This window comes from Hypanus sabinus, chromosome X1 (genome assembly GCF_030144855.1).
Source record: "Hypanus sabinus isolate sHypSab1 chromosome X1, sHypSab1.hap1, whole genome shotgun sequence".
Taxonomy (NCBI): Eukaryota; Metazoa; Chordata; class Chondrichthyes; order Myliobatiformes; family Dasyatidae; genus Hypanus; species Hypanus sabinus.
Window position 1 is genome coordinate 3,952,451 of NC_082738.1, and position 288,358 is coordinate 4,240,808.

General features: G+C 40.8%; 1 protein-coding gene across 1 annotated transcript; it reads right to left on the reverse strand.

Annotated features, from left to right (window-relative positions):
• Positions 1-14,239: 14,239 nt before the first annotated feature.
• On the reverse strand, positions 14,240-222,291 carry scn4aa (sodium channel, voltage-gated, type IV, alpha, a). The gene is made up of 27 exons (XM_059955687.1): positions 222,106-222,291; positions 156,577-156,891; positions 147,666-147,786; positions 146,638-146,725; positions 127,366-127,494; positions 116,063-116,154; positions 114,264-114,527; positions 110,691-110,754; positions 108,922-109,063; positions 93,794-94,006; positions 81,708-81,983; positions 79,291-79,417; positions 67,963-68,201; positions 66,324-66,497; positions 63,870-64,226; positions 58,136-58,555; positions 52,438-52,479; positions 49,543-49,666; positions 47,543-47,697; positions 45,606-45,779; positions 43,739-43,861; positions 41,599-41,883; positions 37,980-38,033; positions 22,787-22,924; positions 21,720-21,824; positions 19,400-19,670; positions 14,240-16,771 (listed from the first exon to the last, which is right to left on the reverse strand). Exons 2-27 carry the CDS (start codon positions 156,835-156,837, stop codon positions 15,531-15,533), a joined length of 5,679 nt encoding a protein of 1,892 aa, XP_059811670.1. The 5' UTR covers positions 156,838-156,891; positions 222,106-222,291; the 3' UTR covers positions 14,240-15,530.
• Between the last annotated feature and the right edge of the window lie 66,067 nt (positions 222,292-288,358).

Sequence of the window (288,358 nt, forward strand, 5' to 3'; positions counted from 1 at the left end):
AGATTCTGGATTAGTCCCTGAGGATTGGAGGGTGGCTAATGTAACCTCACTTTTTTAAAAAAGGAGGGAGAGAAAAACCAGGGAATTATAGACCGGTGAGTCTGACATCGGTGTTGGGGAAAATGCTAGAGTCGGTTATCAAAGATGTGATAACAGCACATTTGGAAAGAGGTGAAATCATCAGACAAAGTCAGCATGGATTTGTGAAAGGAAAATCATGTCTGACGAATCTTATAGAATATTTTGAAGATGTAACTAGTAGAGTGGATTGGGGAGAGCCAGAGGATGTGGTATATTTAGATTTTCAAAAGGCTTTTGACAAGGTCCCACACAGGAGATTAGTGTGCAAACTTAAAGCACACGGTATTGGGGGTGTGGTATTGATGTGGATAGAGAATTGGTTGGCAGACAGGAAGCAAAGAGTAGGAGTAAACGGGACTTTTCAGAATGGCAGGCAGTGACTAGTGGGGTACCGCGAGGCTCAGTGCTGGGACCCCAGTTGTTTACAATATATATTAATGATTTAGACGAGGGAATTAAATGCAGCATCTCCAAGTTTGTGGATGACACGAAGCTGGGCGGCGGTGTTAGCTGTGAGGAGGATGCAAAGAGGATGCAGGGTGACTTGGATAGGTTAGGTGAGTGGGCAAATTCATGGCAGATGCAATTTAATGTGGATAAATGTGAGGTTATCCACTTTGGTTGCAAGAACAGGGAAACATTATTATCTGAACGGTGGCCGATTAGGAAAAGGGGAGATGCAATGAGACCTGGGTGTCATTGTACACCAGTCATTGAAGGTGGGCATGCAGGTACAGCAGGCAGTGAAAAAGACAAATGGTATGTTGGCATTCATAGCAAAAGGATTTGAGTACAGGAGCAGGGAGGTTCTACTGCAGTTGTACAAGGCCTTGGTGAGACCGCACCTAGAATATTGTGTGCAGTTTTGGTCCCCTAATCTGAGGAAAGACATTCTTGCCATAGAGGGAGTAAAGAGAAGGTTCACCAGATTGATTCCTGGGATGGCAGGACTTTCATATGAAGAAAGACTGGATCGTCTAGGCTTATACTCGCTGGAATTTAGGTTGAGGGGGGATCTTATTGAAAAGTATAAAATTCTAAAGGGATTGGGCAGGCTAGATGCAGGAAGGTTGTTCCTGATGTTGGAGAAGTCCAGAACGAGGGGTCACAGTTTAAGGATAAAGAGGAAGCCTTTTAGGACCGAGATGAGGAAAAACTTCTTCACACAGAGAGTGGTGAATCTGTGGAATTCTCTGCCACAGGAAACAGTTGAGGCCGGTTCATTGGCTATATTTAAGAGGAAGTTAGATATGTCCCTTGTGGCTAAAGGGATCAGGGGGGATTGAGAGAAAGCAGGTACAGGGTTCTGAGTTGGATGATCAGCCATGATCATACTGAATGGCGGTGTGGGCTCGAAGGGCCGAATGGCCTACTCCTGCACCTATTTTCTATGTTTCTATGAAAAGGTGGACGTCATGGACAGATTGTCTACAGAGTCTCTGTGGTCGGAGGTTAGGAACAGGAAGGGGTCAATAACTATACTGGGTGTTTTTTATAGGCCACCTAATAGTAACAGGGATATCAAGGAGCAGAAGGGGAAACAGATCCTGGAAAGGTGTAATAACAACAGAGTTGTCGTGATGGGAAATTTTAATTTCCCAAATATTGATTGGCATCTTCCTAGAGTGAGGGGTTTAGCTGGGGTGGAGATTATTAGGTGTGTTCAGGAAGGTTTCCTGACGCAATATGTAGATAAGCCTACAAGAGGAGAGGCTGTACTTGATTTGGTATTGGGAAGTGAACCTGGTCAGGTGTCAGGTCTCTCAGTGGGAGAGCATTTTGGAGATAGTGATCACAATTCTATCTCCTTTACAATAGCATTGGAGAGAGATAGGAACAGACAAGTTAGAAAAGTGTTTAATTGGAGTAAGGGGAATTATGAGGCTGTCAGGCAGTTACTTGGAAGCTTAATTTGGGAACAGATGTTCTCAGGGAAAGGTACGGAAGAAATGTGGCAAATATTCAGGGGAATATTTGTGTGGAGATCTGCATCGGTACGTTCCAGTGAGACAGAGAAGTTATGGTAGGGTACAGGAACCGTGGTGTACAAAGGCTGTAATAAACCTAGTCAAGAAGAAAAGAAAAGCTTACAAAAGGTTCAGAGAGCTAGGTAATGTTAGAGATCTAGAAGATTTTAAGGTTAACAGGAAGGAACTTAAGAAAGAAATTATGAGAGCCAGAAGGGGTCATGAGAAGGCTTTGGCAAACAGGATTAAGGAAAACCCCAAGGCATTCTACAAGTATGTGAAGAGCAGGAGGATAAGAAGTGAGAGAATAGGACCAAACAAGTGTGACAGTGGAAAAGTGTGTATGGAACCAAAGGAGATGGCAGAGGTACTCAATGAATACTTTACTTCAGTATTCACTATGGAAAAGTATATTGGTGATTGTAGTGATGGCTTGCAGCAGACGGAAAAGGTTGAGCATGTAGATATTAAGAAAGAGGATGTGCTGGAGCTTTTGTAAAGCATCAAGTTGAATAAGTCACTGGTACTGGATGAGATGTACTCCAGGCTACTGTGGGAGGAAATGGAGGAGACTGCTGAGCCTCTGGCAATGATCTTTGCATCATCAATGGGGATGGGAGAGGTTCCGGAGGATTGGAACATTGCGGATGTTGTTCCTTTATTCAAGAAAGGGAGTAGAGATAGCCCAGGAGATTATGGACCAGTGAGTCTTACTTCAGTGGTTGGTCAGCTGATGGAGAAGATCCTGAGGGGCAGGATTTATGAACATTTGGAGAGGTATAATATGATTAGGAATAGTCAGCATGTCTTTGTCTTATGAGCCTGATTGAATTTTTTGAGGATGTGACTAAATACATTGATGAAGGAAGAGCAGTAGATGTAGTGTATATGGATTTCAGCAAGGCATTTGATAAAGTACCCCAGACAAGACTTATTGAGAAAGTAAGGAGGCATGGGATCCAAGGGGACATTGCTTCCTGGGTCAAAAACTGGCTTGCCCACAGAAGGCAAAGAGTGGTTGTAGACTGGTCATATTCTGCACGGAGGTCGGTGACCAGTGATGTGCCTCAGGGATCTGTTCTGGGACCCTTACTCTTTGTGATTTTTATCAATGAGGTCATTTATGATGACAGAATATAATATTAATTGTAACACTATTGGTAGTGTGGAGGATCAGAGGGATCTTGGGGTCCGAGTCCATAGGACACTCAAAGCAGCTGCGCAGATTGATTCTGTGGTTAAGAAGGTATATGGTCCATTGGCCTTCATCAACTGTGGGATTGAGTTTAGGAGCTGAGAGGTAATGTTGCAGCTATATAGGACCCTGGTCAGACCCCACTTGGAGTACTGTGATCAGTTCTGGTCATCTCACTACAGGAAGGATGTGGAAACCATAGAAAGGGTGCAGAGGAGAATTACAAGGATGTTGCCTGGATTGGAGAGCATGCTCTATGAGAATAGGTTGAGTGAACTCGGCCTTTTCTCCTTGGAGCGACGGAAGATGAGAGGTGACCTGATAGAGGTGTACAAGATGATGAGAGGCATTGATCATGTGGATAGTCAGAGGCTTTTTCCCAGGGCTGAAATGGTTGCCACAAGAGGACACAGGTTTAAGGAGCTGGGGAGTAGGCACAAAGGAGATGTCAGGAGTAAGTTTCTTACTCAGAGAGTGGTGAATGCATGGAATGGGCTGCCAGTAACAGTGGTGGAGGCAGATACGATATGGTTTTTTAAGAGACTTTTAGATAGGTACATGGAGCTTAGTAAAATAGAGGGCTATGTGTAAGCCTAGTAATTTCTAAGGTAGGGACATGTTCAGCACAGCTTTGTGGGCTGAAGGGCCTGTATTGTGTTGTAAGTTTTCTATGTTTCTATGAAAGCAGAACTGTAGTTAATAAACAATAGTCTGATGTAAATGTCTTTATTGCCCACTAATTTGACATCTGTGTGGCAGTAGTACGTAGCAGCTGTGTGATCACTCGATGTTCTCCTTGGTGGGTGTTCAGGTGGCTGTAGAGGTCGATCCAGGATCCACATGATCTTCATGGAAAATGACTGTAACCCAGGTTAATTAAAACCAAAATTGTAATGTTAGAAAGTTTTACCTGTAGAGGGATGAAAACGAGGTTTATCAATTAAAAAGAAAGAATTTGAAAAAACACTATGCAAGGGAGGGGCGGGCTGGACACAGAACAGACAAAGAGTGAAACGCAGCATCGATGAGAAGCTGAAGACATGGGCTGTTAAGAGTGGAATTAGTAGTGAGTATCTTTACCCTAGTAATTTGAAACCCTCAGGGGTTTACCCCTGGAGGAGAGAGAATAGCGATAAAAGATTTATTGAAGCTACAGCTATAATGAAATATTATCGGCAGAGACCAGAGTCCAAAATCCCTACCGTGTAGTCAGGAATTATACAAAATCAACCAAGGCATTTGGTCAAATGTTTGTGAGTTGACTTATGTGGATGATCAACTATTTTATCCAACGAACCAAGATGGCGAGCCAACTAAATGATGAACCAGGAGAATTGTCATGAAAGGAGTTAAACTGTGTATATATAGTTTTTGAATTTGAATTTAAACTTGTAGATATACTGCCTGTAACTGAAACTGAAGATAACTATAATACTTGAGATTAGGAATTATATTTAGTTTTCTAACTAAGTAGGGATAAGTAAAAAGGAAAGTTTAGTCTGTTACCTTTTAAATAGGGAATAACACTAGATCTAATTAGTTAGAGAAATGGGAGTAACAAAGGTTATTCTAATGAATATCATCGATTCTAACTAAACAGGAATTTGGCTTTTGTTGTTATCTAAGATTTGGAACCTAAACACAAATGTTTGAACTTTGAATTGTTCTTATTCATGTATTTTGTACATATTGTTTTTTTCTCATAAACAAAACCCTTATTTCCAGAAGTCCCTGGTTTCTATTCACTGCCTCCTTTGGATATCTGGATTCTTCTGATGGCATATTGGCACTTAGTGTAATATGATTTTTTCTAGAGGGTGCGACCACTGGTCACACACACAATAAGACTGGAGCTACACAGGTGTTACAATGATTTTAATTAATTAATTAAATTTATTTATTGAGATAAAGTGTGAAATAACTCCTTCCGGCCCAGCAATCACTGGATTTAATCCTAGCCTAATCACAGGAAAATTTGTAATGACCAATTGACCTACCAACCAGTACATCTGTGGTCTGTGGGAGTAACCTAGAGCACCCTGAGGAAATGTACAAACTTCTTCCAGGCAGCGGTGGCAATTGAACCTGGGTTGCTGGTACTGTGTTGTGCTCACCACTATGCTGTAGTGCTGCCCCAATGCATGGACAGCCACCACATGGTCCTTGATAGATCAGGGTCAGGGCCTAGTGACATAGAATGCAAAACGACTGGGGGACCCTTCACTGCTGCAGCTTTCAGCCACTTTCACTGCTATTGTGATGTGTCGACATCTTGCGCCAGCTCCACCGTTGAGGTCTTGGTTGGATCACTCTTTGTCAAGAGCCTCCCTTTGACCTTACCCCCATGGGTTATCCTATCAGGAGCGAAGTGCCAGACAGCATCAACTCCAAACAGCATCACTCTCAGGATCTCAGCAACTCACAAGCTTCTCCAACACAACAAGGTGACAATCTTTGGAGAAGCTATTTGGTAGATGCATTTGATTAATTTGTCTACTAGTTCCCTCCTGTAATACCCATAACAGTCAGTGTCACTCCTCTGTTCTATCACTGTATTATCGTACTGCCAGCAGGCACATTATAATCAATTCCTTTCCACAGTATCATATGTTTAGTGTTTAGTTGCCTGGACCGGATCTGTAAGATCATCTTTGGGCATATATGTCCCAATATTCCTGGCAATATCCAACACCGGGTGCAAATGTAGCTGGAGACAAGATGGAGTCAACATGATTGACATCTGTCAGAAGCTAAGACAGCTTCCCAGCTGTGTGATTTGACCATAAGTAACCATACAAACAAGATAAAGGAGTCTGGAGGGACTACATGATGAGGAAAGTACAAATAGGCATCCTTATAACTGAGGACTCTTTAGTCTGATAAGGAAAGGAGATATGTTTTGGATTAGTGACAACTTGAAATTATTGACCTCAGGATCATGAGATCCTAAGCTGGGGTCAGGACAAAAAAAAACTTCTGGAATATTTGAGGGTAAATGTTCTGTGCCAGCAGAACACACTGGGGAAATTTCTGCCTTTGTGATTTGCTGGATAGTGCAAAACAAAATCAGCTAACTTAACTTCATGGAATTGCTGGGTTAACAGGCCCACAGTGGAGCTGAGGAGGGCCCAAGAGTCAAGATCAGTTGTTTTAAAAAAGATATACAATTAACTAAAATATTATAGCAATCATAAATGTTAATCAATATGAATACCAATCACTGATGAATAAATGTGAGTGAATAAAAAATAATCCTGATGTTGCTGAAAGTCAAACAACTACTTATGACTCTGTATGCAATTTTTACAACAGTGCAGCCATGAAGTATGATCTCTGGACATCTGTCCATCTACAGTTCGGTCTTTTCAGAGACACTTAGGTAGATGGAGCTTGGAAAAACAGAGAACTATGTGGTAGAGAAATTCTAGACAGTTTCTAGAGTAAGTTATGTGATCGGCACAACATTGTGGGCCGAAGGGCCTGTAATGTGCTGTAGATTTCTATGTTCTATGTTAACTACAAATCTGTTGGAATTCTTTGAGGAAATAACAAGCAGGATAGACAAAGGAGAGTCAGTGGATGGTGTGCACTTGGATTTTCAGAAGGCCTTTGTCAAGGTGTTGTACTTAAGGCTGCTTAACAAGATATCAAAAGATACTAGCATGGATCGGCTGATTGACAGGAGGCAAAGAGCTGGAATGGAGGGGGCTTTTTCTGGTTGGTTGCTTGTGACTCTTGGTGTTCCGCAGGGGACAGTGTTCGGACTGCTTCTTTTCATGTTGTATGTCAATGATATGGATGTCAGAATGGATGGCATTGTGGCCAAGTTTGCAGACGATACGAAAATAGGTGGAGGAGCAGGTAGTATTGAGGCATCAGAGAGTCTGCTGAAGAACTTGGACAGATTAAGAAAATGACATAATGATGAGGCTTAATAAGGCTTTAGTAAGGCCACATTTGGAGTATGTGAGCAGTTTTGGACTCCTTTATCTAAGACAGGATATGCTGACATCGGAGAGGATTCAGAGGAGGATTGCAGGAATTATCCTGAAAATGAAAGAGTTAATTTGTTGGGGGGGTGGGGAGGGAAGCAATCTCATTGAAACCTACAAAATATTGTATAGACTTGGATAGAGTGGACCAGGAGAGAATGTTTCCAATAGTGGGAGAATCTAAGACCAGAGGGTAGAGCCTCAGAATAGATCTATGTTCCTTTTGAACAGAGAGGTGGAGGAATTCTTTCGCCAGAGGGTTGTGAATCTGTGGAATTCATTGCCACTCATGGCTGTGGAGGCCAATTCATTGGCTATATTTAAAGTGGAGGTTCATAGGTTCTTGGTTAGTAAGGGCATCAAAGGTTATGGGAGAAGGCAGGTGAATGGGGCTGAGAGGGAATATAAACCAGCCATGATTGAATGGTGGAGCAGACTCAATGGGCTGAATGGCCTAATTCTACTTTTATGTCTTCCATTTTACATTGTTGATTTTGTACTTTTAACAGCAATGAGTGCGACTGTGTGAGTGACTAGTGGTCGCCTCCCAACAAATATGTAAATCAAGTTTGATTTAGTTCATAATGTATAGTTTATTACAACTTTACAGAGAAGTTTTCAGCTTCCCCCCAAAAGACATCTTTTCCTTCATTATTGATACATCTTACATCTCCAAGGTAGCAATGTATATTACAGACAAGCAGCCTATCACAGATTTGGGTAGGCCATGTGGTTTAATCCTCAGAAATTGTATAGTACAGTTGCAGTGCTCAAAATCCAGTCCATACTGGAAATATTTCAAAACAGTCACATATCCAAGATTTAAGGACTTGGCAAATAAAAAATAATTGGAGATGGGTGGAGGAAAAGCATCAGATTTATTCATCGATGCTCTCTTTTCTGGTGAATTCATGATAATTGTAACCCATAGCAGAAAAAAAACCATTATTTTCATTCAGAGTTTAACAGTGTTTGTACAAGTAGAAGACTAAACACGATATTATATATATTCTTTATCTTCCTTTTTATTCAAGGATCTAAGGCATAAAATGCAACAGGTTGATAATCGCGCTTACAGAAAGTAAGAAAGAGATGCTAGCAGTCATATCATATCTTAACATGTAGATCAAATGTCCTAAAGCATTTTATACAACAGATTATTTAATAGAGCAGTGATTGTTACTGTAGAGACATACATAGAATTACATACACATATATTAGATACAATTTTCTCTTCTCTATCTCTCAATAAATGATCCTGCATTGGACAATCATGGGCTCAGTTACACTATCACATAGTTCAGATATGTGAGATTGCTGAACTCTCAGAGGCGCCTTCTTTCACCTCAGATGTTAAACTGAATAGTGTCTTGGTGGACACTAATAATCAAATAGCACTATTCAAACAGATGCAAAATAGGGTCCTTGTCAATATTTATCTCCTGATCAACATGACTAAAGTGATTTATTTGATTGTTTATCCCAATCTTTTGAAATGTATTCTCTCACAAGATGTGGACATCACTAACAAGTTGGCAATGAGCCATTTTCTCAAATATCTGCAGGCATTCTCCACAAAGCCATTATCAGGGAGTTCTAGGATTTAAGCTGGTTTTAATGAAGGAGTGGCAATGTTGTATATGTCCAAGTGACAATGTCCCCACATATGGGAAATTACTTTGCATAAGTTGGTTGCTTTGTTTTCCAACAGTCTAAAAGCAAATACACTTGTAAAAAAAGCATTGGCTACAACGTAGAGAAAGGTGGAATCTTTAAAAAGGTGAAACAATCGAAAGCATTAAAGAAACTTAAAAGAGGTGTCTTTTTAAGAGGATTTTAATGAATGAGAGAACATTGGGATGTGAAGAAGTGTAGAGAGAGAATTAGAGAAAATGGTGTTAAAATAGTGGAAAGTGAAGCTGCCTAAGGTGGGAAATTTATCTTATGTTCCTGAGGTTATCACTGCACCTTTGTGGATTGCAGCAAAATAATGGAGTGGTACAGTAAATGGATTATTGTATCATCTTTGTAACAAGTTGGGAATGATTTAAGGGGATTGGAACTTTCTCCAAGTCATCATTGTGGTTAAATTTAACTTCTAGCAGACATTATGAAGACATCAGGCTGAATGACTGTATTGCCCAACCAACTGAAAAGAGGCTCAATTTTATCAATTGATGCACTCATTTACATAGATTTTCCAAACTATTACAAAACACGAATGGTGTTTGGCATGTTTGAAGAGGTTGGGGTAATCTAGAAACTCCACCATGGGTCTAATAGAATGGATAGGAAACCTAATGCTGCACATCTGGTAACAAGTTCCAGGGCCAATTGGAAGTGGCAGTGGGAATAATATGGCACTCGTTCTGACTGATGATCAGATTTAAGAAGTAAACTCTCCATATCAGTGCTAAGCATTTTAAGTGCTCTTACAATGGGTTAACCTAAACCTTACAGGCCACTCTCCTGATTCTGCATAACCTTTCAAATAGTCATCAATTATCTTTGGAAAGTTGCTTTTCTACCTGCATCTACATTCAGTGAAATGCAGAACACAACATTGTGCTGTGGATTTTTCTTTCTTTTAGTCAAACTTTTGATTCTTTAGATATTTATCCAAAATGTTTTTTTTTTGTTACAGACCCACCTGCCACTTTCCCCTAACCTGCTGAATATCAATATTCAGAAAAACTGATTCACCAGCATTCTGCTTTAAGTATTAAGCCTTAACTGGTGAAATAGTTGAGACACAGAGATCTTATTTATTTATTCATTTAGAGATATTGTGTGGCACAGGCCCTTCTGGCCCTTCGAGCTGCGCTGCCCAGCAATCCCCCAACTTAATCCTAGCCTAATCACGGGACAATTTACAATAACCAATTAACCTACCAACCAGTGCGGTTTTGGACTGTGGAGGAACCAGAGCCCCCAGAAAGAACCTGTGCATTCCACAGGGAAAACGTATAAACTCCTTACAGATGATGTCAGAATTAAACTCTGAACTTCGACGCCCCAACCTGTAACTGTTTGACGCTAGCCGCTACGCTACTGTGGCACCATTATTTTATTCTTAAGTATCAAATTGCATATTGGGATAGTGGATTAGGGACATTACTTGAGTTTGATAGTACATGAGATTGCAAAAAGACAAACTGACCTCTATGAAGCATTTGGGGTCGGTATAGAAAGGTACTTGATGGACAACATAGATATATTGGGTCACAGGACATGTGGTGGATGGCTCTATAATCTTATGACATGTTAAGTTAATTGCTGTTTTCTAACAGAACATAACCACACATGGAATTATGAGAAGGCTTTGGGATGGCTGCTTTCACAGAGCTCCAGCAACCTGAGTTTGATCCTGATCTCTGATCCTGTGGTGATTGCATGTTCTCCCACTTCCCAAAGAATATAAATTATCCCTAATGTACGTGGCTGGTGGGAAAGTCAAGGTGGAGATCATGGGCATATGAGATAAAATGAATTCCAATGAAAATACGTAGGAGAATGGAATTAGTCTGAGCGGTGCATAGATTTGATGGGCTGAATGGCATTCTCTGTCATGAGGAACTGTGAACATAGTTATGTCTATGAGTTTGGTTTATCAATCTAATTTTCTGTGAGAAGGTCAGTGGGGAACACAAAGCTGCATTGTCTTACACAAACTGAAGTAGCAAGCTTAGGGTCCTGAAGGAACATTGGTCGTTGCTTATGGGCATATTCATGAAATAATAATGTTTATACATAACCTACAGCACAGCTACATACCGTTCAGTCCCATTGATCTACTGCAGTCCCATTGATCTACTGTATGTCAATGTTTATAATCCTTAAGAGAATATTTCTGGTCCATACAATTCTTTTTGAACTCTGAACTGAGTGGCCTAGATGGTTCCCTTCTGTACTAGGTAACTTCTCCTAAATCCAGACTTTATTGTTTTTAGTAGAGTTAGAGTGTTTTACTACCTTCACTGTCATTCTCCTCATCTCTGCCTGTCCAGCAGGCTCCACATTCAGCAGAGATTTTGTCTGGGCATCAGTGAATTGTCAAGGACTTTGAGCTTTCATACTATTTCAAATAAAATCTTCCCTTGACGTTTAATTATAATCTGCAACTTTCAGGAAAAGGGAAGAAGAATGAGGGTTGATCAGAATGCAAATTATTGCTTTAATTTAATTAAATCTGTTACTCTGCCATAATATACCAATGGATCTTTGTACATCATTATTTATGACCTGCTGCATTACCTGTCAACAATCTTACATCACGGTTTTGGCCTCAGTTAGAAATAAAAGCTTGGCTGTCTCACATGCTGTCAATTACAAGAAGTACAATATTTACAAACTAAAGCTTGCCTAATATGTATAAAAAAACGACATGCACCAATGCACAGGAATTTCTTCTCACCTTGGAGAACATTGTAAGCTATATCATTTTATCAGTAACTGGAATTATCACAATGCAGGCTAACTTCTGCAAAAATAAGACTATGAGCTTTTGATACAGTTTCTATCTCATACAGAGAAATTTGAACATTGGTAGACCAATAACGAACAGTAAAACAAATAGAAGCATGCTGAAAAGGAGAGGATGTCATGGTTACTTTACCAAGCAGATTATCTAAGCAATTGCTCTTGCTGACAAGTTTTCATGCCTTGTCTGTACAATATCAATCACTGTTCAAGCTGGGTTCAGTTAATAAGTATTTATCCATATAGTTGCAAAATAAGCAGTGAAAGCAACAGTGATAAGACCATGATAAATAGGATTTCTACCTTTTTAATTCTGTTATACAGGTATTATTAATTCTGACTTGATATTGGGCTGACAATATAAGGGGTTCTGGTCAAGTTCCCAAGTGTGCAAACAATAATTTATTGCTAGTTACCTCCTTTGACAGATTTAAATCTAAAGAGAGATGTGTGTGGAATGGGAATGGGTAATCGAGTTTGTAAGGATTGGAAGGGGGGTAAGAAAATAACTGATAGTTCTGATGTTTATCTGGTCCAGTAAAATAAATTATTGATATATTGAATAACTCACTGGGGGACATTTTGTTCTGAGTGGAAGAAACAGCATATCGTTATAAGAACTAAAGTTCTTTTTAATTTGAATAACTGAAATAAAACAAGAAAAGCTTTGGAACTTGCATACCCCATGATAACAGTTGTGTTTCGATAACTATTAAAAGGCAGTAACAAGTGTATTATTTAAACTTCTCCTGATCTTAATTCTTATCAAGGGTGGGGAAAAGCTGGCTGACCATCTGATATACAATATTGACAAAATTATAGCTAAAGCCAATGTTTCTGCCTCCAAAAAAAATCACAGAGTTATAATTATTGAATCAGCTGGACTTCTGTTGACTGGTTTTACTTTTCAAAAGCTTCTGGACACTCTACTTGAAACCAGTCTTAAGAAGTCATCACAATAGATGGCCTTAATTTGAATGTTATATTGGATCACATCGATTCACCAATTCAAAAACTAGGGTGGAAAATCCAACAAAGTTTGTTTTCAGAGGTAAATCTAAGTGATACTTAAGTTTACATTAGCTGTGAAACTTTGGTATACTTCTTTGCTTGTATTTTCTTCAAGTTCAGTCTTAAAGCACATGTACATACCGAGAAAGCTAATTTTGTCACTGTCTCATGATTATCTAATAGATTTATATCCCTGATAAAAGAGGCCAGCTAAGATGTTAGCAAAATGACTGAAATTCTCAGGAATCCTATTTCTTATTCAAATACGTGGGTAAAAATAATCCCAGATTTCAAAATATTACATCTTTTTAAGATTCTCCATTGTACAGTTGTCTGGATGGAACTTCCTAATTACCCGTTCATGACACTACCCAAAGAATGTGTTTATTGCTCCAATGATGATCATTATAAAATTGGAGGTGGTGTGGCGTTGCCAAGGCTCTGAGGATTAAACAGCAAGAAAAATTTGTATACATCTAGTCTGTATTCCTTTGAGTGTAGAAGATTGAGCAGTTAGTTAATTGAGGTGTTTAAAATATTAAGGAGATTCAATATACAGTCCATTTTAAAAGGGAACAGTTTCCTTTGGTAGGGAAAATTAAGAATAAGAAAAGACTACTTCAAACTAAGAAGTGAAATCAGGAAACAGTTTATCCCCAAAAAAGTTTACTGACTTCTGGAAAATTGGTACTTTGAAGTCTGAGATTGATATGAGAGAGATATCAGTAAATGAAGAGCAAAGATAGGCCAATGTTTAAGCCTTGGATTGACCGTGCTCTAATTAAGTGGAGAGTTAGCTGCCTTAAGTAACCTAAAGCCTTTCTCTTGTTCCTACAGTATACTTTCTATAGGTAAACCTGAGTCTTTAATGTTCTTATGATTATAGACATCATGAACTTGACTGTACAGCTCATTCAATAATGCTACTCATTTAAATTGAGGAAGTATTGGGAATTTGGATGTTTCTTTCTTGCAGAAAGTGAGTAAAAGGAAAAATAATTCACTCAGTCCTTCAAGACAGCATTAGCTGTAACTCGGAAGACTGATGTGATCTCAGTACATGAATCAAAAGAGTAAATTAGTCTGGAAAATAGCCTGTTGTCCTGGCAGCACAATGAGTTTTTGTATAATTCTTGTGTGAGGTCAGAGACGGATAGTTAATAAAAGATTCCTGAATTAGCAATGGGGCTAATTTTTTCCTCTTCCATGCAATAGAAAAGAAGATAGTCAGTGCCTGCGCACGAATACCACCCATCAGTAGGATGAATAAGTATATGCATTTGCCAAGCTGGGGGTCCTGTGTGCTCTCTCATCTAATCACAAATAAGAGAAAATCTGCAGATGTTGGAAATCCAAGCAACACACACAAAATACAGGAGGAACTCAGCAGGCCAGGCAGCATCTATGGAAAAGAATGTACAGTTGAAGTTTTGGGCTGAGACCTGCCGAAGGGTCTCAGCCTGAAACATCGACTGTACTTTTTTCCATAAATGTTGCCTGCCCTGCTGAGTTCCTAAAGCATTTTGTGTGTGTTGCTGTCTCATCCATCCCAGTTTTATTGAGATGCCCTGTTATTAAACAGCACTGTTAAGAAACGCAGCAAGATCACAACACTGATCAATTTACCCTATCTACAATGATTTGCAATGCTATCAACTTGTAATTGTGCTTTACAGTGTGTATACTGAGGGTTTACAAGTCGCTTTGAACAATCCATTGATTGAAAGCAAAGTGTTAATGAATCAACACATGCAAATTTATGAAGCACAACCACCAATGTCGATATATTAATATTTCATGACCGCAGAAGAAAAAGATTGCATTGTTTTTACAACAATAGTAATAAGATTCACTTCTTCACCTTGAGCAATGAATCCCACTGATGGAGGATCAAGGGAGAGAGAAAGGACTCAGAAGTTTTCAAATGTGCACAGGTGTAGATCAAAACTCTAAGTCAAAATGGCTAGTGCGTTTATTCCAGAGAAATACCAAATTAATTGAATGCCATTCTACTTTGGTGTTCTGCAGCATATAAAAGATATATTTAAAATAGCTTCTGAACAGCTGAACCTTAAAAAGAATTACAATTCAACAATTGAGGAGATGACTACTTTTAAGATGCATTTTACAAAAAAGTACCCATGTACTGTAATAAAAGTTCATTGCCTGTGATTATTTGAATGCTACATACACTGTAGATAAGTGGTGTTTGTCAGTATAGTAAAAGCACAGTATTAAAAGTATTTTATGTTGAATAATTTTGAAATGAAATTGGAAAAAAGTAATTTTTGAATGAACACATCATGTGATAAACTTATGTTTCTATAACATTTAGAAGGCAATCCTGGATGTTGTCTGGTATTACTTAACTGTAGCATATCTGATATCAACACCATCACTGAATTAGAGCCACCAGCATTTCCATGAAGGAAAGCAAATGTTTCAAAAACTGTAATGATCTGCAACAGTCAGTGTCACTCTCTTTTACCCAGACCAATTGTGACAGTGTAGAAATGCATATTTGAGTTGGAGTAAGCATTTTATCATAGTGCAGATTATAGTTATTGGTATCGGGGACATCTTTGTAATAGATGTAATATTTTGTTCTTCCCCAAGAATTGTAATTATAGCATGGGTCCTCCCAGACTTTGCAGCAAAGACCAGTTGCAAATCCATTTCCCACAAGTTGACTGGAAACTTACAGTGCTAGAAAACTTGAGACAAAGTTACATTCGTGAGGGTGCTAGTGTTACACACTTCACACCTTGTGCTCTGCTTCATAATCTTGACTTTCTGCAAGCCCAATTATACAACGGACTCTCTAATATCCTTTGTTTCAGCAATCCAGTCTGTTGGTTCATCTGGAGGTACTGCTCCTTCTAGAGGAGTCACTCCAGTTTCTAGAGGAAGATCTGCTACATCAGGTGGAGTAGTTGTTTCTTGAGCTACGCTTGGTGGACTTTCTGTGTCAGGTTGGTATTTCCCATAGTTTTGACTCAATCTAGTAGCAATTAACCCTTCCTTCTCCGGAGCTTCTTCATCAGGTAGAATTGCATCAGTTACACTATGACGGTACAAGTAGGATGCATGTTTGACAGAACGTTTCAGCAGGTGACGGCGGAAAGCACGTTGAATTTTGATTGCACAAACCTCCTCTTGCTTCCTTCGAAGTGTAGTGGTAATAGGTTCATAGGAAACCTTGGAAGGGTTGGCAGCCATGAATTTCTCTTCCATTGACTCCTTTAGGGCATCCATTTCTCCAGATTCCCCCAAGACTTCCTTGGTCAATGCAAAGAGTATATCCAGACAGTGTATTTTGTCGCCAATCACCATTGGTAGGTCCATGGTAATCAGCTTGATCTTATTCGGTTTGGCAATCCTCAATGGCTCCTTCAATGTATTGACAAAGTCAGATAATCTAGCATACTCAATAAATTGTGTGGCTTCTGGATCAAACTTTTCCCAGACTTCATAGAACATTTCAAAGTCATCCTCACAGAGCGGCTCAGCACTTTCCTCAGTTGCCACATTGAAGTTCTCCAAAATGATGGCAATATACATGTTCACCACAATCAAAAAGGAAATAATGATGTAGCTAACAAAAAAGATTACCCCCACCATTGGATTTCCACAGTTTCCTTCCACATTGGTGCCAGGATTATATGCTTTGGGATCACAGTCAGGAGGACCACTGTTCATGATGGGCAAAAGCAAGCCATCCCAGCCAGCTGAAGTGGTAATTTGGAACAGGCAAATCATGCTGTTGCCAAATGTTTCAAAATTGAATATGTCATCAATACCTGCTTCTTTTTTCACGTATGCAAAATTGGACATCCCAAATATGGAATAGATGAACATAACCAGAAAGAGTAAAAGCCCAATGTTGAACAAAGCCGGAAGTGACATCATCAAGGCGAACAACAGAGTGCGAATTCCTTTAGCTCCTCTGATAAGTCGGAGGACACGGCCAATTCTGGCTAACCTAATAACTCTGAACAAGGTAGGTGACACAAAGTACTTCTCTATTATATCTGCCAGCATAATACCTGAAACAAATACAAATGAGAGACAAGTAAATTTTTTAATGTAAAAATAATAGTCAATTGATAGTGATCTGTGGTAAAGGCAGAGAATGCAATGTGTTGGTCAGCATGTAAAAGATACGCTAACTCTTCAATTCCATTTCAATGATGAAAATTTAAATATTCCTGCATTTCCAGCCTTTGTTTCTTTTTTACTTATTATTTTTAAATCCATTCCCCAAGATAAACATATCTCACTAGATAATGTATGACAGTGTAAAACTAATGAAGGTGAGTTGACAGCCAATTATATCTTCCTTCTGTTTTCGTTTAATTTCCATTGAAGATCTTCAACACAAAGATATGATCTACCCCATTGGTCTGAAGTATCCACTACAGTAGATAGTGCTGAAACTACTGTACTTGTTTGGTGATACGATGATAGGTCTACATCCAAAACATGAATCCTTTAAGAGCAAATCTGTCTGTTTTTAATATGGTAATCTAAATCATGCTCCCACTTTTGATGTCTGGTAAATAGAGACAGATGGTGGATAGCCCTCCCAATGGCCTGATTTGCTCTGTTTCCCCTGACTGCTCCATTTCCCCCCACAGCCTAAAAGCCTGCAGGAGGTAGATTAATTGGTTAGTGTACTGTAATATAGGCCCAAATGTATTGTGGGAAATGATGGTGAGGATTAGTGTAAATGGGTGTTCAATGGTTAGTGCAGATCCAATCAACTGAAGGGTCTGTTTCTGTGCAATGAGGAACTGGAAAGTAAATTCTCAATATTTTACTACAACACATCCTCCATTACCCCTGTGTATCCTTTTCATATGAGTGGCAGGTGAGTATTTTGGTATATGTCAGGAAATTACACAAATGTCTAATGTTGCTGTTTGGATGAATTAATTTTAATATAATGAAGTAGCAGTTCTTCCAAAGCAATGTTGTTGAGTTGCAAGTAGGTTAAATATATCATAAAGATAATTTTCCAGCTGTCTATAAATAACAGTGACATTCCCACTTTAGTTGCTGCTTCTTTGACTCCAAATCACATGAACTGATAAACTTGGCAGTTACAATATATGATGCACCTGACATCCAATGTGATGGTTCTAGGTTGTTGTTCTGAGGTCGGGACTAAACCAATGAGAATGATAAAAAAAAATCTGCAGATGCTACAAGTCAGAAACAAAACATAAAAAGGTAGAAAAACTTAAAAACTCAGTCAGCATCTATGGAAAATGGAACTGTCAACTGGTGAAGAGTCACAGACCTGCAACGTTGACCATTTTTCTTTCCGCAGATGCTGCTTGATCTGCTGACATTTTGAGCATCTGCTGTTTGCCGGAGCTAAGTTACATTAAGAGTGGCCAAATGTCCAAATGTTTCTATGAATGCCTGATGCAAACATTGGACAAGTGAAGTGAACTATTGGCCATACCAATTAACAGTCTTCAATTAAAACACAAGAGAAAATCTGCAGATACTGGAAATCAGAGTAAAATACTCAAAATGCTGGAGGAACTCAGCAGGCTAGAAGCATCTAGGAAAAGAGTACAGTCGATGTTTCAGGCCGAGACCCTTCAGCAGGTCTTGGCCCAGAACGTCAACTGGAGTGTAGGCGCTTGGTGAAGTGGTCTCCCAATCTACGTCAGATCTCACCGGGAGCATCGGGCACAGTATATGACTCCAACAGACCTACAGGTGAAGTGTTATCTCACCTGGAAGGACTGTTTGGTACCCTGAATGGTAGTGAGGGAGGAGGTGCAGGGGCAGGTGGGGCAGTTGTTCCGCTTGCAAGGATGTGTAAGGAGGGAGATCAGTGGGGAGGGACGAATGGACAAGGGAGTCGCATAGGGAGCAATCCCTGTGGAAAACAGAAATGGCGGGGGGGGGGGGGGGTTTGGGAAAGATGTAAAGATATGCTTGGTGGTGGGATCCTGTTGGAGATGGTAGAAGTTTTAGAGAATTATGTGCTGGATGCAGAGGCCAATTTCCCTCCTGTCAATCGGTGAGACCCCACATAGATTGGGAGACTGCTTCAAGCACCTACGCTCTATCCGCCAGAAAAAGTGGGATCTCCCGCTGGCCACACATTTTAATTCCACTTCCCATTCCTATTCCAATATGTCTATCCATGGCCTTCTCCACTCAGGTTGGAGGAACAACACTTTATATTCCATCTGGGTAGCCTCCAGGCTGATGGCATGAACACTGATTTCTTGAACTTACGGTAATCACCCCACCACCCCCACTCTCCTTCACCATTTCCCATTCCCTTTTCCATCTCTCACCTTATCTCCTTGCCCACCCATCACCTCCTTCTGGTGCTTCTCCCCCCTTTTCTTTCTTCCATGGTCTTCTGTCTCTTTCACAAATTTACTTCGCAGCTCATTACTTCACCCCTCACCCTCCTGGTTTCACCTATCACCTGGTGTTTCTCTTTCCCCTCCACCACCTTTTAAATCTACTCCTCAGCTTTTTTTTCTCCAGTCCTGCTTAAGGGTCTCGGCCAGAATTGTCGACTGTACCCTTTTCATAGATGCTGCCTTGCTTGCTGAGTTCCTCCAGCATTTTGTGTGTGTGTTTCATAGATCACAAAATCAATCTTTTTGTAAACAAATAGAAAACAGTTTTTGACTTACCTACAATGGAAAGAATCACTACTACAAAATCAAAAATATTCCAGCCGATGGTGAAATAATAATGTCTCAGACCAATGATCTTGAGGATACATTCACTAGTAAACACAACAATAAACACTAAGTTGATCCAGTAAAGAATTACATCTTTTTCTTTACTTTGGTCATCTGTTTCCACCATCATTGTCACCATGTTGAGGCAGATGAGTATCATGATAAATATATCAAAAGCTTGTTGGCTGACAAAATCAAAGAAAGCTCCTTGAATTTTATTCTGTGGGTGGAGAAAGAGGGAGAAAAGATATTAAACAAAAATTGAGTTGCTATCTAAAAGCAAAATACTGCAGACACTGGATACCTGAAAGGCGACACAAAATGCTGATTTTGTTTTACAGTGTAAAAAGAAACAGGTTTGAATTTTCAGATAAACAACCTTTTGTCAAACCTGGGAATATTTAGAAGAAATGTGTGTCTGGAAATGTAAAGCAAGTAAGGAGAAGAGGATATTACAAAGGGTGAAGGATGGGAGAGATTAAATGCAAATGGAGATGATGAAGTCAGGTGAAGCGGGATACGAAAGTCAGACAACAACAAGATACTTACATTTAGAGGAGATGTGAAAATCAATTAAAAACGAATGAATCAAAAGGGAAAAAGCATTGAACTCAGGTAATATGAGATATTAAGAATGGAATTTCTGAATAACCATGTTTTATGGATTGAGACACTGATCATTTAAGGAGACAAGTGTCCATGAAACTGGTCAAGCCCTGAGATCTGAGATCAAGATCAAGGAGGTGGGACAAGGAAAGGAGTCGTGGAAATCATGCTCTCCATTGGAAGCCTTGAAGTATCAGAGGGTTACAAATTGGAGATGATAGTAGCTTTAAGTCTGGGATGCTTATATGGTTGATCATTGGTAGGGGCATGAGGTTAGTGTATGGGAGAATCATAAGTAAGGGTGTGGATGGTCCAATGTAGACTACTGTGGAATTTATCTAGGTGTCTTTCAGTCAAGAGCTATATAGTGGGAGGACAACTGCACAAGGAGTAGTCAATTCTGATTACTCTGAGGGCAACAATAGTGTACTTGCCCACCCACTGCCTCCCTCTGGGGCTCCTCTTCCCTTTTCTTTCTTTCATGGACTTCTGTCCTCTTATATCAGACTCTCCCTTCTCCAGCCCTGTATCTCTTTCACCAATCAACTTCCCAGCTATTTATTTCATCCCCTCCCCCTTCAGGTTTCACCTATCACCTTGTGTTTCTCTCTCCCTTCCCCCCACCTTTCTAATCTACTCCTCAGCTTTTTTTTTCCATTCCTGCCGAAGGATCTTGGCCTGCAACTATACTCTTACTATACTGCAACTATACTATACTCTTTTCCAAAGATACTGCCTGGCCTGCTCTCTTGTTTGTGAATGGAGTACTTCATTCACTAACACCTCAAGAGGAAAATTGCATGGGGAATGACAAAATAGATGCATGCTTAAAGTGGAACTCTAGGCAAACAAGCAAGGAACTCATGTCAGGAAACATCTGGCTGAATTATTACTACATTGTACTCTATCAAAACTATATTTTCAATCCCATAGTGCTGAAATAAGCAGCACTATGGTTGGTATCTAATTTTTAAGTTGTATGTACCAATTATTTTTTTGCTTGATCAACAACACTTGTTTGATGGAAATTGGCTAGAAATTTGTAGGTGTAACAGTGGAGCTTACATCTTGACAATTGCCAATAAAGTCCTTTGGGAGACCTGGAGCAGTGAAAATCATTTACAAGTCCTCTGCAGGTTACTTCAAGCTTCTGTTCCTGTGGACTTTTTTTAAACTCGGATAGTACACATATCAGAAATGTAGCTACAAACAGAGTTTCCATGCAAATTCCAACAAGTCACTCCAGCTAGTATCACAAATGCTTATTTGTATGTTTATGTTGTACAGAGGTTGGATATTCACAAGTTGGGGAGCACCTGTAAAGGTCATAGCTTATTACTAGAACTTTCCAAGAATTTACCAACTCTCCTGTGGTCCATCCAAAATTATGGCTGTAGTGAAAACGAGATGGGCACTCATCCAAAGTTACCCATCAATACTGAAGGAAATGCAGAGTCCCCTTCAGTGTTGATCAAGAGCCATCACTGATTGGATGAGTAATGTCATGCATCTGATCAGTGATAGATGGGTGACATCATCCATGTCAGTCAAGACATGGCAGAGATGTTTATATTTTGTACAAATATTTCTTCCATATTTTTAACCCAAGTTACTCTGAAGAATATCTTGCGGAAGTTTCAAATGTATCTGACATTACACTTACATTTGGTCTTGGGATGGGTTTTTGTGGTTTCTTTGAACCCAGTTTCTTCATGGCATTATAATATTTCTTCTGTTCTTCTGTCATAAATATATCTTTTCCTCCAAAGTGAAGATAAGAACACTTACAATTATTTCATGAAAGTTCAAGAATATTCAGCAAGTTCAAAGAACAACATTCTACAAGTCATCATCATATTTTAGACTATTATGGCTTAGTAAGGTACCTAATGCAGCCCAAACTGGCACTTACTTTCCCCAATTTATTTGTCAGGAAGTAAAATAAGTTGCTTGCCTGAGCAAAGACAGTAATTGTTTCAAGCACATTCGCATGTGTTTCTTTTTAATAATATTGTGGTTTGTCTGATGCCTCCATCAAAACTAAGTAGTGATCACTCCACCATGAAAACAAAATAGGCAACAAAATCAGGAAACCAATCATGGCTAACTGGGAAAGTAGATTCAGTGAATTCATAGGCTAGCACCAGAGACAATGAAAAATGGCACATTGTGAAAAGCTATTTGGTCAATAATACACACAGGAAAGGGAAATGGCCTCCTCTGGCCACTCCAGTCCCATATAGTATGATTGATGCTCAATGGCTTTCTGGGAGACAAGAATTCTGGGATAAGTATGATCATTACCATGAGGTCAAATATATCAAGAAAAAGATCCACATATATAGACATTGTAGCGAGCAAAAATCCATCCAGTAAGTATAATTTTTAATAGTTTGGAAACAGTGAATTTGTTCCATGAATGGATTTGAACATATGCATTTAGGTTGAAAGACTGGCATCTCATTGGTGTATAGCACAATTTACTAGCCCTCACCTCTACATCTTTGGAATGTGGGAGACAACTGGAAAACCCAGAGGAAAATGACGTGGTCAGAGAGAAAACAGAAACTCCTTACAGACAGCAGCAGGATTGAGGCTGTGACACTGATGCTGCTATAGCATTATGATAACCCCTACACTAACTTGCTGTTCATCTTATCTATGTACATACTTTGTTCTTTTTAACCTTAGACTCTAGAAATATGAAAAATGCAAAGAAGAGCTACTTATCTTTTTCTTTTGTTGGTTAAAGTTGTCAATAATGACACCAATGAAAAGATTGAGGGTGAAGAATGCCCCGAAGATGATGAAGATGACAAAGTACATGTACATGTAGAGGTTAATTTCATAGGATGGCTGCTGTTCCATCTACAAAAGGAAATAGCCACTTGTTAACACTTTACAGGATCAAGGTCAACAAAGATTCATTGTCACTGAATTTTTCTTAAAAATGCTACCATATTCCTTGAAGATGGGAGTATTTTGGATTGTGAGAGAGGGAGAGGGAGAGATTTCCAAGAAGCATTACTGCTTAGGGTTTCAACTGGAAATCATGAGTGACCAGAGAATTGTGGTATGTAGGGGAAATCTTTGGGACAGGGGTCTTGAGGAATCTCTGGATGGGAGCCGAGTGTCAGGTCCAGGGCAATTGTATGGTTAGGGTCAGATTTAACTCATGGTATGCAAGGTGATTTTCATGACATCCAAAAATACTTTATAGCCAGTGAAATACCTTTGATTTGAAGTCACTGTTGCATTGCATCAAACACAATTGAAATGAAATATAAGCCTGGAATCCCAGCACATTAAGAACAACACTTAAAGCAATTCCTGCTAGAACCTTACTGTACTTAGAAACTTAGCAATGTCTGCTTTTCCACAGCTTTAATTTCAGCTGAAAACAAGATCAAGAAAGTCACTGGCACATTCTAATGCATATCTTATTACATTTTACAATAAAATAATTCTGTTTTAAGCTTTAACTTGGTCCTATTAGGCCAAAAAGATCAGCTGTCATCAGAGACTAATGAGTCAATGAGCTCATTGTCACACGAGAAGTACCTGCATATTCTGTGAATAGACTTATTAAATATTTGGAAGAGCACAAAATGATGATTTTGTAAAACTTCAACTTTTAGCCAGCAAACTATTTAACAGACAAAAGGTTAAAAAGCATTCATATTTTATGAGGAACAGCAATATATAGTTACATTATATGATGCAGAAAATGTGCTAGACATACTAGAGGATTTAAGAGATGGGATAAAACACCAGAGCTATATTCATTGCATTCATGTTACCATTTGACAGATTCAAATTACTACCAACAGGATTATTAATAGGTCACCAAGAACTGGTGGAACTGGGCCAAATTGAAATCGTAGCAATTCTTATGTATCAAGATAGATTTGGAGGCAGCTTGTTGGGAAAATAACTACTTTTCATTCTGTGGACTGAAATGACCAAAAATTTGAAGGAACAACTTTAATTCATGTGATGCTAATATAGACACTCTGGTCACATCAATATTTGCTTAGAACTTTATAGGTACACAATTTGGTTACACAGACTGCTGGAAGTATGTTGGGTAAGCAGGATATGATGTCAATCAGCGTGTAAAGCTGATTTAAAGCCAGCACTGCCATGTTAAACTTTAAAACTCCATCTAATGTACTCTCTCAATTCTGTCCAGTCATTCAGTTCTAGAAAGTACCCACTCCATCAGTTTTATTTACAGAAATGTAGGTTATATGCTGTTAATATAGCATTTTTGTGTGCGTTGCTTGGATTTCCAGCAGCTGCAGATTTTCTCTTGTTTGTGATTATGTGGACTAATCAGTTGGTTTTTGCTCAGATTGCACAATTATTTGATGCTTTCACATATTCCTTAATATATCTAACGTCTACAGTGAGTGGCATGGTAAGTGGTGGTAGCCTAATCCTGAATCTAAGACTTCTGCAGAAATTATTTTCTCTCAGTGCATTAGTAGCTTTTCCTTTCGGAATGGATCATAAGTGGACATATAGAGTGGAGCAAGTTATTAGAAGATGACGGAAGAAGGGAAGTAAGTGGGCAGTCTGCAGAAAGCCATATCCACTTGAGATATTCGGGGAGGAATTCTACCAGCTCAGCCTCAACGAACAGTTTGTGAAGCACTTGTAATTCAATAAGAACACCTTCACTAAAATTTCCAAGGTTTGCTGAATCTTACAACTTGTCACTGGTAAAATTTCATTTCCGTTTCCAAGAGAACAGTAAACGAATAGAGAATGCGATGTTGTAAGTATCTTAGGCTTAATCATAGACTTTACACATGAAATGCTTGGTGGCATTGAATGTTATATCTGTTCTATAGGCACAGCGTGTGCAATATTGGCAGTTGCCTGCCTGCTATAGATCTTCACATGTGTCAATACTGAATATCAAACAACTGAAAAAGATGAGAAGAGGTAGGAACATACAGTATATGTGGCCGCTATTTGGTCAAATTGTCCAAGTTTATACAGAGCTGTAAGGGATGCATTTCATTCCCTCAATACCCAGTTGATGCCTGACCTTAGATAGCAGATAACACTACTTATTAATGCACAACTTCCCAATTGTAGTCTTGATGCCTGGACGCTTGACTGCAGCTATGATGCTTCACTGCCAGATCCTCTGTTGTGTGACTTGCATTTGAACTATGATCACTCAGAGGGAAGGGATTTTTAATGATGACTTCAGTTTGTAAGCAATGCACAAATTAACAATTATGCTGCAGTAAATCTATTGACATGTTCAAATGATGCCCTGCTGCCCGGTCTTCTGTGGAGAAGCCCTGCAATACTGGCTGCATGTAGGGCAACCAAAACATCCCATGCCTGCTGCAGGTCTTCACACTTGCTGATACTAAATATCGATTAATTGAAAATGATAAGGATAAGGAGTAAAAGGGAGAAACCTACACGGCCACTAGTTGGTCAGGGTATAATCCCCCAATTTTATGACAATCACATCTGTCTCTCCCTTCACCTGTCTCCCTCTCTCAAAGGAAATATTGAATGTTTCAAAGATTCTTCCAGCACCACTGGATCGGCTGGGTGAGAGGTGTTGCAACGACGTCCTTGCGCTCAACACCACTCCGAACTGATTGTGGACCACAAGTCAGCAGAATGTACACCAGTTCTCATTGAAGGGTGAGCAACTTCAGCTGAACACATTGACATAATTATGAAGAAGGCACATCAGCAGCTCTACTTCTTAGGTGTTTGAGGAGATTTTTTATGTCACCAAAAACTCTTACAAATTTCTACACATGTACGATGGACAGCATTGTGACTGGTTGCATCACAGCCTGGTATGGAGCCTCCAGTGCACTGGGTTACAAGAGGCCACAGACTATAGACCTTGCCAGCTCCATTATGAAATCATCTTCTCCCCCCCCCCCACAACATCTGGAACATGCCCTCTTCTCATTACTACAATCAGGAAGAAGGAAAAAGCGCCCCAAGACTCAAACTCAATGATTCAGAAACAGTTTCATCAGACTGTTATCAGATTTCTGATTGGTCCATGAACACTTCCTCACTATTCCTTTTTGGTCCAACTATTTATTTATGTTTAGTAACTTTGTCTTTGCACTCTGCAGTTGTTGCAAAACAACAAATTTCACATCATCTAAGCCAGTGACAATAACTCTGATTCCGATTATGATTTCTATTCCTCCTACTCAGGAACAGTATCCTCAGGAACAGTATCCACTTAGGCCCAGTGCAAAGATAAATTCCAATGCAACATATACAGTATGGTGCAAAAGTCTTAGGCATATATGTATAGCTAGGGTGCCTGTACTGTATTTGTCACCATGGAGTGGAGAGCGAGCTTATAAATCTGACGGGAGCAAAGGATGTTGGGAATGGTGAAAGTGGAGTGTGGGACAGAAGTACTGGCGCAGGGGGTGGCAGGGGTGCAAGCCCACTCACCAATTAACACAAGGCAAGGTCATTTGATTCCAAACAATGGATTTATTGGTCATTATAGAATGTCCCTCTGGTGCTTCCTGCTCCCTCCCCTCTCCTTTCCCCTTTTCCCAACCATGATTCCCCTCTCCCTGCCCCCTTCCCACTCTCAGTCCACAATAGAGACCCATATCAGAATCAGGTTTATCATCACTCTTGTATGTCATGAAATTTGTTTTTTTTTGTGACAGCAGTACAGTGCAATACATAAAATTACTACAGTACTGTGCAAAGGTCTTAAGCACCTGAGCTATATACTGTGTATGTATCTAAGGCAAGTTTATAAATTGAAACATGCTATACTGATAAAAAGGTTTATTGCCTGCGTGCATTCCTTTAGTTGCTATTTTTATGTGCCTTTGTTTGCTCACCCCATACAATGTAATCCCCATAGCTATAGCACATTCTCAACAAGCATGGAGAGGGACTACTTCCTACTTGAGTTAATTACTACTTAGATTAATTACTACTTAGGCCGCTGTAAAGAATGACACACATTTCAGATAAACTGTGCTGATCATGATGCCAGCAAATCACCACAGTAAGCCTTTGGGGCGATTAGAACCTGGGCCAGAATCCCACTTCAGAACAAACGATTAGGTCATTTAACCTCGAACTTCTTCCACCATTCAATGGGATCACACCTCAGAATCGTTTATGAGCTCTCTAATGTACCAAAAGCTCTCTTTACAACCCTATCTACCTGTGACGCCACTTTTAGGGAATTATGTATTTGTACTCCCAGATCCCTCTGTTCTACTGCACTCCTCAGTGTCCTACCATTTACCTTGTATGTTCTACCTTGGTTTGACCTTCCAAAGTGCAATACCTCACACTTGTCCGCATTAAACTTCATCTGCCATTTTTCTGCCCATTTCTCCAACTGGTCCAAATCCTTCTGCAAGCTTTGAAAATCTTCCTCACTGTCCACTACACCTCCAATCTTTGTATCATCAGCAAATTTGCTGATCTAATTTGCCACATTATCATCCAGATCATTGATATAGATGACAAATAACAATGGACCCAGTACTGATTCCTGTGGCATACCACTAGTCACAGGCCTCCACTCAGAGTAGCAATCCTCCACTACCACTCTCTGACTTCTTCCATTGAGCCAATGTCTAATCCAATTTATTACCTCACCATGTATACCTAGCGACTGAATCTTCCTAACTAACCTCTCATGCGGGACCTTGTCAAAGGCCTTACTGAAATCCATGTAGACAACGTCCACTGCCTTCCCTTCATCCACTTTCCTGGTAACTTCCTCGAAAAACTCTAATAGATTGGTTAAACATGACCTACCACACACAAAGCCATGCTGACTGTTTCTAATAAGTTCCTGTCTATCCAAATACTTGTAGATCCTATCTCTTAGTATTCCTTCCAATAATTTACCTACTACTGATGTCAAACTTACCAGCCTATAATTTCCTGGCTTACTTTATGAGCCTTTTTTAAACAACAGAACTACATGAGTTATCCTCCAATCCTCCAGCACCTGACCCGTGGATATTGACATTTTAAATATTTCTGCCAGGGCCCCTGCAATTTCAACACTAGTCTCCTTCATGGTCTGAGGGAATACCCTGTCAGGTCCTGGGGATTTATCTACTCTGATTTGCCTCAAGACAGCAAGCACCTCCTCCTCTTTAATCTGTATAAGTTCCATGACCTCCCTACTTGTTTGCCTTGCTTCCATAGACTCCACTCCAGTTTCCTTAGTAAATACAGATGCAAAAAACCCATTTAATATCTCTCCCATTTCTTTTGGTTCCATACATAGCCGACCACTCGGATCTTCAAGAGGACCAATTTTATCCCTTACTATCCTTTTGCTCTTAACATACCTTAGGATCTTAGGATTATGCTTCACCCTGACTGCCAAAGCAACCTCATGTCTTCTTTTAGCCCTCCTGATTTCTTTCTTAAGTATTTTCTTGCACTTGTTATACTCCTCAAGCACTTTATTTGTTCCCTGTTGCCTGTACATGTCATACATCTCTCTCTCTTCTTCATCAGATTTCCAATATCCCTCAAAAATCAAGGTTCTTTATTCTTATTCACTTTGCCTTTAATCCTGACAGGAACATACAAACTCTGCACTCTCAAAATTTCTCCTTTGAAGGCCTCCCACTTACCAATCACATCCTTGCCAGAGAACAACCTGTCCCAATCTAAGCTTTTTAGATCCTTTTTCATTTCTTCAAATTTGGCCTTTTTCCAGTTTCGAACTTCAACCCGAGGACCAGATCTATCTTTATCCATGATCAAGTTGAAACCAATGACATTATGATCACTTGGTCCCTCTAAAATCCAGAAGTCTATCTACTTAAGACCAATCCGTGAGTCTTCATAGACCTTCCGTTGATAGAATTTGAAAGATTTGCCAGCTGCTGAGGAAAGATTTCTCCTCTCCTCTTGTAATTCCCAGTTAATTACAGGGAACAACTACAATCAAGAACTAGGATAAGAGGCTCTGAGTGTCCAATGTGTTGGTGTGGGAGAGCGATTTCCAGCATTAAAGGTTTACGAGTCCATCAAGCAAAGTTGAAGTGCTATTCCATCCCAGTGGATGAAGATGAAATTACTTCACCAAGCACAGAAGATGTTGTCTTTTCAACCACTGATACACAAGCCACAGCAATTCACTCTGGAGAGAGTCATCATACTCCAGGTCAGACGAGAGATAACCCAGGTCAGGTTGCAGACCACAGTACCCAGGTAGATCCTTCGCATGATGGCGGTGGTGAGGTGGAAGAGAAGAAGAGGAAGGTCAAGTGGCCAGGACTGGCAGATGAGAAGGCTTGGTGTGTGTTTGATGAGGATATCAGTGTGATGTGGGAGAACACTCTCATGGGGACATCAAAGAGAAAGTTGGAAGTGATGGGCGATATGATTTATAATGTTGGAAAGTACAGGTTTGGTTTGGTTTAGTTGAGTTGAAGAAAGCAAAGCCTACACAGCAACCAAGCAGGTGCCAGAAGGAGATTAGTAGGTTGAGGAGAGAGCTTAGATCGTTGAGACAGAGGTAGAAGGTAGCAAGTGGGGGTGACAAGCCAGGGCTTGCTGATCTCCAAGAGCAGTTTCGAATAAAGTTAGCTTCACTCCGTTGTGCAGAGTCACAATGTAAAAAGAGAAAGAAGAGAGAGAAGGCAAGAAAGGCGTTCTTTGAGAACCCTCACCAGTTCACAAAGAAATTGTTTGAACAAAGTAAGAGCGGGCAGCTTAACATCTCTCAACAAGAACGTAAGGATCACCTGGCAAGCACTGACTCTAACGAACAGCAGGAGGCTCCTCTGCTTGATATTCCTGGGCTTGTGAAGCATACCGAGCCAGGAGTGAAGTTTGATCTGTCAGAACCCAAGCTGGCAGAAGTCGAGCAGTTCATCAGAAAGGCAAGGTCAGGTTCAGTGCCAGGACCTAATGGAGTGCCGTATAAGGTGTTCAAGAAGTGTGAAGAGCTGAGGAAATACTTGTGGAGATTGTTAAAGGTGGTGTGGAGACAAGGTGTGGTTCCTTTGTCATGGAGTGAGGCTGAAGGAGTATACATCCCCAAGGGAGCGATTTCTATTACATTGAATCAGTTCTGACCAATTTCACTCCTGAATGTAGAGGGGAAGATTATGTTTGGCATTCTAGCAGAAAGAATATCTTCATTTGAGATAGAGAATGGATTGGTAAATACATCTGTGCAGAAGGCAGGAATACCAGGCTTCCCGAATGCCTTGAACATACTAGTATGATATGGCATACCATCCAGGAGTCAAAAATGTTGAGAAGAAATCTGGCTGTAGTTTGACTTGATCTTGCAAATGCGTATGGTTCTGTTCCCCATGCCCTGATTGACTTTCCAATGGAATTCCTATGGATTCCTGCTAAGGTGAGGAACTTCCTAATGCAGTACTACAATGATTTCCGGATGAGGTTTTCCACTCAGCAGTTTACAACTTGGTGGCAGAGCTTGGACATTGGTATCCCAATGGGATGTACGATTTCACCCATTCTTTTTGTGGTAGCCATGGAGGTCATTGTGAGGGCTGCAGAATCAGTGGGACCAGGTGTCGCATTTGATGGCAGAGGGGAGTTGCCACCAATACGAGCGTTCATGGACGATCTCAACCTTTTGTGTCCTAGCACGGAGGCAGTGGAAAGTGTACTATCTAGACTCAAGGAGCTAATGGATTGGGAAAGAATGAAGTTCAAGATCAAGAAGTCAAGGAGCCTTGCTCTTAGGAGAGGAAAGCTGGTTGACTTTCATTTCACCCTTTGTGGAGAAGAGATTCCATCCATTCAGGACCAAGCAGTTAAGAGCCTCGGGCGATGGTACACAGAGTAGCTGAGAGACACCAAGGGGGTTCAAGAGACAGGAGAACGGATCAGCAGAGGTGCAATGTCTGTCGACAAGTGTGGCTTGCCTGGCAAGTTTGTGGTGCTTGCAGTATGGACTGATGCCACGGATAATGTGGCCACTAACTGTCTATGAAGTGGCAATGTCCCATGTTGAGGCAATGGAACGGAAGATCAACAAGTATGTGAAGAAGTGGCTTGGAGTATCAAGCAGCCTCATTAATGTTGCAATCCACTGTAGCCAGACAAAGCTTACCACCCCAGTGCAATCCCATGTTGAAGAGGTCAAGGTAGCCAAGGTAAGATCTCTCTTGATGCTTTGAGACTCAAAAGACCCTGTCATCAAGAACACCCAGCCGGATGTGAGATCAGGCAGGAAGTGGTCAGCCCAGGCAGCAGTCAATGAGGCAGAGTCTAGATTGAAGCACAAGGAGACGGTTGGGGCTATCCAGCTAGGCTGCCAGGGACTTAGATGGACAACCCACAAGTGGTGGTCATCTTCTACAGGTAAGGAGCACCATGAGCTTGTAATGCAAGAAATACAAGACAGAGAAGAGGAGAAGAAGTTAGCTAAAACAGCTGGCCTGGCCAAACAAGGGGCTTGGAGCTGGTGGGAAAGTGTTGAACAATGACATCTATCTTGGAATGTCCTGTGGCAGATGGAACCACTCCGCATTTCTTTTCTATACAGAGTGGTGTATGACCTGCTCCCAACACCTGCCAACCTCAGCACCTGGTATGAAGATGGGAAAGACAGGTGTGCTGCTTGTAGCGAGAAGGGAACACTTCAACATACTTTGAGTGCGTGCAGAGTCAATCTTTCCAGTGGCATGTACACTTGGAGACATAACAACGTTCTCAAAGTTGTAACAGAAGCGGTTGAGCCGAGAGTACTGCAACACAACTTATCTCATGCCCCATGCTGCACAGAACATCGCATATCATTTGTGAAAGAAGGTTCCAAGACGAGGGTATACAGCACAGGCCCACAATCAAGCATACTTTCTTCAGCCAATGATTGGTGTGTCAAGGCCGACCTGGATGGGAAAGGCAGTTTCCCGGAGCAAATAGTTCTCACCACATTGCATCCAGATATAATCGTCTGGTCTGACACCAATAGAGAAGTGGTTATTGGTGAACTCACAGTCCCCTGGGAAGACAACATCGATGAAGCCCATGAGCGCAAGTTAACCAAGATCAGAGTGCAGAGACAGAGGGTGGAAGGTCTCATTCTATCCAGTCGAAGTAGGGTGCCGTGGTTTTATTGCGTTTACTTTCCAGAAGTGGCTGCATGACCTTGACTCTACTAGAAGAGAGATCAGGTCAACCAGCAGGGCTGTAGCTGAGGCAGCAGAGGCAGGATCATCACGGGTGTGGACTAAGTACGTCCAGAGGGGCAGATAGTCGGACAGTGTATCCATCTTTTGTAAACTCTTCAGTAGCTGCATAGATACCTGAAGAGTAGACTATCTGTTGGATGGAAGCGACCAACAACTCTGACAGAGGCAGATGCCAAGTTGTTAAGCTCATCAGTGGGAGGTGGTGCTTTAGCACTGCTGGCCCACCACCTCGAGGGATTCTTGATCATAAGCGGGCCGAAACTCCTGAAGACAGGTGGCAGATCAACTGATGATCCCACTGATGATAGCACAGGACAGTTAACATCTTAGTCCATGTGTATTTTCAAGTCATTCTCCTTATTGCAGCATAGTAGCATAAGTGTGGGTAGGGTGACACGATAGTGTAGTGTTTAGCACAATACTTTACAGTACCAGCAATTAGGGTTCAATTTTGACTGCTGTCTGTAAGGTGTTTGTACATTCTGCCTGTGATCGTGTGGGTTTCCTCTGGGTGCTTCACTTTCCTCCGACATTCCAAGGACATACAGATTAGTAAGGGTTAGTAAGTTGTGGGCATACTATGTTGGTGCCGGAAGCATAGCAATGTTTGCAGGCTGCCCTCAGCACACATTTGGACTGTGTTGTTGTTGGCACTAATGACACATTTCACCGTATGTTTCGATAATATCTGTGACTAATGCTATGTCCAGTTCAACCAGGCACAAGTCCACTTCACTGGTTGTCAAGGAATTTAATGTCTCAACTGAGGTCATAGCTTAGAATTTCTTTCTGTTTTGATTATCCACCCCTTTTCAAGTTGACCAGGGAATAATTTTCCTGAACTCTGTTGATAGTAGTCATTTTCCTCAGTTGATAACCCAAGAATATCCTGTAAGTAACGAGAAAACCTTTGCCTTGCTCTTTGACCTTCAGAGGTCAGGGCTGGAAATAAAACAAGGTGATTTTTTCTGAGTTGCTTCAACAGCACACTTTAGAGAGATAAATATTAGAAATGTGAAATAATTATTGCAGCAAGTTCTTCTTGAATAAAGTGCATTATTTATTGTTACAATACTTAATTATTATGGTGCAGAAGGAAATCACTCTGACAACTGTCAATCTCAACAGTTCCATTCCCCCTCTCCTTTACTTATTTTCTCTCACATGCCTATTCACTTTCCTTTGATCTTTCTGTTACCACTTATCAAGGGGCATTTTACAGTTAGCTCTTGGGAATGTGGGAGGAGATTGCAGCATGGTCACAGGGAGAACATCAGTCAGAGAGTACCGGGGGTCAGGACCGAATCGGGGTCACTAAGCTCTACTAACTGCTGCACCACTGCATCACCTATTGGCAAAACTGAGTCTTCTAAAAAGACATTAATGCAGTGGGGTAGACTTAAGTGAATACATAATATACCTGACAACAAACAGGGTGTTTCATTGATATAAAAATCCATATTACTCTCAAAAACAAACCCTTAAAAGGACTTCTGTGATTATATTAGATGTTATAACAAGGAGAAAATATTCTACACAGCTGTTCAGTGAAGCTGAGCTACTGTTAGTTTCACTATACTGAGTGATCTTAGCACATGTGTTGGGATATTGGATGACACAACAAGAGCCAAAAGCAACAAGAACAAAGTCAAATCTTTCACAAAAACACAAATTCTAACAGGATCGGAAGACTTGGAAACTTTGACCCAAGAAATACTTTCTCAAAAAATGTGTAGCAGTGCAACTAAAAATTTTCTAAATCTAGAATTGTGCAAAACACCATTTTTTAGAGCTTTAGGGTATCCCCTAACTTTCTGCTGGGATTTTCTGTAGTGACACAGACATTGTTGTAGTGCACAACATCTCCAACTACTGTGAAATGCACACAGATTTTGTGTCCAACTAATTGAATTAAAAAGCAACAACAGTTCTTGATTACACCCAGAACAAACATTTTTACTAAGCCTTCGGGTGAATGCCACATCCTTTTCCCCAGGTTGGGGTATCAAGAACGATAGGACATGGCTTAAGGTGAGAGGTGAAAGATTTAAAAAGAGACCTGAAGGGCAACTTCTTCACCCAGAGGAAGTCCATATGAGGAATGATTTGCCTGAGGAAGTAGTTGTGAACATTCAGACATAAAAGACATTCAGACACGTACATGGATAGGAAGAATGTAGAATGATATAGGCCAAATGTAGGAAAATAGGACTAGTTCAGATGGGCAATTAGGCCAAAGGTCCTGTTTTGATGCTGTATGACTCTATTTCTCCCGAGACCAGACTGTTTAAAAGACTATCTGACACATTACATTCTTAGCTCTCTGCAGCCTCACTGCTTACTCTTTGTAGTTCTCACACTTATGATTGAGAATTCCTTGCATCTTTGGTGAATTTTCTTCACTGGTGAGGTCTTGTCTCCACTTTTACACTTTTTTGTTGAATATAATGGAAATGGACCACAAATTGCCAAGCTATCACTGCCACTTTCAAAATGAGGTATAATTAAACATCACCCAAGCTAATAATTAAACATTGTCCAGAGTTTACAGGGACTCAAACTGAAAATTCCAGGAAGTAATTTCCTATCTTCTTTCAGTGTTACTCAATTAAAGATGAATAATATGTGATATGCGAGTGATATGCAACAAAGATCATATTTCTGCTGCATTACATCACTTGGAAAGGTGCAGAAGAGCTCCCTTATTCTCCATTGTTGACCATTCTTTGAAAGAGTTGCCCTCACACCTCCCCTAAATGATTCCCACCCACTTTAACTGTCACCATTGTATTCCTTTTTGTTTGGTTCCCCACTTTCCCAGATATTCCCAGAAGATGTAGCATTCACAACCCACAGTTTTCTAAAACAATATTTACAAATTTCAGTGTGTCTAGGACATGACTCTGCAATTTAACTGGTAAAACTGTCCAAATAAAAGTTATAAAGTATAAAAGGAGCAGGTGTCAGAAACTGGAAAGAAAAAGAAATAGGGTGTGCTGGAGACAGATAAAGCAGTATCTGTGGAGAACAGAAGCAGATTAAATGTTTTGGCCCGATGATAAGAGGTTGATGTTCCAATTAAAGTTTTTCTATGTTTTCTTACTCCACATCTGCAGTCTGACACACAGAACACCTCCAGTACTTTCTGGTTTTAGTTTTGTATTTATTCTTGCATTAATCTTCTATATTCTGTGATTGTCATTTGCTTACATTAACCATAGTCAACTTACAAAACTTTGCAAGACTGTGAACCATATTAAAATTACTAGGAGTTGTGCCTCCAGCGAATGTTGATTGTAAAGTGCAATGGGTTTGAATAGGAGAATTTCAAAGTCTTTACTGATTAGCCCACCATGATCAAATGGAAATAAAAGTGCACAGAAGGATTTGCCCAAACTTCCTATTTTCTATGTTACTTCCTAATTTTCAATAAATGACTTTGTTGTTATTTTTAAGGAAAGAACAAAATGGGAATAAATAAAACCACATGCTAAGCATTGTAATTACTTGAAGCAGAAGTGAAAGAAATACAAAAATGGAAGTGGCAGGCATAATAATTCAAGAGAAATAGGAAGAAACGTATTTATAAAATACTGTATAGCCAATTCTTGAAACTCTGAGGATGGCATCAACTATGAGTTGACAAAGAAAATAATTGTGAGTACCTGACAACGCTAAACCTCCCACACAATGTTTATTTGAAAGCAAGATAGTCCAGCAGGAGTGTTTAACTCCTGGACCATATTTTGGAATACTGCTTCTCTCCACTTCTTCACAGAACTGAGACTTGCCAGGAAATTCAATTACATAGCACTTTTTTCTCAATGTCATGTGATTGACTTTTCCTGGCATGATTCCCAGTAACAGCGATTTCTAGATTGTTTTGTACCACTCCTGAGTCTAAATAGAAATCTAAGAGTCAAACAGCAGAGAAAAAAGCCATTCAGTCAATCACAAGTGCCCAATTACACAAACCCTACACTATTACCATTTCAAGCAACACACACAAAATGCTGGTGGAACACAGCAGGCCTGGCAGCATCTATAGGGAGAAGCGTTGTCGACGTTTCGGGCCGAGACCCTTCGTCAGGACTATTACCACTTAATTCTCTCCACTTTCCCATCAACTCTCCCCAGATTCTACTATTTACTCGCATTGGAGCAATTTGCAGAGACTAATTAACCTACTAACTCCTCTAGGATGTGATCGGGAACTGGAGCACGCAGAGGAAACCCAAGGGACATGTAAACACCACACAGACAGCCTCTGAGATGAGGATTGAATCCGAGCCTCTGGAGCTTAGTTCTACTGGCTGCACAATCGTGTCACCCTATGCTGACCAGCACATCTGGGTGCAATCTCCATGTGTCCAGTTTGCAACCAAATTCAGACGCTTGACGGAGAAGTAGGTCTTCACATCACAGCAATGAATCATTTAAGGTAAGTTCTTTGGTCACTTCATCATCTGGGTTTCTTCACTACATCAGCTTCACATAGCCACTGATAATCATTTCTCCCAAGTTCTAGGTCTGGACATTCTGATCCATCTACCCTTCTAATCATCCCAATTATTCAACAGTCCTAAGTCCAAACCTTCATTTTCACAAGGTCCTTTCAATCTTCCCAACCACTTGCCTTTTAAAGGTTACTCCCCATTCCACGGAGGCTTCAGTCTCCCGCCTTCCTCAGCCAACAAACAAATTAACTGATTGCTACCCTCAGCTGTAGCTTGCCTGCACATAGCTTCTGAAGATTTTTTCTCTCTCCCCTTATTTATCCACAGTAAGTCCTGCTTTGCAATAGCAACCACCGGTCCTTGTTAGCCCAACTGATCACCTAAGTTGCATATTGCTGCAGCTAGAAAGAAGGCAAGACAGTGGCTATATTTCATTGGGAGTTTGAGGAGATTTGGTTTATCATCTAGAACACCCGAAAACTTCTACAGATGTACTGTGGAGAGCATTCTAACTGGCTACATCACTGTCTGGTATGGGGGGGGGGGGGGGGGTTGCAGGATGGCTACTGCACAGGATCAAAGTATACAGCAGAGAGGAGTAAACAATCAGCTCCATCATGGGCACAGGCCTCTGAAGTCTTCAAGGAGCAGTGCCTCAGAAAGGCGGCATCCATTATTAAGGATTCCCACCATCCAGGACACGGCCTCATCTCAAAGTTAACAAATTACACAACACTCATCTGAGTGAAATGACCCAGAATCTGATTTAGATTTTGTGGGGTTTTGGAATTGGACTTGATATCACTTCTACATCAAGGAAATACCCCAAACATCCTACTGATTCTTTGGATAGTCACCAATCAACAGTTCAATTTTGAATAATTTGTAGGAAAATACAGATGGGCAAATAACATCTAGAAATTATATCAACTTATTAGTCACAACTATCCTGAAGGCAATACTGTGAAAATTTAACAAAACGATATACATTAGTGAATTGATATTCCAATATTTACAGCTTTAGGATTTAAAGATAATATTTTGCTTCTTGGCAAATGCATTTGTCAAAGGAAGTCAGTTAAAGTCCATTAACAATACGGAAACACATGGAGAGCATAAGAAAGGGTGCGGCACGAAAGCCACCATACTTCCGCACATTACCTTTAATGTGTGAGGCTGATGCCATTAAGACCATCTAAGCACAATTAAATACCAAATTTGTTTAAGCTAATGAATATTTCAAATGAATGGTTTTAACTGAGAGCATCTACTCACCTCACGGGAGTCAACAGCTGCATACATTATGTCCATCCACCCTTTAAACGTTGCCTTTTGGGAACAAAATTAAGAGACCACGAACAACATTAGCTAGAAAACATTTTCTTTCACGTGATTAATCAATTTTAATACTACTTCTAAATAGTTACTTTAAAATATAATTGATCTCCACATTCAATTAGAATGCCCTGTATAATGTGGCAAATTGATGTATATTGTTAAGTCCACATGATGTTTACAATTATTTAGAATGCAGATAAAAATAAATCAAAGAAATACTGTATTTGGAAATTAATAAGAACAAAAGAAGTCTATAACAAGATAGAGGAGTACAGATTAAATGGATTTGTGGTTGCATTGTGGAATCTGAAGCCTACAGTTCCAGACCTTTAGTTGAAGCCATCTAGTCTAAAATATATTTATTTGTTCCTTTGTATTCTTCCTTTAAAACACCTTTTTTCCAATTTCATTCCACGTGTGTTATTAGAACGTTAATGTCCCATTATTATGTGGCTTTACTGGTAACTTTATAATTAATAACTGTTGGCACCATTTAAATCGCAAGAAAATGAACCTCAGGGTTGTACAGTACATAGTGACATATATGTACTTTGATATTTACTTTGAACTTTTAAACTGTATTTCTTGCTTAGTTTGCTATCAGTAACTGTGTTTCAATCATTTCTAAGCAGACACTAGGAATAACAGTTGTTCCTGGAAACTAAAACTGTTCTCTTCATCTTTTTGATTAGTTGTTTTTAATAAATTAGTTTTCTAAAATCCTTTTTGCCACTGTTTACTCAAGGTACATTGCTTAGATGCAGTTTTGAACAAAATTCTGACAACGATTTATTGGACGAGTAGATGAAAGAGTTTCCTTTGAGACTATCAGTCTGCTTCCCCCGTTGTTGCAACTTGCTTCCAGCAATTTTTACTCCTATTTCTGCATTTTTCTATCAATACCCAGTGGTTCCTGCACAGAAGCATGATTAAACTAATATTTCTTAAATTATTAAAGGACACATTTGCTATTTAAAGTGTAAATTTTTGCACTTCCTAAAAGTGTTTCAATTCTTCTATCACATTTAAGTTGGTTCCATCCACCAGGCTTGGCTTGCTTGCAATTTAACTCTAAAGGTGACATCCATTGATTCATTTGTTTTGGTTCTCTGATCTAGGACTTTTGGGTAGTTGGTTTAGACTGGAGGGCACAGTCAAAAGGACAATTTGCTATATCCCCAATTCTAATGATTCTTTTTAGGTTACCCTCATCTTGACTAATTCCTACTTAACCCCTTGCAGTCTGACCTGATCTTTGACTCAAAATCTCATGCCAGACCCTTTCTGTTGCAATACATGTACCTGGAACCAGATCTACCAGATGTTCCTTGTATGCTGTGCTCTGGCCTGAGGCCTCACCTATTGGCTCACTTCATATCAACAAATTAAAACGCCTTTTCAGGTGCCAAATTAATTCTATGCCCAAATGCAGACTGGAGAGATTGGAGATACTAAACAGAGGCACACAAGTGCTTACTTATTTATTTAGAGATACAATGCAGAATAGGCTATTTGGCCCTTCAAGCCATGCCACCAGCAACCCCTGATTTAACCCTAGCCTGATCACGTGATAAATTGCAATGACCAATTAACCTACTAACCAGTACATCTTCAGATTGTGGAGGAAAGCAGAACATTCTGCAGGAAGGACATACTGTACATATCCTTACAGAAGATGCCAGACTTGAACTCCAAGTGTTCCGAACTGTAATAGTGTCGCACTAACCACTACACTACCATGGTGCCCACAGTATATCAAGGCAGAATTTATATTGGTGTAGTTACGTAATCAATTGCAATTAGAAATGTTGGCAGTGGACTTTGTAACACTACATTCACAAGAAGAGCTCACAGATCCTTCAATGATCCTTCAATGGGATGTAATGCTAAAGTTGTACAAGGCATTGGTAAGGCCAAATTTGGAATATTGTGTGCAGTTCTGGTCACCGAATTATAGGAAAGATATCAATAAATTAGAGAGAGTGCAGAGACGATTTACTAGGATGTTACCTGGGTTTCAGCAATTAAGTTACAGAGAAAGGTTGAACAAGTTAGGTCTCTATTCATTGGAGCATAGAAGGTTGAGGGGGGATTTGATCGAGGTATTTAAAATTTTGAGAGGGATAGATAGAGTTGACGTGAACAGGCTGTTTCCATTGAGAGTAGGGGAGATTCAAACTAGAGGACATGATTTGAGAGTTAGGGGGCAGAAGTTTAAGGGAAACACGAGGGGGTATTTCTTTACTCAAAGAGTGATAGCTGTGTGGAATGAGCTTCCTGTAGAAGTAGTAGAGGCCAGTTCAGTTGTGTCATTTAAGGTAAAATTGGATAGGTATATGGACAGTAAAGGAGTGGAGGGTTATGGGCTGAGTGCGGGTAGGTGGGACTAGGTGAGATTAAGGGTTCGGCATGGACTAGGAGGGCCAAGATGGCCTGTTTCCGTGCTGTGATTGTTATATGGTTATATGGTATCCTACAAAATTAGGAAAACCTAACAATGAGGAGGAACCCATCGCTACTGCAGGTCTTCCTTATACATTTCCATAGTTCCTGGAAGGATTACCAGGGTCCTGAGGAAATACTGGATTAATGTCATCCACAAACCCATCAGGAAGCTTAAATCACAGCTTATGGCAGTCAAAGATGACCTGGGACTCAGTATGGATGGTATTTACAAGATTTCCCATTAAAGCAGAGCAACGAGATGGGGAGAATGATGGAAATCCTCATCAAGGATCACAGGTGTATCTGCTTGGGTTGCCTGGAGAAATTGACAGTAGCAGAAAACTGCATTCACAATGGCCATAGGATTGATTTCAGCACCAAACTACTGTGCCACGGCATTGGCTTTTGGGACTGTCTGATGAAGGAAGTCATTGAAATAAAATTACAGAAAAAGATTTTTAACAAAGAGGAAGGTCTTGCTCTAAGTAAGAACTGGAAATCAATTTTAAACAAGTTGGGACAGTGGAAACCTGATTTGATGAAGACTAACCAATCAGGAGGGACAGACGATGGGGGTATAAATACTAATGGATTAGCCATGGCCAGGCATCATCCCTGCTGAAGATGCCAGATTTTGTCATCAAAATGTCAGTTAAGATCATACCAGTACCCAGTTAGAAGCCTGAGAAGAATTCTGCTCAACAGTAGTGGTAATACTGTAAGTTCACAATAACAAAATTATTGATTGTTGGTTTCAAAATAAATGATGTCTTTACAACTTTAATTGAGAGTCATTTTTGATAGTGAATTGAACGCCAATATATTGCACTTGTTGAATAAGGATTTTAGAATATATCTGAAATTATGTTACTAATCAATTAGGCAATATTACTAATTGAAGTTTAGACTCAAGATAATAAAGCTTGGCAGGATTTTTCTCAAGAAAAGATCCACTGTTCACTCTGTTTTCACACAAAAGTGCTTCTCAAGAAATGACAGGAAGCATGAATGTTAGTTTTACTTCTGTATGCTTTTCATTGAAGACACTGAGGCCAAACTACCACCCTGCTTCTACAATTGTTCAAATAAGTGTATGTGTATTTTCACTTACCACCTGTAGTAAGGATAAATACCCTTGACCAACATTGTCAAAGTTGACCTTCAAATTGACCCATCGTACTTCATCGGGCATCATTGAAATGTAGTTTTCACAATCAGTTTTGTTATTTATTTCTTCAATGGGAAAGGGTTCAGAATCTGTGGTATTTATACACTTGAAAAACTTTCCAGCAAACAAATTCACTCCCATTATACTGAAAATCAGCCAGAAGATAAGACAGACTAACAGAACGTTCATGATGGATGGGATAGCGCCAACCAATGCATTGACAACCACCTATAAAAATAAATGCAAACAGTAAGCACCACAGTTTACAAAGTATGCCGACCCAGATGTACATTCATGAAGAGGCTTGCTTGCTATTTTCCTATTGCATGGTATTACATAATATTTACATCAGAGAAACAGGCCAACATTTTTAAGTGATCCACATTTAATTCATTTCATCTAATCAACATTTCATTTCTTCTAGGGGCGCTTACCTAGTTTTTCCTTCCATTCATCTGCATTATTCACCTCACTTCTCCACATGGTTATTAGCTACACATTCTAACCAAATTTTGTATAAACAATTTACTCCTGAATTTCTCATTGAATTCATTGGTGACTATGTCATATCTATCACTTCTGGTTTTCAAAGCCTCACCAATGGAAGCATTTCCTCTGCATCTCTTGTATCTTATCAAAACAGAACTTAATTTTAAAAAATTTCATCAGATCCCTCTTGCCCTCCTTCTTCAGGCAAAATTAATCTCAGCATCACTTGGTGTTAATAATCTCTTGGTTTGTATTATTTATAAATCTTCATAGACCAGTACTTCTAAACTCTTTGTATAATATGACATCCTGAGCTGTGTATATTAGTTCGTCTGACTTGAGTAAATGTCATTTCTTTGGTTCTGAATTCTATTCCACTGAGAATGATTCCTGTGTCTTGAATTGTTTTCTTTTGATAACAATTTAAGAAAGATTATATACCCATGATGTTCCAATTTATTTTTATAATCCTAAGGCACATTTGGGAACACTTGCAGCTTTTTGCTGAATGTTTTTGATTGGCTATTTATGATAAATAAGAATCCCCTTTTTATTTTCATTTAATGGTTGTAAATGGGAAGGGCAGTTTTGACACTGACTGACCAACTGCTTTTCACCCAGGCAGCATGTGAAAAATCTACATCTCCAAGAATCTTTGGATATTTAGATCTCAACTGATTACCTTCTTTCTTGGACAGTAGACACTAGTATAGATAATGACAGCACCTGATTCACTGGGAGTTGCGGGCAGTGACTGGTGCCATACATGAATGGGAATTCTCCCATCAGCACTGACCAGTCTGCACATTGCCTGACCATGGCAAACCCTTGCCAAATTTGCCATGTTTTCTGTTTCCAGGCTCATTCTTTGTCTCTATAAATCTTATTATTTCCTCATAAGATATTTTGCTGTCAACTTTAACATCATTTACCCTCTTCTGCCCTCTAAGCTTCCACAGAACCTTTACTCCTGTCCATTTAGCTTCAGTGACACCTGTCACTTCATCCATCCCAACTTCCTTGCTACAATTCTGCCCCTTCCCTTCAATGAGCTTCCTGCCAGAGTAGCATTCATCGAGTGTGAAACTGCTCAATCTCATGTCTTCACTCCAGAGCAAAGATCACCCCAAGTACAATTATCAATTATTGAATGAGTGACTGTTTGGAGACTGAGCTCTAGGTCATTATTGACTCTTCTATTGACTTATACAAAAAGATGGAATTTAAGAGTCTTCGAACAAGTGTACAACTGCAGCCTCTGAAAATCAAGAGCCTCAGTCAAACTATGGAAAAAAGCTTTTTATATCTCAGGAATCACCTCACAATAAAGGAAAGCATCAAAAATGAAACTTACCATCACCTGCAGTCTACCAGCACAACATTTGACCAAAAAGCTATATAAAGAATTAGGATTACTCTTGAAATGGACTTTCTATTTAGAAGATTTTAAGCAGTAAATACTATAAAAGGTCCATCACAGTTTGGTTTAGCATTATCCACTGTTTCTTTCCAAATAATGTGAAGCAAAACAGGGAAGATATTGCAGAAATGCTGAATAAAAAATGTTGCTTGAATAGAATTGTGATCAACTTACCCGCATGCCCTCGAACCGAGACAGAGCCCTTAGGGGTCTCAGGGCTCTTAGAGTCCGGAGAGACTTGATGGGTCCTAATTCATCATAGCCAAGGATCTTTGCTGTCAAGCTAATCAAAGACACCTTAAGTGTTGTAAGAGAAAGAAATTAGAAGTTATCCTTAAAGTCTGTACAACATACAATTAATTTGTAACTTTCACAAAATAATATTGAAAGAAGACCTCTGGATATCAAATGAAACTTTACTTGTAGGCATTTCATTAATATTTCACTGACTATAGTAAGTATTATCTCTTGTACTGAAATATATCATGTAAAAGAATTAGAAACATAGAAAACTTATAACACAATGCTACAATGCTTCAGCCCACAACGCTGTGCCGAACATGTACTTACTTTAGAAATTACCTAGGGTTACCCACAGCCCTCTATTATTCTGAGCTCCATTTACCAATTGCAACTATGCAAGAATAATTTCTATCAGTACTGGGCAGATCATACTGAAACACTGCTGACATCATTCATTATCTGTGAATTCCTTGGGATATCCTGGAAAGTGCTCTGCCAACGATTTCTTTAGAAAATTATAACAATCATATACAAGTTTGACAAACTGCCATGGTATTTTTACCTCAAAATAAGTATCTTATCAATTTTCCTGTTGTGGTTTGAATAAAGATCAATAATGCCTTTATTTTGGGGCATATTTTGTGCTGGTGCAAGATGCGTGAGTTTTGACCAAAGGAAAAAATGGCTGCAGTGACTTAGCATTTAGTGCAAGGGTATTTATTAGGTGTATGAAAAATAAAACTTACAGGAATTAGTGAAAAGAAAACTGCCAATATTTACAAAAAGATAACTACCAGAAAACACAATAATAGCTCTACACTATTTTTGTCCAGTGTGAACCTCCCCATTTATTAGGCTCCAAGACATACCATCATTAATTACCCACAAAGTTAAGACAAGACTGCACATGAATTAGAATATGGTGCACCCCACAATGTAACTACAATCATATTACAAAATAAACAGAAGTATCAACCTTAAATACAACATACAAACAATATTATACACATTTACACATCCCTATGACTAAAGAATTGGAATATTCCACTGTGTATGGCAGGAAAGGCACTATGAAGCCATTCCGAGCGTATCAGCTCGGTTTAGGACCCATTATGTGAATATACTGGGGAAGACACTGATGTACATACACCCAGGACAATGATATGGCAGTATGTGTGTGTGTGTGTGTGTGTGTGTGTGTGTGTGTGTGTGTGTGTGTGTGTGTGTGTGTGTGTGTGTATAACAAGTGCATTTACTGAGCACTCTCTGTTACAGATGACCTACACTACTTATTTCTCACAAAAATGAATCTTTTTACAATTCAGGATACTCCATAGTGTGAATCAAATGTCTAAAACTTTATCCTTGTTTGGTTACTCTATAATACACCATTAAATATTATCAGTGTATTGTAGACTACTTCCGAAATTCAATTCCATTGACTTGAATAGAATCAGATTTCGGAAGTGGAACACAATGTATTGCTGTGTTTAGTGCTGGGGATAAGTTTCAGGGTCTTTTGTATGTAACCAGATTTTGGCAAGGACCCAAATTATTGGGCAACAGTTGTGAGTCTATCAATTTTCCTGATCATTACTGTTACTCCTATATTCACCCCAAATTGATCTGTGATATTGTCTGTATGGGTAAGCACCTGTAAAAGTAATCAAACCTGATTAAAATAAGACAAAGTTATTGCTAAATGTCAAGGCTAATGTTTTTGTATAAATTCATTTGGGTTTTAATATTTCTTTTGCCTTGTAATTTATTGTGTCCTGATTTTTTTTGCCATACTTACATCAACGATCATAAAGTCTAGCCAACACCATGCATTGGTGAAGTAAGTCTTAAATCCATAAGCAATCCACTTGAGTAACATTTCCACAACAAATACATATGTAAATACTTGGTCAGCATATTCAAGCAATATCTTAATTATCTTCCTGTTTTCTATGTAAATGTCTTCAAAAGCCTGTAAGCAAATTTAGAATTTAGACCTTTGTACAGAAGGAGATAAATTAAGACATTCTAGCACAGTTTTATCGAAATAATAATATGTTGTCGAAACTGCATGGAGTGCTTACGTCGTCATTTCATCTTCACCAGGGAAATGCTGGCACTATGCATCCCCTGAACTATGGGAGTATTGGCACTTAAAATTGTTAGCACTTTAACAGATTATTGCCAAGAAATTTGATGGTTAGTACAGTGCTATGCAATTAAAAATTAATTTAGCTCAGAGTAAATTGTATTTGCAACCAGTTGCGGGTCAAATCGTGCCAGTAGTGAAACCTGATCAGGCACCTTCACCTATCAATCAGCCTTATGACTGACTGCTACTTCAGGCAAATATGTGATGGTGTCTTTTTCCATGTAAGCTTCCTTTTGAAGTGCTAACTGGGAACACTGCAGGTATTTGAAAGATGTATTTAACTGTTTAGTCTCCGCTACTATTCCAAATGACAGTTAGTAGCCTCCCCCAGCACCTACTCTCCTGCCTCCCTGATCAATGTTTCCTTATACTCCCATTTCTAAGAACCCCCATCACAACTCCACCTCATCATAATGATTTTATTCTCATTTCTGAGACTGCAGCTGGTAGGTGACGACCTCTCTTCCAAGTCTGCCTGATATAGATCTCCATGTCCAGCCTAATCCTAACAGACCCATCTATGTACAGTGCTACTAAACCAAAATACAAAGACAGTGGTTCTACTTCCTGTCCAAACATTTTTTTCTTTATGAATTCATGGTCTGTGCCTGCCAACAGGGAAGACCATCCTAAACTCCTTGTTCTTGCAAATATGGCGGCGAGCTTCAGTCTTTCATAGCATAATGAGATTACAGAAATGTTCAGCACAGAGAAAGATCCATTCAGCCCACCTTGTCTATGCTGACTGTAATGTCATTTACCTGTATTAAACCCATTGTGTTTTTCATATACCTTTTAAACTGAATTGTGTTTGCCTCTATCACATTCATCAACTTCCCCATCTAGAAAATTTGCCCTTTATGTCACCTATAAATCTCCTCACCCCCACTTTAAACCTATGTACTCTAGTTTTGGAAAAGTATTCTGACAGTCAATCCCATCTATGTCCTTCATAATATTATAAATCTCTATGAAGTCACCCCTCAGTATCTTATTTGCAGTAAGAATGGCAACATCCAATTTCACCTTAATGACTACAGTGCTCCATTCAAGGCAACAGCTTCTCTCCTGTTCACAATATGCCAGCTTCAGTGTAACTGTATCTTGGTGTCATGATTCTTCCATTCATTGCCTCAGCCTATGAAGTGTTGCAAGTGCCTTTTTCACTGTATGATCCATCTCTGTAGGCACTTTCATGAATTATGGTCTTGCACACCAAGGACTTTCTGTACAGCAATGCTCTTAAGGTCCCTGTCATTTGTGAAATGCGAACATAAAACATAGAAAAGCACGGCACAGCATGGCCCTTCAGCCCACGATGAACTAGTTAAACAGCAAACTCGTCTGCCAACATATTGCCTATTTCCTCCATTTTCTGCACATTCATGGTCCTATCTTAGAGCCTCTTAAATGCCTCTATCATAAGGTGAGGACTAAATTTATCAGCAATCATATGAATCAGTTAGAAGCAAACTAACAGACTTTATGCTTTGTCTATGTCATTTGGCAACAACCTGAATTGCAGCTTAAACATCTGTTTTTAAACATGCATATCAATTCTTAGGGAAGGAGTTGAAACATACCAGAGCACCACTGCTGAGCAAGATCATAAAAATAATGAATGTTTCAAACCAATTGTGTTCGACAATCTTGAAGCAGGTTTTCCTCAAGTTCCACCACATCTTTCCCCGGTCACTCTTTATATCAATGTCCAGACAGGGACATACTCTCAAACACCCTGCACAAGCATCAATGGTTCAAATAGGTTATTCCCATGCTGTCTGTACATATGATATTTCATCTTCACAGGTTTAGGATGTAATGATAAACATTAAGGAATTACAATATGTTTCAATAGGTTTCATCATGACTTTTGACACCAGATGTTTTAATGCTTAAGAGATAGACATCAAAAGGACATGAGAAAGGTAGTCAAATGGATTACATTCTGGTTCGAAGGTTTGGGAATGGCCAACTCTAGTAAATGTACCAAACTTTGGAAAATTTAACACGTAGCCTCTTGGAAAAATAGATTTGGGAAATACTGGCTAGTTACCATAATGTGTGCATGATTAATATGGTAGATACTGTGAAAGGAAGAACTTATCATTATCAACTTCATTATTTATCTTAAATATAAATTCTTGTCAAGTAGCATCTGTGGAGAGAGAAACAGTTAAGATTTCAGTTCCAGGATCCATCATAAGGTTATTTATTTTTTAAGCAACATGCAGATGCACAGAAGGCTAGTTTACATAATCAAACAGCATGGAATAATGTCATACCAACCAGAGTAAACTAACAACAAAAGCACAAGGTGATAAAAAATGGAGCTATATTGATCAAAAAAATAAGAATGCAGATGCTGAAAAACAGCAATAAAACAAAATATGATGGAAATAGTCAGGTAAGCAAAGTTGAAAACAAAAATGTTTGACTCAGTAACCTCAGAAAAGTAAAAATTTGCTTAGAGGTCTATCTCTGACTTTCTATAATTCTGATGAAATGTCATCAATCTGAAATGTTAACTCTTCTTCTCTCTCCAGTAATGCTACCTGACCCACTGATTAATTCTATCATTTCCTTACTTTTTACTTTTGTGGCACTACAAAAATAAAATACTTCATGACAATAAAAAATATTTGGTGCCAAGTAAATTATTGTTGTTGCAAGGGTTACGTGGCATATTTGCTATTCATGGTTTATGTCACTTGTGTGGAAGTGATTATAAGAACAGACCTGCTATAATTAGTTGCTCCTAAATGTGTGCAGTCCAATGAGGGGCAGAGAGTCTCATGTTGATTGGCAATACGGCATAAAAAGTAACGTATTGATTTCTATGCTGACAGGTGATGCAAACAGGCAATGAACTAGAAGTCAAAAAATCATTTGTCTACAAGCCTAGATGCTTGTGGGAGAATGTTCACCATAAGACAGAGGAGCAGAGCCAGGCCATTTGGTCCATCGAGTCTGCTCCACCATTTCATCATGGCTGATCCTTTTCCCTCTCAGCCCCAATCTCCTGCCTTCTCCCCATATCCCTTAATGCCATGATTACTCAAGAACCTATCAACCCCTGCCTTAAATCTAGCCAGTGACTTGGTCTCCACAGCCACCTGTGGCAATGAATTCACCAGTCTCTGACTTAAGCAATTCCTCCTCATCTCCATTCTAAAAGGACACCCCTCTATTCTGAGCCCGTGTCCTCTGGCTTTAGACTCTCCACCATAGGAAACGGGGCAGAGTGCAGCAAATGTACAGTATGTGAAAATGAATATACAGTACATTTCACAAACCATTAATTACATGAGATAGTTCAAATTCATCTCTAATATATAAAATATAGGAAATATAAATTCAGTTCTCCATCCTTTAGAAAGGACATTGAAACTCAAGGAGCAATTAGAAGAGCAGCAAGGGATAAGCTGTTCCAGCCCTGGGACTTGTATAAACAATGAAGAATGTAAAAGTCACAGCTTCTCAAATTGTAAACCCTGTCGCAAATTCCTTGCCTTTGGTTGTGCATCAGCCACATTTCCCCCCTTTTCCTCCTTCTCCCCAGTGTTCTTTCAAGTAGCTTTACCTTCTGTTAAACACTCTACTGGCTCATCAGATTCAGCAGTTTCTTCTATAACCTCTGCCACCTCTTCTTCTTCAGGCTTCAGATCTACAGTGCTGCACTGAGAAGATTCAATGTTCACTTTTACCTGTACCGAATCAAAAAGCAATACATAAGGTCATATAAACATAAAGATCTACATACCATCCTTACACATCTGGAGAAGGAGGATGCTTATGTGAGAATGCTGTTCTTGGACTACAGTTCAGCATTCAACACCATAATTCCCTCCAGGCTCGACAAGAAGCTCAGAGACCTCGGCCTTCACCCTGCCTTGTGCAGCTGGATCCTGGACTTCCTGTCAGATCGCCGGCAGGTGGTAAGAGTGGGCTCCCCCAACTCCACCCCTCTGACCCTCAACACAGGAGCCTCTCAGGGCTGTGTACTAAGCTGCCTCCTTTACTCCCTGTATACACATGACTGTATTGCCACCCACAGCTCCAATCTGCTAATTAAATTTGCCAATGACACTACATTAATTGGCCTTATCTCAAACAATAACGAGGAGGCCTACAGGGAAGAAGTCATCTCTCTGACACAGTGGTGTCAAGAAAACAACCTCTCCCTCAATGTCACAAAAACAAAGGAGCTGGTTGTGGAATACAGGAGGAATGGAGACAGGCTAACCCCTATTGACATCAATGGAACCGGGGTTAAGAGGGTAAAGAGCTTTAAGTTCCTCAGTTTCCACATCACTGAGGATCTCACGTGCTCTGTACACACCAGCTGTGTGGTGTAAAAGGCCCAATGGAACCTCTTTCACCTCAGATGGTTAAGGAGGTTTGGTATGGGCCCCCAAATCCCAAGAACTTTCTACAGGGGCACAGTTGAGAGCATCCTGACTGGCTGCATCACTGCCTGGTATGGGATCTGTACCTCCCTTAATCACAGGACTCTGCAGAGAGTGGTACAGACAGCCCAGCACATCTGTAGTTGTGAACTTCCCATGATTCAGGACATTTACAAGGACAGGTGTGTAAAAAGGGCCCGGAGGATCATTGGGGACTCGAGTCACCCCAACCACAATCTATTCCAGCTGCTACCATCTGGGAAGCAGTACCGCAGCATAAAAGCCAGGATAACAGGCTCCAGGACAGCTTCTTCCACCAGGCCATCAGACCAATTTGAGTGTATTTCTATGTTACATTGACTGTTCTATTATGAATTACTATGATTGTACATTGCACATTTAGACAGAGACATAACATAAAGATTTTTACTCTTCATGTATGTGAAGGATGTAAGAAATAAAATCAATTCAATTCAATTCAAGATGAGGAGCAATGGAATTCTGGGAATACAACTGAGGGCAATTGAAATCACGTGTTCGGGCAGATGGAATCCCACTCCAAGAGCTTATAGTCTGCTGATTTCCTGAATTATTTGACATTTCTGCATGGTTCCACAATTCCAGGTTCAAGATCAGTTACTACCCCTCAACCATCAGGCTGTTGAATAAAAGGGGATAACTACATTCAGTTACCCCATCATTGAAATGTTCCTACAACCAATGGTCTCAGTTTTAAGGACTCCTTATCTTATTATCTTACGTTCTCGTTATTTATTGCTATTTATTTATATTTGCATTTGCACAGTTTGTTGCCTTCTGCACTCTGGTTGATCTTTCATTGTTCCTGTTAAAGGTACTATTCTATAGATTGGCCGAGTAGGCCACAGGAAAATAAATCTCAGGGTTGGATATGGTGATGTATATGTACTTTGACAATAAAATTTACTTTGAACCTTACTGTGATTAAACATTAGAGAGAAATTGGTTTGCTTCTTGTATAAGGAATCTGTTTTCATGCTATTTCCCCTTGTAAATAAAGAAAAGGTAACAGATCTTACAAGAACAGTACTACTACTCAACAAAGGAGTATGTGTTTTGTGTAGGAATGCCAGATGATTTGTGAGGCCATCAGATTTCAATCCAGCTTAGGTAGTACCAAGAATTTTGTATGTTTTATTTTTGCTTCATCTTTTGATTCACTACTCAATTATTTTGTGGCTGATTTATGAAAAGTAGTGGTTGACTTCAAAGGGAACCATATTTAGATGTAACATAAAATAGGTGGTGTACTTTGTGACTGCCAATTTTCCATGTGATTTAAGGCTAATTTCACTCATGGCTTCAACAAAAATTGACCGTACTTTCCACAGGGTAGATTATATGGTTTTACAAAAATGGGAAGACGTTTGCTGGCAATCTGCTGTGGACCCCTAGGGCTTCCTGAAGCTTGCAAGACATTCCTTACCCAGGCCAGTTTGAAAAATAGGCTTAGAGTATATATTTATTGTGACCAAAAAGATTTGAGTTGCCATACGTTAGCTGGGCTGGTTACAAGGTCAATCTCACCTCAAAAGATTGCGTCAGTACCAGTCCAGCTGCAAACATCTAATTATATAATTTGAATTGTAGAAATGAATGGGTTTGCAATGTTAAGACATGTCATGTTTTGGTTAACTTATTCAACAGTGGCCTTATAATAACCATCAAATGATTCCATTATAAGGAAAGATTCCTGTCCTCAAGACATTGCTGTGAGGTTTACGACCAGTGACTATTTCTGAAATAGAATCTGTATTATTGTTCAGACAAATGATCTGCAGGTAATGTTTCATCTTGAAGCTACATCAGCATGTTGTTTTGTGGCAAAGCCAGCCATCTATATAACAACTGTGTGAATGCATGTGTGTGTCCGTCCGCACACATGTGCAGATGATTGTGTGAGAAAAGTGCAAGGTCAAACACATCTACATAAATTCAAGTTTTTTACTGTTCTGCAGAGGGAAGAAAAATCCAAAAAAGAAAATAATTCATCTGATAATCTATCAAACACTTATTAAAGAAAAACTTACAGGTTTCAGACCCTCTTCTTTCTTTTTTAAGAAATCCTGATCCTGCGAGAGAAAAAAATTTTTTTTTCAGTCCCATTACCATACCTAAACTTCACTTAGGTGACTAATTTTGAACCTAATAGTATTTTTAGGAGCGAATGAAGGTGTGGTTATATCTTCATGAGAACACAGGTTAGATGTCTGAACCAGGATCTCAACTGATCAAGTCAAGTCACTTATTATTGTCATTTGGACCATAACTGCTGGTACAGTATACAGTAAAAACGAGACAACGTTTTTCAGGACCATTGAGGATTTTGATGGCTTGGGGGAAGAAACTGTTACATAGTCTGGTCGTGAGAGCCTGAATGCTTCGGTGCCTTTTCCCAGATGGCAGGAGGGAGAAGAGTTTGTATGGGGTCCTTCATAATGCTGTTTGCTTTGCGAATGCAGCATGTGGTGTAATTGTCTGTAAAGACAGGAAGAGAGACCCCGATGATCTTCTCAGCTGACCTCACTATCCACTGCAGGGTCTTGTGATCCGAGATGGTGCAATTTCCGAACCAGGCAGTGATGCAGCTGCTCAGGATGTTCTCAATACAACCCCTGTAGAATGTGATGAGGATGGGGGGTGGGAGATAGACATTCCTCAGCCTTCGCAGAAAGTAGAGATGCTGCTGGGCTTTCTTTGCTATGGAGCTGGTGTTGAGGGACCAGGTGAGATTCTCCGCCAGGTGAACACCAAGAAATTTGGTGCTCTTAATGATCTCTATCGAGAAGCCGTCGATGTTCAGTGGGGAGTGGTCGCTCCGTGCTCTCCTGAAGTCAACAACCATCTCTTTTGTTCTGTTCACATTCAGAGACAGGTTGTTGGCTCTGCTCCAGTCCGTTAGCCGCTGCACCTCCTCTCTGTAAGCTGACTCATCGATCTTGCTGATGAGACCCACCACGGTCGTGTCATCGGCGAACTTGATGATGTGGTTCGAGCTGTGTGTTGCAGCACAGTCGTGGGTCAGCAGAGTGAACAGCAGTGGACTGAGCACACAGCCCTGAGGAGCCCCCGTGCTCAGTGTGATGGTGTTGGAGATGCTGCTCCCGATCCGGACTGACTGAGATCTCCCAGTCAGGAAGTCTAGGATCCAGTTGCAGAGGGAGGTGTTCAGGCCCAGTAGGCTCAGCTTTCCAATCAGTTTCTGAGGGATGATTGTGTTGAATGCTGAACTGAAGTCTCTGAACAGTATTCGAATGTATATGTTTTTTTTGTCCAGGTGGATTAGGGCCAGGTGGACAATGGTGTCGTCTGTTGAGCAGTTGGGACGGTACGCGAACTGCAGGGGGTCCAGTGAGGGGGGCAGCAGGGTCTTGATGTGCCTTGTGACGAGCCTCTCGAAACACTTCATGATGATGGATGTGAGTGCAACGGGACGGTAGTCATTGAGGCAGGACACTGAAGACTTCTTTGGCACGGGGATGATGGTGGCAGCCTTGAAGCATGTTGGAATGGTGGCACTGCTCAGGAAGATGTTGAAGATGTCAGTGAGAACATCTGCTAGCTGGTCTGCACATCCTCTGAGCACTCTACCAGGGACGTTGTCTGGTCCAGCAGCCTTCCGTGGGTTGATCCTGCACAGAGTTCTTCTCACATTGGCCACGGTGAGACACATCACCTGGTCATTTGTCGGAGGGGTGGACTTCCTCGCCGCCACTTCATTTTCTGCCTCAAACTGGGTGTAGAAGTTTTTCAGCGCATCTGGGAGGGAGGCATCACCTGCACAGTCAGGTAATGTTGTCTTGTAATTGGTGATGTCCTGGATGTCCTTCCACATGCGCCGCGTGTCACCGCTGTCCTGGAAGTGACTATGGATTCGCTGGGCGTGTGCACGCTTTGCCCCTCTGATGGCCCGAGACAGTTTGGGCCTTGCTGTTGTTAGAGCTGCCTTGTCACCTGCTCTGAAGGCGGAGTTGCGGGTCCTCAGCAGCACACGTACCTCTGCGGTCATCCATGGCTTCTGGTTAGCGCGTATAGTGATGGTCTTGGACAGAGTAACATCATCAATGCACTTGCTGATGTAGCTGGTCACTGATGCTGTGTACTCCTCTAAGTTGGTAGAGTCGCCATCAGTTGCAGCCTCCCTGAACATGTGCCAGTCAGCGTGCTCAAAGCAGTCTTGAAGAGCAGAGATGGCTCCTGCTGGCCAGGTTTTCACCTGCTTCTGAAGTGGTCCAGGGTGCCTGACAAGCGGTCTGTATGCTGGGATTAGCATAACAGATGTGGTCTGAGTATCTGAGCTGGGGGGGGGGGGGTGCTCTGCACTATCCCTGAAGTCTACAACACTGGTAAAGACTTGTTCAATTAACTTTAGCCTTTGCCTGTTCTGTAGAAGTGGAGATACAGTGGAAATCATATAATGGGATCATACCTATTGCTGTTTACTCATTCTTAATTAAATGGAATAGGAGTTAGTTCTATTTAGCTTCTATTTCTTCGTGCTTTCTTGAAGCTCTTAATTGAGTTTCTAAAAGTCTGAGTGTTTACTTTGAAGAATAGGGTAGCTGAAGTGGAGCCCAGGGGTATGGGAGAGCACAGAGACTCAGAACTGTGAGACAAGAGCAAGAAGTTGGGAGATTGGGAAGACACAAACCAGTCAGTGGAGAGTGGATGGGTGTGAGGGTGGAGAGACATGGACCCAGTGAATGGAGGGTGGGAAGGCAGGAGAACAGGGAGACACAGGCTGATGAGTGGAGAATAAGAAGATGGGAAAACAGTAAAAGATCCAGACCGAGTCACATCCTTGCTTTCCGAGCTAGACTGCAACTTTGTAGGACAAAGTGGTTGTAACTGATTGGTGGGTATTACTTCCCACTTACTTCTGACTGGCTAAGAGATTTCAGTCAGGGTCATTAGTACAGCGAAAGAAAGCATATTTAAAATAATGAAATCCATATTAATTATTTAAATAGATCAGTGATAGTTTGGCAATGTGTTGTAACAGCTACGTGCAGGGACTGATCGATCCCATTGTGAACCATATATCTGTAGCAAATGTTGGCTGTTCGATTACCTTTAGCTCAAGGTTGATGAGCTGGAGTCTGAGCTTCAGGCAATGCAATATATCAAGCAGGAAGAGAGTTACCAGCACACTCTGCTTCACGATAAATCGGATCACTTAGATTAATGATCGCAGGTCTGATTAGTGGTCAGGGGCAGGAGGAGGTGAGGACTGCATCAGAGCGCAGCTCCTGAGAAGCCTCTGTACTTACCCCTTTTGTATCACGTGTGAGGTTCTTGCAGCCTTTTGGATGAGACTGGGAACTGCAAAGTACCATGGCTTAGGGGATCATTCAAGTGGAGGAAGAAAAAAGAAATATAATACTCATAGATGATTGTAGAGGACAGAAGACACAGTTCTCTGCAGCACAGAGAACACAAAGCCAGGGAAAAGAAACTCTACTGGACTGGAGAAGAACTTGGAATGGGAAGGGGAGGATCCAGTTGTCAGTTGTCATCCTCTATGAGGGCTCTGCCCTCTTGTCCTAAATTCAAAACGTTTCAATGAGATTGCACCCCCACTTCCCCACCTTTCTGAATTCCAGCAAGTACAGACCCAGAGCCATCAAATGTTCTTCGTATAATCAGAATCAGACTCAGGTTTATTATCATCGGCATGTCTTGTGAAATTTGTTAACTTAGCAGCAGCAGTTCAATGCAATATATAATATAAAAGAGAAAAAAAATCAATTAAAAAATAAATATGTAAATCAATTACAGTATATGTATATTGAATAGATTAAAAAAACATGCAAAAAACAGAAATACTGTATATTAAAAAAGTGAGGTAGTGTCTAAGGGTTCAATGTCCATTTAGGAATCAGATGGCAGAGGGGAAGAAGCTGTTCCTGAATGCTTTAATTCCCAGAATTACCCTTGTGAACCTCCTCTGAACTCTCTCCAATGCCAACACATCTTTTCTTAGATAAGGAGCCCAAAGTTGTTTTGAATGTTGAAAGGCCTAGACAGAGTAGATGTTGAAAGGATGTTTCCCATGGTGGGGGAGTCATTGCACAGCATCAGGATAGAGGGGCATACATTTAAAACGGAGATGTGGAGAACTTTCTTTAGCCAGAGGATGGTGAATTTGTTACCACAGGCAGCTGTGGAGGCCAGGTCACTGCGTGTATTTAAGGCAGAGATTGATAGGTTCTTGAGTGGACACTGCATCAAATGTTATGGGGCGAAGGACAGGAAGTGGGCTTGAGGAGGGGGAAAAAAGGATCATTCATGATTGAATGGTGGAGCATACTTGATGAGCTAAATAGCTTAATTCTGCTCCTACTTCTTAAGGTATTATTATGTCCTTCCTCTTCCTGACCCTATATTCCATCTAACATTTCTTTACTCATTCTCCTAATCTGTCAAAGTCCTTCTGTAGCCACTCCACTTCCTCAAAACTATCTGTCCCTCCACATATCTTCATAGCTTCTGCAAACTTGCAAAAGAGCCATCAATTCCATCGTCCAAATCATCGATATATAACGTAAAAAGAAGTGGTCCCAACACTGACCCCTGTGGAACACCACTAGTCACTGGCAGCCAACGCGAAAAGGCTCCTTTCATTCCCACTCTTTGTCTCTTGCCAATCGGCCACTGCCTTATCTATGCTAGAATCTTTCCTGTCATACCATGGGCACTTAGCTTGTTAAGCAGCCTCATGTGTGGCACCTTGTCAAAGGCCTTCTGAAAATCCAAGCACACAACATCAACCAATTCTCCTTTGTCTATGCTGCTTGTTATTTCTTCAAAGAATTCCAACAGATTTGTCAGGCAAGCTTTTCCCTTGAGCAATTCCTGCTGACTATAGTCTATTTTTATGTGCCTCCAAATACCCTGAGACCTCATCCTTAATAATTGAATCCAACCTCTTCCCAACCACTGAGGTCAGACTAACTGACTTATAGTTTCCTTTCTTCTGTCCCTCTCTCTTCTTGAAGAGTGGAGTGACATTTGCAATTTTCCAGTCTTCCAGAACCATTCCAGGATCTAGCGATTCTTGAAAGATCATTACTAATGCCTCCATGAACTCTTCAGCTACTTCTTTCAGGACCATCTGAAGAAATCTTTGGTATCCTTTTTAATATTATTGACTAGTTTACTTTCATATCCCACCTTTACCTTCTTAATGACTTATTTTAGTTGCTTTCTGCTGATTTTTAAAAGCTTCTCAATCCTCTAACTTCTCATTAGTTTTTGCTCTATTATATGTCCTCTTTTTGGCTTTTATGTTGGCTTTGACTTCTCATATTAGTAACAATTATTAAAGAAAATAAAGCTTACACTTCTTTATCTGTATATTTGTAACATTTCTAATAAGGTAGATGAGCTTATCGTGCAAATTAGGGTAAATGAGTATGGTGTCAAAGAAGCCAATGTTCCAGGTTATCTGATGTTCCAGCAACAATAGACAATCTGACGTTGGATGGGTGGTTGTCCAAAAAAAAAGAAACTTGGGTTTTAAATTGGTCGAAGAGCTACATTTATTGAGGGATCCCTTTCCCAACTGCATCCTCATCCATTCCATGTGCACCCCATTCCCCAGTTAAAATTGTCTGTGTAAGAGAGGAAACAATGTGCACTTACATTTTGCAGAGTTTTAACAAAAATGGTGATTTTTGATCAACATTAAATCTAAGTGTTTATGAGTGTGCACACCAGGTTTCTTACCGTGTTAATATCCTCTGTGTCTTCATCGGTACTTTGTTCATCATCTTCGGCATCAGATTCGCCCTCAGCAATCGGAACTTTAACAGTTAAGTGTGCATTGGCCAAGACACCATCCTGCTGGTCCCCTTTCTTCAGGGTAACTCCATCAAGCTTAGAACTCTCTTTCTTTCTATTCTCTTGGTCTGTGTAGTTAAAATCAAGAGCCCCAGTTTTGGAAGAAAATTCGTCCAGTTGTTTATCTTCCTGGACACTTTTTTTTCTTCGAAAGATGCCAAGAACAAAGCTTTTGACAAAATCTATGGCTCTGGTGATCCTGTTGATTGCAATCTGTAGGTTGTTCATTTCAGAGTCGTCATCAGATGCCGACAGGTTATCTGCACTGAAGGAGCTTAGCAACAGGGCCAGGAAGAGGTTAAGCACCTGTAGGTGAACATTTAATCACTCATGATCACATTCATATCATTAAAATAAAAAGTCCACATGAGGGGGAGCAGATTGGTTGCTAATTGCACTGAATATAATAGAGAATCGAAACATTATGAATGGATAATTTTTACAGCATTATTTTTCTAATTATCTTTATAAACCAAGCAACTTCCCCAATTTCCTCTGACTGTAATGTACAATGGAGTAGACAATAATTAATAACTTTATGTTTCCAGAGGGAAATCTATTTATTTCTGTAACAAGGGAATCAAGCCAATGGCCCAACCTAAAAACTAATTGTTTGACTCAAAGAGCCATTGATACTGTTACATAGTCAACTGTCCCGGCAATTCTAAAGGTGGAAGCCATACAGAGGCAAGCTATACGTATTTTTGCATGATTAAGAGTGAGCAGCTTTGGATCATGATCATTATATTTGAACCTCTTAAAAAGAATGTGAGTGGCTGTTGAGTGTGTTCCTCCAAGTACTTGTGGATGGGCTGCCTGGGCTAATACTGTTACACGTGCTCCACATAGCATGTGGCAGAGAATGTATAAAGTGTTAGAGGAATGACAAGGAGGACTGAGGCATTCGAGGCAGTCTGCACTTCCAACCAGGTGGATCTGGAACCTGAGAATTGATTGAGCCTACTGTTTCTAAAATAAAGCCAATAAAAGCTAATACATTTATTTGTACGGTATTTTTATTTATCGAGATACAGTGCGGAAAATGCCCTTCTGGCCCTTCGAGCCGTGCCACCCAGCAATCCATTAATTTAACCCTGGCCTAATCATGGACAATTTACAATGACCAATTAACCTACTGACTGGTACATCTTTGCACTGTGAGAGGAAACCGGAGCATCCTGAGGAAACCCACGCGGTCACAGGGAGAACATACAGATTCCTCACAGGCAGTGGCAGGAACTGAGCCCAGGTCGCCTGTACGGTAAAGCATTATGCTAATCACTATGCTACTGTACCACCCTATTATCCTGGTCAGTGGGTTATGTTTTTGTTATCTATGTACAGTATAAAGCTCTTCTGTGTGTAGCATGATTAATTTTCAGATTATTTTTATTGAATTATTACTGCTAATAACATGCATGTAGCACAATGGACAAGCAAATTATCCTTTATATTGGCATGAAAGTGAATGGAATGTAACAAAACCTGTAACAGATAATTCAACTTGTCTATAGCTGGTATGCTGATTCTGAAGATTCAACATACCAGTAAGGGATAAAAGGAGTTTTAATCAGTGAGTACCTTCTCTTGAACCCTACCGAGCAGATGGCATTCCAGTGGCATGATTAAGTTCCTGCTGACTCTTATGGAATCCATTTGGAACCAGAGACGATAGCTTGTGCACTTCCTTCAGCCCTGGTAATAGCTGTCTTGCATCACCTAACCAATTTTGCATAAAACCTAAGCTAACTTTTTCACCTGCAGGACCCATGTTTCAATGCAACAGTCGTAATTTCCTTCCTGTTGATTTTGCATGCAAGTTTCTTTTTTCCAATTCATTGCAGCTTTAAAAAAAAAGGTATTAACAGCTACTCCACAGCACACAGCACCCTGGGTCATGTTATGTGAGCCAGGAACAAACCTTAAATAAATCACTTGCATCATATCTGTAAATATTTATGTTTAGCCATAGTGTCGGACTCTTGTATTAAAGACACTTTTCCATCAAGAATCATACTGTAACATTACATATAGTATAGCATCAATTGTGTCTTGTACAGTATTCATCTGTTTAGTGTGAAATGCATCATCAGAACTAAATTGGGACATGTAAGCTGTTCTAATTCTACAGGCAATAAGCTGCACATGAAGGACAAATTCCTAAATCATGGCAAATATGGGACGGTACCGCTGCCTTTATTAGAAGTGAATCATGATGCCAATCTCCTCCACTGATTTCCCTGAATATGCCCAGCATTAGAGAAACTAGGAAGAAAAAACAAAAAAAGGATTCTTCCTTCAAGTTTGTGGTTTTTAAAGTTTTGCAATGAGAATACAAGACTCTAGAAAGCAACAACTTGGCACTGAACCACAGTCTCATAGCGGAAGAATAATTACCACTTTTAGTAGGCTAAAGATGGTTTGAGTTTCCTGCAGCTTCTGACTAGACCAATCTCCTCAGCTAATTTTATTTCCAGCTATTAGTTCATTTATAAAAATATACATTTACAATTAATCTCTTTTTTATTTTTAGGTAACACATTTTTATTTCTCCAAGCTTGCTTGTGCTCTGAATTGGATTGTTTCCAACATTTTGTGCCTATCAGGTAATTTTCCAACTTTGTATACCTGACGCACAGGCTGCCCTGGCAGAGACTACACAAGTGAGGTCTGCACAGATTCAGTAGAGCTACATGTCACAATTAATTCCATAAACCCTATAAACATCTCACCAGACTGCATTCAGTTGCTATTCTTTGCAATTTTCATCCGGTTCAACGAGATTCGTCCATAAGTCACATCTTCTCCTCCCCTCATCTTTCCACATTTCAAAGGTGTCCTTTCCTTTGTAACTCTCTGGTCCACTCTTCTGACCCCACTAAATGTTCCCTGCCTATGGTACTTTCAGACACATATTTGCTGATCGCTTTGCAGAGTATCTTTGTTTAATCCATAGGAGGAAATCTGAGATTCCAGTTGCCTGTCAATTTAATTTCCCATCCCACAAAGCTGAAGTAAGCTTGAAGATATTCATCACTTCAGTTTGGGCATGTTGCTTGGAATTGTGGGTGAATCTGAAGGGTTATTTGAGTACACCTTTGCACAAAGAACAATGGTTTTCATGAAAATTACTAAAGACAGCTTGTTCTGGGACAACATGATCTAATTTCTTCTCTGACTTCCCAAAAGGTGGTGCACAAGGAACAGAAAAAAAATAACTAGGATATGGTGTCAGGTAGTTTACAGTAATCACATCTGGCTTGCAAGAAGCATTTAGTCAGGCCATGCAGCCCTGAAGAAAGGTCTTAGTCTGAAAAGTCGATTGTTTATTTATTTCCATAGATGCTGCCTGACCTGCTGATTTTCTTCAAAGTTTCATATGTGTTACAATATGATTGAATTTCTAGGCCAATAAGTTTTAATTAGATCATAAGACCATAAGATATAGGAGCAGAATTAGGTCATTTGGCCCATTGAGTCGGTTCTTCCATTTCATCATGGCTGATCCATTATTCCTCTCAGCCTCAATCTCCTGCCTTCTCCCCATTTCCCTTCATGCCCTGACCAATCAAGAATCTGTCAACCTCTGCCTTAAATATACATAAAGACTTGGCCTCCACAGCTGCCTGTGGAAATGAATTCCACAGACTCACTACTCTCTGGCTAAAGAAATTCCACCTCCTCATGTCTGTACTAAAAGCATGCCCCTCTATTCTAAGTCTGTGTCCTCTGGTTTTAGACTCTTCCACCATTCAATAAATTTCAATGAGGTCACCCCTCATTCTTCTGAATTCCAGTGAGAATAGGCCCAGAGCCATCAAACGCTCTTCATATGTTCACTCCTGGAATCACTTTCATTAAACTCCTTTTTAACCCCCTCTAGTGTCAGCACATCCTTTCTAAGATAAGGGTCCAAACATGTTCACAATACTCCAAGTGAGGCCTCACCAGTGCCTGATAAAGTTTCAACATCACATCCTTGCTTTTATGTTCCAGACCTCTTGAAATGAATGCTGAACATTGCATTTGCCTTCCTCACCACAGACTCAACCTGAAAATTAACCTTTAGGGAATCCTGCACAAGGACACAATTATATTAGTGAATGAAAGCTGAAATTGAATTTTGTGCATTAAACCTATTCCAAAGTTCCCAAATTATGCTCACCATTCATTTTGATTTCCCTTTTTCTTGGAATGAGGGTAATGACTGAACAAACCTTTGGAAAAGAATAAAAAGAGGAAACAAAGGGCAATGGCAGGATGGTTCAGATATAGAATGAAGCTTCTGTACACTGTCATATTGCACGTTCCCACATTCCCAGGCCAAGGACAGAACAGGTAGACATAAAATAAAGCTCGTCTACTCTGTCCAATGACACATTTGCAGGGCAGGAATAGGATGAATTAGGTAGAGTAAAACTTGACACACTCCCAATGCAAGGACAGGGTATATTAGATAGAGAGCAAATACTGTCTACATTGTGTGTCACAGGAAAGAGAGAAAAAGAAAGGGTCACATGCAGCTCATGCAAATCATTTCATCACACAGCTAATGCTACTCATTCAATGTCATCAACACTGGCATCCCTTTTGTTCCTGGTTGCCAAATCCAAGCTTTCACACATTGGCCCAGCACAGGTGCTAATGATTTCTCCAAATGAATTGGATGTTTTTTTTTTGTGTACGGGATGGACCACTCATCTGTGACCTATGCATAAAACAACACATAGACAGCACATTTCAACCTACCAAGACCTCCTCATTCTTGTCAGGAGACTTGTAACAAAGTAGGAGAGCTGTTCAATGGACTAGTCAAACAGTATCCACACATTCACAGAATTATATGGATCAATTATTGTCTCAGCTGTGTTTAACAGAAAGCTTAGAGCAGGACCCAACAGAAGGGGAAGCACAATGTCATTCAGTCAGGTTAAACAGCCCTGACTAGTTGGAACATTAACATAAGATACCATGAGTTCTCATTTATGCGCAGCCATCTTTCCTGTTGATAAGCAACTACCCCTCAATTGATGAATTAGTCGTTCACACTGAACACCACTTTGCACTGGAGGATGCAAAGGTGCAGAATGTACCTAGGGGAAGGAACTACAATGAAACATTACCGAGAGAAGCTTGTAATTATCAACCCTGTCCAAACTGGTAGACTTCTAAAGAAAATTTGCCAGGCTAAGGCTGTGAAAGGTGGTAACAAAGATGGAAATAAAATCTCTGCATCAATATATTGAATCAACTGTATCATATGATGAAGGAATGAGCTACGTGGCTTTACCCTGACCAATCTGCCCTTGCCCTTCATCTACTCTTGTGGGCATTGATAGAGTTAAGTACTGATGGTCTTCTTATTTTTCATTTTATTTTATTCCATCACCACTGTTAACAGTGCTTCAAGTTGCCACAGACATAAAGCCTGGAATTCCTACCCTAATGTTCTCCACTTCTATGATATTGACCTCGGGATGCTTTACATTATTAAAAGCTATTTGTTTGTTGCTGCTATTTTGTACAAAATGTCAAAACTTTGTCATTGGAAACCATGCCTTTGTTTCAAATATTCCAACTGAGCGAATCTCAAGAAAGATTAGGAAAAAGAAAAACTTACCACCAGGTTACCAATCACCATGACCATCATGAAAACAATGAGGCACATGGGCTGTCCTGCTACTTCCATGCAATCCCACATTGTCTCAATCCATTCTCCACAAAGGATGCGGAACACAATGAGAAACGAATGAAAGAAGTCATTCATGTGCCAGCGTGGAAGTGTGCAGTCTTCTGAGATCTTGCAAACACATTGCCTGTACATCTTGCCAAAGAGTTGCATTCCAACCACAGCGAAAATGAAAACAATGATGGCCAGGACTAGTGTCAGATTCCCCAGTGCTCCCAATGAATTACCGATGATCTTTATCAGCATGTTCAGAGTTGGCCAAGATTTGGCAAGTTTGAAAACCCTCAGCTGGAAAGGAGGAAGGGTGATCAGGGTGTGGTGGCAAATAAAGTTCAGTTTTGCATTCTTACTTCAGCAATAGCAGATTAATAAAAGCAGCTATTAGTATGTTTAACACTCAATGTGGTGCCAATACTTGTCTATTGACTCTCTGACTTTGAAGGTATGCAGCACACATGTAGATAATTGCATTCTAACCAGCTGCTGTTATCCTAGCACTCTGCTGCAGGCCATAACAATGCTGGAAAATGATGAAAATGGATACCATTCACAGCACGTTATCGACCCTTATTATTGACCCTATAAGAATGATTCCAAGTGTTCCACTGGGAGAACTAATTGTAAAACGAAACACAGGAATGGAGCACAGTTGAACAAAAAGGGCTGGAGGAACTCAAGTCTGGTAGCACCTATGGAGGGAAATAAACATTCGACACTTTGGGGGGAGGCATTTTATCAGGTCTTATCAACGGTTTATTCCCCTCCATAGATGCTGCTCGACTTGCTGAGATCTTCCAGTATTCTGTGTGTGTTGCTCAAGATATCCAGCATCTGTGAAATCCCTTGTGTCAGTGAGCACAGTTGTTTTCTGATGCATGTTGTTGCTTATTAGAAAGATAAATTTAAATTATATTTATGAATGTATCAGCCTGATTTTTGATAACATGCTGTCACTGTATAACACTTGCTACCAGATTACACATGTACCGTATTTTCTTTCTTCTGCTCATCCACAGAGAGGTTAACAGATCCAGACTGCAACTAGACATGGCGCCAATGCAGGTTTCTATCATTCATCAGGAATTGCATGGGATTCATTGTACAGTGCAAACTTATGGCTCATTCACATGGAATGGAATCAATCACCAGTCCAAAGAACTGACTTCAAAATCTATGCTAGCATTTCAGTGTAACACTGAGGGGGCATTACACTGTCACAGATACAAGCTTTTGGATTAAAAGATTAAATTGAGGCCTGTTTTTCAACTCTTAGATGAATGTTAATGAAGCTCTTTGAGACTCTTTCAGAGAGGAACAGGCTATTTAACCCTTTACTTATCACTCAAAGATCTTCTGATCCTCATCATGTCACATGGAAATTTGTTGTGTGCAAATTAGTTGCTCTGTTTCTATCATTATAATGATGATTAGGTTTCACAAATATAGTGGAATTTGAGTTAATTGGGCGATTGGTTAATTGGGGTAGCCACTTATTTGAGATGATTCTTAAAGAACAAAAACTAATTGAGAAATTGCTGGGATTCCGTTTGTTTATTTGGGACACTATGCCAGTTAATTGGGATGGGAGACTGTTGCCAAACAGTTTCTAACTATTGTCTGATGTGTGCACTTGTGTGGCCATTAGGCATTACACCGTGCTTAGAGTGAATAGTTTTAAAATAGTGTCAGTTGCATGTAGTGCAGTGATTTTTGTCACTGATAGTTGGCGAGAAATAAGCAGTAAGACAATTCAGGACTGTTTTGCTCACTGTGTTTACAAGCATTCCAGGTTGGAGATACCACAAATAGCCAGGAGTGGAAATGAAATGATTTCACAACTTCAACAAGTTAGGAAGAATTTGAAGGTACTGAGAATCACCTTGAATGTTAAAATTAAAATTAAGATTTGGAGGATGCAGTTGTTGATAGCATTGTCTCAATACAGTACCTTATCTACACTAGGTGTCTGCTCTGATCTTGTTCATTTGCAGTCAATCAAAAGAACGCAGTAGCATACACTGATGACTTTGAGAACTATTAGGAACTAGTACACAAGTTTGATAGTACTCTAGTAGTATTGATAGTGTTCTATTTTATTCTGTATTTCATTTAAATACATAATTTGTTACTCAGTTAAACAATACGTAATAATTTTTTCTACCTTTTCAACTATTTCCATGAAACTTCAGCTAATAGGAACAACTGCTTGATTGGACCAAAATGTACTGGTCTTGATGTATCACAATTAACTGGTATCCACTGTAATTGCTTGTAAAATTCTCTGAGGTATCCTGAAGCTGTGAAGGATGCAATATGAATGGAAGTCTGCCACAGTCACATCACTACTCTTACAGCTAGTTACACAATGAAGCTTATGATACAAACCAATCTGAATGAACGCAGCACCGACAATCCTTGTACATTCGCCAGTCCTAGCTCCACCAAGCTGAGAGTCACAATGATGCTATCAAATATGTTCCAACCCACTTGAAAATAATAATAAGGATCCAGAGCAATTAGCTTGAGCACCATTTCAGCAGTGAAAATCCCCGTGAATACCTGCCAAAAAAAGACCATGACTTAAGCTTCTTTTTTCCACACAAAGATAAAAAAGTACTATGGAAAATAAAATTTTATTTATTTACTGATTTAATGAACATTGCTTGGTGTTAAGCAATGGTCTCCCCTTCTACTGAGTTTTACATCACTATTGAATTTAATAAATGGACTGTTATTATTAATAGAGCTACTGCCCCAGTTACAGCCTCCTAGGGTTAATACTGGCCTCACCTCTGGACTGTCCGCGTGGTCCACATGTTCTCCCTTGGTTTTCTCTGAGAGCCACACTTCCGATGCCACATAGCATGTCTACAACTTACAAACCCTAACCTGTGCGTGTACACGTCTGGTGACATGTGCTTTCAGGATTTTGTATCTTCTGCTCGATGCACGGGAGGAGAAGAAAGAGTGTCCAGAATGGATCTTTGATTATATTGGCTGCTGTACCAAGACAGTGAGAAGTATAGGCAGAGTCTGGTTGGGGGTGGGAATGCTGGCTTCTGTGTCTACAACTCTCTGCAGCTTCTTTGCAGTCTTGAGCAGAGCAGTTGCCATATCAAGCCGTGATGCATGGCATACTTTCTATGGTGCAGCTATAATCGATGAGGGTCAATAGTAACATGCCAAATTTCTTTAGCCTCCTGAGGATGTAGCGGTGCTAATGCACTTTACTTGGCCATGGTCTCTAGGTGATTAGTGTCAGGTTAATGGAGATGGGTGCTTAATGATGATGTGGACTCCAAAGGCTTGTTTCTGTGCTGTCAGACTCTATGAATGTTGTATCTAACAGAAAGGTCAGTATTAAATCTCCTGCACTGGAGACTGCCTTTGCAAAATCCAAACTGCTAGAGGAACAGCGGTCTGAGCAGTGGGGGAGAGGAATTATCAACGTTTCAGGTCAAGACCCTACATCAGGGCTAAGGGTGGTGATGAAAGACTGCCGGTATAAAGAGTAGAGGAACGGGGTGAGACAGGGACCAGTAGATAGGTGGACCGAGGAAGAGTGAGCATGAAGGGCAGATGGAACCAAGTGGGAGGAGGGGAGGGTGCAGGTGGAGACAGCCTGGAGGGGATAATAGGGAACATAAAAGCTATAAGTAAGGAAGGTGATTATAGGAACCATTAAGAGAGAGGCGAAAGGCAAATGGAACCATAATGGAGACAGGATACAGTGGTTGAAAAGTGTGGATGGAACCAGGAAGGGGAGGGGGGGGGATGAAACTGGGTGAGGTGGGGTGGTATGGGAAACAGAACAAAAAAAGTGGACCATCAATGGATCAGAAGGAAAGGGTGAGGGGAACACAGAAGCTGAGGCTTACCTTAAATTGGAAAATGCAATGTGCATGTCTTTGGATTGTAGACTACACACGTGGAACATGAGGTGACAGTGAAAGTGAGGTGCAATATTTATTCATCTTAATAGTTCTACAAGATAAACCAGCAACTTTGTCAGGCAAATACTCACCAAATTCCCAACGGACAACATGCTTTCGAAGCTCTCTGTCATGGGATAGTGCTCCATAGCCATAAAGAGAGTGTTCAGCACAATACAAATTGTAATCCCCAGATCCACAAATGGGTCCATCACAATAAACTTCATGAGTTCTTTGAACTTCACCCAGAGTAGGCAGCAATCCCAAATTAGCACTGGTTTGACAAATTTGTACCACCAGCGAGGGCATTTATGATCTGCCTCTTCTAATTCTGCAGAACATAAATAACAAGGAATCTGTGAACCTTCTGAATCATCTTGGAATAAAAACAGAGCATTTGTATCAGCGTGCAGGGGTAAATCAATATTAATTGTTTCAAATGCCTCCATTCAGTGCAGTGCTTGAAGAACAAAAAAAAACACAAGGAATTTGAGTCATAGAATTTAACGCATTGGGATTTCCTATTGTTTTTAGATGGTTAAGATCCCTTCGTTAAATAAAGCAGCAGGAGTTCAGTCAATACTAAATCAGTCCTGCCAGTTAGTTAAATAGTGAGATCACACATAATCTGTATCTTGAGTCCAATATCCAAATAACTCCTGGATATTCAATAATCATCATCATCATTATGAACTATGCAGTATGACATGCGTGGTCATGGTCACATGACTATGACTGTTCTTGGCAATTTTTTCCTACAGAAGTGGTTTCCATTGGCTTCTTCTGGGCAGTGTCTTTACAAGACGGATGACCCCAGACATTATCAATACTCTTCAGAGATTGTCTGCCTGGCATCAGTGGTCACATAACCTGCACCACCTGCTCATGCGACCATCCACCACTTGCTCCCATGGCTTCACATGACCCTGTGACCCTACTGGGGGGGGGGCTAAGCAGGTGCTACACCTCACCCAATAGTGACCTGCAGGCTAGTGGAGGGAAGGACCACCTTACACCTCTTTTGGTAGAGACATATCTCCATCTCGCCACCCCATCTATAGCATCACCCCTAATAAATATCCATTTCCATGTTAAAATTTCAAAAGTCCTCAAACTGATTGCCTTTTCCATGATTCCTAATTCCTGTTAACTTTCGTTTATTAAAATACTTGCTGATCTTACATCAAAATACTAAGGTTTAAATTTACTCAGCTCCAGACTTCATTGAAGCTTTGATCCAATACAGAAAAGAGAAAAGCTGAGATGACAGTGAGTGGAATGCTTTTAGTTTTCAGGTGGCATATACCATTTATGGTCAACAGAGCCTCAAAGAATAAAATCAATAGCCAGCAGGAGGGATGGTGGTTAATAAGGGAGAGCAGAGTGGTGAAGGACTGGGCCTCTTGACTCCTGAACATCTTTCCACCATGTTATGAGGTATGATGAACCTTCAGCACTCAGGAACCAACCTGTTTGATTTGAACCTACCTACTATTTTAAATACCCCCTCCCTCAAACACTGGCACAATTTGATTATAATATCAACTATTTATTAAAAAAACTTGTCAAAGAATCTTTGACAACAATTCCTAAGCCTGTAACCTCCATTACCCAGAAGAACAAAAGCAGAATGTGATAAGGAACACAAGTGTTCACATTTCATCATTGTCACTGGACCACATTCCTGGATTACCCTATTTAATATCACTATGGGAATACCTTCACCATATAGATCCAAAAGACAGCTCACCATCACCTTCCATGGATAATTAATGCTGATTTACCAGCAATGCTCACATCCTGGGAATGGATTAAAAGAAAACAATCACTGGGAGGGAATTGTGTTCTAATAACCCAGAATTTCTGGTCAGTGGGGAGCTGCATGCAGTTGGCACTGACATGCAGACAAAAAACTGCACTTACCTTCACTGGTTTCTCAGTTTGGGACTTGCTGAGAAAAGCTGCCTTCAATTGTCATGGGGAGGCCCTGTGCAGCAACAGAGCTTTCTGTGATGTAAATGTCATTGCTGACTGTCAAAGCTGTCAAGAGCCATGAATGTTTCTGAATATTTCTGATATTCAGAAGCAATCAAAAAGTATCCAAATTATTTCAATATATTCAAATTTACTAAAAATGTAGGAATCATTATTATTTTAAAAACACAAATAATTAAAAAGCACACCCTATTTACATAAACTTAAACAAATGAGGTAAATGTAAAGATACTATAACTAATCTTAGTCCCTCACTGTGATTCTTCTCCATTCAAACTAATAGTGAAGATTTCCCAATCATACTCCCTCCATGTGGAGACTTTGGAGTGCAGTCTGCAAATGGAGCAAATGGTACAAATGGAGTAATGAGTTCTTTAGGCCTTTGTGGGGCGCTGGAGAATGTTGAGCTCAGAAATTTTTAGAACACCTGAATTAGTTCATTGTTGTTTAACGAGAGTTATTAATCGTTTGGTTTCCTTGTGTTTTTCTCAAGCTACTCACTCTTTGTAATTCTGTCTCCTGATGCTTTCTGTTTAAGCTTGTTAAGCTTATCTGTGCAGGAAAGCACAGAGTCGACTGTATTTCCTCAGAAGGCTGGCGTCATTCAATGTTTGTAGTGATATGCTGAAGATGTTCTATCGGTCAGTTGTGGAGAGTGCCCTCTTCTTTGTGGTGGCGTGCTGGGGAGGCAGCATTAAGAAGAGGGACACCTCACGTCTTAATAAGCTGGTAAGGAAGGCGGGCTCTGTCGTGGGCACAGAACTGGAGAGTGTGACATTGGTGGCAGAGAGGAGGGTGCTGAGTAGGCTACGGTCAATCATGGAAAACCCTGAACATCCTGTGCACAGCACCATCCAGAGACGGAGAAGCAGCTTCAGTGGCAGGTTGCTGTCAATGCAATGCTCCTCAGACAGGATGAAGAGATCATTACTCCCCAACGCCATTCGGCTCTACAATTCAACCACCAGGGGCAAGACATGTTAAAGTGCCAGGGTTAGGACTGAGCTTAAGTTACCACTCAATGCACTTTAGTAACTATTTAAGAACTTTTTAAAAGCTATTTATTAAAGCTTTTTGGGAGGGTGATTTTAGATGCATATCATATTTATATTGAGTTAAATACTTATGTAATTAGTTTTGCTACAATAAGTGTATGGGACACTGGAAAAATGTTGAATTTCCCCTTGGGGATGAATAAAGTATCTATCTATCTTTATTTTGATAGGGTCAGGAATTCCGTGTTACTTGTATTATTTAAGCGGATGTCTGATTAGTGTTAATCATGGGGTCCTAGTTTTGAGAATGTTACTTCTTGTGATGTCGCTCAGCGGAGCCACCGATGTTCTTTGAAATTATTATGAATAAACTCTCGTTACCATCTCTACATCAGAGTCTGTCTTTCCTCCGTACTTGGGTTTCGATATTGCCAGCGTACATCATGACAGCAGTATTCCTTGTACATTACGGTAGGATAGTGGTGCTGCAGTTATTCTGCATTCCAGACACCTCAAACGATCCAGTGTAATCCCAGCCTTGGGTACTCTGCATGGAACACACACCACATACATATCTATTGTATATGAGGTGGACTGCTCTGGTTTCCTCCCATATCTGAAAGGTTTACTTGTATGTAAGTTGACTAGTAGGTTGAGCTGTAGCGGAGCGGCCTGGTTGAGGGAAGTGCCTGGTGTGAAAAGTGCTAGTCTTTGGCTCGAGAGATTCTGGCAGTTGGATAGTGCAATCAAGAATAGATTAGCAGTTGATTGGCAATCAAGATTTGAATAGCTCAGACTCAGCAGAAAACAGCTGATTGGGCAATCGAGGTCAGGTGACCTTGCAGCTTGCAAAGCTCAAGCAAGTAAAAAGAGGGAGAGCTCCAACAGAGTGGCCTGGTTGAGGGAAGTGCCTGGTGTGAAAAGGGCTAGTCTTTGGTGAGGAGATTATGCCAGGCACAATTGCAGAGGGTGAAGACACGACTGCTAAGCTGATTCATTGTGCTACGTGCATGATGTGGGAGGTCAGGGACACTGATGGTGCCCCTGACTGCTACAGTTGTGGAAAGTGTGTCCAGATCCAGCTTCTGAAGGAGCATGTTGCAACACTGAAGAAAGAACTGGATGACCTCAGGTTTATCTGTGAAAATGAGGGTTTTCTGGACAGGACCTACAGTGAGGTTGTTACACTGAGGATACTGGAAGAGAGAAAGGGGATGATGAGGAAGGAAAGGATGCTTGAAGTACAGGATACCCCAGGGGATGTACCTCTTGTAAACAGCTTCACCTTCTTGGAAGCTGTCAGGACAGAAGATACTGCCAGTCTGAGAGGCGGACAGGTCTGCAAGCTGAAAATTGTTGCAGAAGCAGAGCCGAGGAGTCAGACATCAGGAAGAGCCATGGTAGTAGGGAACTCCATAGTAAGAGGTATGGAAAGGGGTTTCTGTGGCAACAGGTGAGACTTGAGGATGGTGTGTTGCCTCCCTGGTGCTAGGATCCAGGACATCATGGACCGATTGCAGGGAATCCTCAAGGGTGAAGGTGAACAGCCGGAAGTGGTAGTGCATGTCGGCACAAATGATATTGGGAAGAAGAGGAAGGACATTCTGCAGCGGGACTTCAGAGAACTCGGAAGAAGGCTGAAAAGCAGGATTTCCAGGGTGGTTATCTCTGGTTTGCTTCCAGTTCCTCGTGCTTGAGAGGGCAGGAACAGGGAGATAATGGATCTCAATGTGTGGCTGAGGAACTGGTGCAGGAAGCAAGGGTTTACATTCTTGGACCACTGGGATCTGTTTTGGGGTAGGGATGAATTGTACAAAAGGGATGGGTTGCACCTTAATAGGCGGGGGACCAGCATTCTGGCAGACAGGTTTGCCACTGCAATACGGATGTGTTTAAACTAAGTAGTGGGGGGGGAGGGGATGAACTGGACATACAAGGATGGAGTTAAAGGGAAAGTGAAAATAAGAAAAGGACAACAGAATCAATGGAGTAGAAAGCTCAAGAAGAAATCATACAGTATGGCTGTGAAATAGGAATTGATATGAAAGGAGAGGGGACTACCGAATTAAAAGTATTATCTATGAATGCATGAAGTATAAGGAATAAAGTAGATGAGCTTGATGCTCAGTTGAAAATTGGCAAGTACTATGTTGTGGGAATAAGAGACATGGCTTCAAGCGGACAGGGCCTGGGAAATGAATATTCCAGGATATACATCTTATCGAAAGGACAGACTGGCAGAGGGGGTGGGGTGGCTCTGTTGGTGAGGGATGATATTCAGTCCGTTGCAAGGGGGGACATAGAATCTGGGGGTGTAGAGTCAGTATGGATAGAACTGAGAAATTCTAAGGGTAGAAAGACCCTAATGGGAGGTATCTACAGGCCCCCAAACAGCCATCTGGATGTAGGGTGTAAGCTGAATGAAGAGTTAAAATTGGCATGTCGCAAAGGTAATGATACAGTTGTCATGGGGGATTTCAACATGCAGGTAGACTGGGAAAATCAGGATGGTACTGGACCCCAAGAAAGGGAGTTTATGGAGTGCCTCTGAGATGGATTCTTAGAACAGCTTGTACTGGAGCCTACCAGGGAGAAGGCAATTCTAGATTTAGTGTTGTGCAATGAACCGGATTTGATCAGGGACCTCGAGGTAAAGGAACCATTAGGAGATAGTGACCATAATATGATTTGTTTTAACCTACAATTTGAGAAGAAGGGAAAATCGGATGTGTCAGTATTACAGTTGAACAAAGGGAACTATGGAGCTATGAGGAAGGAGCTGGCAAAAGTTCAATGGAGCAATACCCTAGCAGGGAAGACAGTGGAACAAAAATGGCAGGTATTTCTGGGAATAATGCAGAAGATGCAGGATTGGTTCATTCCAAAGAGGAAGAAAGATCCAAAGGGGAGTAGGGGGTGGCTGTGGCTGATGAGGGAAGTAAAGGGCAGTATAAAAATAAAAGAGAAGTATAACATAGCAAAGAAGAGTGGGAAACCGGAGGACTAGGAAGCTTTTAAAGAGCAACAGAAGGTAACAAAAAAGGCAATACGCCAAGAAAAGGGGTACGAAGGTAAATTAGCCAAGAATATAAAGGAGGATAGTAAAAGCTTTAGGTATGTGAATAGCAAAAAAAAAATAGTTAAGACCAAAATTGGGCCATTGAAGACAGAAACGGGTGAATTTATTATGGGGAACAAAGAAATGGCAGATGAGTTGAACAGGGACTTTGGATCTACCTTCACTAGGGAAGACACAAACAATCTCCCAGATGTAATAGTAGCCAAAGGAACTAAGGTAAAGGATGAACTGAAGGAAATTTATATTAGGCAAGAAACAGTGTTGGATAGACTGAATCTGAAGGCTGATAAGTCCCTGGGACCTGATGGTCTGCATCCCAGGGTACTTAAAGAGGTGGCTCTAGAAATTGTGGACGCATTGGTAATCATTTTCCAATGTTCTATAGATTCAGGAACAGTTCCTGCTGATTGGAGGGTGGCTAATGTTGTCCCACTTTTCAAGAAAGGAGGGAGAGAGAAAACAGGGAATTATAGACCGGTTGCCTGACGTCAGTGGTGGGAAAGATGCTGGAGTCAATTATAAAAGAGGAAATTACGACACATTTGGATAGCAGTAGAAGGATCAATAGGAGTCAGCATGGATTTATGAAGGGAAAATCATGCTTGACTAATCTTCTGGAGTTTTTTGAGGATGTAACTATGAAAATGAACAAGGGAGAGCCAGTGGATGTAGTGTACCTGGACTTCCAGAAAGCTTTTGATAAAGTCCCACGTAGGAGATTAGTGGGCAAAATTAGGGCACATGATATTGGGGGCAGAGTACTGACATGGATTGAAAATTGGCTGGCTGACAGGAAACAAAGAGCAGTGATTAACGGGTCCCTTTCAGAATGGCAGGCTGTGACCAGTGGGGTACCGCAAGGTTCAGTGCTGGGTCCACAGCTGTTTACAATATACATTAATGATTTAGATGAAGGGATTAAAAGTAACATTAGCAAATTTGCTAATGACACAAAGCTGAGTGGCAGTGTGAAATGTCAGGAGGATGTTATGAGAATACAGGGTGACTTGGACAGGTTGGGTGAGTGGGCAAATGTATGGCAGATGCAGTTTAATGTGGATAAATATGAGTTGCCACCAAAGTGGATAACTAACAGGAAGGCAGATTGCTATCTAAATGGAAAAGGAAAAGGGAAGGTACAACGAGATCTAGGTGTTCTTGTACATCAGTTAACGAAAGCAAGCATGCAGGTACAGCAGGCAGTGAAGAAAGCTAATAGCATGCTGGCTTTTATAACAAGAGGAACTGAGTATGGGAGTAGAGGTCCTTCTATAGCTGTACAGGGAGGGCCCTGGTGAGACCCCACCTGGTGTATTGTGTGCAGTTTTGGTCTCCAAATTTGAGGAAGGACATTCTTGCTAATGGAGTGAAGCGTAGGTTCATAAGGTTAATTCCCAGAATGGCGGGACTGTCATATGTTGAAAGATTGGAGCGACTGGGCTTGTATACACTGGAATTTAGAAGGATGAGAGGGGATCTGATTGAAACATATAAGATTATTAAGGGATTGGACACACTGGAGGCAGGAAGCATGTTCCCACTGATGGGTGAGTCCAGAACTAGAGGCCACAGTTTAAGAATAAGGGGTAGGCCATTTAGAACAGAGATGTGGAAAAACTTTTTCACCTAGAGTGGTGGATATGTGGAATGCTCTGCCCCTGAAGGCAGTGGAGGCCAAGTCTCTGGATGCATTCGAGAGAGTTAGATAGAGCTTTTATAGATAGTGGGGTCAAGGGATATGGGGAGAGGGCAGGAACAGGGTACTGATTGTGTATGATCAGCCATGATCACAGTTAATGGCAGAGCTGGCTAGAAGGGCCGAATGGCCTACTCCTGCACCTACTGTCTATTGTCTACTGTAAATTAACCTTAGTGGGAGAATCCAGAGAGATGATGGGCTTTGAGTGAAAGTAGGACACAGGAAAAGAGAGTGGTGGTGCACTCAAACACAGCGATTACTCTGGATCTGAGCAAAGATGTATTTGTTTTTTAGTTTATTGAGATACAACGTGGAATAGTCTTTTTGGTTTATTGAGGAAGTGCGGAATAGGCCCTTCCAGCCCCTCAACCGTGCCGGCCAGCAATCCCCAATTTAATCCTAGCCTAATCATGTGACAATTTACAATGACCAATTAACCTACCAACCAGTACATCTTTGGACTGTGGGAGGAAACTGACATGGTCACGGGGAGAATGTACAAATTCCTTACAGACAGTGGCAGGAACCTTTAAGTTCCAAAGATTTCCACAAAAATTTCAAGGCTCATGATTCTTAATCTCCACTTGATTGTATATGACACAGCACATAAACCAACAATTGATAATTAGCAAAGAGAAGTTTTTAATTCTGCCCTAAAAGAACTGCCTGTGGAAATCATTTTAAAAAAAAAGGTGTTTACAGAATTTTGAAAAATTTCCTGTCTTATTGTCAGTTTCTTTTTTAGACTTTTCCTTTTGTCTTGGCAAATGCTGGGAATAACTAGAAAAAAAACATTTTATCAGTTCCAAAATTTAAATGATTTTGACCTTAAAAATGTCTGTGTAGCTTTAAGAACTTGCAATTAACTCTCATTAAAACCTGAACGTCTACAGTTTTTCATTTTCCCAGCTCCTCCAGCTTGCTGCACATCTAAGAGGAGTTAGTATGAAGTTAGACGTTGACTTTGTGGGAGAAGTCAGACAGTAGTAGAAGAGAGTTGCCGCTCTGACTGGAGGCCTACGCTAGTGCTGTGCTGCAGGGATTGGTGCTGGGTTTGTTGTTGTTTGTCATCTATATCAATAGTCTGGATGATAATGTGGTTAATTGGATAAGAATTTCACAGATGGCACTTAGATTGGGGATGTAGTGGGCAGCGAGGGGAAACTATGAAAGCTTGTAGTGGGATCAGGACCAGCTGGAAAAATGGGCTGAAAAATGGCAGATGGAATTTAATGCAGGCAAGTGTTAGGTGTTGCACTTGGGTAGAACTAATCAGCGTAGGTCTGACACAGTGAGCAGTCAGGCTCTGAGGAGTGTGGTAGAACAAAGGATCTGGGAATAGAGGTACACGATTCATTGAAAGTGGCATCACAGGTAGATAGGGTTGTAAAGAAAGCTTTTGGCACATTGGTCATCTTAAATCAAAGTAATGAGTACAGGAGATGGGATGTTATCTTGAAGTTGTATAAGACATTGGTGAGGCCTTATTTGGAGTATTGTGTGCAGTTTTGATCTACCTACCTACAGGAAAGATGTAAATAAGATTGAAAGAGTACTGAAAAATTTTACGAGGATGTTGTTGGGACTGGAGGAAAGGTTGAATAGGTTAGGACTTTATTCCTTCGAACATAAAAGATTGAGGGGGGATTTGATAGATGTATATAAAATTGAGGAGTATAGATAGGGTAAATGTAAGCATGTTTTTTCCAACTGGGGTTGGGTGAAACTACAACTGGAGGACAGGGTTAAGGGTGAAAGGTGAAAAGTTTAAGGGGAAAATGAGAAACTGCTTCACTCAGAGGGTGGTACATTTGATGGATATGAGCTTGATTTCAACGCTTAAGAGAAGTTTGGGTAGGTACATAGGTGGGAAGGGTCTGGAGGGCTATGGTTCCGGTGCAGGTTGATGGGAGTAGCAGCTTAAATGGTTTGGCATGGACTAGATGGATTGAAGGGCCTGTTTCTGTCCTGTAGTTTTCTATGACTCTCTGACTCTGATTTTCTTCATATCAGAATGAAGCCAAAAGAAATGGCCATGTGAAACTTGCATAAGCTAAATCTTTGAAGAGGTAATTTGTTTATTTAGTGTTCCTGCACAGAGTAGGCCTTTCTGGCCCTTTGAGCCATGTCACCCCAGCAACCTCTGACCAACCCAATTAACCCTGACCTAATCATGGACCCATTTACAATGACCAATTAACCTACCCAGTAAGTCTTTGGACTGTGAGATGAAACTGGAGCACCCGGGGAAATGGCACACATTCCACAGGGAGGACCTACAGAGATGCCTTACAGAATGCCGCCAGAAAAAAACTCTGAACTGTGAAACACCCTGAACTGTAATTGCGTCGTGCTAACTGCTACACTATACTGTGGCGCCATGTCGCTCCGTGGAAAATATTTCTGCATTTTTTTATTGTTATAATGTGTTCCATGGACATTGACAACTTTGACATGGCAGCACTGAGAGACTTGAGGGCATCACTCATCCTCCAGTGTGGAAGACAAGGGTAGCAGTAAACAGTCCAGGAAGGGAGATTCATTAAGGAACTAGCTGGGCTTTAGGGGGCAACTTGAGTCCTTTTATGGTTTTTTTCATTAATTGCCTATTTTTAGGGAATAACAGAAGTTATATGTCAATATATTTCACTTGAAAGCAAATGGAAAAGACCTTTCATTATTCAGAAGTCAGCACTAACTCTAAGACTTACCTAGGTAAGCCCATGGAAATCTCTTGTCCATGTCTACTGTGGTTGTCAACTGATAGTGGTTTCTACTTCCCTGCACCTGTCAATTGAGGCTGCTCCTGTTCTGCTCCAGTAGGCTGCTCATGGAATTCAATAAAACAGCAAATCCTGTCCAGAATTTCCAGTTTGAGTTCTGGCACTCACTCTTCACTGGATTAACATTGGCTGAAGTACACAAGTCCCCTTTCACTGGTTTCCTCAACAAAGTTCTAATTGTTTGAATTATTCATTCAAGTCAGATTCAATTATTTCAGCTGATTTTTTTCTTATCTTTGTATATACTGTATCTTAGCTCTTTATAAGTAAAATTAATTAAACATTATACATTTCTTATGAGCCCAGAGTGTAGTCAAGTGCTTCTGGATGTCAAAGACATCACACTGACAGCGAGTCTGAGGCAGGAACCCTCAGATTGTCCAAAACTGTTCTGTGTATGCACCAGGTTGCCTGAACTGAGACTTGGAGTTGACCTCCAAGCAAGAAACTCTGCTGGAGGTCATGCTGGAAGAACAAGGAGCAAGAGACAGCAATTCTGCGCCAAAACAAACACTGTCTTTAATTCCTTTCTCTTCATGCAATTTTTTTCTTTCAAATCATGGAAAGAACTGGTCAAGCATTAAATGAGGATCAAATTAATCTATCAGAGCTGGAATGCTTATGAACAACTTGCAGGAGGAGTTAGAAAACAAAAATCAGGAGATACTCAGCACCTGTAAAGAGAGAAGCAGTGAATGTTTCAGTTTAGTGACCTGTCACCTGAACAATGTCATTTGACCTGAAACGTTAACATTGTTTCTCTCTCTGTGGATGCTGCTTGACCTGAGTATCTCCGGCATTTTCTGTTTTCACTTCACACTAAAGTTTATACGATCTTTGATTCCTTTTCAAATGTAGAAGGATCTTACCATCTTGTAAAGCATTACTGTATACACTGGCTACACTCCCATCTTTCTTTGAGGATGCTGGTTCTTCTAGAAACAGGGAGGTATGTTTTGACCCAGGGATTTCGTCATCAGCATCCCTACCAGATACCTACAAAGGAGCAGGGAGAAATTCAGAACAAGATATTGGTTGTGAATCAAAAACCAATGCCATTGCCAATGAACATACTCTTAGACAATAAAGCAAAGCAATTGACAGCAACACACACAAAATGCTGGAGGAACTTGGCAGGCCAGGCAGCAGCTATAGAAAAGAGTAAACAGTTGATGTTTCGGACTAAGACCCTTCAGCAGGCCTGAAGGGTCTCAGCACAAAACATCGCCTATACCTTTCTCCATAGATGCTGCCTGGCCTGCTGAGTTCCTCCAGCATTTTGTGTGTGTTGCTTGGATTTCCAGCATCTGCAGATTTTTTCAAGCTTGTGAAAGCAATTGATGTTTCAGTTTTGCAATAATTGGGTAAATTGACTGCACTACAACACTGGAAAAAAAAACAGCTCTTTAGTACTCTGTTCATTGAAATTATTATCTGATTAATGGTAGCACAGAGTCATAAAGTCATCGAAAAGCACAGCACAGAAACAGGCCCTTCAGCCTATCTAGTCCACACCGAAATTTTTAAACTGCCTACTCCCACCAACCTGCACTGGGACCATAGCTCTCTATACCACTACCATCCATGTACCTATCCAAACTTCTCTTAAACATTGAAATCAAGCTTGCATGCACCAGCATCACTTGCACTGGCAACTCATTCCACACTCTCATGACCCTCTGAGTGAAGAAGTTCCTCTACCATTAAAACATTTCACCTTTCACCCTTAATCCATGACTGCTAGTTGTAGTCCCATCCAACCTCAGTGGAAAAAGCCTGACTGCATTTACCCTATCTATACCCTTCATAACTTTGTATACCTCTATCAAATCTCCTCTCAATCTTCTTGGAACTGTTCTTGAAATCCCAGAAATGATCATAAACATGCTGAATAGTTTTGTTATGGTTTTTGTCACAAATGTGACAGTGTTGATAGTGAGGAGGATAGTCCTAGCTTACAGAAAAGTATTAATCAATTGGTAAATTGCGCAGAGCAATGACAGGTGGAATTTAATCCCGAATGTGAGGAGATGCACTTCAGGAGTCCTAATAAAGGTAAACTTATAGAGCAAGGGTTCCCAAGTTTTTTTTATGCCTTGGACCAATACCATTAAGCAACGGGTCTGTGGACCCCAGGTTGGGAACCCTTGATATAGAATGACTGGGAATATTTTAGAAAACATTAAGGAACTGAAGACCTTGGCACACAAATCCATTCAGGTTAGAAACAGTTTGGTTCTCCCTCAAAAAGTGTCAAGGTGCGCCCGGGGATTGGTATGGCGGTGATGTATGATTTGGTATCTTGAGAACAAAGTTTGTGTTCGGCATCAAAAATAATGGCTTTGCTCTGCAGAAAATTTACTTGGAGCAAATTTCTGTTCATCTTGCTTTCTGGAGAATGAAATTTCTACTCAAATTCCTTCCAGTTATTTTTAAATGAACTTAAAATTAAATGCTCTGGTTAACAAGTGGGGGTGACAGAGGGTGATGGTTTTGGTGGGACCTAATGGGAAAGTGGAAAGGATAAAAAATGGGCCTAATGTAGAATTAGCAGAGTTAGTATAATTGGATGATTGATGGTCAGCACAAAATCAATGGGCCAAATAGCCTGCTTTAGTGCTCTTTCAACTTATGATAATAATGATTTATTTGCAGAAGCAGTTTTTTTCCCCTTCAATTGTTCCATCCCCAAAGTAGTACAAGATTATAATTTCCATAACATCTTTTTATAAAATTCGTTTGAGGAAGCAAGGTACATTACTCCTAAATGTACATTGTAGATGCTTCTGAAAATTTCATTTATTTATTTATGTATTTATTTATTGAGATACAGCACAGATTAGGCCCTTTCGGTTCTTCGAGCAGCACCGCCCAGCTATCACCAATTTAATCCTATTCTAGTCGTGGGACAATTTCCAATGACCAATTGACCTACCAACCTGCACATTTTTGGACTGTAGAAGGAAACTGGAGAACCTGGAGAAAACACGTGCAGTCACAAGGAGAACGTAGAAACTCTTTACGGGTAGCGGCGGGAATCGAACACAGGTCACTGGTACTGTAAAGTGTTGTGCTGACCACTACATTACAATGCTTCTATGGACCAATGTTTTTTGAAACCTGAATCTAAACCACAGTTAATTTATCTGCAAGTTCTCTGAGTTCTTTCCCATGCATGAGTATTCCTCCACCTTATTCTTCCATGGCTACCTTCCTGTCGTACTCCTGAAACATATGCTCTAAACTAGTCAACGCAATGATGAAATCAAAATAAAAAGTAACTTACTCCATTGCTCATGTCTACTTTATTCATGAGTCCGGGTGGCAAAACCCTGCCATTGGGTGCTGTCCCATTTTCAGTATCTTGTGAAACAACTCCATTCACTGTTACGGAGATGACTGGCTTGGTGTGTGGGACAGTCAGAGATGCTCGATGACTCCCTCCTTCCTCTACCATGCTACACTCATCCTCGATGGGACCATTGTGGGAATCATCTTTTTTCTGTACACTGTCACTTGCGAGTGAGTAGTGGCTGCCGATCAGGTCTTTAGCAGAATGCAGCTGAAGGAATAAATGCACATTTCAACATATTATTGGTATTGAACATGTCTTCATACACAGGCTTCATAAAGTGAGAAACCTCGATGCTGAGAATTGAGTTTGACCTGGTGCACCTAACTGGCACTGGGTAATGGAAACTAGGTACACATTAGTGGTCTCAGTAATCTGGAGATTAGAAGGATCCAAAGGTCAGTGATTGATTTTAATCAGGGCAAGCAAGAGGAATTGAAAGGTTTAAGGTCCTGGGCTTGAGCATCAAGGGTTCAGGAATGAAGTGGCTGTCAGATTTGGGGTGGTAACTGATGCAATTGTGGGAAAATAACCAAAGACGAAAGAGAAGATTAAGTCATTCATTACGTGCTACTGTGCCATGCAAGGACTTTGTTGTTGTGGGAATGTGCTACAGTTGTAATTCCTGAATAATTTAACTTAAATTCCTCTGAAATACTTCAAAAAGAATATTAATCAGAGAATTACATCATCCAATGTAAAACTGATGTGTAAACTGTGTCAGGGATTAAAGGATAACTGATGTCAGAAGTCTTTGATTTAGTATCCAGAGTATTGGAAATAATAAGATGATAAGACCAGAAGACATAAAAGCCAAATTAGGCCATTCAGCCCATTGCGTCTGCTCTGCCATTTGATCATGGCTGATGTATTATCCTTCCCATTCTCCTGCCTTCTCCTCTCCCCATAACCCTTGATACCCTTACTAATTAAGAACCTGTCAATCTCTGTTTTAAAAAAACCAAATGACTTGGCCTCCACAGCCATCCATGGCAATGAATTACACAGATTCACCACCCTCTGGCTAAAGACATTTCCCCTCAGCTCTGTTCTAAATGGACATCCCTCCATTCTGAGACAGTGCCTTCTAGTCCTACTGTCCCAGTATACGAAACATCCGCACCACGTCCACTTGATCTAGGCCTTTCAATATCCAGTAGGTTTTAGTGAGATTGCCCTTCCTAATTTTTTTTGAACGCCAGTGAGTACGGGCCTAGAGTCATTAAACACACCTCATACATTAACCTTTTCATTCCCAGAATCATTTTAATAAGTCTCCTCTGGACCCTCTCCAATTCCAGCACATTGTTTCTTAGATAAGGGGCCCTAAACTGGTCACAAAACTCCAAATGTGGTCTGACTAATGCCTTATAAAGTTTCAGCATCGTATCCTTGCTCTTATGTTCAAGTCCTCTCAAAAAGCATGCAAACATTGCACTTGCCTTCCTTACCACTGACCCACCCAATAAGTTAACCTTAAGGAAATCCTGCACGAGTACTCCCAAGTTCCTTTGCCTCTCTGATTTCTGAATTAATTTCCCATTTAGAAAATACTCTACACCTTTAATCCTTCTACCAAGATGCATGACCATGCATTTCTTCACACTATATTCAATCTGCCACTTCTTTGCCCAATCTCGTAATCTGTCTAAATCCTTCAGCAGACTCCCTGCTTCCTCACTACTACCACCACCACCCATTTATCTTTGTATCATCTGAAAAATTGGTCACAAAACCATCAGTTCCATCATCCAAATCATTGACATATATAATGTGAAAAGAAGTGGCCCCAACACCAACCCCTGGGGAACATCACTAGTCACAGGCAACCAACTAGAAAAGATCCCCTTTATTCCCATTCTTTGCCTCCTGCCAGTCAGTCAATCTTCTATCCATCTTCGTATCTTTCCTGTAATACCATGGGTTCGTAGCAAAGGCCTTCTGAAAATCCAAGTACACAACATCCATTGACTCTCCTTTGTCTATCCTACCTGTTATGTCTTCAAAGAATTCAAATACATCTTCAGGCAAGATTTCCCCTCAAGTACCCCAAAATCTCATCTTTAATAATGGACATCTTTCCAAGCACTGAAGTCAGGCTCACTGGGTGACAATTTTATGTCTTTTGCCTCACTCCTTTCTTACATGACATTTGCAATTTCCCAGTACTCAGGAACCAATCCAGAACCTCGCACGTTTTGAAAGATTTCTACAAATGCTCCCACAATCTCTTCATCAATCTTTTCCAGAACTTCAGGAGTGTAGCACATGTAGTCCATTTGAATTATCTACCTTCAGACCTTTCAGCTTCCCAAGCACCTTCTCCTTGGTATTAACAAGTACACTCATTTCTTTTTCCTGAAACTCCAGCATTTCAGGCACACTGCTAGTGTCTTCCACAGTGAGGACTGATACAAATTACTTATTAAGTTCATCTTCCATTTATTTATCCACCATTGCTACCTCTCCAGTCATTCACCAGTGGTCCAATGTACATTCCTGTCTTATTTTTGCTCTGTATATATATCCAAAAAATGCTTCTGGTAGTTTTCTTTATAGTATTGGCTACCGCCACCCCCTAAAATTTAGTTTAAAGCTCTATGCACTGCTCTTCAATTTCTCAGGACCTTGGCCTCAGCATGGTGCTGCTGGAGCCGGTCCCTCAGAACAACTCTCTCCTTCTCCAACACTGGTGCAAAATCCCATGAATTTATTTCCATTTCTCTCACACCAGTCCTTGAGCCTCTTATTAAACCAATCTTTAAGCCACATATTTAAGACCCGCTCTGAACCTTCATTCAAGTAAGAATCAATATTTAGAACATAGAAAACCTACAGCAAAATACAGGCCCTTCAGCCCACAAAGCTGTGATGAATATATCCTTACCTTAGAATTACCTAGGCTTATCCATAGCCCTCTATTTTTCTAAGCAGCATATACCTGTCCAAGAGACTCTTAAAAGACACTCTTGTATCCGCCACCACCACCGCTGTTGGCAGCCCATTCCATGCACTCACTACTCTGCATAAAAAACTTACCCCTGACAACTCTTTTGTTCTTACTCCCAAGCACCTTAAAACTATGCACTCTCATTGCTATCCATTTCAGCCTCTGACTATCCACACAATCAATGCCTCTCATCATCTTATACACCTCTATCAGGTCACCTCTCATCCTCCGTCGCTCCAAGGAGAAAAGGCTGAGTTCACTCAACCTATTCTCATAAGGCATGCTCCCCAATCCAGGCAACATCCTTGTAAATCTCCTCTGCACCCTTTCTATGGTTTCCACGTCCTTCCAGTAGTGAGGAGACCAGAAATGAGCACAGCACTTCAAGTGGGGTCTGACCAGGGTCCTATATAGCTGCAACATTACCTCTCGGCTCTTAAACTCAATCCCATGATTGATGAAAACCAATGCACCGTATGCCTTCATAACCACAGACTCAACAAGCGTAGCAGCTTTGAGGGTCCTATGGACTCAGACCTCAAGATCCCTCTGATCCTCCACACTGCCAAGAGTCTTGCTAGTAATGCTATATTTTGCCATCATATTTGACCTACAAAATGAACCACCTCACACCTATCTGAGTTGAACTCCATCTGTCACTTCTCAGCCCAGTTTTGCATCCTATCAATATCCCACTGTAACCTCTGACAGCCCTCCACACTATCTACAACACCCCCAACCTTTGTGTCATCAGCAAACTTATTAACCCATCACTCCACTTCCTCATCCAGGTCATTTATAAAAAATCACAAAGTGTAAGGGTCCCAGAACAGATCCCTGAGGCACTCCAATGGTGACCGATTTCCATGCAGAATATGACCCATCAACAACCACTCTTTGCCTTCTGTGGGCAAGCCAGTTCTGGATCTACAAAGCAACATCCCCTTGGATCCCATGCCTCCTTTCTTTCTCAATAAGCCTTGCATGGGGTACCTTGTCAAATGCCTTGCTAAAATCTATATATACTGCATCTATGGTTCTACCCTTATCAATGAGTTTAGTCACATCCTCAAAAAACTTCAATCTGGCTCGTAAAGCACGACCTACCCTTGACAAAGCCATGTTGACTATTCCTAATCATATATGCCTCTCCAAATGTTCATAAATCCTGCCTCTCAGGATCTTCTCCATCAACTTACCAACCAGTGAAGTAAGACTCATTGATCTGTAATTTCCTGGGCTATCTGTACTCCCTTTCTTGACTAAGGGAAAAACATCTGCAACCCTCCAATCCTTGCAAACCTCTCCTGTCCCCATTGATGATGCAAAGATCATCGCCAGAGGCTCAGCAATCTCCTCCCTCATCTCCCACAGTAGCCTGGGGTACATCCTGTCCGGTCCTGGTGATTTGTCCAACTTGATGCTTTCCAAAAGCTCCAGCACATCCAATTCCTTAATATCTACATGCTCAAGCTTTTCAGTCCGCTGCATGTCATCCCTACAATCGTTAACATCTTTCCTGTAGTGAATACTGAAGCAAAGTATTCATTAAGTACCTCTGCCATCTCCTGCGGTTCCATACACATTCTTCCACTGTCACACTTGATTGGTCCTATTCTTTCACGTTTTATCCTCTTGCTCTTCACATATTTGTAGAATACCTTGGGATTTTCCTTAATCCTGTCTGCCAAGGCCTTCTCATGGCCCCTTCTGGCTCTCCTAATTTCATTCTTAAGCTCCTTCCTGCTAGCCTTATAATCTTCTAGATCTCTATCATTACCTAGGTTTTAGAACCTTTCGTAAGCTCTTCTTTTCTTCTTGACTAGATTTACAACAGCCTTTGTACCCCACAGTTCCTGTACCCTACCATCCTTTCCCTGTCTCTTTGGAACATATCTATGCAGAACTCCACACAAATATCCCCTGAACATTTGCCACATTTCTTCTCTACATTTCCCTGAGAACATCTGTTTCCAATTTATGCTTCCAAGTTCCTGCCTGATAGCCTCATATTTCCCCTTATCCCAATTAAAGGCTTTTCTAACTTGTCTGTTCCTATCCCCCTCCAATGCTGTGGTAAAGGAGATCACTATCTCCAAAATGCTCTCCCACTGAGAGATCTGACACCTGACCAGGTTCATTTCCCAATACCAGATCAAGTACAGAAGGCTTGTAGGCTTATCTACATATTGTGTCAGGAAACCTTCCTGAACACACCTAACAAACTCCACCCCATCTAATCCCTTCGTTCTGGGGAGATGCCAATCAATATTTGGGAAATTACAATCTTTCACCACAAGAACCCTGTTATTTTTACTCCTTTCCAGAATCTGTCTCCATGTCTGCTCCTCGATGTCCCTGTTACTACTGGGTGGCCTACAAAAAACACCCAGTAGAATTATTGACCCCTTCCTATTCCTAACTTCCACCCACAGAGACTCCATAGAAAGCCCCTCCATGACTTCCTCCTCAGATCAGCAGTGCCACGCCCCCACCTCTTTTGCCTCCTTCCCTGTCCTTTCTGAAACAATTAAAGCCTGGCACTTGAAGTACCATTCTTGCCCCTGAACCATCCAAGTCTCTGTAATAGAAAGATAGAAAATAGGTGCAGGTGTAGGCCCTTCGGCCCTTCGAGCCTGGACCGCCATTCAGTATGATCATGGCTGATCATCTAACTCAGAACCCTGTACCTGCTTTCTCTCCATACCCCCTGATCCCTTTAGCCACAAGGGCCATATCTAACTTCCTCTTAAATATAGCCAATGAACCGGCCTCATATGTTTCCTGTGGCAGAGAATTCCACAGATTCACCACTCTCTGTGTGAAAAAATTTTTCCTCATCTCGGTCCTAAAAGGCTTCCCCTTTATCTTTAAACTGTGACCCCTCGTTCTGGACTTACCCAACATCGGAAACAATCGATCCAGTCTTTCTTCATATGAAAGCCCTGCCATCCCAGGAATCAATCTGGTGAACCTTCTCTGTACTCCCTCTATGGCAAGAATGTCTTTCCTCAGATTAGGGGACCAAAACTGCACACAATATTCTAGGTGCGGTCTCACCAAGGCCTTGTACAACTGCAGTAGAACCTCCCTGATCCTGTACTCAAATCCTTTTGCTATGAATGCCAACATACCATTTGCCTTTTTCACCACCTGCTGTACCTGCATGCCCACCTTCAATGACTGGTCTACAATGACACCCAGGTCTCGTTGCATCTCCCCTTTTCCTAATCGGCCACTGTTCAGATAATAATCTGTTTTCCTGTTCTTGCAACCAAAGTGGATAACCTTATATTTATTCACATTAAGTTGCATCTGCCATGAATTTGCCCACTCACCTAACCTATCCAAGTCACCCTGCATCCTCTTAGCATCCTCCTCACAGCTAACACCGCCACCCAGCTTCGTGTCATCCGCAAACTTGGAGATGCTGCGTTTAATTCCCTCGTTTAAATCATTAATATATATTGTAAACAACTGGGGTCCCAGCACTGAGCCTCGTGGTACCCCACTAGTCACTGCCTGCCATTCTGAAAAGTCCCGTTTACTCCTACTCTTTGCTTCCTGTCTGCCAACCAATTCTCTATCCACATCAATACCACACCCCCAATACCGTGTGCTTTAAGTTTGCACACTAATCTCCTGTGTGGGACCTTGTCAAAAGCCTTTTGAAAATCTAGATATACCACATCCTCTGGCTCTCCCCAATCCACTCTACTAGTTACATCTTCAAAATATTCTATAAGATTCGTCAGACATGATTTTCCTTTTACAAATCCATGCTGACTTTGTCTGATGATTTCACCTCTTTCCAAATGTGCTGTTATCACATCTTTGATAACCGACTCTAGCATTTTCCCCACCACCGATGTCAGACTCACCTGTCTATAATTCCCTGGTTTCTCTCTCCCTCCTTTTTTAAAAAGTGGGGTTACATTAGCCACCCTCCAATCCTCAGGAACTTATCCAGAATCTAAGGAGTTTTGAAAAATTATCACTAATGCATCCACTATTTCTTGGGCTACTTCCTTAAGCACTCTGGAATGCAGACCATCTGGCCCTGGGGATTTATCTGCCTTTAATCCCTTGAATTTTCCTAACACCACTTCCCTACTAACATGTATTTCCCTCAGTTCCTCCATCTCACTAGACCCTCGGTCCCTTACTATTTCCGGAAGATTATTTATGTCCTCCTTAGTGAATACAGAACCAAAGTAGTTATTCAATTGGTCTGCCATGTCTTTGTTCCCTATGATCAATTCACCTGTTTCTGACTGTAAAGGACCTACATTTGTCTTGACCAATCTTTTTCTTTTCACGTATCTATAAAAGCTTTTACAGTCAGTTTTTATGTTCCCTGCCAGCTTTCTCTCATAATCTTTTTTCCCTTTCCTAATTAAGCCCTTTGTCCTCCTCTGCTGGTCTCTGAATTTCTCCCAGTCCTCAGGTGTGCCGCTTTTTTTTGCTAATTTCTATGTTTCTTCTTTGGACTTGATACTATCCCTAATTTCCCTTGTCAGCCATGGGTGCACTACCTTCCCTGGTTTATTCTTTTGCCAAACTGGGATGAACAATTGTTGTAGTTCATCCATGCGATCTTTAAGTGCTTGCCATTGCATATCCACCGTCAACCCTTTAAGTATCATTTGCCAGTCTATCTTAGCTAATTCATGTCTCATACCTTCAAAGTTACCCTTCTTTAAGTTCAGAACCTTTGTTTCTGAATTAACTATGTCACTCTCCATCTTAATGAAGAATTCCACCATATTATGGTCACTCTTACCCAAGGGGCCTCGCATGACAGGATTGCTAATGAACCCTTCCTCATTGCTCAATACCCAATCTAGAATGGCCTGCTCTCTAGCTGGTTCCTTGACATGTTGCTACAGAAAACCCTCCCGCATACATTCCAAGAAATCCTCTTCCTCAGCACCCTTACCAATTTGGTTCACCCAATCTATATGTAATGCCCACAACATCATAGTGCCAAGTGCTGATCCACGCTCTAGGCTCATCCACTTTATTCATAACACTCCTTGTATTAAAATAGACATATCTCAAACCATCAGTCTGAGTCCCTTCTCTATCACCTGCCTATCCTCCCTTTCGCACTGTCTGCAAGCTTTCACTGTTTGTGAGCCAACCTCCCTTTCCTGTCTCTTCAGTTTGGTTCTCAACCACCCCCCCCCCCACCCAGCAATTCGAGTTTAAACTCTCCCCAATAGCCTTTAATCACATTATCTTTAGCATGATCATTGACGATAGCAGCATTCCTATTAATTTTAACATATTTCATATAAACTATCTTGCAGAAATCTCCTGAGAACCAAAACGGAGTCCAAATTATTTGCAGTCTTAAGTGCTGGACTTGTTCTTCTCTGGATCTAAGTTGAGAACATTGAATGTAGATCTTTACAGCACAGTACAGGCCCTTCATCCCATGATGTGCCAACCTTTTAACCTTCTCCAAGATCAATCTAACTTACATAACCCTCCATTTTTCTATCATCCATGTCCCTATCTAAGAGTTTCTTAAATGTCACCTTTGTATCTGTCTCTACTACGCCTGTACCACGTGCTTGCCACTGCCTATGTAAAAAACCTACCTCTAACATCCCTCCTACTAAAACTTATTTAATTTAGGATCTTTATTGACCTTATGGAAAGAAAATATATATCCAGTCAGACAAGGAGATTTTCAAATTCAGGTTTTAGAAGTGAGCTGGTAAGATTTTTTTCAAAAATTCTGTTTACTCCCTTGAAAGCATTCCAGTTATCGATGATTTTTTAAATATAGTACAATGAAGAATATTTATCCTATGTGTAACTATAACCAGACCAGCACACTAACACTGCAAGTAGTGCTCCGATGACTTGGGTTTGATCTTGAGCTCAGGTGTTGTCTTTGTGGAGTTTGCACTTGACAATGTATGTTTGTCCTCTTTTGCTCTATTTATTTATTTTTGTAACTTATGGTAAATTTTCTGTCTCGTACTGTACTGTTGCTACAAAACAACACATTTCATGACATATGTCAGTGATAATCAGCCTGATTCTGATTCTCCCATGCTCTAGTTCCCTCCCACAGCTCTGGCTACTAGGTAGAACGCACAGACTTGGGATGGAGTTGATGGAAATATGAGAGAGAATGGGTTACAGGGAGATGTGCAGAAGTGGGATTGATGGGACAAATAGACTCCTTATTTGTCGTAAGGCAATGTATAATACAGAAAATAGCACAGAAATTTGACCATATCAGATCGATTGCGAAATATGGCAAGTGCAGCCAATTGATTGCGCGGTGAATCGATGGGCCTCCTTTGCACGGGAGGCACTCTATTTTTGTGCAGGTTTTCAAGTGCGCATGTTTTCATCTTGGCGGGCCCAGTTTGCAGATCCCGCACAGTAAATTGCTCAGCGTGTACTGTTATCAACATGAGTCAGTGAAAACGTTTTATCTTACTGCTCCATTGTCGTTCTTGCTCTGCGCATACGTTACTGTTGGCGACGAGGGTGCGATCAAAGCAAGAATGGCCACTCTACTCCAAGCACCCAATCCGTTTTGGGCTGCACCTATGGCAAAACCGACTGCAGGAAGCTGGCTGTAATGGAAGAAAACCTTCTTGGACCAGAATTAACTTCTACCAATTTTCACGCCAGTGGCAAAGCTGGAGGAAGCAATGAAACTCAAGCTGCTCCGCATGCACTTAGGAGAACTTAGGCAGAAATCCTTTGATGTTCTGAACAAGTCTCTACAGAACGAATCTGAACTCGTGGGGGACCCTGGGAAGCAACAGAAGTATCCTCTGTTGATAAAGCCAGTATCCCAGCAGATGAATCAGTGGACACATCAGTAAGTGAAGAGGAGATTCACAGCCTCTGTCCTCAACATCAGCTAATCGGGAAGCTACAGAGAGAGAAGCTGGTACCCCCACAGTGCTCCACAAGGGTGTGTCAGCCAGTTGCCTGGTATTGAACAAGATAGACATCTCATCATTTTTCTCATTTCCCTTACCCTGTGGTTCCCATCTATGTGTGGGTGTGGGGGTGGGGGTAGGGATGAACTATATCGGATTGATTGCGAGAGTATAGCACGCTTGCATGCAGCTAATCGATTGCATGGTGAATAGATTGGGCCCCCTGCATGCAGGAGGCTCTTTTTTTTTGCGCAGGCTTTTGTCTTGGCAGGCCCGGCTCATAGCTTCTGCACTGTAAGTTGTCCAGCATGTACTGTAGCTAACATGACTCAATTTAATCTTACTGCTCCATTGTTGTTCTTGCTCTGCGCATATGGAACAAAAATAATTTGTACATTTTAGTCTAAATTAAAATGCACATAAAATATGCTATTATAAGATGTTTCAGTCACCTAAGAAAGAAAAAAAAACAATCAATTCATTATTTACTGCGAAACGGTACAAGTATAAAGATGGCATTTATTGGTGAATAACATCCCTCTGGGTAGTCTACAGTATATTTATAATGCCAGCCACTCTAGCGGATAGCAGAGGGGTAGGGAATTGCACGTTGCATTAACCAGAGCTATACATAAATTATTTGCAATTGGAATCTACTCATAATAACAACATACAGGTCCTCCCTAGGTAACGGCAGGGTTCTGTTCCTGTGAAATGATCATAACCCAAGGAGTTATGAACTTAAGCAGGTGTAAACAGAGTTCCCAGATAGCAAAAGGTGCCTGCAGCCCTGCAGCAGCTGGCAAATCCGGCCCACCAGTTTCCCAAATGCTCGTTCATATGTACAGATTGTACATAAGTCAGGTTTTATAGTATAGGTCTTAGAGTAATAGAGCACTGAAATGACTTTTTGGCCCTTCTAGTCCATGCAGAGCACCACATCCTCCCTGCTAGTCCCAGTGCCCACATTTGGCCCATACCCCTCTGAGCCCTCCACTCCATGTACAGTATCCTGCACCTTGGAAATGTTGCAACTGCACTTATGCAAACACATTCACCACACAAGCTCTACCTTGGCTTTACTGTCACACTTATCTAAGTTAAAACCCATTTGCCATTCTTCAGCCCATCTCCTGAATGGGTCTAGATCTCTTGCCATAAATGACCTCCCATGCACAGAACATACTGACTGTTCATGATCAGGTGATGGTAGACCTCCTCCAATAATTTTCCTACAACTGCATTCATGCCTATAGTTCCTTGGCCTGACCTTGCTACCCTTCTTGAACAATGGACAAACATTAGCCACCTTCCAGTCTTCTGGAATATCACTAGTGGCTAACAATAAAGTAAGCACCTCTATGAGGGCCTCCCCAGAGTTTGTAATCTGGGGGAGGAGCTGTGCATTGGAACTGTTCTGATCAAGATGCAATGGGTAAGTTATAGTAGTTACCCTTTCACCACAAATACCATCTACAAAGTGCAAGCCAATGTCAGTCAAAACAAAAGTAGATTAATGAAAACAGAATATATTGGAAGCACTTAGCAGTTCAGACTTTTTTGGTTACATTTAAAATTTCTGGCATACACACATATTTTTAATCACTGAGAGTAAATTTGTAAGTGCAGCCAGTTAAGGCATTGAGGATGCACTCTGCAAAGCAGGCAAGTCTCACAGGCCGTGGACCTGTATTGAGTGTGCTGATTCCTGTGGTAGATAATACTGTGGATGGTGTAAACGTGTAATAAAAACAACACAGTGCTCAGAAGTCTAAAAGGTTAGGGAGCAAGTGTCTAGATCCTACAAACAACAGCTTTAGAATCTAAATTCACTGAAATAAGTGAATGCTAGAACTAGCAAAGGTGGCCATGAAATAACTGGATTGCTATAAAATTTCAAATGATTCACAAATACAATTTAATGAAGAAAACCTATTGACCTACTCACTCCCATTGGATGACAAAGTAACTCCAATTTGACACTAAGTTGCTTAACTTTACGTTCTCCTAGTCAGGGTTTCACTGACATGAAATTGTTCCCGAGTTGGAAGCTCACCACCTCAGGGTAGATGGTGGTGGTAGCAATGCCTAAATGCTGAGAACAAATAGTGTAAATAGCAGGCAGAGTAAATAGGTACAAATGGTTTACTAACCTGCGCTGCTTGCTCTTCCTGGTGTTTCCTTATGCTTTCTAGAAGCTCTTGAAACTCTTTCTCCTTTTCCTCAGCCTCCCGGAGAGTGGTTTCATTTTGCTCAGCATAGGCCATTGCCACGACAGCCAGAATTAAGTTAATCAGATAAAACGACCCAATGAAGATGATGACCACAAAGAAGATCATGTAGGTTTTGCCAGCAGCACGCAGGGTCTGTAGGAGAAACAGGAGTTGGCAATGTCTGGTGTTGACATTGGACTTTTTACAATGGCTTGTATTTAGAAACATATGGATGACATTTAAATCATCCTTTCGGTGAGGATGTTAGTTAACCTAGGAGAATAAAGAATTGGGACACAGGTCTGTGAGGATAAATAAAGGCATTAATAGGAGAGTATTATCTGATGGACATAGTGTGAGTCCAGAAAGGGTGATTTTGCACATTACGCTTGTTAATGTGTCTTCATAGGAAGTTAAAATACAGTGATCTTGAAATTAAAGTAAGCAGAGAACTAATACTGCTCGCCTTTAGACAGATTTTTCTGTTTAATTTCTATAAGCTATCAAGTATCAGATGGAAGCTTGAAACTGTGCAGTCCTTCTGCAAGGTGCCCAGCAAAATAACCAACCATACTGTACATCTCCTTAACCAAATAAGTCAGAAAGATTGTTGGTAAATACTGCAAAGTTTCAACCCAGTAGAGTAAGAGTAAAATAGCCAATGTTAAAATAAATGCAGAAAGTAGAATTTAAAAAAGGGAAATATATTTCCATTAATTTTTAACCATCAGGATATACAGTATACTGGAACTTCACCTGCACTGCCTCATCATTACACATTTAGCACCGCTGCAAGTCTTGTACCCAGTAACCAACATCTATGACAGTTCTTCAACAATGACCCCAACATCAACATGGAACTCATAAACACACTTTCCAACTTGTTACAGAGCGTAAATCTGAAGCCGGGAACAACAAGAACTCATGGGAGGAGAGCAGGTGTCTGCAAATCCAAACCCCCATGGGGGAGATGATGATTACCACAGCTCTTGTTGACCTTGTAATCAGTGGACAGTTTGAACCATGGAAAAATGCTGCATCCTCATAAATAGTCTGCCTTCCTGAGTTATATTTCTACCAATCCTTCACCTTCTGCTTCTCCTTTCCATTTTTACACTTTAGATAATCAAATGTTATCTTTTATTCAGATGATGGAGGAAAATCAAGATGACAGTGATGATGAAGACATGCTAACATACAATTTCACATTCACATTCACACCCAGCTCACCACCCATTATCTGGAAGTTAGCATTATGGCAAGATTTGTACTAGAGCAATGATGACTTTCAACCATAGTTGGAGGCTGGGACAATGTAGGTTCTGGTTTACCAGGAGGTGAGATTACACAGAAGCTCTGCAGTAGAGCACTCGGGTAAGCTCCCTGATGAGGTAGCCTACAGGAGAAAGCTGGTGGGCGTGAACAATGGAATGTTTGGTGGATTGACAGATTTGTCAGAAGAATATGTGCAATGTCAAGGAGTAAAAAAGTGTTTCAATTCAAGTTAACCCTAGGCCTTAGATGGAGCATAAACCCCTCCAGTGGAAAGAGGAACTATTGTTATATTGTAGGCTCAACTGTAATCTGATGACTAATGTAGCATCCATTATACCACTGCTGTCATGGAAACAGAGTGTTCCCATAAGACTGTTAGTTAGAGCATGCAAGTTGTTTGTATGGTCTCTTAATTGTCTAGTAATCTACTTTCCAATAACTGGCCAGAACTCTTAGGGAAAGATAGCAACAATAATAATGATTTCATGAAGTACAAATCTGCTATCACTTCTCAAGATGACATCATTCTCCCCTCCCCTATTGCTCTGCTCTTGCCTGGAACTATCCAGCTGCAGTTCTACAGCAAGCTCTGGGCACACAACTATCTCAAGTTGACTCCAAGGCTATTTGCAATCTCTTCAGAAGTAATTAACCACCCATAAACCATGCAGCAAGTACTGGAGTAGATCTTCACTAACTATCACTGCCAAGAACATCATCAAGCACTACACATGGCCTTTGCTTTATCTTATAAAAGCTTATGAGTCTATCAGATGAGAAGGACTAAGCACCAATCTTTTCAAATTTGCGGTCTGCAGAAGTTTACCTTCATCTTATGTCTGCTACAAGAAGGCAGGCAAGCCATAATTTTAAGCAACTGTAAAACCAACTTCAATGCAGATTGTATCAAGCAAGATTGCATCTTCATTCCAAGACCTCCATTAGTTTTTCTCATTTCGTTAGTGCCAATCATTCAGCAAGTTTCCTCCAAATGAGATGAGTTCTCAATCATTGAAACATTGAAATCTTTCAAAACAGAAGTTCTCTCCCAATTTATCCCTGCTATACAACATCATCCCCTGAAAATAATGTTAATGTTTAATGTCATTTCTAGTACACAAGTGCAACGGAGAATGAAATAATTGTTACCCTGGATCCAATGCAGCACAAACACAGGATAAAGAACACAATAGTAGAAAGCACAATAAATGTAAGTACATAAGATAGTTTATATACATAGATCGATTGTATGTCTATAAAGTGACGCTAGGCCCAGGAGAGCCTATACGTAAGGTGACTGACAGGAAATGATAAAGTAGTGGTGACTGGGGGTGTGGAGGGGTGTGGAACAGAAGTCCACAATGAGACTCAGAAAAATGGTCTGCATCGCCTATCTCAAGGAGCCATCTCTCAGTCATTATAGAAATTTCTGATGAAATTCACTATCACCTTCACTGCACCCACATAATCCTTCACCAGTCTGAGGAAGAGTGTTTGGACATCACAACCTCAAGAAAAGCACAAAGTTTCTGGTTTGCCCAGCAGTGATCTCAGCTCTCCTGTAAAATTCTGATAGAAGCAACCAACAGAAAGCCTCTTTGTAGAAATACCACTATTGCAAAATTCTACAAATCTATTGAAAGCATAAGCATATCTCAGAACTTAACGAACTGGATTGGAAGTAAGTTCTTCCCAAGCTGTATCTGAGAGAACACTGCACTGAGTAGGAGCACTTGAACAGGCAAAGACAAAAGAGACAGGAACTAAATAAATACACATAGTGTTTAGTTGACGTTTATGGAATATAGCATGGTTTAACTTGGAATTAATATTTCATGCGCCTTCATAGTGCAGGTGCACCACTGATAAATAGGAAAATGGGGTTAGAGCCATTAGTATTATACTGTACTTGAAAGGGTGTTCCTGTGCAGCTGGCCAGATAAAGGCCCTTCAGCCCTTCCTTTTCCTCCTCCTCCTTCCCTTCCTTACATCTTCACTCTTTATTTTCAATCTGATGCAAAGAGATGTTCAACTATTTTTACAATGTTGTGGAACATTTAAGGGATGGCCAGAGGTTTTGAGTATTAGAGCATACAGACGTACAAGTTTTTAAATTAGGAACAGGAGTAGACCATTAACAAGGCCCTCAAGCCTTAATAAGATCAAGGTTTACTGATTATAATCTTAATTCTGGATTGTCATATGTGATGACATTTCACTTATTTGCTTACCAAGAATCTACCCAACCCAACCTTATAAAAATTCAAAGATTTTGCTTCCACCACTTTTTGAGAAAGAATATTCTAAAGACTCACAACCTTCTGAGAGAAAAAAATTCACTTCTTTCTTCTTTAATAGTGATCCATTATTCCACATTCTTCCAGAAGAGAAAATGGTCCTCTCCACACCCACCTATAAAACTGCACATAATCTTGTTTCAATCAATAAACAGTGTTCACTATTCTAAATTCCAGCAGATTTAACTTTCCATCATTAGATGACCCACCCATTTCAGGTGCTAGCCTTGTAAACCTTCCTTGAACTATTTCCAAAGCATTCAACCCTTCCTTAAATAAAGAAACTAATACTGTCTGCAATATTCCAGACATGGTCTCACCAATATCCTATATATGAAGTAAAACTAGTCTGCTTTTGTTTTAGTTTTTTTCCTAGCAATAAGCAATAACATTCTGTTAGCGTTCCTAATTATCCGTGGAACCAATATACTGGTCTTTTATAGTCGTTCTGCTCTCAAAGCTCTGTATTCTTTCATTATTTAGATAAAATGTTTCTTTTTTTTTTATTTAGCCTACCATATTTTCCCACATTCTACTCCATTTAAACTCATGGAGTTATACATCACAGAAACAGGCCCTTGGGCCCAACTGGTCCATACCTCCCAAGATACACCATTGAAGCTAGTCCCATTTGCCAGCATTTTTCCAGCTATTTGACAGATCTTTGCCCACACACCAAACTATGCACATCTCTTTATAGCTGTCTTATTTGTCTTCACAATTAACATTCCTACCCATCATTGTGTCATCAAATTTAGCAACCATACTTTCAGTGCCTTCATCTAGATTATTTGGACCATTTGCAAAAGCCTGAGGCCCCCCACACCAAATCTTGTGCTACACCACTTATATTTTGTCAACCAAAAGAGGCTCTTGGGCCCATTCCATGTTTCCCAATGGTCTGTCAATAAAATGCATTACTGCCTGTATCATGTAGTTTTATTTTCCACAATAACCATAATTTGGCAATTTATCAGAGGGCTTTTGAACATCTAAGTACAGTAGATTCATGAGCCCTGCTTTATTCAAATCAAATGCTATTTCTTCAAAGAATTACAATAAATGAATTTCAAAACGATGTTGATTTTGCTTTAATAATCTTGGTTTTATTTAAGGTGGGACTACAACTAGAGATCATGGGTTAAGGGTGAAAGGTGAAATGTTTAAGGGGAACATGAGGGGAAACCTTTTCACTCAGAGGGTCATGAGAGTGTGGAATGAGCTGCCAGCACAAGGGGTGCATGAGAGCTCGACATCAATATTTAAGAGAAATTTGGATAAATACATGGATGGTAGGGGTTGGAGGGCTATGGTCTGGGAGCAGGTTGATGGGAGTAGGCACTTTAAATTGTTTCAGCACAGACTAGATGAACCTTTTTCTGTGCTGTACTTCTCTATGACTCTACCTTGCTGTGACATTTTTAGTAGCAGCTTCCAGTAGCTTGCAGTCATTATTTCAGCTGATCAGCTCATCAAGTCCATGACATTTCTGTTTATATGGACCATAATAAAATACTATGACTTCCATTATATGTACACTATATACATTTGGCAAAGAACTGAAAATCAGAATAAAACTACAGGTGATCTGAAGTATTAACTCTGTTTCTCTTTCCACAGGTTACGGGGAGAAGGCTGGAAACTGTGATTGAGGAGGAGATTGAAAAAAAGGACCAGCCATGATTGAATGACAGAGCAGACTCGATGGGCTAAATGGCTTTATTCTTTTCCTATGTCTTATGGGTTTATGGCCTTATAAACATAGGGCAATATTTAGCATGACTTTGTTAGAGACACCATACTGGCAGAATATATCAAACATGCAAAAGATGCACTGCATTATTTTACTCATTTACAGTAAATGAACTTGTTAGGTAGAACAAAATTCTTTGCTTCCCTTGAGGAGGAGGATGTGAGTTTTCCTGATCTGTTACTGCCCTTACGGTGAAAGTACTTCTGCAATATAATTGGGAAGAGAGTTCAAGGTCATCTGATAGAAAATTTGGCTGAGGATCTGTAGGTAGTGGTGTTCTCATTGTCCTTCTAGGTGAAAGACATCTAGAATGCTAAATGAGAAAGACTCTGGCTTCAGACAGTGAGCAGAGTGAATGTTTAGGCTAAAGGATGAGCAGACCCATGCTCAATATTCAATAATCAATATCACTTAAGACATCTTAATTTTGTATTTGGTTGCATTTCATTCTCCTTTGGACCTTGCTAAGCACAGACTGGCTGCCAGATTTCACTACGTTGGCTAACTGACTACACCTGAGTGATGCTTTTTTTGGCATTTGAAGATGAGGAACACGTGCACTAATTGCTGGTAGCTGTCGATTGTGCGTAAGGCTCAACATCCAGATTGTGAATTTGTAAAATGTTATTTTTAACCTCAGCCATCCACTAAATGTGCAGTAGAATTGTTCTTTTGTAATGTACTCTGACCCTGACCCTGAAATTAATTCCATCAAATTCAGTAGATTGAATTTCAGAGGCATTACTGCCCTTACTTTGTATGCATTTTAAGAACACAATCCTGGATTGTATCGTAAAAATTATTATTCCTGTGAATTAGTTGGATTGCACTATGGAACATGAAACTAATGAGTGAAAGTAGCTAACTTCAGTGAAATCGTTTTGCCCACAGTTTACATTGCTATGTTAAACATGGAATCAAAGGCCATGTAGGCCCTTCAGCTCATTATGTCTATGTTAACATCAAATACCTATTTATAAACATATTAACTAGTGCTTGGTCTGTAGCCTTCTTTGCCTTAATGTTTCAAGTTCTCATCCGGATGATTTTTAAATGTGAATCTTCCTGCCTCCATTCTTAGGCAGTGTATTTCAGATTGTAAACCAAAGAGGTTTACTCTAAACTGCTAGAGGGCGATGGGTAACCCTAGGTAATTTCTAAAGTAAGTACATGTTCAGCACAACGTCATGGGCCAAAATTGGTGCCAGATGGGATGGTTTGAGTATCTCAGAAATTGCTGATCTGCTGGGCTCTTCATGCATAATATTCTGTAGAACTTTGAGAGAATGGTGTGAAAAACAAAAAAAAAACATCCAGTGAGTGGTAGTTTAACTGTTAATGAGAGAGTTTCAGGAAGAAAGGCCAGACTGATTAAAGCTGACAGGAAGGCAAAAGTAACTCAATAACTATGTGCTACAACAGTAGTGTGCAACTTAACATCTCTAAATGCATCACCTTCAAGAGCATTGAACCTTGAAGTGAATGGACTATAGCAGCAGCAGACCATGAACGTACACGCAATGGCCACTTTGTTAGTTACAGGAGATCCATAATAAAGTGACCACTGAGTGTAAGATCTTCCCTCAAATTGTTTGATGAGTGAGCCAAAATGGAGGGAAATCATGATCTCATCCTCATAAAATTACCTGTTGCTGATGCACTATGGGCACATAGATACCACTAGTGCCAAAGCAGTATTAACAGGAATGACTACTGCATGGTCCTTGTGGAGATGATGAGTTGTATCACCACTGAGGCCATTCTCCATGATGTGTCTACAATTATCACAATGCCAGTTAGCCCAGATCTGGAACAAAACTATCCACTTAAACGTAACTTTTCTTGAGGCTCTGGGCATCTACTACTGCCAAATAATACTCCACACTCTCAAGCATCCTTATTACCATCAGTCACGGAACCAACTTTGAGACGTAGAAAAGCAATCCAGGAGTTGCACCAAATTGAACTAAAAATGAGGTGCCCTGCTTGTGAGGTCACTATGTAGCCTTTCCAGCACGCTTACAGTGGAAGCAGAATGTCAAAGTCTGCAATCTTGACTACCCTGTCAACAATAGCAGTGGACAGTTAAAGAAATAACAAGAAGTAAAGGCTTCCGAAATATGCTCATCATTAGTAGTGATGGAGCTCAACATGTCAATTCTAAAATTACAAATTCCAACCAAGTTCGTGATCCAAATCATTCTTCTCCTGAATCCCCAATGGCATTCTTTAAGCTAATTTGAATCACCACACACAATATCAAGAAACAGCTGAGCATACTGGATGTATCCAGTCGATGCAGGGCCTTGAACCAAAATCTTGACCATTCCTTAGCAATACACACAAAATGCTGAGGGAACTCAGCAGGTCAGACCACATTGATGGGAAAAAATAAACAGTCAATATTTCAGGTTGAGATCCTTCTTCGCAACCTTGTTTATTCAGTTCCATTGATGCTGCCTGGTTCAGCATTGAATTTTTAATACACCTTTAACAGTTGGTTTATTTTGAACACACACAAAATGCTGGAAGAACTCAGCAAGTCATGCAGCACCTATGGAAATGAATAAACAGCTGATGTTTCGGTCAAGACCCTTCATCAAGACTGGATAGGAAAACTGGCTTCTGCCCTCTATTGTTCTGGATTGCCAGCATCTGCAGAATTTCTTCTGCTTAGACATTTTTTTTCAAGTTCAAGTTTATTGTCATTCAACCGTACACATCTAAACAAAACAATGTTCCTCTGGGACCAAGTTGCAAAAGCAGCACGCATGTCACATACAGCACATCAAATAATACTAACAGATTAAAAAGTAATATGTAGATGTACAAGTTGACATAAAGTGCATATATGACAGATAGTTAAATATACAACGATAGTACTGCTATTGGTACTGTCATCAATAATGTGACCTGGGTGCTACCAGAGTGTTCATAAGTCTCACAGCCTGGGGAAGAAGCTATTAGCCATCCTAACGGTCCTTGTTCCTATACTGTGGTAACTTTTTGTGATGGTTTCAATTTATTGTAAATCAAAAGTCCAATCACTTTCATTTTCAATTTCTATTTTTATTCAATCTAAGTTGTGTTGACTTTTCTTGGGATAAATGGTGATAAATTACTAAAAAAAAAACTCAGAAAGAATTGATGTCTCAGTGAAGTTACATGCAAATTGTGTACTGAAAAACTCATTCTCTAATTTTGGAATGGTTGGATAGTTGCCACTCCACCATTCCACAGTGTCAGAGACACAGGTTCAACCCTAATCTGTGAGAGTTGCAAATTCGGCCTGAAACTGTGAGGGTTTCCTCTGGGTTCTCCATTTTCCTCACAACCAAAAGTTATGTAGATTATTGTTAGTGTGTAGGCGGGTGATAGAAGCTGGGGGAATGCAATGAGAATGTGCAGAGGATGAAACAAAAAGTGATTAACTTAGGAGCAGTATAAATTGTTGATTGATTGGTGCTTAGCACTGACTCAAAGGTCTAAAGAGCCTGATTCTGTGCTGCATCCCTCTATAACTCTGTTGTGCAGTCATGTTGTTCTCATGAAGTTTGTTGGAGTCACTTTCATAAAACATGATCTTGTACATTCCAGATGGAAGTTAATGAATAGATATAACTTTTTTTATCATAACTCAGCTTTTTTCCTGCCAGAGATGAGCAGGTGGAGAGAGCACATGGCTTGCCAGCAGCTCCTTAATGTGGATAACGTTGATTCATACATTGCTCTCCCAACACCACTTGCCATTGTAGCCATGCACCAGTCTGAAAGTAAATCTTTTCCCTCAGTATCCAGCTGGTGTGGACAAAAATTTTTGCTGGTTAATGCACAGTAATATTGACAATTATTCACTGCACAGCAGTGTACTCTACCAGATGCAGTTAATCCAGCACAGCATGGAAAAACTTACTTGTGGATGACAAGGGCTATCTATTAACAAAGTGGCTAATGACTGGTATATAACCCTTGCAAAAATGTAATGAAAACAGAAATTGCTCAATTTACTTGGGGTGCCACAGTACCATATCAGTTAGCACAACACTATTACAGCTGAGAGCATCAGAGTTCAAAGTTCAATTCCCACCACTGTCTGTAAGGAGTGGGTACATTCTTCCCATGGCTACGTAGGTTTCCTCCAGGCGCTCCAGTTTTCGCCCACAGTCCAAAGGCCGATCAGATAGTAGGTCAATTGGTCATTGTAAATTGTCCTGCGAGTAATTCCTCATCCAAATTTTCTATCAGATGACCTTGAACTCTCTTCCCAATTATATTGCGGAAGTACTTTCACCGTAAGGGCAGTAACAGATCAGGAAAACTCACATCCTCCTCCTCAAGGGAAGCAAAGAATTTTGTTCTACCTAACAAGTTCATTTACTGTAAATGAGTAAAATAATGCAGTGCATCTTTTGCATGTTTGATATATTCTGCCAGTATGGTGTCTCTAACAAAGTCATGCTAAATATTGCCCTATGTTTATAAGGCCATAAACCCATAAGACATAGGAAAAGAATAAAGCCATTTAGCCCATCGAGTCTGCTCTGTCATTCCGTCATGGCTGATTCTTTTTTCAATCTCCTCCTCAATCACAGTTTCCAGCCTTCTCCCCATAACCTTTGATGCCATGTTCAATCAAGAACCTATCAATCTCCTCCTTAAATACACCCAACAGCCTGGCCTCCACAAATACATGTGGCAACAAATTCACCATCCTTTGGCTGAAGAAATTTGCCCGCATCTCTGTTTTGAAAGGGCACCCTTCTATCCTGAGGCTGTGCCCTCTTTTCCTAGACTCCCCCACCACAGGAAGCATCCTTTCCACATTTACTCTGTCTAGGCCTTTCAACATTTGAAAAGTTTCAATGAGATCTCCCTTCATCCTTCTGAATTCCAGTGAGTACAGACCCAGACCAATCAAACATTCCTCATATGATAACCCTTTCATTCCTGGAATCATCCTTGTGAACCTCCTCAGAACCCTCTCCAATGCCAGCACATCTTTCTTAAGATGAGGGGCCCAAAACTGTTCACAACACTCAAGGTGAGGCCTCACCAGGGCCTTATAAAGCCTCAGCATCACATCCCTGCTCTTATATTCTAAACCTCTTGAAATGAATGCTGACATTGCATTTGCCTTCCTCACCACAGACTCAACCTACAATTTAACCTTTAGGGTGTTCTGCACAAGGAATCCCAAGTCCCTTTGCATCTTGGATTCCTGGATTTTCGACCCATTTAGAAAATAGTCCGTACATTTATTTCTACTACCAAAGTGCATGACCATGCGTTTCCAAACATTGTATTTCATTTGCCACTTTCTTGCCCATTCTCCTAATCTCTCTAAGTCCTTCTGCATCCTACCTGTTTCCTCAACACTACCTATCCCTCCACCAATCTTCATATCATCTGCAAACTTGGCAACAAAGCCATCTATTCCATTATTTATATCATTTACATACAGCATAAAAAGAAGTGGTTCCAACAACAACTCCTGCGGAACGTCACTAGCAGCCAACCAGAAAAGGATCCTTTTATTCCCCCTCGTTGCCTCCTACCAATCAACCAATGCTCTAATGTTCTGAAAGTAGTGGGGGGAGGGGTAATGCAAAATGATAGGAGAAGACCGGAGGGGGTGGGATGAAGCCAAGAGCTGGAAAAGTGATTGGCAAAAGTGATACAGAGCTGGAGAAGGGAAAGGATCATGGGACGGGAAGCCTAGGGAGAAAGAAAGGAGGAGGGGAGCACCAGAGGGAGATGGAGAACAGGCAGAGTGATGGGCAGAGAGAGAGAGGAAAAAACAAACAACTAAATATGTCAGGGATGGGGAAAGAAGGGGAGGAGGGGCATTAACAGAAGTTAGAGAAGTCAATGTTCATACCATCAGGTTGGAGGCTACCCAGCCGGTATATAAGGTGTTGTTCCTCCAACCTGAGTTTGGATTCATTTTGACAGTAGAGGAGGCCATGGATAGACATATCAGAATGGGAATGGGACGTGGAATTAAAATGTGTGGCCACTGGGAGATCCTGCTTTCTCTGGCGAACAGAGCATAGGTGTTCAGTGAAACAGTCTCCCAGTCTGCGTCGGGTCTCACCAATATATAAAAGGCCACACCGGGAGCCCCAGACACAGTATAACACACCAGCCGACTCACAGGTGAAGTGTTGCCTCACCTGGAAGGACTGTCTGGGGCCCTGAATGGTGGTGAGGGAGGAAGTGTAAGGGGGCAGGTGTAGCACTTGTTCCGCTTACAAGGATAAGTGCCAGGAGGGAGATTGGTGGGAAGGGATGGGGGGACGAGTGGACAAGGGAGTTGCGTAGGGAGCGATCCCTGTGGAAAGCAGAAAGAGAGGGGGAGGGAAAGATGTGCTTGGTAGTGGGATCCCATTGGAGGTGGCGGAAGTTACGGAAAATTATACGTTGGACCTGGAGGTTGGTGGGGTGGTAGGTGAGGACAAGGGGAACCCTATCCCGAGTGGGGTGGTGGGCGGATGGGGTGAGGGCAGATGTGCGGGAAATGGGAGAGATGCATTTGAGAGCAGAGTTGATGGTGGAAGAAGGGAAGCCCCTTTGTTTAAAAAAGGAAGACATCTCCTTTGGCCCAAAATGTCGACAGTGCTTCTCCTTATAGATGCTGCCTGGCCTGCTGTGTTCCACCAGCATTTTGTGTGTGTTGTTGTTTGAATTTCCAGCATCTGCAGATTTCCTCGTGAATGCTCTAATGTTAGTAACTTTCCTGTAGTACCATGGGCACTTAACTTGGTAAGCAGCCTTCTGTAAGTCCCAATATACAACATCCACTGCATCCCTTTTATCTATCCTACTTGTAATCTCCCCAAGGGTTCATCGGCAAGATTTTGCCTTAAGGAAACCATGCTGACTTTGTCCTATCTTGTCCTGTGTCACCAAGTACTCCATCACTTCATCCTTAACAATTGACTCCGACATCTTCCCAACCGTTGGTCTATAAACCAGGCTAACTGGATTTATGATCCAATGCCCTCCTGACTCAAAGACAATTACCTAACTGTATCCAATTGGTTATGGTCATTTCCCAGAATTTGTGAGGATTTGCAACATAATTTTCAAAAATAAGACTGAACTTATTCCAAACATCATAAAAATAGACCCAGGCACTGAATGCTAACAAATATAGGAGTTATGCTTTTCAGATACTGATATCTATCAAAATCACTTAACCTCGGAACACTCTAATAGAGGCAATCTTTACTGAGGCTCTTGAAGTGGAGTGTGATTATGTCATGCAACACACACAAAATGCTGGTGGAATGCAACAGGCCAGGCAGCATCTATAGGGAGAAGTACAGTTGATGTTTCGGGCCGAGACCCTTCGTCAGTAAATTAACCAGTAAATTGGGTACAGCTGGATTCGATCTCTAGAAATTTCCACAGCTGGTGACTAACAATGACATAATCACACAAACACGAGGAAATCTGCAGAAGCTGGAAATTCAAGCAACACACACAAAATGCTGGGGGAATGCAGCATGTCAGGCAGCATCTATAGGAAGAAGTACAGTTGACGTTTTGGGCCGAGACCCTTCATCAGGACTAACTGAACGAAAAGATAGTAAGAGGTTTGAAAGTGGGACGGGGAGGGGGAGGAGGAAATCCAAAATGATAGGAGAAGACAGGAGGGGGAGGAGCTGGAAAGGTGATTGGCAAAAGGGATACTCAGCTGGAGAAGGGAAAGGATCATTGGACAGGAGGCCTTGGGAGAAAGAAAGGGGGAGGGGAGCACCAGAGGGAGATGGAGAACAGGGAAAGAGTGATTGTGAGACCTGGTGTCTCAGGGCTCGGTGTGTCTGAACCTGTCCTACCCCCCCTCCCCCCCACACCACCTCTGGCACACCTTGTCTGCCATATGCCCCAAACTCCTGCCGAAGTGATCCACCCTCGCCATTTCCAACATCCTTTGCTCTTGCCAGATTTGCAGACTTGCTCTCCACTCCATGTTGACCAATGCAGTACTGTGCAAACATCTTAGGCACCATTGCTATTTATATTTGCCTAAGACTTTTGCATAGTACTGTGTATATACAGTCAAGTACAGATTTAAGGAATTTGTTATTGGCTGTTTAAAAGTTAAAAATTGGCAATATAGTAAGTAGGTGTCTCTGATTAAATTGGCAAAGAGTACTTTTTGTAAGATGTGAATGGTGATTTTGCTGCACTCTCATCTGTATGTTTCTTGGCCTCTTTGAAACATCCAAGTGAAAGCCTGACTACCATCTTCATTACTGACAAAAGAAGATCTGCAGATGCTGGAAATCCGAGCAACACAAAATGCGGGAGGAACTCAGCAGGCCAGGCAGCATTTTGTGTTCCTTCATTACTGATTTTTAGTTGAAGCTCAGGGCAGGACTGAGCAAGACAAAATGCACTTATTTTCATATAAGGTGTGATTTCAATAAAACAAAGCAGGTTAACGTAAATGAACTCAATTAAATGTTCACTTTGAGCACGGTTGATAACTACATTGCACTTTACAAAAATTTGCATCCATTTTGAAAACTAAATGTTTTTATTCTATCAGCTCAAAATTATTTTAATAATGCTGAATGCAAAATCTACCAATATCAAAAGGCAAGTCTGTTAAGACAATAAAATCAGGTTTTAAAAATATTTGCTGATACCTTTGAAAGTAGTAGCTCAATAAAGTCTAACTAATAAACATCCTAAAGATTTTTTTGCAACAACAAAAAACTCGCTGCTGTGAATAAGAAATTTTAACTGACTTTTGAAAGTTTTCTTGTAAGATGGCAGTTTAGAAATACTCCCTTAATAAGCTAAAAAAAAACATTCAAAGCATAAAAAAAATCATTCAAAACATATCTTGCCAGCAAAAGAATGATCTCAATAAGTCCATGCTCTCTTGAAAGCCTGCATTTGGGCACAATTAGTGGAAACACCCTTTATGATCAATTCCCTCTGGAAATGTGGCCAGCTTTGTAGATGGGACCAGGTTCCAACACAATGTTTTTAAAAAAGAGTTGAAAGATTGCGGAAACTCCAATTGTATTGAATACAATTCATGCTTTAAGTTGCACAACTTTTTGCTTACATCAAGGAAATTGCACTGGAAAGACCAAAGCAATCAAGATGAAACTCATAGGCAGTAAATTTTATCTCTAGAGACACTAGAATTAAAACCCTTCAGAGCAAGTAAAGCACATCATTAATAATAGCACCATATCTTTTCTCACATCAATATAACTGGAGAAGAAGGTGGAATAGGGTGGGTAAAGAGTGTGACAGAAAGCAAATGAATGCAATAGAGATAGAAAGCAGTGAGTAGGAAGGCAGAAATAAATAGAAACTTACAGATAGAAATGAAGAAAAATAAAATTAGTTTAAAGGGAAGGTTAGATTCTGAAGAAATGCATGAGAAGCAGATAGAGAAAGAAGACTGTACTTTTAATAATACCAGTGAGATGTTATAAATATACAAAAATAGCTTATGGCTATATTTTGCTTTAGCTTTTTCTCCCTAAGCATAATAGCTTCCAGCTCTTCATGGCCACCTACAGAGCATCCTTGCAGTGTGCTGCACAATTTTGCATATCCAGTCTGCTCAGCTTTCTCAGCTCGTTTGGAGCATTCATACCAAATCGTTTTACAAAAACTACTGAGGTCCTTTCTAACTCCACTCAGTAATTGTGCGTGAGGAGTGACGGGAGAAAGCAAAATAGATTCAGCGCAAAATGTTTGCTAACACTTACCAACTGGAAAAGATTTTCCCAGTAGTCTTGAGTCATAAGTCGAAAAAGTGCCAGAAATGCCCAACTAAAGGTATCATAACTGGTGTAGCCATAGTTAGGGTTTCTCCCAGCCTTAATGCACATATAACCATCAGGACATCTCCTGGAAAAGCCAGCAAATAATTAATTAGGGAAAATTCAACACCAGAAAGTGATGGCATGATACCTATCATGCAGCACTCTCAGCAAACAAATAATGTTCTTGAGAGATCTTAAAGAATTTCACTATCACTGCTTTTATGCTGGCAAAAGCAGCAGCCAATTTTCCATTGGCACGGCCTAGCAAATAACAATGAAATAACGAAGCAGGTAATCTGCTTCAGTGGAGAATGTTGGTCACAACACTGAGAAAATGTTCTTACACATTTTTATGTAGTTCCCCTGTGCCTTTTTCACTCATTTGAATAGACAAGCAGTGGCTTTACGTTAATGTCTCACCAAAATATTAAATCTCAGATAGTCCATACTATCTTCAATGAGAAACTGAAATTCTCTGATTGATTATGGTACTTCATATTCAATATAATATATTCATCAGTTTTTTTTAAAGCTTTGTCACAACAGAAAGCTTGGATGAAGTTGTCTCATTAATATCAAATGGAAGTATTGAATATCAACCCAAGAAGAGAGATGATTAAGAAATGAAGAAATATGCAGACTATGTTCTAAATGGGGAGAAAATCCAAAAATCTGAGATGCAAAGCGACTTGGGAGTCCTTGTGCAGAACACCCAAAAGGTTAACTTGTAGGTTGAGTTGGAGGTGAGGAAGGCAAATGCAATGTTAGCATTCATTTCCAGAGGTCTAGAATACAAGAGCGGGGATGTGATGCTGGGGTACTGGTGAGGCCTCACCTTGAGTATTGTGAACAGTTTTGGGCTCCTCATCTTAGAAAAGATGTGCTGGCATTGGAGAGGGTTCAGAGGAGGTTCACAAGGATGATTCCAGGAATGAAAGGGTTATCATATGAGGAATGTTTGATGGCTTTGTGTCTGTACTCGCTAGAATTTAGAAGAATGATGGGGGGGGGGGTGGAATCTCATTAAAACCTTTTGAATGTTGAAAGGCCTAGACAGAGTGGATATGCAAAGGATGTTTTCCATGGTGGGGGAGTTTAGGACAAGAGGGCACAGCCTCAGGATAAAGGGCTGTCCATTTAAAACATAGATGTGGAGAAATTTCTTTAGCTAGAGGTGGTGAATTTCTGGAATTTGTTACCACAGGAAGCTGTGAGGCCAGGTTTTTGGGTGTAGTTAAGGCAGAGCTTGATAGGTTCTTGACTGGACATGACATCAAAGGTTATGAGGAGAAGGCCGGGAACTGGTGGTGACATTCAGGACTCGCTCTACTCTAAATGAGAGGATTGTGGACTCAGATTTCAGGAGTGGGAACTGAATACACAACCTTCCAAGCCAGACACCAGAGGGCCCGTACTCAGCTCTGGCTGACAATATGTTAAGCAGCGCGTTAAAAGTAGCCAACAGAGGAAAATAAAACATATTAATTCCTCTTAAGTTAAAAGAACAATCTCTGTATACATGTGCACTCAATCAGAGATTTATCACTAAGAACAGGTGGTTCTGTCACATTTCCTGCCCATCAACTGTTGATTCACTTTCCCGCTGCTCAGTATTGAAATAATCATGCAGTGATAGACCCAGCCCAAAGGTTTCTGCAGCTTTCCAATGTGATTGTTATATCAGGAATTGAAAATAAGAGGAGGTAACCTACCCAGCATCTGAGCCATTCCCACACAGCAGAGCATCAGCAGCATCTTCAAGAAAGTAGTGATTTTCTTGGGGTTCAAAAAAAAACAAAAATATTTTTAGCATTCTTAGGTTGCCCATGCACAAAGACAAATGCAAACTCTTGCGCTTGTGACATTAAGGTCTTTAGAGTCTTCTCTACTTGTCATTGGTATTTCCTCCTTTCTGCAGCTTACTTTGATTGGAATCGATAATAAATTGTCTTTCTTATCTGCATTTACAGTAGGATGTTAAAGAGTAATTTAGAAAATATGTGATTATCCTTTGTACCTCACTGAGTTATTGAATAGGAGAGTCTTAGACAATTTAGGATGCAGAACAAGATCATTCAACCCACATTATCCGTGACCGCATGGGTTTCCTCCGAGTTATCTGGCTTCCTCCAATGTTCCAAAGATGAACAGCATGGTTAGGGTTATTAAATTATGGGCATGCTATGTTAGCGCTGGATGCTTGGAGACACTTGCGGGCTGCCCCCAGCACATCCTCAGATTGTGTTGGGCATTGAAGCAAACAACGCATTTCACTGTATGTTTCGATGTACATATAACAAATAAAGCTAATCTTTGTCCACACCAATTGGAAAAAGGAGCTTCACAACTAAAGTCACACTTCATGTACTGTTCAAATGAAATGAGGATGTACATATACAGTATTCTCATCCAGATTCTTACCATCATCAGAGTGAAATAATTTTTGTTCATCCCCTATTGGATTAAAGTTATATTCTTTTCAAAAGTAAAGCAGGATCAATGGCTACAGCTTTGCTTCTGCAATACCTGACAACCATTGGCTTACAACAGTCGGCGGAAGAATGCTAGGATAGAAAGTGTGGAAGTAAGAAGTTAAGCGCATTATCAATAAAAAAAACAATGCATCTCATCCAAATCTGTAAAACCTGGTCTGTTCAAGAGAATGGGCAATTCCACAACCATTCAACAGCATCTGTTCCTTAACCATCGAAGAGTTTCTGAAATTGTGATCAAGATACTTCGAGGGGTTCAGTTAGTTGACTGGCTGGGAGAAGAGCAACGTTAATTCTGACACAAAAATGCTTAAAAAGACTAGAAGTCAGAATAAAATACCTGTTTAGTATCACTATAGTGGATATTATAACAGGGATTCAACAAAATGGGCAGAGCTTTGAAGGAGGAAAGTTCTGCATTTGTGATGGTATCAATGTGAAACAGTGGTGGCAAACTCCTTCATATTTATCCATTTAACAGACTAATATGGACAAGAAGCATTTATGGTTACTGAAGAGCAGACAGTGGCTGATGAATATCAATCACAATGCAGAATATTGTTAGCCCACCTTTTCAATCTTCTTCAACAGAATTCTGTACCTCACTTTCAACAAGCATCCTTTTGGATTTAAGTACAATTTACAGCACTAAAGGGTACTTGTTCAATCACTGGTGCCCATACACTAGAACAAAGGTTAAATAATCTCAGTAGGCAAGCTGCAATAAGAAGATCTTCTGCAGGTTTTGGGGTTGCGCTCCAAGTCATTGCCAACTTAATACTTAAACAATAGGAGAAGATTGGTCTTCACAATGTTTGTGAAAGGTCTTCTAATTGTCTGCTTCCACTGTGCAAGACCATTCTCCAAAAATAAAGGTTCACAGTAAAAAAATGAAAAATGTGGATCACTTTCCATATTTCAAGAGCCACCATTATGCCAGCACAGACTTAGGTTGACTGAAGAATAGGGTGTTTGAAAATTAAGAGTTTTAACCTGATACAAAGCTCACAGACTACAGGGAAGTAGTGATACCTGACTCTAGGCACTGGAAAGGTAGCACGAACAGTGTCTCTGCAAAATCTTTCAAATTCACTGGAAGGATAATCAAATCAATATCAGTCTTCTCTACCAGGCCACCAGGAGGCCCAAATTCAGCTCTGCTGGAAAGCCACACTGGTCACTAGACCAGCATCAAACCTGTGAAATGGACAGTCTTTTTCAAACTCTGTGATAACCACCCTGAATCAAGGATGTTCTGAAACTCTTCTTTTAAAAAAGTCAACATCTACATAGACTCTAGGAATCCCTGGCCCATGACTGCTCAGGATAGCAATGAGAAACTTAATTCCATACTGTCAAATTGTGCACTGCAACTTGCCTATTGCCTATCACTACAGCAGGTCTACGAAAGATGCAATCTCACTGGCTCTCTACTTGGCCTTGGATCACCTGGACAACAGCAATATCTACATCAGGCTGCTGTTTATTGACTACAGCTCAGTGTTCAACACAATCATACGCTGAATTCTAATCAACAAGCTCCAAAACCTGGGCTTCTGTACCTCCCTCTGCAACTGGATTCCTCGCTGGAAGATCACAGTCAGTGCCGATCAGAAATACCATCTCCTCCTCACTGACAATCAACACTGGCGCACCTCAAGGATGGATGCTTAGCCCACTGCCGCACTCTCTCTACACCCATGATTGTGTGGGTAGGCACAGCTCAAACACCACTTATAAATTTGTCAATGATTTAACTATTGTTGGCAGAATTTCAGATGGTGATGAGGAAGCATACAGAAGCGAGATAAATCAGCAGGTTGAATGGTGCCACGGCAACAACCTTATATTCAATGTCAGTAAGACCAAGGAATTGATTGAGGACTTCATGAAGAAGAAGTCAAGGAAACACACAACAGTCCTCATTGAGGAATCAGAAGTGGGAAATGTGAGCTGTCTCAAGTTCCTATGCACAACATTTTGATGCAATTAGAAAGAAGGTACAATAGCAGCTATATCTTATTAGGAGTTTGAGGGAAATTGTATATCACTAAAGACACTCACAAATTTCTACAGATGTACGGTGAAGAGCATTCTAACTGGTGGCATCACCGTCTGGTATGGAGGAACCACTGCACAGGAACGGAAAAAGCTGCAGGAAGTTATAAACTCAGCCAGCTCCATCATGGGCACCAGCCTCCCCAGCATTGAGGACACCTTCAAAATGCAATGCCTCAAAAAGTCAGCATCCTCCATTAGGGACCCCCATCATCCAGGACATGCTCGTTTCTCATTGCTGCCATCAAGGAGGAGATACAGGAGCCTGAAGACACACTTAATGTTTTAGGAACAGCTTCTTGCTCTCTGCCATCAGATTTCTGAATGAACAATGAACCCATGACAACTACCTCAGTACTTTTCCTCTCATTTTATACTACTTATTTAATTTAATTTTCATTTTTATATATATTTTTTATTGTAACTTTATGGTTTTTATTATTATGTATTGCAATGTACTGCTGCCGCAAAACAACAGATTTCATGACATATACCAATGATATTAATTCTGATTCTGATTCAGATAGCCAGAAGAAAGAGTGTATCATCTCTAAAATCTCAGACCCCTCCATTTTGTCTTGTTCCAACTGCCCCATCTATTGAAGGATCTATGATACCCACATTGGCCTCATCAGTCACTTCAAAATCAGAATGGAAGCGTCATCCTTGACCCCAAGGAACTGCGTTAGGAAGAGAATACTTAATCAGAAGTCATGTAAGTTACACAGACTGTACCTTCATTATTAACGTAGTCATGCCAGTTAAATCCACCAGTGATGTTACCAACCAAATTGTCCATTCCGGACCCATCTTCAATGAAGGTATTATTGTAAAACAGTTCTGCTGGTGGAGGCCATATCACACATTTGTGCCTCAAATTTCCCATAAAAAGCTGGAGACCAATAAGTGCAAATACACTTAAGCAAAAAACGGTCAGAATCATCACATCGGATAATTTCTTTACCGACTGGATCAGAGCTCCAACAATAGTTTTCAATCCTAACAAACAGAAAAAAACATGCCGTTATAATGAATCCTTGTCCGATGATAGGAGTATGTTTTATGCCATGAATGTATATCTTACTAATTACAAAGTACAGCAGCAATGAATTTGCCTTTCCATTTAAAATTCAGCACAAATTGGGATTTAATTAGATAGTTATTTTAAAAATTAAAGTTTTAACATTGTCATCACAACTTTAAGGAGTTCCTCTGCTAGTTGCTTTTTGATTATCCCCTAAATGATCATCATATCTCTTTTACTGAGACATTGTTAACTGACAGAAACTACCGAAACTTGATGGTCTACCAGCACACGGAGATGTCCGTGGGGGAATGCTGCCGACTGGCACATCCTCGGCTGCAGGAGTACGTGCTGAGAGACGCACTCAAACATGGTGCAGCCACCGCAAGGGCCTGGTGGGGAAGGACCACAGTCTAGGGTTCTTCTCCCACAGGAGTGGGGGGTGGGGTGTATACCCCTCAACAAGGGAATGTGAATATGGAATAACAGAGTGCCACGTGGGTGGCGAAAAGTGTGAAAATGTAAAGACCGTAATGGAAACAGTTGTAAAGGATTGAGAGTCATTGAATGGTTTATTGTATTTAATTTTATTTTTGAATAAAGTATATTTTGTTTAAAAAAACTACATATAACTCAATGCCTTATAAAGAAACACCCACTGTGGTAAATAGTCTATACACTGTAGCTCAATAAAGTGGACTATGAATTTTGATAATGAAAGTTATTATTATCAATGCAATCAAAGACTTGCACTGTTTTAGAAGCCTGCCTGTCATTTCTGAGAGAGGAATTCAAATCTGTCTCCTTGCTCTTAACATTCCATGGATCCTACATTTGGACTTGTTCTACTTCCTGTAGATTTAAAAGAAGATTAAAACAAAAATCCTAATTGTGCATTAGGTGGCAGTCCCACAAAGAGAGATCATTAGATGGCTGGAGTTGATATAGAATTACTAACACAAAATCCTCTTCTGAGTCGTGGAATATTGTTAGAGCAGTGTAGTGGGAACTTTGTGCACCTGTCAAGGCATTACTTTTAAAGGGATTCTGACAGTGGAAGTTGAAATGAAAAGAATTCCATTCCACAGGATTAACATCCCTCTCTCATGCCAGCTCAGATAAACCCTGTGTAATTGCCTTTATTCATAACCTGGCAGTTGATATTTGTATTTACAAATTCTTGAAGACTCTCACGGGTATTTTCATACTTTCTAACATTTCTCTGAAAAGGAGAGGATGTTAAATGGGTGCCCCTATTTTGAGACTATGCTGTCTAGTTCTGACCTGTTCATGAGCAAAAATATCCTCTCAGCATCTACCCCAAGCTAGTCTAAGAACCTTGCAGTTTGATAAGATTGCCTCATTCCTTAGAAATGATGCATTTTTGTCTGAGTATCTATATTCTAGTTGAACATATATTTAGCAGCCATGCTAGTTGAAGTGAATAATTTATTTACATAATCTAACCAGCAGCATAATAAACACACACATTTATTTTCCCAGCACCTACCTGGAATAACTGTAATGGTTTTCAATGCCCGCAGAACACGAAAAGTTCTTAAAGCAGAGACATTACCCAAATCCACAAACTCAGTAACGTATCTAATCAATGAAAACAGCAGAAAGAGCAACAAACTTTTATTAAATGCTGTTGATTCAGACACTACAATATTATTGATAGATAGCTGTATTATCATTGACAGAGAATTGTGGGAAGGGACAGAATTTCTCTAAAGGAGCATTTCATTAATATGCAAAGTTAAATTAAAATGTCTTAATAAAGTAAGACTTATATTTAAAAGGTGTGAGAGGAATGGAATTGCAGAATAGGTGCATTAGATCATTGATGAAGTTTATTTTCCCACTATTTTAACCCAATTACTTAGAGTAATTGATAGAGTACTCACTTATTAAGACATCAAACAGAGGAACGGTTTGTGAATGAGGAAAGACTGATGTACAGTTCTTATACACCTGCATCCTCAACACAGTCCATCTGATAAAAGCAAGTACAGAGTCAAGATTCTACAAATGGCTAATAAATAGGTTTTCTATTTTTAGGTGATCTTGATTGAGGGACAAATATCTATCACAACTTTGGAAGAATTCTTTAATCTCCTTCCACAAGATTCCAAGATGCTAAGATGGTGCTGGTGATTCACAATGACGTGTTGCAGGCTGCGTACTAAACTTCTAAATATACGTCTTCTGAACTACTCTCACTGCAATCTGCAGCCTGTAATTTCCATTAAAGCAATGTACTGTCTTAATGAACTAGTGATTTCACAATCTTCTGAAGGGCTCAGTGGACCTCCAAAGCACACAGGTTCAGCACTTATAAGTGGATGAAGATCGTTGGGAGGCGGGGAGTACTCCAAGCCAAGCTGAAATGCCAAGCAATGATAGTTCCTCTACCCAGCATTGTGTTAGCAATTGTACAGTTGCTGGAGAACAAGACTGAGGACCTAAAGGCAAGATTGCTGTATCAAAGGGAAATGAGGAAATGTTGCATTCTGTGTTTCATGGAGACACGTCTCACTTTGAACCCGAGGGCTTCTTGATACACCGAATGGACTGAACTGGTGATTCAGAGAAGGCACAAACTCCCACAGAACCCAATGACCTTGTGATTTCAGTCTCTGAGACCAAGGTGAGCACATCCTTCAAGAGGAAGAATCCACAGAAAGCATCCAGCCCAGATGGGATACCTGGAGTACCCAAGACCTGTGCTGATAACTGGCTGGAGTGCTCATTGAGATCTTTAATGTTTCACTTTGATTGCATGTGGTACCTACCTGCTTCAAGCAGGCTTCAATTATACCAGTGCCTAAGAAGAATGTGCTTCAATGACTATCGTTCAGTAGCACTTACATGCATTGTGATGAAGTGCTTTGAGAGGTTAGTGATAATACATATCAGCTCCTGCCTGTAAGCAATTTGGATTCATTCCATTTTGCCTACCAGTACAACAAGTCAACAGCAGATGTCATTCATTGTTTCTACGCTTAACCCTGGAACATCTGGACAGCAAAGATGCATACATCGGATGCTCTTTACTGACTATAGCTTGATAAAGAGCATCCATCATCCCCTCAAAACTAATCAATATGCTTCAATACCTCAGCCTCAATACCTCCTTGTGCAATTGGATCCATGATTTTTTCTCTTGCAGACTCCATTCAGTTCAGATTGGCAACAACGTCTCCTCCACAATCTCCCTCAGTACAAGTACACCACAAGGCTCTGTGCTTATCCCCCTGCTCTACTCACTTTATACTTATGACCGAGGCTAAGCACAGTTCCAACACCATATTTAAGTTTGCTGATGACACCACTGGCATTGGCCGTATCTAAGGTGGTGGCGAATCAGCATATAGGTTTGTTTGTTATGTGCCATATTATGTGATATGGGTGATCATGGTCTATCCATGACCATGACTGTCCTTGGCAAATTTCTCTACAGAAGTGATTTGTTATTGCCTTCTTCTGGGCAGTGTCTTTACAAGACAGGTGACCCCAGCCATTATCAATACTCTTCAGAGATTGTCTGCCTGGCGTCAGTGGTCATATTACCAGTACTTGTGATATGCACCAGCTGCCCATACGACCAACCAGCACCTGCTCCCATGGCTTTGCGATACCCTGACTGGGGGGAGCCAAGCAGGTTCTACACCTTGACTGAGAGTGACTTGCAGGCTAGCGGAGGGAAAGAGGGCCTTACATGTCCTTTGCAGAGACACATCTCCACCCCACCGCCCACAGCATATAGGAGGGAGATTGAAAATCTGGCTGAGTGGTGCCACAACAACAACCTCTCACTCAATGTCAGCAAGACCAAGGAGCTGATTATTGACTTCAGGAGGAGAAATCCGGAGGATCAGAGGTGGAGGGAGTCAGCAACTTTAAATTGCTCAGTGTCACCATTTCAGAAGATCTGAGCTGGGCCCAGCATGTAAGCGCAATTATGAAGGAACAGCAGTGTCTCTACTTGCTTTGGAGTTTGCAAAGATTCAGCATTACATCGAAAACTTTGACAAACTTCTATAGATGCGATTAGCCCAATCACTTGGATTACATATCACATATCACAGGAAAGTGGCTAGTGAGTGAGTGGGCCACTGAAGGAGTGGAGATTTGAGGCTTTGACTCGAGAGGTTTCGACGAGAAGAGGCTGAGGACAAACTTCACTCCAAGTGAGGTGAGGCCAGGTAAATTCCTTTCAAAGGAGAAAGTTTCAAAAGTTGAGGCAAGTATTGGGTAGGTCATGGCAGCTGAGATTGGCCCCGTGGTTTGTTCATCCTGCAGCATGTGGGAAATCAGGGATACTTCCAGTGTCCCTGACGACTATGTGTGCATGAAGTGTGTCCAGCTGCAGCTTCTAGCAGACCGCATTGAGCGTCTGGAGCTGCGATTGGATTCATACTGGAGCATCTGCGATGCTGAGAAAGTTGTGAATAGCACGTTCAGTGAGTTGGCCACACCGCAGGTAAAGGTTACACAGGCAGAAAGGGAAGGGGTGGCCACCAAACAGCGTAGCAGTAGGCAGGTAGTGCAGGAGTCCCCTGAGGTCATCTCCCTCCAAAACAGATATACTGTTTTGGATACTGTTGGGGGAGATGTCTCATCAGGGGAAGGCAGGAGCAGCCGAGTTCATTGCACCATGGGTGGCTTTGCAGCACAGGAGGGAAGGAAAAGGAGTGGGAGAGCTATAGTGATAGGGGATTTGATTGTAAGGGGAATAGATAGGCGTTTCTGCAGCCGCAAACGAGACTCCAGGATGGTATGTTGCCTCCCTGGTGTAAGGGTCAAGGATGTCTCTGAGCGGCTGCAGGACATTCTGGAATGGGAGGGTGAACAGCCAGTGGTCGTGGTGCACATAGGTACCAACAATATAGGTAAAAAATGGAATGAGGTCCTACAAGGTGAATTTAGGGAGTTAGGAGATAAACTAAAAAGTAGGACCGCAAAGATAATAATCTCTGGATTACTACCAGTGCCACGTGCTAGTCAGAGTAGAAACAGGAGGATATTTCAGATGAATACGTGGCTTGAAAAATGGTGCAAGGGGGAGGGATTCAAATTTCTGGGGCATTGGAACCCAATTCTGAGAGAGGTGGGACTGGTACAAACAGGACAGTCTGCACATGGGCTGAACTGGAACCAATGTCACAGGGGGAGTATTTGCTACAGCTGTTCAGGAAGCTTTAAACTAATGTGGCAGGGGGATGGGAACAAGTGCAGAGAGACAGAGGGGTGTAAAATGAGGGTAGAAGCAAAAAGTAGTAAGGTGAAAAGTAAAAGTGGCAGGCAGGCAAATCCAGGGCAAAAAGCAAAAAGGGCCACTTTTCAACATAATTGTATAAGGGCTAAGAGTGTTGTAAAAACAAGCCTGAAGGCTTTGTGTGTCAATGCGAGGAGCATTCGTAACAAGGTGGATGAATTGAATGTGCATATAGTTATTAATGAATATAATATAGTTGGGATCACAGAGACATAGCTCTAGGGTGACCAAGGATGGGTGCTCAATATCCAGGGATATTCAATATTCAGGAGGGATAGACGGGAAAGAAAAGGAGGTGGGGTAGCATTGCTGGTTAGAGAGGAGGTTAACGCAATAGAAAGGAAGGACATTAGCCTGGAGGATGTGGAATCGATATGGGTACAGCTGCATAACACTAAGGGGCAGAAAACGCTGGTGGGAGTTGTGTACAGGCCACCTAACAGTAGTAGTGAGGTTGGGGATGGCATTAAACAGGAAATTAGAAATGTGTGCAATAAAGGAACAGTAGTTATAATGGGTGACTTCAATCTACATATAGATTGGGTGAACCAAATTGGTAAGGGTGCTGAGGAAGAGGATTTCTTGGAATGTATGCGGGATGGTTTTCTGAACCAACATGTAGAGGAACCAACTAGAGAGCAGGCCATTCTAGATTGGATATTGAGCAATGAGGAAGGGTTAGTTAGCAATCTTGTCGTGCGAGGCCCCTTGGGTAAGAGTGACCATAATATGGTGGAATTCTTCATTAAGATGGAGAGTGACATAGTTAAATCAGAAACAAAGGTTCTGAACTTAAAGAAGGGTAACTTTGAAGGTATGAGACGTGAATTAGCTAAGATAGACTGGCAAATGATACTTAAAGGGTTGACGGTGGATATGCAATGGCCAGCATTTAAAGATCGCATGGATGAACTACAACAATTATTCACCCCAGTTTGGCAAAAGAATAAACCAAGGAAGGTAGTGCACCCATGGCTGACAAGGGAAATTAGGGATAGTATCAAGTCCAAAGAAGAAACATATAAATTAGCAAAAAAAAGCGGCACACCTGAGGACTGGGAGAAATTCAGAGACCAGCAGAGGAGGACAAAGGGCTTAATTAGGAAAGGGAAAAAAGATTATGAGAGAAAGCTGGCAGGGAACATAAAAACTGACTGTAAAAGCTTTTATAGGTACATTCATAGCAAAAGGATTTGAGTACAGGAGCAGGGAGGTTCTACTGCAGTTGTACAAGGCCTTGGTGAGACCGCACCTAGAGTATTGTGTGCAGTTTTGGTCCCCTAATCTGAGGAAAGACATTCTTGCCATAGAGGGAGTACAGAGAAGTTTCACCAGATTGATTCCTGGAATGGCAGGACTTTCATATGAAGAAAGATTGGATCAACTAGGCTTATACTCACTGGAATTTAGAAGATTGAGGGGGGATCTTATTGAAACTTATGAAATTCTAAAGGGATTGGACAGGCTAGATGCAGGAAGATTGTTTCCGATGTTGGGGAAGTCCAGAATGAGGGCTCACAGTTTAAGGATAAAGGGGAAGCCTTTTAGGACCGAGATGAGGAAAAACTTCTTCACACAGAGAGTGGTGAATCTGTGGAATTCTCTGCCACAGGAAACAGTTGAGGCCGGTTCATTGGCTATATTTAAGAGGACGTTAGATATGGCCCTTGTGGCTAAAGGGATCAGGGGGTATGGAGAGAAAGCAGGTACAGGGTTCTGAGTTGGATGATCAGCCATGATCATACTGAATGGTGTTGCAGGCTTGAAGGGCCGAATGGCCTACTCCTGCACCTATTTTCTATGTTTCTATGTTTCTATGCTCAAAGATGCTGTATATCAGTCAGATCACTAAAATCACTACTTCCGGAACAAAACAAGAGAGGAGAAGACACAAAAAAATCTTCTTTCCTAATGGTAAGAAATTAAAATCAGCTTTTAAACATAAGATTTATGTGTGGCCTAACATGGAACTTGAGCTCAGAACAAGCCCTTTGACCTAACTTCATGACACGTGAGATCTTCCTTCAATCCAAATGCACCCAGGATTTAATAGTATATTATATTCTTTCCTTTCATAAGTGCTTATCTAACTTCTGCTCAAATGCAATCTGCCAATAACCCCAAAGCAATCTGTTCATATTCATCATCATCATCACGTGCCATGATGTATGGCATGGGTGATCATGGTCTTGACTATGATTGTTCTTGGCAATTTTTTCTGCAGAAGTTGTTTGGAATTTCTTTCTACTGGGCAGTGCCTTTACAAGATAGCTGACCCTAGCCATTATCAATACTTTTGAGAAACTGTCTGCCTGGTATCAGTGATCGTATAAGCAGGACTTTTGGTAAGCACTAGCTGCTCATACGACCATTCACCACCTGCTCCCACATGACCCTAATCACCCACAGAAGGTGATGAATCTGTGAAATTCACTGCCATAGGCGGCCATGGAGGCCACTCATTGGGTGTATTTAAGGTAGCGGTTGATAGGTGCTTGAATAATCAGGGTATGAAAGGTTATGGGGAGAAGGCAGGAGAAGGCGGAGCTTCTTCTGAAGGTGGAGCTTAGGAGGGTTAATGGCACCTACTGGCAGCTCCTTTGCTTGCATCTTCACAAACAGCTCTATTCCCATCTTTAGTATCTTTATTTTTCCCTTTCAGGGTTCTTTTGAAGACCCTGACCTAGAGTTACACAGTGGCTACAGTTCTTTGTGGGAATGGGACCCACTCTCAAGGTTTCACAACTGGCCTAAGAGCTCTGCTCGCCTTTGGAGGACCAAGATTTTGTGGCTCTGAAGAAGACAGGATCGGAGGTTGGTGTCCGAGCAGAAGAATGGTGTGTCGTGGGAAATGGAAGATCTAAGGCTGTGTGCCCAGAGACCAGAGACACCTCTTTCTCCCTTATTATAGAGAGAGAGAGAGAGAGAGAGAGAGAGAGAGAGAGTGAGAGAGACTGTGGTTTGTTGTATACCAGGTGAAAACAAATTCTTTGGGGTAACTGCAAGTCTATGTCTTTGCTTTTGCTTTGCTCACACTTGAGTGCTCGGTGGCCAGTGCTGATGCTTTTTTTGCCAGTGGGGGGGGGGTGGATTGTTGCTTGCTGCCACTTATGTGCAAGGGGGGGAGCTGGGGGGGGGGTACTTTGGAGTTCTAACATTTAACTGCTGTCCATTCTTCGGGGGCACTTCTCTGTTTTTGTGGATCGTTGTGAAGAAAAAGCATTTCAGGATGTATATTGTATACATTTCTCTGACATTAAATGTACCTATTGAACCTTTGAATGGGGTTGAGAGGGATAATACATCAGTCATGATGGAATGGCAGATCAGACTCGATAGGTTGAATGGCCTAATTCTGCCCCTACGCCTTATGGCCTTATGGTCTAAGACAATGAGGGGTGACTTCATTGAAACCGAGCAAATGGTGAAAGGCCTTGATAGAATGGATGTGGAGAGGATGTTCCCTATGGTGGGACACAGCCTCAGAATAGAGAGGAATCCTTTTAGAACAGTAATGAGGAGGAATTTCTTTAGCCAGAGAGTGGTGAATCTGTGGGATTCTTTATCACAGGCAGCTGTGGAGGCCAAGCTTTTATGTATATTTAAGGCAGAGGTTGAATGATTTTTGATTGATCAGGGCATGAAGGGATATGGAGAGAAGGCAAGAGATTGGGGCTGAGAGGAAAATTGGATCAGCCATGATGAAATGGTGGAGCAGACCCGATGGGCCAAATGGCCTAATTCTGCTCCTATAGTTCATGGTCTTAAAAATGCTTAGAAAGGGAAAAGAATTGAACTTGGAGACAAAATCTAAATGAAGGGTGATGAGTCCAGGACTAAAAGTGTTATATTTAAATGCATGCAGTATATGAAATAAGGTAGAAAATCCTATAGCACAGTTGGAAACTGGCTGGTATGATGTTGTAGGTATCACAGAGTTATGGTTGAAAGAAGTTGTGAGCTTAAGATCCAAGGTAACATCATTTCGAAAGGGCAGGCAGGTGGGTAGAGGTGTAGGGTGGCTTTGATGGGAAAAATTAAAATAAAATCCTTCAAAAGAAGTGACATAGAATTAAAAGATGTAGAATCCTTGTAGGTAGAGCTAAGAAACTGCAAGGGAATTATATACAGGCCTCCAAGCAGTAGCCAGGATATGGTATACAAATTACAATAGGAGATCTAAAATGCATGTCAAAAGGGCAATGTTATAATAGTCTTGGGGGAATTCAATATGCAGGTAGATTGGGAAAATCAGTTTGGTGCCTGATCCCAAAAGAAGGAATTAGTCAAATGTATACAAGATGACTTTTTAGAGGAGCTTGTGGTCAAGCCCACTAAGGGAAAGGCAATTCTGGATTTGGTGTTTGTGTAATGAACTAGATTTGATTAAGTAGCTTATGGTGAAGGAGCCCTTATCAGTGATCATGATATGATAAAATTCACCCTGCAATTTGAGAGGGTGAAGATAAAGTCAGATGTATCAGTATTACAGTGGGGTAAAGGGAATTACAGAGGTGTGAGAGAGGAGCTGGCCAAAGTTGATTGGAAGGGGTACTTGCAGGGATGACAGCAGAACAATAAAGGGTGGAGTTTCTGGAAGTAATTCAGAAGATGCAGGATAGATACATCCCAAAAGAATAAGATGTATTATAAAGGGAAAATGAGACAACCTTGGTGGACAAGGAAAATCAATGACAACATAAAAGCAAGAGAGGGCATACTATATAGCCAAAATTAATGGGAAGGTGGAGGATTGGAAAGACTTTAAAAACCAACAGAAAGCAACTAAAAAGCCGTAAAGAGAGAAAAGATGAAATATGAAAGTAAGCTAGCCAATAGTATAAAAGAGGATATGAAAAAGGTTTTCAGATATATAAACAGCAAAAGATAGTCAAGAAAGTAGGTATCGGACAATTGGAAAATGACACAGGAGAGGTCATAATGGGGTACAAGGAAATGGTGGATGAACTGAATAAGTACTTTGTATCAGTTTCCACTGTGGAAGACAATAGCAGTACGACAGAAGTTTGAGAGTGTCAGGGGGCAGAAGTGAGTTAAGTTACCATTACTAGGGAGAAGGTTCTTGAGAAGCTGAAAGGTCTGAAGTTTGATAAGTCACCTGGACCAGATGGTCTACACCACAGTGCTCTGAAAAAGATGGCTGAAGAAATTGTGGAGGCACTAGTCATGATCTTTCAAGAATCACTAGATTCTCGGATGGTTCCGGAAGACTGGAAAACTGCAAATGTCACTCCACTCTTTAAGAAGGGATGGATGCAAAAGGCAGGATTATAGGCTGCTTTGCCTGACTGCAGCGATTGGCAAGGTGTTAGAGTCCATTCGCAAAGATGAGGTTTTCGGGTACATAGAGGCACAAGATAAATAAGGTAAAGTCAGCATGGTTTCCTTAAGGGGAAATTTGCCTGGAAAATCTGTTTGAATTCTTTGTAGGAAAACAACAGGCAGGATAGTCAAAGGAGAATCAGTGGATGTTGTTTATTTGGATTTTGGGGTTGAATTTTATGTCAAGCAACATACATAAGACAAGGATGAAACTTGTAGTCTTACACAACCTTTCTTGACCTCAGATAATCCCAAAACATTTCACAACTATTGAATATCACTGAGTGCAGTTGCTTGCTGTGTCATTGTATACACACAGTCAACTCCCATACATGGTGATCAGGGACAAGTGCATAATTCGTTGTATGATAAATAATAGCCAGGACATCAAGGGAACTTTTTTGCTCTGCTTCAATAACATTGAGACCCTTATGTTTACCTGAAAAGGAAGCAGACTCATAATCAGAAGGTCCACGGAAATACTGTGCAACATCCACTTTGTTCCCAGGTTTCTGTAATATCCTGTTTTACATTTTAATATCTGTTAAATTTCATGTGCTGGTTTGGGCAGTAGTGGATGATATCCGGATTCCTGATATATGCAAATACCCAGTTCAGGAGAGGAAGCCTATTCTGCTCTTAGAACTTTCATTATTACTCAATTCCCGGAGGCAGAAGTAGAAAGTTAATATAGCCACAAGTGCTGGAAGGTTTCCATTAACTTGAATATTAAAAATATTTGTTGCTTGGCTCCAGTATTTTGTGACATGACCATAGCATTTTAAATAAATTTTGCTGGCCTGGACATTTTGTTGTGGTTTCCATAAAACAGTTGTTGCTTTGCAAATGAATCCACTATAAGTTGTTTTAATATGGTAAGAACGTAGTCAGGAAACTTGCCCGCTAGCAATGGGCATCAGAGAAGCACTGGCATTCTGCCCACAATTGTTGATGTACATTAAAGGGGCTCACACATATATACCACTGATGATATAAAATGAAAATGTTCCATTGAATCTCCATTGCTCGTAAAGAGAGGCACATACCCATCATGGTTGTATACACAAGGGACATTAAATTAGCATTTCAAACCCAGTAACCAGCAGGTCAGATGGCAGTTATGGAGAATATGTACGCAAGGTAGAGCAGGAGTTCAGTAGTTTAGCTGGGTGATCATTGTTTATGAGTATATGGATAGAACTGACTTTACAGATAATTTGCTGATTATTGTTTAATAGTTGCATGTCACTTTTTTGCAGGATTTGAGAGTGGAGGTGGTCAAGTCACGTCACTTTTTATTGTCATTTCGACCATAACTGCTGGTACAGTACACAGTAGAAATGAGACAACATTCCTCCAGGACCATGGTGCTACATGAAAAAATACAAAAACTACACTGAACTACGTAAAAACAACACAAAAACTACACAAGGCTACAGACCTACTCAGGACTGCATAAAGTGCACAAAACAGTGCAGGCATTACAATAAATAATAAACAAGACAATGGTGAGGAACAGTTATGATATATTTTATTTTGGTGAAGTGGACAGAGGTGATGGTTAAAAAAGCAGGAGAGAGAAAAGTCCTTGCAATGTACCAATGAAGAAGAAATCAGAGAGAAGAAGCAAAACTGCAAAACACAACAAGCTGTTGAGAAGGAGCAAAAATTCCATGACCCTTGCTTCATGCTGGAGGTTTGCACCAGAAAACAGTTCACTAAATCTTAAGAGAAGTGCTATCAAGGAGGTTCAGTGGCACCTCCTTCAAATGCCTAACAATATATGACAATTTGAGGACTTCAAAGTGGATGAGTTCATATGTTCCCATTGTAACACAGCTGTCCATCTGACCTCAAGTACACTGATGCATAAAAGTTTATGGAGTTAAGATAAGGATGGAGAAACATCCCCAAATTCACTTATATAGGTATATCTCCAAAGGGATGTATCCTTTCCTTGCCTTCACCTCTATAAATTTTTTAGGTTGAACAATAGGAAAACACAAATAGAAGTAATTGTTTCATGCTAGTGCCAGTTCCAATAGATATGCTGGCAATAAGGAGCTCCACTAGCCATGACAGTGATCTGGCAGACAGTGCACAAAATATTTTGTCTAGCATGTTTCACAATGTGAATGAATCTTTGCAACTTTTACCTTTAGGAATTTTATGGTAATTGTAGTACTTACGCCATTGTGATGACACTAAAATCCAGCCAGTTCCAGGGATCTCGGAGAAATGTGAAGGATTCAATTACAAATCCTCGGGCAAATATCTTTATCATTGATTCAAAAGTGTAGATCCCAGTGAAGGTATATCTGCCAAAAATAATTGAGACAGTTAAGTAGAAATATCCACTTTGCTACTTCATTGAGTTAAAAGAGTCTTAGAGTCATAGAACACTACAGCATAGAAAGAGGCCCTTCAGCCCATCTGGTTCATGTCAAACTATTATTCTGCCTAGTTCCATTGCCTGTCACCTGGACAATAGCCCTCCATACCCATCTTATCCATGTACTTATGCAAACTACTTTGAAATGTTGCAATCGAACCTGTGTACACCAGTTCCTCTGGCAGCTCGTTTCACACACACACTGCCTCCTGAGTAAAGGAGTTCCCCTCAAGCGCTCAGACCGAAGGTTTGAGATGTGTCTATTTTAACGCAAGGAATGTTGTGAACAAAGAGGATGAGCTTAGAGTGTGGATTAGTACTTGGAGATATGATGTGGAGGCCATTACAGAGACTTGGATGGTTCAGGGACAGGAATGGTTACTTCAAGTGCCGGGTTTTAGATTTTTCTGAAAGGACAGGGAGGGAGGCAAAAGAGGTGAGGGTGTGGCACTGCTGATCAGAGATAGTGTCACAGCTGCAGAAAAGGTGGACACCATGGAGGGATTGTCTACGGAGTCTCAGTGGGTGGAGGTTAGGAACAGGAAGGGGTCAATAACTCTACTGGGTGTTTTTTATAGGCCGGCCAATAGTAGCAGGGATATCAAGCAGCAGATAGGGAAACAGATCCTGGAAAGGTGTAATAATAACAGAGTTGTCATGATGGGAGATTTTAATTTCCCAAATATCAATTGGCATTTCCCTAGAGCAAGGTGTTTAGATGGGGTGGAGTTTGTTAGGTGGGTTCAGGAAGGATTCTTGACACAATATGTAAATACGTCTACAAGAGGAGAGGCTATACTTGATCTGGTATTGGGAAATGAACTTGGTCAGGTGTCAGAACTCTCGGTGGAGAGCATTTTGGAGACAGTGATCATAATTCTATCACCTTTACAATAGCATTGGAGAGAGATAGGAACAAACAAGTTAGAAAAGCATTTAATAGGAGTAAGGGGAATTATGAGGCTATCAGGCAGGAAATTGGAGGCTTAAATTGGAAACAGATGTTCTCAGGGAAAAGTACAGAAGAAATGTGGCAAATATTCAGGGGATATTTGCGTGGAGTTCTGAATAGGTACGTTCCAAAGAGACAGGGAAGTTATGGTAGGGTACAGGAACCGTGGTGTACAAAGGCTGTAATAAATCTAGTCAAGAAGAAAAGAAAAGCTTACAAAAGGTTCAGAGAGCTAGGTAATGTTAGAGATCTAGAAGATTATAAGGTTAACAGGAAGGAACTTATGAATGAAATTAGGAGAGCCAGAAGGGGTCATGAGAAGGCCTTGGCAGGCAGGATTAAGGAAAACCCCGAGGCATTCTACAAGTATATGAAAAGCAAGAGGATAGGACGTGAAAGAATAGGACCTATCAAGTGTGACAGTGAGAAAGTGTGTACGGAACTGGAGAAAAGAGCAGAGGTACTTAATGAATACTTTACTTCAGTATTCACTATGGAAAAGGATCTTGGTGATTGTTGTGATGACTTGCAGCAGACTGAAAAGCTTGAGCATGTAGATATTAAGAAAGAGGATGTGCTGGAGCTTTTGGAAAGCATCAAGTTGGATAAGTCGCCAGAACCGGATGAGATGTACCCCAGGCTATTGTGGGAAGCGAGGGAGGAGATTGCTGAGCATCTGACAATGATCTTTGCATCATCAATGGGGACAGGAGAGGTTCCCAAGGATTGGAGGGTTGCAGATGTTGTTCCTTTATTCAAGAAAGGGAGTAGAGATAGCCCACGAAATTATAGACCAGTGAGTCTTACTTCAGTGGTTGGTAAGCTGATGAAAAAGATCCTGAGAGGCAGGATTTATGAACATTTGGAGAGGCATAATATGATTAGGGATAGTCAGCATGGCTTTGTCAAAGGCAGATCATGCCTTACGAGCCTGATTGAATTTTTTGAGGATGTGACTAAACACTTTGATGAAGGAAGAGCAGTAGATGTAGTGTATATGGATTTCAGCAAGACATTTGATAAGGTACCCCATGCAAGGCTTATTGAGAAAGTAAGAAGGCATGGGATCCAAGGGGACATTGCTTTGTGGATCCAGAACTGGCTTGCCCACAGAAGGCAAAGAGTGATTGTAGATGGGTCATATTCTGCATGGAGATCGGTCACCAGTGGTGTGCCTCAGGGATCTGTTCTGGGACCCTTACTCTTTGTGATTTTTATAAATGACCTGGATGAGGAAGTGGAGTGATGGGTTAGTAAGTTTGCTGATGACACAAAGGTTGGAAGTGTTGTGGATAGAGTGGAGGGCTGTCAGGGGTTACAGTGGGACATTGATAGGTGCAAAACTGGGCTGAGAAGTGGCAAATGGAGTTCAACCCAGATAAGTGCGAGGTGGTTCATTTTGGTAGGTCAAATATGATGGCAGAATATAGTATTAATGGTAAGACTCTTGGCAGTGTGGAGGATCAGAAGGATCTTGGAGTCCAGGTCCATAGGACGCTCAAAGCAGCTGTGCAGGTTGACTCTGTGGTTAAGAAGGTGTACGGTGTATTGGCCTTCATCAATCATGGAATTGAGGTTAGGAGCCGAGAGGTAATGTTGCAGCTATATAGGACCCTGGTCAGACCACACTTGGAGTACTGTGCTCAGTTCTGGTTGCCTCACTACAGGAAGGATGTGGAAACCACAGAAAGGGTGCAGAGGAGATTTACAAGGATGTTGCCTGGATTGGGGAGCATACCTTATGAGAATAGGCTGAGTGAACTCGACCTTTTCTCCTTGGAGCGACATTGGATGAGAGGTGACCTGATAGAGGTATATAAAATGATGAGAGGTATTGATCATGTGGATAGTCAAAGGCTTTTTCCCAGGGCTGAAATGGTTGCCACAAGTGGACACAGGTTTAAGGTGCTGGGGAATAGGTGCAGAGGAGATGTCAGGGGTAAGCTTTTTACTCAGAGAGTGGTGAGTGCGTGGAATGGGCTGCCAGCAACAGTGGTGGAGGCGGATACGATAGGGTCTTTTAAAAGACTTTTAAAGAGACTTTTAGATAGGTACATGGAGCTTAGTAAAATAGAGGGCTACAGGTAAACCCAGTAATTTCTCAGGTAGGGACGTATTCAGCACAGCTCTGTGGCCCGAAGGTTCTTTATTGTGCTGTAGTTCCCTTACAGTGGTGCTAGAAGGTTAGTGAACTCTTTAGAATTGCCTCTTTTTCTGCATAAATATGACCTAAATGGGTTCAGATCTCTAGAACTTGCTAAAGTCTCTGTTCCTGCATCCACTATAAGAAAAACACTGAACAAGAATGGTGTCCATGGAAGGACATCACAGAGAAAACCATTGCTCTCCAAACAAAACATTGCTGCATGTCTCAAGTTTGCAAAATTCCACCTGGATATTTTACAATGCTTCTGGGACAATGTTCTGTGGACAGATGAGAGCAAAAGTTGAACTTTTTGGCAGAAATGCACATTGCTATGTTTGGAGGGAAAAGGGCACTGCACACCCACACCAAAACCTCATCCCAACTACAATGCATGGTGAAAGGATCATTATGGTTTTGGGCTGCTTTGGTGCCTCAGGGCCTGGCCGGCTTGTGATCATTGAGGGAACAATGAATTCAAAATTGGATCAAGACATTTTACAGGAGAGTGTCAGGGTAGCAGTTCGTCACCTGAAGGTTGTTCATGCAAGGTATCCCAGAAATATTGATGAACTGAAACTGTTTTGTATGGAAGAATGGCCTAAAATTCCTTTTTACTGTTGTGCAGTCTGATCAGCAGCTAGAGGAAACATTTGGTGGATGCTATTGCTGCTAAAGGAGGTTCTATCAGTTATTAAATATAAGTGTTCACATACTTTATTCCAGCCTGGACTGTGAATGATTAAAGAATGTGTTCAATAGAGACATGAAAAGAACAATTGTTTGTTCTTAGTATAGGCAGATTGTGTTTGTCTATTATTGTGGCTTAGTTGAAAACCAGACCACATTTATGAGTAATTAAAGCAGAAAACTAGGTAATTGCAAAGGGTTCACAAACTTTTTCTTGCAACTATACACATTCCACCTTTCACATGAACCAATGACCTCTAGTTCTAGTCTCACCCAACCTCAGTGAAAAAAAGGCTGCTTGCATTTATTTTATCCAGACCCCTCATGATTTTGTGTACCGCTATCAAATCTCATCTCATTCTCCTACACTCTAGGGAATAAAGTCCTAACCTTATTCAGCCTTTCCCTGTAACTCAGGTCCTAAGTCCCATCAAAATCCTTGTAAATGTTCTCTATATTTTTGCAATCTTATTGACATCATTCCTGTAGGTAGGTGACAAAACCTGCATACAGTACTCCACATTTGGCCTCACCAATGCCTTATACAACTTCAACATAACATCCCAACTCCCAAATGAATGAATGCTTTGATTTATGGTTAATGTGCCAAAAGCTCTCTTTACAATCTTATCGACCTGTCACGCCACTTTCAATGAATTATGGACCTGTATTCCCAGAGCCTTCTGTTCTACCACACTCCTCATTGCCCTACCAGTCACTCTGTAAGTCCTACCCTAGTATCTCTTCAAATGAATAAGTATAATTTTTTTGTGTTATTTATTTAATTGGGTTCTCCTTATCCAGGTTTATGACTTACATGAAGATCTGATCACATTTTAGTCATATTTATGCAGAAATAAAGAAAATTCCACAGCGTTCACAAACTTTCTAGCACCAAAGTATATTTTATATGTGGATAATTAACCTAAACCACCCATGTGTTTTTGGGATGTGGGAGAAAGCCAGATCATCTGGAGTGACTGGGAGAACATGCAAATTCCATACACTGGAAGTCGTAACTGGATTGCAGTCAGTGTAGCTGTGAGGCAGCAGTGCTGATAGCTGCACCACTGCATGCATTGTTATGATCAACTCAGCCAAAGGATAGGGGAGTAGTGTATCAGAATTCTTATTGCTCTCCCTGTTGCTTATTTCCATCCTACAATACGCTGGGACACATCATCAGTGATGTAACCTGGAGTTATTGGGTGTTTCGCATCTTTCAATATCAGGCACTCTTACCCAGGCAACCTAGCCAGGGTTGATCAGACCTGGGCTTGTGACGCAGCAGCATTGGTCCATGGGTGAGTATTCAATTAAGCAAATATTTAGTCCTTGGGTTATTTCTGAGTAGAGGACTGACGCAAAGAAAAGAAACTAGATGACTGAATTCATGCTCCAAAAAATTCTTAGCAACAACTACATACAGTATACTTAACAAAAACTGAATGAACTAATCTATCGAATGAGAGAAATTAATGGAGTAAATGCCATTAGAAATTGCTAGGCTATTTTTCCCAATCTTTGCAAAGTCAATGTGCACCCGCATCATAAAACCTTTCTCCCCTTAATGCAAAGCTTTCTGGATCATTTCTTTGATCTTTAAGCCAAGAGTGAGATTGTTTGTCAATCCCATTCACAATTCCTTAGTCAATGAAACAATCCATCCCTGTGTGCAGTAATACCAAGATAACTTTTGGGCAGAGGTTGCTTGTGGTGAGTTACTCAACTCGGAGCATCACGTTGTCTTTCCATCATTTTAAGGCACAAGTGAGATAAAATATTTTACACTTGCCTGGATGAGAACAGCTCCCATAGCTCCTAAGTAGGTCAATATAATCTGGAACAAATTAGACTGTTTGATTCACATCAACCAATCTAAACCCTCATTCTAACCACCAACAGCAGAAGTACGACAATGTGTACAGTCCACAAAATGCACTTTAATTACTCAGCTAATCTACTATGGTAGCACCTCTCAAACCGATGGCCTCAAGGACACCGGGGAGTACCATCACCTGTAGGTTCCCCTTCAATTTACACATCATCTTGATTTGTAACATTTTCACTAATCCTTCATCACTGCTGAAACTAAATTCTGGAATTACTTTTCCAGCGGTAATGTAAAACACATTCAGCAAAAGAATTGTAGACGTCCAAGAAGGCACCTCACCACGATTTTCTCAGGGGAAGTTAGGCATGGGTGGTAGTGGCAGTGAAACACAGAGACCCTTCCCCCCCCAAAAGGAAAACTGAATAAAAAAAGGGAAGTTTGAATGGAGGGTGAGTGAGTAAAACAGTCATCGACAAATGGTGTCCTTCTTTTCAGAATCAGTATAATTATAACCTCGACTCTTCATAAGCTTCACTACAGAGGACCAATTTGTGAGCTTAGATTGCAGGAAAATTTAACAAATTTTATTGCAGGCATAAGTGATGCATCAATTACTTGATTTGAATGGACTTTAATAATGTATGAAGTGAAGCCTCAGAGGGACATAGGAATGTAATGACCACATGTTGGCAATGATGCAGACGAGCTTATTCTCAGTACGCTACACATATCAATGTGCTGCTATTTATGTAGCACAGATGATAAGCAAAGAAAAACAATGTTGTTAGATTTTAGACATTTATTTTTGACATGTTTGAGGGTCTGATGATTAGACTTAGTGAGAGTCAGCCAAATTCTTCAGAAGTTGTAAAAATAACAAAATTTAGATTAGTCCCTGCTTTCTGACGTAGAAGTAGGAGATGTGTTGCATGTTATATGGCAGCAAACATGACCTCTCTCCTACTCTGTCCTGTACACCATTGAGTACAGCAACAACTCCAGGCTGCACTTAGCTGTGGGCTGGAAGTAACTACAGCTGATGTTCAAGGAACACCAGCAACGATGGATTAACTTTTTCACCTACCACCTTGCACTTCCCCCCACTCCCCCCACCTTCTTAGTCTGACTTCTCCTCCTTCTTTCCAGTCCTTATGAAGGGCCTCGGCCCAAAACGTCAACGCTTACTCTTTTCCATAGATGCTGCCTGGCCTGCTGAGTTCCTCCAGCATTTTGTGTGTGTTGCTTTGGATTTCCAGTATCTGCAGATTTTCTCTTGTTTGTTCAAGGAATTATCCCATTCATTTGAATGGACTGTTTGATCTTCATTTGTAAAACAAGCTCAGGTTAAGACTTTTTTGTTATTGTTCTTTATTTCATTTCATACTTATGTTTTAATTTACGGCAGATTCAATATTTTGAGCTAAATTTGCTATCTTTACAACTTTTAAGATGTTTAAATTGTTTTAAAACATTTTTAAGCACCAGAGACATTTGACAATAATGGAATTGACTTTTTCCAGGCATCTATCTTCATTGCCAGATCACTTTGATCTCTGCATCACCACCAACTTTCCCAAGAGTTCATCCCAATGTTATTGAAATCCATCCAATATAGATATTCAACTACGAGGAAATCTGCAGATGCTAGAAATTCAAACAACACACAAAATGCTGGTGGAACGCAGCAGGCCAGGCAGCACCTACAAGGAGAAGCACTGTCGACGTTTCGGGCCGAGACCCTTCGTCAGGACTAACTGAAATGTACAGTGTCATCCTTGCGGAAATTTCAGGTTCCTTTGCTCATCGTCATTTGTGCTGAAGCTTCACGACATATATTTTTTCCTGAACTATATCTAGCTTGACTATTCTTACTGAACTTGATTGGTTCCTCAAGCCACTGATTTCAACACTTTAGAACACATTTATATTTTTCGCCATAACTATAGTTGCTTTTCCTCCAACTGTACATTAGAACTGATTACTTCATTCTTCTGACTCCAGCCATCTCCCTATTCCACCAACAATCAATAAAGAGTCTCAGATGTGAAATATTTATTCTGTTTTTCTCTTTAAAGATACTGCCTGACCTGACCTTCTAGCATTCTCTGTTTTTAATTCATGTTTTCAACAATTGTAGATTTTTTATTTCTTAATGGAACAGTGACCAACTCCGTAGGCTCTTCCCTTGAACCCTCTGAAACTCACTACCTGGCAATTTTTCTTCCCACTTCTAAAAGCACTTCAAAATAGCACTGTGACTTTGTCTTCATTCAATACTCCTTTCATTTTTGATATGGATTGAGAAAAGGTCATTGGACAGAAAACAAGGTGTGGGAGTAAACAGGTTGTTTTTATGTTGGTAATTGTGATTAGTGGGGTACAACAGTGACTGGGATACAACAAGCAGAACAAGTGCTACACCTGCCCCTATACCTCCTGCCTCACTACCATTCAGGGCCCCAAACAGTCCTTCCAGGTGAGGCAATACTTCACCTGTGAGCCTGTTGGGGTCATCTACTGTATCTGGTACTCCCAGTGTGGCCTCCTGTATATTGGTGAGACTGGGAGGCGGTTTCACCGAGCATCTATGCTCCATCCACCAGAAAAAGCAGGATCTCCCAGTGGCCATCCATTTTAATTCTACTTCCCATTCCCATTCCAAGATGTCTGTCCATGGCCTCCTCTACTGCCATGATGAGGCCACATTCAGGTTGGAGGAGCAACACCTTATATTCCATCTGGGTAGCCTCTAACTTGATGGCATGAACATTGACTTCTCTAACTTCCATTAATGCCCCTCCTCCCCTTCTTACCCCATCCCTGATTTATTTATTTTCCTCCCTCCCCTTTTTTCCTCTCTCTGCCCATCACTCTGCCTGTTCTCCATCTCCCTCTGGTGCTCCCCTCCCCCTTTCTTTCTCCCTAGGCCTCCCATCCCATGATCCTTTCTCTTCTTCCAGTAATGTCCCCCACTCCCCTCTCCTTCACTATTCCTCATTCCTGTTTCCCTACCTCACCTTATCTCCTTAACTGTCCATCAACTCTCTCTGGTGTTCCTCTTCCTTCCCTTTCTTCCATGGCCCTCTGTCCTCTCCTATTACGTTCCCCTTCTCCAGCCCTGTATCTCTTTCACCAATCAACTTCCCAGCTTTTTACTTCACCCCTCTCCCTCCAGGTTTCACCTATCACCTTGTGTTTCTTCCTCCCCCCCCCCCCACTTTTAAATCTACTCTTCATCTTTTTTTTCTCAATTCCTGCTGAAGGGTCTCAGCCCGAAACATCGACTCTACTCTTTTCCATAGATGCTGCCTGTCCTGTTGAGATCCTCCAGCAATTTGTGTGTGTCGTCTGTAATACTAAGGTAGTGGAAGCTGGGATAATATATTGGAAAAGCTTATTACAGAAGTTGGGCCATATAAAATCTGAAATTACAAGCTTAGCTTCAGCAGAGGTGACCTTAAAACCAAAAGTTCACTAATGTCTTTTAGAGAAGGAAATCTCCCATTCTTCTCCAACCTACATCAGTACAGACCAACAACAATGTGTTTTATTTTCTCTGAAAGACCGAGCAAACCATTCAATTGTGTAAGATTGTGAATATGTAACACAGGAGTAAAATTGGAAAGATGACCCAACATTGACCTTGGTTTGCATATTCTACAAAGACAAAGGCTCAGTCCGCCAGTCAAACTTGCACAATCTAGGGATCCATGCCAATCTAGGAGAGCTATCCCACATACATGAATCGAGCAACAGCCTGACACCATCCTATTCCCGGAAACAACACAGATTCTTCCATCAATTCGATAAGGTGCCACATAGGAGATTGGTGAGTAAAATCAGAGCTCATGGCATTGGGGGCAGGGTTTCAACATGGATAGAAAACTGGTTGGCAGATAGAAAGCAAAGGGTAGCAGTGAATGGGTGTTTCTCAGACTGGCTGGAGGTGACTAGTGGGGTACCACAGGGCTCTGTATTGGGACCACAGCTCTTTACGATTTATATCAACGATTTAGATGAGGGCATTGAAAACTATATCAGCAAGTTTGCTGACGATACTAAACTGGGCGGCAGTGTGACATGCGAAGAGGACGTTAGGAGAATACAGGGAGACTTGGATAGGCTGAGTGAGTGGGCAGATACTTGGCAGATGTCATTCAATGTGAATAAATGTGAAGTTATCCACTTTGGAAGCAGGAACAAGAGGGCAGAGTATTGTCTGAATGGTGTAGAGTTAGGTAAAGGAGAAATGCAAAGAGACCTAGGAGTCCTAGTTCATCAGTCAATGAAGGTGAATGAGCAAGTGCAACAGGCAGTGAAGAGGGCAAATGGAATGTTGGCCTTTGTTACAAGGGGAATTGAATACAAGAGCAAGGATGTTCTTTTGCATTTGTACAGGGCCCTGGTGAGACCACACCTGGAATATTGTGTACAGTTTTGGTCTCCAGGTTTAAGGAAGGACATTCTGGCAATTGAGGAAGTGCAGCGTAGATTCACTAGGTTGATTCCTGGGATGGCAGGGCTGTCTTACGCAGAGAGATTGGAGAGATTGGGTTTGTACACACTGGAATTGAGGAGATTGAGAGGGGATCTGATTGAAACGTTTAAGATAATTAAAGGATTTGATAGGATTGAGGCAGGAAATATGTTCCAGATGTTGGGAGAGTCCAATACCAGAGGGCATGGATTGTGAATAAGAGGTCAGTTATTTAAAACAGAGTTGAGGAAAAACTTCTTCTCCCAGAGAGTTGTGGAGGTGTGGAATGCACTGCCTCGGAAGATGGTGGAGGCCAATTCTCTGGATGCTTTCAAGAAGGAGCTAGATAGATATCTGATGGATAGGGGAATCAAGGGATATGGGGACAAGGCAGGGACTGGGTATTGATAGTGAATGATCAGCCATGATCTCAGAATGGCAGTGCAGACTTGAGGGGCCGAATGGTCTATTTCTGCACCTATTGTCTATTGTCTAATATCCTGGGATAGCTCACATGAGAATCATGGAAATTCATGTATTTATCAATACAGTGTGGAATAGGCCCTTCTGGCCCCACAAGCCTCAATTAACCCTAGCCTAATCACGGGACAAGTTACAATGACCAATTAATCTATCTGGTATGTCTTTGGATTGTGGGAGGAAATGAAACACCTAGAGAAAATGGCACATTTCATGAGGAGAACATGCCAGATTTGAACTCTGAAATCCAGAACACCTCAAGCTGTAATAGTGTTGTACTAACCTATTGTATCTGTACTGGAGAGATAAAGGTCACCTCATGTAATTTTGGATCATTGTTCTTGGATCAATGGGATCTCTTCGAAGGGAGGTATGACCTGTACCAAAGTGACGGGTTGCACCTGAACCCGAGGGGAACCAATATTCTCACAGGCAGGTTTGTTAGAGCTGTTGGGGAGGGCTTAAAATAATTTGGCAGGGGGGGTGGGAACTGGAGTGAAGGGACACAGGATAGGACGGATGGTAAAAAAGCAAAGTTAGTGTGCAGTCAGACTGTCAGGAAGGGCAGGCAGATGATAGGACATAATCGGAGCCCAGTGTGAGTATCAGTGTATTAGAGATGCAGAATCAGAAAGGGTAGCAAATATGGTACTCAAAGTGTTGTATCTCAATGCACAGAGTATAAGAAATAAGGGGGATGATCTTGTTGCACTATTGCAAATTTTCAGCTATGATGTTGTGGCCATCAATGAATCGTGGCTGAAAGATGGTTGTAGTTGGGAGCTGAATGTCTAAGGTTACACGTTGTATTGGAGGGATAGGAAGGTAGGCAGAGGGGGTGGGATGGCTCTGCTGGTAAAGAATGGCAACAAATCAGTAGAAAGACGTGATCGGAAGATGTTGAATCCTTGTGGGTTGAGTTAAGAAACTGCAAGGGTAAAAGGACCATGATGGCAGTTATACACAAACCTCCCAACTGTAGCTGGAATGTGGACTACAGATTACAACAGGAAATAGAAAAGGCGTGTCAAGACAGCAATATTATAATAGTCAAGCGAGATTTCAACACGAGGGTCGATTGGGAAAATCAGGTTTGTAATGGATTTCAAAGAGTGACTTTGTTAAATGCGTATGAGAGGGCTTTTCAGAGCAGTTTGTCGCTGAGCCTACCAGGGGATCAGCTACACTGGATTGGGTGTCATGTAATGAACCAGAGGTGATTAGCGAGCTTAAGGTAAAAGAACCCTTAGGAACCAGTGATCACAATATGATTGAGTTCAACTTGAAATTTGAGAGGGAGAAAGTAAAGTCTGATGTACCAGCATTTCAGTGGAGTAAGGGAAATTACTGTGGTTTGAAAGAGGAGTTGGAAGGAGGTGCTGGCAGGGATGTCAAGGGAAGTCAGAGCTAATGTAAAAGCAAAAGAGAGGGCATATGACGAAGCAAAAATTAGTGGGAATATAAAGGATTGGGAAGATTTTAAAAACCTATAGAGAGCAACTAAGATAATCATCAGAAGGGAAAGGATGAAATATGAAAGCAAGCTAGCAAACAATATCAAAGTGGATAGTAAAAGCTTTTGCAAGTATGTCAAGAATAAAAGGGAGATGAGAATGGATTTAGGACCACTAGAAAATGAGTCCAGAGAAATAATAATGGAGGACAAGGAGACGGCAGATGAAATAAATGAGTATTTTGCATCAGTCTTCTCTGTGGAAGACACACGCGGTGTTCCAGATGTTGAAGGGTGTGAGGGAAGAGAAAGTGAGTGCAGTTACTGTTGCAAGGGAGAAGGTGCTCAAATAACTGAAAGTCCTAAGGGTACATAAGTCACCCGGACCAGATGAACTGCACCCTAGAGTTCTGAAAGGGCAGGCAGAACTGCCCTTAGGACAGTTCTGAAAGTTCTGCTACCTCTTTTCTGAAAGAGGTAGCGGTAGAGATTGTGGAGGCATTAGTAATGATCTTTCAAAAAATCATTGGACTCTGGGAATTACAAATGTCACTTCACTGTTTAAGAAAGGAGGAAAGCAGCAGAAAGGAAATTCTCAATGGTTATGAAGATGTTGGAGTCAATTGCTAAGGATGAAGCTATGGAGTACTTGGTGACACAGGACAAGATAGAACAAAGTCGGCATGGTTTCCTTAAGTGAAAATCTTGCTTGACGAAGTTGTTGGAATTTTTTTAAAGAGATTACCAGTAGGATAGATTTGAATTGACTTTATTTCTTGCGTCTTTCACATGCATGAGGAGTAAAAATCTTTATGTTATATCTCCATCTGAATGTGCAATGTGCAAATTATAGTAATTTGTAATAAATAGTATGTACATTAAGATATACAAGAAGACAGTCAATGTAGCATAGAAATACAATTGTGTCAGCGTGAATGAATCAGTCTGATGGCCTGGTGGAAGAAGCTGTCCCAGAGCCCATTGGTTCTGGCTTTTATGCTGCGGTACCATTTCCCGGATGGTAGCATCTGGAATAGCTTGTACTTGGGGTGACTCCGGTCCCCAATGATCCTTGGGGCCCTTTTCTCACACTTGTCTTTGTAAATGTCCTGAATCATGGGAAATTCACAACTGCAGATGCACTGGGCTGTCCGCACCACTCTCTGCAGAATTCTGCGATTAAGGGAGGTACGGTTCCCATACCAGGCAGTGATGCAGCCAGTCAGGATGCTCTCAATTGTGCCCCTGCAGAAAGTCCTTAGGATTTGGGGACTCATGCTGAACTTCTTCAACCGTCTGAGGTGAAAGAGCGCTGTTGTGCTTTTCTCACCACACAGCTGGTGTGTACAGACCACGTAAGATCCTCAGTGATGAGCAACTTAAAGTTGTTCACCCTCTCAACCCCAGATCCATTGCTATCAATAGGGGTTAGCCTGTCTCCATTCCTCCTGTAGTCCACAACCATCTCCTTTGTTTTTGTGACATTGAGGGAGAGGTTGTTTTCTTGACACCACTGTGTCAGGGTGATGACTTCTTCTCTGTAGGCTGCCTCGTTATTGTTTGAGATAAGGCCAATCAATGTAATGTCCTCAGCAAATTTAATTAGCAGATTGGAGCTGTGGGTGGTGACACAGTCATGGGTGTACAGCGAATAAAAGGAGGGGGTCTCATGTGTTGAGGGTCAGAGGGGAAGAGGCAAGTGAGCCCACTCTTGCCATCTGCCGGCGATCTGACAGGGAGTCCAGGATCCAGCTGCACAAGGCAGGGTCAAGGCCGAGGTCTCTGAGCTTCTTGTCGAGCCTGGAGGGAATGATGGTGTTGAATGCTGAACTGGAGTCCAAGAACAGCATTCTCACATAAGCATCCTTCTTCTCCAGATGTGTAAGGGCGATGTGTAGAGCTGTGGCTATTGTGTCATCTGTCAATTGGTCGTGTCGGTAGGCAAATTTTAGGGGGTCCATCGTGGATGGCAGCAAGCTGCAGATGTAGTCCTTGATCAGCCTTTCAAAGCATTTGTTTATTATTGAAGTGAGTGCGACAGGATGCCAGTCGTTCAGCCATGTTAACTTGCTTTTTTTTGTTTGTTTTTTTTTGGTACAGGGACAATGGTGGACATTTTGAAGCAGGAGGGCACTCTACACTGGGAGAGAGAGAGAGATTAAAAATGTCTGTAAACACACCTGCCAGTTGTGCCGCACACATCCTGAGTACCCATCCTTGGATGCAGTGGACTTCCAGAAGGCCTTTGACAAGGTGCCACACATGAGGCTGCTTAACAAGGTAAGAGCCCATGGTATAACTGGAAAGTTACTAGCATGGTTAGAGCATTGGCTGATTGGCAGGAGGAATTAAGTGGGAATGAAAGGATCCTTGTCTGGTTGGTTGCCAGTGACTAGTGGTGTTCCACAGGGGTCAGTGTAGGGACCACTCCTTTTTATTTTGTATATCAATGACTTAGATGATGGAATAGATAGCTTTGTTGCCAAGTTTGCATATGATATGAAGATTGAAGGAGGAGCAATGTTGAGGAAAGAGGAAGGCTGCAGAAGAACTTAGACAGATTAGGAAAATGGGCAAGAAAGGTAAGAAGGCAAACGGGATGTTGGCCTTCATTGCTCGAGGGATTGAATTCAAGTGCAGGGAGGTCTTGCTGCAACTATATAGGGTACTGGTGAGGCCCCACCTGGAGTACTGTGTGCAGTTCTGGTCTCCATACTTGAGGAAGGATATACTGGCTTTGGAGGCAGTGCAGAGGAGGTTCACCAGGTTGATTCCAGAGATGAGGGGGTTAACCTATGAGGAGAGATTGAGTCGCCTGGGACTATACTCTCTGGAATTCAGAAGAATGAGAGGGGATCTTATAGAAACATAGAAAATTTTGAAAGGGATAGATAAGATAGAAGTAGGAAAGTTGTTTCCATTGGTAGGTGAGACTAGAACTAGGGGACATTGCCTCAAGATTCAGGGGAGAAGATTTAGGACAGAGATGAGGAGAAACTGTTTTTCCCAGAGAGTAGTGAATCTGTGCAATTCTCTGCCCAGGGAAGCAGTTGAGGCTTCTTCACTAAATATATTTAAGATACAGTTAGATAGGTTTTTACATAGTAAGAGAATTAAGGGTTATGGGGAAAAGGCAGGTAGATGGAGCTGAGTTTACAGACAGATCAGCCATGATCTTATTGAATGGCGGGGCAGGCTCGATGGGCTGGATGGCCTACTCTTGCTCCTATTTCTTATGTTTTTATGGAAATGAAATACAACGTTGGAAAATGTGTGGCCACACACTTTGGTAATAGAAATAAATGTAAAGACTATTTTCTAAACAGGGAGAAATTCCAAAAATATGAGATGCAAAGGGACTTGGGAGGCCTTGTGCCGAACACTCTAAGGGTTAATTTACAGGTTGAGTCAGTGGTGAGGAAGGCAAAAGCCATGTTAGCATTCATTTCAAGAGGTCGAGAATACAAGAGCAGGGATGTGATGCTGAGGCTTTATAAGGCACTGGTGAGGCTTCATCTTGAGTATTGTGAACAGTTTTGGGCTCTTCATCTGAGAAAAGATGTGCTGGTGTTGGAGAGGGTTCAGAGGAGGTTCACAAGGATGATTCTGGGAATGAAAGGGTTATCATACAAGGAATATTTGATAGCTCTGGGTCTGTACTCGTTGGAATTTAAAAGGATGAGGTTGGGAGGCTGAAAATCTCATTGAAACCTTTTGAATGTTGTAAGGCACTTTATGTAGTCCTGTGTAGTTTTATGTGGTCTAGTGTAGCTGTGAGTCGTCTCACATAGTCTAATGTAGTTTTGTGTTGTTTCATGTAGCACATCGTCCTGGAGGAACGTTGTCTCATTTTTACTGTGTACTGTACCAGCAATTTATCGTTGAAATGATAATAAAAAGTGACTTGACTTGACTTGAAGGCCTAAACAGAGTAGGTCTGGAAAGGATGTTTCACATGGTGGGGGAGCCTAGGACAAGAGGACACTGCCTCAGGAAGGAGCATACTTTAAAACAGAGATGTGAAGAAATTTCTTTAGCCAGAGGCTGGTGAATTTGTGGAATTTATTACCACAGGCAGCTGTGGAGACCAGGTTGTTGAGTGTATTTAAGACAGAGATTGAGAGTTTCTTGATTGAATGTGGCATCAAAGGTTACGGGGAGAAGGCCAGAAACTGGGGTTGAGGAGGAGATAGAAAAAAAGGATCAGCTGTGATTGAATGGTAGAGCAAACTCAGTGGGCCAGATGGCCTAATTCTGCTCATATGTTCTATGGTCTCATGGTAATCCCACCTTCTGGCACTAGGTCCGGATCCTGCAAGTCATCACTCCAAGATCTATGATTGAAACACTGGAGAAAATCTCGCTAGTTTCTATCTCTGTCATGGTTTCAGACAGAGGGATTTTCAAAGGAGTTTTCCTCATTTCTCCTCTAATCTTTCTACCAAGCTCAATCACAACTGTGACAATTAATATTCAAGGTGTGGCGTATTTGGCATTGTTTACAGTTTCAGTTTAAACTCCATTACTTTGCCTTCTGTGCCTCAGCTAATATATTTGCCTTTTTAACTACCTTATTGGCAATACCTCTACAAGTATTCTCCAAGGTTCTCTCTTCCACACTGATCAATATTGCACCATTTATTATCTGTTCTTTGGTCTATCTCCATACGCTTACCTCAGTTTTCTCTGAATTAAGTTCCTTGATATTTTAGTGCACAACTGATTGAATCAATGAAAGGGAATGAGCAATGTTGGAACTGCTTTGCCGTGAAGGCATGGGTGGTAGATTCACAACATTGACTTTGGATCCAACGAGATCAAAGCAAACATGGGTAAGATAACATATTGCCGATTATCATCTATTGCATTCCAACAACTGATAAGCACAGATAGTCTAATCAGCCCAACAGGTTTGTGAATTAGTACCAATGCATGCTAAAATCGATAGGTTCAAGGCAGATCAAACAATTTAGAACTGTGCTTATAAAACAATGTAGCCATCAGCAGTTGCACCAATCTTTTCTACTATAATCTAACGACCTACCGCTCTACCATTCACAGAAAGCAAGAGGAACAACCTTAACTTAATGAGAAAAGCAGATCTGGGTTAGCGTCCTGCATACCCAGACTTGGTGCCCATCTGAGGAAAATGTAACCCATTGTGTGCTGAGTCATGGAAACACCAGATGACAAGGATAAGCAATGCTGCAATTTTTGGATAAAATCAAAGCTCTGCAACTCTTCAAACCCCCAGTCATGAATGATAATGATCATTTAAGTACCCAGTAGGAGGATGAGGTACTAGGACTATTCTCAATCTTAGTGATAGCAAGACTGCAACCTGCTTTGGGCAGAAGTTTCAAGTGGATGGCCTTGGTTTCCCCCTGACATCACCACTTTTACCCAAGCCAGACTCAGACAATTTCCACATTACAGACTAGGTCAAGAACAACCTGAGAGCACAGGGTATAGGTTCCAAAAATATCTGAGCCATAATACCAGAGATATAATCCAGAACCATCCACCCCTCTACCAAGGCTGCTCTAATATAATCACAATACAGATATTTTCCTGGCAAAGTGGAAAATTAACCTGTTATGAAGTGTCCACTAAAAAGCAGGATACACTCAAAATGTAACACCATAAGACATAAGAGCAGAATTAGACCATTTAGCTCATCGAGTCTGCTCCGTCATTCCATAATGGCTGATTTATTAACCCTCTCAACCCCATTCTTCTGCCTTCTCCCCATAACCTTGGACACCCTGACTAAGCCATTGCTACGTCCTGTATAATCAGTGTCCTGGGAAGTGAAGACATCATACCCATAATTAATGAAACTGTGACCGCAAGTCTGAGGCTGTGAGTGACTGATCTCCAGCTACCCAAAGCATGTCCGTTATCTACAAAGCACTGGATGGGATATGATGGTAAAATCCTCTCCTATCCCAGCAGCACTGAACTATAGAAATAATTTCTTGATGAAGATGTCATCCAGTAATAGATTACCAGGGAAGCACCACAAACTTCTATGACAGCTCCACACAAACCTCAGCTTCTACCTCCACAAAGGCAAGTATTGCAGGGACATGGGAACACCCTACCACCTCCAAATTTCTCTGCCGATCATGCATCACCTCACTTTGAAAATGTCTGCCATTCTTTAGTCACTTCTGTGTCAAGATCCTAGAATTCCATTCCCAACAGCATGGTAGGAGCCCTTCCAGCACAATTTGTCACAGCAATTCACACAAACAGCCAAAACCACTTCCTAAAGGAAAGCTTAAAATAGATAACTCTGGCTCTGTTAATGATGCTGAAATACCACATTGGCTTAAATAATAGTAATTATTTAAAATGGTGATATTAAAATTATTTAAAACGGTAATATTCTTAAAATGGTGGACTGCTTTAAAACATATAGAACATATGCAGACAGGAACAGCATTCACTCCAGTGTCCTCAAGGAGCTGGGGTGTCCATTCCTATGAAACCTCTAAAACCAATATAGTGAGGGCAGTTCCATACTGCTAGAGTGAAACAACATGTAATACTTCTTTAAATTCTTTCATGGAACAAAAAGCAGAGGGCAATGGCAAGTGATATCAGAAAGCTTCTCTTCTGCCATAGAGTCACACAACAGAGAAACAGAGACTTCGGCAAACAAAATCTGTACCAATTACACTAATCCTGATTGATTCTTCCCATCATCCCATCAGTGACCACCCACCTGTACACCAGGAGCTATTCACAACAACCAATTAACCTATCAAACCACAAGTATTTAGGATGTGGGAGGAAAACAGAGCACCTGGAAGAAATCCACTCAGTTACAGGGAGAACATACAAACTCCTCACGGACAGCACAGGAGGTCAAGGTCAAACCCTGTGAGGCAGTAGCTCTATCAGCCATGTCACCAAGCTGTTCAGACTGAGCAGTCCTTTTACATTTCTTGCCAGAACAGAACAAAGTCTTTTCACCTGCAATAGTAAAAATATTGCTCATGGGATGAAAAAGTAAAATTAATTTACAAACTTACTCTACATTTTTAGTCCAAGGTTCTGGGTCACTCATGGTCATGAAGACGCAGTTTGTTAATATGGTAAACATGATGAACAAGCTAAATAATTTGCAAATCAGTGTTAAGGAAAAGGAATGAAGATTAATCATTATACATGTCTACCCCCACCCCGTAACTCATACTAAGTCCTATGTTGAACTTAGCTCTTCACTTAAGGGAAAGTAAGCTCCAATCAGAATCACAATCCAGTTTAATATCACTGACATACCATACGTCATGAAATTTGATGCTTTGTGGCAGCAGTACATTGCAATGCTTAATAATATAAACTATAAACTGCAATAAAAATAAACAAACACACACACACACACACACATATATATATGTAAAAAAATATATATAAATTAATTAAATAAGTGCAAAAAGAGAGGGAACACTAGTGAGGCCATGTTCATGGATTTATTGCCCATTCAGAAATCTGATGGTGGAGGGGAAAAAGCTGTTTCTGAAACATTGTGTGTCTCTTTAGTGTCCTGTCCTTCCTCCTTGATGGTAGCAATGAAAAGAGGGCACATCCTGGGTGATGTGGGTCCGTAATGATGGATACCACCTTTTGAGGCATTGCCTTTTGAAGCTGGGAAAGCTAGTGCCCATGATGGAGCATGAGATAATTTCACATGCAACAATTGACAGAAGTTAATTCATACTATTTGTGCTAATGAGCATTAGCATTTGAATTACTTTCCTCTCCAAAAGCTATTCTGGAGCTTTAAAGCAGGGGTTCCAACCTTTTTTATGCCATGGATCCTTACAATCAACCGAGGGGGTTTGTGGACCCCAGGTTGAGAACCTCTGCTCCAGAGAGTTATCCATTTGATTTAGCAGTTTATTATATTCATCACATCTCTCCCACTCCTTTGTTTCATCCAGTTAATTGTAACTTATTTTCCAGGTTTATCCCCAATTCCATGCTTGCACTCAACTAGAAGATCTACAAGATCAGTGATATTTACTGACTTGTGATTTTAACATTAGGACAGAAGGATATGAATGTATTAAAACTTTAATGGCGATTCTTCTTAGGGGGTGAAAGGGACTCAGCAAGTAGACTGCAGGTGTCGTCGTGAATCGAAAGATGGCCTTCCCCTTGTTTAGGACAATGAATGTCTGGAACAGAAGATAAAACACAGGTTAATATGACAGTGGAATTGGTGGAAACCCATACGTAGCAGTTAGAAGCACCCTCTCTCCTACCTATTACTACTGAACCATAGGTTACTGCTGCTGAAATTTACATGTGTTGGGTAATAATTAACAGGTCAGAAGGCAACATCCAAAACATGATATTATAGCGTTGATGTGCACTATACTTGCCACGACAGATGCGAGGAAGAATCATTTTCAGTTTTTGGCCCCAATGAATCATTGCTTGCATTGGATAGATAGAGAACACAGAACATACATGGAACAGCCCAGGATGTCTGTACACCATATTATCAAATAAAGCTAATCCCACTTGCCTAGCCATATCTTTCAATTCAAGATAGATTTTCAAAGATTCAAAGTATGAATGCAGAATTCAAAGTAAGAATGAACCCTGAAATTCGTCTTCTGACAGAAAGCCATGAAATAAAGAAAACCACAGAAACCTTTCAAAGAAAAACATCAAACCCCCAATGCAGAAAAAAGAACAAATTGCATAAACAGCAAAAAGGAAGCAAAAACACAGAATATAAAACATCAACTATAAGGTCCAACAAAACAGTCCAGGAATGTTCAGTTTCAGCTCATTTCAAGCAAACATTGTGTTGTTCCCTAATGTTACATGCCTGTCTAAACAATTTTTAAATGCCACCATTTTGTCTGTTTCCAAGACCACCCCTGTAATAGGTCACAATGAGTAATACAGCAGATAGGCATGTTTGTAAAGGGATTTTTCAAAGTTCAAGATAAATTTATTATCAAAGTACACGTCACTATTTACAACTCTGAGAGTCATCGTCTTGCAGACATACTCAATAAATCTACAGTATAATAACCATAACAGAATCAATGAAGGACCACTGAATTTGGGCGTTCAACCAGAGTGCTGAAGACAACAAACCGTACAAGTACAAAAGAAGAAAAAAAACTATGAATTTTGAGAACAAGACATAAAGAGTCCTTGAAAATGAGTCCATGGGTTGTAGGAACAGTTCAGTGCTGGGGTAAGTTAAGTTGAATGAAGTTATCCCCTTTGGTCAAGAGCCTGATGTTTGAGGGATAGTAGCTGTTCCTGAACCTGGTGGTGTGAACCCTGAGGCTCCTGTACCTTCTTCCTGATGGCAGCAGTGAAAAGAGAGCATGGTTTGGATGGTGGGGATGATGCTTTCCTGCAACAGCGTTTCACGTAGGTTTGCTCAGTGGTGGGGTGGGTCTTACCTGTGATGGACTGGGCAGAATCCACTACTTACTGTAAGATTTTCTAATCAAGGGCATTGGTGTTTCCTACCAGGCTGTGATGCAGCCAGTCAATATACTCTCCACCGCACATCCATAGAAGTTTGTCAAAGTTTTAGATGCCATACCGAATCACCACAAATAATTCAATAGCATTCCATTCTTTACAGACAAGAGTGTTGGCAACAATTTCAAGACCCATCTGAAATGATATGAGATACTTCGCTAGTGATTTCTGGTTGTTCAGTAAGTGGATGACTAGCTACTAAAAGTACCCTGCCACCAGCCCATCCGTCCCCATCTCCCATTTTCCTCAAATAACAGTATCATTGTATAATTAAGCAGAAGATTTAGGAAACATTCATCAGTTCAGGTAGCATCTGTGGAGAAGCAAACATCACTGGTTAATGTGATGTTTCATCGAGATTGGGAAAATTTGATGGCAAAGTATTTTTAAGGTGCAGAGAATGGGTGGGGGATGAATGCCCAAGAGTTAAACGATGAAGGACATTCAGAAGTGGTTATAAACTACAGCAAATCAGTCTGTGCCTACACAGAGTCATAGAAAAATGCAGCACAGCTCCACCTAGTCTATGACAAACCATTTAAAATGTCTACTTCCAGCAACCTGCACTGGGACCATAGCCCTCCACATCCCTACCATCTATGTACCTATCCAAACTTCTCTTAAACATTGAAATCAAGCCTGCATGCACCCCTTGTGCTGGCAGCTCATTCTACACTCTCAAGACCCTCTGAGTGAAGATGTTTACCCTCATGTTCCCCTGAAACTTTTCACCTTTCACCCTTAACCCATGACCTCTCATTGTAGTCCCACCCAATTTCAGTGGAAAAAGACTGCTTACAGTTACCCCCTCTATACCCCTCAAAATTTTGTATACCTCTATTAAATCTCCCCCCAAACTTCTACATTCCAAGGAATAAAGTTCTAACCTATTCAATCTTTCCTTGTAACTCAGGTCCTCCAATCCTGGCAACATCTTGTAAATTTTCTCTGTACTCTTTCAACCTTGTTTACGTCTTTCCTGTAGGTAGGCGACCAAAACTGCGCACAATACTTCAATTAGACCTCACTATTGCCTTATGCAACTTCAACATAACATCCCATCTTCTGTACTCTATACATTGATTTAATAATGTCAATGTGTCAAACACCTTTTTTATGACTCCATCTACCTGTGACGCAACTTTCAATGAATTATGGACCTGTATTCCCAGATCCCTTTGTTCTACCACAATCTCGGTGTTCCACTGTTCACTGTGTAAGACTGACCCTGGTTGGTCCTACCAAAGTGCAAGACCTTGCACTTGTCTGCATTAAATTCAATCTGCTATTTTTTCAGCTGGTATGAAAATCAAGACACAAAAATCAGCCACCATGTATCTATCAAGGGTCAAAGTTACAAAAAAAATACATATTTTTTATACATATTTATATCACCTATCAGTGATTTTATGGAAAGACACAAGCCAGGTAATAGGGAAAAGATGTAAAAATATATTGCTTTAAGCTAACTCGCAAGGGCAAATCAATCAGTGATAAAGCCATAGAGAGATACAGCACAAATAAAAACACTGCACCCCACCTTGTCCACAATCACCCATTTACACTGATCTCACAGTAATCCCTTTGTTTTATTCTTTACACATTCTCATCAAATCCTCCTGAAAATCTAGCTGGTACAAACTAGGAAAAAGGAAATTTGTAAACAAAAGCAGGAATATGTCTATACAAAACAGGCTCCAAGACAGACGAAGGTGGGTGATAGTTATAGAAATATTTTAAGAAATCTAGTGTTTTAAAGCCTTGTTGGTTGAAAGTAATCTATTCTTCCTTATCTATGATGAGCAGGCACTATCTCAATCTGTAAGCACAGAATTTGTGACTTAATGATTTTGTTTGTTGATGACTATAAAAAAGAATGGAGTAATTTTCAAAATTTCCTGTTCTTGATGAATATGACTGAAGCACAACAGGAAATAATATGTTGGCCTATGTACTGCAATTGAATCCTATCTGTGTCAGTCAATAACCTCCTACCATTTGCATCGAATTTTCTTTTCTGTATTCTGTATGCAATATATCACAGGTAATAGAGAGAAAAATCTACCTTGCATTAGTCAATAAATAAATTCCATATATTCCTTCTGCTGTCGCTGTATGATGTAACATTGGGGCTGATCTTCTATCAGTGAGAGGTGGTGGAAATTCAGCTAAGGAAATAGCACACCCAGTAGAGTGTGCTGGAATTGTTCAGGTGATGGGCACAAGATGATGTTCACATCACAATTATCAGCTCAGCATAAATCCAGAGCCTTGGCTGCAACAAACAGGGTGTTGTATATGTTAATACATGAGAAAGTGTTTGGGGCATTGAGGGAAGGGTCAGATGAAGACTGGAAGGCGGAATCTGGAGGATGTTAGTGGTCACAATATGGGGACAACAGGATTTGATGGGTTGTCTTTCAGAGTAATGCATAACAACCTGGAAATTAACGTTATTGTGTTTCATTCCAGACCCCATCACATAAAAACTCAGAGCTACAAAAACACCAACAGAAGTGCCAAAGACCTCATCCCTGGGAGAGGAAGGACTTTCATAGAAGATGTCTGAAGTTGTGTGGTGAAAGTGGAAGCCACAGGGCCAATCAAACTTCCGCCCATGATCGCAGACTCTGGCGAGCTGCTGTTGGCAGCCTGTGCCCCAATGGGGGAGATGGGCTTAGGAAGAAGAAGTAGCAATTAAATTTCCTGACACAGGTGACTTAGCATGAAGATCCACTTGAAATATTTTACATGCAGCAGTATACAATATTTAGGTGGCTAAACCTATTGTTAGAAGGAGAGGGCCTCATAAATATCTGCAATTTGTGACCACAAGCAGCATCAAGACAGTCAACAGTGTTTTTGTGTTCATCCATTCTGCCACAGAAACTTCCTAAATTTCCCCCTACCCCAAAGGTTAGGAAACAGCCAGTGACGTACAATACCACACAAAAACTTCCATGACTCTCATTTAAAATGCAGCAAAGATAAGAAAGGAATGCCGAGAAGATGGAACGCTTTTCTTTTGCCAATTGGTGGTCAATCAACAGGTAAAGGAGCACTGGAAGGGCACGCTTGTGTTTAATGGAGGAGAAGCAGGAGGAGGAACAATAGAAGTTCAGCAGGAAAACTTGGTACATGGATTCCAATCCTATACCATGTACGTATGGACCCAGGATAATATAGCTGTAGTGCTCTGAAGAGAGCTGTATATTCAGCTGTACTTTACAGGGGAGACTCTCACACTGTTATGTAATCTATAACAAAATCTGCAGCTTGGCACCATGCAAGTTAACAACTAATCAGAGGAGCAGTTTCCACAGGCTTCCTCATCCTCACCAGTAGGGACATCAAACGTGTCATCACTTAGTATGTGCTTAATCTCAGACTCATCCCTCCCATTTTAATTGCTGAGACCCCAGGAATAACATTGTCCAAAAAGCCAGCTCAGTGAGCAAGTGAATCCTGTGGTCAGAATACCAGATCTGCCCCCAGTTATCTGTCCTTGCCTTTCAACTTCAAAGGTTTCCCTGCCCAACCTGGCTCTACCTGTCCATCATCTCTCACCTGTCTATGACCAGCCTATCACCTACCAGCCCCTATCTCACTCTTCCTCCTCTCTTCTTCATGCCAACTCGACACTCAGTCCTGATGTAGGGTCTTGACCCAAAACATCAATAGTTCCCCCTACAGACACTGTTGAGTTCCTAGCTTTTGCTCCAGGTTCCAGTGCCTGCTGCCTCTTGTGCCACTAGAGTCTGGGTATCCTATAATGAGAGTCACATATCGTCATACCCCAAAGACTGCCCAGCATCTACATTCCAAACATCAGGAATACTGTTCACTTGCTAGAGTGAGTGCAGAATGCTGGCCTTTGTAATAATGGCAAGAACTCACAAAATGAGTTGTATAAAGAAATAATCACAAAAGCTAAACAAACCACATTAGTTTGCTTCATTTTAAAACAAGATATGGCTGTAGCAGCTAAGTCTATAATCAAAAACTGTGTCTCAGAACTAGAAATAATTGTGTGTCCTGATTAATGCACTGTAGTGTCAAAGTAAAGGCTATCAAAGGGCACTTTGATTATGGATATGGCTTACAGTTTCCCTCACATGTTGCTGGATGCACAAACAAAAATAAATTGACTGATGGACTGGGGCAAGGTCTGCAAAGTCTATGGTGAGGGAAAATCAATCAGCAATGGTGAGAGGGAGGGCAGTGGCTGGTTAGAGATTGGAACCTTGTGTAGGGATGGACGGAAGTGGAAGCCTTGACCTTGGATTTGGTGTTTGGGTAATTTGCAATGGCTAGATACAGTGGAGACGATAAATAATTAGAGAATATGGAGTAATCAAGCATTGGGAACTTGGTGGGTGGCAGTTCCTCAATGAGGTAGGGTGATCACAGTAGCTGGGGGCCACAGGTGGGCCTTGGGCTTATTGGGATGGAGCAGGAGTGGGATCAGTCACGAGAAATCTTGGCAATGTTGGATGAGAAGTAAAGACACTGGAAGAGAACTTGATAAGTAATGGGACTTAGCTTAGCTGGGTCCCAGCACAAAAAGAATATTATAACATAGTCATCCCAGGAATTCTCAACAATAGGTGCTTTGAGGACAATGTCAATAGTTTCCCCACCATTCCTTCAAGATATCATTGCTTGCGTTTCTAAGGGCTGTTTCATAGGCTCAAATAGTTTTCACTTTTTCTGTCTATATATTTCCTACATTTTAACACTTAAAATGAAGATTTTTAATGACTGGTTTACAATTGTTTAAGTTTTGTTTGCATCTTCTTAAAAAATAACAAAAGAGTCTGCACCTACACAGAGCAAGATCTGGACACTATTCAGGCTTGCACTGAAGTGATCTGTAATTTTTCATGTCACATAAGAGGTTGGAAATATCTCCAATATTTGAAAGATAAATCACCTTCCCTTGACATTTAGCAACATTACTATTGCCAAGTCCCTCACCAACAGTATCCTGTGTGTCAACACTAAATGGAAACGTAACCAGATCAGCCACACTTGGCTACAGAGGCAGATCTGAGGTTGCAAGTAATTGACTTTCTGAATCTTGAACCAGTTCCTGTAACTCCAAAACAAGAGCATGTTGGAGTACTTGTCACTTGTACAGATCCAACATCATGACAAGAGTTCATGAAGGCATAATTTCACAGGAAATGGGTATAGGAGGAAGCATAATGGCCTCTTGAGCTTATTCCTCAATCCAAAAGGATTTATCAAGGTCCGAATTTCTTGCCTTAACTTCCCTGTAAGCTTCAATTCTCAGACTTGAAAATGGTCAAAGATTCTGCTCCATAGTTCATAGGGGGAGGGAATTCCTGAGCCCAAAGAGAAAATTCCTCCTCTTGACCAACTCTTTATTCTGAAACAATGCTCTTTTATGACAACATTCACTCAGAGACCAACCTCTCGAATCCCCTCTAAATCATATAAGATCTAATCTCATTCTTCTAAACTATAATAAACATGTGTAAAATTAAAACTGAATATTCTGGAAAATCAGCAAGTCAGGCAGCAATTGTGGAAAGAAAAACAGTTAATGTTTCAAGTGCAGAACCCTTCATCAGAAGTGGTAAAGAAAAAAAGTATCTGATCTGCTGAGCTTTTTATAACCATATAACAATTGCAGCACGGAAACAGGCCATCTCGGCCCTTCTAGTCCATGCTGAACGCTTACTCTCACCTAGTCCCACCGACCTGCACTCAGCCCATAACCCTCATTCCTTTTCTGTCCATAACCTATCCAATTTTTTTTAATTGACAAAATCAAACCTGCCTCTACTACTTCTACTGGAAGCTCGTTTCACACAGCTACCACTCTCTGAGTAAAGAAGTTCCCCCTCGTGTTACCCCAAACTTTTGCCCCTTAACTCTCAACTCATGTCCTCTTGTTTGAATCTCCCCTACTCTCAATGGAAAAAGCCTGTCCACATCAACTCTATCTATCCCCCTCATAATTTTAAATACATCTATCAAGTCCCCCCTCAACCTTCTACGCTCTAAAGAATAAAGACCTAACTTGTTCAACCTTTCTCTGTAACTTAGTGCTAAAACCCAAGTAACATTCCAGTAAATCTCCTCTGTACTCTCTATAATTTGTTGACATCTTTCCTATAATTCGGTGATTATTTTAAATATTTTCAATATTTTGTTTTTATTTCTAACTTCTATTTTCAGTTTTTTTTAAAATTTTCATTCATTTATGAATATAGGCCTTTTCTTACAAGACAACCCTTTCATCTTAGGGACCAACCTATCAGCCTTCTCTGAACTACCTGAAATGCAAATATGTTCTTCATTAAATAAAGTGGCCAAAATAGTACACAATAGGTGTGTTAAGTACATTGACAAAATAAAAAGGCAAAGCAGAATGCAGGATACATTTTGAAGGGAAGTGCAATACAGGCAAACAAATAAAGTGCAAGGACTATGACAAGGTAGACCGGGAAATGAAGAGTTCACCTTTTAGATTGTTGATGGGTTTGATAACAGGGAGATAGAAGCCCAGTTGTATGTACTCTCAAACTTTTATATCTTCTGCCTGACAGGAGAGGGGAGGAGGGCATGATCAGGATGGGTGAGGTCCTTGATTATGTTGCTGCTTCTCAGCAGCGGAAAGTGCAAATGGGGTCAATGGAGGGGAGGCTGGTTTGCATGATAGACTGAGCTGCATTTACAACTCTCTGCAATTTCTTGTGGCTTTAAGTAAACACAGCAATTTTCCTGTACATGCAGAACAGCAGTAATAATCTTATACTAAACATCAATCCTTCAAAGCAATTACATTTGTGATTTTTCCTGTTGTCTGCTGCATTAAACAGATGGCTGCCTGTTTTCTGTGTATGTCAGTCTCTTTCTAGGAAAACTGAAACTCTTGGAGGTTATTTTTGAAAACAAGTAAAATGCCTAGAAATCCAGAGGCAATATATAATTAAACTAAATTAAATATGTTTTATATGACTGACACAAAGTATTGACGCAAATAATTTTTGAACCGGGAATTATAGTTGCAAAAGTATTTCAAAACCTATATTATCCCATACATGAAGCTAAACATCTATACTTAATATTTTAAACCAGTCTTTCAACAGATTGAATCATCTCCATTCTTAATTCATTGCTTCATTTGATTTTGCTTAGTTTCACTTTTATCAAAGCTGAACTCATCTCACCTGCCATTAGTTAGCTGGTTAGTTAAGCATTTTGAGAGGTGCCAAATGAACAGCATTAGCAATTAAATTAATAATGTCCCCATGTATCAAGAAAATGTCTAATTTACATTTATAGTTCACCTGCAAAAATATCACAGCCAATTTCTAAAACCAGAATCTGCAACTTGATGCTGATAGCACTCATTCAGAGGCTGTATTCTTTCAAAAATTAGAATTCTGGATCTTTGAATGGATCCGCCTGGGACTTACTCTCTTTGAGCCATAGTAGGGATCCAGTTCTTCGAGAGGCTCGCCGATTAACTCTAGAGGAATATCTCCATAAATGAAGGGCAGAGTTTTGCCAGCCTCAAGGTCACTTTTGGGTTTCAGCTTGCATTCTTCCTCTTCTACAAGAGGCTTTGTTGTCTTTTCAGCTTTTTCCTTTGCAATCCTTTTCTCAATTTCAGCCAAAGACTCTCTGGTGAATCGGCGTAAACTGTCAGGCCCCGGATGTTTGAGGAAACACGCCATCCTCTCATTCTATAGCCCTTCAATTTAGGTCTCTCCGTCTCCTCAGCAAAACAGCTGCATTACAAAATAACAGAGAAAAAATAAGAATAATCAAAAACTACGATAATACACATTGCAGAAATAGAAATTTAGCATATTAATAAGAATCAGTATCTAACATTGCAACGTCCTTAGCAATCAACTCAATACATGTGCAAAAATTACAGTAAACTGAAGTAATTAATCCAACAATAAATTCAACTATGTAAAGTATGCTGGCTGCTGATGTACAAGATAACCAACAACAGAGAAATAAAATTTTGCAAATATTAACAACATATATAGTATTAGGAATTAATACTGTTTTAGTCTTTAAAATGTTTTTTTAAATCACTGAATTAAAAAATCACAAGATGGTAAAGGATAGAAATTGGTCTTCTCATTTTCCGGCCAGGAAATAGGGAAAAATGGCCAAGAACATCTTAAAATTCATTGAGGTCTTATTTCCCTTGAGCTATATCCAGATGTTCAGGAGGTTACTTTTGTTCGGCCCATTGGTTAGCATAATTAAGGATTAACACCGGTTTTACATCCTTTCAAGATATTGGATTCCTCCATGAGCAGGAAAAACAGAGCACAGGAAAGAGTGAAGTAAGGGAGGGTGTTAACGACAAGGGAGTAGCCAGAGGTATAGAACAGGAAACTGAAAAGAGGAAATGTTATTAAAATATATTTAAATTATCTGCATAGCAAATGATACAATGTCTGTGGTAACAATTGAGCAAGTAGAGGTAATACACACTGGGATAAAGCAGGTAAGGCAGAACAACAGAAAAAATACAGCCAGAAATTACACAAGAGGAGGAAGAGTTACAAATTTTATGCACAAAGTATTTAGACCATGAGAAAAAAATGGTGGAATGGCAATGCTTACCAATTATTACGATCACAGTGGGAAAATAGCCGGTGATAAAAGATAAATTCTGAATTCATTCGGATTGAGATCAAAGATAATAAAGGATCAATCACACAGCAGTATTGTCAACAACAACTTAATAGAGAAAAGAGCTGAAGGTGAGTTCAAAATGGTGTATAACAACTGTTAATTGGACAAAGGATGTAAATTATTTGCAATTAAATAGTGAAGAATACAGATAGTCAAAGAAGAGAAAATGGAGAGTTAGGGTAGCCCATAACAAATGGAATGAAGACAGTTGAAAAGACTTGTCAATTAGGAAGGGAAATAGAATGCTGGTCTTTACTGCAAGAGACCTTGGGCGAACCCATATGGGGAATGATGTACAGGTATGTTTTCCCTATCTGAAATTTATAGTTGAAATGAAATGGATACCATATCTTATGCTTCTTGATATGAGAAGAATAAGAGATGATCCCATCAAAATGCCCAAAATTTTCACAGGATTTGATAGGCTGGATGCTGAGATGATATTTCCCCTCGTTGGTCTGTCTAAGGACAGACATCACGGTCTAAAGATAGGTGTGTCAGCCATTTACCACAAGAATGAAAAGATAGTTCTCCATCCAGTTGGTAGTGAATATGTGCCATTATCTAGGACTGTCTCAACCATTGAGCATATTCAGGACAGAGATGGCAAGGTTTTAGGTATTGAAAGATTCACTGAGTTTGTGGAGTGGAGGAAAGTGGGGGTGGGGTAAAAAATCAAAGCTGGTGATATAGAATGGCTGGACACACGGGGAGTCCTCGATAGCCTACTGCTGCTATTTCTTATGTCCCTATATACGGGAATGTAAATTCTACAATGTGTACAAGACTGCCTTCTTGCTCAAGATATAAAAAGCCTAACAAGAGAGAATTTGCCACAGGATCAGTTTTCAGTTATTGGGAATACGCCAGAGCAGATAAGAGAATTAAAATCAGAAAAATGTAAGCAGTAGGAGCTGTAATATAATATACTTCTAAGATGATAAAAAAGAACAGAAATATGTGATAAACTGGTTTGATTCTTGAGGGACTGAGTACAGAGCTGGAGCATATTGAAGCTGATAACACTGGTGAAGAGCAGTGGGGTACTTTCAAAACAGATTTCTGCCCATCCCCCTCTCATCATTACATTCTCTCCTTTCACCTGCCGCATCTTTTTCTCTCACCACAGATCACCACCGCATGTTCCCCTCCCCCCAACGTCTTTGCCTTTGTAACCTCCATGACTCTGTCTATCTCTTGCCCCATGTCCTACTGACTCCCTGTCTTTTCTCTTTTCTCCAAGCCATTGCCCATTTCCCTCCCTCTTTCCCTTGCATCCCTCTGTTATGATATTCCTTTTTTCCCATTACTCCCTCTTTCCCACTGCCTCATGCCTCTCTCCCCCTACATCTCTCCACGCTCCACCTCTCTCTTCCCACTGTTTCCTCTTCTCCATTACTCATTGCCCAGTCATCTCCTCTCATATCCCCTTACCCCACCCATTCCCCTCTTGCCTCTTATCTTTGTTTTCCCCCACAGCTCTCTCTGTTTACATCTCTCTATGCTCCCGCTATTCCTCTTCCCTCTTCCTCTTCCTCCTTCCACCTCTCTTTCATTTCCTCCATCTCTCTCTCTCTCTCCCTCAAGTGCCCCTCTCTTATTCGTTTCTCTAACTCTGTGTTTAAACACAAAAGATTCTGCACATATGGACATATGGAGCAACTTCTGTATCCGGACTGCCGAAGGGTCTTGTTTATTCCCCTCTGTAGCTGCTGCCTGACCTGCTAAGTTCCTTCAGCAGTTTACATGTGTTGGTAGCTCTGTGTTTCTCTCTCATATTCCCCTTCATTTCTCCAAACTACTACTTCTCCATCTCCCACAGAATTAAGAGGAAACTTCATTCCATTAGCCAATGGTGGCATTATCCCACACTGCAACTGTGGTGAAAGGTGTAAAAGTAGTCGGTGGAAGCAATCTGAGACAAACAGAGTAAAGAAACTGGAAGGTTACAGTGGACAAGACCATTTGTATCAGTCTATTGAAGATTACTCCAGTTACTCCCATTGTACTGCTCATTATTTAAACATCTGGCTTTGGCTCCATTTGTTGCTTCATTCTAAAATTAATCTGGTGCTATTTAAAAGTTATTCTTTTTTCTCTTGTTGTACTTCCAGTTTTTGGTTGGACACTTTAATTTTGTCCATTTTGGTTATGCAGTTTTTAGTTATTGGTAATAATGTCCCAAGATTATTTTGGAGAAAGATATATAGCAACAAACGCATCCTTCAGCCAAAAGAGCCTGTGCTGATTTTGACACGAATCCTACCCTAACCCATTTTATACTTCTCATGTTCCCATTAATTGCCCCCTAGATTCCACCACCATCTGCACACTAAGGATAACTTACAGAGATCTGGACTCTTCAGTATTTTGAATACTTCTTTAAAATCAGAATCAGGTTTATCAGGTTTATTATCACTGGCATGTGACATGAAATTTGTTAACTTAGCAGCAGCAGTTCAATGCAATACATAATATAGAAAAAAAAATAAGTAAAATAAAAATACTAATAAATAAATAAATTAATTAATTAATTATAGTATACATATTGAATATATTTAAAAACATGCAAAAAACAGGAATACTATTGTTACGTCCATGGCCCCCTCCTTTTTGAGAATCGCAAGAACACTATTAAGTCAGTTCAGGAGACCCTGGAAATGAGAGAAAGAGTTTGGAATGTGTCCTGGCCTCCGAAAGGTGGAACCATTGATAACGGTTATTGTCTCTTGGAGACGGAATTGTATATTGAATACTGTACGATTCATCGAAGCCCCCAGGCAATGAACCGAGGGGGGGTTTGGTGGAGGGATTGCATCATCCCAACCTGATTGACATCTGAGACCCTGTGAGTCAGGATAAAAGAGGGTCTGGGGAGCAGCCCCTTCAGACGCACCAGAAGAAACGCTAGAACTCCTGTAACAGCGTAACAGCGAAGGCTGGTGGAAAAGCCCACGTGCGTCCTTTTCCATTTGCCTCGGAATTGGTGGGCCTTTACCACGGAAGCACGGCTTTAGCTAACCACAAAGGGGAAACCAGTCCCCAACGACTCTCGAAGGATTGACATCATAAAAGGAATGGGCAGGTTAAACCTCCGTCTTTCTCTCCAACCAAGAAGCTGCAGCTTGAATGAACTTGAGTGACTTTTATATTTCCATCAGACAATACATTAACCCCTAGACAACGATAGAGCTATTCCTTATCGATTATTATTATACCCGCGCTTTTAGATTTAGTATTGACGACATATATTATCTGTGTGTTTGCATTGATATTATTTTTGTGTATTTTTATCAATAAATACTGTTAAAATAGTACCATCAGACTTCAACGGACCTCTCTATCTTTGCTGGTAAGTGACCCAGTTACGGGGTACGTAACACTGTATATTAAAAAAAGTGAGGAAGTGTCCAAGAGTTCAATGTTCATTTACATTCGGGTGGCAGAGGGGAAGAAGCTGTTCCTGAATCACTGAGTGTGTGCCTTCAGGCTTCTGTACCTCCTACCTGATGGTAACAGTGAGAAAAGGGCATGTCCTGGGTGCTGGGGGTCCTTAATAATGGACACTGACTTTCTGAGACATTGTTCCCTAAAGATGTCCTGGGTACTTAGTAGGCTAGTGCCCAAAATGGAGCTGACTAAATTTACATCCCTTGGCATGATTAACTTATTATTATTTAATTATTTATGGTTTTATATTGCTATATTTCTTCACTATTCTTGGTTGGTTTCACTGTAACAAAACCCAGTTTCCCTCAGGATCAATAAAGTATGTCTGTCTGTCTGTCTACAGCTTCTTTTGGTCCTGTGCACTAAGACTGTCTGGTAGTGATGTAGTGTCTGCATCTCTACTCAACAGTGATGCAGCCTGTCAGGATGCTCTCCACGGTACAACTATAGAAGTTTTTGAGTGTATTTGTTAACATACCAAATCTCCTCAAACTCCTAATGAAGTATAGCCATTGTCTTGCCTTCTTTATAACTGCATCAATATGTTGGGACCAGGTTAGATCCTCAGGGATCTTGACACCCAGGAACTTGAAGCTGCTCACTCTCTCCACTTCTGATCCCTCTGTGAGGATTGGTACGTGTTCCTTCATCTTATCCTTCCTGAAGTCCACAATCAGCTCTTTCGTCTTACTGACATTGAGTGCCAGGTTGTTGCTGCAACACAATTCCACTAGTTGGCATATCTCACTCCTGTATGCCATCTTGTCACCATCTGAGATTCTACCAACAATGTCAGCAAATTTATAGATGGTATTTGAGCTATGCCTAGCCACACAGTCATGTGTATACAGAGAGTAGAGCAGTGGGCTAAGCACACACCCCTGAGGTGCGCCAGTGTTGATCGTCAGTCAGGAGGAGATATTATCACCAATATCCTTGTAGTCTTCCCTGTTCTGATGAGAGAAACTAGTTTCCCCAGTGCTAGTTCTTTGTAAAGCATAGATTTCAGATTTGAGCATAACCTTCAAAGTACAAAGTTCAAAATAAATTTTATTATCAAAGTACATACTGTATATGTCACCATATGCAACCCTGAGATTCATTTTCCTGTGGGCATACCCAGCAAATCTCCAGAAACGTAGCTATAACAGCATCAATGAAAGTTCAACCAGAGTGCAGGAAACAACAAACTGTGCAAATGCAAATATAAATAAATAGCCAATAAATAATGAGAACATGAGATAAGATAAAGTGTCCTGAAAGTGAGATCATCGGTTGTGGGAACATCTCAATGGATGAGCAAGTGAGTGTAGTTATCCCCTTTGTTCAAGAGCCTGATGGTTGAGAGGTAGTAACTGTTCTTGAACCTGGTGGTGTGGATCCTGAGGCTCTTGCACCTTCTACCTGATGGCAGCAACGAGAAAAGAGCATGGCCTGGGTGGTGAGGATCTTTGATGACGGACGCTGCTTTTGTACAGCCACGTTTCATGTAGATGTGCTCAATGCTTGGGAGGGCTTTACCTGTGAGGTACTGCTCCATCTTCCAGGTGAAATTGCCATAATTTTGTTTTGGGAATAGAAATATGTAGCACCAGCGACAAGTGGGTGAATGAATTGAAAAGTAGGATTAAAAATTTAAATGAAAGCAAGTATGAAAGGCGGCACAGTAGCGTAGTGGTAAGCACAGGCTACCCGGATTTCAATTCCCACCCCTGCCTGCAAGGAGTTTGTACATTTTCCCCGTGACCGCATGGGTTTCCTCCAGGTGCTCTGTACAAAGATGTACTGGTTGGTAGGTTCATTGGTCATTGTAAATTGCCCAGTTATTAGGCGAGGATTAAATCAGGGTTCCACACTGAATCCCAATAAATAAATAATGCAAAGCTAGGTAAAACGTTTGGGTCAATTAGAAAGTAGTTGATTGTGGAGTGGATCTCTTGAGATACACAAAGGTGGTATGTTTCACCAAGGCAGAAACAGTTAGAGGGGTGAACTCATCATCTATAAATAACCAAAAAGTCAAAGATAGTGAAAAATAGAGAAAAACACTTTCTCACACAGGTAGTGCAACTGCCTTAGAGCTCCAGTAATTCAAGTTAGATATTGATCTCCAGGGTTGTCTGTGAGGTGCTGTACACTCCTGGTATGGTTGTGTTGGTTTCCCCCTGTCATACTACCCATCCATAAATGTGATGATTGGTAGGTTGAATAGCTGCTGTTAATTACTCCTCGTGTGGGTGGATGATAGGAAAATCAAAGAGAGATGATGGGCATGTGAGAGAAAGTAGGTTACAGGGGAATAAGCGGGGGATGGTATTGAGAAGAATGTGTCTAAGAGGCAGTGAACTTGGTGGGCCAAAGAGCCTCCATCTTTGTCATGAGCAAATCTGAGATGTCACTCTTTTAGATTAAATATCCTTCCAAAATCAAACAAGCTGTATTTAGAAATAAAGCAGCACCATGCATTTACACAATATTTCACCAAATATCAACTTCAATAGAAGGAAAGATCAGATTTATTCTGGATTCACTCAATTCACTTTGACGGTCATCAATACTGATGACACTTCTACATCTGTCAGTGACGATATTCAATCTTGTATGAATGTACAGAATTGTTTTTTTTTCCCCTGAGGAAGAGTAGCCTAGTATCAGCATTTTTCAGGAAGAATGGACTATAACTGACACACTAAAATAGTTAGATTTATAAACAGAGACCAAACACCAGCAGAGAAATTTCAGTTGTAATATGACATGGATGCAAAGTGATCTTATAGAACCATATTACATCAACTGTCATTCAGTGGAAGCATGCTCACTTATTAGTTAAAAAATAGGTTCAAATCCTGCTCCAGAGGGTAACTATATCCTGAGAGAATTTTACCCAGTCAGAGGTGTTCTCTCAGATTTTAAGGCACAACCTTCCTGACCTCATTTAAAATAAGGCCAAGGAAGTTCTCACTCAACAACGTTCACTGGCAATTAATATCTGCTTGTCATTACATTGCTGCTTTTGAAGTCTTGCTGTGGATTCCTTCTCAAGTTCACTTACAGCAGCATTAAAGGAAAATGAGTGTGAAGGTTTATGTTGTTCCAAAGTTGAAAGAGCAATATCAACACAAGGACCCAGAAATGGATGAGCATTATAAAAGGCATTGTTGTAACATGGAATATACGTATACCGTAATTGATTTACTTATTTATTATTTTTATTTTAATTTATTATTTTTCTCTTTGTTAGATTATGTATTGCATTGAACAGCTGCTGCTAAGTTAACAAATTTCATGTCACATGCCGGTGATAACAAACCTGATTCTGATCTTCAAAGATAATTAGAACATTGGCAGTTGGTTCTGCTTGGATGACAGGCTTAGCCAGATGTCATTTTCAACTGGAAAAGAAAAGAATTTCGGGGTTGTATATGGTGACATATATGTACTTTGATAATAAATTTACTTTGAACTTTGAGCTATACTTCAGCATGTTTTACCAATCAGACCAGTATGTCTATAAGGTGAAACAGCCACTGGAAGGTGCCATCCTGTGTGATCCAGAAGGGCTGTGTAATAACAGGCACCATTTAGGCAGTCTGAAAGGGGAGGGTGAGCAGCCAGCTGTCATGGTGCATGCAGGTACTAACGATATAGGAAGGAAGCGGGATGAGGTCCTGCAAGCTGAATTTAGGGAGCTAAGAGATAAATTAAAGAGTAGGACCTCATAGGTAATAATCTCAGGATTATTACCAGTGCCACAAGCTAGCCAGAGTTGGAATAGCAGGATAGCTAGAATGAATATGTGGCTTGAGCAGTGGTACAGGAGGAAGGGTTTCAGATTCTTGGGGCATCGGAACCACTTCTGGGGGAGGTGGGACCAGTACCGTCTGGATGGTCTACATCTGGTCCGGGCCGGGATCAATGTCCAAGAGAGATTGTTTGCTAGTGCAGTTGGGGAGGTTTTAAACTAATATGGCAGGGGGATGGGAACCCACACAGAAAAGAAGAGGGAAGTGATGCAGAGACCAAAGCTAGAGTTAGTGAAGAAAGAAGTAAGAGTAGGGTGCATAAAATTAAAAAGCAAAAATCCCATAAGTCACTAGATTCTAAAAGGACAATGAGAATAAGGGCACTTTATCTAAATCCCCGTAGTATTAGAAACAAGGTTAGTGAACTTGTGGCACAGATCAGTACCAAGCCATATGATTTAGTGGCCATTACAGAAACCTGGTTGCAAGGTGGAGATGACTGGGAATTAAATATCAGGTATTACGGAAGGATAGACAGGAAGGCAAAGAAGGTGGGGTGGCGCTCTTAATTAAGGATGAGATCAAGGTGATTGTGAGAGACGATATAAGAACTATGGAGCAGAATGTTGAGTCTATCTGGGTGGAGATTAAGAATAGTAAAGGGAAAAATTCACTGGTGGGTGTTATCTATAGGCCACCTAATAAAAATATTGCAGTGGCGGAGGTGATTAACCAAGAAATAACTGAGGCTTGTAAGAAAGGAGCAGCAGTTGTCATGGGGGATTTTAACTTCCACACAGATTGGGTGAATCAGGTTGGTCAAGGAAGTCTTGAGGAGGACTTCATAGAATGCATCCGTGATGGCTTTCTTGAACAGCATGTTAGTGAACCTACAAGGGAAAATACTATCTTAGATCTAGTCCTGTGCAATGAGACAGGTAAGATTAACAATCTTTAGTCAGAGATCCTCTTGGAAAGAGTGATCATAGTATGACTGAATTTCACATACAGATGGAGGATGAAATAGTTAGATCTAAAACTAGTGTATTACGCTTGAACAAGGGAGACTACAACAGGATGAGGGAGGAGTTGCCTAATGTGGATTGGGAGCACAGGCTATTTGGTAGGACAGTGGAGGAACAGTGGAATACTTTCAAAGAGATTTTTCACAGTGCTCAACAGAAGTATATTCCAGTTAAAAGTAAGGACAGTAAGTGTGGGGAGAGCCAGCATTGGATAACTAAAGAAATAAAAGATAGTATCAAATTAAAAGCTCATGTGTACAAAGTCGCAAAGAGTAGTGGGAGACTGGAGGATTGGGAAAACTTTAAAAAGCACCAGAGAACAACTAAACAAGAAATAAGGAAAGGGAAGATAGTGTATTTAAGCACAAAATATAAAAACAGATAGCAAAAGTTTTTATAAATATATAATGTGGAAGAGGATGGCTAAAGTCAACGTAGGTCCCTTGGAAGACGAGAAGGGGAAATTCATATTGGGTGATAAGGAAATGGCTGAGGGATTGAATGACTATTTTGTGTCGGTCTTTATGGTGGAGGACATGTCTAATATGCCAAAGAAGAATGTTACAGACAAAATGGGAGGCAAGGACCTCGATAAAATCACTGTCACTAAAGAGATAGTGATGAGAAAACTAGAGAGCCTGAAGGTAGGTAAGTCCCCTGGTCCTAATGGGATGCATCCCAGGGTGCTGAAGGAATTGGCAGAGGTTATAGTAGACACATTGGTAATCATTTATCAAAACTCTCTAGACTCTGGGCAGGTCCCGGCAGATTGGAAGACAGCAAATTTCATGCCACTTTTAAAAAAAGGATGTAGGCAAAAGACGGGCAAATATAGGCCAGTTAGCTTAACATCTGTAGTCGGGAAAGTGCTTGAAGCTGTCATTAAGGAAGAAATAGCGAAACATTTAGAAAGGAGTGGTTCCATTAGATAGACGCAGCATGGATTCATAAAAGGCAGGTCCTGCTTGACAAACTTACTGGAGTTCTTTGAGGACATAATGAGTGCAGTGGATAGAGGGGAACAGGTGGATGTCATATACTTGGATTTCCAGTTCGATAAGGTGCCACACAAGAGACTCATAAATAAGATACAGATGCATGGAGTCGGAGGAAGTGTATTGACATGGGTGGTGGATTGGTTAACCAATAGAAGGCAGAGAGTTGGTATAAATGGGTGTTTCTCCAGTTGGCAGTCATGGTGAGTGGGGTGCTGCAGGGGTCGGTGCTGGGCCCTCAGCTGTTTACCATTTACATTGATGATCTGGAAGAGGGGACTGAGTGTAGGGTAGCAAAATTTGCTGATGACACGAAACTGAGTGGAAAAACAAATTGTACAGAAGCTGTGGAGAGTCTGCAGAGGGATATAGATAGGTTAAGTGAGTGGGCCAAGGTCTGGCAGATGGAATACAACGTTGATAAATGCGAGATCATCCACTTTGGAAGGAATAATAGAAAGGCAGATTATTATTTAAATGGTGAAAGATTGCAGCATGCAGTTGTGCAGAGACTTGGGAGTGCTTGTTCATGAATCGCAAAAAGTTGGATTGCAGATGCAACAGGTTATTAAGAAGGCAATTGGAATGTTGTCCTTTATTGCTAGAGGGATTGAATTCAAGAGCAGGGAGGTCATGCTGCAACTATACAGGGAACTGGTGAGGCCACACCTGGAGTACTGTGTGCAGTTCTGGTCTCCATACTTCAGAAAGGATATATTGACTTTGGAGGCAGTGCAGAGGAGGTTCACCAGGTTGATTCCAGGGATGAAGGGGTTAACCTATGATAAGAGATTGAGTCGCCTGGGATTGTACTCTCTGGAATTCAGAAGAATGAGAGGGGATCTTATAGAAACATACAAAATTTTGAAAAGGATAGATAAGATAGAATTAGAATAGATGTTTCCATTGGTAGGTGAGACTGGAACTAGGGGACATTGCTTCAAGATTCAGGGGAAAAGATTTAGGATGGAGATGAGGAGAAACTGTTTTTCCCAGGGAGTGGTGAATCTGTGCAATTCTCTGCCCAGGGAAGCAGTTGAGGCTTCTTCACTAAATATATTTAAAATACAGTTAGATAGGTGTTTACGTAGTAAGGGAATTAAGGGTTATGGGGAAAAGGCAGGTAAATGGAGCTGAGTTTACAGAGAGATCAGCCATGATCTTATTGATTGGGGGGGCAGACTCAATGGGCTGAATGCCCTACTCCTGCTCCTATTTCTTATGTTCTTATGTTGTGTCTTCAGGAATTTGTCATCTAGGATTCAAGATATTGCACTACAGGTTAATAATGGTCACATTAATGTGACTTTATCCTTCAGAGATTTCTGAACTGCATCTGATGAAAGGGAAATAAAGAAACAACTTGAATCCATTTTACAACTTCAACAGTCACAAGGTATCCCAAAGCAATTTTTAACAGAGTAAACCATCATAAACTGAAGAAGTGCAGCTGTCAGTTTATGAGAAATGAAATCCCAAAGAGAACAATATTGTAATCTCTCAAAAGAAATGTTCTCTAGTGGGAGAAACAGCAGGACGGCAAACAGATAGTTTCCCAGAAATGTATTCACCATTAATAATGCTAAGTTGTACTCTGGTCCTCTGAAATTCATTCTGTTTGCTTCATCTGGGGATGAATTTTCTGGCAATTTTAATTCAGTGAAGAATATACATTGATTAATGGTCACTGAGGCACAGTCTGAGTGAGAAAATTGTGAATTTAAGCCAGTCTCTTCAATTAGGGTCGATTATGAAGTGTTCAACAACCAATTGCCATACTGGACATTTACGTTAGAAGGGATGAAGCTATTTGCTGGCATGCAGTTCCCACAAGAAGCATAGTTTTAATGATTCTTTCTCATAAATATGTGGTGTTTTTACTAGGGATGAGGTTTCTACCTTTTAAAGGAAATTTTAAAAATACCATGAATCACAAAAAGGCACTTCACCCAAAATCCCACCCAACATTTCTCTTTTAACTAATTGCAAGTTGATTGTTCTTTACATTTACTGATTTTGAAATTCAGGAGACCACATGCCAGTTCTCATTGGTGGGTCAGAGATTGAGCATGTTAGCAGCTTCAAATTCCTGGGTGTTAACATTTCAGATGACCTGCCTTGGGCTCAGCACATTGATGCAATCACAAAGAAGGCATGCAGTGCCTCTATTATCTTAGAAGCTTAAGAAGATGTGGCATGTCACCAAAAACTCTAACAAACTTCTACGTATGTACTGTTGAAAGTATCCTGACTGGTGGCAATTCCAAAGCACAAAAGCAAGGGGCTGCAGAGGGCAGTACACACCATCTAGTCAATCACAAGCACAACCCTCCCAACATTGAATGCATCTACATGAAGTGGTGCCTCAAGAAGGCAGCATTTATCATCAAAGATTCCCACCATTCATTCCTACAACAATCAAGTTCTTGAACTGACCTGTTCAACCTTAATCCTAACTCAGCAATGAATGCTATAGAACAGCACTTGCACCACCATGGATTTGATTCTGATTGTGGTTTTTTGTCGCTTTGTACATCTTTTATTCACTGTCTTGTATAATTTATGTGCTATGAGTTGTTGTCAGTGTATGTGTGCCTGTGGTGTGGTTGCAAGCAAGTCTTTCATTGTACCTGTATCTCACCATAAAATCACAAACCATCCAGTAAGTGAAGAATTAGACCTTCAAGTCTGTTCTGCCATTCAATCATTTATTTTCTCTCTTAACCACATTCTCTTGCTTTCTCCCTGTAACCTTTGACTCCTTACTAACCAAGAATCTATCAACCTCTGTAAAGCCCTTCAATGGTCAGAGTCAATCATGGATATTGCATCCTATCTTTTTGTGTCAAAATCAATATGCAAGCCAGGGTAATACGACATGGAGAGCAAACTGTTTTCTATGCAGCAGCCTCCCCTTCTCCGTACTGCTGATGAATCCAAAGGAATGGCAGAGACTGATACAGTTTGAAACCAGCAACGTCGCAGGAGTTGCCAATCAGCATTGAACTCAATGTAGGACTGCCTTAGGTACTCCAGCTCTGGGACTTTTCCTCAGGGTTCACTCCCGAAGCCTTCCCCATGAGTGGGTACAGCTGCAAAACAGCGGAAGTTTGAGATCAGAATTTTCCTTCTCCTAGATGAGCCCCATCACCCTGTAGGGATGGGATTTAAAGCACCAGTAATCTGTCTTTGCCCCTTCTACTGTCAGTAGAAATGGGTGCTGTTGGGCTTAGTAGCCAAGCTAAATGTGAAGGCCAGGAGCTGGACTTGGTTGTCAGAGGCTACCTGAGGCATATGCCATTGGGAGCATTTAATATATAGTGGGAGATTATCCCCATTACCACCCCCAGCTACAACAGCCTTAAATCAACTTCTACTTATGACGATAAACTTGACTTGGACATGTACTAATGTGGCACAATTAGCAGTAGTGTTTTTATGCAGAGACTTTTTATCTTATTTCTTGTTTGATTGTTACATCACCACTCATCCATGTATTGGGTAGTCTCATCATGTTTCTTTTATTAACCCAATGAGCACCTATCTGAATGAAGCATTTAATATTAAGTTTGGTTGTGAACAGTCTGTAGCATTGCTATCAGGTTGAAACTTTAGATTGCAGAGAGCCACATAAATACAGTGTAGTATTTTAAATATAGAATAATTAAGACCAGGGATAAGTTTCAAACTTGTAATCTAATCAAGGGTTTCAGATAACATATACGCAGAGTTTGAACAATTTAGAATAGTCACCTGAACCCCAAGATTATCTTACATATTAGAGGCCACTTCCTGCTACATATTGGATTGAATATTTATTTATTATTCCATGTTAACCAGTTTTGTGCTAGAAACAGACAGTAAACATGATAATTGATAAATAATTGTACACAAATGAAACTGAAGTTAAGTAGCTCATAGAGTCACATATCACAGAAACAGGCCCTTAGGCCCATCATGTCCACACTGACCCATCTACTCTAATATTACTTACCAGCATTTGCTTCATGACCTTCTCTGCCTTGGTGATTCAAATACTCATCCAGATACTTCTGAAATATTGTGAACTGATCTGCCTCCACCATCCACTCAGTGTGTCCCAGATTCCCGACATCTTCCGGATAAAAAAATCCTTCCTCACATCCTTTCTAAATCCCTTACCCATTATCCTAAATCTACACCCTCTTGCGATTGACAGCACTGCAACAAGAAAATATTGTCTGTTAATGCAAAGAAGATAATAGAACCTTTCCTCACTGCAGCCTATCCAATCTTTCTTCATAACTGAAACTCTCCATCCCAGAGATCATTTGGTTAAATCTCCTCTGCACCCTCTCCAGTGCAATCATAACCTTCCCAAAGTGAGCTGATCAAAAAGGCATAAGATACTCCAGCTATAGCTTTACCATGACCTTCATGTCCCAGCTGATAAAGGCCACTATATCTCCCTCTGCTGTCAACTTTAGGAATGTATGGTGTTCTCCACCAATATCTCTCTGTTCCTCAGGTACTCCTTTGGGCCTACCATTCATGATGTACAGTATGCTCTATACTTGCAAACCTCCCCTCTTCAAAAATGCATCACCTTGCACTTATTGGTATTAAATTCCATGTGCCATTGCCCTGTCCAGTATTGTTCTGGAGCTGAAGACTATATATACACACACAGGCAAGTGTCCCAGCACAAATCCCTCTGCTACCCCCACTGGTCACAGGCTTCCAATCACAAAAGCAACCCTCCACTATCACCCTCTGTTTTAATGCCAACTCATGTTTGGATTCAATTTGCCTACTTGGCTTGTACCCCATGGGCTCCAAACTTTTGAGAAGTATTCAGCTAATATCCCACTCACATCTTCTGGTTTCATGTACTGAATGCCCCTTTCATCTCTAATGTACCCCATTTTGTCTCTGGTTACCCATTTCCTCTTAAAATACTTAAAATGCCCTTGGGATTTTCCGTTATCTTGTCTGCCAGTGATATTTTGTAGCCCCTCATTACCCTCCTAATTATATTTTAATAACTTCCCTAACTCATTCTCTATACTCAATATGCTTCCTTTTTTCCTGTATCAAGCCCTCAAAAACACTCTTGAAAGCACTTTAAACTTCTACCCTTTTCAAGCCTTTTACATTTAAAGTGTTCCAGTTTAAATCAAGGAAGTTGAAATTCTCTACTGCTCTTAGGCCTCCTTGAATTGCTTACATATCTGCTCCTTCATCTACCACAATGTCCGTTGGGAACCCTTTTATATTTCTAAGTTCTACCTACATAGTATAACTTAAAGAGCCTTCTAGGACATCCTCCCTCATGACTGCAGTGCTGGTTTCTTTAATAGTAGAGTAATGTCTCCTCCTTTCCTAATTGCTCCACTATCACATGTTGAGTTGCCTGTTCGACCCTTTCTTCAGCCACATTGTTGTGTTTGCAACAATATCACATTCTCATGTGCTGATCAAAACTCTGTGTTCATCCACCTCACCAATCTGGTTCCTTGCATCAAAGTAGATGCAATTTAGCCTTGCATTCCCCTCCATGTACTTTATCCTGCCCAGGCCTGGTCAGCAGACTCTAATAGTTTAGCTTTTCTTCCATATTACACCAAACTTCCACCCTGAGCTGGACATTTCTGCTGCCAAATTAGTTTGCCATTTTTATTAGATTAAATTAGATTAGATCAAATTAGAGGCAAATTACCTCTTAGCTCTCCTCACTTGCCTATCACCTCCCCTGGTGCTCCTCTTTCCCTTTCTCCTATGGTCCACTGTCCTCCCCTTTAAGATTCCTTCTTCTCCAACTGTTTGTCTTTCTCACCCACCTGGCTTCAATTATCACCTTCTAGCTAGTCCTCCTTCTCCTCCTCTCACCCCACCATGTCTTCCTCCTTCCTTTTTAGTCCTGATGAAGGGGTCTTGGCACAAAACGTTGACTGTTTATTCATTTCCATAGATGCTGCCTGACCTGCTGAGGTCCTTCAGCACTTTGTGTGTGTTGCACTTAATAAAATTGCTCTCCCTTTGTCTTGTAAAAAGTACCTCAGTTCTCAATGTTTGTGTAAGGTGAGTCATGTTGTGTCAATGGCTGACCAGTGATTCTGGCAAGATTGGGATCTTGTTTTGTGTGTATATATGTCAGAGTATTTCAAAATTCCATGTCCGCACACTGCAGCATGAAAATTCTGGAATATTCAAAGGGTCAGATGGGAATATTACCTATTCCCTGGACTCACTACATAGTCTAGGAATTGTTCCTAATCTGACTGTGTAATATGCCAGGTACAGAATGGCTCCTCATTGAAGTGGCATTGTCATTCAGGGTGAAACCGTGTTTTTTATGGTGCTTTTTCATCAAATCATGTTAGAACAGCTATTGCATCATAGTAATGGCCAGTGGATCCCATACCGATGACCTGCTGAGTTCCTCCAGCATTGTGTGTGTGTGTGTGTGTGTGTGTTGCTCTGGACTGCCAGTTTCTACAGAAACTCTTGTGTTTAAAATTAGTTTGCTCTTTGTCCTAACTCCCCGAAGCATGAGCAAACTTCCCTGCAAGAATGATGAACCTGTTCCAGTTCAGGTGCAAGTCTTCCACCTTCTCGTGGAATGAGTAAAAAATCTAAAACCTTTCCTCTTTGATTTACCTTGGGGAATGCTTAACTTCCTGAAAAGGTTGTGGAAAAAGGGCTGCAGGACTATTCATTCTCAGCACAATGCTTAATGAGTTGTCATTACAGTCTCCCTGTCCTTTAATCAACATACACTATTGGTATAAGCTGTGCACTGGGACAGCAGGAATAATGTGTGGATTATTGTGATGTTCTCTGGCATTTTTAAGCAGATTTGATTATCTGATATATTCTGCTTCCTCTTACTGCTCATTATTTTTAAAATGAACTGTAAATATTTTACCTTTTTATAATGAACCATTTTAAATTCTTTTACAGCTGATCTTGATAGCAACAACATCTAAGTTATTGATGGCAACAAAACACTCAGGTAGTCTATCAAAAGGATTTTGATAGACAGTATATAATCAATCAATTTATGGATTTTACCCCCTCTCCAAATAATGTGGTGTTCACTCCTGTGGGTTCTCTTCCTGCTGTCAAAGGAATGACTCACATTTCAGAAAACTTTAATAAATGTAAATCCATCGAGTAAAATGCAACAAAATAAACTTTACAATTAACTTTAGAACTTTAATTTTTAACTTTAGAATTATTCTGCTCATTCAAGTAATGTGAAGCTTCCCTCCATATATAATTCATTAGTTATTATACCATTAACATATTGGACACATAACGATCACCTGTTTATTTTTATCTTAAATCTACTTTCAAGCTATGTTTCATTGATCTTTGACCCCATCCAGTGCAAAATGTACTACGAGAACCCCTTGAACCAAAACTTCACAGCCTGCATGAACTATTTCAAATAGGGCACTTTTGATTTCTGGCTAGTTGTCTTAAGTGGACAGATATGCTTGAATGTGACAAGCAATGTATTTGTATTAAAGCAGAACTGTATGTACTGTAAGTGAAGTGTTAAAGTACAGCACTGTTTAAGTAATAATAACTTGAGTTGAGCTGAATGTTTGTTTTGGTGACTGGACTTATGAGTTTAAACTGCTTCATCACCTGAAAAATCCATACCATTTTATGATTGTTTTTTATCTGTAAGAAACTGTGGCTCAGACATTTAGTCCCAGAAATTTGTTTAACTGAAAATTATATCTACCAAGAGTGAAACTGTTATGAACTGTTTTGTGCCACCCTAGACATTTGACTGGGAAATTCCTGTGCTGTACCTGACACTGGTTGCCATTTTACTTACAGTGATGATGTATGCAGGAGGCAATGAGTGGGAATAAAGGGAGACTTTTCCGGCTGGCTGCTGGGGATGAGTGGTCCGCAGGGTTAGTATTCTGATCGCTTCTTACCATGTTCTATGTCAACAACTTGGATGACAAAATTGATGGCTTTGTGGCCGAGTTTGCAGACAATACAAAGATAAATGGAGGTAATGTTGAGGAAACAGAGAGGCTGTAGGAGGACTTACTTAGACAAGTTGGGAGAATGGACAAAGAAATGCAGATGGCATACAGTGTTGAGAAGTGCATGGACATGCACTTTTTCTATAGAAGAATTAAGGGTGTAGACTATTTTCTAAATGGGCTGCAAATTCAGAAATCAGAAGTGCTAAGGAACTTGGGAGTCCTTATGCAGAATTTCCTAAAGGTTGATTTGCAGGTTGAGTCTGTGGTGAGGAAGGCAAATGGGACATTGGCGTTAACTTCAAGAGGACTAGAATATAAAAGCAACAATGTAATGTTGAGACTTTATCATTACTGGGGAGGCCTCACTTGGAGTATTGTGAGCAGTTCTGGGCCCTTTATCTAAGAAAGGATGTACTGGCATTGGCGAAGGTCCAGAGGAAGTTTGTGAGAATGATTCCGGGAATGAAAGGGTTAACATATGAAAAGCATTTGACGGCTCTAAGCATGTACTCGTTGGAGTTTAGAAGAATGAGGGATGGATCTCATTGAAACCTATCAAATATAAAAGTGGATGTGCAGAAGATATTTCCTACAGTGGGAGAGTCTGGACGGCACAGCCTCAGAATAGAGGGACGTCCATTTAGAACGGAGATGAGGAGGAATTCCTTCAGCCATAGGGTGGTGAATCTATGGAATTCATTGCCACGGACGGCTGAGACAGTGATTTAGTATACTTAAAACAGAGGGTGATAGCTTCTTAATTAGGCAGGGCATCAAAGTTTATCGGGAGAAGGTACGAGAATGGGGTTGAAAAGAAAAATGGATCAACCATAGTGGACCAGACTTGATGGTCTAATTTTGCTCCTATATCTTATGGTCTTATGGTCTTGTTCCCAGCATCAATTCTTTTACATGCATTGTGTTGGAAATCAAACTATGTTTTCCCAGCAGAAGAGCATTCTGGGACAAGAACTCCTTAATACCACTGCAATAGACTGGAACCTCTAAATGCCTTCTATCCCAGACAGCACATTTGCAACTACAGGAAAGTTCAATGCTACTTCAGTGTCAAGCCCAAGTTCATTTGCAATTGAAATGATCAGTAGCATATCCATGACAGAATTTGTCGATTTGATGTAGTTGATACTTGTATGCATTAGAATTACAAGGTTTGTGCTTCTGGAGACCAGAAGGCCAAAAATGGCTATGTTCAGTCTCCTGGAAAACAAAGTAGGGGGAAAGGATGACCAATTAAATTGGCCAATACTATTCAGTGTACCGCAGAGAGAAGACCAATAACAGTAGTATCCATCAGGCATAAGTGGCTTTAGCAAGATGTCCAATATTGTGATTGATTGATAACTGTCTGCATATCTTAAAATGGAGGTACATCATGGTAGTTGTTGTGCAATAGTGAAGGGTCAGGGTGTGTGGAGAACAGGCTCCAATATCTCAGGTTACTTTACTGGAGATGTTAATGCAGGAAGTAGAAACTAGGAACAAGATACTCTGTTCAAAGCAAGGTAGGAAGCCTTCCAGACTCATGGTCTCATGATAGGGGGTGTCAAAGTATTGGATTTCAAAGCAGAAGCCAGTCTTGAAAGCTGCACAAGAGCACAGCATCAAAGCTCAACGATTTTATATTAGGGGCCAAGCTTAATGAACACAGGAGAAAAAAATCTAGTGACAAGAAGTACCTTAATGCATCAGAGATACTGGAATCTTGAATAATAGGTTGTGTTAGGAGAATTTTAATCATGGCAATACCTTGATAATCTGAAATCTGATAAATACGAACATTAACAAACCTTATATTTCAGGCAAAGGTAGCTGCAAATTAATCAAGTTTCTATGAATGTACCAATGAAGTGGTGCAGGGACTGAGAAACACCTGCTAAGCTTTAGTTGTGTGATGAAGCAATCCCCTCACAAACTCTAAAAAACCAAAAATAAAGATGTGCAGGTATATGTTACTGGCACATTTGTCTAAATGTGCATATTCCAAAATGAAGGAAATGCAGACAGAGAATGCTAGAAATCCTTTTACATAACTCCTAAAGAAATGGTACTGCATTATGGAAAACTGAGTTAACACAGGGTAGAGCAATCACTTCTGAGTTCCGTAGCACCTACAGGGAAAATTATCTTGGCAGCATGTTTATTCTCACTAGCATATTCTTTTTAGACATAAATATTCCCAATTGACATCTAGATGCAAAGTTCATTTTCACTGAGAATCAGAATCAGGTTTAACATCACTGACATAAGTTGTAAAATTTCAGTACATTTCATATAAATTACAATTTTTATATATATATAAAAATTAAATAGTGCAAAAAGTGAGAAAAATACTGAAGTAGCGTTCATGGGTTGGTTCAATGTCCATTCAGAGATCTGATGGCAGAGGGGAAGAAGCTGCTCCTGAAATATTGACTGTGTGTCTTCAGGCTTCTGTACCTCCTCCCTGAGGGCCTGCCTGGCTGGTGGAGGCCCTTACAGATGGATGCTGCCTTTTTGAGGCATCACCTTTTGAAGGTGTTCTCAGTGCTGGGGAGACTAGTGCCTATGATAAAGCCGGCTGAGTTTGCAACCCTCTGCAGCTTTTCCCAATCCTGTGCAGTGGACCCTATATACCAACCCCAAATTGAGACTACACATCTCTGCCGCATCTCATTGTGAACTCCGTTCCCTATGAATGGAAATTTCTGTTACTGTTTCTTCAAGCCACAGGAATAGACAGACCTGGTAAATATCTTCCTGCATTGTCGACTTTCTTGAGGTGCAGGCATTCATCAACCTCCCTAGAAACTTCCTGCCCAAAGGACTTGGTTGTAGCCATAGATAATTGTCGCACTACCCTTGAATAAAAATCTGTCACCCAGAATCTGTCCCCTGTAAACACTTCCTCATCTGCTTCCCATCTTTTCATTCAATAACCATGCTGTCTGATATCTCAGACTCAGATTTATTTATCACATGTATATTGAAATGAAACGTAGAGTGTAATGCACTGATTCTGTTAACAACCAACACCACCTTTGCTGAAGACAATGCGTAACTGTCACCATACATTCTGGCGCCAATGTAACATGCCCACAATGTTCAGCAGAACAACACAGGACACAGCAAGCAACAAAACAACAACAGCAAAACAAGCCCCGTTCTTCCCTCCCACTCAGAGACACATACAGGTCCTCCAACCGCAGGACAGGCTGTCTCTGGTATCCAGTCTCCAGTGGACTTGGCTTCCCCAGTGCACTCTCAGATGCAGGGATTCGGTATTCAGGTCTTGACTTCCGAACTTCTGATTGACTTTTGAGCTTTAATCTTTGGTACTGACCCCAGGACTTGCCAATGATGTTGAATGAGGACAGAGATAGGGAGTCATATGGCTTACAGTGAGGAAACAGGCCTTTCAGCCCAACATGTCCATGCCAGGCTTCCTCTGGAATTGTCTCCTTTAACTGTAAAGGCATAAAGGGCCAGGTCCCTTCCCACCCAGTCTCTCTTTTACCCCCCACACACACACCTTTGTCACATACATGCATGTATGCACAAGTGCACACAGAGGCACAGACACACATTCCTGCTCGTACACATGCACACACATGGTCACTTCCACTCAGCACACACACACCCACACATACCTACATGAATGCACATATGTACTGGAACATGTATTACACACAATAGGCCATTTCACCCATTGAGCTTCACCGGATCATGAGAACACGAGAACTAGAAGCAGGAGTAGGCTGTGCCTGTTCCGCCATTAATTGAGTTCACGGTTGATCTGTTACAATATGTAATTTCCTGCAATAATTCTATATACTGTACCCGGTTTCCATAAGATCAAAAAATCAAATAGAAGGAACAGATAATTTCCCCGTATGCAACTGGTTGAGTATAGATTCTTCATAAGAGCTTTATTCTCCCCCCTCCTCTTCCTGTTCCAGTAACAGGCACTACTCTGTGTATTCTTCTCAGTGGAATGTCTCTTCATGAACAAATGTCTAGGAGCAACTGGTTTAAATAGAAGCCCAGAGTCAGCAGAAAGCCTATCTGCATCTGCCACACCACTCTTTGTGGCCTTTGCAACTTGAGCCAACTCTAGAAAGCATCAGACCCATATAGAATTGTAACAAGGAAATATGTAGGGAGCAAGTGATCCCTTTCAAATTCCTTGTGTAGAGAGAGGTGATGAGGGATGGTCTGAGGTGAGAAGCGAAGTGGGGGATGGGAAAGAGGGACTTGCCTATTCCTGAAAAGACATTCAGTTACATCAACTTGAGAGAATGCATCATAGTCTGAAAGATGTAGAAGAGGAGAGATCACCAGCAATAATGATCTTTCCACACTCCACATATTTTGAACAGGTCCCAGAGTAAATGCCTGCCTCTCAAAGTCCAACCCTATGTTCTGGTTGTGAGAGGTGGGAGCGGGGAAGGTCAGCCAACTGGTCTCTGGTAGAAGCATTGATGAACTCCAATCATACCATCGACACCAGAGGATGATGGAGACAGGAGGATATCGATGGCCCATGCTCCACTGGGAGCTAAGGGCCCAAGTAAGTAAGTAAACATACCTATAGCCCTGGCAACATGGCAAGCTCTTTTAGTTCCTAAAATACCAGAACTACAAAATCCAGTTGCTATACCAGGAAGCTTGTCCATGGACGGCAACCCTGAATGTATATAGTAGTAGCTCTGCAGTCCCAAAATTTGGTTTGACGTTGGTGACCAAGGGTGAATTACTCCCACTGTGTCTTTAGGTGGTGAGGCAGAAAATCATTAGACCTCAATGAAATATGAGCCACAAGCAGGACCTAATTAGATCACAGTGTAGGTAGTGGGGTGGAGATACGTCTCTACCAAAGGAGTTGTAAGATGTTCCTTCTATCTGCTAGCCTGCAGGTCACCCTGGGCAAAGTGTAACAGCTGCTTAGCCCCCTCCCACCCCATTCAGGGCCACGTGAAGCCATGGGAGTAGGTCATATGAGCAGCTGGTGCATATCACAATTACTGGTTACGCAAGCAGACAATCTCTGAAGAGGATTGATAACCACTTCTGAAAAAAAAATTGCCAAGAATATTCATGGCCATAGGAAGAAAAAGGAATCAGATTAAAGACGGATGGAAGACCATGTCATATGACACGGCATATAATGAAAGAATGTGTAGCCTCCATGTTAGAGTTGGGCATTCTACTGTATATCACATAATAATCTGATACAATATCCAGCCCAGATGAAGGGTCTTGCCCTGAAACATTGACTGTCTATTTCCCTCCACAGATGCTACCAGGTCCATTGAGTTCCTCCAACATCTGTGGTCTCTCATGTTTCTATTAACTGTATTTTGGTGCAACAAAGTTTATAGCAGTTTCAGAAACTGGTTGGAACATATCAGTTTCAGAGGAAAGTTAATGTTTCAGGTTTTCTCATAAATAAGAGAAAATCTGCAGATTTTGGAAATCCAAGTAACACACACAAAATGCTGGAGGAAGACAGCAGACCAGGCAGCATCTTTTCCATAGATACTGCCTGGCCTGCTGAGTTTTGCCAGCATGTGGTTTTCTGTTTGCCCATTTGTTGGCCAATGCAAGACTGAGGTGCTACAGCACCACCTCTAGTCAGAGACTGTAATGGCAACTTTACCAGATGTGATAGAGAATTTCCATCAGATTGTACAGCAGGTATTTTATATTTTACTGGTTTCCATATACCTGTGTAAATTCTTGTGGTTAGTTATAGTACATTTGGGGGACATGCTAGCGTAGCAGTTAGTGTGATACTACTACAGCTCAGGGCATTTCAGAGTTCTGAGTTCAATTCTGTTGTCGTTCTGTAAGGAGTCTCTGGCCGGCCTCCCCATGGAATGTGTGGGTTTCCTCTGGGTGCTCTGGTTTCCTCCTACTGTCCAAAGACATATCAGGTAGGTTAATTTGTCATTGTAAATTGTCTTGTGATTAGATTAGGGTTAAATCAGGGTTGTCGGGTCTTGTTGGTCAGTATGGCTCTAAACACTGGAAGCGTCTATTCCACGCTGTATCTCTAAAATAAGTAAAATTTGTAGAACTCATCTTAATCTTTTCTGTAGATTGTTTGTGCTACAGTCTGCTTCAGCTGTATTTTATTTTCATCAGAAAATTGAGCAAGGCCAGTTACTTTTAATTTGCAAGTCATTAATATACACTCAGGTACACCCATGCATCTGCTCGTTAATGCAGATATCTAATCAGCCAATCGTGTGCCAGCAAGTCAATGCATGAAAGCATGCAGACATGGCCAAGAGGTTCAGTTGTTCAGTCCAAACATCAGAATGGGGAAGAAATGTGATCAACATACACAAAATGCTGGAGGAACTCAACATCTATGGAAGGGAGTAAACAGTCGACGCTTTGGGCTGAGACCTTTCTTTATCACCCTGTCTACTCTTTTACTTTTTGCTTGGATTTCCAGCAACTGCTAATTTTCTCTTCCTTGAGAAATGTGATCAAAATGACTTTGACTGTGGAATGATTGTTGGTGCCAGACATGGTGCTTTAAGTATCTCAGAAACTGCAGATATCCTGGGATTTTCACGTACAACAGTCTCTGGATTTTATGAAGACTAGTGTGAAGAACAAAAAACGTTCAGTAATCAGCAGTTCTGTGAACCTTGTTGATGAGAAAGGTCTATGCTCTATACTCATTTTGCATCCATCCATGTTCAAAATCTATACTGATTTCAAGTGGACTTCCAATAATTTAGTAATATTTAGTGTAAAATATATGCCAAAAGAATTCTCTGTGTTCAAATAACCATATCAAGGGTAGTTTTGCAGTTCAGACTTATCTCCAACAGTAAATTTATTCACACCAAAGTCCATACAAACTTCTTTATGAGTTTACATAGTTTGTTTTCTCTATTTCCTTTGCATTGTTTCTATTATTCCACTATTTCTATCCAAGTCAGATACTTTCTGCTATTAGAAGTTGGAGGTGGAGCTAAGATGGCGCTAAACGGTGACTCCTTTGTTTGCATTTTCGGAAACTGCTCTATTTCCATCTTTAATATCTCTATTTTTCCCTTTCAGGATTCTTTTCAAGACCCTGACCTGGAGTTACATTTAGACTTTGGTTCTCTGTGGGAATGGGACTCATTCTTGGGGTTTCAGGACTGGCCGTTGTTTGGTATGCCAAGGGTCTGGCCTGAGAGGCAGCCTAGTGTTTGGAAGCCTCAGGGCTCTGGAGACGAGTGGACCAAGAGTTGGTTTCACGGCAGGAGACTCTTGTCTCATTGGGGAGGTCAGAAAATCTTTCGCTGTGGGCCCAAAGACCCAAGATCTTTACGATCTTTAGGCACAGAGCTCGTAAAAAGTGACAAAATGGATTTTTAACATTGTAAACCAGTGGGTTGCTGTTATATGTCCCGCTCATTATGAAAATGGGGGACACCTCCTTCTCCCTTATTAGAGAGAGGGAGAACCTGTGGTTTGTCGAATGCTGGATGAAATGCGATGGTCTTTGGGGTAACTGCAAGGTCTGTGTCTTTGCTATCGCCGAGCTCACACTTGTGCTCGGTAGCGGGTTCTCTTTTTTTTTGCCGGGGGTGTAGGGAGTATCGATGCCTTGCTGCCGCTTACATGCAGGGCGGTGAGCTGGGGGTAACTTTGGGGTTCTCACGTTTAACTGTTGTTCATTCTTTAGGGCACCTCTCTGTTTTTGTGGATGTTTGACGAAGAAAAAGCATTTCAGTATGTATATTGTATACATTTCTCTGGCATTAAATTGGACCTTTGAACTTTCATTCATTTCTACTTGTTTTTTAGAGCTAGATGCAGAGCCCTACGAAGTTTCTCCTTGATGTCCTCTGTGAGGAGTTTCCTGTATGTAGGATTGGAAAGATGAGAAGAGGCTTTTAGAACTGGAGAAGATTCTTGTGCATGGCTGCCATATTACACCACATGAACCAAAGAGCCCATGTCTTTTTAAGTTCATAAATTTTTTGATGGGCTTATTTTTTAAAAAAATATTTTGATGCTCTCTTCTCGCTGTTTCCATCAGGAAGAAGGTACAGGAGCCTGAAAACTCACACCACAAAGTTCTCGAACACTTACTACCCCTTAACCATCAGGCTCTTGAACCAAAGGTTCACTTAACTTCATTTCACTTGCCCCATCATTGAAATTTTCCCACAACCAATAGACTCACTTTCAAGGACACTTCATCTCACGTTCTCCATATTTATTGCTTATTTGTTTATTATTATTTCTTCTTTTTGTATTTGCACTGTTTGTTGTCTTCTGGTCTTCCCTTGATTCTGTTATTTTCTATTCTATATATTTATTGAGTATGCCCACAAGAAAATGAACCCCAGGGTTGTATATGATAACATATATATACTTTAATAATAAATTTACTTTGAACTTGGACTTTTTAGACTACAACAATGGGAATCAATGCAAACATTATTCCCTCTGTGTACATTGCATTAAGCATTGAATAATCAGAGTATTGTGTATTCTGAGAATCAGTGCACATTTCTAATTTTAAGTAGAATAATTAGGAATAGGGCAGTGAAGAAGACTTTTTTGACTGGTAGACAGGGCAGTGAAGAGGTTTTTTGGTATGTTGACCATCAGTCAGGACATTAAATATAGGAGTCGGGATATTATGTTGCAGTGGATGAGGCCACATTTACAATATTGTTTACAATGTTGGTTACCCTGCTATAGAAAAGATACCATTGAGCTGGAAAGGGTGCAAAAAAGATTTAGGAGAATTTTGCCAGGACTCAAGGGACAAGTTATGGGGATTGGTCGACACGCTAGGACTTAACTTTATTCATTGGATCATAGAAGAGTGGGGAGTGGCCTTATAGAGATGTTTAACATTATGAGGGACCCAGACAGGGTGAATGCACACAGTTTTCTTTCCCCAGGGCTTGGGAATCAAGAATTATAGAGCATAGGTTTAAGGTGAGAGGGGAGAGATTTAATAGAAATCTGAGAGGCAACATTTTCACCCAAAGGGTGGTGGAGAAGAGGATAAACTCTCAGAGGATGTAGTTTGAAGTAAGTACTTTAACAATATTTTAAAAGATTGATACATGTTTGAAAAAGATTCAGAGGGATATGGGCCAAACAAAGGAAAATGGGACTGGTTTAGATGAACAATGGCATGGACAAACCAGTTGGGTGGAAGACCCTGTTTCCATGGTGACATTCACTGACCAGATGATAAATATTTTAAAACGACACAAGAAAATTGTCTAGTTGATATGTTTTAACATTGTCATAAATTGCAAAGATAAGTCCTGAGTGACATGAATGAATCAATACCAAACATCTGCTCTCATGTTTTTGATAATTGATTTCATTTACAAATGTACAACCACCGGGATATATTTCAGGGCCTCGTGGAATTGCTTGGGAGTGATCAAAGTGTCGGGGGACATGCAGGTCGGTGGCAGGGCGTGGACATCCATGGTCAGGTCTCAGTGGATAGTAAGGCTGGTGGATGCAGGATGGGTAGATAGAGATGACTGGGGAGTCTGTACAATGATATTAAGGGTTGGACACAAAAGATGCCTGCTTAGAAATTGACTGATGGGCTTGTATGCTATTTATTTTATGACTCAACTGTATAAACTTGAAGTTCAAGTTTGATTGTAATTTGACCATGAATACCCATGAATACAGTCAAGCCAAACAGCCTTACTCCAGGGTCAAGGTGAAAGCAATGTACCAATAGTCATACACAGCACAAGGCATGTATAACACATTCAAGATAGCAGTAAACATTAAGTCACACAAATATATATACATATAGCCTAAGTCTCTGAGTGACATGTTCCACAGATTGATGGAGCGTGGATGATTATCGACAAGAACAAGCTCTCAGCAGTCTGTGGGCAAACACGCATGCATACAAAGAATCCAGCTTATCTTGCACTGAGCCCAATCCAGCATGGACACTGCTCCACACCATCTCCAGCGCCTCCCCTCCTGGCGGCTACAACAGGTAACCTCACGGCATGAGGCCTAGTCCTCACTACAACCAAGCCCACCATCCAATAAACCAATGAACTGGATTTGCAGTATTCTCTGTCCAACAGGGTCTTGTGATCACAATAAAATGCACAAGAAAATCACTTGCTCTTAGACTGTACAACGGCTTCATACACCAACTCGGATGCTTCTCTGTAGCAGGCATCAACACAGTCCACGCCAGGTTTAGATGGGATAGACGTGCAGTACTTGAAGTTCTAAATGATTAGCAGTGTATTGAGATCATAACAACATTTACAAAAAGACAAAAACACCTTGGGTTGGCTCCAAGGAGACCACTGCATCCAAACACATTGCCATCTTTCTGAAGGTTGTCGTAGGATCACTCATGACCAGACTCTCCTCTAACTCCATCTACATATTTGCTGAAGATATCACCGTAATGGGTCATATCTCAAATAACGATGGGTCAGGGTACAGGAAGGAGATCAACAGCCTAGTGGCATGTTGTTAAGACAACAAGTTTTCCCTTAATGTCAACAAAACAAAAGAGCTGGTCATTAACTTCCAGAAGGTGCACAGGGTCCTGTTTACAACAATGGTACTGAGATTGAAAGGGTTGAGGGCTCTAAGTAGGCACCATGGTCAAAACTAGCCTCAGAAGGCTAAAGAAATTTCTCCCCTCAGCACCTCACCAATTTTTATAGATGCTGCATAGAAAGCATCCTACCTGGATGCATCACAGCTTGGAACAGCAACTGCTCTACTTGAGATCACAAGAAACTGCAGAGAGTTGAGGGGCATGGCTCAGCACTTCACAGAAACCAGCCTCTCCTCCATGGACACTGTCTACACTTCTTGCTGCATCGGTAAAGCAGCCAACGTAATCAAAGGTCCCACCCACCCTAGACGTATTCTCTTCTCCTCCCTCCCATCAGGCAGAAGATACAAAAGACTAAAAGCACATACTACCAGGCACAAGGACAGCTTCTATCCCACTGTATAAAACTATTGAAGGATCTACTTATATATAATAAGATACACTTCTGACCAAACTATTTACCTTATTATGTCCTTGCATATTACTGTCTGCCTGCACTGCACTTTCTCTATAAATGTAACACTCTATTCTGCATTCTCTTATTCCTTCTCACTTGTACTACCTTGATGTACTGATGCAATGAAATGATTTGTACAATAGACAAGCAAAACAACGTTTTTCACTGTACCTCGATATACATGACAATAAAAAAACAATTTACGAATTTATCGATTTAATTTGTTGATCCCAGCAATGAGAAGCCTGATTTGACTTAGAGCTTTCCTGAGTAGGAATCTGAGATCCAATTCTTTTCCACACAGCTCCAAACTGTATGTTATCCATTTGGATCATGATCTCATTCTTTCATTTTGGGTCAGCCTGTTTCACAGGTAAATATGCCCAATTGCACTGTGATTCACCAGAGGGGAAAAATATTCAGAAGGTGAATAAATTGCATGGTATGGAATTAATGCAAGGTAAACAGGAGGAATTTAGCATGTGATGCTATGCAAATGGATTTGTCATTACTTCCTTTGAACATTGCAATGAAGTTGTTATGTCACGTGATTAGTATTCAAAGTCTCATTGTTTTGAAGAATACTTATTATTTAAGCACTTTAGAATGTTTGCCTCCGTAACAAATGAGTTAAGCAGTTGAATCATGCCATGTAGTTGACTAAATAAAACCATTCTTCCAACTTACTACTGATTGCATATTTAATTCAAGATAATCTCCTGTGTTGTCCACTGAAGAAAATCTCAACAGTATGTAAAAGTTGAGGGTGTATGATTTAGGTCAAGGAATGATCGAACTGTGACACTTCTCTTTGAACTTTGAACCTTGTGACCAAGTCTGAAATATGTGTCAAGATTAGTGTGGAGAGCAGGATTTACTATAAGTATTTCTCCACCACCAGTTGACTTTTCCAAACTCCTGCCAAATTATTAATCCTCCTTTGGACACAAAATGTGACCAATGATTAGTTTTTAGCTGCCCTCCTTAATTGGGGTTTTCCTTATTCTTTTATTCTCTGTTCATTGTCCACCTTCTTATAAAGTGTTCCAAATATATGTGTCTGTATACTCAGTCACACAACACTGCTCCTTCCCAGCATTAACCAACTGAAACAAAGTAATAACCACTTCCAGCTGACTTACTCCATTTGTGTAGCTGTAGTCATCAGCCACCCATAGACCCTCAAACCAATGTTCACATTAAGCAACATGTGGTGATCATTCTTATGGTTAAACTTCCACACCCAGCTTCAGGAAAGGTGAAGAGGATGGTGCAATTTTGCTACAAAAGTATGCGATTCCAGGGCTTGCATCTCAGACACAACTGATGTTTGACTTCTGAGAGGTTCATCGGGGTCTGTCTTCCACCCATTAGAGATTTTTATCCCTTCCATCCATCCAGCAATCTCTTTGAGCTGGACCATCAGGCAGGAGATACCATAGCATTAGAAAAAGAATTGTTAGGATAGGAAGCAGCTCACAGGCCATGCGACTATTAAACTCCCTGCCACCACCCAGCTCTCATCACGTACAAAGCACCAGTAGCGTTATACTGTTTACCTGTTAACTTGTATCTTATATGCACCTTAATATTGAATTGAATTGATTTGTTAATTTACTTGTGGTAATATTACTTTGCGTGTTATGTGTCTGAGTTGTATGTTCTGTGTTGTGCACCTTGGTCCATTTCATTTAGTTGTATACATGTGTACAGTTGAATGACAATAAACTTGAACTTGAAACACTATGCCAAGAACCTTAAGTGTTAATTTCCACCATTCAAATTGTCTTAGAATGGAAGTGGCAATTGCTCGAGTAGCTCTGGTTGCAATTTCAATTGGCAGGCAGTGAGCTGAGTATAAACCAGCTGGTGCCAAGAGGGCTCGCCTCTGAAATGGGTGGGGCATTCAACTAAAGAATGAATCCTGCAGTTATAAATTCTTAACATGGGGAGAAAAAAAGCACAAATGGAAGCTAGAACAGCAAGTTTGTAAGTACGTACATTTCTGATATGCACAAAAACATGAGGGTTATTTATGTAGGAGATTTCAATTACACTAATTTATTTGGAATACAGTCAGTGTAAAAGATATGGAGAGCACAGAATTCTCCAACTACATTCAGGAAAACATATTTATCCTGTATTGTTGGCCCTCTTCATCTCCTAATCTACTTGGCTCATTTTATTTGTTTACCAGCACTGCAAACTCTCTGTAATTGTAACACTCTATTCTGCATTCTGTTTGCCCCTTTTATTACCAAAATGTACTTACCTTTGGAATGATCTGTCAGTATGTCATGCCAATGAAAGCTTTTACCTGTATCCCAGTTCATATGACAATAATAAGCCAATTCCAAATTTGTTTAGGAAGAAGGAACTGTGAAAGACATTGTTGCAGTAGCATTTATAATTTAAACTGATTTGTCATAGAAAAGGACAAATATAATTGTCTAAATCAGGCTAAGGCACGCTTTACTGAGAATTGATTTAGTAAACATAGACTGGAAACAGCTACTTGAATGCATATCAATCCAAAGTCATATGAGTTAATAGGCTAATTGGGTGGCGCGGGGTCGTTGGGCCAGAAGGACCTGGCCGTGCTGAATCTCAAAATAAATAATTATAAGTAACATGCTCCCAGGAAGAAAGGAAATCTCACACCCCCTAAGTGACTGCATAGAGAGCAGAAAAGAGAAGCTTATTCCAGACATGGAAAGCATAATACAATGGAAAACCTAGGATAATGTAAAAAGTGTAACTGTGAATGTTAAAGGAAAATTAGGAAAACAAAGAGAGACTGTGCAAAAATATGAGGAACTAAAATTGAAGCAAGCCAATATTTTACTTGTACAGAAAGAGCCAAAGGGAAGAGTATGGCCTCTCAGAAATGAAATGCGTAACCCATACATGGAGGCAGAATATGCAAGTGAGGTTCTGAATGAGTATTTTGTGACAGTCTTTACAGAAAAGGAGGATGATGTCAATGGTGTCACTTAGGTGAATGTGTGTGAAATATTAGATGGAATAAACAGAGTTAAAGGGAAAGTATTAAGGGGGTTTAACATCTTTGAAAATGGATTAATAACCAGCACAGATTAAATATATCCCAGGTTATTAAAGGAAGCAAAGGAGGAAATTCTGGGGGATTTGATTACAATTTTCCATCCTCTCTAACTACAGGGAGCCAGGGAACTGGAGCACTGCTAAGCCCGCACCATAATTTAAAGAGGAAGAAAGGAATAAGATAAACTTTTATGGGTTTGTTTATTTAACATCAATGATGGACAAATCATTGGTATCCAAACTAAGACATACCATAAACATCATTTACAAGGATGCAGGCAATCAGAATGGATTTGTTAAGGGAAGGAGGTATCACATTTTGGGGAAGGTATCAAGTAGGGTTCGTTATGTATTTGATAGAGCCTAATATAAATATTACCAAGTTATTGCAAGGTTTCAGGTTAAGACCCATGAGATCCAAAGATGAGAGGATTGGTTTGGTAATAGGAGACTGAGGGTAATAAAAGTTTACCTTTTGTAACTGCAAGTCTGTGACCAGTGTTTTACTACAGAGATGAGAGATTCTGCAGATGCTGGAAATCCAAAGGAATGCACACAAAATGCTGAAGGAACTCAGCAGGTCAGGCAGCATCTATGGAAAAGAGTGAACAGTCAATGTTTTGGGCTGAGACTCTTCAACAGGATTGGAATGAAGATGGAAGGTGACAGAATTAAAAAGTCTTGAAGAAGGGTCTTGGCCCAAAACGTCGACTGTTTACTCTTTTCCATAGATGCTGCTGTGGTGAACTACATATACCTGTCAGGACAGCCCCCCCCCCCCCCCCCGCTGACTGCTCCTGTGGCTCCTCCCACAGACCCCGGTATATAAAGGCGATCGAAGGCACTGCTCCTCCCTCAGTCTCCAGGATGTTGTGTGGTGGTCGCTTGCTGCTGATGGTGCTTTCTTCCAGCCAATAAAAGCCTACCTTAACTCACGTCTCCGAGAGTTATTGATGGTGCATCAGCTGCCTGACCTGCTGAGTTCCTCCAACATTTTGTGTGTATTGCTTTTACTACAGAGATCTGTTCTGAGACCCTTGCTGTTTATAATATTTATTAGTTAACTTGATATAGTTGTAGGAGGTGTGGTTATTAAGTTTGCAGAGTATATGAAAATTGATGTATTTTTTCCTGGAGGCTTATCAATGTAAGTTTATCACTCTGTTGCACATTAAAACATGTAATGTGCTGGTGGAAGATTTTACAGATCACTTCAAAAACAAGACCAATGTACAGCAACGAAGCTTTCATGTCAAAGTAAGGTAGGATGTGATTTTCTTTGGGCTGTTAAAGCACAAGACAGCAGTGACAAGCTCCAGTTTCTGCCAACACGGAAAGTTTTCAAAGTTCCCAAGAGGCGACTGGATTAGTTTAGGCTTTGTTTTTAAGATTCCAATTTGCACGTGCTCAGTCAGACTATCCAGTGAAGTCCAGTTTAACCTTGTTAGGAGAGGTGCTGATAATGCAAGTGTAACAACAATGAGATGGGCACTTGTTTGAAGTTCCACATTCGGTAGACCAGAGATGTCCTTTCCAGATTGAATTGCACTGACATCTTTCATATCAGTGTACACTTAAAACCATTTTGCACAGATGTGAAGCTGCCATTATAAGTGCATCCTCACTACATCAGTATTACGGTCTGTAGAAGGAATCAGTCTCAATAATTATTTTTGAAGAAGTCTGTTCAATCCATCTCATTTTAAAAATGATTCTGATTGGGTAATTCTGTCTCATTCACTAATCTTCACTCCTGTTTATTTTGAGACCCCATTATTCAGTTAATACTCGTTGCTCTATAGAACGAAGAAATATTACAGCTCTACCATCCTTCTAATAGCTTTACTTTAAAAAAATTAGGCTCCTCAACATTGAAATTCCTGTGAGTTTGATTTAGCTGTGATTTGAGGCAGTGAGTTCCACCACTGACTGATCCCCTCTAAGGCAGACTTCTATCCAGTCTCCTTTTGTGGTCATCCTGAAGCTATGCCCTGTCACTGAGCAATCAAACAATCATGCCAATGAAACATATGCAAACATTAACTTAGAATACAATAAATCACAATGATTTTAAGACATATTTATAAGCAGAATTTCAATAAAAATATAATAGCACAGAGCAACTCGATACTAGCATTATTTGAAAGTTATCTTGACTCAGTCTGTGTCAGAGTTCATGCTAAACTTTCCCTTTATTCAGGGCACCACAGTAATGTAGCATTTACTGTGATTCTATTGGAGTTCAGGGTGTCGGAGCCTGGAGTTCAATCCCGGCGTCCTCTAGAAGGGGACTCTGTGCGTCCTCCCCATGGACTGTGTGGGGTTTCTCTGGGTGCTCCAGTTTCTCCCCACAGTCCAAAGGCAACCCAGTGAGTAGGTTAATTGGTCATTGTAAATTGTCCCATGATTACTAAATCAGGGGGTTGCTGGACAACATGATTCGAAGGGCCAGAAGGGCCTTTCCCACACTGTATCTCAATAAATAAAAATAAAAATAAAAATAAATTTAAGTATAGATTTTCAGAATGAATGCCAAAATGTTAGTCCAGGCTACACAAGACAACATTTAGCATTTCTACAAAATTAATTGGCCAAGCAATGACAGTACAAGTTCTCCCAGGTTCTGAATGTCCGACCTATGGACTCCTCATACCTACAGATGTGTGTTTGAAAGACAGGCAGGATGGATTTGCTAGTTACTATGGGGCAGGAATCTTTTGGCATGTGGAAATGTGGTGTTTCCACATGTCTTCTTCATTCCCACCCCCTCACCAACCCCCTCTCCATGAGCTGCAACAGCCAAGGGCTGCTTGGAGCTGCACTGAAATAGTATTCTTTAACGAATTAGACTTGTACTGCAAAAAGGATTTGCACATGCAAATGTGAATGGAGGAGTAAATCCCAGTGATGAGTTAGATAGTGGGCCGCCCGTCACAGGGCTGGGCGGGGTGGGGGTGCAGGGTAGAAGGTGAAGAGTGTTTTGGGGAATTAATGCTGGGCCCATAGTTATTCCCCACTTAACCCCAGAACTGGAAAAATGCATCAAAACTTGCAGAATTCATAATGGTGCCAGAGAAAAGTTTAACCCATGCTGTTTGTGGATTGTGGGCTCTGATTCACGTGATGATGTGCTCTAGATTCTCTGGTTGCTCCTTTTTATTGGAGCTAGTTTGGGAGATTTTGAGGGAGACTCTCCGACTTCTACTCCTTGAAAAATCTATGTAAATGGGATTAAGTTACCAAGCATGGCACTACAGGTTCACAAATTATCACAAGTAGTAATGTAGGAAAGCAGCATCCATCATCAAGGACCCCCATCACTCAGGACATGCTCTTTTCTCACTGCTGCCATCAGGAAGAAGGTACAGGAGCTTCAGGACTCACACCACCAGGTTCAGGAACAGTTACTATCCCTCAAACATCAGGCTCTTGAACTAAAGGGGACAACTTCATTCAATTTCACCTACCCCATCACTGAAATATCCCCACAGGAAAACAAATCTCAGGGTTGTATATAGTGACATATATGTATTTACTTTGAACTTTGAATTGTTGTATAAGGTCACAATGATTGATATCTAAAGAAAAAAAAGTGAAAAAGATAAATTACCTTGGTTAGACCACACTCATCATTCTGGTCTCTATGTAACAGGAAGGATGTCGAAATACCAGACAATAAAAAAAGATTCACAAGATACAGAGCTGAAAAGGTACATAATTTAAAATTGAACCATGGGGCAATCTCAGAAAAGAGAAAGTTGAGAATTAACCTGAAAGAAGTTTTTAAAATTATGAAGTGCTCTGAACTCAGGCCATAAAACAGCAGAGACCACAGAAAGATATAAAATTTACTGTGGTGTCACTGAGGTACATCTACAGGGAAGTTAGATTGATACACAAGAGAAAAATGTAAGGATCTGTTGATGGATGTAGTAAGGTGGGAAGGGAGCTCTGAGGAATGACGCTCAAAGTGCAGTAAGTTCTTTATATATATGTATAAATCATAAGACACTGAATAGTTTCATGCCTTCCAAGGCTACTGAATATTTAACTGTCAACTTCACCTGTCTTGTTTAGTAACATAAGAACAGTAGCAAGTGTTAATTTCTTCCAAGTTATTAGCTTCTTTCATTAGTTTATCGCCAAACTTTAACACAACCTATCACCAATGACATCCACTTGTTCTGCCTGGATACAAAAATCCTCTGGCCTAACCTGAGCACTTCAAATGACCTGCATCCAGATATTTCATTCCATTTATGTGAATAAATGATTCCTATTTTTTTCTATTATGCAATATTATAGATATACGATATTATACAATATTCTATTATACAATGTTATTCTGGACAGGTTCCATAGTATCTGCATTACTGAGACACTCTATCATTTAAAGCATCTCAATTAAATCATCCCTCAATGTTGGAACTCAAGGGAATGCAAAGCAATTTTTGAAATCATTTGTCATAATTTAACCCTTTAAGCGGGAATGTATTTCCACTCAGTGTTTTGAAGGATAACATGCTTCTAATGTAGTAATTTTCCAGCCTTATCCAATTGAAAATTGACTTTCCCCAGAAATGAATGTAAACAACCATTTTCAGGTAATTTTGTATCATCCACAAAGCGAACAGAGTGCTTTTCGCAAAATGCTGGAGGAATCTTGGCTTGCTGAAGGGTTTCAGCCTGAAACGTAAATTGTGCTTTTTTTCTACAGATGTTACCCAGCCTGCTGAGTTCCTCAGGCATTTTGTGTGTGTTGCTTGGAATTCCAGCATCTGATGATTTTCTCTTGTTTGTGAGAGCACCTTTCACAATGATTCTCCCTTCATTGTCCAATGCCCATTTGTTGGTTATTCATACTGTTTTTAAGCATGGTGGGGAGAAAGCTGGCTGCTGTAGCTTGAAGATTGGAGCACATATAGGCTCCATTACAGTTCTGACAGAAGGATTGGGCTGGGAGGAGGTTCTCACAGAAAGATCAGGTTTGGGCTCACAAGTGGCCAGGTAGGTCTGCTAGGCCAGACATGATATTTTTGTCTTCATGATATGGTAGCCAACTTTCTCCCCGACCTCCAATCTTTGCAACCAGCATATCTACCACATGAACTCAACGAAACATTGAAGGGCAAATCGTTTTGACAAATGATCTGTTAACTTTCTGGAATGATAGAAAATGTGCTAAAGGTAATTATTAACATTCATTTTGGTAAAGCCCATTTTCAGCTGGAAAAAAGAACATTACATCTCCATCTCTGGTATAATGTAAGATAAAAGCTTCCTTTTAGTTTACTGTGCAAAATCTTACACCTAGTTGTCTCATTGTTGGAGAGCTCCAACATATTTAGTTTTTCATATTTAGTATTTAGTGCCTCTCTGGATTGGGACCTCAGTAAAGTAAATCCAATATTTATGCTCCTTCACCACTAGCACAGTGCCAACCCCCACCCAACACACTTATTCCCAACACTGCCAGGGCGCAACCCACCACCATGTGATTCCATTTCCTCAAGGACACCATTGTTCCCACAAAGCTCCACCTTCCTCACCCCTATGAAAGCCTAGGCCCATGTGCCTAAGAACAAAGACCTGCCACCTAACTGGCCAACCATGAACCAAGATCTGCTCTTTCTGTGAGAACCTCTATCCAACCAGCCCTCCCACCCATGTTTCTTCAGTCAGAACTGTAAAACAGTCTGTACATTTGTCACATCTATGTCCCAATCTTCAACATACAGCATCCAGACATCTCCTCTACTCCCTGTCTTCACAACAGTGAAAACCCTGGGTAATGCATTCTCAGTAAACTGTACACATTCCCATAACTATGACTTGATCCCTAAGAACTTGCTGACTCTCACAATTAAAAAAATATGTTTTGTCTCACTTGGATTCAAAGTATATGACTTCTGAGATCTGTACGATGAACTCTATCTCCTATAGTTGTTGCACATTTACTATGTCACAAAAACACAAGGAGATGAGAGCAGGAGTCATTCATCAATCCCCCTCAAGCATGGCTGTCCTTTCAATATGATCATGGCTGATAATGCTGTTCCTTTACACCTTCTTTTTAAATTAGACACAGTACCATGTTCTTTTATTTCTATTAATGTCTATTTCAACACTTTTCATATTTCCTCATGACATTGGAAGACCTTCAGCTCTTCAAGTCCATACCAGCGCTCAGAGCATCCCCATTGGTCTCATTGGTTCATTAATTTTCCCTCATTTACATTTACTATCTCTTGCCTCTTCTGCCAGTTACTTACAGAATGGGATAATGTATAAAAAAGGATCTAGAGGTAATGTATTTTTGTCAAAGCACTTCTTTGTGATGAGGCAGAATGTTGATGTTGTCACAGGGAGAACATGCAAACTCCACATGGACAGCACTGGAGGTCAGGATTGAACTAGCGTCTCTAGGACCATGTAGGTACAGCACTAACAGCTGCATCAATGTGCAGCCCTAAATTTAAGTTGTGAAAAGTAGATATTTCCACTGAGAAACATCACTTGACACATCCCACTAATCAGATGATTAAACATTTATTTCTATATTTAGTTTTTCCAACCAATTTATGGCTCATCTTTAAATTGGACCATATTTCACCTGAGTAATTATACAGTGCCTGAACATGAAGTCTGGATAACCTATGACTTTTCCTGCATCTACACTGGATTTAAAAGCGCACTGATGTTTGCAGCATTTCAAGTCAGTGCTGGGACTTTTGTGAGTTATTGATGCACTCTTTGGGTTATAGTCTGAAGTAGTGCAAGGTTAAGCTTTGAATGAGCCAAAATATCCAATGAGTGAAGTTTTGTGATGGACTCCATCCATCTGTATGTTCACCTCCAACTCGCACAGCATCCTGATTTACCTACTCAAGCGATGAGAATGCCACTGCAATAGCACCATCTATTATCCACCCTAATTATTCCCAAACTGTGCAAGAAGTTAAGAGTCATTACATTGGTGACTCTGGAGCCAACATAGAACAAATAATACAATATGTTGGTAATTATGAAAATTTGAAATTTTACTTCAGTTGAAGATGAAAGAATGAATCAGGATAAATTGTAGGGTAGGGATGATGCAGTCTTTATGAATCACACTATCATTGACTTTAAAAAATCATGCTAGCTCTAAAAAAAACCCATGGAAATTTCAGTATTGTTGCCATATTTTCCCAGGGTTAATCCCAGTATTAAGATCATAATTCCCCTCAGTCAGCTCCACTGTACAGACCACATCACTCACACCCAGCACCAGAATCTCTGGTCCAAGGTCTGTCGGAGTGAGAGATTAGCAAGTATACAGAAGATTCTCAAACCCTTCTTTAAACTATATAACAACATGAAGGAATCCCTGCCCCGTAATAGTTCAACATGAAGGAGTATTCAGTATATCCCTGAAAGCCTTCAGTTCATTCATTGAGAGCTAACTGAAGCCTAGCATAAACAAGGGTAGGAATGCTTATCCATCCACATTACCCAACTCCCCACTAGGTTAAACACTCCCTGTATCACTTGTGGCAGAGTCTGAGGTCCCACATTGGTCTCATCTGCCATTTCAGAGCCCACAGAAATGGTGTGAAAGCAAGTCATCATCAGCCAAGAGACTGCCTGAGAGAGGGAGATGTAAATAGTGTGTCACTTTGTATAAAACCAAAGGAAATGCAAAAAGTTAGCAGTAGATCACCCATCAATTTTAGTTCCTTTTAATTTATATCACCATATTGATCTATTTTGTCATAGTTGCCACGGTAGCGTAGTGGTTTGCATGACACATTTGCAGCTTTATTGGGTTAATTATTTATGACAAGATGTTTTAAAGTTACAATGTATTTTTTGAAGATGTGCTTCTTTATTGAGTGTTGGAGGTAATCTCCTCAGGCTCCTTCCTATTTTCCTAATTTCCTCTAACTTTGTACTTTGACACCCCCATACTCTTTTACATTCTAAGTTCTCTAGGGATATCTCCCCCTCTCCCTATCCCCCCTCTCCCCTCCCCCTCTCTCCCACTCACCCCCTCTCTTCCTCTCCCCCTCTCTCCCCACTCCCCCTCTCCCCTTCTCTCCCTCTCCCTGTCTTTTATCTTCTTTGAGAGTCCTTAAAACTGAACACCTTGATCAAATTTTAGATAGCTGTCTGAAAGTTCCTTTTTGATGCAAACATTTGTCTGGTCCTGCTTCTGTGGACTTTAATCCTGATGAGTGTGTGGGAGATAGAAGAAGGGCAGGACTCTGGGGAGCACCAAGGAAGAGAGGGAATTTGGCGTACAAGTTCACAGACCTCTAAATGTAGCAGCATAGGTAGAAAAGGTGATGAAGAAGACATATGGGATGCTGATCTTCATTAGTCAGGGCATCAATGTAAAAATACAGAGATCATGATACAACTTTAAAACTTTTAGTTAGGCCATTGCTGGAGTACTGTGTACAGTTCTGGTCACCATACATTTGGAGATTTACCAGAATGGTGCCTATGAGCATTTCAATCAGGAGAAGACCAGAGGTCATAGGATTAAGGTGAGGAGTAGGAAGGAGCCTGAGGTTCACTCAGAGGACAGTTGCAATCTAGAGTGTTCTGCCTAAATGTTGTGAAAGTACTCTCACAACATTCATCAAGACAGAGACAACTACAGAGTAAGTGGTAGTATTTGGGATTAGTATGGAGGCACATTTGTTGATTGCATGGATGTAGTGGGTTGAAGTTTCTGTGTCGTATGACTTTATGACAAAGTCATTTTACAATAACAAATATGCCAGGGATTCTTCTTTTGGACAGTTTCATGATCAGTCAGTAATCATTTCTTATTACTTAAGGACAATTTTAGTCATTTCATAGGCAATATTTATCCAAGTTCTGAAAATGGCTTTTAGTTGCAATGCAAACCTACCGCTAAATTGCTCAAACTTGGAAAGAGGAAGGAATGCAATTCATTTCTGGAAATCAGAGGTTCAGGGGGACAGTTACAGGTGGACAATATCTCCTGACTTCACCTACATCCCATGGAAGAAAAAATAAAGGACGAGCCAGAAAAAGGAATCTCTAGTGATGAGGAGAGGCATAGCATTGGGAACATTTCTATTGGAACAAAGTTAGCCATGAGGATATTGGATAGAGATCTTCATTGGATGAATATAAAGGGATCACTTCCTTGGTTTGCTGAGTCAATAACAAGGAAAAATCAGGAAAATAAGGAAGTAAGGAGAAAGACTAAAAATAAACCATTGTCATCAGAACATAAGAAATAGGAGAACAATCCTCATCAAGTCTCCTAGGTCATTCTTATCTTATTCTGCAGGTACAATTGATTCAGGTAGTTTTGAGAAAGTGGAGAGGGTACAGAAGGACTTAGACAGATTAGGAGAATGGGCAAGGAAGTGGCAGATAGAATACAGTGTCAGGAAGTGTCTGGTCATGCACTTTCATAGAAGAAATAAAAGGGTTGACTATTTTCCAAATGGAGAGAAAATACCAAGTTCTGAGGTGTAAAGGGACTTGGGAGTCCTTGTGTAGGATCCCTAGAGGTTAATTTGCAGGTTGAGTCTGTGGTCCTTCTAGAATGGAGGTGAGGAGGAATTTCTTTAGCCAAAGAATGGTGAATCTGTGGAATTCTTTGCCACAGGCAGCTGTGGAGACCAAGCCTTTATGTATATTTAAGGCAGAGGGTGATAGATTCTTGGCTGATCAGGGTATGAAGGCATATAGGGAGAAGTCAAGAGATTGGGGCTGAGTGGAAATTTGGATCAGCCATGATGAAATGGCAGAGCAGACTTGAGGAGCCAAATGGGCCAATTCTGCTCCTATATCTTTTGGTCTTATATACACACATTTTGCACTACCAAGGACTTGTTTCTGATCGTGTTTTTTTTCTGCAATAATGTCTTGTTTTTATACTTTTTTTGCTCTTCACTGCCTTGTCTACTTTATGTACAGTTTATGTTCTGTGTGTTGTCTGAATCTACGTGCTGTGATGCTGCTGAAAGTTAGTTTTCATTGTAACTCTATCTCACTGTATTGACAATACCATTATTAATTTAAAACACTTATTTCCTTGACATCCAAAAATATATTGATCACAGTCCTGAACATCTCATGCTATTGTACCCAGTGGTTTACACTGGCCATGATTTTATCTTTAAAGGGAAAAGTGCTTAAACTTCTTATGTGGTGGAAAATAATGAAATTAAATAGCAGAATGAGCAAAGCCAATGGGATTAGTTCTGGTTTGCTCTAATAAAGAAGAGTCAAATCTCTTCTTCCTGTGCTGTCAGCCTTAATTATACCATTAGTGATCATTTTTATAGTATAATACAAGAGCTGAAAACGTAAAAAGACAGCTGGTCCAGGGACATTTTCTTATTGAATTACTGAAAGTGGACATATTAATTTCCCAGGATGTTTCACTCTTTAATTATTTGTAAACATTTGTTGATGCAGAACATTCAGAAAAAGGGAATAAAAAATTCATGCATATTACCTTTTGCTCCTTTAATAGCTAAATGGTATTTTTTAAAATCACTCACCCCCACCCAAGTTTAATTAATTCAAATTTTATTATTCTAATATTGAAGGCATACCAGAGAACCAAAACCTAATGAGGGGCATAGTCTCCTTCTCTGTGTAACATTCACTGGACCTGCTGTAAACAATCATCTGCAGCATGAGAAAATTCTTTGGATTTCTGGCCAGCTGCCAGATAAACAGCAGGCTCCTGAGGGTCTGCCCTGCTCTCTGGTCCCAGAATTAGTCAAATGGATACTTCTTCCTGGCTATGCTTCTACTACAAATGAATTAGAAAGATTTTTTTCCCCACATATGTTCACAAAATCATAGATTGGTTTGAGTAATGAGGGAAATCATTTGTCCCAATAAGTACAAAGCTTTGCGCAAAAGCAATGTAACTAACACTATCTGCAGCCCTTGCCATTCAGATATCTGACGAGCTACAATTAAATCTGCCTCCACAGTGCATGGGGAGACCTCACCAAATGCTCGATTCATTTGTCAATGCATGCTGAGAGTTACAGTTTATCAGTAACTTCTTTACTAATACCCTTCATCATATTAAAGACATCTCTCAGATCTCTTAATAACCTCTCTATATCAGCCACACCTTGGTATCTCAAGTGCTAGATTTCCAGCTCTGTTTTATTCTCTATTGTTTCAGTCTTTCCTGGCTTGAACTTTCATACCATTCCCTTGTGGGAATGTACCTGGGCTGTCATTGAAATAACACACTTTATATCTCATCATTCAATTATTGTTTTTCCTGCTAAGCTTTGTATCCAATCAGTCTGAGCCAGATCTGTTCTCATCCTATTGAAACTGGCCTTTTTCCATTTGGCTGTTTTTATCTTGGAGTTATCCATATCCTTTTCAATAACTGTTCTAAACCTTATGATTTTTGATCGCTTTCTTAGATGTTTCCCCCACTGATATTTGCTCCACTTGGCCTGGCTCATTTTCCAAAGCCAGGTCAAGTCCAATTCTCATTGGCTAGAAACATACTCTTCAGATAATCTACCTCCACACCTCCTCGCCCACCTTTGCCTCTTCTCTATAGCAATCCCAGCCTATATCTGAATAGTTGTAACTTCCTACTTACACCATGCTCTAATTCTGCACAAGTCTACAACTTCCTGTAAAGTTGCTTCTCAATATCCTTCCCTCTGATTGACAGTAATCAATGGAATCACACTTCCATTGTTCATTATTTCCAGGCAGACTGATTCTGACTTTGATATTGGACAACCAGTAAGGTCAGCTCCTGTCAGTCAGGGGGATTTCATGATACATTTTACTTCCTTCCTTATTCTAGGTGTAATAGGCAAATCTTTATTTTGCCTATCATTAACTTTAGATTTTAAAATGTGAATTTCAATCAAAATTATTAGAAACTGAGAACAAAAAAGCTCTCATGTGTACATTTGTTTAAATACATGTGTGTGTTTGTATATATGTAATCATCTACACACAGTACTGTGCAAAATTCTTAGGCACACACACACAAATATATAGTTCGGGCACCTAAGTACTGTAGTAATTTTATGTATTGTACTGTATTGCTGTCACCAAAAAAAAAACAAATTTCGTGACAGATGTGAGTGATGATAAACCTGATTCTGATATGGGTCTCTGTAGTGGACTGAGAGTGGGAAGGGGGCAGGGAGAAGGGAATCATGGTTGGGAAAAGGGGAAGGGAGAGCGGAGAGAACTGGAAGCACCAGAGAGACATTCTGACATTCTGTAATGATCAATTTACCAATTGTTTGGAATCAAATGACATCACCTGGTATCTCAGGGCTGAGTGTGCCTACATCCCAGCCACCCCTCGCCCCTCGCACTCCTTCTCTGCCACTTGTCCCACACCCCTCCCATGGCACTCTATCCTCGCCATTCCCAACATCCTCTTCTCCTGCCAGATTTACAGACTCGTTCTCTGCTCCACGTTGACAAATACAGTACTGTGCAAAAGTCTGGTACCCTAGCTATATATATATCAAAATCTTTTGCACAGTACTGTATGTACGTTATTTTTAATGAATTTGCATGTGTGTGAGAACATAAAAAATTGCATGTATTTCCATGCGCATGTAAGTATGCATCCGTATAAGCGCTAGTATTTGTATGATCAGCCTTGATTGTTGGAAAGGACTCGAAGGGCCGAACTGCTTGCTTAGCTCCTATTTTCTATGTTTCCTTGTAGTGTCCGTGTTTATATGCAAGTATGTGCATGGATATGCCTGTAGCAGTGTGCATATGCGCGTTTCTGTACTGCGGGTGGTGTTCGGTTGAAGGGTTATTGAAATATCCATATGGAGATGCTTTGCGACAAGAGAAAGCCTTGATCACCTGCTCCAGAGGATCAGTGGCGGCTTCGGATTTCAGGAGCGCGATGACTCTGCTCATTCCTCTTACTGTGAAAGCATTACATCGCACATTGGAGGGAGGTAAACAGCCGAGCACAGCCCCGCTCACCAACGCCTGACAATGCCTGAGCAAAGGGGGTGAAGTGGACAAGGAATGTCACACTAGGTCAGCGTCTCGCATTAGCTCAGGCAGAAACTGCCCCTCTGCTCAACCACTATCGCAGAGAGGGGTAATCTGAGCAGTCCCAAGGCAAGGACAGACTCCGGGTCATGTTTGGATGTATACAACAGTCCCGAAGCTTGTTCTCAATTAATTCACACTGCTTTGAATCGTTCCATTAAGTTAGTGAATTATAAGGTTTTTTCCCCGCTTTTTTAAGTAGGCGAGAGATTTGAGCTCCCCACAAAAATAAATGCCTCCTTGGGCAAGTGTTTCGTTCGAGAGAGCCACTGTCCCTAACAAGCGTCAGGCCGCTAGGGAACTATCCCAAGCAAGAGCGAAAGCGGCAACAGCTAAATATAGAGCGGCCCCCGAGAGCTTGGCTCGGATCAGGTGAGATTCCGCAATGACAGGTGCAGAAGTCCAGCCGGAGCTCGGAGCGCAGTCAACTCCTTCCAGCGCTGGATAACCGACAGCACAGGGCAGGCACAGGTTTCTCGCTCTCCGAGTGACAACTCGGCGAGTTGCACAAGGTCTCAACCCAAATAAAACTTCTCCTCCCGCATCTCCTTCCTCCCTTCCTTTCTGTCATGCAATCAGTTTAGATGAATTCTTGGTGATTGGCATGGACTCGCGATAGGCTGAATGTCTTCTTTCTAGTTCATTGACTCAATTGCAAATTCTTGGACTTAGGTGTGTATATATATTTTTTCTTGGGGTCTTGCTCTAAGGGCACTAGACCTCGATAAAAACTTTATCTCCTTACACAGTCTACCCCAGTTATGAAGATTGAATTTATGGACGCCACTAGGTATTAAAAAGCCCACCTAATATTATTAAATTCAGAAGTCTTGCAAGCATACACGCGGAGGCCACGTTATTAGATACTGTACCTCCTGTACCTAATAAGGCGGCCTCTGAGTGAGTGTATGTCCATGCCCTTCTGCTGTAGAAAGACTTGGACGTACAATCAGTTCAACATGTGCATTCGGAAATGCTCTTCTGCACATCACCATTGTAACGTGCAGTTATTTGAGTTACTGTCACCTTCCTGCTAGTTTGAACCAGCCTGACCATTCTCCTCTGACCTCTCTCGTTAGCAAGGCATTTTCACCCACAGAACTTACCCTCACTGGATTTTTTTTTTTGTTTTTTGCATCATTCTCTGTAAACTCTAGAGACTGCTGTGCATGAAAATCCCAGGAGATGAGCAGTTATGAGATACTCAAACAACCCTGTCTGTATACCAACAATCCTTCCATGGTCAAAGTCACTTAGATCACTTTTCCTCCCATTAGACCATAACACACAGGAGGAGAATTAGGCCATTCAGCCCATTGAGTGTTCCACCATTCCATCATGGCTGATCCCGGATCCCACTCAACCCCATAAATCTGCCTTCTCACCATATCTTTTGATGCCCTGACAAATCAGAAAACTATCATCTTCTGCCTTAAATATACCCATGGACTTGGCCTCCACCACAGTCCTGACGAAGGGTCTCGGCCCGAAACGTTGACTGCTCATTTCCATGGATACTGTTCGACCTGCTGAGTTCCTCCAGTGTGTTGTACATGTTGCTCCAATGACAATACATCCTTTCTGAGATATGCGGCCCAAAACTGTTGATAATATTCCAAGTGTGGCCTGACTAGTGTCTTATAAAGTCTCAGCATTATCTCCTTGCTTTTATATTCTAATTCTAATTGAAATAAGTGCCAACATTGCATTTGCCTTCTTTACCACAAATTCAACCTCTAAATTAACCTTCTGCGAGTCATGCATGAGGACTCCCAAGTCCCTCTGCATCTCTGATGTTTGAACCTTTTCCCATTGAGATAATAGTCTGCACTATTGTTCCTTTTACCAAAATGCATTACCATACATTTCCCAACACAGTATCCATCTGCCACTTTTTTGCCCATTCTTCCAATTTGTCTGAGTCCTGCTGCAATCACATTGCTTCCTCAGCACTGCCTACCCCTCCACCCATCTTTGTTTCATCTGCAAACTTTATCACAAAGCCACTATCTAAATCACTGACAAACAGTGTGAAAAGTGGCGGTCCCAATACTGATCCCTGAGGAACACCACTAGTCACTGGCAGCCAACCAGACAAGGCCCTGTTTATTCCCACTGCTGCCTCCTGCCTGTCAGCCATTCCTCTATCCATGTCAGGATCTTCCCTGTAATGCCATAGGATCTTATCTTGTTAAGCAGACTTATGCTTGGCACCTTATCATACACTTCCTGGAAATCCAAGTAAATGACATCCACTGCCTCTCCTTTGTCCATCCTGCTTGTTACTTCCTCGAAAAACTCTAACAGATTTGTCAGGCAAGATTTCCATTTACAGAAACCATGCTGAATTTGACTTATTTTATCACTAGTCTCCAAGTACCCTGAAAGATTATCTTTAATAATAGATTCCAACACTTTCCCAACTATTGAGGTTTGGCTAACTGGCCTATGATTTCCTTTCTTTTTGCTTCCTCCCTTCTGAAAGAGTGGAGTGACATTTGCAATCTTCCAGTCCTTTGGGACCATGCCAGGATCAACTGATTCCTGAAAGATGCATTCTGCTGTTTCGTCTAAACAACAACTGAACCTCTTGACCATGTCTGTATGCTTTTATGCATTGAGTGGTTGCCACATGAGGAGGCGGGGCAAAGTTAAGATGGCACTAAATGGTGACTCCTTTGCTTGCATCTTTGGAAACAGCTCTATTTCCATCTTTAATATCTTTATTTTTCCCTTTCAGGGTTCCTTTGAAGACCCTGACCTGGAGTTACATGCTGACTACGGTTCTTTGTAGGAATGGAACCCACTCTCAGGGTTCCATAACTGGCTGTTGTTCAGCACGCCAAGGGCTTGGCCTAAGAGTCAGGCTTGAGTTCGGAAGCCTAAGATCTCGGGGCTCTGGAGATGAGCAGATCGAGGGCTGGTGTCACAGCAGAAGACCCGTGTGTCGTCGGGGGAGTCAGGATATCTGCTGTGGGCCCAAAGACCTGAGAACTTTGCAATCTTTGGGCACGGAGCTCAGAGAAAGCGATGTAATGGACTTTTAACATTGTAAACCAGCGAGTTGTTTGTTATGTCTCCCTGTTCGCTGGTGAAAAATGGGGACACCTTTTTCTCCCTTATTAGGGAGAGAGACAGCCTGTGGTATGTCAAATACCGGGTGAACAATGTAAGCCTTTGGGGTAACTGCAAGTCTGTGTCTTTGCTGTTGCTTTGCTCATGCTTAAGTGTATGGTGGTGGTACCGGTGCTTTTTTTGCCAGTGGGGAAGGGGGGATTGTTGCTTGCTGCCACTTATGTATGGGAGGTGGGAGCTGGGGGGGAACTTTGGGGTTCTTACATTTATCTGTTGTTCATTCTTTAGGCACTTTTCTGTTTTTGTGGATGTTTGCGAAGAAAAAGTATTTCAATATGTATATTGTAAAAATATCTCTGACATTAATTTGGACCTTTGAACCTTTGAACCTCTGAACATGATTGGCTGATTAAATATTTGCATTAATGAGCTGGTGTACAGGTGTGCCTAATAAAGTGGCCACTGAGTGTACATATGTTTGCATCTATGAACAACAAATGTAGTTTCCACTCTCTCTCCACTTTTGGTATTGTTCTTCATTACCAGTCTGATGTGCATTTCATGCCATTCATTAGACTCCTGTGGATGTATAGTTACCATATAAAGTGAGTGATTGTTGTCTTTTGTCCATTTTATGGACAAAATCAACTAATGGACATGTGTAAAAATGAAAGCCATTAGTTACCCAGCAACAGCCTGTGATGTCCAAACAAAATAGATTATTGTTTAAGATGATAATCTTGAAATGTTCCTTTTTGCCAATGTCTCCATTGTTCTTCATCAGACTTTTCTTACTCAAGAGCTTTTAACACCCATAAGACCAGAAGACATAGAATAAGAATTAGACCATTTGACCCACTGAGTCTGCTCCACCATGGCTGATCCATTATCCCTCTCAACCCTATTCTCCTGCCTTCTCCACAGAACCCTTGACACCCTTATTAATCAAGAATCTATCAAACTCTGCCTTAAATATACCCAATCACTTCACTCGTACAACCATCTGTGGCAATGAATTCCACAGATTAATCACCTTCAGGCTAAAGAATTTTTTCCTCACCTCTGTTCTAAATGGTTGTCCCTCAATTCTGAGGTTGTGCCCTCTAGTCCTAGACAGCTCAACTATAGGAAACACCCTATCTAAATCCACTTTATCCAGACCTTTCAATATTCGATAGGTTTTGCCATGAGATTCCCCCCACCCTCCCATTCTTCTAAACTCCAGTGAGTACATACGTTCCTTTCTGCATGTGCTCAAATATTCCTGTTCACCAGGGGCCATCAGTGACAACTTTCATACATGAAGTGCCTTCAAATGCCACTTGACAAGAACAAAACTATATGAAGAATGGTATGCTTCTGCAGAGAAGACATGATGAGGGCTTCTTCTGATAGCCAGGTTTTTAAGAACACAGGAGTGCAAGCAAATAGAAGTGTAACCCTAGGTTCGGCTAGTGGCTGAATCTAGGGGAAGACAGCCTCTGGACTGGCCAAACTTCAGAAATCTTGTTTGGGTGGATGCTGCGTGATGTTACAAATCAGTACCACAAAATAACAAACACTATACAATTAAATGATTGAGCTTTATAATTCTTAATTTGACCACAGGGTTAGTAAAGAAAAAAAATAAATAAATAAAAGGGCCCATTCTCATGAAACAGTCCAATGTCCAACATTGGAGCTCACGGTTTTGCCATTTGTTCGTTCTCTATTGATTTCCCCCCGGGCATCAACTCCCAACCCCATTCCAAGTCCACTCAGTCCTGCAGTCTATGACTTCCCCATTCTGGTATCTTTTCTCTCCATCTTCTGCCGAACAAAAGACTGCAAAACTTTTGCTCAGGCACACAAGAAAGAAAAACATCTCCCCTCATTGGCCAGCGCATATTCCAAAGCCTCTGTTATCTCTAGTCATAACCCAAACTCTGCACTACACAGAAACCATTACATTAGCAGGGAAACCTTTCCCAGGTCGTTACAGAAGCAAGAGTAGAACACCAGCCCCCTCAAGCATGTCCCATCATTCAATATGACCATGGTCAAACTGCCCCAAGGTTCTGCTCCTTTCAGTGTAAATTCCACATTTCTCTCAATTCCCCAATTTTTCAAATACAATATCTATCTATCTCATTTCTAAATATGTCCAGTGATTTAGCTTTTATATCCTACTAGGGTAGGGAATTCCAGAAATATATTGCTCTCTGTGAAAAAAGTTCCTACATGCACACCAGTTTTAAACAACCACTTATGAAACTATGCCATCTCTTCCTAGACTCTCACAATAGAGGAAACATCTTGAAATCTACTCTGTCTCATCCCCTTAGGATTTTAGATGTTTCAATAAGATCACCCCTGATTCTTTGAAACCTCAAAGAATACAGATTTAAATTTATTGCGAAGTTTCAGATTTAACTTTATTGCCAAGAATGATCTATTGAAGGCAGAGGATGATATGGTGGAAAGCAGTGCCTGGGGAGCTCTAAATTTTGAATGTTTAAGGGCGAATCCTAAAGCTGTTTACATTTCACTTGGTGGGGTGAGCTCCACAGATCTTTGATGAAAGAGCTCTATTCTGACCAAACAGTATAATAACATTCTAACTTAATGGAACAGGTGTCTTTGGCCATTGCCATCCTATACCTGTAGAAATATACACATGTGATAATACTTAGAATCTGAATGATAACTGCATGAACAAACAGCCTTGTGCAATATACAACACACTCAAAACTGCTGGAGGAACTCAGCAGGCCAGGCAGCATCTATGGAAAAGAGTACAGTTAATGTTTTGGGCAGAGACGTCCCTCTATTTGGAGGCTATGTCCTCTGCTCTTAAACTCTTCCATCAGAGGAAGCATCCTCACCACATCCACTCTATCAAGGCCTTTTACCATTCGGTAGGTTTCAATTAGGTCACCCCTCATTCTTCTGAATTCTAGTGAATACAGGCCCAAAGCCATCAAGTGCAGTTCATATGACAAGCCATTCAATCCTAGAATCATTTTCATTAACCTCTTTTGAACCCTCTCCATTTTCAGCAAATTCTTTCTAAGTTAGGGGGTCCGAAACCTGCTTGCAATACTCTAAGTGAGGCCTTACCAGTGCTTTATAAAGTTTCAACATTACATCATTGCTTTTATATTCTAGTCCTCTTGAATTGAATGTTGACATTGCATTTGCCTTCCTCACCACCATTTGCCTTCTCTCACCTTTAGAGAATCCTGCACAAGGATTCCCGAGTCCCTTTGCACCTCAGTTTTTTTTGTATTTTGTGTCCATTTAGAAAATAGTCAACCCTTTATTTTCTTCAGGACCATACTCTTCCCAACACTGTATTCCATCTTCCCTTCCTTTGCCATTTCCCTAATCTGTCTCAGTCCTTCTGTGGCCTCTCTACTTCCTCAAAACTACTTGCTCGTTCACATATCTTCATATAGTCTGCAAAATTTGCAACAAAGCCATCAATTATATCGTCCAAATCATTGACATATTACGTAAAAAGAATCAGCCCCAACACAGACCCCTGTGGAAAACCACTAGTCACCAGCAGCTGGTCAGAAAAGGATCTCTTTATCCCCATTCTTTGCCTCCTGCCAATCAGCCACTACTCTATCCATGCTAGAATCTTCCCTGTAATACCATGGGCTCGTAGATTGTTGAACAGCCTCATGTGTGGCACCTTGTCAAAGGCCTTCTGAAATCCAAGTAAATGACATCCACTGCCTCTCCTTTGTCCACCTTGCTTGTTACTTCTTAAAAAAAAAATCAACATATTTGTCAGGCAAGATTTTCCCTTGAGGAAACCATGCTGACTATGGCCTACTTTATCATGAGTATCAAGTACCCTGAGACCTCATCTTAACCATCGATTCCAACATCTTCCCAACCACTGAGATCAGACTAACTGGCCAATAGTTCATTTCCTTCTGCCTATCCCTCTTCTTGAAGAGTGGAATGGCATATGCAATTTTCCAGTCTTCTGGAACCATTCCAGGATCTGGTGATTCTTGAAAGATCATTACTAATGCTTCCATGATCTCTTCAGCCACCTCTTTCAGAACCCTGGGGTGTACATCATCTGGTCCAAGTGACCTATCTACCCTCAGAACTTTCAGTTTCCCAAGAACCTTCTCTCTAGTAATGGTAACTTCACACACTTCATGCTCCATAACAGCTGGAACTTCCACTATTCTGCTAGTCCCTACCACAGTGAAAACTGATGCTAAATATTTACTCAGATCATCTGCTATTTCATTGTCCTCCATTACTGTTTCTCCAGCATTGTTTTCCAATGGTCGGATATCTACTTTCACATCTGTTTTACACTTTATGTGTCTGAAGAAACATTTGGAATCCTCTTTAATATTATTGGCTAGCTTACTTTTGTATCCCATATTTACCTTCTTAATGACTTTTTTAGTTGCCTTCTGTAGGTTTTTAAAAGCTACCCAATCCTCTAACTTCGCACTAATCTTTGCTCTATTATATGCTCTCTCTTTGGCTTTTATGTTGGCTTTAACTTCTGTTGTTAGTCATGGTTGGGTCAGCTTTCCTTTAGAATACTTCTCCTCATTGGGATATATATATCCTGTGCCTTCTGAATTGCTACCAAACATTCCAGTCATTACTTCTCTACCATCATCCCTGCCAGTGTTTTTTATCCAATCAATTCTGGCCAACTCCTCTTTCATGCCTCTGTAATTCCCTTTACTCCACTGTAATACAGGTGTTCCCCCCCCCCTTTACAAAGGTAGAGCATTCCTATGAAATTGATCCTATGAAATGGCATAAAGTGAAGAAACATTAATTTATATGGGAAAAATTTCCATAAAAGTGAAAATCTTCTTTGTAATGCGAAAACAGGTTACCAATGTAGGTCTTTTGTAAAAGCAAAGTGGCGTAAAGCGAACATTCATAAAGCGGGGGACACCTGTGCTGATACATCTGATTTTACCTTCTTCTCAATTTTCAAGGTGAATGCGATCATATTATGATCAGTCTCCCTTAAGGGTTCTTTTTACCTTAAGGTCTCCAATCAATTTCAGTTTATTGCATAACACCCAATCCAGAATAACTGATCCTTTAGTGGGCTGAACCATAAGCTGCTCTAAAAAGTCAATTCGTAGGCACTCTAGAATTTCCACCTGTTGTAATCTAGCACCAAACTACCTGCATATTGAACTCCCCCATGACTATTGTAACATTGCCCTTTTGGCATGCATTTTCTATTTCCCATTGTAACTTGTAGGTCACATCTTTACTATTACTTGGGGGTCTGTATACAACTCCCATCAGGGTCTTTTTACCCTTGTAGTTCCTTAACTTTATATGCAATGATTCAACACCTTCTGAGCTTATGTCACGTCTTTCTAATGATTTGATTTCATTTTTTTACCAATAGAGCAATGCCACCACTCTGCCTTTCTGCCTACCCTTTTGATACAATGTGTATTTCTGGACATTATCTACCAGCTATAATCTTTCAGCCATGATTTAGCGATGCCAACAACATACCCCCCAATCTGCAACTGTGTTGCAAGTTCATCGATCTTATTCCGCATACTGGGTGCATTAGGATTCAACACCTTCAGTGCTGTATTCACCATTTTTGATTTTGTCCACCTTTTACGTTCCAACTCATCCTGTCGACTGCAATCTTGCCCCATCAACATCCTTGCCTCACTACACATTGCCTCTGTTTGTAAACCAACTACGTCATCTTCAGCACTATTATCCACCTTTCCTACAATACTTTTTGCATTGAGGTATAGGCAGCTCAGGACACTAGTTCCACCATGCTCAACATTTTGACTCTTAACTTTGTCTGACATCTTACCATCATCTGCCTTCAGAACCTCTTCACCAACTGTTCTGGCACTCTGGTTCCCATCCCCCTGTAACTCTAGTTTAAACCCCACCATACAGCATTAATATACCTTCCCACTTGGATATTGGACCCCTCTAGTTCAGACGTAAACCATCCCTTCTGCACAGGTTTCACCTTCCCCGGCAGACAGCACAATGATCCAAAAATCTTATGCCCTCCTTCCTACACCAATTCCTTAGCCATGTATTAAACTGTATAATCGTCCTAGTTCTAGTCTCTCTCACACATGGTACGGGCAACAATCCTGAGATCACCACCCTGGAGGTCCTGCCCTTTAACTTAGCACCTAACTCCCTGAACTCCCTATGCAGAACCTCATCACTCATCCTACCCATGTCATTGCTTCCTACATGGACCACGACCTCTGGCCACTTACCCTCACACCTAAGAATGGTGAGGATTCATAGATCATAGAACATAGAGCAGTACAGGCCCTTCGACCCACAATGTCATGCTGACCCTTAAACCCTGCCTCCCATATAAACACCCACCTTAAATTCCTCCATATACCCATCTATCAATCTGAAATATCCCAGACCCTGCCACCCAGGAGGCAAAATGCCACCTGGGAATTTTGTTCTCGCATACAGAACCTCCTACCTATTCCCTTAACTAACAAATCCCCTATCACCACAATATGTCTCTTCCACCACCCCCACCCCCACCACTTTCCTTCTGAGTCACAGAGGCAGAGTCAGTGCCAGAGACCCGATTACTGTGATTTTCCTCTGTTAGATCAGCCCCCCAACAGTGTCAAAAGTGGTATATTTGTTGTTGAGGGGGATAGCCACATGTTAAATATTTCTCATAAATACCTCATTGTTTGAAAATTTGCTGAAGCTTGCTTTTGGATTCATTACTCAAGTTATTTTAATGTATATTAAACACAACATATTTTAACCAAGGTTAGAGCTTTTTCTAGTTTTTTTTTAAATCATATCAAGCACCAAGTTACGGTGGATGGAAAAATCTAGCAGATTATTTGATTAGAAGATTTATGAGAATTTTGCCAGGAATTGTGCAGCTGAGTTGGAGGGTGAGGGTGGACACGCTAGAACTTTACTCCTTGGAATGTAGGAAACTGAGAGGTGACCTTTTGGGGTGTATTAAATCATGAAGGGGATTTATAGGATAAAGGAATGCAGTCATTTTCCTAGTTAAAAGGAATCAAGAACTGGAGGGTGAAGATTTAAAATGAAAGGCAAAAGATTTAAAAGGGATCTGAGGGAGCAATTTTTTCATGTTTAAAGCAGGTACAAAAGCAAATTCAAAGTTCAAAGCAAATTTGTTATCAAAGGTCAGCATATACAACCTGGAGATTCATTTTCTTGCAGATATACTCAGTAAATACAAAAAACATAATAAAATCAATGAAAGGCCTCACCCAACTGGATGAATGAACAACCAATGTACCAAAGACAACAAACTGTGCAAATACAAAATAAAACAAAAAGAAATAACACTAATAAATACATAAGCAACAAATATTGAGAACGTAAGATGAAGAGTCCTTGAAAGTAAGTCCAAAAGTTGAAAGACAGTTGGACAAACGTGAATGTGAAAGGTTGAGAGCAGGGGTCCCCAATCCTCTCTATACATAGATCATTTATCGAGGGTTCTGTGGACCCTAGGTTGGAAACCACTGGTTTACAGGGATATGGGCCAAACGTGTACGAATGCAAGTCACTTAGGTAGGCACTTGAGTTGGGATGGAACTCTACGATTCTACAACTGTGTTAATAAATATCAAGACAATATATGGGTTATGATGATTAGTATATAGCTGAATCAGAGTATTTTTCCCATTGTTTTGTCCCTCCCTGTATACTCACCAATACTGATGACATTTGATGATTATTGAAAGAGGACATGGTGAGGAATGCCTGTTCTTCCTTAAATCATGCTCTGGGATATTTTATGTACAGTTGAATAGGATGCTTTATATTCCAAAGGATAGACAGCTATCTGATTTTATGTCATGAGCAATCTACAGGTATTTATAGAAACATAGGAAACCTACAGCACAATACAGGCCCTTCAGCCCACAAAGTTGTGTCGAACATGTTCTTACCTGAGAAATTACCTAGGGTTACCCATAGCCCTCTATTTTTCTGAGCTCCATATACCTGTCCAGGAGTCTCTTAAAAGACCCTAAACACAAAGTACACTGCAGATGCTGTGGTCAAATCAAGACGTACACAAAAGCTGGATGAACTCAGCAGGTCGCGCAGCATCTGTTGAAAGGAGCAGTCAACGTTTCGGGTCAAGACCCTTCATCAGGACTAAAGAAGGAGGGGGCAGGGGCCCTATAAAGAAAGTGGGGGGAGGGTGGAAAACCAATCAGAGGAAAGATCAAGGGGTGGGGGAGGGGATAGGCAGGAGAGGTGAAGAAGGAATCTAAGGGGAAAGCACTATGGGTAGTAGAAGAAGGCAGAGTCATGAGAGGTGATAGGCAGCTGGAAGAGGAGACAGAGTGAAGGTGGAATGGGGGAAGGGAGGGGTAGGGAATTACCGGAAGTTGAAGAATTTGATGTTTATACCAAGGGGCTGGAGACTACCCAGCCAGTATATGAGATGTTGTTCCTCCAACCAAAGTTTGGCCTCATCATGGCAGTAGAGGAGGCCATGTATGGACATATCCAAATGGGAATGTGAAGCAGAGTCGAAGTGGGTGGCAACCGGGAGATCCTGTCTGTTGTGGCGGACGGAGCGGAGGTGCTCGACGAAGCGGTTCCCCAATCTGCGTCGGGTCTCACTGATGCAGAGGAGGCCACTCCGTGAGCACTGGATGCAATAGATTACCCCAACAGACTCACAGGTGAAGTGTTACCTCACCTTGAAGGACTGTTTGGGGCCCTGAATGGTGGTAAGAGATGAGGTGTAGGGACAAGTGTAGCACTTATGCTTGCAGGGATAAGTGCCAGGTGGGAGTTCTGTGGGGAGGGACGTGCGGACCAGGTAGTCGCAGAGGGAACGATCCCTGCGAAAAGCAGAGAGGGGTAGAGAGGGAATGATGTCCTTAGTGGTGGGGTCCTGTTGAAGGTGGCGGAAGTTGAGGAGGGTAATATGCTGGATCTGGAGGCTGGTGGGGTGATAGGTGAGGACAAGGGGAACACAGTCCCTGTTGTGATGATGGGAGGATGGGGTGAGGGCCAAAGTGCGGAAAATGGAGGAGATGCGGGTGAGGGCATCATTGATGATGGCAGGAGGGAAACCATGATTCTTAAAGAAAGAGGACATTTGAGATGTCCTGGAACGGAAAGCCTCATCCTTGGAGCAGATATGGCAGAGATGGAGGAACTGGGAATAGGGAATAGAATTTTTGCATTTGGCAGGGTGGGAAGAGGTATAATCAATGTAGTTATGGGGAGTCAGTGGGTTTATAGAAGATGTCAGTGGACAGTCTATCTTCAGAGATGGAGACTGAGAGATCGAGAAAGGGGAGATAAGTGTCCAAGATGGACCAAGTGAATTTGAGGGCTGGGTGAAAGTTAGAGGCATAAGACCCTATTGTATCTGCCTCCACCACCGTCAACGGCAGCCCATTCCAAACACTCACCACTCTCCAAGCACCTTAAAACTGTGCCCTCTCACGCTAGCCATTTCAGCCCTGGGAAAAAGCCTCTGACTATCCACACGATCAATGCCTCTCATCATCTTATACACCTCTATCAGGTCACCTCTCATCCTCCATCGCTCCAAGAAGAAAAGCCCAAATTCACTCAACCTATTCTCGTAAGGCATGCTCCCCAATCCAGGCAACATCCATGTAAACCTCCTCTGCACCCTTTCTATGGCTTCCAAATCCTTCCTGTAGTGAGGCGACCAGAACTGAGCACAATACTCCATGTGGGGTCTGACGAGGGTCCTATATAGCTGCAACCTCTCGGCTCCTAAACTCAATCCCACGATTGATGAAGGCCAATGCACCACATGCTTTCTTAATCAGAGTCAACCTGTGCAGCAGCTTTGAGTGTCCTATGGAATTGGACCCCAAGATCCCTCTGATCCTCCACACTGTCAAGAGTCTTACCATTAATACTATATTCTGTCATCATACTTGACCTATCAAAATTAACCTTACCATTATATCTTAACATTTATTAAGCTCCTCAATTCATGTTCAGGACAGGCTAAATGAACAGTGAAAATTTTTGTACACATAATTGTAACTTCAGAGATACAGATTTATTGTAATAACAGAATCTCCATTCATGACAACATGGCAAACCATCAAGAAAATAGTTCAAATCACAGCTGCATCCTGGAAACACCAGCCAACATCCATACTGCAGGCCCAAATCCACCAATGGAAGGCAGAAAAAGATGCATTCAAAAAGAACAAATACCTCTTTGTTGACCCTACTGTAGATCTTTGTGGCACTGACCTTCCTCAAAGATAGTAAACAACACTCAGCAGAATCCACAAGTGCTGTGGATGCTGTAACTACTTGTTCCACAAGTAGAAGATACTAAAGGAGTCAATGTGCAACTGTGGCCTTAGGTCCCAAAGTATGGAATGTATCCAAGTCAAACAGAAGAAGAAAGAAAATGCACTCATGAGATATTTCCCTTTATGTTTCCACCCATGATGAATGAAGAATCTTATGCTAAATTTATTGTTGCAACTCACAGTCAACAAAAAGCAGAATGGAATTGATAATGTTATTTATAAGGGCTTTCATCCCTAACAGAAGAAGCACTTTTAGATAGAGGTGAATTTGAACCCTGTCCCACAGATAAATCTTTCATAATACCACCTGCACTGGCCACATATAAACTATTAAATAGGAGTATTCCATGTGAATTAGGATCAGAAATAGTCCACTCAGACTCTCTAGTCTGCCCTGTCACTTAATAAGATTGTGACTGGTCTGACTATAACCAAGGCTCTTTATTCATATCTACCCTTGGTAACTTTTCACCACCTTGCTTCTCAAGAGTCTATCTGCCTCTGTCTCAAAATTTTCAAAGACTGTGTCTGTTGCTCTTTAAGGAAGAGATTTCCAAAGACTTACAACCCTCTGAGAGAGAAAAAAAACTCTATTTCAGATGGCGCCACCTTATTTCCATAAAAGAAAACATTAACTCCACATCCATCCTGTCAAAACCTCTCAGGCTCTCAAATGTTTCAATTGAATCCTATTTCATTCTCAAAGCATGAGTGGATACAAGGCTAATACGTCAATCTATAAAGCCTTTCCTTATAACATTCTCATTCCAGAGAGTGGTCTAGTCTGAACTGTTTCTGATACTGTAACATCTTTCTGGAGATGAGGATAATTCCTAACTCCAGACACATACTATTAACATTAAAAAGACATAAAACATTATAAGCATACTAGTTGCTCTAAATACACCCTAAAGAGCATCAGGATTTAAATGTTTTCAGTTTCCATTGTAATTTCATCAGCACTCCATCAAATATTTAGTTTCCAGTTTTGGCTTCATGGATGCCTAGGAAGTTCAGTGCTCTTCACTTCCATGTATCAAGTTCTGACATCAGTTTGGTGACAGTATTATATCCCCCAAGATTTGTTTTGACATGTTAGTTTATAACAACTGGAAGCAACTGTGTTCTTTATATTTGAAATTACTCAAAAGGTCTGAATATTTGTGCTTTGAAAACACATGAAAACATCTCCAAAAATGTTCCTTACATAAAGATACATTGCACATTCAATTGATCAACTTTGCCCTCTGAGCTCTGTTTGAATACTAAGACAGTCCAAAATTTTCTATGCAGTTGTAGTTCCAAAACCACTTCGGCATTGACAAACTCAAGTTATCTATATGGGCGTTTATTCACATGAGACAACCAAATACAAATCTGACTTGGCCTCAAAGTATTACAACAGTAGAATTAACAGCTGGGCATGGTGGTGTAATTTACAAATGTGGAAACAAAGTTATTAAACTAGTAGACCTTGCAAATGAACTAAAATGAGAATATTATTTTACCCCCTGCCAATAAAAAATAAAACCTGCATGAGTGAAAATGAATGCTTACAAATGTGTTACTTCTCAAGCTCTACGCTGCTCTCCAGGGACTCCTCATCAAACTCACGGCTGTCACTTTCTCCAAGGTTTCTGGTTTCAAATTCAGCAGGACCATGCAATACTTGAGGGCTCATCAGTAAGGGCTGTCACAGTTTATAATATATATATATATATATCACTATGCCTTGTAAATTGTATAAGATTTGCACTGCTCTTAGCAGAAATGAAAAGAAAATTCCCACATTATCTATATAATAGTTCTTGAAAATCTGTTTGTTGGATATTAACTGCAAAATAAAAGCTCATAGATATAAAATATGGTGGGTGTGAAACCTCAGAAGTTTCTCTTTAATGATTAAAGATTCCTATTGAAGGTAAGGTTTTATTGCTATATGTGATGATGTGAAATGCTTCAGATCTGTGTCACTTTGAGTTGCACCATCCTTTTTCAATCAAGGCAGCATAATGTGGACCTTTGAGCCATTTTGACTAGCAAGCACCAATTTAACCCCAGCCTAATCGCGGGGCAATTTACAATGACTAATTAACCTACAAGCTAGTACATCTTTGGACTGTGGGAGGGAAATTGAGCACCTGGAGGAAACCCACATGGTGATGGGGAGAACATACAAACACCTTACAGACAGTATTGGGAATTGAACCTAGGTTGCTTGTAATGTAAAGTGTTGTGCTAATCACTACGCTACTGTGCTGCCCCATGTTACTTGCACAACCACTTGGAATTAATATGGAACAAATGCAACGCATATTTAAGAGTATGCATTTTTCCATTAGACTACCTTAGAAACTTTGTTTTTAACTTTACTGAGAAATGATACTTCCATGCCCTCTCTCCAACATTTAGAATTATATGCAGCAGTGTGTTTCCACGGGACTCAGTGTGAGTTGCAGCTTGAATCTATAAGCTAAATATCAAACTATATTGACTCCTTTTGACTCAATTTTGTTGCGATTTTGCAGCCTTGTAAGCACATCACAAATCCTGTGCATTTTGTTTTAAAGAAAATCTTTCATATCCATGGATTAAATTTAGGGTTCAGTTGAATAAGAATAGAGTTGCAGTCAATCTTCATCATGATCTTCCCACAGTTAGTATCTATTTTAAAAAGATGCACAACAGTGTCTAAATGTCTTGTGATTAATGAAAACCCTACTTTTTATTCTGTAATTTACAGTAATTTTTATGTCTTTGCACTGTATGACAAATTTCATGACATATAATAATAAAGCTAATAATAATGAATCTAACTCTAATAGTGAGTTCCAGGGCGTATTCTCTGACAACTGGGGAAAAAGCATGAAGCCTACTGTCAGATACCGCTTTGGGATTATGCCAATATATTTTCCAGTTTGCAGAAAGCTCTGAAATAAAAAAAATAAAAGTGCCAATCTTCTGAGGGAAATGTGTTCTACAAGTCAGCAAATTCACATTTGAATTATGTTCTTGTGTAAAAGAAGTTGTAGGGAAATACAGGATTAATCTATATTTGGAAAAGTAAGAGTTAATCATGGATAATCAGTAAGGCTTTATAGGTGAGAGATCCTGTTTGGCTAACTATATTGAGTTTTCTGAAGAAGTAACAAAATACAGTATATTGATGAGTCAGTGTGCACTACAGGTTTCAGTGTTGGCCCACTTATTGTTTGTCAGATATATTAGTAGTCTGAATATAAATGTAGGAGGAATGATTAGAAGGTTTGCAGATGGTATGAAGTTGCTAGTATTGTTGATAGTGAGGAGTGGCCTCTTCTCCTTGGAGTGTTGGAGGATGAGAGGTGACCTGATAGAGGTGTATAAGATGATGAGAGGCATTGATCGTGTGGATAGTCAGAGGCTTTTTCCCAGGGCTGAAATGGTTGCCACAAGAGGACACAGGTTGAAGGTGCTGGGGAGTAGGTACAGAGGAGATGTCAGGGGTAAGTTTTTTACTCAGAGAGTGGTGAGTGCGTGGAATGGGCTGCCAGCAACAGTGGTGGAGGTGGATACGATAGGGTCTTTTAAGAAGCTTTTAGATAGGTACATGGAGCTTAGTTAAATAAACGGCTATAGGTAAACCTAGTAATTTTTAAGGTAGGGACATGTTTGGCACAACTTTGTGGGCCAACGGGCCTGTATTGTGTTGTAGGTTTTGTATGTTTCTATGTTTCTATAATGAGGTTACAGAATTAGATAGATCAGCTGCTAAGTTGGGCAGGGCAATGGTACAGTAGATGGAGTTTAATACTGGCAAGTATAAGATGAAGTACTTTCATCATTGTCATCATTATGTGCTATGTCGTATGATGTAGGTCATCATGGTCTTTCTGTGATCATGGTTGTCTTGGCAAATTTTTCTACGGAAGAGATTTGCCATTGCCACCTTCTGGGCAGTGTCTTTACAAGATTGGTGACCCCAGCCATTATCAATACTCTTCAGAGATTGTCTGCCTGGCATCAATGCTTGCATAACCAGGACCTGTGATATACACCAACTGCTCATACGACCATCCACTACCTGCTCCCATGGATTCTCATGACCCTGATTGGGGGGGGGGGGGCGCTAAGCAGATCAAATTGCCTAATAGTGACCTGCAGACTACGTAGTAGAGGGAAGGAGTGCTTTACACCTCCTTTGGTAGAGATGTCGCTCCATCCCACCACCTAATTATTTTAGGATGTATGATTCCAGGGAGTATTAATCCTGAGGTACAAGTTCAGTGATCTTCAAAGATACAGTACATGGAGGTGGGGTGAACAGAGCATAGCCATTATTAGCCAGGTCATCAGATATCAGAGCTTGGGTGTCTTGTACCATTCTATAAACATTGCTTAGGCACAGCTGGAGATTAGGAAAGATGGAATTGGAATTGCTTTATTATTTTCACATGTACTACGATACAATCTAAAGGTGGTCATACAGATCAAATCTTTACAGAGTATTGAGGTAGAACAAGGTAAATAATAAAATGTAAAAGCTACAGAGGAAGTGCAGTGCAAGGTCATAATGAGTGCAAGTTAATTTTATTGCTCTAGGTATGTGGAGAAAGTGCAGAGAAGATTCACCGGGATTGAGAAGTTCAATTATGAGTACAGGCTGGATAGACTGTGTTTATTTTTCTTGAAGCAAAGAAAGCTTAGATGGGATCTGATATAGGAATACCTCAAAATTACGAGAGGCTTGGAAAGGGTGGATAAGGAAAATTGTTCTTCCTCATGATGAAAATGTGTAGAAATAGAGGAAGTAACCTTAAAGTGAGATGTAAGAAGGTTAGAGGGGATCTGAGGTTGTTCTATTTTAACCCAGAGTGTCGTTACAGTCTGGAATGGACTGCCTGAGACAGGTACTCTCACAATATTCAATATGTTTCTAGATGGGTACTTGAAATCCAAAGGTAAAAAAAAAGGCTGTGGAACAAGTGGTGGAAAATGGGATTAGTATAGCTGGTCAGCATGGGCAGGGTGAACTGAAGGGCCTAGTACACTGTTGGACGACTCTATGACTTTCTATGAATAGATGGTTGTGTATATTTGGATGGGACAGATTTTTCTATTCCAGTTGTTGATTGTCCCTTCATAATACCAGTAATGTTCAACATAAAAATTTGAAGTACATAAGTTTTAATTTGGCCTATCATAGATCAGAACCATTGGGTAAGCATCCGTAAATCTTACTGACAAAAAACGGTGGGTAAATTCATAGCCAACTATTCTCCCAGCACGCAGTTTTCCGAATATCAAGCACCTTGTCAATACCACGCAACTGTGCACCAGAACTTGAAACTTCAAGTAAGATCTCACAGCAATTAAAATTTTGCCAATATTCTTCAAGACCCACCAACCCACCCACCACACCCCCACCACCATTGCTATCATTTCCCGTCAGAGTTACCTTTTGCACAGATACTCCCATGCCTAGCGTCACTTATGGACTTACAATCAATGTACATATGTTATCGTACGTATTTCTATTTGTTTTTATTAATGTGCTCTTTATTTTATTGTGCTTTTTGTGCTACATCAGATCCGGAGTAACAATTATTTCGTTCTCCTTTACACGTGTGTACTGGAAATTGCACTAAACTATCTTGAATGCACTAGTAAATCCCGTCAAAGAGCAGCAGTATTCGTTTTATACAAGGTTATAACGAGTAACAATATAGCGTGATTGAACCAACGTATCACTTTCTGGCAAACTGTCATTCAGCCCAAAGAAACTTCGACATTAGGGCAAAAAATCTAATTAAACTGCATGTTAATGTGCCTCTGGTACAGCACAATTTCAAATCCATTAAAAGATAATTCTATTTCAACTATTTAGTACTCAACTTGTAATATGATAGCACTTAGATTTCAAACAGAGATCTAACGTGTCGGGAAGTACTTTCGCTGATACAGGCAGTATTGATAACTCAATATTATCCCCACACCCTTCGAGGCTTAAATCAAAACCAAGAGAAAATCAAAATCATTGCAAATCGATCACATTCCGATCCCGAAATAAAACCTAACAGCTTTGAAATTTGAAATACTTCCCGGCACAACTCAAAAGGATAACTCCACAGGAGATTAAAAATAAAGCTAAACTGAATCCAAATACGTCAGCTGAAGTACGGAAAGTTTGGGTATGTTAGTAATGACGTTCGGTATTTTAACCTGAATTGTGAACCATATCGGTCTCGTCGGCTTTGAATCACTTAGGAACTCTTCAGCTCCACACAGTTGACTTTAGCTTATAGATATGGCCTGCATAAGCTCTTTAACTTCCAGAGTATATGCAAATCGCTTCAGAAATACAGCATAATACAGTTTCTGGTTAAAATCAATCACTCAACTGGCAATCATATAAGGGTAATGTCGCGTTAAGAGCTCAGAAGTTCGAGCTATCTGTATGTCACGCTTCTTTGAATTGTAATTATTTTAGATTAACCTCATTGTACCTTTTTATGGAGCAAACGAAAGTGAATTCCAATAAAGTTCAACAGAAATCCAACAGCCTGAAGTTAAGCGAAGTGTTCAGAGTCTCCTTGGGTTGTGTAAGGAGCGGTTGCACTGGAGAATCCCACATCTCCGGATCAGCTGCTGATGACGTCTGAGGTTTCGGACTGAAACCCGATCAGTTTATTGCAGGTAAGATGATTGCATTACATTTCACACCCTCTCAGGGACATGTCGGAAAGATTATTGGGGGTTGGGGGCTGAGTGAAGGGTGGCCGGGTTGCGAAAGTACCGCTGAGATACACTCCAAGCACGCTGATCTGCACAGCCACAAAATATTTGCTTCAAGAGTTTACAACATTAAATAAAGCCCCCAGCTGACAGTAGCCAGGCTGTCTGCGCAGGGCAGAAACCTCAGGAGCATTTCGCAGTAACTTCCTTTCAGCTGCTGTTCAAGGAGTGGAGGGAGGATGTATCAGAGAGCCCGCCTGCTTATTGGAGAGTAGATGTGGAGAAAAGTATTTGGAAGCTGGTGTTTAAGGCTTTTACCCACAGCATAAGACGCATTACATTCAATTCCCAATGGGTTCATTGATAGGATACAGACAGTGGACGCCTCGTTTATTTTTTGAACAATCCATGAGTGAAGTACAATATTTAATATTTAGTATTCATTAATGATAACCCTGCAACCCTGTCAGAGATCCCTAGCTTCCAATAATCCTCCCATCGCCTACTGGGGCTTTCCCTCAAGAAGACAGAATGTGAATAGTAAACTTCCCGCACAGTGAAAGTTCACCTGAATTCAAAGCTGCAGTGCCAGCTCCCGAACCCAGATGTAACTACAGTTGCACAAAGCTCCAGTTAGCATTTCCACGAGCATCCTTCACATGTCAGCCGTCAGATGTTGTTTTTTCTGCCACAAATTCCCAAATAATATTTCCTGTTATCCACTCCTAATATCCATGGTGCCGGACGGATCTAATGACTGCTCATATAACTTCCGATTTACTGCAGCGATGAGGTGACTGCAAACTACTTATGCCCCTGAACAAGCGTGGTGTATATTTTGGTATTAACACCAGAGGGCGGTTTGTAAAATATGGCAATCTTCGGTAATAGTTCGTGAAGGTAATTTACCTAATACCGGAACAGGTATAGGCTGCTGCAAGATGTAATCGCTAACTGCTCTTTTAAAATAAACCCCCAAGTTGAACTTCAGCAGGTCTTTGGAAGGGAATAAACAGTTGACATTTAGGTCTGAGATTGAAGTGTCTGGGCAGGTAACCAGACTTGCTGAGATCTTCCAGCATTTTCTCTGTGTTACTCAAGATTTCCAGCATCTGCAGAACCTTTTGTGTTTCACCAAATCATGTTGGTTATTTGAAAGTGGTTGAGTGAACAGATACTGGAAAGTCCACCAGGGCTGAGAATCATTTCTTTAGTTTAGTTTCATTTAGATTCAGCCTCTGCCTCATAGAACAGTAGGCACGGTACAGACCCTTTGTGCTGACCTTTTAACCCTTTGTGCTGATATTTTGCATCCCATGATCAATCAAATGTTTCATGTTTTATTAGTTTTAACTTAATGTTTTCTCCCCTGTCTTTGTTGTACATTACCTATTTGGAAATCAAAGCTTCAGAAGCACATTTTGAACAATTGAATTCAGAGTGGCTCTGATCCCAATATTGTATGGGTTTCTATCATTTCCTCTGAAGTTTAGTAAAGCATCATTTTGAAAGTGGAGTATTTTAGCAGGACTTTTAAAGACTTCTAACATCCATAGATGCTGTCTGACCTGCTGAGTTCCTCCAGCACATCGTGTGTATTGCTCTAGATTTCTGGCATCAGTGTCTAAGACTTCTAAAGTTAATTTCAATAGCAATTGTGATGATTAAAGTGCACATCGGATATCTGAAGAACTGAAGAACTTGTATATCTTGGTGTAGTAACCAACGATATTTGTGTTTGTGTAGGATGGCAGAAAGTGATGGGAGAGTTCAGCAAGGAAGGCACTGTTGAAATGTTTTCAACACCTAGCATTGCCATGCATAAGATGGCACAGGGATGCAAACACCTTGAATTTATGCAATACTTTCTTAGACTCCCAATAGAATTTCATTAGATCTTGCAGTAGGCCAATTAAGTAACCGAATTATATCACAGTAATGAGTGTATCATGGTAGTCTGGCGCCAGTGGAGTGCCCTTTGTGATTTGACTGGATCGAAGTGTTGACAATTACAATGCTGTCTACACCTTATTTATTCCCATGTCTCAAGCAGCAAGTGTCCTATTGCACCTGTCTTCCTTGGAAAATTCAATATGCATTTGGTTGGATGAATCTGATGCCAGACAAATTCCCTCTGTTGCACAGAATTCAAAACAATGATGAGGCCTACTTTTGTCTATGTTACCTGTGTACAAACCAAATAGCATGCTGGGGTATGTGATGTGATGTGATGTTTCAGTTGGTGCTTTCATTTTCTCAACATATAACTCATTTTTCTAACTGAGAAAGTCATCTACTATTTCTGTGAGCCTGATAATAATTCCTCTATAATATTGTGTCCAAATGTCACTGCTTTCTTCTTATTCATCTGGTTTCTCAATGGTCTGTAACCCAATCTGAATCAGCTTTTGATTGTTGAATTGAAGAAGTTCGTTGACTTTAAGCAGTCCCTCTGGGCTGCACCTGAGATGGGGGTTAAGCTGTCGCATCTCCCTTGCCTTTTAACTAAATATTCCACTGATGTTGGTTTAAATGATCTAATGTTCAGGGAATTGATAAGGAATTTAAAAAAATCAGATGAGTCTTACCCAGAAAAAATAAACGATGGGCCAGACCGGATGGCAATTACTAACAATTGGAGATACATACATTAAATTGAAATTATTTTATTAGTTATGCAAGGCAAAGTTAATAGGAGTGAATACACATCTGAAATAAGCATGCTCAATAGCATAGACAGCAAAAGGAATGTGCTAAACAAAACTTTAAAAATTACAGCTCAAATAGAGTTCAGACAGTTGTCAAGTGAGCATTGGGAAATGAAGTTCTATTGTGAGGCAATGTCTGTCATAATTTTCCCATGAGACTATCTAATTGCCCAGCTACCAGCTGCTATAACCTTTTTCTTAAGCAATGACAGCAAATGAGTCTAACGAGCTGTGTTGCTTTCCATATACAGAGCACAGCGTCAGTTCTCAGAATGGTTTCACCTGCATCTGCCACATTAACAATACAAGGATTCCCAAAACATTCAGTCACAAAGACAATTGGAAAATACATCAAATGGCTCGGATATTCAATAAGCCACAAAAAAGGCTATCAGAGATTTCCTTTCTGCTCACTAAACCCTCATGGTTTCATCACTAAAAAGCTCAATCCATTGCTTCCACTATTTGATGAGATCTTTGAGTTCAACATTTTATGTTAATATTGTACAATTTTCCCGTGTATGGCCAGGAATGAAAACTAATTAAGGAAGATTAAATAAGAAAATTAAATAACTTTGTGTTGATGTGAGCTGAGTGGCAGGTGCAAGTCATAACACAATTTAACTTTAAAAAGATGCACAACACCGATCTTAGAAGAGAACAGGAATAGCAGCCGAAAAAATGTTAAATTTGCTCCTATGAATGTTCATCCACTTCATTCAGCTCAGGCATAATTAACTAAATAACCACCAAAGTTTAAAAGTTCAAAGTAAAAATTATTATTGGAATACATACATGTCACCTCATAGACCCCTGCAATTCTTTTTCCTGTGGGCATACTCAGCAAATCTAAAGAATAGTAACTGTAAACAGGATCAATGAAAGAGCAAGAGCATAGAATTAAACAAACTGTGCAAATACAAATATAAATAAATAGCCTTAAATAACGAGAACGTGAAATAACAAGATTAACAATCCTTAAAGTGAGACCATCCTTAAAGTTTTAGCTTCCACCACCATCCCTGGCAAGTCATTCGAGGCACCCACAACCCTTTGTGTAAAAAACTTACCCCTGATGTCTCCCCTAAACTTCCCTCCCTTAACTTTGTACATATGCCCTCTGGTGATTGCTATTCATGCCCTGGGAAACAGGTTCTGACTATCTATGCCTCTCATAATTTTGTAGACCTCTATCAAGTCCCCTCTCATCCTTCTATGCTCCAAAGAGAAAAGTCCCAGCTCTGCTAACCTTGCTTCATATGGCTTGTTTTCCAATCCAGGCAACATCCTGGTAAATCTCCTCTGCACCCCCTCCATAGCATCCGCATCCTTTCTATAATGAGTTGACTAGAACTGAACACAATACTCTAAGTGCGGTCGCACCAGAGATTTGTAGAGTTGCAACATGACCTCTCTACTCTTGAACTCAATCCCCTTGTTAATGAAGCCTAGCATCCCATAGGCCTTCTTAACTATCCTATCAATCTGTGCGGCGACCTTGAGGGATGTATGGATTTGGACCCCAAGGTCCCTCTGTTAACCCACACTCTTAAGTAACCGACCATTAACCCTATACTCAGCCTTCTGGTTTGTCCTTCCAAAATGCATCATCTCACACTTAACCGGATTGAACTCTACCTGCCACTTTTCTGCCCAACTCTGCATCCATTTTATATCCTCTTGTAATCTTTGACAACCTACAGCTCCATCCACAACTCCTCCAATCTTTGTGTCATCGGCAAACTTACTCACCCATCCTTCCGCCTCTTCATCCAGGTCATTTATAAAAATCACAAAGAGCAGGGGTCCCAGAACAGATCCTTGCGGCACTCCACTAGTCACTGACCTCCAGGCAGAATACTTTCCTTCCACAACTACCCTCTGCTTTCTTCCTGTAAGCCAATTTTTATCCAAACAGCCAAGGTTCCACTGATCCCATGCCTCATGACTTTCTGGATGAGTCTCTCATGGGGGACCTTGTCAAATGCCTTGCTAAAATCCATGTAGACCACATCTACTGCCCTACCCTCATCAATTTTTTTTTGTTACCTCTTCAAAAACTTAATTAGGCTCGTGAGACAAGACCTTCCCTTCACAAAGTGATGTTGACTATCCTTGAGTAGACTGTTCTTCTCCAAATGCTCGTAGATCCTATCCTTAAGATCCTTTCCAGTAGTTTGCATACCACTGACATAAGACTCACCGGTCTATAGTTCCCAAGTTTCTCCCTATTACCTTTTTTAAACAAGGGAACTACATTTGCCATTCTCCAATCCTCCGGCACCTCCCCTGCAGCCAAAGAGAATTCAAAGATCATAGCTACTGCTCCAGCGATCTCTTTTCTCACTTCCCACAGCAACCTGGGGTATATCATGTCCGGCCCTGGGGACTTATCAATCTTGATGTTTTTAAGAAGATTCAACACTTCTTCTTCCTTAATCTCCACATTTTCCAGCACACAGGCCTGTTCTATTTTGACCTCACCCTGATCAAGGTCCTTTTCACTTGTGAATACTGAAACAAAGTATTCATTTCGGACCTCCCCAACCTCCTCCACCTCCAGGCACATGTTGCCTTCTTTATCCTTTAGTGGCCCCACCTTCATTCTTGTCATCCTTCTGTTCTTCACATACGCATAGAAAGCCTTGGGGTTCTCCTTAATCCTACATGCCAAGGCCTTCTCATGCCCCCTTCAAGCTCTCCTGAGTCGTTTCCTAAGCTCCCTCCTGGCTACCCTATATTTCTCATGAGTCCCTCCTGCTTCCTGCTTCTTATATCTAAAATATGCTTCCTTCTTCCTCTTGACGAGTTGCCTCATGTGTTTCATCAGCCACGGTTCCCTTTTCCTGCCATTTTTTCCTTGTCTTAGTGGGACAAACCTATCCTGAACCCAGCACAAGTGGTCCCTAAACCACCTCCACATTACTTCTGTGCTTTCACCCTTGAACATCTGTTTCCAATTTACTCTCACTAGTTCCTGCCTCATCCCTTCAGTTAGTCCTTCCCCAGTTAAGCACTTTACCAGTTTGTCTGTTTTTTTCCCTTTTCCACAGCTATGCTGAAGTTATGGGGGTTGTGGTCACTCTCACTAAAATGCTCCCCCACCAAGAGGTCTGCCACTGAGACTGGACCCTCACCTCAGAAAGGAAGGAGGGAAAAGAGGAGAGAGGTAGTGATAGGGGATTCGATAGATAAGAGGTTCTGTGGAAGAGATCGGGAATGCCAAATGGTCTGTTGCCTCCCTGGTGCCAGGGTCCACGATATCTCAAGAGCCTGATGGTTGAGGGGTAGTAACTGTTCTTAAACCTGGTGGTGCGAGTCCTGAGACACCTGTACCTTCTACCTGATGGCAGCAGTGAGAAAAGAGCCTGGCCTGTGTGGTGGGAATCTTTGATGATGGGCGCTGCTGTCCTATAACAACATTTCACGTAGATGTGCGCAGGAGAGCTTTACCTGTGATCTACTGGGCCAAATCCACTACATTTTGTAAGATTTTCCACTCAAAGCACTGGTGTTCCCATACCAGGCTGTGATGCAGTCAGTCAGTACAGTCTTCACTACACATTAATACACTACACAGTTTGTCAAGGTATTTGATGACATGTCAAACTTCTACAGACTCCCGATGATGTAGAGATGTTGTCATGCTTTCCTAGCAATTATATTTATATGATGGGTCCAGGACAGGTTCTCTAAGATTATGACACCGAAGAATTTAAAGTTACTGACCCTCTTTACCTCTGATCCTCTGATGAGTACTGGCTCACGGACCTCCTGTTTCCCGTTCCTGAAGTCTACATTCAGTTATGAACCAAAGTTCATAAATCAATATATTAATAGAAAGGATGTTCTACCAATCAATATATAAATGAGTTACTTTCATCACTACAAAATAATGAATGTAGTGATAAATGAGACTATGCTATAGCTAATATATTAGCACTAACCTGTACCTGTACAGTTAATACTGTGAAAACAGAAATATAGCTGTTTAAATGCTGTAAAAGCTGAATTTCATTCCAAGTCCAAAACTGTTGGGGAAATGTTTGTACTGGTTAAAGGAATCAACACATTCACTGCTGTATAAGCGAACATACAGAAAACTGTTGTGACTGCGAACACCAAAACAAGCTGTTTACATTGTTCCAATAGTCCTGCTCTCTCTGGAGGATCTTGGGATAATCATGTTGCATTACATGAAGTTCCTTAAAAGGCATTGGTGTATCTAAACAAACAGGAAATTCAGTGTCACTGCAGGTGGCAACATAGTAAACATAAAGTTAACATCCTGTAAAGTAGTCTAGGATTTATTTCAGCAGTGTTAAGTGAGAAGTAGGTTAAAACCAACTAACTCTAAATAGATCATCCCTGGGCTCACTTATGCAAAGCAGTTGCCAGTTAAGCAGCAACTCCATTTTAAAATTCTCATCCTTGTTTTGAATTTCCTTCAGTCTTGACATTCTCTATCCCTGCAATCTGATCCAGAGCTACAATTCTAAAAAAAAATCCCCCTCTAATTCTAGACCCTTGTGTTTCTCTGTTTGGTGCTTCACTGGCAACCATGCCATCACCTGCCAAGGACCTGGACTCGGGAATTATCTCCCTAAATCTCACCATCTCTCTTTCATCCTTTAAGATGTTCCCCCAAAGCTACCAACATTGAATTACTATCCCTTCTAATCCTGTGACTCAGACTCAGTAATTTTTTGTCAGTGATGATTTTTTAAAGCAATTTGTTATGTTCTTGAGAATAACGACACTGTAAAAACAAGTTATTGTTGATTCAGCATTCCTTTGCTGTTCTGGTGACCAAAGATCAGAGAAAATGCTTCAGTCTTGCATTCTGCACTGGGCCCCACCATCAGTGAGGTTGAAGAAGTTCTTGGCACCCCTCTTCCTGCCAGCTATTCAATTACCTACCAGCATCCACCTCCAGATGTGACCGGACTCCAGGGCTTTGGTCTTCTCAGTTCATTATGAGTTTGCTTAGCTCTGCTTTTGTTGTTTGGTCACATGTGGCAATTTGTATCTGGAGTTGCCTGTTGCTACTGCTAGTATGGCTTCTGTACTGCTCATTGACAAGGGTTGGTACCCTGACCTGTTAGCAGTGGTAGACTATGCAGTATGCTATACTAAAGGGTTGCAATAGCTGCCTACAGTTAATAGTCCACAGGATCTCATGAATGTACAGCTTTGAGCTGCCAAAACCATTCATTTATCATGATTCTGGAGCCACGTATGGAGTGAGTCTCAGTGTGAAGACAGGACTTTCTCTGCAAAGACCATCTGATGCTTAATCCTCCCATTGCTGACAGGGACACTCACCATCCAGCAGCAATGTCCCTCTCAGGACTGTGATGGTGGTACCATGCCATTCTTGGTGATTGACATTGAATTCAATTGGATTGACTTTATTTCTTTCACATACAGGAGGAGTAAAAATCTTTACATTACATCTCTGTCTAAATGTGCAGTGTGCAATCATAGTAATTTATAATAAATAGAACAGTCAATGTAAAATAGAGTACACTCAAATTAGCACGAGTTCATCAGTCTGATGGCCTGGTGGAAGAAGCTGTCCCAGAGCCTGTTGGTCCTGGCTTTTATGCTGTGGTACCGTTTCCCGGATGGTAGCATCTGGAATAGCTTGTACTTGGGGTGACTCCGGTCCCCAATGATCCTTGGGGCTCTTTTCTCACACCTGTCCTTGTAAATGTCCTGAATCATGGGAAGTTCACAACTGCAGATGCACTGGGCTGTTCACACCACTCTCGCAGAGTCCTGCAATAACGTGAGGTACGGTTCCCATACCAGGCAGTGATGCAGCCAGTCAAGATGCTCTCAATTGTGCCCCTGTAGAAAGTTCTTAGGATTTGGGAGCCCATACCAAACTTCCTCAACCGTCTGAGATGAAAGTGGTGAAAGATCCCCCACTTAGATATATTTTGCACCCTTGCTAACCCAGAGATCTGTTTGCCTTATATAAATGAACCTATCTTCATCTTACTCTGAAACCCTGTATTATTAGATATAAGTTATAAGAGATTGGAATTTTTACCCATGTATGTAAAGGATGTAAGAAATAAAGTCAATTCAATTCAATTTCAAAAGACTCTGAAGTATTTTCAGAGGGAGTTATTCAGCTAAGTTAGTATCACAACAATACATTTGTTTAGTTGCCAAATTGATGGTATGTTGTAGACTTTATCTGTGTAATCTAAGATCTAATGACTGGCTTCACCTATGTTTTTTGAGTCCCTTTAATATACTTGCTTAATTTTTCAGATATCTATGGTTAACATCAACAATACAATGTAATGTATTACTAAAATGTCTCCATCCTTTTCAATGGAGATTTGATGGTGCAGCACATCAAGTCTTCATGTGCTGTTTTAAACTTTGCTAATCTTTTTATAACATGCTCATTTCAGAAGACATTCAATTAGAACTATTAGAAAAATATATTAAAACTTCCTGAGTCAGCGTGAGCTGAAAGTTCAAATGACTGCCTTTGATACATTACAAAAGTTGGAAACTAAGTGAGACTTGGAGACAAATGCTCTTAATTTTTGATGGTCTTATGTAAAGAGAGATTCTCTGTGCTTCAGACAGCACTATGCAGACGAGACACCTTTTCTTGTCATGCTTCCCCTGGGTGACTATTACCTCATTCTAAAAGAAAAACCCTTGTGTCACCACAAGCTATAGAAATAAATCTAGTGTGTTGCCAAATAATCTTTTCTTGTTGCTTGATGGATGAACAGATCAAATGGGAGACAGAATCCTGTGGGGGAACATGCCTCTCTTGTGGAAGAAAACTTTGAATGTTTTTTTTTTGTTAAATATTTCAGAGAGTTGTGTAGGCTACATAAAACATACAGCCTGATGTGTATATCTAATTGTTTATGTCCACATCATTCTCTTCTCTTCTTAGTTTATCTCAATTCATTTACTCTTCACTCTGAACCATGAGCTTATCAAAATTTCCCTTATGAACCTTTGTGTTGTAGGGTACACATGGCAGCAGTGTTTACGTTCTTTGGAAAAGGAAGATGTTCCTGAATTTCTACCATATTTATGTATTATACTCCCCCAACTGGAAACACCTCCTCTTCAGTTATTTCATAGAATACTTTTAATAGACAATAGACAATAGGTGCAGAAGTAGACCATTTGGCCCTTTGAGCCTGCACCACCATTCTGAGATCATGGCTGATCATCTACTATCAATACCCGGTTCCTGCCTTGTCCCCATATCCCTTGATTCCCCTATCCATAAGATACCTATCTAGCTCCTTCTTGAAAGCATCCAGAGAATTGGCCTCCACTGCCTTCCGAGGCAGTGCATTCCAGACCCCCACAACTCTCTGGGAGAAGAAGTTTAACCTTAACTCTGTCCTAAATGACCTACCCCTTATTCTCAAACCATGCCCTCTGGTACTGGACTCTCCCAGCATCTGGAACATATTTCCTGCCTCTATCTTGTCCAATCCCTTAATAATCTTATATGTTGCAATCAGATCCCCTCTCAATCTCCTTAATTCCAGCGTGTACAAGCCCAGTCTCTCTAACCTCCCTGCATAAGACAGTCCGGACATCCCAGGAATTAACCTTGTGAATCTACGCTGCACTTCCTCTACAGCCAGGATGTCCTTCCTTAACCCTGGAGACCAAAACTGTACACAATACTCCAGGTGTGGTCTCACCAGGGCCCTGTACAAATGCAAAAGGATTTCCTTGCTCTTGTACTCAATTCCCTTTGTAATAAAGGCCAACATTCCATTAGCCTTCTTCACTGCCTGCTCCACTTGCTCATTCACCTTCAGTGACTAATGAACCAGGACTCTTTGTATTTCTCCCTTACCTAACTCTACACTGTTCAGATAATAATCTGCCTTCCTGTTCTTACTCCCAAAGTGGATAACCTCACACTTGTTCACATTAAACGTCATCTGCCAAGTATCTGCCCACTCACCCAGCCTTTCCAAGTCACCCTGAATTCTCCTAACATCCTCATCACATGTCACACTGCCACCCAGCTTAGTATCATCAGCAAGCTTACTGATGTTATTCTCAATGCCTTCATCTAAATCGTTGATGTAAATCGTAAACAGCTGTGGTCCCAATACTGAGCCCTGTGGCACCCCACTAGTCACCACCTGCCATTCCGAGAAACACCCATTCACCGCTACCCTTTGCTTTCTATCTGCCAACCAGTTTTCTATCCATGTCAATATCTTCCCCCCAATGCCATGAGCTCTGATTTTACCCACCAATCTCCTATGTGGGACCTTATCAAATGCCTTCTGAAAATCGAGGTACACTACATCCACTGGATCTCCCTTGTCTAACTTCCTGGTTACATCCTCAAAAAACTCCAATAGATTAGTCAAGCATGATTTGCCCTTGGTAAATCCATACTGGCTCAGCCCAATCCTATCATGCTATTTAGATATGCCACTATTTCATCTCTAGCATCTTCCCCACTACCGATGTTAGGCTGACAGGACGATAGATCTCTGTTTTCTCCCTCCCTCCTTTCTTAAAAAGTGGGATAACATTAGCCATTCTCCAATCCTCAGGAACTGATCCTGAATCTAAAGAACATTGGAAAATGATTACCAATGCATCTGCAATTTCCAGAGCCACCTCCTTTAGTACCCTAGGATGCAGGCCATCTGGACCTGGGGATTTGTCAGCCTTCCAGTCCCATCAGTCTACTCATCACTGTTTCCTTCCTAATGTCAATCTGTTTCATTTCCTTTGTTACCCTATGTCCTTGGCCCATCCATACATCTGGGAGATTGCTTGTGTCTTCCTTAGTGAAGACAGATCTAAAGTACTTATTAAATTCTTCTGCCATTTCTCTGTTTCCCATAACAATTTCACCCAATTCATTCTTCAAGGGCCCAACATTGTTCTTAACTATCTTCTTTCTCTTCACATACCTAAAAAAGCTTTTGCTATCCTCCTTTATATTCCTGGCTAGCTTGCGTTCGTACCTCATTTTTTTCTCCCCGTATTGCCTTTTTAGTTAAGTTCTGTTGTTCCTTAAAAATTTCCCAATCATCTGTCCTCCCACTCACCTTAGCTCTGTCATACTTCCTTTTTTTTAATGCCATGCAATCTCTGACTTCCTTTGTCAACCACTGTGGCCCCTTTTCCCCCTTTGAATCCCTCCTTCTCTGGGGGATGAACTGATTTTGCACCTTGTGCATTATTCCCAAGAATACCTGCCACTGCTGTTCCACTGTCTTTTCTGCTAGGATATCTGTCCAGTTAACTTTGGCCAGCTCTTCCCTTATAGCTCCATAGTCTCCTTTGTTCAACTGCAACACCGACACCTCCGATCTGCCCTTATCCTTCTCAACTTGCAGATAAAAACTTATCATATTATGGTCACTACCTCCTAATGACTCCTTTACTTCAAGATCGCTTATCAAATCCTGTTCATTATACATTTTACATTTACAATTTACATTTCCTAAAATTAAAACAGGTCTCTGTAACAACAACTGTTACACTGGCATTACTAGTTCGTAATCTGCCCAGGCAAATTCTTAGAGTGAAGAACCAAAGATTAGCAAATTGGTATCATTCTTCTTTTCGAAGCAAGTTGACACTTCGGCTTCATCTACCTCCCCATAAGTTCTGAGTTTCTGATCTAAATTCATTTTGGATACAGCCTGCATTCTTTAGTTTTCAATCCCAGCATTGGTGTTCAGTCTTCTGGACTAGTTCTGAACTTACAATTTCCACTCTACACCTCTTTTCTGATATGTCCCTCTGTTATGGAAAATCGTCAAGTGTTTGATCCAATTATTTTAATAGGATGCTGCACCTCAAAGACACAAGATATTCTGCAGATGCTGGAATTCTTGAGCAACAGACACAAAATGCTGGAGGAACTCAGCAGATCAGGCAGCATCTATGGAGTGGATGAAACAGTCAATGGTTCAGGCCGAGAACTTTAACATCCTCCTTGACATTTCTATTTGTATTTCTAATCATTTTAATTGAAACATAATGCATTCATGAATCTAGACTTATCAATTAAAATTATCAGGGAACATTTTTATGTAATTTGCTGCTGTACAATATGGCAGTTAGTACTCGCTTACCGTGTGTAAAATTTGCTTGGATGAATGTTTCTCTCATGCTATTTAGCTCTTTACAAAGAAGATTATTTCATGCTCAGAATGTTTGTCCTTCTCATTAAGTCAAAGCTGGAGTATTGACAAAGTTTGATGTGATTAATCCATAAACTTTGTTAAAAATTTAATAACTTTAAGAACTTTTTAAAAGCTATTTATTAATGCTTTTTGGGAGGGTGATTTTAGATGCATATCATATTTATACTGAGTTAAATACTGTATGTAATTAGTTTTGCTACAATAAGTGTATGGGACACTGGAAAAATGTTGAATTTCCCCTTGGGGATGAATAAAGTATCTATCTCTATCTATCTATATATCTATCTATCTATCTATCTATCTATCTAATATGTTCTTTCTGCATTCATTCATTTGTTCCTTGTTTATAAGACCATAACATATAGGAGCTTTCGCGAATCTCCTTCGAACCTTCTCCAGTTTCAGTTTCAGCACACCCTTTCTAAGATAAGGGGCCTCAAACCTGCACATAATACTCCAAGTGAGGCCTCACCAGTGCTTTATAAAGTCTCACCATGACATTCTTGCTTTTATATTCCAGTCCTCTTGAAATGAATGTTAACATTGTGTTTGCATTCCTCACCACAGACTCAATGTATAAATTAAACTTTAGGGAATCCTGTACAAGGACTCCCAAATCCCTTTGCACCTCAGCTTTTTGTATTTTCTCTCCATTTAGAAAATAGACAATCCCTTTATTTTTTCTACCAAAGTGCATGACCATGCACTACCCATCACTGTATTCCAACATATCAATGCAGCTATAAAGAAGGCAAGACAGCAACTATACCTCATTAGGAGTTTGAAGAGATTTGGTATGACAATAAATACACTCAACAACTTCTATATATGTACCACAGAGAGCATTCTGACAGGCTGCATCGCTGTCTGGTATGGGAGGGCTACTGCACAGGACTGAAAGAAGCTGCAGAAGGTTATAAATCTAGTGAACTCCATCTTGGGCAATAGCTTACAAAGTACACAGGACATCTTTAGGGGGCGGTGTTTCAGAAAGGCAGCGTCCATTATTAAGGAGCTAAAGTACCCGGGGCATGCTCTTTTTTCACTGTTACCATCAGGTAGGAGATACAGAAGCCTGAAGGCACACACTCAGTGATTCAGGAACAGCTTCTTCCCCTCTGCCATCAGATTCCTAAATGGACTTTGAACCCATGAACACTACCTCACTTTTTTAATATATAGAAACATAGAAAACCTACAGCACAATACAGGCCCTTCAGCCCACAATGCTGTGCCAAACATGTACTTACTTTAAAAATTACCTAGGGTTACCCATAGCCCTCTATTTTTCTAAGCTCCATGTACCTATCCAGGAGACACTTAAAAAAACCCTATTGTATCTGCCTGCACCACAATTGCTGGCAGCCCATTCCATACACTCACAACTCTTTGCATAAAAACCTTATCCGTGACATCTCCTCTGTACCTACTTCCAAGTACTTTAAAACCGTCCCCTCTCATGATAGCCATTTCAGCCCTGGGAAAAAACCTCTGACAATTCACACGATCAATGCCTCTCATCTTATACACCTCTATCAGGTCACCTCTCATCCTCCTTCGCTCCAAGGAGAAAAGGCCAAGTTCACTCAACCTATTCTCATAAAGCATGCTCCCCAATCCAGGGAACATCCTTATAAATCTCCTCTGCACCTTTTCTAAAGTTACCACGTCCTTCCTGTAGTGAGGTAACCAGAACTGAGCACAGTACTCCAAGAGGGATCTGACCAGGGTCCTATATAGCTGTAAGCATTACCACGATTGATGGAGGTCAATGCACCGTATGCCTTCTTAACCACAGAGTCAACCTGCGCAGCTGCTTTGAGTGTCCTATGGACTCGGACCCCAAAATCCCTCTGATCCTCCACACTGCCAAGAGTCTTACCATTAATACCATATTCTGCCATCTTATTTGACCTACCAAAATGAACCACCTCACACTTATCTGGGTTGAACTCCATCTGTCACATCTCAGCCCAGTTTTGCATTCTATCATTGACCTGCTGTAACCTCTGACAGCCCTCCACACTACCCACAAACTTTGTGTCATCAACAAATTTACAAGCTCATCCATCCACTTCCTAATCCAGATCATTTATAAAAATCACGAAGAGAAGGGGTCCCAGAACAGATCCCTGAGGCACACCACTGGTCACCAGCCTCCATGCAGAATATGACCCGTCTACAACCACTCTTTGCCTTCTGTGGGCAAGCCAGTTCTGGATCCACAAAGCAATGTCCCCTTGGATCCCATGCCTCCTTACTTTCTCAATAAGCCTTGCATGGGGTACCTTACCAAATGTCTTGCTGAAATCCATATACACTCCACCTACTGCTCTTCCTTCATCAATGTGTTTAGCCACATCCTCAAAAAATCCAGTCAGGCTCATAAGGCACAACCTGCCCTTTACAAAGCCATGCTGACTATTCCTAATCATATTATGCCTCTCCAAATGTTCATAAATTCTGCCTCTCAGGATCTTTTCCATCAACTTACCAACCACTGAAGTAAGACTCACTGGTCTATAATTTCCTGGGCTATCTCTACTCCCTTTCTCGAATAAGGGAACAACATCCGCTACCCTCCAATCCTCCAGAACCTCTCTGGTCCACATTGATGATGCAAAGATCATCACCAGAGGATCAGTAATCTCTTCCCTCACCTCCCACAGCAGACTGGGGTACATTTCATCCGGTCCTGGAGACTTATCCAACTTGATGCTTTCCAAAAGCTCCAGCACACTCTCTTTCTTAATATCTACATGCTCAAGCTTTTCAGTCCACTGTAAGTCCTCCCTACAATCACCAAGATCCTTTTCTGTAGTGAACACTGAAGTGGTATTGATTAAGTATCTCTGCTATCTCCTCTGGTACCATACACACTTTTTCACTGTCACACTTGATTGGTCCTATTCTCTCGTGTTGTATCCTCTTGCTCTTCATATACTTGCAGAATACCTTGGGATTTTCCTTAATCCTGTCCACCAATGCCTTCTCATGGCCCCTTCTGGCTCTCCTAATTTCATTCTTAAGCTCCTTCCTGCCAGCCTTTTAATCTTCTAGATCTCTATCATTACCTAGTTTTTTGAACCTTTTGTAAGCTCTTCTTATCTTCTTGACTAGATTTACAACACCCTATGTACACCACGGTTCCTGCACCCTACCATCCTTTCCCTGTTTCATTGGAACGTACCTATGCAGCACGCCACGCGAATATCCCCAGAACATTTGCCACATTTCTGCCGTACATTTCCCTGAGAAAATCTGTTCCCAACTTCTGTCTCTGAATTCCTGCCTGATAGCTTCATATTTTCCCTTGCTCCAATTAAATGCTTTCCTAACTTGTCTGTTCCTATCCCTCTCTAATGCTATGGTAAAGGAGATAGAATTGTGATCACTATCTCCAAAATGCTCTCCCACTGAGAGATCTGACACCTGACCAGGTTCATTTCCCAATACCAGATCAAGTACAGCCTCTCCTCTTGTAGGCTTATCTACATATTGCGTCAGGAAACCTTCCTGAACACACCTAACAAACTCCACTCCATCTAAACCCCTTATTTTAGGAAGATGCCAATCAATATTTGGGAAATTAAAATCTCCTACCATGACAACTCTGTTATTATTACACTTTTCCAGGATCTGTCTCCCTATCTGCTCCTCGATGTCCCTGTTACTATTGGGTGGTCCATAAAAGACACCTGTAGAATTATTGACCCCCTTCCTGTTTCTAACTTCTACCCACAGAGACTCTGCAGACAATCCCTCCATGGGTTCCTCCTTTTCTGCAGCTATGACGCTGTCTCTGATCAACAGTGCCACACCCCCACCTCTTTTGCCTCCCTCCCTGTCCTTTCTGAAACATCTAAAGCTCGGCACTTGAAGTAACCAATCTTGTCCCTGAGCCATCCAAATCTCTGTAATGGGTACATCATATCTCCAAGTATTGATCCATGTTCTAAGCTCATCCGCTTTGTTCATAATACTCCTTGCATTAAAATAGACACATCTCAAACCATCAGTCTGAGCGCATCCCTTCTGTATCATCAGCCTATCCTCCCTCTCGCACTGTCTCCAAGCTTTCACTATTTGTGAGCCAACCACCCCTTCCCCAGTCTCATCAGTTTGGCTTCTACTCCCCAACAATTCTAGTTTAAACTTTTCCGAATAGCCTTAGCAAACCTCCCTGCCAAGACATTGGTCTCCCTCGGATTCAAGTGCAACCCGTCCTTTTTGTACAGGTCACACCTGCCCCAAAAGAGGTCCCAATGATCCAGAAATCTGAATCCCTGCCCCTTGCTCCAATCCCTCAGCCACACATTTATCCTCCACCTCACTCTATTCCTATTCTCACTGTCAGGTGGCACAGGCAGTAATCCTGAGATTACTACCTTTGCAATCCTGCTTCTCAACTTCCTTCCTAACTCCCTGTAGTCTGTTTTCAGGACCTCCTCCCTTTTCCTACCTATGTCATTGGAACCAACATGTACTACAACCTCTGGCTGTTCACCTTCCCACTTCAGGATATTGTGGACGCGATCTGAAATGTCCCAGACCCTGGCACCTGGGAGGCAAACTACCATCCGAGTTTCTTTCCTGCATCTACAGAATTATCTGTCTGACCCCCTGACTATAGAGTCCCCTATCACTACTGCCTTCCCCTTCCTTTCCCTACCCTTCTGAGCCACAGGGCCAGACTCTGTGCCAGAGGCACGGCCACTGTTGCTTCCCCCAGGTAGGCTGCCCCCCCCCAACAGTACTCAAGCAGGAGTACTTATTGTTAAGGGGGACAGCCACAGGGGTACTCTCTAGTATCTGACTTTTGCCCTTCCCACTCCTGACTGTTACCCACTTCTCTAACCCCTGAGGCCCCGGTGTGACTACCCGCCTAGAGCTCCTCTCTATCACCTCCTCACTCTCCTGACCAGATGAAGGTCATTGAGCTGCATCTCCAGTTCCCTAACCCGGTCCCTAAGGAGCTGCAGCTCGATGCACCTGGTGCAGATGTGACCGTCTGGGAAGCTGGGAGTCTCCAGGACCTCCCACATCTGACACCCAGTACAGAACACTGGCCTCACAGACAGACTTCTTGTTTCTATTTTTCACAGGCAACCTGCCTTGTCTCGACCCGCTATCGCCAAAGCACTCCAACTCTGTCTCCCTGCACTCTGTCGCCTGTTCCTCATTTGCTTGCTCTATAAAGCTGTCTTCCTTTTAAACCCTTCCCGCCGGTCTAACTCGCTGACGTCCACGCACTTGTGTAGTCATGCCTCAATCAAGCCACTGAAGAAAAAACTGTTATTATTTCTGGTTTTTGCATGATTTTTAATGTATTCTATATATGCTTACTGTAATTGATTTACTTTATTTTTCATTATTATTTTATTTTAATTTTTTTTCTTCTTCTTGCATGTTATGTATTACATTGAACTGCTGCTGCTATGTTAACAAATTTCATGGCACTTGCCAGTGGTAATAAACCTGATTCTGATTCTACCTTGCTGTTTCTTTGTCCATTCTTCTACTCTGTCTAAGTCCTTCTGTAGACTCTCTATTTCCTCAAAACTACTTGCCCCTTCACATACCTTCATATTGTCTGCAAACTTTGCAACAAATCCAACAATTCCACCATCCAAATCATTGACATATAACATAAAAAGAATCAGTCCCAACACAGACCCCTGTGGAACACCACTAGTCCTATCTAAAAAAGTGACCCTTTCAGCCTCCCGGATGATTTGGAGTTCATCCAGCTCCAGCTCCAACTCGTTAATGTGGATTATTAAAAGCTGCTGGATGCACTTCTTGCAGTTGTACTCATCAGGGATACTGGAGGTCTCCCTACCTTCCCACATCCTGCATGAGGGATACTGGAGGTTTCACTACACGAGGAGCTTATCCTTCCATTTACTGCCCATATATATATATTTACTTTTTGCAGAAGTGGTGACGACGATCATTTGTAGAGTTCAAGATCTATTTTCTTCTTTTTAATCCAGGATGGTGATGTCAACTGTAGTTCCTTGGAAGACAGTAGATGATATCAGTTAACTCAGCAAAACCTAGCAACTGAATAAATGACTAGTCTTTGTGGCTCAGCCATTGCTTAAACACACCGAGTCATTAAGAAAGGTGAATTTATTGCCATAGAAAAGTTGCAAGATCAATAACTTTTACAGTTTTGTGTTGATATTTATCCATGCTTGTTCATATTGAAATGAGTTCAGCCACGAGTCAATAAAGAGTGAAAATCTATGAACATTTACAAATTTGAAGTTAATAATTGATTAAGTGACATTGATGTAAACAATGTCACAGTAAATTGATAAGGGTTTAGTTAATTAAAGGGTAATTCTTCAGCTGTGTTTGATATGGGGTTATATTTCATACCCTTACTAATGAAGGCAAGTATCCTCCTTGCTTTCATAACTATCCTCTTCACCAGTGCTGCTGCCTTCAAGAAGGAATCCTTGGATATGTACATCAAACTCCTATCATGCATATATGTATCCTGGTCCTATTAGACTGCCCAAAGTGCATCAATTCACATTTTCTCCATTAAGTTCCATCTTCTATGTCTACTTTAACACATTATCATTCTATAATGAAAGACTATCTTCCTGTGCGGGTTGAGTTGTTCTTCAACCTTGGCAATTTACTTGCAAATGTTTCATCACCATATGAGGAGATATTATCATGGTCATGAAAAGTTTGTAAGTAAATTGCCAAAATTGGAGAACAACTCAACCCAACCATCAGCCGACTGATCTTCGCATCTTCCAGACTATCAACAACACCGCTACTTTTCAAGTCATGTGTGGACTAACAAAATGCTAACCACGACCAAGTTTCCACATAGTTCAGACTCTAATTTAGATTACTTTACTTTATTGTCGCCAAACAATTGATGCTAGAGCATACAGTCATCACAGAGATATTTGATTCTGTGCTTCGCGCTCCCGGAGTACAAATCAATAGTAAATATAATAAAAATTTAAATTATAAATCATAAAAAAATAGAAAAGGGAAAGTAACATAGTGCAAAAAACCCCCGAGAGACAGGCATTTGGAAGGTATGGCCCAGATCCAGGATCCGTTTAGCAGTCTTATCACCGTTGGAAAGAAGCTGTTCCCAAATCTGGCTGTATGAGTCTTCAAGCTCCTGAACCTTCTCTCGGTGTTGGCTGGGTGGGTTGTGTCCTTGATTATCCTGGCAGCACTGCTCCAACAGCGTGTGGTGTAAAGTGAGTCCAAGGATGGAAGATTGGTTTGTGTGATGTGCTGGGCTCTGTTCATGATCTTCTGCAGCTTCCTCCGGTCTTGGACAGGACAACTTCCATACCAGGTTGTGATGCACCCTAGAAGAATGCTTTGTACAGTGCACCCATAAAAATTAGTGAGGGTTTTAGGGGACAGGCCAAATTTCTTCAGCTTTCTCAGGAAGTAAAGGCGCTGGTGGGCCTTCTTGGCAGTGGTCTCTACTTGGTTAGACCAAGTCAGGTCATTTGTGATATTCATCCTGAGGAACTTAAAGCTTTTGTCCTGTTCCACCTGTGCACAACCGATGTAGATGGGGTTGTGTGGTCTGCTACTCCTTCTGAAGTCAACATCCAATTCCTTCGTCTTGCTGACATTGAGGGATAGGTTATTGTCTTTGCACCATGCCACCAGGTTCTTAATTTCCTCTGTGTACTCAAACTCATCATTACATTACCCGAGATACGGCCTACAATTGTGCTGTCATCAGCAAACTTATATATTGAGTTCGATGGAAACTTGGTTACACAATCATGGGTGTACAGTGAGTACAGCAGGGGGCTGAATACACAGCCTCGTGGGGCACCGGTGCTCAGAGTGATTGTAGAGTTGAGCTTGTCCCCTATTTTTACAGCCTGGGTCCTGTCTGTGAGGAAGTTGAAGATCCAGCTGCAGATCTGAGTGCTAAGACCCAGGTTCCGGAGCTTAGGAATCAGTTTATTTGGAATGATGGTATTAATGGCAGAGCTGTAATCAGTAAAAAAGAGCCTTACATATGCGTCTTTATTCTCCAGGTGGTCCAAGGAGGATTGTAGTGCCAGAGGGAGGGCATCTGCCATTGACTTGTTGCTCTGGTAGGTGAATTGCAAAGCTTCGACGTTGATGTGTGCCATAACCAATCGCTCGAAGCACTTCATAGCAATTGATGTCAAAGCCACAGGTCGATAGTCATTCAGGCATGCCACCTTGCTTTACTTCGGCACCGGGATTATCGTTGCCTTCTTAAAACATGAGGGGATCTTAGACTGAAGCAGGGAGTAGTTGAAGATGCCAGCAAACACTCCAGCTAGCTCGCTTGCACAGGCCCGGAGAACCCGGAATAATACTGTATGTGACCGATATTAATTCTACATAATTCCCAAGGTAGAACAAAGAACAAATATTCTGAATAAATTATTAGATAGTAGTGAAATATAACCCTCTGAAAATGTCAACCATAGTTACTTACTGAAACAAACTTGCTTTATGTATTCTCAGAAAGCTTAATGAATGGAAATTTCATGAAGAACTGAAGTAATTTGTTTCATGTACAGCATTGAAGAGTATCTTGATTCTTCAAAACCACCAAGATTTTAATTAGCTAGCATCTGATTAGATTCTACTGACAACAGTACCAAGTACAAATGCATTTTGTTTGAATGCAATTTGTCTGTATTTGCAGATTCATAGGAAGATGCTAAGCTAAGATTTCCAAAACTTATCCTTTTCATCTTCATTGTTAGTTCATTTATTTCCACCTCCTTTTACTGAAGATAATAGTGCAGTCCTGCAGAGTGTATTTGCCTTAACTGTGAGCATGGCAACATCAAATGTCTAGTTTCAGTAGTTCCAGTATGTTTCCAATTAATGTTCAGACCATAAGCCCATAAGATAGAGGAGCAGAATTAGCCCATCTGACCCATCGAGTATGCTCTGCCATTCAATCATGTTTGATCCTTTTTCCCCTCCTCAGCCCCACTCCCCGGCCTTCTCCCCTTAACCTGTGATGCTGTGTCCAATCAAGAACTGATCAGTCTCTGCCTTAAAAACACCCAACGACAGCCTCCACAGCTGCCCGTGATAATATATTCCACAAATCCACCACCCTCTGGCTAAAGAAATTTCTCTGTATCTCTGTTTTAAGTGGACACCCCTCTATCCGGAGGCTGTGATCTCTTGTCCTAGACACCCCTACATCTACTCTGTCCAGATCTTTCAACATTCGAAAGGTTTCAATGAGACTCCTCCCTCATTCCAGTGAGTACAGATCCAGAGCCATCAATCATTCCTAGTATGATAACACTATCATTCCCAGAATCATCCTTGTGAACCTCCTCTGGACACTCTCCAACGCCAGCACATCTTTTCTAAGATGAGGAGCCCAAAATTGTTCACAATACTCAAGGTGAGGCCTCACCAGTGCCTTATAAAGCCTCAGCATCACATCCCTGCTCTTGTATTCTAAACCTCTTGAAATGAATGCTAACGTTGCATTTGCCTTCCTCACCACTGACTCATCTTGCAAGTTAACCTTTATGGTGTTGTGCACAAGGACTCCCAAGTCCCTTTGCATCTCAGATTTTTGGATTTTCTCCCCATTTAGAAAATAGTCTGCATATTTATTTTTACTACCAAAGTGCATGACCATGCGTTTCCAAACATTGTATTTCATTTACCACTTTCTTGCCCATTCTCCTAATCTGTCTAAGTCCTTTTGCATCCTACCTGTTTCCTCAACACTACCTGCCCCTCCACCAATCTTTGTATCATCTGCAAACTTGGCAACAAAGCCATCTATTTCATCATCTAAGTCATTTATGTACAGCATAAAAAGAAGTGGTCCCAACACCGACCCCTGCGGAACACCACTAGTCACTGGCAGCCAACCAGATAAGGATCCTTTTATTCCCAATTGCTGCCTCCTATCAATCAGCCAATGCTCTAACCATGCCAGTAACTTGCCTATAATACCATGGACACTTAACTTGGTAAGCAGCCTCATGTGTGGCACCTCATCAAAGGCCTCCTGAAAGTCCAAATATACAACATCCACTGCATTCCCTTTATCCTACTTGTAATCTCAAAGAATTCCAAAAGATTCATCAGACAAGATTTTCCCTTAAGGAAATGATGCTGACTTTGTCCTATCTTGTCCTGTGTCCCCAAGTACTCCATAACCTCATCCTTAACAATTGACTCCAACATCTTCCCAACCACTGAGCTCAGGCTAACTGGTCTATAATTTCCTTTCTGCTGTCTCCCTCCTTTCTTAAAGAGTGGAGTGACATTTGCAATTTTCCAGTCCTCTGGCACCATAGCAGAGTCCAACAATTTTTGAAAGATCATTGCTAATGCCTCCACAATCTCTACTGCTACCTCTGTTAGAACCCTAGGGTGCAGTTCATCTGGTCTGGGTGACTTATGTACCATTGGGTCATTCAGCTTTTTGAACACCTTCTCCCTTGTAATGGTAACTGCACTCACTTCTCTTCACTCACACCCTTCAACATCTGGCACACTGCTAGTGTCTTCCACAGTGAAGGCTGATGCAAAATACTCATTTAGTTCATCTGACATCTCCTTGTCCCCTATTACTATTTTGCTGTCCTCATTTTCTAGCAGTCCTAAATCCACTCTCATCTCTCTTTCATTTTTTACATACTTGGAAAAAGCTTTCACTATCCACTTTGACATTGTTTGCCAGCTTGATTTCAATTTTCATCTTCTCCCTCCTAATGACTCTTCCAGTTGCTCTCTGTAGGTTTTTAAAAGCTTCCCAATCCTCTGTCTTCCCACTAATTTTTGCTTTGTTGTATGCCCTCTCATTTGCTTTTACATTAGCTTTGACTTCCCTTGTCAGCCACAGTTGTACTATTTTGCCGTTTGAGTACTTCTTCATTTTTGGAATACAGCTATCTTGCACCTTCCTCATTTTTCCCAGAAGCTCACGCCATTGCTGCTCTGTTGACATCCCTGCCGGCTTCTCCTTGCAATTTACTTTGGCCAACTCCTCTCTCACACCACTGTAATTTCCTTTACTCCACTGAAATACTGCAACATCAGACTTTACTTTCTCCCTGACAAATTTCAAGTTGAACTCAATCATATTGTGATCTCTGGTTCCTAAATGTTAGAACCATAGAACCATAGGACATTACAGCACAGAAACAGGCCTTTTGGCCCTTCTTGGCTGTGCTGAACCATTTTTCTGCCTAGTCCCACTGACCTGCGCCTAGACCTTATCCCTCCAAACCCCTCTCATCCATGTATCTGTCCAAGTTTTTCTTAAATGTTAAAAGTGAGCCTGCATTCACCACTTCAATTGGCAGCTCATTCCACATTCCCACTACCCTCTGGGTGAAGAAGCTCCCCCCAATGTTCCCTTTAAACTTTTCCCTTTTCACACTTAACCCATGTCCTCTGTTTTTTTTCTCCCCTATCTTCAGTGGAAAAAGCCTGCTTGCATTCACTCTATCTATACCCATCATAATTTTATACACCTCTATCAAATCTCCCCTCATTCTCCTACACTCCAGGGAATGAAGTCCTAACCTATTCAACCTTTCTCTGTAACTCAGTTTCTCAGGTCCCGGCAACCTTGTAAACCTTCTCTACACTCTTTCAACCTTATTAATATCCTTCCTGTAATTAGGTGACATAAAATGTACACAATACTCCAAATTCAGACTCACCAGTGTCTTGTACAGCCTCACCGTAACTTTCCAACTCTTCTACTCAATACTTTGATTTATAAAGGCCTATGTGCAAAAAGCTCTCTTTACAACCCTATCTACCTGTGACACCACTCTTAGGGGATTTTGTATCTGTATTCCCAGATCCCTCTTTTCTACTGCACTCCTCAGTGTCCTACCATTTACCTCGTATGTTCTACCTTGGTTTGTCTTTCCAAAGTGCAACACCTCATACTTGCACCTGAAGCTCCCTAATCACCTCCGGCGCATTACATAAACTCAATCCAGTATAGCTGATCCCCTTGTAGGCTCAATAACAAACTGCTCTAAAAAGCCATCTCTTAGGCATTCAACAAATTCACTCTCTTGCGATCCATTTCAAACTTAATTCTCCAAATCAATGTGCATGTTGAAATCTCCCATGATTATCATAACATTGCTTTTTGACACACCTTTTCCATTTCCCGTTGTAATCTATGGGTCACATCCCAGCTACCGTTGGGAGGCCTGTACATCACTGCCATCCTTTTGTAGATTCCTTTTCCCATCCTTTTACGCTTGCAATTTCTTAATTCAACTTACAAGGATTCAACATCTTCTGATCCGATGTCACATCTTTCTACTGATTTGATGCCATTCTTTACCAGCAAAACCACACCATCCCCTCTGCCCACCTTCCTATCCCTCTGATATAATGTGTAACCTTGGACATTCAGCTCCCAACTACAAACATTTCTGCATCCCAAACATGAGATGCTGAAATAATCTATGGCTTCTTTTGATTCTTGTGTTGAAATCAACTAATCGTATTAAAAACTCATCTGTAAATCTCAATCGAAAGCTGGTAACAAGTCCAATATAACTTCTTATCAGTTAACAAGAATACAGCATCTAAATTCAGTGTGAAAAACTTTGGGCATGTCCTGGAGTTCCTTTCCTATTCCAAAAATGTCCAAACCACAGCTAATGAATGTTGGCTACTGAAATTTTAAAATCTAGTTATCCCAGTGGACTGTGTTTTCTTTTTCCATTTCTTTAACTGATGAAGGTATCTTCTTGAGAGTACTCAGACCAACCACTTGACTGTAAGCTGGTTGGATCCTGTGCTGAGATTGTGAACAATAGGAACTAGTATCAACTTATTTGCCTCTTAAGGCTGTAATTAGAGGAATGGTACACGTTTGGTAGTTAACCTAACCCAGAAAGAAAGCTTTGTAACTAGACCTTGTTATAAACCTGTTGGAACTAGTTTAAGTAACTCTTTAGCAGGTGCACAGCCGAGTTAACAATGAACATTATTTCCAAAAATCAAACTAAAATTGTTACTAATACTTCATATAACACTTAAGAATATGTTTTGTTAACATACATAATCCTGTTTTTCACAAAGTACTTGAGTACTCTCAAGAAAATAGCCTCATCAGTTAAAAAAATGTAAAAAGAAATCACAGGCCAGTCGTAAACCAAGATTTAGATGTTATCGGCAAAGAGGTTTAATTTAGTTGCCCATTTGATTGATTTGATTTGGCATAACATTACAAAATTATGGACCAAAGGGCCTGTTCCTGCACTGCACTGCTCTATGTTCTATGTTCAAAAACTAAAAGAAAATAAGTAAATATGAGGGCTTTTTTGTTTAAATATATTTCATTTCTTTGTATGTCACTTCATATACTGAGTGGTTAGAGTTAATGTACCACTTGTTCTGGAAATAGACTGATTTATGGAAACCCATCCCTTAGATCTTTGCCAATTCATTAAAATAAGTTGTGGAAGTCAGAAAGTGTCAATAACTGAAAATTACAAAACGCAGAGGTAATCTACAATGCACTGCTCAAAAACACAGACTGGGATGATAAATCACTGCCATACTGATGAATTAATACATTGTTAGAGATTCTGGATGTAGAATGACATTTTTATGATGTGTTCACATGATCGTGATCAATTATCTGGTGAATGTTTCTTTCCTAAGCCACATCACTGATAGGACCATGTAACTAATTTTCTTTTGGCTAATTTTGGCTTCTGAGAACTAGATGTTGTATTTATTTACATAACAGCATTAACTGTAATTTACCTTAGGAATTATTTTCTTCAATAGGACTCCCAAGTCCCTTTGCATCTCAGATTTTTGGATTTTCTGCCCGTTTAGAAAATAGTCTGCACATTTATTTCTTCTACGAAAGACTTGGCAATGCATTTTCCAACATTGTATTTCATTTGCCACTTTCTTGCCCATTCTCCTAATCTGTCTAAGTCCTTCTGCATCCTACCTGTTTCCTCAACACTACCTGCCCCTCCACCAATCTTCATATCTTCTGTATTTATAACATCTGAGCAGCTGCCTTGGCTGGGGTCGGTTAATTCAGTGAAAACTGGAAATCCAACATGGGATCCTGTAACCTACAGGACCTGCAGCTACATTGGACATAGCCTTTACCCTTTCCTCCTGGATAGTTCAATGAATAAAGGCTGTAAATGAACAAAACTCTGTACACTTTGTGCTTTCATTTCTGAACTGTAACATTAAATCCTTGCCAAGTGGGCAGATCATTTACAGAAATCTTTTGTGCTTGAGGGAACTGATATCATTTCCAGAAATATACTCAACAAAGCCAATCTTGTTACTGAGACTCAGTCAACATCTTTGGAACGTTTCAGGTCATTATTTAATTCTGACCTCTATTGGTGCTAATGTGATGAATTGGAAGTTTATACTTGTCCATTTGTGTTAGAAGAGTTTGCTTGATACATTTAGGAAAATCAGAATGTAATAAACAATTATAGTAAACTGTTGCACAAGTACAGTGGAAAAGAGTTGGGAACCGAGAATCCTTCATAATTTATACTCTATTTAAAAACTCACTGGAAGTACATATAAAACAGAAAACTGGCAATTTAGCATACAGCTGGCTCTGCTAGAAGATGTATTTCCATAAATCAAGTTGGATATAGCTTGATGATGAATTAGGGAACACTCTTTCTATTATATGGGCCACATTACTTATAACACAATTTAGATCAGTATCTAAAGATCACTTAAGAGTTACCTTGGAAATTGATAATCAAAAGAAAAATCTGTCTTGGGACAAAAATACAGGTAACTTCTCTGCAGTTAGCAGATCCCATTGTCTCTTAAGAACACAGGTTTCTAGTTTCAACATGGGAGGCCAATATGACAACTAATCTTGAATGATGTTTTCGGATGACCAGGTCAGTCAGCATTCCCTTCAGGCAGATGTTTCTTTGGAACTGATCCTTCCAAAGTGGTTGAACCCCTGCTCTGATGGCCTCTTGGCACAACTTGTTTGTAGTCACTCCGCATGGTTCTCCATTAGAATATACAGGGCACTTTCACATCATCTATCCAGCAGCAGTGAGTGTGTGAGTTCCCTCTGGTTTCCTCTCCAAGGACAATTCAGGTAGGTTAATTGCCCTCTGTCAGTTACCCATTAGGTAAATGGCTAAAGAGCCAATGGGAGCTGATGGGTGTGTGAATGAGAGTATAATACAGAGCTACAAGGAGAAGAGGAATGGGACTGATGCAATTGCCCTGCTGGATATTGGCATGAATATGAAGCACTGAATGACTTCCTGCTGTTCTACAATAAGAAAGTAATTGAACTCCAGAGTTAACATCTGGCAAGAGTGATCAGATTCTCTTTAAGAGCAAGAGCCCTAACTTCAATTAACAATGATCAGTTTGATAAATATATCTAATTAATTTAATTTAACAAACTTCAAAATGCACAGAAATGATGAAAAATGGGGAGCCCATATATGAACTACATGTTGCACACGTAAGATCAAAGAAAACCCTGCCTCAGTGATACTGGAAGGTACAGGCCCAGCATTCTGCATGCTTTAATGTATTTCTTTAAGGGATAGATAAGTTTTAGACCAGTGACTTTAGAAATGTAGGTAAGATTTAGAAATCTGGAGATAAAAATTAGTAATGGATAACAATTCTGACTTACAACTCAAAGGACAAAAGCAAAAAGTGAGCAGGTGAAATCAGGAAGGTGTTATGGAACATAATGTATTAATTGAACAAGATCACATGGAGATTTAATGTGATAATTATGTGGAATTCCTGTATCCTGAAATCTGAGTGAACAATTGATGAAGAGGAGTGGTGTATTAATGTATCGAATGGCTGTTTTGTAATGTAATATGTGAAGCAGTTAGAAAGGTGTTATACATGAGGGTAAATGGAAGAAGATGACTATGTCAGAAAAGGGGTGCACTCTGCTTTTTCTGTGATATACTTTATACACTAATGTCATGGAGGTGTGAAACTGTGCAACGATCCTGAGATTCATTGTAAATCAACTGACTGTACACCAGGACAATTGAAACATTTGGCAATGTGCAAATGTATTTTATTTCCTTGTGGGCCAGGGGAATTGCTGCTAAATCCCTTATTTATTGACCATCCTTAACTACCTTTGGACTCGGGGTGTTCCAGAGTTTGAAGTTCAATTCCGGCACCCCTGCCTTCTGTGAGGAATTTGTACATTCTCCCTGTGGGTGCATGAGTTTCTTCCCATATTCCAACGACATTCAGGTCAGTAGGTTAATTTGTCATTGTAAATTATCCTGTGTTAAACAGGTGGGTTGATGAGCAGTGTGGCTCATTGGCTGGAAAGTCCTATTTTGCATGGTATCTCTGAGTATATACTGGGACTGGAGGACATGAGTTACGAAGAATGATTGAATAGGTTTGAACTTTATTCCTTAGAATGTAGAAGATTGAAGGGAGATTTGATCACAAACACAAGATGAAGGGTCTCGGCCTGAAATATCACTGTTTACTCTTTTCCATAGATGCAGCCTGGCCTGCTGAGTTCCTCCAGCATTTTGTGTCTGTTGCTTTGATGAAGTTATACAAAATTATGTGGGGTATAGATAGGGTAAATGCAAGCAGGCTTTTCTACTGAGATTGTGTAAGACTGGAACTAGAGGTCATGGGTTAAGGGCGAAATATGAAAAGCTTAAGGGGAACATAAAGGGAAACAGCTCCACTCAGAGGGTTGTGAGAGTGTGGAATGATCTACCAGAGCAAATGGTGCATGAGAATTCAATTTCAACACTTAAGAGAAAATTGGATAGGTAAATGGATAGTAAAGGTATGGAAGGCTATGGGCCCAGTGCAGGTCGATGGGGGTAGGCAGTTTAAATGGTCCAGCACAGACTAGATGGGCCAAAGGGCCTGTTTTTGCGCTGTATTTCTCTATGACTCTAAATAAGTAAATAAAATAGTGCATCCCTTTTGGTATTGGTACTTCCATAGCATCAATGAGGAGGGGCATCTGGGATATAAACCTAATGAGACTGCAAGATCAGAAAAGTGATACTGAATTGCAATGTGGTTTGTTTTGAAGGAAAGCCTCTAGTTAGTGGTACATCCATGTGCATTTCAGATTTCAATCACCTTTGTACCTTAAAATCTCCTACTCTGTACTTTCATTAACAGGAGAGTCTTAAGATCCAAGCACACAGCCTTAGAAAAAGGGATTTCCATTTAAAACTGAGATGAGGAGGAATTTCTTCAGCCAGGTGGCAGTGAATTCACAGAATTTGTTACTATGGAGGGCTGCGGAGGGCAGGTCGTTGAGTATATTTAGGGCCAAGATTGATAGGTTCTTAATCAGTAAGGGGTTTAAGGGTGAGGGGGAGAAGATGTGGCTGATTCCCTTCCACCATAATGACTGAATGGTGGAACAGACTCAATGGACTAAGTGGCCTAATTCTGCTCTTATACCATATGTTCTTTACCCACTTGTTATAGGCACGTCTGCTGAAGAGAACTGTTTTCACAGTCTTCCCCCTCTATGAACTTTATAATGTTATAGATCTCTACCAAATCCCCTATCAGCCTTCTCCAACTCAAAGATCAGTAACTGATCAAAACTTTAATAAATGATTGTCTTCCATTCTACCACATCAGCCAGATCACCAGGGATTTACTATACGTGTATATTACCAATGATCAGGAATACAGCTTCCAGCAAACAGCAAAGCTTTCTTGAGGTGAAGGAGTGGACAGGAAAAGAAATTCAATGAATCCACCTTTGGCACCCATGCTACTTCTCCGACCTCCCACCTCTCACCTCCCAGAACTCCAGCAAACTCAATTTTCCCAATCTCACATCCAACCAAGAATAATAGACATAGAATTATACCTCCTGAGCTTAGTGTATGTGCTTTCTATGTGAGCCATATGTACTGTTGTGCACCTTGATCCAGAGCAATGTTGTTTTGTTTGGTGGCATACATGTATATGGCTAAAAGACAATAAGCTTGAAATTGACCGTGAACCAGCTGTGGCTGTAGCTGTTCCGCGCCCCCCCCCCCCCCAAACAAACAGAGTACCTAGCCTTTCAGGTGCCATGCTAGAGTTTAAGGAATCTCCATGACTTTCAAAGACTCTATTGTATTATTCTTTTGCTTATCAGCATTGGAACGAGCTGACAGTGGAAGTGGTGGATGCAGGTTCAAATACAATATTAAGGAAAAGTTTAGGTAAGTACATGGGTGAAAGGGGTATGGTTTGGGTACGGGAGATGGGATTAGGCAGAAGACCAGGTTGGCATAGACCAGATGGGATGAAGGACCTGTACTGTAGTGTTCTATGACACCAATAGATTATGTACAGTATATAGTCATTAATTATAATACAAAGCATTTTATTATTATTATTGTTACTATCTGGAAAAACGGTTTTAAAATCTCTGGGATAATTTCTATAAAATTGGATTTCCCCAAGTCAGGTCATCTATAGCCTATAGAACCCATAAGACATAGGAGCAGAATTAGGCCATTTGGCCCATTGAGTCTGCTCCGCTATTCAATCGTGGCTGACTATTTTCTTCTCTCCTCAGCCCCACTCCCTAGTCTTTTCCACGTAACCTTTGATGCTGTGTCCAATCAAGAATTGATCAAGCTCTGCCTTAAATACACTGAACGACCTGGCCTTCACAACTGCCTGTGGTAATAAATTCCACAAATCCACCACCCTCTGGCGAAAGAAATTTCTCCGCATCTCTGTTTTAAATGGATGCCCTCTATTCTAGGCTGTGCCTTCTTGTCCTAGACACCCCCACCATAAGATATATCCTTTCCACATCTACCATGTCTAGACCTTTCAACATTCGTAAAGTTTCAATGAAATCCCTCCCTCATCCTTCTAAATTCAAACAAGTACAGACCCAGAGCTATCAAATGTTCCTCATATGATAACCCTTTCATTCCTGGAATCATCCTTGTGAACCTCCTCCGGACCCTCTCCAATATCAACACAACATTGCATTTGCCTTCCTCACCACTGACTCATCCTGCAAGTTAACCTTTATGGTGTTGTGCACAAGGAACCCCAAGTCCGTTTGCATCTCAGATTTTTGGATTTTCTGCCCGTTTAGAAAATAGTCTGCACATTTATTTCTTCTACAAAAGGCATGGCCATGCATTTTCCAACACTGTATTTCATTTGCCATTTTCTTGCCCATTCTCCTAATCTGTCTAAGTCCTTCTGCAGCCTGCCTGCTTTTTGAACACTACCTGCTCCAACACCAATCTTCCTATCATCTACAAACTTGGCAACAAGGCCATTTGTTCCATCATCTCAATCATTGATATACAGCATAAAAAAGAAGTGGTCCCAATACCAACCCCTGTGGAACACCACTCGTCACTGGCAGCCAACTGGAAAAGAATCCTTTTATTCCCACTCGCTGCCTCCTACCAATCAGCCAATGCTTTTAGAACCCTAGGGTGCATTTCATTTGGTCTGGGTGACATATGTACTCTTAGGTTTTTTAGTTTTTTGAACACCTTCTTCCTTGTAATAGTAACTGCACTCACTTCTCTTCACTCACTGCCTTCAACATCTGCTAGCACCTTCCACAGTGAAGACTGATGCAAAATACTCATTTAGTTCATCTGCCATTCCCTTGTCCCCATTATTATTTTTCCGGCCTCGTTTTCTAGTGGTCCTGTATCCACTCTTAACTCTCTTTTATTTTTTACGAGGGGTGATTGATAAGTTCATGGCCTAAGGTAGGAGTCAATTTTAGCAAACCTGGCACACTTATTTTTCAACATAGTCCCCTCCTACATTTACACACGTAGTCCAGCAGTCGTAGAGTATATGGATCTTGGACCTGCAGAAAGTGCCCACAGCAGGGGTGATTGATAAGTTCGTGGCCTAAGGCAGAAGGAGATGAATTATACAGCTCTCCTTACATGCACATGCATTTCAACTCTATGAGTGATTACGCAGAAAGTTTGAAGTTAATAACTCATCTCTTTCTACCTTAGGCCACAAACTTATCAATCACCCATCTGTGGACACTTTCTGGAGGTCCAAGATCCATATGCTCCAGGACAGCTGGATTAAGTGTGTAAATGTAGGAGGGGACAATGTTGAAAATAAGTGTGCTGGGTTGTCTAAAATGGACTCCGTCTACCTTAGGCCATGAACATATCAATCACCCCTTGTATATGCCTAAATTTGGATTGTGTGTGATTATGCACGGCAGCCATATACTACTGGTGGTGGAATGAGGCAATGTTTAGAATGGTATATAGAGTAATAAAGATAACAATTTAAACTCCATTCTGGAACATAAGCACTAAATTTATAATAGGTATCTTTCAAATGAATTATGAAACCAAGATCCTGCCTGCCTTTGCCACTCCCGTGGCACTTTACAGAGACAAGCAAAAAGATCCCAAGTGCTCTGGCCAACTTTCTCCTTTAGTAGGTACCAGCAGAACAAACTAATTAACTGATCATTAATGAAAGGTGCTGGAATTACTCAGCAGGTTGGGCGTCCTCAATTGAGGAAGGTAGAGAGTTAATTCTTCAGTTCAGTGCCCTCCAATAATAGATAGCATTGTGGTTACATTACTGTGCTTGTGATCCAGTGAGTTAGATGAATGATTTGGAGGCATGAGTTCAAATCCCACTGGGAACTTAGCTGGATTTTCATCAGCTGCACCGCTTATGAGATCTTACTAAATACCAGTGCTTCATCCGATTGATAATATAACAACTGGTACTGCTCTTTAAAAGCAATTAATCTTTTATGAAGAGTTTTATGGCAAGCTAAGTGCTCTTAAAATCTAATATTGAAATATACTCTCAACAAGAGAAGCCTCAATTAGCTGCTTCATATAGCAACAGTTGATATTGGCTGGGAATAACCATTTGTTTTCAGACACTGCAACTTTATGGATTATATCATGTAACTGACAGCCTCGATGTTGCTGCAACATTGGAATGTAAAGTTACAGAATCTTTTCATCTCTGTGCAAGAAAGCTGCAGTAAGAGATGTTGACCATCATCATAATATTCACTTTTATTTCAATAGAGAATTTTGGAACTGGAAGTGGTTGATTATTGCCATATGTACTGAGGTAGTGTGAAAAGCTTGTCTTGCATGCTGTCATCATTGTCACTATTTAGAATGACAAAGTATTTTCCAGCATCTTAGGTACTGAAACAAAGACAGTCACAATTAGTTGACATCCTTAGCTGCACTACTGGTGCCCATACCTTCAGCCACCAAAAGCTTCTGCTCTAGAATTTGCTCTATATGATCCCCTAACTCTTTATCTCTCTCCTTAAAATTGGCCTCTGTCTCACTGCATTATTATCTCTTATTTTGGCTTGATTTCAGTTTCTGTCCGGTTCTGTTCCAGTGGAGTTCCTTTGTAAACTTTACTTTCTAAAGATGTGACATAAATGTAAGTCTTTATTGATGTCCCATACACAGTAAATCAAATTGAGTAAAGTCAGGAAAGATGGAGTTGTATTTACTTCTCTTTGTGTATCGGTGTCTTCAAACAGAACTATCTCCTTCAAGCCTCAGCAAACATGATTAATAAATTTTTCCAGATTAGCCCAAACTAATTGAAGCATTCACAGTCCAGGTTCTTTTTTTTTGCCGCATTTCTAGCTTCTGCCCCCTTTTTGAGTTCTCTTCTCCTTCTTCCTTATGCATAATACAAGAAGTGAGAATGTAAACAGTGAAACGCATTGCCAAATATTAAACTCTGAAGCTTCCAACCTTCCACTGCTTCTGTGTGATGTCAGTCCAACATCTACACTGGATCACTTCTCAATTGTTATGTCCTGCAATACCAGAGCAATACCCACAAAAGATTTCTCTATGATTTAAATTAAAACATGTTAACTTCAAAGGAAATTAAATAGTAGGCTGGAATGAATTAACTCATAAAATAATCAAATATTTACTTATTCATTGTATCATATTTCTCCTGTCACTGTCTTGATAAATGGGTCTGACAACTATTCAATGACTTGATTAAGCTCTTCCACTATAATGGAAGCAAATGTAAGAATATATGGAATGTAGTTTGTTTGGTGACTTGCATAGTAATTATGCTTCCTATCAGAATTTATTAAAAATAATTATGTTCTTGTCAGATATTTAACATCGTGCAGCTAACAATGTTATATTTTATTTTTGACAGTTCAGTAATTACATTTACAATTTCTGTTCTGGGGGAATAACATTTGAAATGCTTTTCTTTCTTGAGGTTTCAGTTTCACCTCTGCAAACCTTTCTCTGCCTGCTATTGACTGACAAACAAAAATCTACTTTAAGTACGTTCCTATTTTCATCCAGCTCCAGTGCAGAACAGTATGAGGCTGATGAAGTGCAAAGAATGAGAAAGCATTGCTTTACCCATCACTATGTTCTTTCACTTTGAACAGAAATGATTGAATAATGAATATTGCTGCTCAAAAAGCTCCTGCACCTCTATTGGAAATAATGCTGGGTCTGTCACAGTTTTGGCCATTTTCTCACTCACATCCCACTTTGCCTTTAAAATTCCAAGGTGACACATACATAGAAAAGAGACACTCCCTTTACATCTGTGATTTGTAGCCAGCAGTGCAAGAAAATCCATGTCATATACTTCTTGGTCTTGTAGAGACTTTTATCATTTGAAGGAGATGGCCACATTTGCTTTGACAAACAAAACGTGTGTTGCATTCTTCGCAAATAATTGTGATTTTCAACTCTAATAATGAAGTACTTTTTGTAAGGGAGAGACTTAAACAGTCAGTAGATACCAATTCAGGACTAGTTACCCACATCTTGTGTTTCTTACTTTTAAAGGAACATGAGTAACAGCTTTGATTAGATTCTTTTTAATCAATCGGTTATCAGTTTTATGTAGTGATAAAAATGAATAAATTCATTATGGTACCTTTCATCAATGGTTGCATAAGTTAATAAATGGAATTACATATTCACATCTTACCTTACACCGAGAAGAACTTCTGACCTTCTCCTGATAAAGGAGCCAACTGTGCTTTGTATGTATTTCATTGTTACCAAACCTCACTTCATGAATTGATGGAGTTCACACAACTCTCCTGCCCTTTGGTGGGCGGTATTTTCTGAATTGTAGAGACATGGGCGCAGGTGGTGGGTGGTCGTATGAGCACCTGGTGCATATCACAAGTCCTATTTATACGACCACTGACACCAGGCAGACAATTTCTGAATTTTATTGATAATCACCCATCCTGTAAAGACTCTGCCCAGAAGAAGGTAATGGCAAGCCACTTTTGTAGAACAATTTGCCAAGAACAATCATAGACCATGACTGCCCACATCATACGACATGGCACATAAAGATGATGACTGGGTATGAGAACAACTCTTTGTAGATGGCTTTTTAAATTTATATGGATAAATAATCCTTGAACAAATCATAATATTAAACCATCAATGTTTTATGAATATTTTCTGTGGAAATCTGGTCAAAAATATTTCGTCAGTTTGCAATTCAAATCAATCAAACAATAAATACAAAGGAATATAGTTGGAAAATATATTGGTGCCGTCAATTGCTAACAGCATATGTTTTGCATTTAAAATGCAGGAATACAGCAGGAAATGATGAAACAATTAGATAGAACTTGCACTCACGTGCCACTGACCACATGCTTAAAATATGCAGAACTATTTCTTCGCCAATTACTGCAGTCACTGCTGCTCTGTAACCAAACTGGTGATTTATTTGTTCAAAGAATAATCCCATTAATATCAAAGGAGATAAATTAATGGTTAAGTAACCCCTTTTGCTGATTTTAGTTAGCTCCAGAATGTTCCCAATGATACTAGCAAACTGCCATGCTGTTTCTTTTAAATGTATCCATTTTGCCCCTTCTTTTTGATAAGTCAGTCTTGCAAACGATCTCATTAAAATGGAATCAATCCAAAATCTTCCATGTTTCCTATAATCTTCTTGGTGTGTACATTAGCACAGTACTAATTGTTGTTTGTCTCTCATTTTCACCATTTAATCAGCAGTTTGATTGTGGAGAACACTTGTCCATGGCGGAGACAAGTACATAATCTTTTTTTCCAGTATGGACAAACTGTCTCAGTTCTTGCCATTTCTCATCTCAGTGACACTCTGACCACCTTTCTACACTATCCTTCGGTTGTAATAAGAATTACATTACAATGCAGTTCTCTTGGAATATCTCTCTAATGCTCAAGTGTAAATATTGTTGGCTTTTCTTTGTTGCTGTTTTCAGCTTCTGAGTTCACTTCCACAAAATAGGAAACTGCATGGCCATGTGCTAAGTGCTTGATAGTTCAGTTGCATAGTGATATGGTTATCTTTACAGATAACGGGAGCATTCATTAAAACTTGGTGTGGGTGGTGTGAGCTCTTAACTTCAGCGGAGAGTCCTCACATGAATCACAGCCTGAAGAGGGAAAGACATTCAAGTACTTGGGTAGTACGGTGATAAATGAAGGAGAGCTTAAGAGGCGTTCAGCTTCAAACGCAAGCAGAGTCTTTGTGAAGTGTGATGAGATCTGGAGAAATCAAAGCATCATAAGAAAAACCTGGATAAAGATGCTCTGGAACACAATTATAACATCCTTTTATGGATCTGAGCCCATAACAGGCTCCCAAAAAAATTCAGCTTGGATATTGGAAAGTTTTTAACACAGCAAATCCTTAAGTAGTTTACAGTGAGGTACAACAGTCCAGATAAAGGAATGGATCTTGAGCCATTGAGTGAACATTAGGAGAGGTGACTGAAAGCTTTGGTCAAAGAAGCTTTTAAAGGTGGAGAGTGAAGTGGAGAGCTTCGGAAAGAACTCCAGAGAATGGGACATAGCTGAAGTTCTGTCACCTACACTGGACACAGAAGGCCAGAAGTATAATTCCCAAAGAATATGTATTCAGCCAGCTCAGAGAGGGTGTATAGACTTGAGTATGTTAGAGAAAGAGAGAGAGGCGGTCAGGACGATGGGGAGGGGCACAATTTAATGACAATGAGATTTTTGGAATGTGGAACACAAGTTGGCAAGTGGTGAGTGATAACTGATGGGAATTGTGCAAGATTAGGTATGTCGACATAAATTTTGGAAGATGTGGAAAAGGGGAAGTGGGGTGCACAGAGAATTTTGGAGGAATTGATTCCAGTGATGTGTTGATAATGATGGTAAAAGCAGATATTTATTAGTGGGGGGGAGGTTAGAGTATTACAAACATGTGGATAAGGACCTCAAAGGTGGATGTAAGAAAATTATTGCAGAGATGGACAATTTTATGGATTGAAAGTGAGTGGACTCAGTGTTCATTCCTCCCAGGTTTAGCTTTGGAAAGAATAAGTTAACAAGGTTTTGCTCAAGTCAGTGCTGAGGGCTAAAGTTAACAGTCCAAACCTTCTGACCCGACACCAGCGTTTCCTGACATTTCCTCATGGGAGTTCTGGTGTCAATCACCGGAGTTTCCAAAGCTAACAGCAACAGCTTCTGTTCCACCACGCGTGGTGCAAGTTGCCCCTGAACAGTATCACTACACTCCCCATGAAGTCTAATAGACAGCACAACTTTTCACAGACCAGCCAGCCCCTGGAGTGGAAAGACCACTTACTGAACTTGTGCGAGGTGATGAAAAAATAGCAGTTCATTAAATGGGGGGAATTGACAACCAAGAGATGGGTAGGCGGAGCATGTTTAAAAGAATTACATATGTTCAATTGTTTGAATTATATTTTTAGTATTTTAACATTTTTCTAACAATTTCAATATTTAGTATTATTTTTATTTTATAAAAGGATCCAGTTGTTTTAATTGTTTCTCAGTGTTAAAAATGTTCACAGACTTGCAATAGCAGTAACATATTTGACAGCTCAGGAGCCTGGAGACAGGTCTAAATCACTATCAAAGCTGTGTGAGTGTGGAAGGGTGTCTGAGTGAGGCAGCTCCTGAGCTGCACTGGGTCTCGCTGACAGTGTTGATGTAGGAGAGTTTGCCAGATGCCATGCTAAAAGAAACACATCAAAACTCGTTAGATAGCACCTTCCAAACCCACTACTTCTACCAGCTAAAACAGGCGTTCCCAACCTGGGGGTCCATGGACCCTTTGCTTAGTGGTATTTGTCCATGCCATAAAAAGGCAAGAAGGCTGTGAGTGAACTGCTGACTTTTTGGAGTGAAGGGAGTTTTATTTTACTACTCGGGTTAAAGAGAGGCGAGACTGCACAGGCGTGTGATGTCAGCCAGTAGAGTGTGAAAGGTTTAAAAAGGGATGGAATCTTCAATGGTTTTTAATTCGTGGAATTGAATTTAGTAGCTGAGAGGTAATGTTGCAGCTTTATAGGACCCTGGTCAGACCCCACTTGGAGTACTGTGCTCAATTCTGGTCACCTCACTACAGGAAGGATGTGGAAGCCATAGAAAGGGTGCAGAGGAGATTTACAAGGATGTTGCCTGGATTGGGGAGCATGCCTTATGAGAATAGGTTGAGTGAACTCGGCCTTTTCTCCTTGGAGTGTCGGAGGATGAGAGGTGACCTGATAGAGGTGTACAAGATGATGAGAGGAATTGATAGTGTGAATAGTCCAGAAGCTTTTTCCCAGGGATGAAATGGTTGCCACAAGAGGACACAGGGTTTAAGGTGCTTAAAAGTAGGTACAGAGGAGATGTCAGGGGTAAGTTTTTTACTCAGAGAGTGGTGAGTGCATGGAATGGGCTGCCGATGGCGGTGGTGGAGGCGGATATGACAGGATCTTTTAAGAGACTTTTAGATAGGTACATGGAGCTTATAAAAATAGAGGGCTATAGGTAAGCCTAGTAATTTCTAAGGTAAGGACATGTTCGGCACAGCTTTGTGGGCCGGCCTGTATGTGCTGTTGGTTTTCTATGTTTCTATGTTTTTGTAACCCCTGATCTAGAAGCACAAGATCAACAAAAGTATGGGAACACTACTACCACCTAAAGTTTGCCCTCCAAGCTACATATTATCCTGACTTGGAAATATATCACCATTCGTTCCCCATCATTGAATCAAGATCCTGATACTCCTTCTCAAGCATCCTTGAGGGTATGCCCACATTGCAACGCTCATGAAGGTGGCTTGCTACCACCTTTTCAAGAGCAGCAGGAGATGGGAAATCAAACTATGGACCAGCCTGTAAAGCCCACTTCCCTTGAACTGGTGATCTCAGACCCAATCTCATGTCAGGATCAGAATCAGCATTGGCTTTATTATCACTGGCATATGTCAGGAAACTTGTTGTTTTGTGGCAAAAGAGCAATAGTGAGGTGTGTTCATGGGTCCATAGACTGTTCTGTAAACTGATGGTAGAGGTGACGAAGCTGTTCTGAAAACATTAAGTATTGGTCTTCAGAAATCTTGACTCATCCGTGAGCTGATGACAGAGAATTTGACAGAATATAAATCTATGGATGGAGTGATATGTTGGAGAATTGAGCTATATATGTTGTTGAATTATACATAGCTGGAAGCTGTCATTTTAACTATGGATAATGTCATGTGGTGAGAAACATGTTTTTCATGAGGATGCAGTCTACCAATACTCAACAGGCAGCAGAAGCAAACTGGATGAGTGTGAGGACCTTGCAAGTATTTATCCTTACACCTTTGGTGCAAACAGAAATCCTAACTGTGGTTTGGCAGTACACTCAAATACAAATCTCTTCTTGCTTTTGAGTGTTCAAAATAGCTGTTTTATTTGAACTAATGCTCCAAGAAATATAGCTTAAGAGTACTGGCCTACTCACTTGCTGTTGTTCTCTGCCCAATTCATAGACTCTGCCTCAATGAGGGGGAACGAATGGTGATATATTTCGTGGACCAGATTCTGTAGAAAAGAACTGCCACAAATCAGAAATTCTTAACTAGCACAGGAATGTTATTAGTTAGGCCTGACAAAAAATTACAGTACATCAGGGGGTAAAGTAGTACCATGAACAAGATGGAAAAGGAAGTGTCCCTGTTATTGGCAAGATAACTTACTTTCAATGATTGTTAATTGGGCATGAAGAAACCCCAAGTTTGACTCTTCAGAATATATTATTTACATTACAAAGCCCTTAAGAGCACACACAGGCATAGAAGCAAAACTGGAAATAATGTATTTAGTGTTTACATTTCCTCTTTTCATCCAGGCAACAGGGTCATGTGATGGAAAAATCCAGTTCCTGGGATGCATTTCTATTTAAATCAAAGAAAGGGAAGATCTGATAAATTTACTCTGTCTCGAGGGAACTTTGTGTCTTCTAATAGTCAGCTAGTGGACACAGTCAACAATACCAGTAGTAAACACCAATGGATTATTTTCCCAGCAAAAGGTAAAATGAAAGAGCTTAGCCATGAACTCATTTTCAAACAATGGCTCTTAAATGTCAATAAACAATGATAATACAATTGATGAAAACCCTCAATGCTGACATGACATAAAAATGCAAGGGTAGGTGAAGAAAGTACTATTTTTATTGATTTTAAGCACACCATCTAAGAGGAAACTAAAATAAGTTCTGGTAAAGCATTTTAGGAATTTGGAAGTATGACATCTTGTATCATGGATGATGGTCTAAGGCAATTTAACACTAAATACCCTATCATCTCATCTTCGAACCTGGATGAGTATGCTGTTTGGATGAGTGTGTGCCTACAAAGACTATTTGACATTCTCAAATCAGAAGCCATGGATGAACCAGGAGGTACGTCATCTGCTGAAGGCTAGATCTGTGGCATTCAAGTCTGGCAACCCAGGCCTGTACCAGAAAACAAGGTATGATTTGCAGAGGGCTAATTCATGGGCAAAGAGACAACTTCAAATGAAGTTGGAGGTGACCTTGGATGCATGACAACTCTGGCAGGGTCTGCAAGACATTACTTCCTACAAAGCAAAACCCAAAAGCATAAATGGCAGCGATGCTTCACTACCAAATGAACTCAACGCCTTCTATGCATGCTTTGAAAGGGAGAACACAACTCCAGCTGTGAAGATCTGTACTGCACCTGATAACCCTGTGATCTCTGTCTCAGTGGCCAACGTTAGACTGTCTTTAAAGAGAGTGAAACCTCGCAAGGCGGAAGGTCCAGATGGAGTACCTGGTAAGGTTCTGAAAACCTGTGCCAACCAACTAGTGGGATTATTCAATGACACTTTCAACCTCACTGCTATGGGCAGAAGTTCCCACTTGCATCAAAAAGGCAACAATTATACCAGTGCCTAAGAAGGATAATGTGAGCTGCCTTAATGACTGTCACCTGGTAGCACTCACATCAACAATGATGAAAAGCTTTGAGAACTTGGCCATGACTAGACTGAACTCCTGTTTCAGCAAAGGACCTGGACCCACTGAAATTTGCCTATCGCCACAATAGGTCAATGGCAGATGCAATCTCAATGGCTCTCCACACAGCTTTAGACCACCTGGACAACACAAGTGCCTATGTCAGGATGCTGTTCATCGACTATAGCTCAGCATTTAATACCATCATTCCCACAATCCTGATTGAGAAGTTGCAGAATCTGGGCCTCTGTACCTTCCTCTGGAATGGATCCTTGACTTCCTAACTGGAAGACCACAGTCTGTGCAGATTAGTGATAACATATCTTTGTTGCTGACGATCAACACTGGCGCACCTCAGGAGTGTGTGCTTAACCCACTGCTCTACTCTCTATAAACACATGACTGTGTGGCTAGGCATAGCTCAAATACCATCTATAAATTTGCTGACGAATCAACCATTGTTGGTAGAATACCAGATGGAGACAAGAGGGCGTACAGTGGTGAGATATGCCAACTGGTGGAGTGGTGTTGCAGCAACAACCTTGCACTCAACTTCAGTAAGACGAAAGAGCTGATTGTGGACTTTAGAGAGCGGTGTCTCATAAAGGCAGAGTCCATTATTAAGGACCTCCAGCACCCAGGGCATGCCCTTTTCTCACTGTTACCATCAGGAAGGAAGTACAGAAGCCTGAAGGCACACACTCAGTGATTCAGGAACAGCTTCTTCCCCTCTGTCATCTGATTCATAAATGGACATTGAACCCTTGGACACTACCTCACTTTTTAAAAATATACAGTATTTTTGTTTTTTGCATTTTTTTAATCTATTCAATATATGTATACTGTAATTGATTTATTTATTTATTATCATTATTATATTTCATTTTATCTATTATTTTCTCTCTCCCTTCTATATTATGTATTGCATTGAACTGCTGCTGCTAAGTTAACAAATTTCACGTCACATGCCGGTGATAATAAACCTGATTCTGATTCATCCCAGAATGACACAACCTTTATTCCCATAATAAAAACTAACGGTGTTTATTAATTTAGCTTTGCACTTCTGCAGGAGTTAACTTCCCAGTACTGTGGCAGTAACCTCACTCTGATTGAAATCCTAATGGTGCTTTTTTTAACACTATGTATTAGTTGACAATAAGAAATAACATAGTGACAGGATTAGGCCATTCTGCCCACTTCAGTCTATGATAATAAAGACTGATTTTTTTTAACTACACTCTAAGCTCAAGAGCACTGAAGTTATTTATAACATCTGAGCAGCTGCCTTGGCTGGGGTCGGTTAATTCAGTGAAAACTGGAAATCCAACATGGGATCCTGTAACCTACAGGACCTGCAGCTACATTGGACATAGCCTTTACCCTTTCCTCCTGGATAGTTCAATGAATAAAGGCTGTAAATGAACAAAACTCTGTACACTTTGTGCTTTCATTTCTGAACTGTAACATTAAATCCTTGCCAAGTGGGCAGATCATTTACAGAAATCTTTTGTGCTTGAGGGAACTGATATCATTTCCAGAAATATACTCAACAAAGCCAATCTTGTTACTGAGACTCAGTCAACATCTTTGGAATGTTTCAGGTCATTATTTAATTCTGACCTCTATTGGTGCTAATGTGATGAATTGGAAGTTTATACTTGTCCATTTGTGTTAGAAGAGTTTGCTTGATACATTTAGGAAAATCAGAATGTAATAAACAATTATAGTAAACTGTTGCACAAGTACAGTGGAAAAGAGTTGGGAACCGAGAATCCTTCATAATTTATACTCTATTTAAAAACTCACTGGAAGTACATATAAAACAGAAAACTGGCAATTTAGCATACAGCTGGCTCTGCTAGAAGATGTATTTCCATAAATCAAGTTGGATATAGCTTGATGATGAATTAGGGAACACTCTTTCTATTATATGGGCCACATTACTTATAACACAATTTAGATCAGTATCTAAAGATCACTTAAGAGTTACCTTGGAAATTGATAATCAAAAGAAAAATCTGTCTTGGGACAAAAATACAGGTAACTTCTCTGCAGTTAGCAGATCCCATTGTCTCTTAAGAACACAGGTTTCTAGTTTCAACATGGGAGGCCAATATGACAACTAATCTTGAATGATGTTTTCGGATGACCAGGTCAGTCAGCATTCCCTTCAGGCAGATGTTTCTTTGGAACTGATCCTTCCAAAGTGGTTGAACCCCTGCTCTGATGGCCTCTTGGCACAACTTGTTTGTAGTCACTCCGCATGGTTCTCCATTAGAATATACAGGGCACTTTCACATCATCTATCCAGCAGCAGTGAGTGTGTGAGTTCCCTCTGGTTTCCTCTCCAAGGACAATTCAGGTAGGTTAATTGCCCTCTGTCAGTTACCCATTAGGTAAATGGCTAAAGAGCCAATGGGAGCTGATGGGTGTGTGAATGAGAGTATAATACAGAGCTACAAGGAGAAGAGGAATGGGACTGATGCAATTGCCCTGCTGGATATTGGCATGAATATGAAGCACTGAATGACTTCCTGCTGTTCTACAATAAGAAAGTAATTGAACTCCAGAGTTAACATCTGGCAAGAGTGATCAGATTCTCTTTAAGAGCAAGAGCCCTAACTTCAATTAACAATGATCAGTTTGATAAATATATCTAATTAATTTAATTTAACAAACTTCAAAATGCACAGAAATGATGAAAAATGGGGAGCCCATATATGAACTACATGTTGCACACGTAAGATCAAAGAAAACCCTGCCTCAGTGATACTGGAAGGTACAGGCCCAGCATTCTGCATGCTTTAATGTATTTCTTTAAGGGATAGATAAGTTTTAGACCAGTGACTTTAGAAATGTAGGTAAGATTTAGAAATCTGGAGATAAAAATTAGTAATGGATAACAATTCTGACTTACAACTCAAAGGACAAAAGCAAAAAGTGAGCAGGTGAAATCAGGAAGGTGTTATGGAACATAATGTATTAATTGAACAAGATCACATGGAGATTTAATGTGATAATTATGTGGAATTCCTGTATCCTGAAATCTGAGTGAACAATTGATGAAGAGGAGTGGTGTATTAATGTATCGAATGGCTGTTTTGTAATGTAATATGTGAAGCAGTTAGAAAGGTGTTATACATGAGGGTAAATGGAAGAAGATGACTATGTCAGAAAAGGGGTGCACTCTGCTTTTTCTGTGATATACTTTATACACTAATGTCATGGAGGTGTGAAACTGTGCAACGATCCTGAGATTCATTGTAAATCAACTGACTGTACACCAGGACAATTGAAACATTTGGCAATGTGCAAATGTATTTTATTTCCTTGTGGGCCAGGGGAATTGCTGCTAAATCCCTTATTTATTGACCATCCTTAACTACCTTTGGACTCGGGGTGTTCCAGAGTTTGAAGTTCAATTCCGGCACCCCTGCCTTCTGTGAGGAATTTGTACATTCTCCCTGTGGGTGCATGAGTTTCTTCCCATATTCCAACGACATTCAGGTCAGTAGGTTAATTTGTCATTGTAAATTATCCTGTGTTAAACAGGTGGGTTGATGAGCAGTGTGGCTCATTGGCTGGAAAGTCCTATTTTGCATGGTATCTCTGAGTATATACTGGGACTGGAGGACATGAGTTACGAAGAATGATTGAATAGGTTTGAACTTTATTCCTTAGAATGTAGAAGATTGAAGGGAGATTTGATCACAAACACAAGATGAAGGGTCTCGGCCTGAAATATCACTGTTTACTCTTTTCCATAGATGCAGCCTGGCCTGCTGAGTTCCTCCAGCATTTTGTGTCTGTTGCTTTGATGAAGTTATACAAAATTATGTGGGGTATAGATAGGGTAAATGCAAGCAGGCTTTTCTACTGAGATTGTGTAAGACTGGAACTAGAGGTCATGGGTTAAGGGCGAAATATGAAAAGCTTAAGGGGAACATAAAGGGAAACAGCTCCACTCAGAGGGTTGTGAGAGTGTGGAATGATCTACCAGAGCAAATGGTGCATGAGAATTCAATTTCAACACTTAAGAGAAAATTGGATAGGTAAATGGATAGTAAAGGTATGGAAGGCTATGGGCCCAGTGCAGGTCGATGGGGGTAGGCAGTTTAAATGGTCCAGCACAGACTAGATGGGCCAAAGGGCCTGTTTTTGCGCTGTATTTCTCTATGACTCTAAATAAGTAAATAAAATAGTGCATCCCTTTTGGTATTGGTACTTCCATAGCATCAATGAGGAGGGGCATCTGGGATATAAACCTAATGAGACTGCAAGATCAGAAAAGTGATACTGAATTGCAATGTGGTTTGTTTTGAAGGAAAGCCTCTAGTTAGTGGTACATCCATGTGCATTTCAGATTTCAATCACCTTTGTACCTTAAAATCTCCTACTCTGTACTTTCATTAACAGGAGAGTCTTAAGATCCAAGCACACAGCCTTAGAAAAAGGGATTTCCATTTAAAACTGAGATGAGGAGGAATTTCTTCAGCCAGGTGGCAGTGAATTCACAGAATTTGTTACTATGGAGGGCTGCGGAGGGCAGGTCGTTGAGTATATTTAGGGCCAAGATTGATAGGTTCTTAATCAGTAAGGGGTTTAAGGGTGAGGGGGAGAAGATGTGGCTGATTCCCTTCCACCATAATGACTGAATGGTGGAACAGACTCAATGGACTAAGTGGCCTAATTCTGCTCTTATACCATATGTTCTTTACCCACTTGTTATAGGCACGTCTGCTGAAGAGAACTGTTTTCACAGTCTTCCCCCTCTATGAACTTTATAATGTTATAGATCTCTACCAAATCCCCTATCAGCCTTCTCCAACTCAAAGATCAGTAACTGATCAAAACTTTAATAAATGATTGTCTTCCATTCTACCACATCAGCCAGATCACCAGGGATTTACTATACGTGTATATTACCAATGATCAGGAATACAGCTTCCAGCAAACAGCAAAGCTTTCTTGAGGTGAAGGAGTGGACATGAAAAGAAATTCAATGAATCCACCTTTGGCACCCATGCTACTTCTCCGACCTCCCACCTCTCACCTCCCAGAACTCCAGCAAACTCAATTTTCCCAATCTCACATCCAACCAAGAATAATAGACATAGAATTATACCTCCTGAGCTTAGTGTATGTGCTTTCTATGTGAGCCATATGTACTGTTGTGCACCTTGATCCAGAGCAATGTTGTTTTGTTTGGTGGCATACATGTATATGGCTAAAAGACAATAAGCTTGAAATTGACCGTGAACCAGCTGTGGCTGTAGCTGTTCCGCGCCCCCCCCCCCCCCCAAACAAACAGAGTACCTAGCCTTTCAGGTGCCATGCTAGAGTTTAAGGAATCTCCATGACTTTCAAAGACTCTATTGTATTATTCTTTTGCTTATCAGCATTGGAACGAGCTGACAGTGGAAGTGGTGGATGCAGGTTCAAATACAATATTAAGGAAAAGTTTAGGTAAGTACATGGGTGAAAGGGGTATGGTTTGGGTACGGGAGATGGGATTAGGCAGAAGACCAGGTTGGCATAGACCAGATGGGATGAAGGACCTGTACTGTAGTGTTCTATGACACCAATAGATTATGTACAGTATATAGTCATTAATTATAATACAAAGCATTTTATTATTATTATTGTTACTATCTGGAAAAACGGTTTTAAAATCTCTGGGATAATTTCTATAAAATTGGATTTCCCCAAGTCAGGTCATCTATAGCCTATAGAACCCATAAGACATAGGAGCAGAATTAGGCCATTTGGCCCATTGAGTCTGCTCCGCTATTCAATCGTGGCTGACTATTTTCTTCTCTCCTCAGCCCCACTCCCTAGTCTTTTCCACGTAACCTTTGATGCTGTGTCCAATCAAGAATTGATCAAGCTCTGCCTTAAATACACTGAACGACCTGGCCTTCACAACTGCCTGTGGTAATAAATTCCACAAATCCACCACCCTCTGGCGAAAGAAATTTCTCCGCATCTCTGTTTTAAATGGATGCCCTCTATTCTAGGCTGTGCCTTCTTGTCCTAGACACCCCCACCATAAGATATATCCTTTCCACATCTACCATGTCTAGACCTTTCAACATTCGTAAAGTTTCAATGAAATCCCTCCCTCATCCTTCTAAATTCAAACAAGTACAGACCCAGAGCTATCAAATGTTCCTCATATGATAACCCTTTCATTCCTGGAATCATCCTTGTGAACCTCCTCCGGACCCTCTCCAATATCAACACAACATTGCATTTGCCTTCCTCACCACTGACTCATCCTGCAAGTTAACCTTTATGGTGTTGTGCACAAGGAACCCCAAGTCCGTTTGCATCTCAGATTTTTGGATTTTCTGCCCGTTTAGAAAATAGTCTGCACATTTATTTCTTCTACAAAAGGCATGGCCATGCATTTTCCAACACTGTATTTCATTTGCCATTTTCTTGCCCATTCTCCTAATCTGTCTAAGTCCTTCTGCAGCCTGCCTGCTTTTTGAACACTACCTGCTCCAACACCAATCTTCCTATCATCTACAAACTTGGCAACAAGGCCATTTGTTCCATCATCTCAATCATTGATATACAGCATAAAAAAGAAGTGGTCCCAATACCAACCCCTGTGGAACACCACTCGTCACTGGCAGCCAACTGGAAAAGAATCCTTTTATTCCCACTCGCTGCCTCCTACCAATCAGCCAATGCTTTTAGAACCCTAGGGTGCATTTCATTTGGTCTGGGTGACATATGTACTCTTAGGTTTTTTAGTTTTTTGAACACCTTCTTCCTTGTAATAGTAACTGCACTCACTTCTCTTCACTCACTGCCTTCAACATCTGCTAGCACCTTCCACAGTGAAGACTGATGCAAAATACTCATTTAGTTCATCTGCCATTCCCTTGTCCCCATTATTATTTTTCCGGCCTCGTTTTCTAGTGGTCCTGTATCCACTCTTAACTCTCTTTTATTTTTTACGAGGGGTGATTGATAAGTTCATGGCCTAAGGTAGGAGTCAATTTTAGCAAACCTGGCACACTTATTTTCAACATAGTCCCCTCCTACATTTACACACGTAGTCCAGCAGTCGTAGAGCATACGGATCTTGGACCTGCAGAAAGTGCCCACAGCAGGGGTGATTGATAAGTTCGTGGCCTAAGGTAGAAGAGCATCCCAAGCAGCTGCATCACTGCCTGGTTCAGAAATTGCACCATCTCAGATCGCAAGACCCTGCAGCGGATAGTGAGGTCAGCTGAGAAGATCATTGGGCTCTCCCTTCCCGTCTTTACAGACATTTACACCACACGCCACGTCCACAAAGGAAACAGCATTATGAAGGACCCCACGCACCCCTCATACAAACTCTTCTCCCTCCTGCCATCTGGGAAAAGGTACTGAAGCATTCGGGCTCTCACAACCAGACTATGTAACAGTTTCTTCCCACAAGCCATCAGAATCCTCCATACCCAGAGACCAACTAACTGCCCTCTACTGTGCCTATTGTCTTGCTTATTATTTATTGTAATGCCTGCACTGTTTTGTGCACTTTATGCAGTCCTGGGTAAGTCTATAGTCTAGTGTATTTTTTTTCTGTGTTGTTTTCACATAGTTCAGTGTAGTTTTTGTACTGTTTCATGTAGCACCATGGTCCTGAAAAACGTTCTCATTTTTACTGTGTACTGTACCAGCAGTTATGGTTGAAATGACAATAAAAAGTGACTTGACTTGACTTAAGAAGGAGATGAGTTATACAGCTCTCTCTACATGCACATGCAGTTCAACTCTTTGAGTGATTATGCAGAAAGTTTGAAGTTAATAATGCATCAGTTAATAACTCATCGGGGTGACTGATAACTTTGTGGCCTATGGTAGAAGGAGATGAGTTATTAACTTCAAACTTTCTGCATAATCACTCAAAGAGTTCAAATGCATGTGCATGTAACAAGAGCTGTATAACTTTTCTCCTTCTACCTTGGGCCACGAACTTATCAATTACCTCTCCTGTGGACACTTTCTGGAGGTCCAAGATCCATATGCTCCATGACCGCTGGACTAAGTGTGTAAATGTAAGAGGCAACTATGTTGAAAAATAAATGTGCTAGGTTTGCTAAAATTGACTCCTTCTACCTTGTGCCATGAACTTATCAATCACCCCTCGTACATACTTGAGAAAGCTTTCACTATCCAATTTGATGCTGTTTGCCAGCTTGCTTTCATGTTTCCCTCCTAGTGATTCTTTTAGTTGCTCGCTGCAGGTTTTTAAAAACTGCCCAGTCCTCTATCTTCCCAATAATTTTTGCTTTGTTGTATGCCCTCTCTTTTGTTTTCACATTAGCTTTGACTTCCCTTCTCAGCCACAGTTGTACTATTTTGACATTTGGGTATTTCTTCATTTTTGGAATACACATGTCCTGCACCTTCCTCATTTTTCCCAGAAACGCACACCATTGCTGCTCTACTGTCATCCCTGCCAGCATCATCTTCCAATTTACTTTGGCCAACTCTTCTCATATCACTGTCATTTCCTTTACTCCATTGATATACTGCTATGCCAGACTTCACTTGCTCCCTATCAAAGTTCAAGTTGAATTTAATTATATTGTGATCACTGCCTCTTAGGGGTTCTTTTACCTTAAACTCCCTAGTCAACTCCGATTCATTACATAATAGCCAATCTGTTAAAACTGATCCCATAATAGGCTCAATGACAATCTACTTGAGAAAGCTGTCGCATAGGCATTGAACAAACTCACTCTCCTCTGTTCCATTACCAACCTGATTTTCCCAATCGATATGTATGTTAAAATCTCCCATGATTATCAGAACATTGCCCTTTTGACATGCCTTTTCTATTTCCTGTTGTAATCTCAGTCCACAGCCCAGCTACTGTTGGAAGGCCTGTGTATAACAGCCATCAGGCTCCTTTTACACATGCAATTTCTTAATTCAACCCACAACGATTGAACATTTTCCAATCCTATGTCACATTTTTTTACTGATTTGATGCCATTCTTCACCAGCAGAACCACGCCATCCCTCTGCCTACATTCCTAACCCTCTGATACAATGTACAACCTTGGAGATTCAGCTCGCAAATATGACCAGCCTTCAGCCACAATTCAGTGATGGCCACAATATCATATCTAATATTGCAACAAGATCATCCACCTTATTTCTCATACTCTGTACATTGAGAAATAACACCTTGAGTACTGTATTTGCTACCTGTTTTGATTCTGCATCCCTGATACACTGACACTCAAACTGCAATTATGTCTTATCATCTGCCTGCCCTTCCTGACAGTCTGTCTGCATGCAATCTTTTATTTTTTTTTTACCATCCGTCCTATCCTGAGTCCCTTCACTCCCATTCCTACTCTCTTGCCAAATTAGTTCAAACCCTCCCCAACAGCTCTAACAAACCTGCCTGTGAGAATATTGGTCCCCCTTGGGTTCATGTGCAACCTGTCACTTTTGAACAGGTCATACCTCCCCTGGAAGAGATCCCAATGATCCAAGAACCCGAAGCCCTGCTGACTGCACCAGGGTTCTCTGTCACACATTTATAGAAAAATAGAAATATAGAAAATAGGTGCAGGAGTAGGCCATTCGGCCCTTCGGGCCTGCACCGTCATTCAGTATGATCATGGCTGATCATCCAACTCAGAACCCTGTACCTGCTTTCTCTCCATACCCCCTGATCCCTTTAGGCACAAGGGCCATATCTAACTTCCTCTTAAATATAGCCAATGAACCGGCCTCAACTGTTTCCCATGGCAGGGAATTCCACAGATTCACCACTCTCTGTGTGAAGAAGTTTTTCCTCATCTCGGTCCTAAAAGGCTTCCCCTTTATCCTTAAACTGTGACCCCTTATTCTGGACTTCCCCAACATCGGAAACAATCTTCCTGCATCTAGCCTGTCCAATCCCTTTAGAATTTTATACGTTTCAATAAGATCCCCCATCAATCTTCTAAATTCCAGCGAGTATAAGCCTAGACGATCCAATCTTTCTTCATATGAAAGTCCTGCCATTCCAGGAATCAATCTGGTGAACCTTCTCTGTACTCCCTCTATGGCAAGAATGTCTTTCCTCAGATTAGGGGACCAAAACTGCACACGATAATCTAGGTGCAGTCTCACCAAGGCCTTTTACAACTGCAGTAGAACCTCCCTGCTCCCGTACTCAAATCCTTTTGCTATGAATGCCAACATACCATTTGCCTTTTTCACTGCCTGCTGTACCTGCATGCCCACCTTCAATGACTGGTGTACAATGACACCCAGGTCTCATTGCATCTCCCCTTTTCCTAATCGGCCACCGTTCAGATAATAATCTGTTTTCCCGTTCTTGCAACCAAAGTGGATAATCTCACATTTATCCACATTAAATTGCATCTGCCATGAATTTGCCCACTCACTTAACCTATCCAAGTCATCCTGTATCCTGTTAGCATCCTCCTCACAGCTAACACCGCTGCCCAGCTTCGTGTCATCTGCAAACTTGGAGATGCTGCATTTAATTCCCTCATCTAAATCATTAATATATATTGTAAACAACTGGGGTCCCAGCACTGAGCCTTGCGGTACCCCACTAGTCACTGCCTGCCATTCTGAAAAGTCCCGTTTACTCCTACTCTTTGCTTCCTGTCTGCCAACCAATTCTCTATCCACATCAATACCACACCCCCAATACCGTATGCTTTAAGTTTGCACACTAATCTCCTGTGTGGGACCTTGTCAAAAGCCTTTTGAAAATCTAAATATACCACATCCACTGGCTCTCCCCTATCCACTCTACTAGTTACATCTTCAAAAGATTCTGTAAGATTCCTCAGACATGATTTTCCTTTCACAAATCCATGCTGACTTTGTCTGATGATTTCACCTCTTTCCAAATGTGCTGTTATCACATCTTTGATAACCGACTCTAGCATTTTCCCCAACACCGATGTCAGACTCACCGGTCTATAATTCCCTGGTTTTTCTCTCCCTCCTTTTTTAAAAAAGTGAGGTTACATTAGCCACCCTCCAATCCTCAGGGACTAATCCAGAATCTAAGGAGTTTTGAAAAATTATCACTAATGCATCCACTATTTCTTGGGCTACTTCCTTAAGCACTCTGGGATGCAGACCATCTGGCCCTGGGGATTAATCTGCCTTTAATCCCTTGAATTTTCCTAACACCACTTCCCTACTAACATGCATTTCCCTCAGTTCCTCCATCTCACTAGACCCTCGGTCCCCTACTATTTCCGGAAGATTATTTATGTCCTCCTTAGTGAATACAGAACCAAAGTAGTTATTCAATTGGTCTGCCATGTCTTTGTTCCCTATGATCAATTCACCTGTTTCTGACTGTAAAGGACCTACAATTGTCTTGACCAATCTTTTTCTTTTCACGTACCTATAAAAGCTTTTACAGTCAGTTTTTATGTTCCCTGCCAGCTTTCTCTCATAATCTTTTTTCCCTTTCCTAATTAAGCCCTTTGTCCTCCTCTGCTGGTCTCTGAATTTCTCCCAGTCCTCAGGTGTGCCACTTTTTTTTGCTAATTTATATGTTTCTTCTTTGGACTTGATACTATCCCTAATTTCCCTTGTCAGCCACGGGTGCACTACCTTCCCTGATTTAATCTTTTGCCAAACTGGGATGAACAATTGTTGTAGTTCATCCATGCGATCTTTAAATGCTTTATCTGCCAAATCATCCTGTTTCTATCCTCACTGGCATGTCGCACAGGCAGAAATCCAGAAATTACTACGCAGGAGGTCCTGCTTCTCAGCTTTCTACCTAGCTCTCTAAGTTCTCTTTTCAGGACCTCTTTGCTTTTCCTATGTCATTGGTACCAATATGTATCAAGACATCTGGCTGCTCTCCCTCCCTTTCCAAAATGTTGTGGACGCAATCCGAGATGTTCCTGATCCTGCCACCTGGGAAGCAGCATATTATTTGGGTGTCTCGTTCACGTCCACAGAATTTCCTGTCAGTTCCCCTGACTATTGAGTCACCTATTACTACTGCTCTCCTCTTCTCTCTGCACCATTACCATCCCTGTATTGCCCATTTCTAATTGTCCCTTGAGAAAAATATGATGAACAATTTCAGAGGACATTTAAGAGTTACATATAGGCCAGACCAGATAAAGATTGCAGTTCCTCCCCTTCAGGTCACTAGTGAAGGTTAAGGGGTTTTTCAACAATATGATACAGTAGTTTCCAATAGTCAAAGTTACTAACAATAGTTGTTCCAAACAAGAGAAAATCTGCAGATGTTGGAAATCCAAACAACACACAAGATGCTGGAGGAACTCAGCAGGCCAGGTAGCATCTATGGAAAAGAATACAGTGGACGCTTTGGGCCAAAACCCTTCAGCAGAAATAGTTGTTGTTGGTTTTGCAGAACTCCCTATTATGAATTTAATTTAAATTCCACAGGTACTGTCATGGGGTTTGAACTTTAATGTCAAACTTCATAATCCAAGCTCCTGAATTATTAGTCTGGTATTTTAACTGCTGTATCATACATTGCCAATTTCCTATTTTAATTCCCATATGAGACAATTTTCTGTTAAGCTTTTGAGTTTGGGTTCTTAATGCTGTTCTTGTGTTTTGTTATGACAGAAGTACCCCATTTACCCATTGAGTCAATGCTGGTTCTCAAATGTTATTTCCCTCTAACCAAAAATGTAAGAGTGGCTTGCAGATGGGATGATATTCTCATCTGAGTAACAGGAACAAAAAAATAGACTCAATCAAGATGCCAAAGCGTCAAAGCGAGCTGATGATATCTGTGTTTATTTGTTCTGATAATGACATCAAGATGTACAAATGCTACTTTCTCAGAGTATCCAAACTCAGATCAAAGCAATAAGTTTAAAATATAATAGTCAAAAGCTCAGATTTCAAGCCAGGCATTCAAATGAATAGTTAATTCAAGATTGTATTGAGATATCTGTGTACAACAGGTCCATGGCAGAGACAACATGAATAACCCTGTCATCACATTAGGCAGCTTTAGATCTACATGTAATTGAATTCCATTATAGTTTTCATAATGCCATGGACAGAGTGTTGACTTATTTATAATGAATTAAATCTGAGTTGATTTCCAACAAATAAGTAACAGATTACTGTTTCTATTCAGCTTATATCATTTCCCTGCTTAACAATCAGAGATAAGTGATTTTGTTATAGAATATTCCATATTCTGATTGGACTATTTGTAGCAAGTTTAATGACTGATAACAGTGCAGCTTCCTGCTGTTTAAGCTACTGATGTTGAAAACAGCAATGACGGCAGTAAAATTAGAAGATAATGGATTTAAGGAAAAATGTTATAAAGTAGAATCTTTACAGTATTGCCAGCAGAAATTGACTGAAATTTTCAAGTGTAGTACTGTTTACTTCAACATAATGCAATTAAAAATGCACTTTTCGCAATTGTGGAAGGCAGGAATGTGAGCTTCAGAATTGTTTTCAATCCGGACTCTTCCCATCAGGATCCCACTTGTGTATCTGATATACTTTCAGAGGTATGCAAGTGATAAGAATTTTGTTCAATGCTCAGCCAGGGACATTAGACTACATTTTTTCTGAGGGCTAACCTGGGTTGATCAGGTTTTACCCGTGTAGGACCAGATGTGATCTCTTTGCTGTATTACAATATCAAGAACAACTGCATTTATTAATGAAACATCGTGGGATGTCCTGAGGTTATGACATGCGCTAGGTAAATACAATTGTATTTAAATAACTATCATCTTATCACCTACAGATTGCACACTAACTCAGACTGTTGTTTCTATCCCTCCTAGTTCTGATCTATCTGGTTTTAATGATAGACCATTGACCTAAACTCATTTTCTCCCCACTGCCTGATCAGTTGAACACTGCTAACATTTTCAGAAATTGAATCACAAGTCTTTCTTCTTTCTGCTTAATTTGAAAAATAAACCAATTTATTGCATATGATTAACCGTGGAAAGATGTTGGCTTCATTAATCATTGTTTTCAAATTTGTCCAATCCATTATTTCAGCAAGGGTTTTGTTGTTACATTTGTACCAATACTTATTCAAGGGTTAAGCTTGAACGCTTAACCGTCAAATTTCAAATATCAGCCCAACTCAACTCACTGAGACCCCCTATTGGTCATGCAGGGAAAAGGATTTGCTTGTTTTTCTCCCTAAGTCCCAGTAACAGGTGCACAGCTCGTTGAGGCAGCCAACATTGTCAGACGCCTGGCCTCAATTTGCTGAACAGTTGACAGGCCTGTGGGTAGAGAAGCAGTAAAGCAAGCCCAAAGAAGAGTGAAATGAAAAAGAAGCTGGTGTTGCCTGACAACAGCTCGGTGATTCATGTTAGTGATCATTGTCGAAGCCTTAGCTCCTCTTTGGTTTTCAAACTTTATTTACTCATTTCAGGCTTCCAGATGGATCTGCTTGCTAAACTATTTCTTGAGATACAGCATGGAACAGGCCCTTCCAGCCCCTCAAGCTGCACCGCCCAGCAACTCCCAATTTAAACCTAGCCTAATAACAGGACAGTTTACAATGACCAATTAATCTACCAACCGGTACGTCGTTGGACTCTGGGCAGAAACCAGACCACATGGAGGAATCCCATGTGTTCACAGGGAGAACATACAAACTCCTTGCAGGGAGTGACAGAAATTGAACCAGGCTCGCCTGTACTGTAAAGTGTTGTGCTAACCATGTGCTCTATGACTGTAGTATCTTTACAATTATTATTTATAATTTGTACATTACTATCATAAAGTTATTACTCTGAATGAAACCCTATGATAATGGAAAAAAGTCACAAAGAACAATTTTTATGCTTCCTCCTGCAAAACATAATGCTATTATTCAGATTATTTTATTCGCAAAGAATAGGAATAAAATAGTCAAATCTTATGGAGTAAAATAAGAAGGAACATTTGGTTCTAAAATGCTTTTCACAATGACCCTGAAATTAGGTACACCTGCTTGTTAATACAAATATCTAATCAGCCAATCATGTATCAGCAATTCAATGCATGACAGCATGCAGGTATGGTCAAGAGGTTCAGTTGTTGTTCAGACCGAACATCCGAATGGGAAAGAAATGTGATTTAAGTGACTTTGACAGTGGAATGATTGATGGTGCAACACGATGTGGTTTGAGTATCTCAGAAACTGCAAATGTCCTGGGATATTTATGCACAACAGTCTCTAGAGTTTACAGAGAATGGTGTGATGAACAAAAAGCAAATCCGGGGAGTGGAAGTTCTGTGGGTGAAAATGCCTTGTTAATAAGAGAGGTCAGAGGACAATAGCCAGACTGGTTCAAACAGGAAGATGACAGCAACTCAAATAACTGCACATTACAACAGTGGTGTGCAGAAAAGCATCTCGGAAAGCACAACATTTTGAAACTTCAATTGGATGGGCTACAGCAGAAGAAGACAATGAACATCAGATGTTTCAAAAAGGACAAGGAGGGAGGCAGTGGAGGTGGGGGCATGGCATTACCAATCGGGGTAGTGTCACAGCAGAAAGGAGGTAGTCATGGAGGGATTATCTACTGAGTCAGTGGGGGTGGAAATCAAAAACAGGAAGGGTGCAATAACTCTACTTGGTGTTAGTTTATAGATCCCCCAATAGTAACAGAAACATCAATGAACAGGTTGGGAGGTAGATACTGGAATGATGAAATAATAATAGGGTTGTTGTGATGGGTCAGTTTAACTTTAGAAACAGAAAACCTACAGCACAATACAGGCCCTTTGGCCCCCAATACAGTGCCGAACATGTACTTACTTTAGAAATTATCTAGGGTTACCCATGGCCCTTTATTTTTAAGCTTCATGTATCTATCCAGGAGCCTCTTAAGAGACCCCATCGTATCCGCCTCCAGCACCATCATCGGAAGCCCATTCCACGCACTCAACACTCTCTGTGTAAAAAAACTTACCCCTGACATCTCCTCTGTACCTACTTCCAACCACCTTAAAACTGTGCCATCTCGTGTTAGCCATTTCAGCCCTGGGAAAAGCCTCCAACTATCCTCACGATCAATGCCTCTCATCATCTTATACACCTCTATCAAGTCACCTCTCATCTTCCTTCACTCCAAGTGGAAAAGGCCAAGTTCACTCAATCTATTCCCATAAGGCATGCTCCCCAATCCAGGCAACATCCTTGTAAATCTTCTCTGCACCCTTTCTATGGCTTCCACGTCCTTCCTGTAGTGAGGTGACCAGAACTGAGCACAGTACTCCAAGTGGGGTCTGACCAGGGTCCTATATAGCTGCAACATTACCTCTCGGCTCCTAAATTCAATTCCATGATTGATGAGGGCTAATGCACCATATGCCTTCTTAACCACAGAGTCAACCTACGCAGCTGCTTTGAGTGTCCTATGGACTAGGACCCCAAGATTCTTCTGATCCTCCACACTGCCAAGAGTCTTACCATTAATACTATATTCTGTCATCATATTTGACCTACCAAAATGAACCACTTCGCACTTATTTGGGTCAAACTCCATCTGCTAATTCTCAGCCCAGTTTTGCATCCCATCAGTGTCCTGCTGTAACCTCTGACAGCCCTCCACACTATCCACAACACCTCCAACCTTCAGGTCATCAGCAAACTTACTAACTCATCCCTCCACTTCCTCATCCAGGTCATTTATAAAAATCATGAAGAGAAGGGGTCCCAGAACAGATCCCTGAGGTACACCTTTGGTTACCAACTTCCATGCAGAATATGACCCATCAACAACCACTCTTTGCCTTCTGTGTGCAAGCCACTTCTAGATCCACAAAGCAAGGTCCCCTTGGATCCCATGCCTCCTTACTTTCTCAATTAGCGTTGAATGGGTACCTTATCAAATAGCATGCTGAAGTCCATATACACTACATCTACTGCTCTACCTTCATCAAACTTTCCTAATATTGACTGGCATCTCCTTAGAGCAAAGGGTTTAGATAGAGTGAAGTTGTTTAGGTGTGCTCAGGACAGTTTCCTGACACAATGTCTAGATAAGCCAACTAGAGGACGGACGTACCTGACCTGGTGTTGGGAAATGAACCTCATCAGGTGTCAGATCTCTTGGTAGAAGAGCATTTTGGAGATTGTGATCACAACTCTATCTCCTTTATCATAGTGCTGGAGAGGGATAGGATCAGACAATTTGGGAAAACATTTAATTGGGGGAAGGGGAAAATATGATGCTATTAGGTAGTAACTTGAAAACAGATGTTCTCAGGGAAATGCACGGCAGAAATTTGGCAAACTTTCAGGGAACATTTGCATGGTGTCCTGCGTAGGTATGTTTCATTGAGGCAGGGAAAGGATGGTAGGGTTAAAGAACCCTGGTGCACAAAGGATGTACCAAGGCATTCTACAAGTATGTGAAGAGCAAGAGGATGAGCTGTGAGAAAATAGGACCAATCAAGTGTGAGAGTGGAAATGTGTGTACGGAACCGGAGGAGATAGCAGAGATACTTAATGAATACTTCGCTTCAGTATTCACTACAGAAAAGGATCTTAGTGATTGTAGGGAGGACTACAATGGATTAAAAAGCTTGAGCATATAGACATTAAGGAAGAGGATGTACTGGAGCTTTTGGAAAGCATCAAGTTGGATAAGTCTCCAGGATCGGGTGAGATGTACCCTAGGCTATGGTGGGAGGCAAGTGAGGAGATTGCTGAGCCTCTGGCAATGATCTTTGCAACATCAATGGGGACGGGAGAGGTTCCAGAGGATTGGAGGGTCATAGATCTTGTTCCCTTATTCAAGAAAGGGAGTAGAGATAGCCCAGGAAATTATAGACCAGTGAGTCTTACTTCAATGGTTGTTATGCTGATGGAAAAAATCCTGAGAGACAGGATTTATGAACATTTGGAGAGGCATAATATGATTAGGAATAGTCAGCATGGCTTTGTCAAAGGCAGGTTGTGTATAATAACAACAAAAGGAAATCACTGAAACCAATTTTTCCCACAAACATCTTGGAGTTGATGACTAGATGATATGTTTATTAGTTATATTGCTTGAGGGCTAAATATTAGAAGGGATATTTGAGAACACCCCTTAATTTACCAACTTCACAAAAATGCATAAATACATTACTTCTGCTTTTGCAGGGAGTTTATTTAAATATTCCCAGTTTGGTTAGGGGTGGAAAAAGCTTGAGACTTGATACATTTTTGCATCTTACACCTGTATAGTTACAATGTCGGTCTCAACCTTCACACAATTATATCTCAGTACACTGGATTCTGGATAAATGGGATACATTGGGACCAGTGCATTTTAGCCCAATTAAGGAACTGTCCGAATTAGCCAAAGTTTCATATACAGGTTTCCCCTGCTACCCGAAGGTAGAGCGTTCCTATGAAACAGTTTGTAAGCTGAAATGGCGTAAAGCGAAGAAGCAATTGCCATTAATCTATATGGGAAAAGTTTTTGAGCGTTCCCAGACCTGAAAAATAACCTACCAAGTCATACCAAATAACACATAAAACCTAAGATAACACTAACATATAGTAAAAGCAGGAATGATATGATAAATACACAGCCTATATGAAGTAGAAATAGTGTATGTATGGTGTAGTTTCACTTACCGAAATCCAGAAGACAGCGAGCACACTGATGATGGTGTGTTAGGCTGAGTCGTCGGGGGGTGGGTTGGTCGATGCTGACTAAAAGGGACCACTTTGCTACTAGCAGAACCAACAGTGACATTGGCAGCTTTCAAGATTCTTTCTCTCTGCATGTAAATAGTACGAATGGTGGACGCAGGCAAGTTCAACGCATGCACAATATCTTTATTTCGTTCACCACGATCGAAACGCTTAATTACATCCAGTTTTACACTTACGAGCTCTCTTAGACTTTTCTGATACCTTAGGACACATCTTGCTAACAAAATGAATCGAGATAAAGCACGGATGCTCACAGACATGTTTCTAAGTTATGGCAGCTTGATGCTGAGATGCTGAGTGTAGTTCCTGGGGAAGGACCTTGGCGGCAGTGCTTGGGGTGCGCGCTGCCTGTATACTGGCTCGCTGCAAAACAAATGCTGAATGCTATTTTTGCTTTTCGCTTTTATTCGTAAAAGCAAAAATCCTCTTTGGATTTCTTTTGGTTAGTGAAAACAGGTACTAAAGTAGGCCCTTCGTAAAAGCAAATTGGCATAAAGTGGACTTTCGTAAAGCGGGGGATACCTGGTAAATAGTTTTAAAGGTATAAAAAAATACAAACTGAGTAACAATTTACATATCTAAATGAAATACAGAACAATTTAGAGCACTGTCAATACTATTATAGCACTGTAAAATTGTATTAGTTCGTAATAGTTGATTTGGTGATTGTCCGTCATAATTGACAATGGCAGGAAACCTATGCAGGAGAGCTTTTAAAGTGAAAACACCATTGTACTGGGGTAGTTCCACTGTCTCAATCTCAGAAGTCCAAATCCAGTAGTCCAAATCCATCACTGCGGTTCCTTGGTTGCAGTTGGTTGACCATGACTACTTCTGTGCTTCATCGTGCCCTTCACTCTCCATGAAACATTGCAGAACCACCTTCCTGGCTGTTGGATCTCACTGCAAGTCTCATCCATCCAGTCTACTGGAGATGGTTTTGCATGCTAGGACAGGCATGTCTCTATCTCACCGGAGTATCAGGTCTGCCAGCTACCCTCACCTGATTTAGCCTGCCTATCGAAACATGTCTGCTGTCACATGCAAACAGCTCTTTGGAGTCACAAGTGAGAGCTGAGTGTACCTTGCTGTGTTCTTTTGATTGTAAATAAACAAAATCAGCACAGACACCTAGTGTGGATAATGGACTGCCCTCATATAGTGTTTGACAATTGCATCTTCCATTTAAATTTTAACATTCAAGATGATTGTTGACATCTTCAAGTTCTATGTAGTCCCTAACTTGTTGAAGTAGTGAAATCATTTCACTTCCACTCCCAGCCATTTCTGGTATCTCCAAGTCTGAATGGTTGAAACTGCAGTGAGCAAAACAGTTCCAAATTGTCTTTCTGTTTATTTCTCACCAAACTATCAGTGACAAAAATCACTTTTTTAAACACAAACACACGCAAGTGATACTATTTAAAAACTGCTGTAAGCATGGTGTAATGTTTAACGGCTACATAAATGCACATGACTAATGCTAGCTAGAAGCTGTTCAGCAGCTGTTGGGCTGTTCACTATGCCCAATTAAGCAGGCATAGTGTCCTGAATAAATGAAGGGAATGCTGGCAATTTTCTCAGAGATTTTGTTCTTTAAAAGTTGTCCCAAATAAGCAGCTGGCCCAATTAACCAGAATCAGCTGTATTTGTCACTTCTCACCCAATGAAAAGTTCATTCCTCAAAGCTGTCTGTAATTCACTGTCCTCCAAGCCACATAAAAAGAAGCCACTTAGCACATTGAAGCCATAGTGCCTCCATATAAGAGAGCTGGTCTTACTTCCCTGCCCTCTAGTCACAAATCAGTAAACTCTTACATTTCGGTTACTTAACTAGCTTAACCACAGAGAAGTAGTCGGAAGTTAATGCACCAAAGACTCCATTGTCAGAATAAGTTGAGAAATCATTAATGGTGAGGATGTTTAGGAATCCAGAGTTTACAGAAGTTTATGTAGGATGTTCTGTTCTCAAACTGAGCTGAGAGTTGCAATAGAACTGCCAGTTTACCTCTGGAAAATCCAGGCCATTCATCAGAACCTTTAATTTATTCTTGAAAAGGGAAAGGTTTACAGGTCTACCTCCCACAGCTACCCCTATATCCCAGCTATGTTCATTTGCTCTAACTGAATGCAGAGGGTCATCCTCTCTAACTCTCTGAATGGGATCCTTCAGGTCCCAGTGGCATCTAGACCTCTGGCAAGGAAGTAAGCTTGTCCCAGCCTTGACAGCCCTTCACAGCCTGTGGAACTTGCAAGTGAATATTGCCGGGAAAGCAGCAACTGTTTCTAGAAATTAATTAATTAATTAATATAATTAAATATTATTTTAAGTGAAAAATGAAATCAATTGAAAACAGCAAAATCATGTTTAAGTATTTGAAGCCATTTAAGAAATATTTTTAATAAATTAGCTTATCTGTCTCCTTGCTTCTTAATTTATGCATACTACTTCTTGTGAAAGGTTCTGAAAGGCAAATACCCAGTGCAGTGCTGGCAAATCGTAATGAGACTAGACACAGCTTTTGTACTACAGGTAGAGTCACCAGCAATATCCAGCCATGAATTTAATATACTGTGATTAATATTCTTCTATGGCTGTGCTATCATTTATTAACCATAGCAATCTGAATATTTGAATATCTTTCGAATTGCTATCATCACAGATGGAAAACTATAGTGGTGCTAGAAAGTCTGTGAACCCTGTAGAATTTTCTCTGTTTCTGCATAAATATGACCTAAAATGTGATCAGATCTTCATGTAAGTCCCAAAACTAGATAAAGAGAACCCAATTAAATAAATAACACAAAGACATTATATTTGCTAATTTATTTATTGAGAAAATGGTCCAATATTACATGTATTTGTTGGAAAAAGTATGTGAACCTTTGCTTTCAGTAACTGGTGTGACCCTCTTGTACAGCAATAACTTCAACCAAACATTTCTGGTAACTGTTGATCAGTCCTGCACATCAGCTTGGAGGAATTTTAAGCCATTCCTCCTTACAAAAATGCTTCAGCTCTGGGATGTTGGTGGGTTTCCTTGCATGAACTGCTTGCTTCGGGTCCTTCCACAACATTTCTATTGGATTAAGGTCAGGACTTTGACTCGGCCATTCCAAAACATGAGTTTTCTTCTATTTAAACCATTCTTGTCTTTCGGATCATTGTCGTGTTGCATTATCCAACTTCCATTACGCTTCAGGTGACGGACTGCTACTCTGACATTCTGCTGTAAAGTGTCTTGATACAATTTTGAATTCATTGTTCTCTCAACAATTGCAAGCTGTCCAGGCTCTGGGACAGCCCCAAACCATAATGCTCCTTCCACCATGCCTCACAGTTGTGATGAGTTTTTGGTGCAGTGCCCTTTTTCCTCCAAACATAGCAATGTGCATTTCTGCTAAAAAGATCAACTTTTGTCTCATCCATCCACAGAACATTGACCCAAATGTGTTGTAGAGCATCCAGGTGGTCTTTTACAAACTTGAGATATGCAGCAATATTTTTTTTGGAGAGAAGTGGTTTCCTCTGCGGTGTCCTTTCATGAACACCATTCTTGGTCAGTATTTATCTTATAGCGGACACATGAACAGAATTCTAGAGATCTCTGCAGGTCTTTTGCTGTTACCCTTGGGTTCCTTTTCACCTCCTTCAGCATTACACGTTGTGCTCTTGGTGTGATCTTGGCAGGACGCTCATTCCTAGGGAGAGTAGCAACAGTACTGAGTTTCCTCCACTTGTAGACATTTCTCCTACTGTGGGCTGATGAACACTCAAGTCTTTAGAAATGCTTTAGTAGTCTTTTCTAGCTTCATGTATCTCTACTATTCTTCTTCTGAGGTCCTCTGAAAGTTGTTTTGATCAAAGCATGATGCACATAAACAGATCTTTCTTGAGAAGAGGAGGCTCTGTCAGTAACCTGACTTTGTGTTTCTTTTTGTTTATATAGGGCAGGGTGTCTCTACAAACAACACTTCCTATCTCATCTCATTGATTGGAAAACCTGATTTCAAATAGCTTACCCCAGTGGTTCACATACACTTTCCAATTAATGCATGTAATATTGGATCATTTATCTCATTAAATAAATGAACAAGTATAATGTTTTGCATTATTTATTTAATAGGGTTATCTTTATCTGATTTTAGGACGCATGAAGATCTGATGCATTTTAGGTCACATTTATGCAGAAATAGAGACAACTCTACAAGGTTCTCAAACTTTCTAGCACCACTGTAACTTGCTGGAGAGTTGAATGTGAAGCTGCAAAAATTACCTTTCTGATAAGCCAATGCAGTCTGAAAATTAACCCTCCTTTCACAGAGGATGGCCAGCCTTTTGAGTATCTCCAACGTTTGCTGTTTGTATTTCAGGTTTGCAGCATCACCAAACCTTTTGAAATGAATTCTTCCTTGCAGATTGAGGAGTCTATAAAAACCAAGGCGGCAAATTATTTTAGAGCGGAGGAACTAATACCCGTATTTGTGGATTTGTTTTTTCTCCTCTGGCCCCTGTGCTCTACAATGACTTGGAATGTTTTAGTCCTGTATGTAATTCTTTCTAATTATCAGCCCAAGAGCAAGCTGCTCCAGTGTTATGCCCAATAGCAACATGTTGTTGTTGCTATTACTTGGGATGGTTCTTTAAATGAGTTTGCACTGGAAGGAACTAGGGCACAGATGAGATCATATTACAGCACAGCAACAGCTCAGTCAAACTAATCTCCGCAGAATATTTAAAGTTCAGATCAGTTTTGTACATAGCACTGCTTTCAGATTGTGATTTAGCTAGAAAGAACACTGCGAACAGCATGCACAGCATTTCATAATCTGTTCAACTTACTTTTATGCTTAGTGTTAAAGCAGCAAGATGCTCCGAAGTGTTCAGGAACCACTCCTGAGCAAGAGTGGAAGGGAAATTAAAGGAAAGGGCTTAAGGCACAGCTTTGGATGATAGGGAGGCCTTCGAAGAGGGGCAGAAATATAGTAAGGTGGAGAGGGCTTAGGAAGAGTTCCAGTGTGTAAATATGAGATGGTGAAGATTCTGTCACTGATAGTTATGTATGTCTATATGTCTGTGTGTTGTGAGCTGGGTTCTCTTACTTACACTT

Excerpts from the sequence above, each read along its gene's own strand:
- scn4aa (XM_059955687.1), bottom strand. The coding sequence starts at position 156,837 with ATGGCGTGTTTCCTCAAACATCCGGGGCCTGACAGTTTACGCCGATTC. Across the intron at positions 146,726-147,665 it reads TAAAGTTTTAATACATTCAT|TATTTAGCTTGTTCATCATG; the intron begins ATCCTTCTGTCC and ends TGATTTGCAAAT. Across the intron at positions 116,155-127,365 it reads TTTAGTGTCATCACAATGGC|ATACGTTACTGAGTTTGTGG; the intron begins GTAAGTACTACA and ends TTCATTGATTAG.